The following is a 250,897-nucleotide window of genomic DNA, read 5'->3' as shown; positions in this document are numbered from 1 at the left end:
ACCCCAGCCACCCTCACAATATATCATGCTCACTCTGTGTTACATGTCGGTAGCATGGGCGAGTTTTGCTGTGGTCATAAATAACCCCCCAAACTCTTATTGGCTTGTTACACAGACTTGCCTCTTAGTCACGTTCCACGTCCTTTGAGGTTGGCTGGGGGCTCTGTTCTTAGTTTCTCAGGAGCCTCAGGCTGACAGAAACTCCATCCAGAAGAGTTTACCATGGCAGGTGGAAGATGGCATGGTGGAGGGTGTGTTATTCCTAGACCTTCCAGTGCAAGTTACACATTCTCTTCCTCCCACACTCCGTTGACAAAAGCAAGTCACATGCCCTCTCCCAGCTCCCAAGCAAGTGGGGAAAGGCAATCCTAGCACGTGCCTGGGCGACAGCCGGACTATTTGTGAACAGCCTTAATAACTTCTGTGCATTCTAATGCTTTGTTTGTAGCTTCAGTCTTCCCTCTTAGTGCGATGTGAGCTAGTGCAGGGCGGGACTCAATTCTACAGAGTTAATCTGCCTCCACCACCTAGCCCAGTGCCTGACACCCAGAAAGTACTTAAGGTTTATTGAATTAATTAATTAATAACTTGTCTCACATGATGAGGAAGTCAACATAAGAACGTAGGGGCTTGGGGCTTGTGTTGTGTCGTCAGTGGTCAACTTTGCTGAACTACCATCCACTTCTTAGCGGACCTTCCTTTCCCGCAATCCCTTCCTTGGAACATTGGAGCTTACTCTTTCAAGGAGAGGAACTTGCCTGAGCTTTGGAAGGTGGAAATGAAGAGAGGCAATTATCCTCAGGAGGTCACAGGGGTCAGACCAGACACAAGGTTCTCGGGCTTCCTGGCAAGCACCAGATTTGCCAGATCTCCCAGGAATTCTTAAGAATTGTAGCAGTTTCTCACCAAACTTTAGAGAAGCACCCACCTTGGTGTTTGAGGCTGTTCTCCCCGCTGTCTCTGTGACCTTCCAGCTGCTTTCACATCTCTTCCAGCTGCCCTCAGCTCTTCTCACTTCAGGTAAGCCCTAATTCCTATATTAAATCTCTATTCCCATAACATGTAGAGTCATCCTTCATTTTTCCTAAGAGTTAAATAAGATTTTTTTTTTTAGTCATACCCCCAAAGAAACATGTTACAATGACCCTGGAGGAAAACCCTCTCTGTGAGATTTGCTATTCTTCTCCTCCCCCAGTCTGAGCTGAAAAGGGGGCCTGAAGAATTGTTTCAGACTCCATCAGAGGACCTGCCAGCACCCTGCCTCGTCTCTCCACACAGTGACAGCCTCTGTCCTGGGCAGAGGCGCCACTCTTATTTGTGACAAGTAAATTAGGAACAGGTGCAGCTAGAAGCAGTGAATCTCCCAAGGTTTGCAAGCAGATGGGCAAACGTGCCAGAGACCTGTCCATCCTGACCTATAATTGCATTATCTTCTGACTAAATTCTCAGCCCCCTGGCTTGCCCCTTCCGGCAAAGCATGTTATTTCCTCCTTCTTGGAATCGGAGGGAAACTGCTCCTGTACCCTGCATATTGATGCCCGGGTGAATTGCGGTTTCCGGGGCAGAGATCGCACTGTTCAAGAATGCATATTTTCTCTCTAAAGCCTTTCCTCCCTTTCGAGGGGAAAAGGGGCAGCTACTTCTATGCCGTAGCTCCAAGAGCTGATGGAGAGAAGCCGCACACCTCTGCAGCAATGGCAGGTGGATTAAGCAACTCCTGGAAGTGAATATTGACAAATTTCAAAGAAACGCGGCAGAATTCTCAGTGCTTGTGCAGGATTAGGTCACCTGGGTTGCTGCCATCAAAGCCCAGCCCCGTCTATGAATCAGAATCTACAGCCCCCAGGCTTAGCTTTTTATTTATTTATTTATTTATTTATTTATTATCTTAATGTTTATTTATTTTTGAGAGAGAGAGAGTGTGAGACAGGGAGGGGCAGAAAGAGAGGGAGACACAGAATCCGAAGCAGGTTCCAGGTTCTGAGCTGTCAGCACAGAGCCAGACGCGGGGCTCAAACCCACGAACCATGAGATCATGACCTGGGCAGAAGTCGGATGTTTAAATGACTGAGCCACCTAGGCGCCCACCCTCCAGCCCCAGGCTTAGCTTTTTAATCTAGCAACAAATATTTCCTGGAGGTCACTCTGTGCTCATCCCTGTCCCAGGCTCTTCTGGGGGTTTTCCTGTGGCTGCTCTTTCTCTGTCTTCTTCGACTTTCCCCTTCCCCTTCCTCCGTCAGTCATCAAATAAACACAACCACAACGTGATCCGCTAATATTTACTGGGCTCTTACGGTGGTGACTGCCATTTCTCTCATTTGGCTAAACATGCAAGTCGTCTAACTTCCACCAGAGGACAGCACCTTCACACAAATAGCCCAGCTCTGGTCCACGCGGAGAGTAAAGCAAGAACCATCCATGCCTCTGGTCTAAAGGTGAACGGGAACTGGGATGAGAGGAACCTGCCCAAATTTGTGTGTCCAAATTTCACGTGTGTGCCTGCGTGAGTACGTGTATGAATGGACGGAGCTAAACATGTATAGTCACGGCTCGGAGGTTTGCAGAAAGGTCGAGGTACTATTGAGCAACAACCACATACCAGAAATTGTGCTTCTTTTTTATTTTTTTTTACTAAAAAAATGTTTTTTCAACATTTATTTATTTTTGAGAGACAGAGACAGAGCTCAAGCGGGGGGAGGGACAGAGAGAGAGAGAGGGAGACACAGAATCCCAAGCAGGTTCCAGGCTCTGAGCTGTCAGCACAGAGCCCGACCTGGAGCTCCCAACTCACAAACCGTGAGATCATGACCCGAGCCGAAGTCGAACACTTAACCGACTGAGCCACCCAGGCGCCCCTAATTTCTTTTACCAAGGGATTATTTGTAACCAGTGCCATGAAGACCGGTGCCAATGAAATGCATTTGTCTTAATGCTTAAACAAAATAAGCATTTCACTCTAATTTTGTTGGCCCCATTTAGTTGGCTGATAAAGCATCTTTTTGTTAATAGTAATACAAAAAGCATAAAGAGGAACTGCATTCAGGCAAATTCTATTTTAATGGTCTGATGATGAGGAAGGGATGTAGGGGAGAATATTCAAATTATTTTCTTGCAGTTAAGACATTCTGGAATTGAGCTGCAAATTTAAAAAGCATTAGCTTCTGATCCGTTTGTTAAATTGCCCACATGCACCCCGGGGTTCTGGGACACTTTATTTGCAAACAGTAACAGATTCGAAAATAGGAGGTATTGTGCAAAAAAGGGAGCCCTTCGTGTGGTCCAAAATAGAGATGTGTGAGAGTGTTGCCTTCACTTTCCTAGCCTGGGAAGTGGCCTCCCAGGGGACAGATGGCCAGGGAGACAGACGGCCAGAGACGAGAGGATTGGATTGCCAGGGAGGTTCTGGCACAAGATCAGGGTTGCTACTTTCTCCCTTTTTTTTTTTTTTTTTTTGACGGACAAAGACCAAGACCAGACCTGACTGCTGTGACAAATGAGGAATTCAGTAGGGGTCAAGTGCTAGGTGTGTGAGGAATTTTAAAAGATGAGAGGGGAGGCAAAGGAAAGGCGCTGCAGGGAAATTGTAGACGCATCGTGAAGGAATACGAACCAACGGTTACGAATTCTACCAAGTTCCAGGCATCAGTCTAGGCAATTTATTGACTCATTCAATGCTGACAGTAGTGGTGAGGTACATAGGGGTTCGAGGCCTCCATGATCTGCCTCCACCTGCTTTTCCTGTCTCCCACAGGGAGTCACCGGGCCTTCCCTCTCTCCCGCCCCCCAGGGCAGTGAGAGCTAGGGCAGAAATGGGGAGCGGGTAGGTGGGGAGCAGACATTGGCCACGTGTCCCATGCCGGCCACTGCTCCACAGCAGAACACAATAAAGCGTGTCCCTATGGGCCACCGAGGGAGGAAGGGTGAATCCGAGGTTAGCCCCTCCCACGGTCACAGTGGGCCCCACGCTGCCCCACCCCTGGGCAGCCGGGCCTCAGTGCTGTGACCACACAGCGTCTGGGAGGGAAGAGGTGTGGGGACTGAGGCCACCCTGCGAGGGGCCACTCGGCCTGGGGATGGTGTGGACGGGACACGGTTGGAGGAGGGCAGCCAGGGACCGGGAGAGGAGGCCCTGAGACCCATCCCATCCTCCCTCAGCGGCCTCAGCCTCCGCCCCGTGCGCAAACCCCCAAGGCCGCCTCCTTCTGAGACTCCTGCCCACCCCTGAGCTTGGCAGGCCCTGGGGTGTCTGCCCACACCTCCCTGCCACTCGGAAAGAAGAGGCAAGGTGAAACCCGGATGGATTTGGATCTAAAACCCAAGCTGGCCGTGTCCTCCAGAGAACCCCAGCTGCTCCTCCCCCTCCTCTGTACTCCCCCACCCAGAACCGGAGTCTCCGTACGTAGTCATTGAGTCCGATCCTGAGCCGTCGAGCGCTGGGAACGAAGGGTTCGGTCAGTTTTCTTCCTGACGGCTGTCAAAGGAAGGGCGGCCGTAAAATGCCGCCTCCCAGAAAGGCCACTTGCCACAGACGTGCCTGATCGCAGGGTGGGTTCCAGGGCTTTGGCCTCGGTGTCCAAAGGAGCTCCCCAAATGATGCGCAGGCGTTCCAGAGTTGGTACCCACTAGGCAAGAGCCCCATCCAGGGGATGAGGGCGCACAGACACAGACCTCTTCACCAGCCCTGGGGGAAGGATGGTGATGCCAGGAGGGTAACCTGCCCAAGGCCAGGCCCCCAGAGGCCAAGAGCGAGCCAGAAGTGCTGAGAATGCGTTCATGTCGTCATTCGTTCACCCAGAAAACATGCACCAAGCACCCAATGCGCTAGGTGCTGGGAAGACCATGGTGAGAGAGACCATGTGGCCCTGGCCTGTGTCAGTTCCTGGCTGCCTCTGCTCCCCAGGGACACGGTGAGGTAGCTGGAGGGAGGGGGAGGGGAGGGAGGAGGGTGAGAGCAGCAAAAGTCAGGCACCTGGCCCCATAAGAGAGGAGAGCTGTGTGTGTGTGTGTGTGTGTGTGTGTGTCTATCTGTGTGTGTGTGTGTGTCTATCTGTGTGTGTGTGTGTGTGTGTGTGTGTGTGTGTCTGTGGGTGTAGTATAGCCACATCCATGTGCAGCTTTTGGTTATCCTAAAAACCAAAGAGAGTGCATGTGGCAATTAAACAAACCCATTATGCAATTTATTTGTGTTGATAAACAGTGTATGTGTTTGTACCGACTAATTAACCAAAATTATGCCCTGTGCTAAACTTCTAAGCAATGCTCCATAACTAATAACTGAGGTTTTAGGTACTCGACAACGGAATCAAAGCCTGAACGGCCCTCTGGGATGTGCAGCCGAGCAGCCCTCGGCACACAGCAGGTCTCTGGGAGGCTGCAGGCTGAGTCTGTGGGTTCCAGGATCCTGCCTGCCTGAACGGGGCTGTGACTGGTACCACCTAGCAACACAGACCAAGTCTGTGCCTCCCCTCACTAGGGGGAGGGAACGAGGGACAGGACAATCCTGAGGACTATATGTACCCTCTGTCCCCCAAGCTGGCATCTCTGTCCTTTCCTGTCTCCCCCTTCTTGTAGCCCCTGGACAGAGGGACAGTCAACCGATGAAGCACAAAAGGAGGGATGGGCTCCTTCCCTCCCTTCCTTCCTCCCTCTCTTCCCTCTTCCTTCCTTCCTTCTTCCTTTCTTTCATATTAGTATTTTCTTTTTTTTTTTTTTAATTTTTTTTCAACGTTTTTTATTTATTTTTGGGACAGAGAGAGACAGAGCATGAACGGGGGAGGGGCAGAGAGAGAGGGAGACACAGAATCGGAAACAGGCTCCAGGCTCTGAGCCATCAGCCCAGAGCCCGACGCGGGGCTCGAACCCACGGACCGCGAGATCGTGACCTGGCTGAAGTCGGACGCTTAACCGACTACGCCACCCAGGCACCCCTCATATTAGTATTTTCAAACAACATATATATGTTTTGTCTGATTACAAAAGCAATATTCATGAGTATTCCATAATATTCTTTATGGAAACCAGAAATTTGGGGAAAGCACAACAAAGAAACTAGAAGTCTCACATCATTTCATGATGGCTACACTATCAGCCTCCATTTCCAAGCTCTGGCATGTAAGCCTCCCACAGCCCACACCGTGCATATAGTTTGGAAGCTTGCTTTTTTACTTAACAGTATTTCACGGACTGTATGTTTCCTCAGGTCATTGAATATTTCTCTTCAATTTCACTTCTACTGGTTGCCCAGTGTTGTATGGTACAGAAGTATCAACATCCGTGTGATCACCAGTGTCCAGATCCCCTCACACCCCAGCTCCCTTTCTCCTTTCCTACTTTCTGTCCTCCATTCTTGTGAAACATAAGTAAGCTGGGGCAGGCTCTGGAGAGGAGGGGCGGGGGCACTTTGACTCAAGCTTCACATTCACAAAGGGTCTCAAATAAAGACAGTTGATGGGATTCCCAAATGCTATGCTACGGATTGAATTGCGTCCCCCCCCCCCCCCAATTCGCATGTTGAAGCCCTAGTTCCCATTGTTGAAGGTGGGGCCTTTGGAAGGTGACTAGGTCATGAGGGCGGGGCCCCCGTGATAGGAATAGCGTCCTCATAAGAGACCAGATCTCTCTCTTTCCCTCTCTCCTGTGTGAAGACAGAGCAAAATGGCTCCCATCTGTAACCCAGGAAGAGGGCTTTCACCAGGAACCAAGTCAGTCAGCACCTTGATCTGAGATTTGTAGCCTTCAAAACTGTAAGAAATGAATGTCTGTTGCTTAAGCCGCTTGGTCTGTGCTCTGTCGTTACAGCAGCCCACACTGACTAAGACAGCAGCCATGCAGCTACACCCGCAAAACAAAAATTCTCACTACTGGACCTTAAACTTGCTGCCTGTTTTCAGACCACACCCCTAACGTGTATTATGACTCCAAACTTTTATAAACCCTATTATTATCTTGTAAGCAGTACAATTATTTTGCATTGCACACTTGGGGTTCGATTAGAGGCACTTCTCTGTTAAATATAAACATACAAAACGCACCCCGATTTGTCCATACGTTTCGGAGTTTCTAAATTGTTTGTGTAGTAGGTATTTCAACAAATAGAAGTGGCCTGTTCCTCCTTTGACTCTCCAGAGGTTCTAATAAGTGTCTGCAGAATCAGGACCTTTCAGAACCCTGCCACAGGATGAGATAACCCCGGACACTGACTTGAGCACCAGAGGATTCCTCGCCCTTTGTCTATCCACGAGCTATGTTCCACCTGGAACAACACAGGTCTCCTGTGCCCTCAAATGTAAACCAAGTTGCTCTTTGCCAAGAGCTCTGGTTTCTCCTCAATCTCAGTGTGTGTTTCCGGCCCCTACCTATCACCTGGCCAGATTTCTCAGCTTGACGCGGCCCACGGGGATGGCCCGCCCACTGTGAAATCTCACACGCGGCCTTTGCCCGGCTTACATCAACCTCAGGATGCCCTTCCCGGAAGCAGGAAACAGCGGCAACGGGCGGGGGCGCTCGGGAGCTTTGGCAACGCTCCCAGGGGCCGGGAGGGGGCTCCGTCCCAAGGAAGTTCCAGGTCCGGACCACCTGCCCCACCCCGAGGGGCTCTGCCCAGAGCTGCTCTCCGACCTTGGGCTAGACGTGGTGGGGACACCGTTCTTAACCTAAATGCAAGGGACCGGCCTCTCAGACGAGTCCTGTGTGGAACAAATCGCACTGGGGTGTCCGTGGCGGCTCCCTTCCCCGGGCACGGTGAGAGGGGGATGGGCTGGGAGGCAGGTGCCCTGGGAAATGTTTCCACTGTCATCCTCCTTGTCTCTGCTTACCCGTCTGTAAGCACAGGGTGGTTCCCGTCAGGGCTGTGTGCCGTGGGTGCACATTAGAATCACCTGGAGAGCTGTTTCACGCCTGTGCCTGCACCTCCTCGCAGGCCAATTAAATCAGAACCTCTGGGGTGAGGCCTGGGCCCGCGGCTGCAAATTGCTCATGCGGACAGGTTTGGGGAGCCCTGGATGGGGGATCTCCGAGGGCCCCCCTATGTCTGACGTTCGCCATTCCTGTATGGCCCTGGGTGACGGTGGGCCCTCCCCCACCTCACGCCTCGTCTCCCCTAATAAAGGGATCCGGGAAAGCAGATGCATTTACAGTAAATGGAACCGAGCAAATGGAAATGAAACAGCACTTGATAACGCTTTGCATCTGCAGAGCACTTTGGACCCGTGTGATTTCCTTAACAACCCATGGTAAATTGTGCCGCTATTATTACTTCTAGTAGAGAGGCCGGAAACACCCGGGGCTGGCAGAGAGGGGGTCTTGGGGGGCCTTTCCCACCACCCTGCCTCCCAGCCCTTGGGCTGCCGTCTCTCCATCCCTTCAGACAAACACTGGAGCACCTAACTCCACGGCAGGCACTGCACCAGACACGGTCCCTGCCCCGGTGGGGAGAGAGCAACAGACATGGAAACCTACTCAACACAGCAGGTTGTGATGAGCACCGCAGAGGAAACCCACAGGGTGCCGTGCAGAGAGCACTGGTTGTTGACAGTGGGAGGTGTAAGCCCCTGGAGTCGCAGCGGAAGTGCCCACGGGGAGATGGCATTTAAGTGGAGAGCCATAAACTAAAAGGGAGGCGGCGCTGGGAGGAGCCGGGAGACTCACAAATGGACAAATGGACAGCAGCCTGCGCGGGCCCACCAGGGACCCCACGAGGGTGTGAGATGGCCCCCTAGGGATCAGATCTGTGGCATGGAGAAGGAACGAGACAACGTCCCTCCACCACAAGGCGGGGCTTCCAGCTGATGGACAGGCATCTACTTCCACCGGTAAGACCTGCCTTAGGAAAGATAAGAGTAAAACCCCTTCACCTGCAGAGGGTGCAAATTCCCTTGGGCCTCAGGCACCAGGACCCAGGAAGTATGCTCCTCCCCCTGGGTTCCAGCCAGACCGGCCCTGACTGACCCTGGCTGGTCCCGCCATGCTGCCATGCTGTAGTTCCCCCAGCGCTGAGGCTGCCAGGGGTTCCAGAATCTTCCAGTGGCCCAGACTTCTCTGCAGGCTGACTGCTCCTGACTCCAGATCAGGCTTCCCTTTACTCTGTAGAGGGGCACAGGGAGCATCTCCCTGCAACATAAAGGAAGCCTCTTTTCCTTCCCTTGCCAAAGCATTGCCTGGACTGCCCACTGCTGCCCTACTCGCTTTTAGAGAAAGGCTGGTCTCTTTAAGATTTGGAACTGAAGCTTCTACAGGGGCCTCCTTGGGCTCCACAGGAAGAGCTGGCCAGCAATTTCCAGGGTCCTGCTAATTTCACTCCATAACTGCAGTAGCAGCTTCATATTTTCCCACTAGATGGGGTCCTTCATCTGTGCAGCTCACAGTTCCAATCATTTAATTTGGTTCTGAAGGCTGCTCAGAAATTTTTTTCCAAAGCAGAGAGAGATCTTCTTCTACAGGAAGTGGCCATAGGCTGAAATCAGAGAAGCCCTTGGAAATCTGGCTTCATCTATACCTTCCTTGATTAGCAAATGTGATAGGGTGAAGATGTTTGCAAAACAAACATGGCAGGTCTGAACTACGGGTGCAAATGTAGTCCACTAGAAAATGATCCCTTATGGAGGGAAAAAAAAAAAAAAAAAAAGAGGTTAGAGTGGGAGAGAGCCAAAGCATAAGAGACTCTTAAAAACTGAGAACAAACTGAGGGTTGATGGGGGGTGGGAGGAGGGGAGGGTAGGTGATGGGTATTGAAGAGGGCACCTTTTGGGATGAGCACTGGGTGTTGTATGGAAACCAATTTGACAATAAATTTCATATATTGAAAAAAAAGAAAAAAAAAAAAAGAAAATGATCCCTTACATAAAGAGCCATTTGGAAAAGTCTCCAACTGGCTCTGCCTCTTAAGACAGGCCAGAGGCATTAACTCTGGACAATCAGGCTGAAAAAAATCCTTCAGCCTGGTCATTGTCATCGTTCTGCTTGATCAACGGCAGCCTGGTTCCAGTGGATCAGCCCCAGACCCCAGACGCACAAACCAGGAGGACTGGGTAAGAATGAGAGTAGGTGACGACACCTTCTTTGACATGTGGGAGCAGAGCTGAGACAGTGCAGGTGTAACCAGAACAGAAAGACACCAACTCTCTTCAGAGTCCACATTTAGCCCAAGGAAGAGAACTCTCCAGAAAACAGACACAAGATACACGTTTTCTCATCTTTGCATGTATATAAACTTTGCATGTATAAACAGAATCTCTGACAAGCAAACTCAAACTTTGGAAGCGTGAAGTTTTCATAGATACGAAACCAGTTTAAAGGACCTTCCCTGTCTGAAATAAGGTCATATGACTCTACAAAAGGTGTCATCAGCATGCTTCGAAGACGCTCGTGAGGCAAAAACACAGGATAAACTTTTACTGTTCACATCGTTACTTACAGGAAACCTGTTTCGAGGAACCCCCACATTTGCCCAGAATCAGGGATGTCTTTGGAGTTTTGGTCATCATCGTGCAGACAAACATGTTTGGGTACTTGGTCACTGTACTTCGTAATTTTCATTCAAATTTACAGCCTCAGGCATCACCTACTGAGAAAGTCGAGGGGCATAGCTATTGGGGTTTTTTGTTTGGGTTATTTTTTTAAGATTTTATTTTTAAGTAATCTCTGCACCCAGTGTAGGACTCAATCTTATATAACCCCTGGATCAAGAGTTGCATGTTCCACCGACTGAGCCAGCCAGACACCCCTGGGCTTTGTTTTCATAACGTGCTGGGAACGAGTTCAGGATGGTCCCATAGAAGGTAAAGTTAGAACGTCATTCACTTGGAAAGGTGGCCTTTAAGAAATGGGCTTCCCTGAGAGTTCTGGAGATTGGTTGAAAGTATGAATGTACTTAACACTACTGAACTATATATTTTTAAATGATGAAGACAGTAAATTTTATATGTATGTATTTTACCACAACTAAACATTTTAAAATTGAATTTAAAAAATTAAAAAAAAAATTTTTTTAAGTGCTTCCCTTAATACACTTCTCTGTCCTGGTCACCAGCTAAAACATGTATCGGGTCAACGTTGGCACAAATTCTGTGTAAATTGCATACACTCTCAGCAGTACTATAAACATCTTCAAAGACTATCTAATGGAAACTCTGGTTCTCCAGATAGCTGGTTTGGCTACCCTAATAAACGAAATGGACTGACCCAGATGAACCCAGTGATTGCCTAGAGATCACTCCTAGTGACACCAGAAAGATAGTCACAGTGAGTCCCGTGACAGCAATCATCTTTCCATCCCTAGTTTTTGGCCCAGAATGGAAACCAAAACTCAATCCTTGCTGAAGTGAACTGAATTCTTTGTGTTGACCTTGTCTCTATGTATATGCCTAGAGTCAAGGGGCTACCAATGTCTTCTGAGATGTCAGGAGTCAGACATAACTCTGGCTGAATAAAAAAAAACAAAAATGCCGTAAAAGGGGCCACAGGAAGTCTAGAGCTATCAAATCCCCAGCTTTCCAGAACCCCTCGGCTCTGAGCTGATCCCAAAGAGTCATGCATTGTGGTAGACGGGATAATGACACCCCTGCCCACCACCAGAAAAAAGCATCCACGTCCTAATCTCCAGGTCCTAGAGATGGATGGATTTAAGATTGCTAATCAGTATGAGTTGGGGAAATTATCTTGAATCATCTAGATGGACGCTGTAATGACAGGCATTCTTAAAAGTGGAAGAAGGGTCAAGAGAAGAGGTCAGAGTGATGTGATGTGAGATGGGGAAAAGAACCACAAGCCAAGGAAGGTGGGCAGACGCTAGAAGCTGGAAAAGGAAACGAATTCTCGGATCCATATTAGCCTTCCAACCTACAGAAATCTAAGGAATAAATTTGTATCGATTTAAGCCACTAAATTTGTGGGAATTTATTGCAGCAGCAACAGATAGCCAACACTTCTATGAGCCAGGCACTGAGCCAGCTATAATAGGGATGCAAAGATGTCCCAGTATTCCAGGGACACATAGCCCAAGAAGGACAGAAAAATGCATACATGTAGTCAGACAACACACTATGCACTGAAGTCCTGCACCAAGCTCCGAGGGAGCAGTGAACAGAACATGCTCTCTCCTTTGTGTGGGTGAGTCAAGGAAGGCTTCCTGGAGGAGAGGCATTTCAGCTGAGCCCAGAAAGCCAATTGGAGAAGTCTATAAAGCTCTAGGTCCATATGGTCCCAGAGCCTTTCAGTCACCTGCCTGTGGACATATGCATATTGAACTGGGAAACATTTTATTGTCCAGACTGGGCTAGACCCTTGATCCTCCAAGTGTGGTCTAGGGACCCGGACATCACCACTAATGCAGAGTCTCGGGCACAGCCCAGCCTTACTGAGTGAGAATCTTCATTCTAATAAGATTCCTCAGATGGTTCGAATGTGCACTGCACTTTGAGAATCACTGCCCTTGCTCACCACACAGTGGAGGCAACAGAGACAAGGTTCCAGAAATCGCTCACACGTATAGACTTGATGGAAGGGACTGCATGTAGGAGTGCTTGGAGTGGTGCAGCCCCACCCCGTGTGGTTCTCTGCGTTCACATAGACACCACGTTCACAGTGGGATCACATGCCTCCCGCGGGCACATTGGGCAGGCTTCGTTTCACAAAAGCTTGGTTACAAATGTCACCCTTTTGTTTCCCAGAAAATGTGACTTCAGTTGTAACGGAGCAAATTTTTCTCCTGCTCACCGACCTCAATCCCGTAATAATCACTCTAATAGCTAAGTCTTCAAATTAACTGAGTTTCCATTTATTTCTCCCGCCATTAGCAAAAACAGGTCAGGGTGGCTCTGGCAAACCCGAGGGCTGATGATCAGGAGCCGGGTTCCCGGAAATCCACGGCTGGGCCTTCCAGGCTCCGAGGCTTACGTGGTCGAGCCACGTCCGTGGTTGGCCATGGTTCTGACACACGCGAGAGCTGCATTGTGTCCCCTGGGGGCCCTGGAGACACTTCTGCTGCAGGAGAGAGGGTTGAAGGAAAGCTAACTCAAGGGTCCGCTCCCCGTGGGTTTGCCAGTGCCCAGTGTTTAGAGTGGTCTCTCCCCTGGGTATGCCGCCACATTTTGTCCGGTTGCTTTAGGTAAGGGCAATACATGCTGTCAACACTGCCCCGTAAGCCGTGTATCCCGTGGGTCAGTCCTAGTCTGAGAGCTGTGTCTCTCCTCCACGGTTACCAAGCTGGGGTCCCCTCTATTTGTAACTGCTGGGGGTCCTTCCCATCCTTACCCCACGCGGGCATGATGCCGATACTGGGTTTCCATACTGCAGAGGTTTTGTTATGTTCCTGCAGTATGAGGAGGGCTGGCTTCCTGGGAGTGAATGCGGTGTTCCCGACTGGGGTCCACACCCAGAAGGGGTTGACAGTTAGTGTTCTCTGGCTGCAATCTTAAAATCCTTAATGATCTTGGCGCACCTGGGCGGCTCGGTCGGTTAAGCTTCCGACTCTTGATTTCAGCTCAGGTCATGACCTCAACGGTTCGTGAGTTTGAGCCCCGCATCTGGCTCTACCCTGATACTGCTTGGGATTCTCTCTCTCCTCTCTACTCCCCGCCCCCCACACACATATGTGCACTCTCTCTCTCTCTCTAAAATAAATAAATAAACTTAAAATTTTTCTTTAAAAAATCCTTAATGATCTCGTCTTTGACTGGATGTTTTATAAGTGAAGACGGGTGGGTAATAAAACAGGTGCAGTGAACTTGGTTTCTGCACTCACACAGCCCCCCTCCTAGCACCTCCCCGGCACCAGTTCTCTGACACCCACCCCTGGCCCTGCCCAGCGACCATTGCTACCTTCTGCACCCCCATAGGCATCTGGGCATGGGCTCAGGAGGCATCGGGGTCAGACACACATTTCCTGCACACTGGGTTGCAGGATATGATTCTGGGCACCTATCGCAATCCACACCTATCCATGCGTCTTCGTGGCCGAGGGAGGGCAACATTAAATACCAAATAGAAAATCATGACAGGCCGAGAAAGAGACCACAAAGGAAAGGAGGAAGCTTTTCTCCTGCCTTTTTAAAAAAATTGTGATGGAATACACATAACATAAAAGTTACCACTTTAACCTTTTTAAGTGCACAGCTCAACAGTGTTACGTACGTTCACATGGTTGGTAACCATCCATCACTGCCATCCATCTCCAGAACTCATTTCGTCCTGCAGAACTGCAACTCTCCCCATGAAATGGTCTGTCCCTCATTTCCCCTCCCCCAGCCCCTAGCAACCACTGTTCTACTTGCTGTCTCCTTGAATTTGACGACTTTAGGTACCATATGTAAGTGGAATCATACTATATCTGTCCTTTAGTGATTGCCTTATTTTACCTAGCATAATCTTGTCCTCAAGATCCATCCATATTGTGGCATGTGTGACAATTCCCTTCCTCCGTAAGGCTATTCCATCATACTGATATGCCACATTTTATTTATCCAGTTATCCACCAATGAACACTTGGGTTGTTTCCACCTCTTGGCTATTGTGAATGATACTTCTTTGAACATGGGCATGCAAATATCTCTCCTGAGACCCTGCTTTCAATTCCTTTGGATATAGGCCCAGCGGTGGGATTGCTGGATTATACAGTTTCCTGCTTTTTGAACAAACATCTTCATTTCAAACTGGGCTGTGAAAACCATGTAGATGCTCTGTGCACAACCAGCCAGGATGTGAATCGTCAGCGTCAGAGAACGGCCTCCAATCTGCCATCAAAACTGAAGACTGAAGCTTGTAATTTGGGGACCTGCTTGTGTGACCATCCACGTGGAGCAGGGGAGAAAAGCAAGGCACTGAATGGGGATGTTTTCCCCCAAGTGTCACCACCAGTCAAGAGCAGCATGTATTGGCATCTGTGGCTGCAGAACATTCCAGTGGTTTTCACTTATCAATGTATGCTTTCATTTAATACATCTATATTAAACATCAGCCCGGAGCCAGACCCACTTGAGGATACTGAGGACAGAGCCGTAAATGATGCAGACAAGGGTCCTACAGGCAGTAACCTAACTGTACATATGACAGTTTATTATGCCAAGTTTTGTAACAGAGAAACGTAGAGCCCTAGGGCCAGGGGTGGGCGGGTTGATCATGCATGTGTCATCATCCCTGCCTTCAATGGGCTTAGAGGCTAGGTCGGAAATTTCCAAGGTGGTGCACGAGATGATTTCAGGCAATCCATACATACCTTTTATTTTAAATAGGTGCATATTCATTTTAACGTATGTTTAAAAACGTCTATCTAATACATTAAACCTTTGATTTTAAATATTTCTTAGGATGACGCTCAGTTAAAAAAAAAGCCATGTAAACATAAATAAATATAAACTAAATCCAAAATTTTTTAAAAAGCCATGTAAACATAAATAAAGTTAAATCTAAATTAAATAGAAGCAAATAATGCAAAAACTACATGGATGAGACAAAAATCTAGACATTGCAAATCTAATATGACTCTGGGAAACTCTTTAAGGATTTTACAGACAAATGCATTTTTAAGGCAGGCGGTTTAAACTTTAAAAAGGCTGTGGCTAGGGCTAACCCAAGCTAAACGTGTGGTGTCAGGAAAGTGTCAGGTATGGGGGGGTGGGGCGTGGAGTCAGGAAAGCCTTCCTAGAAAAACTCACAGAGTGAATTCCATTCCTCTTAATTATTCTCCCAGGTGTATTTGTTTGGATTCCTCAGCTACCGATGGTAGAGCTTCCGGGCGGCTTGGGAAGGAGGGTAATTTACAGAGAAACACGCACCGTGGTCTCAGGTCTCGGGGCTCAGAGTGACAACTCTTTCTCCGTGTCTGCGCCTTGTCTCTGCTCTCATCTGAGCATCTGCCCCACCTCTCCCTCGTGCTGCACGTTGCCTTTCTCAGTATAGTCTCAAGAAGACAAGGTGGGAAGTGGCTGCCTACACTTTTCAACTCCAATCGCTTCCATTAAAAAAAAAAACCCAGCTAGGTTGACATTAACATTTCTTCGAAATCTTGACTTCTGGGAGAGTGGCTCTAATTAGGCCAGTAACAGGTGACCTTCCCAGTCACCACGGATCTGGGAGGGGGCAATCTGGGAGGGGACAATTCCCAGAATCAGGGTGGGAACAGGGTTAGAGGTCCAGGCAGACAACCTGATGACACACACTGGAGAAGCCCTTGTGCCATCAGCTTCTTGACTCCTTTGTGCCCAACAGGACAGAGGGACTACCCACAAGCCTGGAACCTTTTCTCTTAGGTCACCTTGAGGATAATCACGGTGTAATCAGAAAGCTGAAGCGACAAGAGACCTCAACCGCACTACCTGGCCGGTAACACAGGAGCTGTCTCAGGAAGAAAGAGGTAAGCAGATGAGCCCAGCAGGCACTTCGGATTTTTTGCTACTGAACCTATAGGAGGGGAGACAGAGGGCAAACATGGTTTAGGTGACCTGAAAATTTTACTTTATATCTCAGACCACCACTGGATCTGGCCCTTCCACTTTTGGGAGATTGCATCACGCAACAGAATAACTGCTGGTACATTTCCAGCTCTCACGGTCTGCAAGGAACTCGCCCAAGGTTACACAGCTAGGGAATGCAGAGCTTGGACTCAAAACCCCGGCACTCTGCTCCGGAGCCTGTGCTCCGAACCAAAAGGCAGACAGACCAGGGTTAAAGTCTTGCTTCACTACTTACTTATGATAAGGTCTCTCTAAACTATAAATTCAGTTGTAAAATGGAACAGAAGACACCTTACCTTATAAGGTGGTTGTAACGACTAGAGAAGAAATCTATGTATCTGTACTTGGCTCAAAATAGATACTGGACGGGAGGTAGTTTTTATTGTTGTTAGAGAGCACTGGTGAATCTAGTGACATTTGACTCCCCAGCGTGGCTGCTGCTAGGGTCTGTCCCATTTTCCACAGTGTAATTACTGCCTAGACCCACCATTAATTGGGCTGGCCCTCTCCACTGTAAGGGAGCAATCAGTCCAACCGCTACCCCGTGCCATAGGTCCATGAGTACAATTTGGTCATCACATTCGGCTTACTAACAGCACAGGTGGGGCTTTTTGCACAGTTACGTTGTAAGTTCTCCTCAATTGAGGAAGGGCACACACACACACACACACACACACACACACACCAGCAAAGGACACGATCCTAAGTGAAAACTGAAATGTGATGTGCACATATGTATATCTAGGTCCAGCTATAGAACATTTCCAGCACCCCCAAAGGCCCCCCTGCCTCTTTCCCACCAACCCCCACCCCCAACCCCAGAGGTAGTCACAGGGCTGACATCTACTGCCTTAGGTTAGTTTGGCCTGTTGTTGACCTTCATAGAAATGAGATTTGGGGATTTTTACTGCCAGCATTTTCATGGCACTCCTTGCTTTCCTCCAGGCAGGTGACAGAGCAGCCAACTGGCATTTTTTAAATGTTGAAGGAATAAAGCAGGCTTAGTAGAAGCCTCAGTGAGTCATGGGCTAATCAATGCTCACTCAAATTCGGAGATAGGCAATTAAATATTGACACCTGTGTTATGCCTCCCGAAGCCCTTGCCAAGGATTTGCAGGTGGCCAGGACGAGAAAAGAGGAAGGCTTGTAGCCATAAGAGGAACTCAAGACAACCTCATGTCACTACCTTTATTGATATTACTAAGAATAACGGCTAAGAAAAAAAAAAACTTTTCCACATCTATAATGACCCAGTCCCTATACGATGGACTTTATATACATACTTTCAACAAACAGGTATTATACCCATTTTGCAGATGGGAAAAACTGAAATTCAGAAAAGTTAAGTGCGTTGCCCAAGGTCCCACAGCAAGGAGTGCCAGGATTTGAACCCGTGTCCGTCGGCTATCAGAACCTATGTTCTTGGGCACTATGCTATGCAAAGACGCAGGTAGTATCCTGAAAAGAACTTTGGCTTTCGCCCTGGGCAGAGGTGGGTTCCAATCCTGCCTCTGCCTCTCACTGCTGGCTAACCAAGTCAATGACTTCTCTAAAATCTTCAAGCAAGAAAAGAGCAGGGAGAGATGATAATCCCCACTTGGCTGCTTTATTAAAGGTAAGTAATGGGACGCTTGGGTGGCTCAGTCGGTTAAGTGTCCGACTTCAGCTCAGGTCACGATCTCGCGGTCCGCGAGTTCGAGCCCCGCGTGGGGCTCTGGGCTGATGGCTCAGAGCCTGGAGCCTGCTTCCGATTCTGTGCCTCCCTCTCTCTCTGCCACTCCCCCGTTCATGCTCTCTCTCTGTCCCAAAAATAAATAAACGTTAAAAAAAAAATTAAAGGTAAGTAATAATGTTTGTAACGCGTCTCTTTCCCAGAAGGCACGCGGCAAGTGGTGACGGTTAAGAGGATCCGCCACAGTGCTCGCTAGAGGCAAGCTGCCCACGATGATGAAGGCGGCTACACAGAGCAGCAAGGTCATTCCCAGCCAAGGAAACACCCATTGGCCACGGTGAGCCCGTTGCTCTGTCCCCTGGCACTTTCCACGCCTTCCAGCAGCTTCTGCCGTGGCCTGAAGTTCCCCTACGACTCTTTGCAGACATGGCAGCAGCTGAACACACAAGCCAACAGATGGATCTGAACAACTTGAAGTAACCCATCAATTCAATGAAACAACTGTTATTGATTTCTGGGGGTTTTCCTCCCCCTGGTTGTTTAACGGAATTGATGGGTATTCTCTGGAATTGATTGCGCCAGCCAGTTCTTCTCGTGTGATAGAGACGAAATGATAGTGTTCCCCAGAAAATGAATAAATCTGCTCGTTAAAGAGAATATTCGGGCAAATAATTTTTTCCTGTGACAGTGGCTTTCCTGCTCAGTTCCCTCTGCACAGGGAACTGGGAAATACTTAAGGGGGCTTTCATTGCAAGTCAATATGCTGATAAGCTGGCTCCCTTTTCATTTTCTTACTGTTCTCAGGGACTGATTAGATGCCAAAATGAATCCACCAATCTCTCTCTCCCCGCACACAGACTTTTGCCAGTTCTGAGTCACTGAAGCCATTGTGTCTTATGTATCTACCCTCCCCACCACCAATCATACACACAAAAGCTGATTTTCAGCGTTAAATGACAATGCAGTCTCTAGTGCAGGTCGATGGTATGCTAACTCCCCGGGAAGATGATTTATCCACCTATGATTTATATTTTCTTCCCCGGAGGTTGCTTTTCATGGGGTTCAGACAGCACCACACTTGTTTTCACTGACAGTGATGAAAAAAACAGATGTCAGGACAAAGACTGAAAGGGTTGGGGAAGTAGGGGTGGCCGTGTAGAATGACAAGAAATGAAAGGGAGCTGAGTCCAGAGAATTCTGAAACCCTGCTCTGAGTTGCTGAGCTCTTAAGCTTCCTCCAGCCACAGGGAGTGGCTGGCTTGCTAGCCCCCTTTCAGGAAATAGATTACAGTTGAATTTTTATTGGCTTTCAAAAAAAAACTCAATCTCTCTCTCTCTCCCTGAGCCTCTGCTGCTGTCATTGTTATCCCATTGTTGTGCTGAGATCTCAAGGCTATGGTAATTAGCAATGCAACACATTCCCACATACAATGAAAGAGTAAAGATCCTAAAGACAGAGGGTCTCACTCACCACGCAGCTCCATAAGCCAGCTGACTTGTAACATGCGATGTATATTCCACGTTTTTATGCATTTTGTTCAGCATGAATGTCTCATTCCTGGCAGCTCATCCTCAAAGCAGTGTGACCTTAAGACTAGGTTGACACAATGCCAATATTTAAAACTTTGATTTGCTCCTCCATATTGACATACTTTACGGGGCCCCAAAGATAAAGTGGGAAATGAGCCTCCTTCATTGAAAACTAATGAAAAATTGTTTGTTTTCCAGTGGCTCACAAATTCACAATCTCTTAATGGGATTAGAAGAATATTGCTCAAGATGGCAGGTATAAAATGAGTGAGAACAGGAGATAGGGCGGCAAGATGGCGGCTTAGGAGGACGTTGGGCTCACCGCACGTCCTGCTGATCACTTAGATTCCATCTACATCTGCCTAAATAACCCAGAAAACCGCCAGAGGATTAGCAGAACGGAGTCGCCGGAGCCAAACGCAGACGAGAGGCCCACGGAAGAGGGTAGGAAGGGCGGCGAGGCGGTGCGCGCTCCACGGACTGGCGGGAGGGAGCCGGGGCGGAGGGGCGGCTCGCCGGCCAAGCACAGCCACCGAGTCTGGCTTGCAAAAGCGGAGGGGCCTGACGGACTGTGTTCCCACAACAAGCGCGACTTAGCGTCTGGGAGGTCATAAGTTAACAGCTCTGCTCGGAAAGCGGGAAGGCTGGAGGACAAAGGGAGGGAGACCTGCTGAGCCCCCTGACAACAGAGCTCAGTTTGGTGGGGAACAAAGGCGCTCGCCAGCGCCATCTCCCCCGCCCATCCCCCAGCCGAAATCCCAAAGAGAACCTGTTCCTGCCGGGGAACTTGCTCGCTCCGCGCAAACACCCAACTCTGCGCTTCGGCGGAGCCAAACCTCCGGCAGCGGATCTGACTCCCTCCCGCTGCCACAGGGCCCCTCCTGAAGTGGATCACCTAAGGAGAAGCGATCTAAGCCTGCCCCTCCTGCCCCCAAGCACCTTGCCTACCCACCCCAGCTAATACGCCAGATCCCCAGCATCACAAGCCTGGCACGGTGCAAGTAGCCCAGACGAGCCACACCACCCCACAGTGAATCCCGCCCCTAGGAGAGGGGAAGAGAAGGCACACACCAGTCTGACCGTGGCTCCAGCGGTGGGCTGGGGACAGACATCAGGTCTGACTGCGGCCCCGCCCACCAACTCCAGTTATACACTACAGCACAGGGGAAGTGCCCTGCAGGTCCGCACCACGCCAGGGACTATCCAAAATGACCAAGCGGAAGAACTCCCCTCAGAAGAATCTCCAGGAAATAACAACAGCTAATGAGCTGATCAAAAAGGATTTAAATAATATAACAGAAAGTGAATTTAGAATAATAGTCATAAAATTAATCGCTGGGCTTGAAAACAGTATACAGGACAGCAGAGAATCTCTTGCTACAGAGATCAAGGGACTAAGGAACAGTCACGAGGAGCTGAAAAACGCTTTAAACGAAATGCATAACAAAATGGAAACCACCACAGCTCGGCTTGAAGAGGCAGAGGAGAGAATAGGTGAACTAGAAGATAAAGTTATGGAAAAAGAGGAAGCTGAGAAAAAGAGAGATAAAAAAATCCAGGAGTATGAGGGGAAAATTAGAGAACTAAGTGATACACTAAAAAGAAATAATATACGCATAATTGGTATCCCAGAGGAGGAAGAGAGAGGGAAAGGTGCTGAAGGGGTACTTGAAGAAATCATAGCTGAGAACTTCCCTGAACTGGGGAAGGAAAAAGGCATTGAAATCCAAGAGGCACAGAGAACTCCCTTCAGACGTAACTTGAATCGATCTTCTGCACGACATATCATAGTGAAACTGGCAAAATACAAGGATAAAGAGAAAATTCTGAAAGCAGCAAGGGGTAAGCGTGCCCTCACATATAAAGGGAGACCTATAAGACTCGTGACTGATCTCTCTTTTGAAACTTGGCAGGCCAGAAAGAATTGGCACGAGATTTTCAGGGTGCTAGACAGAAAAAATATGCAGCCGAGAATCCTTTATCCAGCAAGTCTGTCATTTAGAATAGAAGGAGAGATAAAGGTCTTCCCAAACAAACAAAAACTGAAGGAATTTGTCACCACTAAACCAGCCCTACAAGAGATCCTAAGGGGGACCCTGTGAGACAAAGTCCCAGAGACATCACTACAAGCATAAAACATACAGACATCACAATGACTCTAAACCCGTATCTTTCTATAATAACACTGAATGTAAATGGATTAAATGCGCCAACCAAAAGACATAGGGTATCAGAATGGATAAAAAAACAAGACCCATCTATTTGCTGTCTACAAGAGACTCATTTTAGACCTGAGGACACCTTTAGATTGAGAGTGAGGGGATGGAGAACTATTTATCATGCGACTGGAAGCCAAAAGAAAGCTGGAGTAGCCATACTTATATCAGACAAACTAGACTTTAAATTAAAGGCTGTAACAAGAGATGAAGAAGGACATTATATAATAGTTACAGGGTCTATCCATCAGGAAGAGCTAACAATTATAAATGTCTATGCACCGAATACCAGAGCCCCCAAATATATAAAACAATTACTCATAAACATAAGCAACCTTATTGAGAAGAATGTGGTAATTGCAGGGGACTTTAATACACCACTTACAGAAATGGATAGATCATCTAGACACACGGTCAATAAAGAAACAAGGGCCCTGAATGAGACATTGGATCAGATGGACTTGACAGATATATTTAGAACTCTGCATCCCAAAGCAACAGAATATACTTTCTTCTCGAGTGCACATGGAACATTCTCCAAGATAGATCATATACTGGGTCACAAAACAGCCCTTCATAAGTTTACAAGAATTGAAATTATACCATGCCTACTTTCAGACCACAATGCTATGAAGCTTGAAATCAACCACAGAAAAAAGTCTGGAAAACCTCCAAAAGCATGGAGGTTAAAGAACACCCTACTAACGAATGAGTGGGTCAACCAGGCAATTAGAGAAGAAATTAAAAAATATATGGAAACAAATGAAAATGAAAATACAACAATCCAAATGCTTTGGGACGCAGCAAAGGCAGTCCTGAGAGGAAAATACATTGCAATCCAGGCCTATCTCAAGAAACAAGAAAAATCCCAAATACAAAATCTAACAGCACACCTAAAGGAACTAGAAGCAGAACAGCAAAGGCAGCCTAAGCCCAGCAGAAGAAGAGAAATAATAAAGATCAGGGCAGAAATAAACAATATAGAAACTAAAAAAACTGTAGAGCAGATCAACGAAACCAAGAGTTGGTTTTTTGAAAAAATAAACGAAATTGACAAACCTCTAGCCAGGCTTCTCAAAAAGAAAAGGGAGATGACCCAAATAGATAAAATCATGAATGAAAATGGAATTATTACAACCAATCCCTCAGAGATACAAACAATTATCAGGGAATACTATGAAAAATTATATGCCAACAAACTGGACAACCTGGAAGAAATGGACAAATTCCTGAACAACCACACTCTTCCAAAACTCAATCAGGAGGAAATAGAAAGCTTGAACAGACCCATAACCAGCGAAGAAATTGAATCGGTTATCAAAAATCTCCCAACAAATAAGAGTCCAGGACCAGATGGCTTCCCAGGGGAGTTCTACCAGACGTTTAAAGCAGAGATAATACCTATCCTTCTCAAGCTATTCCAAGAAATAGAAAGGGAAGGAAAACTTCCAGACTCATTCTATGAAGCCAGTATTACTTTGATTCCTAAACCAGACAGAGACCCAGTAAAAAAAGAGAACTACAGGCCAATATCCCTGATGAATATTGATGCAAAAATTCTCAATAAGGTACTAGCAAATCGAATTCAACGGCATATAAAAAGAATTATTCACCATGATCAAGTGGGATTCATTCCTGGGATGCAGGGCTGGTTCAACATTCGCAAATCAATCAATGTGATACATCACATTAACAAAAAAAAAGAGAAGAACCATATGATCCTGTCAATCGATGCAGAAAAGGCCTTCGACAAAATCCAGCACCCTTTCTTAATAAAAACCCTTGAGAAAGTCGGGATAGAAGGAACATACTTAAAGATCATAAAAGCCATTTATGAAAAGCCCACAGCTAACATCATCCTCAACGGGGAAAAACTGAGAGCTTTTTCCCTGAGATCAGGAACACGACAAGGATGCCCACTCTCACCGCTGCTGTTTAACATAGTGCTGGAAGTTCTAGCATCAGCAATCAGACAACAAAAGGAGATCAAAGGCATCAAAATTGGCAAAGATGAAGTCAAGCTTTCGCTTTTTGCAGATGACATGATATTATACATGGAAAATCCGATAGACTCCACCAAAAGTCTGCTAGAACTGATACAGGAATTCAGCAAAGTTGCAGGATACAAAATCAATGTACAGAAATCAGTTGCATTCTTATACACTAACAATGAAGCAACAGAAAGACAAATAAAGAAACTGATCCCATTCACAATTGCACCAAGAAGTATAAAATACCTAGGAATAAATCTAACCAAAGATGTAAAGGATCTGTATGCTGAAAATTATAGAAAGCTTATGAAGGAAATTGAAGAAGATTTAAAGAAATGGAAAGACATCCCCTGCTCATGGATTGGAAAAATAAATATTGTCAAAATGTCAATACTACCCAAAGCTATCTACACATTCAATGCAATCCCAATCAAAATTGCACCAGCATTCTTCTCGAAACTAGAACAAGCAATCCTAAAATTCATATGGAACCACAAAAGGCCCCGAATAGCCAAAGGAATTTTGAAGAAGAAGACCAAAGCAGGAGGCATCACAATCCCAGACTTTAGCCTCTACTACAAAGCTGTCATCATCAAGACAGCATGGTATTGGCACCAAAACAGACACATAGACCAATGGAATAGAATAGAAACCCCAGAACTAGACCCACAAACGTATGGCCAACTCATCTTTGACAAAGCAGGAAAGAACATCCAATGGAAAAAAGACAGCCTCTTTAACAAATGGTGCTGGGAGAACTGGACAGCAACATGCAGAAGGTTGAAACTAGACCACTTTCTCACACCATTCACAAAAATAAACTCAAAATGGATAAAGGACCTAAATGTGAGACAGGAAACCATCAAAACCTTAGAGGAGAAAGCAGGAAAAGACCTCTCTGACCTCAGCCGTAGCAATCTCTTACTGGACACATCCCCAAAGGCAAGGGAATTAAAAGCAAAAGTGAATTACTGGGACCTTATGAAGATAAAAAGCTTCTGCACAGCCAAGGAAACAACCAACAAAACTAAAAGGCAACCAACGGAATGGGAAAAGATATTCGCAAATGACATATCGGACAAAGGGCTAGTATCCAAAATCTATAAAGAGCTCACCAAACTCCACACCCGAAAAACAAATAACCCAGTGAAGAAATGGGCAGAAAACATGAATAGACACTTCTCTAAAGAAGACATCCGGATGGCCAACAGGCACATGAAAAGATGTTCAGCGTCGCTCCTTATCAGGGAAATACAAATCAAAACCACACTCAGGTATCACCTCACGCCAGTCAGAGTGGCCAAAATGAACAAATCCGGAGACTATAGATGCTGGCGAGGATGTGGAGAAACGGGAACCCTCTTGCACTGTTGGTGGGAATGCAAATTGGTGCAGCCGCTCTGGAAAGCAGTGTGGAGGTTCCTCAGAAAATTAAAAATAGACCTACCCTATGACCCAGCAATAGCACTGCTAGGAATTTATCCAAGGGATACAGGAGCACTGATGCATAGGGCCATGTGTACCCCAATGTTCATAGCAGCACTCTCAACAATAGCCAAATTATGGAAAGAGCCTAAATGTCCATCAACTGATGAATGGATAAAGAAACTGTGGTTTATATACACAATGGAATATTACGTGGCAATGAGAAAAAATGAAATATGGCCTTTCGTAGCAACGTGGATGGAACTGGAGAGTGTGATGCTAAGTGAAATAAGCCATACAGAGAAAGACAGATACCATATGGTTTCACTCTTATGTGGATCCTGAGAAACTTCACAGGAACCCATGGGGGAGGGGAAGGAAAAAAAAAAAAAAGAGGTTAGAATGGGAGAGAGCCAAAGCATAAGAGACTTAAAAACTGAGAACAAACTGAGGGTTGATGGGGGGTGGGAGGGAGGAGAGGGTGGGTGATGGGTATTGAGGAGGGCACCTTTTGGGATGAGCACTGGGTGTTGTATGGAAACCAATTTGTCAATAAATTTCATAAAAAAAAAAAAATAATAAAAATAAAAAAAAATAAATAAATAAATAAATAAATAAATAAAATTCAATCATATTGACCTACAAAAAAAAAATAAAAAAAAAAAATAAATAAAATGAGTGAGAACATATATTAATAATAATGATGATGACGATAATAAAAATAATAATAATAATAATAATAATAATAACTCTTGGCAAACCAGAAATAGGAAATTCCTTAACTTGATTTTTTTTAAGTATTTACCAAAAGCCCACAGAGTGCCGTTCTTAATGGTAATCACTAGAGGCATTCTCTCGGAAGTACGAAATAGGGCACAGAAGCCTATGGCCGGCACTTCTAGGCAACGTTGTATTAGAGACCCTGTCAGCATAGTAAGAAAAATAAATAAAATCTGCAAGGGTTTGGAACAACAAAACAAAACAAAACAAAACAAAATAAAATGTCCTTTTTCACGGTCACACAAAGAAAACTCAAGGGATAATTCATAAATACGTAGAATTAATAAGTGGGTTCCACCCTGCTGTTCAGTATCATAATCAATGTGCCAGGATCAGTTGGCTTCCTGTATCTAATTCATTTGGCCAATAGGCATTTATTTAGCCCTTGCTACGTGCCACAGTTCTAGGTGCTTCTAGTATTTCCATGAATAAAACGGGAAAGAGCCCTGCCTTCTTGAGCTTACTGGCCAGAGTCCGTTAAAGAATGTAATTGATACTATATGTTAACTAACTTGGATTTAAATAAAATTTAAAAATTAAAAAAAAAGTAAGTGAAATGAGTGGGAACAGGAAAACTAGATGATCAGCAAAGGGTTGGAGCCTCGTAACCATTAGGGCTCTGATCCTGGTAGTTGGTTGCATTATATTATCTATCAAAATGTGTACCTGCTCTTATATCATCAAAGACAAGTTGGGTGGAAAGAACCCAGAAGAGCACAAGAGTCAAGGTTGGCCTGTGTTTAGCAGACAAAAAGGTTTTTTTTTTTTTTAAGAAACTACACCCCTAAAATTTAATATTGCTTCAATATCAACTATTAGGCAATCTATATTCAAATTTCACTAATTACCTTAATGAAAGTCTTTAGAGCTGACTTTTAAAAATCCAGGATCCTGGGCATCTGAGTGGCTTAGTTGGTTAAACTTCCGACTTTGGCTCAGGTCAAGCTCTCACACTTTGTGAGTTCGAGTCCCGTGTCGGGCTCTGTGCTGACACCTCAGAGCTTGGAGCCCACTTCAGATTGTATGTTTCCCTCTCTCTCTCTCTCTCTCTCTCTCTTTCTCTCTGCCTCTACCCGCCTCCCCCACCAAAATAAATAAACATTAGAATTTTTTTTTTAAATCCAGGATCTCATTAGTGCTCACATATTCCATTCATTCGATTGTATGTGCTATTGTCTTAGTCTCCTTTAATCTAGAGCAATCCTTCTACCTGTTCCCCTACCCATGCCCCACCTGTCCCCCCAACATGTATCAAAGGCCATAGCTCCCATCAGTCAGCCCACTTATTCAGCTGCCCTTTCTAGATTCTGGTAACTACTCCTGCCTCTAGCCCCTCAGGTTCCCCACTGTTTCTAACTCCAGAAGAGTGGATTTTTAATCACTGATGTTCCTAAACTGTGTTCACATCTTCATCAAAATTCCCATCAGTAAGATCTCCTGAAATGACCTAGCTTTTTCCTGTCCAGGCCTTGACCAACACAGGGAAGGAATATAGAGAGCCTTGGATCCCAAACACTGGTTCCTGGGACAGTCAATGTAACAGGTGGGGAAGGACAGGAACAAGCAAAGAACGCCAAGAAGGAGCAACCCAAGGAGGTAGGAGAAAACTCACGAAAGTGGGGTATCCGGAACACCAGGTGAAGAAAGCATTTTGGGAAGGATGCTTTCAATGGTGTTGATAAGTCATGGAGGGTGAGGACTGACTGAGAATGTGCCCTTGGTTTGGCAACATGGAAGTCATTGTTTTGACAAGAGCAGTTTCATTGAAATGCTGATGGAATGCGTCCATGTATAGTGGTCACAGATACAGAGTGAGGGCAGATTCTGCTGATACTTTCCTGGTGGCAATAAGTAATCACAGTTTCTGAAAAGTGAGATGTAAAACTGCATTTAAGCTATGTTTTTAATCGACACAGCGTTATACTCCCAAATAATAATGGCAGTCATCATTAAGCACTAACTAAGCCATACTCAGGACCAGGTACCTTGGGTACATACATTTTTTAATCTTAATAATAATCCCATGAGACAGAATGGTTATTTCCATTTAACTATTACTATCAGGGTACATCACTAGTCAAAAGAGGGATACTTTAATGTGTACTTTAATGGCACTTTCATTCTGCTGGCAGGGTTTGAATGCAGGACTGTGACACAGAGAAGCATTTGGACATCATTTGTCCAAGTTTAGAAAGCTAGAAAGTAGAGGAGCTGGAATGTAAATAAAACACTGTTCTTTCCAGCCTTATTTGACTTCAGAATAGCAAACAAATGAATTTACATTTAAAAAGGTTGTTCAAAAAAATCAAGCATGACTTTATCTGTATGATAAAGCCAGACCAGGAGTTTGCTTCATTCGAACTCCAAAGGCATTGCAAACACACACACACACACACACACACACACACACACACACTCACATACACATACACACACGTGTTCACATACACTTCTCTGGGAAGGTCGGGGAGGGTGACCTGGGCATTGTGTGTCTTTGGGCAAGTCAAAGAAAGGAGTGGATTTCTAGAAGAAATATGCAACAGCACCTTCTAAAGCTGAAAAGCCCTGTTTTGATATGTGTCTAGAGGCAATAGTTATAAAACCCATGACTCTAGGATTTCCCCAATCCCTCCTTGAAAAAAAGCCTAAGGAGTGAGCCACTGAAGACGCAGGGAAGAGGATGGCCCATCTGCTGCACAGGGTGGAGGCCTTGGCTTGCTCATGGGGACTACAAAATAACAGGGAAATGACAGACGACCTTTAAATTCCATTTTCATGGTGTAGAAAGTCTCAATGCTCCCTTTATTTATTTTTAATCTTCTGGGTAGGTATCTCTGTTATATAGGCATTAATGCCTGATTGAGCCTCAACTAATCAACTCTAGGGGTTTCTGATTCCAACCCAGTATGTTAGAAGAAACATACTTTTCTAACTCGATTACCAGGCTTTGGATATACTATACATCCTGCTGCCTTATGGCTTTTACTTTTAATCTCTGTGAGCTCTGTATGCTCAGAGAGAAGCTTTCAAAATCATTTATTGTAAGCTTTCCAGCTGCTGCCTCTCAGTGTGTATGTCCAGCCAGAAGATGAAATTCCCATGAATAAATCTGGGTTCTAAGCCTTCAGCTAGCTGTACAATACAGTGTCCTCATAGAATTTTGAGAGTTATGTACTTCCTCGAAAGGGGAGAAGAAAGAGACCCTTCATTGTTGACCGCTTCTATGTACCAGATGCTGTAACAGACATCTCATAAATACTAATCACCATTTATTTCCTGGACAAGGAAACACACCTATGGGAGGTGCAGTTAGAAGAATCAAAGATATGATTTGTTTAGAATATCAGTTACTTAAATCAGATAATTTCCCATTATCTGATGGTCTTATAAGTCAGAGATTGCTAGTTTTCCCCTAGTAACCATTCTCTCTTTCCTCTCGATTTTAGCTGAACGAATGGCTTCCCAAAATCAAGGTCACATTTTCCAGCCTTCATGACAACCTGGTGTACTCATGTAACAAAGTTCTGATGACTGGGAGGTAAGTGGAACTGGTGTGAGCTTCTTCTAGCTGACTCCATTAACAGAAAATGGCTTTCCATTGGTCGATATGTCCGTATTCATGACAGTACCACACTATATTGATGACTATAGCTTCATAATATACTTTGAAATCAGGAGTGTGATGTCTCCAGCTTTGTTCTTCTTTCATTCCTAAGAAAGAAGGCTATTTGTGGTCTTTTGTGGTTCCATATAAATCATAAAATTGTTTTTCTATTTCTGTAAAAGATGTCTTTGAATTTTGATAGGGATTGCATTGAATCTGTGGATAGCTTTGGGTGGTAAGGACACATTAACAGTACTAACTGTTCCAGTCCATGAACACAAGATGGTTTTCCATTTGTCTCTCCCTCATTTAATTTCTTTCATCAGTAATTTCTACTCCTTAGTATATAAATATTTCCCCTTCTTAGTTAAGGTTATTCCTATGCAACAGAATAGAGAGCCCAGAAATAAACCCATACATATGGTCAAGTAATTTTCAACAACGGTGCCAAAAATACACAATGGGGAAGAATTCTCTCTTCAACAAACAAAGGTGTTGGAAAAACAGAATGAAGCTGGACCTGTATCTTACACCATACACAAAAGTCAACTCAAATGGATGAAAGACTTCAACATGAAATCTGAAACTATAAAACTCTTGAAAGAAAACATGGGGGAAAGCTTCATGACATTGGTCTTGGTAATGATTTCATGAATATGACACCAAAGGTACAGGCAACAAAAAAATAAACAAATGGGACTACATCAAACTAAGAAGCTTCTGCACAGCAAAGGAAACAACCAACAAAGTGAAAGGATAACCTACAGAATGGGAGAATAGTTGCAAACCATGTATCTGATAAGGGATTAATTTCCAAATTATAAAAAGAGCTTATCAACTGTAGCAAAAAACAAGAAATCCTATTTTTAAATTATGCCCATCACTCATTAGCCCATCTCTCTCTTCTGCTCTTATCCTGAACTTTGACCAGGCTCTGTATACCCTGTGGCACCCTCAAAATTCCAGAATGCCCACAAAATGGCACCCACTTGCCTTGACTTCTTCGTTAACTTCCAGGTGATGAGCTAAGTAACAGTGATTTCTCCCAGTGCGCTGCTTGCTATCTTCCTGAACAGCAAACAATGGAAATGTAGGCATAAGGATCAGAGCTCTCAGTGCTTGTTGGAAAAGAGGTCATACATTTAGGAAAATGTCTTCCTTTCACAAAGTTGCTTCTGCTCTGAAGGATCTATTTTACCCTCCCTTTATCCTGACCATTTCTCTGTGGTGTAATCAGAATGCCACAAGTTATTCCCAGACAGAAATAACTGTCTTTGGGAGAGAAGTCAGGCTTCTGATGCAGACAGAGTGCCCACACCTGGTCAAGCAGCAAACCCAAAGACCACCCTACAATTTCACTGAAATGCAATGAGCTCATATCAGGAATACAGGACACGACACAGGATTTCAACATCTTGAAATCACACAGCTACCTGATGTTTCTGAAAGTCAGTTGACTTCTCCGTCACTCCTCCAAGTGTTCACAAACTGTGAAATTTTGCTCCTAGAATTGACTTCCCATGCCTTGAATGATGCTGGGCTTTCAAAATTCCCTGCACTCTCTGACTCCACAAGGCCAGCCATCTGTCTTGGCTGATAAATTCTGCGCTCACAAGGGATACATTAAGCCCAAGTCTTTCTATTTCCAAGGACATATGCTACATTTTTTTCTTTCTTTCCTTCTTTTTTTTTTTTGTATAAATTTTCCTGGATAAATAAAGTTGACATTTAATTCCAGCTCCATCTGGAAGATCAGGGAAATGCTGCCCTCACTCAGCACACTTCTCTTCATATCCAGGAAAGTTCTTGGCCCCAGAAGTCAGTGTGGCTTGGTGGGAAATGTATGGCTCTGAGAGCCTACAGACCTGGGGTTGAATTCAAATCCTCCAAATTACTAGCTGTGTGACTTTGGGCAAACGATTAATCCTTTCTGAGCCTTTATTTCACCATCTGTAAAGTGGGGATCTAGCTAATTCTGCTTTGCGCAATCAGCAATGCTCATATGTGAGGTAATTGATATTAATTCAGCAAGTAGAGGCCAGTATTTTTTTTAAGGACCTGAGCAGTTAAGAACGTGAGCTTTCATGCCAGAAACACTTGGCTTAGCATCCCCATCAGCACTCTGATTTTGGAAAATTTGTTTAACCTCCTGAGTTTGTTTCTGTGTCTAGAAAGTATTAACGAAAACTAATGTACTTCTTGTTGGGAGTATTAGAGATGGTTTCTGTAAAGCACCCAGCACCTGGAATGTGCTTAATAAATGGTAACTTAGTATCCTTGATGTTGCTATTATTATTTTTGGACATCTTCCCAAACACTGGCTCAGAATGCCTATTCTCTCAGCAAAATTATCTACCGATTCATTTTTGGAGACCACGCCATACTTGCGGGTCCGTGGGTTTTTGTTTGTTGTTGTTGTTGTTGTTGTTGTTTTGGCCCAGCCTGCAGCTAAATCCTGGGTATGAGGACAAGAAAGGGTTCTCACTTCCTGATTCTTTTAATTCATCGAAGACCTCTGTGGCCTTTCTGAAAAATGTTTTGGGTACCACACCCAGTCTTTCAGAGTAACCAAAAATGTGTGAGCCATGATGGAGATTTCGGATTTCCTCTTCACAGGGGAGAGAATGACTCGGGAGAACTATGTGCCTGAGGTTATGGAGGCTTATAGGGCTGAAAGCCCAGTATAATTCAGTGCTATCTGCTTGTAAGGGAACCAATAAAAACTATTACTATTACTCAGGCATTGAGGTCTCTGCCATACAGGGCCAGCTTCTTTCAAAGCCTCTCTAAATTTTCATTTGTGATCTTTATTTTAAGCCCAAATAATGTTCCGATTATTGTGTAAAGATTGTACCAAACCCATCCATCTAAGTCCTTGTTACTGAACTATTCATCTTCTTGCCCAGAGGCAGTCAACTCCTCAACCAGTCCCTCTGCCATTCTTACCGAAACAATAGTTGATGGGGGTTGAATGCTTAAGACCTAAACACACGGAGGAGGGGAAGAGTTACCCATGAAAGCACATCCAATCGACTGGCTTTACTTCACTTGAACTATGGGAGATTCCAAAAGGCATCTTTTATGAATAAGAGATTGGAAAACGACTACACTACCTTACGTTTCCATGACCACTCATGGCAAAAGCCAACCCTATGTCCAGCTGAAATGAGTATAACTAAGGAAAAACTACACCAAAAGGACTGAAAATTAAATTAGTGTGTAGAAAGCATGCATCTTGCATTGCAAGAGGATTTTGTGACTGTGCTATATTTGTCCATTATAAATACAATTTTATTTTATCCTACTTCTTAAATTTTATTTTATCTTGGGGCACCTGGGTGGCTCAGTTGGTTGAGCGTCTGACTTCGGCCCAGATCATGATCTCACAGTTTGTGAGTTCAAGCCCCGCGTCAGGCTCTGTGCTGACAGCTGGGAGCCTGGAGCCTGCTTTCAGATTCTGTGACTCCCTCTCTCTCTGCTCCTCCCTTGCTCGACTGTGTCTCTCTCAAAGCTAAATAAACATTAAAAAAAATTTTTTTTAATAAAATAAATAAATTTTATTTTATCTTATTCCAGCATAGTTAACATGTGGTGCTGCATTAGTTTAAGGTGTACAATATAGTGATTCAACAGTTCCCATCACCTATTTTACCCCTCCCCACCCACCTCCCCTTTGGTGACCAACAGTTTGTTCTTTGTCAGCACAATTTTAAATGTTATCTGTAACCGTGTCTCGAGAACCTTCTGTGTTGGGGTTTCCACAGCAGAGTACTCATATAAGAAAGAGATAGAAACATGGGGTGCCTGGGTGGCTCAGACGGTTAAACGTCTGACTATGGCTCAGGTCGTGATCTTGCGGTCTGTGGGTTCGAGGCCCACGTCAGGCTCTGTACTGACAGCTCAGAGCCTGGAGCCTGCTTTAGATTCTGTGTCTCCCTCTCTCTGCCCCTCCCCTGCTCATTCTCTGTCTTTCTCTGTCTCTCAACAATAAACACATGTTAAAAAAAATTTAATAAAGAGATAGAAACAAAAATAAACAAGAGGATGGCTCCCTCGCATGGCCATCTATATGGTAATAATAAGGGAGGGGAACCTTCCAAATGGTGTCCAGAGCTCGAGGGTGGTTGAGGGTGATTGTAAGACTGTGTCTGTGATAACTAGTTCACAACATCTGTATTTGGGCATGATGACTCACCAGAATAATATGACAATCATATATACATATACACAATAATCCAGATTACAAAACACACATATATATACTTATAACACATATTATGTAATTTACATATATACATAATAATCATATCTGCACATCTATATCTGTATCTGCATCTGTAGCTGGCTGTCACGTGCAATAGTAAGTCCAAGGCAAATCTTTCTTGGCACTGACACCCTTGGTAACCTAATCAATAATCAATACTTTATTAGGCAGTTGTTCAATCGCTTCTCGGCCTTTTGGCTAAGATCAAGTGTAGTATTAGGCAGTTGTGATTTCATAGGCAGCATTTATTTCACTCCCCAAACCTGAACATCCATTAAAGTACATTGAAAAGAAAGCCCATACTGGGAACATTTGTTATCAATTTTTAATTTAACACACAATACACTGAATTTATCTGTCTATATATATATAGAGAGAGATCTATATAATATATCTATTATATATCTCCTTCTTTTTCAATTGTCTTATTTGAACCATTAACCTTTGCTTGCTTTAATTACCAGAGAGTGGGGGCGCCTGGGTGGCTCGGTCGGTTAAGCATCTGACTTCGGCTCAGGTCATGATCTCACGGTCTGTGAGTTCGAGCCCCGCGTCGGGCTCTGTGCTGACAGCTCGGAGCCTGGAGCCTGTTTCAGATTCTTTGTCTCCCTCTCTCTCTGCCCCTCCCCTGTTCACGCTCTGTCTCTCTCTGTCTCAAAAATAAATAAACGTTAAAAAAAAAATTTAAAAAAAAAATTACCAGAGAGCGAATGTGGTATCCAACAATCTCTCTAACTCCGGCCTCCCATCCCTAGCCACCCCACCCCTCTCCCAGCAGCCAAAACAAATCTACTCTGGAACTTGTTTCCAGGATTCTCAATCAGGCTTCATGGAAAAAAATCAATCTGACCAAATCATCCTGTAATGGCAGTTGTTAAACATGCTTACAACAAATTAACAGAAGAATCTTGAGAAATAAATTATCACTCCAAATATCTCTAGAGTACACAGGAAACATTTTTGAACATTGATCATATATCATAGGCCACATAGCAAATCACAAGAATCTCCTCAGTGTTTTCTGATGGAATTGAGTTCCAGTTTCCCATGGGGTGAGCAAGAAGAGACATCCTTACATTGCATTTCCCTCTTTCACATCATCAGGGCCACCCTCCTGGTCCCTGGATCCCAGCCTAAATAAGCCATCTGCTCACAAGCCCTTATTCCAGGCTTTGTTTTCAGGGGGAACCAGATCTAGAATAAGCTCTTTCTTTGGCACCGATTGTTCCCATCCTGCTCTGTTTAGATTTGACTCCTAGCGGTTTCTCCTCGGTCCATAACTTTGTTCTGCAAGGGAGTGTGGTTTGTTAGTTTTGAGGGTTCCCAGGGTCCCGTCCACTTTAGCACTCACCTGTAAACTGAAGGTTACAAAATGCTGTCCAAGTTTTTCTGTTCTCAGACCAGTGAGTTACACTTGCCTGTGAAAATGTGTTGGGAATTTTGAGGGGTTTAGCTCTCAGATCTGCCAGAAATCCCTTTGCTTTCCCTCCATTTCCATGTAGTTGCCGATCTCGAGAAGGTTTGGTGACTCTGTGTAATTCGTGCCAACCCACTTGTATGTGGGCGTTCATGTCCATACTTTCTCACCTGGCCTTCTCTCTAGGTGGTGTCTGTTCTTTGGTTTTGCTCTCCTAAATGGCATTCCGTGTCGTTCCTTTCAATGCCACAGTCACACAGTCTGGGGAGGATGTATTTAGTAAATGGCCTGCAAAAACAGGTGATTGCAAACAAATAATGGCCATAACTTTACAAGGCACACCAAAATGAGTTGTAGACGAAACAGGATAAATGTTAAAATGTAAAAATAATGACAAGAAAGGGTAGGTAAATATGTATCCTATTTGTAAAGAGGACATTTTTTTTCTAAGCTTAAAACCCTGTGATACAAAGAAAAAAAAATGATGGGCTCATCGTATAAAAATTTCAAAACCTGATGTAAACGAATGACAAATTAAACAATAATCAACAAGCAAGAAAAATACTGGCAGTTAATATGGCGGGCAAAGGATTAATATTTTTAATATACAAATGCTATGAAATAAATCAGCACGGGTGATACTAAAGCCTATACAGAAAGACAGGCATAAAGCATAAACATGTAATTTGCAGTAAAGAAAATAAAAATGACTATAAACACAGGAGTAATTTTCAAAATTACTGTTTAGCAAAAACAAATGCAAATTAAAATAATAGGATATCTTTTCTCCCCAAATTGCCAATATCTTAAAACCAGGTAATAATGTCTTCTTAGCAAGGATGCTGGAGAACTGTCATTTTCAAGGACTGTTACTGAGAATTAAATTGATACAATATTTCTGGAAGGCAATTTGGAAATATGCAATAAAGAGTTAAAAAATATTAATGTCCTTTGACCAAGTACTTAAGCTTTTATTAAGTATTAAGTAAACAACCTCAAAAGCAGACAAATATTTGTGGCACGAATGCTCATTATCAATGTCATTTACAATGACAGATTGTTGAAATTATCTAAGTATCCAAAAGAGAATATTTTGCAGTCACTAACATATATTATCTGAAGGATAATTTTATATGTATATGCAAATATCATTAAGTATATTATCAAAACACTCAAAAGTAATATATTACCATTTTATTTGGGTTATGTGCTACATGGTGTTTTGTTTTCTTTTCCCTATACTTTTTCCTATTTTTCAAGTTCTCTAGCATGAGAAAATGTTGCCTTTTTTTTTTTTAAGTATTTACTTACTTATTTATTTTTGAAGGAGGCAGGACAAAGAGAGCCCCTGTCAGTGCAGAGCCTGATGCAGGGCTCAAACTCATGAACCCGTGAGATTGTGACCTGAGCCAAAGTCAAGATTTGGATGCTTAACTGACTGAGCCACCCAGGTGCCCCAATGTTGCTTTAATTATAAAAAAGTAAATTAAACCATTAGAATGTTACTTGGTAAACGTAGAATACAAGCAAAAGTGTGTAGTATATGAAAGTATATGATAGTTGCAAATTATCGGTGCCCAATACATCATCCTTCTCATCACAGGGATGATCCTGCCTTCACAGAATAGATCTGTCCACTTATCATGATTTCCTTCCCCTACCCAGGAAAAATATTAGAAAACACTCTCCAATTTACCTGTTTCTAAACGCTGAGCACCACAGCCCTTCTCTGTGTTCTTGTCAGACCACTCTTTTTTATTTAAATCTATTTTTTGAATTTTGGTAAAAGGCATCACCGTCTACTTGGTCAATGTAGCTGGATCCTAGGGTATCCTTAACTTCTTCCTGTATCTGGTTTTTACTCCCTGCCAAGCCAACCTTGGAATGCTGACTCAGATATAACATCAGGAAACCTGAATCGGCCTCAGATAGGGGACTCACTTGTGGTGGGGATAGCAAGAGGTGGTCCAAGAAATAGTAAACCAAATGTCTGGGCAGACTCCAAAGGAGAGATCATGTGCAAAGGCTAGAGCAGTGGCTCTCACACCATCTGTGAAATGTGTTAAACTCTAGATGCTGGAGTCTCCCCATAAGACAGGTTCATTCAACCAAAGCTGTCAGTGATCTTACTGCTAAATATAGTGGACACTTTTTCATTCTCATCTTGACTGAACTCAGCAGAATTTGACACTCACCAGGAAAATTCTCTCCACCAGGCTTCTATGGTGCTCTGCTCTCCTCTTCCCTCCTCTCAGGCTAAGACTTTTAGTCTTCTTTGTCAGTTCCTCCTACACTGCTCCTTCTCAAAGTGTTGATGTCTTTGAAGCTCGCATCCCTTCTCTTCTTGGTCTAGAAACTCTCTCTGAACACTGTTATATCTTCAATTACTTTGTACATGCCAGAGACCTCATAGATATATTTTCAGGATTAGTACTCTCTCCCGAGCCGTTGGCACACAGTAGGTGGCTAATAAATGCCCATTGAATTAATGAATGAATAAAGGACAAACATTTCTGAAGTGTGTAATTACTTTTGTTTTGATTTCATTTTAGATGGGTAGCTTCTTGGTGACATGGAAGTAATCTTCAGCTCATAATCACCATCTCCAGTTCATCCCTTATATATTCAGTGAATCCAACAGAGGTTGGAAATTGATATAAACTTTAACAGAAAGGAGTTCTCTTGGATGATCTGTCTTCATTTTGACTTGTGAGTTAGTTATCTCATACATCATCGTTTATCGCACAGTACCTAGATTACAGTGTTAAGAAAGACCTAGAATTTGTTGGGGGGAAATGGCTGATTCTAGGTCTAGGGTAGGAAATGAAAACAAGATGCACCTAGAATACCAGATATCAAGGAAACTATCAAAGACCACAAGGGCCATGTCAAAAATACTTAGAGACCAACCTGAAGAGGCTCTTGCCAGCCAAAGAGAAACAGTTCGAGTTTTAAATGGATCACTGCAATTGATTAAGTCCATTAAACCAACAGGCTCATAATGATATCTTAAAAATCTAATTGTTTACCTTCAAAGAATGATAGGAAACCAATTTATCATCTTCAAAGCCAATAGACGAAAGGAAATAAAAAACATTCATCCTTTCTACATAAATTATCACTCAATAAGCAAATTGTAAATGAGCAAAATGTCCCTTTATAAAGAGTTCTACAATAAATAATTTGCAAAGAGTGATAGAAAGAACACTGTCTCCAAATCCCAGTAAATTAATGGATCTGTGCGTTGGGCATCATCAACTTGTACCATCCCAAAAAAGAAATGACTGCACATAACATGCCTCCTCATGATAGAACACAATGCCACCCAAAGACTGCAGTTATAATATGAAAATTTTCTTGGGATCTTTTGTAGAGGATAATTGTTACAGTTAATGCAACCTATAATATACTTAAAAGTTGTTACCAAAGTAGATCTTAAGTATTCTCACCACACACACACACACACACACACACACACACACAAATAGTAATTATGGGACACGAAGCAGGTATTAGTTAAAGCTATGGTGATAATTATTTTGCAACTTATAAGTGTATCCAAGTAACACATTGTGCACCTTATGACAGATGGTAGCTACACTTAAGGTGAGCACAGCATAACGTACAGAGAAGTCGAATCACTATGTTGTACACTGAAAACTAATATAACATTTTGTGTCAATTATACTCAAATAAAAAATGTTTTTAATTTATGGGGAAAAACATATTGTACACCTGACACTTATACAATGTTATGTGTCAATTATATCTCAAGCTGGAAGGAAAAACAAACACACCACCACTTATGGTCTTGCCAGAAGGGTTAAACGTGAGTCTGATCAAGACTTTAGATCTAACCACCAACTGGCAGGAAATACAAAGGGCAAAGGAGCACGTTAAATTGTACCATGATAGTGCTGTAAAAAATTCCACACTGTAGGTGACTCTTCAGGTCAAATGCAACAGGTAACTTTTAAGAGAAGTAAAGAGATGGGGGCTGGGGGTGGGGGAAGTAGAGATTAAGAGAGACTTAGTCGTAACTTCTTTAAATGGGAAAACAGTAGTGTCTACTGATGTATCTGTATATTGAAAATATTTATTTTTTTTACATTTTTTTTAACGTTTTATTTATTTTTGAGACAGAGAGAGACAGAGCATGAACGGGGGAGGGGCAGAGAGAGAGGGAGACACAGAATCGGAAACAGGCTCCAGGCTCTGAGCCAGCAGCCCAGAGCCTGACGCGGGGCTCGAACTCACGGACCGCGAGATCGTGACCCGAGCTGAAGTGGCCGCTTAACCGACTGAGCCACCCAGGCGCCCCTATTGAAAAATATTTAAATGACACAAAAAATTACGAGATTCATTTGTATTACCATATTTATATAGTCATATCTGATTAGGGGAGACAGGTGTTGAGACTTGAATCAGCCGCATTAGAGGGGCTTCTGGCGTGACTGGCAAAGTTCTACTTTTTGACCTGATTGTTTCCCTTATAACTCATTGAGCAAACATTTGCTTTGCAGCTTCTTTTGCATCAGGTTTATTTTAAAATATATAGATTTTTTTTTAAAGAATCTATGTGTTAGCCATTATTCTTTACTGCTTGTTTACTGTGCTATTAAGACAGAGGGATCGTATTATAAATGTCAAATTGAGAAATACATTAGGTTGCATTTTTTTGCACTAAAAAATTGAGTCCCAAAGCAACTGAACAAGTAGAAATAAAGGAGACGTAAACTTTGCATGAAACAACTTGGAAGTTTTCTCGCAAGTTCAATGTGTGTTAACAGGGCGATAGAACAATTCCTAAGAGGGACCTTGGTCTTTGGCTACATTAATAGAACTACCAAACCTAAAACAAGAGAGATAGGGGCTGTTCTCTACGCTGTTTGAGTGGTTGTAGGCACTATAATGGTTCTATAGGAACCCCAGGCAGGCAAGGTTGCTCAGAGGAGATGGGCAGAGAGAAGGTTCTCAAAACCATATCGTACAAGGATGATGAAGTGACTGACGAAGGATGTTTGCTCTGGAAAGACTAGTCTGGAAGATAGGTGACCATTATCTCCAAACATCTGAAGAATAGCCTGTTGAAAAAGAGAACATAGTTGTTCCACAGGATCCCAAGATCAGTGGGTGAAGAGCCAGACAAATTTGTCTCATAAAGAATTTTCTGGCCATCAAAGTCTGAGGAAATGTTATGATTTACTTTAAAAATACAAGATTCTTGGGGCACCTGGTTAGCTCAGTTAAGCGTCTGACTCTTGACTTTGGCTCAAGTCATGATCTCATGGTTCATGGGATCAAGCCCCATGTGGGGTTCTGTGCTGTGAGCAGAGAGCCTGCTTGGGATTCTCTCTCTCCTCTCTCTCTGCCCCTCCCCTTGATTGTACATGCTGGTGCTCTCTCTCTAAATAGACAAATAAACATTTTTTTTAAAGTACAAGATTCTTGTCACTGGAATGTAATCATAGGCAGGATGACCACTTGGGGATGAATAATGGATAAGTATCAAAAGTTAGTGTAAAATGAAATCTATAGGTCCTTTCAATCCTGCAGGTCTTTGAATTCTTGTTATTCTGTGGAACACAAAACCCCCCTGGGACCAGGAGCTATAGAAATAATATTGCCCCATTTATTGTCAATTCCTACTTCATTTCCCTACCATGATAAGAATGAGTCACGGGAAAAAATACATCTTTTATGTTGTGTCATCTTATGTTAAAATGCTACGAAAACTCTACCCTTGATATGAGCTAATAGAAACAAATTTGAGGAGTTGGGCTCCTGGCTAAACACCTATATGTGATTGGGGCTCCTGGGTGGCTCAGTAGGTAAAGCATCCAACTCTTGATTTCAGCTCCGGTCACGATTTCAGCTCAGGTTGGTGAGATTGAGCCCCTTGTCAGGCTCCATGCTGACACTGCAGAGCCTGTTTGGGATTCTCTCTCTTTCCCCACTCTCTCTCTCTGCCCCTCCCCTGCTTGTGCGTGCACGTGCACACACACACACACACACACACACACACACGCTCTTTTTTTTTCAATATATGAAATTTATTGTCAAATTGGTTTCCATACAACACCCAGTGCTCATCCCAAAAGGTGCCCTCCTCAATACCCATCACCCACCCTCTCCTTCCTCCCACCCCCCATCAACCCTCAGTTTGTTCTCAGTTTTTAAGAGTCTCTTATGCTTTGGCTCTCTCCTGCTCTAACCCTTTTTTTTCCCCTTCCCCTCCCCCATGGGTTTCTGTTAGGTTTCTCAGGATCCACATAAGTGTGAAAACATACGGTATCTGTCTTTCTCTGTATGGCTTATTTCACTTAGCATCACACTCTCCAGTTCCATCCATGTTGCTACAAAGGGCCATATTTCATTCTTTCTCATTGCCACGTAGTACTCCATTGACACACACGCTCTTCAAACAAACAAACTTTTAAAAAAGTTTAAAAGCTCTGTGTGATTTTTCAGGCCCAGCCCCTAGATTAAACATGAAACAGGTCACGTTTATATATGATCCATAAAACCATAGGAGCCATTAAACTGCAAGAGCCTTGCACGTTGTGATCTCGAAGTTTGTGAGTTCAAGCCTCACGTCGGGCTCTGTGCTGACAGCTCGGAGCCTGGAGCCTGCTCCAGATTCTGCATCTCCCTCTCTCTCTCTGCCCCTCTCCTGTTGGTGCTGTCTCTCTCTCTCTCTCTCAAAAATAAATAAACATTAAAAAAAAATTTTTTTTTCACTGCAAGAGCCTGTGTTCCCTCCCTCAACAGTGAGACGGTCCCCATGTCTGCTCGATCCACTTGAACCTTGCCAGGAGCATCACTCCATGGGAAAGCGGAACAAAGGGAGCTGGAGTTTTCCTGAGTTAGGCCTCTTGCTCACGCTGTCGCAATAAGCAATTAAAGGCTTCCCTGTTGCTTTTGTGTTTGTGGCTTTAGTCAGCTACTCTGACACCCTTCAGCTCAGCTGAGCTCCGGACAAAACACACAATCATGATAATATGCTTTAAAGATATCAGAGGTTAATTTTAGATCTCATAACACACATCATTGTGAACTATTCCTGCATTCACTGATACATGCTTTTAGGGGCACCTGGGTGGCTCAGTTCATTAAGCATCTGACTCGATTTTGGTTCTAGTCATGATCTCACAGTTCATGAGATCGAGCCCTCCTCTGCAGGGGGGCCTGCTTAGGATTCTCTCTCTCCCTCTCTCTCTGCCCCTCCTCAGCTCTCTCTCTCTCCCTCTAAATAAGTAAACAAAGATGACATGCTTTTATGCTTGTTAGGTCTCCTAAGAAGGCCCACTGTAGCCAGACAACCTTTTTCTTCTATTACGGTCATCACAGCCTTGATAGCTTTTCCGAAGTCTGCTGTCAATACACAGAAATCTTACTATGACTAATAGTTAATTTGAGACTCCTCTGTTATTTCTTTTTTTTTTTTTTAATTTTTTTTCAACTTTTATTTATTTTTGGGACAGAGAGAGAGAGAGCATGAACGGGGGGAGGGGCAGAGAGAGAGGGAGACACAGAATCAGAAGCAGGCTCCAGGCTCTGAGCCATCAGCCCAGAGCCTGACGCGGGGCTCGAACTCACGGACCGCGAGATCGTGACCTGGCTGAAGTCGGACGCTTAACCGACTGCGCCACCCAGGCGCCCCTCCTCTGTTATTTCTATGTCTTGTCCTTTAACCTTCCCTGAGCCCCTTCCAAGTACTTGTCTTCCTGTTCTTGGCAGCCCCCGCATGAGTCTCAGCTTACCAGCTTATAATGGTGTAGAAATACATCATCAACCTGCCTATCACTCCTTCCTTCAGGAGAAACGTTCTCCTTACAATCAAAGTTGTCAAGGTGGGGACCATGCTGACCACACTTTAGTGCCAGGGATGGGCACGTGACTCAAGCAAGGACAATCAGAAGGCTCACGCTCAATGGCCATCATGATGGTCTCAGAGACAAGACGTGTAAGCCAGGCTGAAGCACAGTCTTCCCAAGGATTTTTCTGCCGCGGATATGGAAAAAGTTTCTTTTTCTTGTTCTGGGAACTTGAGTCCTAAAATCTATAAATTCAAGCTGCTTTGAGACAGCTTCCTTGATTGGAAAAAGCTGTCTGCTATGGGAAGAATAAGGCCAACACTGAAAGGAAACAGAAGAAGAAGACAGAGAAAAAGATTGAATAATCAACTCTTTGGGTCCAAATGTCCCTCAAGTGCACTTCAGTTATACAGTTACACGAACCAATACATTCATTTTCCTTTGATCTGAATCAGTATGAGTTGAGTTTGTCACTTGCAAACCAAGAATTCTGATTAATATATACAGTACATCACAGTTGTGTGTTCGTTTGACATAATGCTCTCCTAGATAATTGTGTTAATGAGACAAGATCTGAAATTAAAACTCTAAAGTGAAGATAATAGCATTCAATTAATTCTGCCACATATTCATTTATTCAATTGTTATCATGAAGGGTAAGATTTGGGAAAGAGGATAAGACATCATTTATAGCATAAAGCCCTGATATCTCCATTGCAAAATTCTAATCTCTATAAGATGACTAGAATATAGCTATTTCTGCTTGAGAAATGAGTGGTTTCTGCCTAATTTTGAATTTTTGCCTTATTGTGTGTTCTGAATTAGTACTTCTATGAATGGAAAATATTAATTCTCATCAGAACCCATTTGAATTCTGACAATAGTTGTGATTTATATTTGCATCTAATTACGTTTTACTAAAAGGAACAAAATGGGAGGTGGCAGAGACTGAATCCCATTCAGTCCTGAAGAGGAAAGGGAGTCTACAGAAATTATAAGAGTCTGGTAAAGTTGGACGAGAGTAGATGTGTGAAGAGCATTATATTTTCACCACCTGAATGTAACACGAGGCATAGCACTCATGCAGGATGTCAGTATTTCTTGGCTCTGGGTTCCCAGTGAAAGTAGGGCTTCTCTGACTAAGTGCACACACACACACACACACACACACACACACACACACACTTTCACTACATGCATGCTCATACACACATCAGCTCAGATACTCTCTCTCTCTCCTTCTCTGTCTCCATTCCTGGCTCTTTAAACACAAGGAGTTACCGGCCACATTTATTATCCAAAAGATTAAAAGTATAATTAAAGACTTTCAAAAGTGTAAACGTGTCTACAGATTCACTCATCCCATCTCTCCTTTTTTATCCACTCCAGGCCTTTAACATCTTCCAAACAGACACTGTATGGTTTACTAAAAACATACCAGCCCCTCTCCAAATTTCTGATGGCTGCCTTAGATATCTTATACAATCATCTACAATATTTTTTCTACATGCTGCTAGGGAAAAAATAATAATTTTCTTTGAAGAGGCTTTATGATTCTCCTTCCTGATTCCTCCTGTTCCTGTATTAATTAATCTCCAAGGTTTTCAATCGGTTTAGTTCCAAACTCCCGCTGCATATCAGTACTACCTGGGGAGCTTTCTTTGGAATCCAGGTGTGCAAGCCTCTACTCTACAGCCTGTCACTCACAGTGTGGTCCAGGGACAAGCTGCACTAGCATCACCGGAGAGCTTTTTAGAAATGTAGAATCTCTGGCTCCACGACAGCCATGCTGAATCAGAATCTGCAACAAAAATCCCCATGTGATTCTTTGCACATCAGTGTCAAATAGCGTCTACAGATCATGGCCAACAGAACTGCTCCCTCACCGCTCCACTCCTATCATCAAAAATTCTGACTTCTACTTAATTAAGAATATTATGTAGTGCCCTTCAATTTGATTTATTCTTCATCTGTAGCTTGCTCCAACAAAATTTAAATCCGATCTTAGACCACAGGAAGAATAGGCTTTAAACTTTGTAAAGGTCCTCTTTAATGTCTCATTCCATTTATTCTCAGAAGTATATTCCCTGTAGGCCTGGACCACGAAAGCGTCCTGAGCTTTATCTTCTTGTATTTCTTGACCTTTGCTTCCCATGTAGGTTTTACTTCCAAGGCTGTTTTATCTCCTTCGTGACATTGTCTTTCATCTTCTGCTACTAAATTTTCAAAATCGTTCCTTTGACAGACTTCCCAGGCTCTTGCCTTTCATCTTACTGACCAACTTTAATTTTGGGTAATATGGAGACCCCATTTTCTGTAGGCTCTCAGGCTAGATGCAATGACCTATTCCAAGTACTCAATTTCATCTCTAGGAAATTGTCAATATCCATTTTCTGGCTGTTCCGACTTGACTTCAAAATGTCTGGATAAAGGTGATTCATCAATCACTGTGACATTTTATCTTCCCACTGCTGCATGCTTGGTGTTACTCAAACCACCTTCTGAGTGGTCCTCAACTTTTCTCTTTTCATCTGGATATTTTGATGTCATATAGAGGCAGTAGATTGAAGACATACACCCAAAAGCGATTGGCTCGTTATAATGAAAGCCATACGGAGTAAGCAATGATAATCAAAATATGAGGGTTGTTATGAATGAATTCTGCCTCTGTGTCTTTGCTTCCTCACTTCCAGAAACTTCTGCCACACCCTTTCAATAACCTCTCCCATGACTAGACCCTGGACGAGGCCATCAAAAGGCATTGTCCACCTCTGACACCCTGAAGGCCAACTTCCCACTTTCTTATCAAAAATCGTTTATCGGTCAGACTTGTATTCCTTCGTCCATGCCTATTGACCCTGAATCAGGTGAAATCAGTCAGAACATGAACTCAGCCTTACTGCGGTTTCCATAGGAAATCGAATGACCTAAGAATGTCAGGATTTCTGAGGTCATTGCTAAAGATTTTGTGAAATCACGCAGAAAGGTCACATCCCATATGGTATAATAATTACTGTTCTCCAAAGTCCAGACCTTCCCAAAGAGGCCTCCACCCTCCTCACCCAACGAAAATAGTATGTAAATCAGAAAGGGTGTGAATGTACTTAAAGTATTCCAATGTCCTTATATTAGCCAAAAGGAGATGAAAAGTATTTAATATTAGACCTTGGTAAGGTAACAATGCATGCTGTAATTTCTAGTGTAACCACTAAAAGAAAACAGATATAATATGGTTGACCCTTGAGCAACATGGATTTGAACTGTGTGAGCCTACTTACACACAGATTTTTTTTCCAATAAATACAGCACAGCATTGTAAATGTATTTTTGCCTCATGATTTTCTTAGTAAAAAGAAAATTATCTTTTCTCTATCTCACTTTATTGTAAGAATACAGCATATAATACATATAACATACAAAATGTGTATTAATCTACTGTTTATGTTATCTGTAAGGCTGATAGTAAAAAACTCATTTGTGTGTGTGTGTGTGTGTTTGATTATATCTTTATTGAGACTCCTACTTTATGGGTATTTTAGCTAGATACGGACATCTAGACTTTCTTAATTCATTGAGGAAGTAAGTTCACTGCTTTCTGACTTCTTTTATTGCTCACGAAAAGTATTGCCATCAATTCTTTAAAAGCAATATGTCTTTTTTCTTTAATCGCTTTTAAGATAGCCTCTTCGTCTTTAGTTTTCTGTCAGTATTTCTTGGCTCTGGGTCCCCAGTGAAAGTAGGGCTGTATTAGGTGTGGCATCCTTTTAACTTTCCTTCTTGGGAGTCATACAATCCTTAAATATGTGATTGGCGTCCTTCCATAGAAAATAGTCACTGTCTCAAGAAGTAGAGCTTCTTCCTCATTCTCTCCACTCTTTTTTGGTCTGATTTAATGTAGGTTGAGATTTTCTTACTGTATACTTCTTCTGCTACTTTCTAAAGTTTTCTTTTTTTTTTTTTTTTCTGGGTAACGACTATATTTTAGGTTAACATAACCAGCCCCTGGGTACAGTAGTCAGAACCCTAAAGACTATTTCACTCCAAAAATATCATTTAAATACCAAACCAAAACACTGTGGGTTTTAATGGTGGTTTATAGGAGAACAGGTTATTTTATACAAATTAATAACATGCCTTTAAAACCATGTTAAGTGAAGGAGGGTCCGCAGGAAAGAACAGATCTCAGCTTGCCCTGCTGCGTGTGACCCATAGAGGGCACTGTTGTGCTCACTGCTGCTTCACAAGTCTCCGTCCTAACAGGCGGGAATAAAGGTTTACCATGCAACCCTTCATAGGGCAGTAATGGACCAGCCCAAGGGGGAACAGGTGGATAAACTTGAACTCCATTACGGATTCAGGATTTTGGTGGTAGAAACTAACCATCGTGTTTAACATGGTTTATACAGGAAATTACTTTCCGGGTTCTAGACACGTGAAATTTGTAAATTTCTCTATGCACTCATTTTTTTAATTAACATAGTTATGATTATGCTTTCTAAGAGTATCTGGAGCTGTTAACTAAAAGCCAAGTAAAGCATACTCTTTAAAAACAGGAAGAAAAAACAATAATTTTAAGAAAGTATAGTAGATGTTATCAGGAGGTTAGGATAAATTGGTTACTGTGGTTGAGAACAAGAGTCACTGCCAAAGACTCCTGGGAGGTCTGTATGGTGAAGAAACATCTCCTAGCATGTCCCCACTGGGCATGACCCGAGGACTGGCTGGGCGGAGAGATTGCTGCTGAGGAGCCCAGGACATCAGCAGGTTCTTTAACATCTCTGGGACTGTGTTCTCCTCTGTAAAAGTAGTGGGATTGACAAGGTTAACTTCAGGTCATTTTTAGATCTACAATGCTGTGATTCATCCTTGATTCACAGATCGGTATTTTTAACTGCCCCAGTTCATCCAGAGAGCAATTTATTTTTCCTCGTATTGATTTGTAGAGGAAATTTGTCACAAAGTTCTTTATATAAGGCACATTGACTAACTTAACTGATAATGTGCTTACTATCGTTTTGCAAAGGATAAAGAAATGCACATTTAGCAAATTAGAGAAAGACAAATATCATATGACTTCACTCATATGAGGACTTTAAGATACAAAACAGGGGTGCCTGGGTGGCTCAGTCGGTTAAGCGTCCGACTTCAGCTCAGGTCATGATCTCACGGTCCGTGAGTTCGGGCCCTGCATCAGGGCTCTGTGCTGACCGCTCAGAGCCTGGAGCCTGTTTCCGATTCTGTGTCTCCCTCTCTCTCTGCCCCTCCCCCGTTCATGCTCTGTCTCTCTCTGTCTCAAAAATAAATAAACGTTAAAAAAAGAAGATACAAAACAGATGAACCTAAGGGAAGGGAAGCAAAAAATAATATAAAAACAGGGAGGGGGACAAAACATAAGAGACTCCTATATAGAGAGAACAAACAGAGGGTTGCTGGAGGGGTTGTGGGAGGGGGGAATGGGCTAAATGGGTACGGGGCTTAAGGAATCTACTCCTGAAATCATTGTTGCACTATATGCTAACCAACTTGGATATAAATTAAAACAAACAAACAAACATGGTTAAAATTTTTAAAAGTAAGAAAAAAAGAAAATAGTAAAAAAAAAAAAAAAAAAAGAAATGCACATTTAGTAAGCTTTCCTCATGACCTCCTCGCATAAAACTTGAGGACAAAAAGTAAAAGTCAACTCAGTATTTCCTAAAGCTTGTTCCATTAGTCTTGGTTGCAAAATACAATTAAAGTTAAAATTTTAGGGGCGCCTGGGTGGCGCAGTCGGTTAAGCATCCGACTTCAGCCAGGTCACGATCTCGCGGTCCGTGAGTTCGAGCCCCGCGTCAGGCTCTGGGCTGACGGCTCGGAGCCTGGAGCCTGTTTCCGATGCTGTGTCTCCCTCTCTCTCTGCCCCTCCCCCGTTCATGCTCTGTGTCTCTCTGTCCCAAAAATAAAATAAAACGTTGAAAAAAAAATTTAAAAAATAAAATAAAATGAAGTTAAAATTTTAAATAATAAAGGAAAGAAATGTTAATTAAAATGTAATTACAATTTTTGAAAAGAGAAATTAAAAGATTTTAAAGATAAAGAAAGCTTTCTGTGATCAAACAAGGAGGAAAAGTCCTAATGCACATTAGCTTGCCAAGGCTCTAGAAGGATAGGTCGTAAAGACTTGTGTTTAGAGCTACGTTTCTCAAAACTTCTCATTTGCGGGGCACCTGGGTGGCTCAGTCAGTTAAGCATCAGGTCACGACCTCCCGGTTATGGGATGGAGCCCCACATCAGGCTCTGTGCTGACAGCGCAGAGAGCCCTCTTCCGGGTTGCAGACTGCCATCTTCTCATGGTATTCCCATGTGGTGGGGAAAGTGGGAAAGAGCTCTCTGGGGTCCCTTTTGGAGGGTACCAATCTCACTCATGAGGGCTCCACCCTTCTGACCTCATCATCCCTCAACGATCCCGCCTCCCACTACCATCACAGTGGGGGTTAGGATTTCAACAGGTGAATTTGGGGGGACACATTTAGGAATAATTGGTTTCATGTAAATGTAAAGCTTTAAAAAATGTTTATTTTGAGAGAGAGAGAGGGTGCGTGCGCACACTAGTGAGGGAGGGGCAGAGAGCGAGGGATTCAGCAGATGGCAGCTCTCGCATTCTGGAAGCCTTCCCTTCGGTAGCATTTGTGTCGTTGTGGTTTCTAGTTCCCCTCTTCCATCACTGCCGTCCCTCCCTCCCTCTTCTTTCCCCTTCATACTTCCAAACAGGGTGTTCCTCTGTGCACCAGGTCTCCCCATCCCTGCCACCCGTCCGCTCTCTCTGGGTCACCTTTTACTTCCCCCACAGTGTCAATGTCATCTTTGGGTTGATGGCTTCACAGTGTTATCTCCACCCAGCCCCTTGGTCATATCTGACTCCCCCTTTCTCACTGTGCCTCTGAAACACACTTCCCTCCTTCCTACCTCGGGGACTTTAGACTTGCCTTATCCAGCATAAGCAAGGGCCCTGCCAGTCATTCTCAATCACATACCCTATTTATTGTCCTTGTAGTACTTGCTGTAAGTTATCAACATTTTGCGTATTTATTTGTTACTTTGTTGTTTGCCTCCCTCAGTAGGAGGCAATCACCTGGAGTGCAGGACCATATCTGTCTGTTCTCCCAAGTATCCAGAATGGTGCCAGGCACATAGCAGGTGCCACTACATTTTTGTTGGATAGATGAATATGATTCTTGTGGCTTCTTAAGCTAAGAGTCCCCTCACACTGTTCTCTGGTGACTGAGTCTAGAACATAGAGTCTGGAACACCTCAAAAAAATGGAGAGTTAACAGAGCTTTTAGATGTCTCCCTGAAGGATCAAAGCTTCAAGGGAATTTGGGAGAACTGGGTGGGAGTAATTCCCAGTCTACTTCTCTGAAGAGTTCCCTAAAATGCCAATTCTGACCCATTGTATTTTTCCAAAAATAGCCATTAAAATACCTCCCATTCCACATACTCTTCTTGAAATGTGGCTTTGATACTCCTCCTATTGAGAGGTAGCATCTATATTCCCTCCCCCTTGAACCCTGATGGGCTTATCATTTTAGCAATGACATTGTATCTTAAAAACTCCCTTGAAGAAATAAGCAAATATGAAACAAGGCTACGTCATAAAAGGCACTACAGGTTTGGGGCAGCTGGGTGGCTGAGTCAGTTAAGCGCCCAACTCTTGATATTGGCTCAGGTCATGATCTCAAAGTTTTGTGAGTTCAAGCCCTGCGTCACACTCTGCACTGGCAGCATGAAGCCTGCTTGGGATTCTCTCTCTCTCTCTCTCTCTCTCTCTCCCCCTCCCCCACTCGAGCTGCCTCTCAAAATAAACTTTATTTTTTTTTAATTTTTTCATGCTTATTTATTTTTGAGAGAGAGACAGAGGGCAAGTAGGGGAGGAGCAGAGAGAGAGGGAGACACAGAATTTGAAGCAGGCTCCAGGCTCCAGGGTCAGAGTTGTTAGCACAGAGCCTGTTGTGGGGCTTGAACTCACGAACTGAGAGATCATGCCCTGAGCTGAAGTCAGCTGTTCAAACGACTGAGCCACCCAGGTGCCCCTAAATAAACTTAAAAAAAAAAAAAGCAATACATCTTTCATCTAGTTCTCTGGGAATGCTTGCTCTTGAAACGTAGCTGCCAATCTACGAGAATGCTCAAGCAGCCACATGGAGAGGCCGTTAACAGACGCTCTGGCCAACAGCCTCAGATGCAGTAGCAGAGGAAAGCCAATGTCGGCCACCAGATGTGTGAGGAAGCCTGACAGATGATCCCATTCCCCCAGTTATCATACCCAGCCTTGGAGTCTTCCTAATTGAGGTCCCAATAATATAACAGAGGTAAGCCATCACCAAATCTCCCCTGTCCAAATTCCTGATCTACAAAAATCTGTGAGCATTATACAACAGGTATTTTTGTTTGTTTGTTTCTTTGTTTGTTTATTATTTAAGTCCACGTTAGTTAACATACATTGCAATAATGGTTTCAGGAGCAGAACCCAGTGATTCATCACTTACAAACAACACCCAGTGCTCATCACAAAAAGTACCCTCCTTAATGCCCTTCCCATCTAGCCCATCCCCCCACTCAACACCCCACCAGCAACCCTCAGTTTGTTCTCTGTATGTCTCTTACGGTTTGCCTTTGTCTCTGTTTTTATCTTATTTTTCCTTCCCTTCACCTGTGTTCATCTGTTTTGTTTCTTAAATTCCACATATGAGCGAAATCATATGATGTTTGTCTTTCTCTGACTTATTTTGCTTAGCATAATACACTCTAGTTCCATCCACGTTGTTGCAAATGGGCAAAATTTCCTTCTTTTTGATTGCCGAGTACTATTCCATTGTATAAATATACCACATTTGCTTTATCCGTTTGTCAGTCAATGGACATTTGGGCTCTTTCCATACTTTGGCTACTGTTGATAGTGCTGCTATAAATGTGGGGGGGGGCAGTGTGCCCCTTCAAATCAGCATTCCTGTATCCTCTGGATAAATACCTAGTAGTGCCATTGCTGGTCGTAGGGTAGTCCTATTTTTAATTTTTTGAGGAACCTCCAATCTGTTTTCCAGAGTTTCTGCACCAGTTTGCATTCCCAGCAACAATGCAAAAGGGTTCCTCTTTCTCCACGTCCTGGCCAGTATCTGTTGGTTCCTGAGTTGTTACTTGTTGGTTCCTGAGTTGTTACTTTTAGCCATTCTGACAGGTGGGAGGTGGTGTCTCACTGTGGCTTTCATTTGTATTTCCCTGATGATGAGTGATGTCGAGCATCCTTTCGTGTGTCTGGATGTATTCTTTGAAAAATTGTTTGTTCATGTCTTTTGCCTATTTCTTCACCCGATCATTTGTTTTTTGGAGGTTAAGTTTGATAAGTTCTTTATAGCTTTTGGATACTAACCCTTTATTTTTATTCATATGAAATTTACTGTCCAATTGGTTTCCATACAACACCCAGTGCTCATCCCAACAGGTGCCCTCCTCAATACCCATCACCCACCCTCCCCTCCCTCCCACCCCCCATCAACCCTCAGTTTATTCTCAGTTTTTAAGAGTCTATAATGGTTTGGCTCCCTCCCTCTCTGACCATTTTTTTTTCCTTCCCCTCCCCCATGGTCTTCTGGTAAGTTTCTTAGGATCCACATAAGAGTGAAACCATGTGGTATCTGTCTTTATCCGGCATGTATTTGCAAATCTCTTCTCCCATTCCCTGAGTTGCCTTTTAGTCTTGTTGACTGAATAAAACAGTTTTTGGACTTTATTTCTTTTTCAGTGTTTATTTACTTTTGAGAGAGAGAGAGACAGAGTACAAGTGGGGGAGGGGCAGAGAGAGGCACAGAATCTGAAGCGGCTCCAGGCTCTGAGCTGTCAGCACCGAGCCCGACGCAGGGCTCCAACTCACCAACTGCGAGATCATGACCTGAGCCGAAGTCGGCCGCTTAACCGACTGAGCCACCCAGGCGCCCCTGAATGAAACAAGTTTTCCAGGCCATTATGTTTTAGGGTTTTGTTAGCAGCGATGGCCACTGGAACACTGATATTCTTTGTTAGTTATAAAATGATCCCTAACCTCTATCAATTGGACAAGTGGCAATATTGATACAGTTGTGAAAATCTGCACACAAGGGTTCTTTCTGTCTGGTGACGTGAACCGTTCTTTCACTTCCGTGTAAAGGCAATGTGCTGTGGTGTGCCAGGGGCAGTTCATACTGGCTTATGAGCCTGTGCATACCTTCCAGACTGGCCACAGTGGAAATACGCCATAGGAATTGGCAAGCACTACAAATTAGGGCTTTTTGCTCCCCCTCCGGAGCAATGGCTTAGCAGCACACCATTAGAAATGTGCTGCTGCATTTTTTTTTTGATAATAATATTTCCACCTGATTGCAAAAAAAATAATAATAATAATAAGTTTGACTTCATCGGCACTTTTTCTCCCAAGGCTGTGCTTAAGCCTGTGATGTTCTAAGTAAGAGCTGCTCGTGAGACTGAAACTTGTAGGTCGGCTCCCCGACTCTAATATACTCTGCAAGGACTTCCACGTGGGCCGTTCCATCCCTACAGTGTACCTGACACGTGGTTACAGACAGAGGCGGAGCGAGCCCAGAGGTTCTGGGAGGGGCTGGATGCCCCGTGATGCCCTAGGACGCGGGGTTTTCCTCCCCCCACTCAATGTGTTCATAGAAAGCTCTCCTGCCAACCACAGCCCAGCCGCTCAAAGCGTGGCCACTGCTGCAGTTTCCGATGGTAAGGCACAACAGGGGCCTTCCATCCCCCCTCTGTGGTGGCTAAGGACCGCACACGGGGCCGAGACGCGCACAAAAGGATGAATCGGGCCCGTGAATTGAGCCTTTGATAAAGGCTTGTGGAGTTGCATTATTACGTCAAATCTCCCAGTGCGTAAGTGGTACTTTCTGGTGCCACTTTAATAAATTCCATCTCTGATGTGTTATTTGCATAGCTGTTAAATATCTTCGTCATCAGGATAGGAAACTGGGCCGGAGGAAGGAAGCGTCAATCCCTGCGTGTGACTAACACAGTGGGAATGCTAGAAGTAAAACCAAGTTTTAATTCATTCAAACTAGAGTTTGAGAAGGAAAAGCTTTCAACTCTTGTGTCATGTGCCCTTCCACACCCATATCAGCAATTCTGCTTCTTATAGCTGACCCTACAGGTATATTTATACCGGACAAAATAACAAAGAGGTGCTCCAAGGATGTTCATCGAGGTATTGTCTGGGCTCATCAATAGGTTACTCCTTTAAAATGTGGCAACCCTTGGGGCGCCTGGGTGGCGCAGTCGGTTAAGCGTCCGACTTCAGCCGGGTCACGATCTCGCGGTCCGGGAGTTCGAGCCCCGCGTCGGGCTCTGGGCTGATGGCTCGGAGCCTGGAGCCTGCTTCCGATTCTGTGTCTCCCTCTCTCTCTGCCCCTCCCCCGTTCATGCTCTGTCTCTCTCTGTCCCCAAAATAAATAAAAACGTTGAAAAAAAAATAAAATGTGGCAACCCATGTAATGCTCCATTGAAAGAAAAGCTTTTCTAGAAGTAGGTATGCCTGTATGTATTTATACAGGAGCATCTCTAAAATACCTTCAGTGACAAAAATCAAGGCAGCGCAGTCTGTAATAATGTTGCAAATTACCTAAAAAATATATTCTTGTATGTGAGCATGTGCATGAAAAATGTCTGAAAGGAAGCAGAAAAACTGGTGGAGGGAGTTAGGTCAAAAGGACAAGATGTTTGGGGTGGAAAAAACCTGACTTTGCATTTATATGGTTTTGTTCTATTTGATTTTTTTTTTTTTTACCATATGCATCTATCCTAAAGCTTAAGAAATCACATCAATGACTCAGTAATAGCTTAATATAACTTAATAAAATCGTGTAAGATGCTTGAAGTCCTTCTAGACAATTTTGTCCTGTTCATTTTTATTGTGCCTTCAGTTAGTATCCGTTACTCAGCTGTGCCTGTTTAGATTCACTCGAACCCCAAGCAGTAAACCAAAACCATTCTTCCAAAAAGGGCAAGTCTGTTTTGCCTGCTTATCATGGTATCTCACAGCACTTAGAACAGTACCTCGTGGGAAAAAAAAAACAAAAAAACAAAAAAAACCCCCAAAAAACAAAAAAACAGTACCTCGTGCACAGCGAAGGCAAATAAATAATGAAAATATATAGTATGGCAGACAGTGGCTAGTGCTGTGAAGAAAATTGAGCGGAGGTTGGGAGGGATAAAGTATAAGTTTTTAAAAGGTGATTGGAGGAAGTTTTATCGATAAGTTGATATTTGAGTAAAGACAGCGGATTGAGTAAAGCAAGGCATGAGACTATTGGAAGTAAGAGATTTCTAAGCAGAAGAGTAGCAAGTGCAAGGGTCCTGAGGTAGGAGAGGTTGATCAAATAATATGCTGAACTTCTTTCAAATTTTACATTCATATGTACGAGATCACTTTAAAACTTAATGAACGAATATGAATACAATAGATTTTGTGTATTTCATCATTTCTTTAATTCGCAGAGTTAAACACACTAACCAAGTAAATAGTTTTGTTATTTCAAGCACATGGAGATTACTGTTCTCAGGGGATTAGAGCTGAGGTTACTATCCCAAGAGAATTGGGGTGACTCGAGAAATCCTGGGTGATTCCTGAGAACCAAAGCTGCCTATTAACAAGTTGCAGCTATGCAGGGCAGGTTTGCAAATGACCCTGAGCCACAAGATTTGAGCACCCTTTTATGGACATTATCCCAGTAAGGACACCCGGTCCACACTGGTGTAATGGAGTAATCTCTTAGCTCACACCTGGATTCGGGTTCACATTGCCTAATTCTCAAGTCTAATTTGGGTCTGCAACCCCATGGACTGGGATCAATACACTCTATTTCACCTTCCATAAGATGGTTTCCCAACTCATCTAGATCTCAAAAAGTCTCCTCCTTCTTGTGCTCCTCGCTTCAACAGTGATGTTCCCAGGGTCTGTTGGACTCTGTTCTTTCTCTTCCTGGCAGCGGCTCTCAATTAAATGTTCATAACATTCTCCCTGTGTGAATCCACCTCTCCATCACCTGATTCCCAGCCTGTCTGACTATGAGCTATAGCTTCTCCATCACTGTGGTAACGCCTTGTTCTGCTTTTCCGCCAGGGCTTTCTGATTCTCTCAGCAACCTCTTCATCTCATTCTACTTGACCTCCTCGTGATATTTGACACTTTTTTTTTTTTTGAAGTATAGTTAACATACAATGTTGTATTAGTTTCGGGTGTACAACATAGTGATTTGACAATTCCTTACGTGACTCAATGCTCACCAAGATACCTGTAGTCACCGTCTCTACCACACAAAATTATTACAATATTATTAACTATATTCCCGACGCTGTGCTTTTTATCTCCATGGCTTACTTATTGTATACATGGAAATTCGTACCTCTCAATCCCCTTTACCTCTTTTGCCCATCCCTGACCCCCTTCCTCTCTGACAACCAACCACCGGTTTGCTCTCTGTATTTGTAAGTAGGATTCTCGATTTTTATTTGTTTGTTTGTTTTTTAGATTCCACATATAAGTGAAATCATAGGGTATTTGGCTTTCTTTGTCTGACTTATTTCACTTAAAATATTATGTTCCAGATCCATCCACGCTATCACAAATGGCAAGATCTCCTTCTTTGTATGGCCGAATAATATTCCATTGTGTACATATTTTATATATTTATAATTTATACATATTTTATATACATATGAATACACACACACATATGTACCACATCTCTATTCAGTCATCTATCGATGGACACTTGGACCACTTGCATACCTTCTTGGTTCTTACAGATTATCTGACATTCTTGATGACAAAGGTCCTTGCCCAAACTCTACTTTGGCTTCTGTAAGATAGTTTCCCACTAATCTAGATCTTTCCAAGTTTCCTCCTTCTTGTGCCCCTCTCTTAAACAGTGATGTTCCCAGGGTCTCTTGGACTCTTTTCCTTCTCTTCCTGGCAACGGCTCTCGATTAAATGCTCATAGCATTCTTCCTATATTAATCCACTGGGAGAAGTGAGACAATTTCCACCCCATCCCCACCACCACTGTCAACATAACTCGTGAGTAATGTCACCTGCTCAGCGTTAAACAGAAAAGTCAGTAACGCAGAGAATAATATTAACCATATATAGAAGAAAATAGAGAGATGGCGCATAAATACAAAACTAAAGCTGTTTGTGTCTGTCCAAGCCCAACCAACTGGCTTGGGAGTACCTTCCTCTCCCAAAGGCACAACTGGAGATTTTTAACTAAGAAAGCCGAAATCTGAACTATCGCACTTTGTTCTCGCTGAAGAATGACTGGAATAGAAGGGTGTGGCTAGCAGGTGGCCTAAAGAAAGAGTAACAAGACAATGCCAATCTGTCCACGTGTCCAACACACAGACCAGAGGAGAGGGAACCCTTGTGGCCAGATCTGAGAGCTCACTGCCGTGGTTCATACCCTGTTTTCCCACCCCCCTATCCCATAATCTGCCTGAAGTAAGCAGCCCAGAGCCAGGGTACTTAAGAAAAGAATCTCATCTTTTGCTATGTGGGCAAGACAGAAAAAAATCAAAAAGGCACCAATGTCCCAGCCCCTACCTCAGCCCCTTCCTTATCTTGGTCCTCCGGTGGAACCCCTCCTTGGGTGCAGGCATATGTCCCCTCAAACTGATTGTGGCTTCCTGCACGCAGATGTAACGGGCTCTTCCAGGACCATAAATCATCAGCTTGAGATTCTGTCACTTCCAAGGAGAGCAAAAGGAAGAGGCTGGGGTCTCGGGACTGTTAACTCAAGAATCAAACCTCCTACGCTCAAATCCCAGCTCATCCACTGACTGGTTCTATGCCTTCGGCAAATTACCTGCCTCACGGTACCTCATTTTTCTGGTCTGTCAACTGGGGATAAGTAGAGCATCTAACTCACAGGGTTTTAAGCATCCAATGAGTTAATATACTTGAAGCGTGTCGAACAGTGCCTGGCTCGGAGTTAAAGTCTCACTATCCTCCTAATGGGCAGGGAGGAGCAGGAGACATACCACAAATCTCAGCAGTCCTGTGCTCAGAACATTCATTGTGCCTCTCCTAATTTCTGCTCATTAGAGCAGAGCTTGCCTCCTCACTGATTCTTTTTCCCCCACGGCAATTACATCAGAAGCATGGCGCTCTCTCTCTGGTTATTTTTTTCTAAGACCCAAGCAGAAGAAAGGAATCAAAGAACTGTTCGCTCAACTGCTTTATCTTCCTCAGGGTAAAAAGTTTAATAAATTAGAACATTCTTCCAGCTGGTTCCTGTGGAGAGTACAAAGTTACCTTTTGAATTATGATATATTTTGAGCTAAATATTTCTATCTAAATGCTGAACATTTCTGCAGCCTGGTGTCTTCTAGGTTGGTTGTTTGCTATTTCGTTTTTATCAGGGAGCAAAAACCATCTGTAGAAAATAATTCTCATGTATAGACAGAAACTGCTTCATTATTTTCACCCCAACCTCAAGTTTAGCTTAAAGCACAAACAACACTTTAAGACACAGCCTCAAACAGTGCCTAGAAACTTGTATGTGATTGTTCTGGACCAACAGTTCAAAAAGAATCATTAACCTCACTTCTCTGTCATGGGTTTTATACTCACCAAACAGCCTTCTGATTATAATGTGTCTTACACTGATTTGTCCTCAGACAGAGAACGTACTGAGCAGTGAACTTAAGTCTTTGGGAGAACTTAGTGGTCCTATTTCTCACTCGAAATTAATGAACTGACGTGTTGGTCATACATCAATCACTTGTGAGTTAGATGTATACAAAACAGCCCCTAAAACACCGGTTAGTTCTGCGGGGCCCGGCAAAGTAGAGTTCTTCATCCTCTGAAGCTTCTAGAATGCCATGGCCACGTTCAATTTAGATTGCCATTTTGTAAGTCCTAATGGAGATCCACCTGGTTTACCTTTATAACATCTCCATTTGGTTCTTAGTTCCTGTAGCGACTACCATAGCTACATCTCCTGCTGTGGCCTCTATCTGCCAGGGAACCCTAACTGAATCCCATAGACATGTCAAGGCTCAACATTTTTAAGATATAGTATGTAGTCTTGTCTTGCAATCCCACTCTTCCTTCTGCCCCTAAGGGTGCTGGGAGATTATGGAAGGGCTTTAAGCAGAGAAGTAGCATGGTTTGCATTTCTATAAAATTTCTTTACCTGGTGTAGAGAATATATTGTTAGAGGGCAGGAGTGGGTACAGGGATGCCAGTTGAGAGCCATTTCTATCATCTAATTAGCAACAATGTTGACTGAGTTCTTTCCATCGGAGATGAAGAAAAGGGGACAATTCAAGAAACATTTACAAGGTGTACTTATGATGATTGGATGTGAAAGGTGGGACAGATGGAAGAACCAGAGATGACTCCCTGGTTTCTGGTGGATGGTGGGATTGTATACTAAGAAAAGCAGCAGGTTTGTGGAGAAGGATCACAATTTCTGTTTTGGACATGTTGCATTTGACATATCTCTGAGGTATCTGAAGGAAAAATACCAGGTAGGGAATTGAACTTCAGGTTGGAGCTCAGCTAGTAGAAATGGGTCAAAGATGCAAATTTAGGGGGCACCTGGGTGGCTCAATCTGTTGAGCGTCAGACTCTTGATTTCGGCTCAGGTCATGATCTCACAGTTCCTGAGTTTGAGCCCCACATTGGGGTCCAAGACGACAGGGCGGAGCCTGCTTAAGAGTTTCTCTCTCCCTCTCCCTCTGCTGCTCCCCTGCTCTCTCTCTCAAAATAAGTCAACAAATTTTCTTTTTAAAGATGCATATTTAGAAGTCATCAGCATATTGATAGTGCTCGTATTTGTGAGCTTCCATAGGGTGACCAAGGTAATGAGTGGAGAATGAGAAGAGAGAGAGAGAGAGAGAGAGAGAGAGAGAAATTAGGATGGATTCTAATACAGGAAGTCAGATTGATCTGTAGGATTTGGCAGAGGAATCTGAGAAGCAATTTTCAGAGATGTGGGAAGAGAACCAACAGGGGACGATATCAAGTAAAGGGAGTGCTCCAGGGAGGAGGGTGTGGCTGCCTGTGTGGGCTGCTGCTGAGAGGTCAAAAAGTTTCTATAGTCTTTCTGTTGGGAAAAATTCTATGATAGGATTGGAAAACACTTATTAAAAGAAACAACAACAATAACAAAAACCTCTCTGGACAGCCCTAGGTTATGTTTTGAAATGCAATGTAAATCCTAGTTACATATAATAAAGCAACTTTTCAAAAATGATTTCTGCAGCACCAAAATAAGGAATTGAAAAAAAAACAAAAAACAAAAAAAAAAAACAACCCTCACATAATTGTTCATCCAGAAAGTTGGTCACTGCGATGTCACACATTTCAATGTTTCCAAATATCTCAGTGTTTGGCATCATATAAACGAAATGGGCAGATGTTTGACAGTCTTTTTTTTTTCCATGAATCATCCCGATATGTAGCATCATGTGCAAAACAACCTAAAACTTTCCACAGCACGCTGACCCACATTCCCTTCCTTTTAGCATAAAACCAGGGGGTTGCGCCTTGATCTTTTGGGTTAATGCACTGTTGGTTTCTTAAATCACTTAGAACACCATTTGTCAATGTTCCCAGACTCACAGATGAACCATCACATGTGTTTCCTCCCACCGTGAAGCCAAATCCAGATCAATTTTGAGTCAGCCGCACACGCCCTCTGAGGTCGCCATATCAGGCCTCGCTTGTTTCCAAGGTGATGAAGCTGTGCAGTTAGTTACTATTCCAAAGCACACGGCTAGATTCCCATCACTATGATATATTCCATTTTCTATTCAATTTCATCCCCAGGAGAAAACTCAAGGGTTATATGGAATTGCACATTTAGACTTGCCCTTCTGTCAAACATTAATAGGATCATGGAATCATAATGCAGAGGGAGGCCTGGGGAACTCACGGGGTCAATACACTCCCCTTCAGCGGGAGAACATCTCACCTGACCCCGAGGAACTAAGGAATCCTTGTATTTAAAAGAACTGCTTTCCCTTTCAGAAGAGAAGATTCTACAACCTCTGGCAAACAGTTCTCTGTGCTTAGCAACCTCTACCCTGTGAGAATCCTAGGTGCCATGTCAAAACGACCATTGCAGTCGAAGACCGCTAACCAAAGATAGAATGGGAAGAAAATGACCTAATTTACCTCGAGATGACTCCGTATAATACTTTGAATTCTGGAAAACATCATGGAACAGTGAAGGCATCAAAGCACAGCCAGTTCACAATGTAATGTTTTCCACATTATATTACTCACGCCTGGAAGAGTCCAGAGGTCACTTGGGTCAACTCTTGAGAGGCTGTGGGAATTAACCACTGTCACTCATGGTACCCTTTTTCCAGACTTGTTCCAGTAAGTAAATCTCCCAGTGGGATGAAACTTAATTATTTGGACCATGTCTGCTCTGTTACATATTCTGCCTTGCCCATGATGAATGCTTTAATAAAACTGTAAGTCTCTTTTTTTAAAACAAGGTGAACATCTTTGAGAATTTTCTGGTTTCCTCCAAGGGCTTAGAACACTCACAGCCCCTGTGTTCGGTCACCCTTTCAGCAACATTTGCTGAATGCCTGCTGTGTCCCAGACTCAGTATCCAATGCTAGGCACAGAAGTATCTGTTGTAGTAACACTCACCGCGTGTGAAGCCCCGTTTTAGACCGTGAAGGTTCAGGGGTGAGCAGAATAGCCTAGTCTTCGTGGAGCTCGTAATTTACAGGTGGAAAAAGGGAATGATCAAGGAACCACCAAACCAAATGCAAAATCACCTCTTCCTTAAGACCCTCTGAAGGCATAAATAGGGAGATCCATCTAGTCAGGAAGGAAATAATTATTGACAGGTGATCTGATGATGACCAAGTGGGTAAAGATGGGCCAGGAAGAGTATTCCAGATAGAGAAACCAGCGTATGCAAATGCTCTAGGCTGGGAGAGGAAGCACAGTTGGTCATCTGAAGAGGTAACGAAGGCCGGTGCGGTTGGAGCACAGAGAATGGAGAGAGAATGGGGTAGGGGTGGCTGTGATGACACGTGACTGGAGGTTTGGTACCATTCTGGTCTCTGTCCTAAGAGCAACAGGAAGCTATTACAATCCTTTAGGCTGTGGAGGCGGTGACACCACCAGGCTTGTCCTTCAGGAAGAGTATGGTGACTCGATGGGACAGAGGGAAATGGATGTGCGGAGCCATTTGGAGGCTAGCCTAGAGAGGAGGAAGAAAGGACTGACGTGATGGCAGTGGAGTTGGAGACAAGTTGAAGATTTCAGAGCACCTCTAACAAGCAGAAACGACAGGACTTGGTGAGGCATTGATAAGCAGTTAAGGGAGAGAGAGTTTTCAAGGAGGACCCCTAGATCTCTGGCTGGAGAGGAGGATACATGCTGGTACTCTTCACCGGGATGAGGGATGGGAGCATCATGGCAGGGGTGAGGGTGGGGGAGGTGATCATGAGCTAAGTTTTGTATACCTTTAATTGGAAGTGCTTTTGAAACATTCAAAGAAAGATGCCAAAGAGATAGTAAGGCGGTCAGGCCTGAGGCACGGAGGAGGTGTCAGAGCTGGAGATTCATGTTGGAAGTCCCAGCTGAAACCATAGTCCAAGGGAGAGAATGCAACGGAAGAGGAGAAGGGGGCCTAGGGACAGAGCTGAGACCTTCGGTGAAGACCGAGGGGGAAGCCCACGTGGGAGACAAAGCAGATGTGATCAGAGGGATGGGAAGAAAATTCGGGAGTGTGATACCAAGGGAAGAACCTGTCCAAGAAGAAATGACAAGTTAACAGTGTCTAGGGAAACGAAAACCTACCTAGAGTAGAAAGGAAACAGAGGTTGGAAACAGAGATAATGCTTTCCGAAAATGTGCTGTGTGAGGAGTGGCAGTTGATGAGAGAAAACATGGCGGTAAACAGGCTAAACAGGATGGGGATTTTCTCTTTCCTTTGCTTTCTTTCTTTCTTTCTCTCTTTCTTTCTTTCTTTCTTTCTCTTCCTTCCTTCCTTTTTTTAAGTAGGCTTCATGCCCAGGATGGGACCCAACATAAGCTTTAACTCATAACCCTAAGATCAAGACCTGAGCTGAGATTGAGTCAGCCACGTAGCTGCCTGAGCCACCCAGGTGCCCTGGTCTTTCTCTTTTTCAACATGAGAGAGATGAGTGTATTTCAATATCAGTGGAGAGACCCATGAGAGGTTGAAGAGACCACAGATAGAAGGAGCAAGCAATAGAGAACAATTTCTGAGAAGGCTAGAGGGGATAGGAGCCTTAAGTGGAAAGACTCTATTTTGAAGGTAGTCATTGTGGGTGTTGACAAGGTCAGGTTCTTAGACTATAAAAAAAACAATGACCACATTACCAGAGCAAGTAGCATTGTTGCCAGCGTCAGGGAATCCCAAAGATACGGTCAGTTGATCTTGTCCTTGCCATGCTGAGGTCTGTTCAGGGCATTGTCTACTGGTCTACCCAGGACAGTGGTTGCCTGAGCCTAAGCTTTGCTCAGCAACCCCAGGCAGCCCAAAAAATAGAGCAATCTTCTCATTCTGTGGTTCATGATACTTGTAAACATATCTCACAGAAGTCTCCAGGGGTCCAGACATAGTTCTGGAAAAAAATAAATAAAATAAAATAAAATAATAAAATAAAATAAGGGAACAAGGTGAGTACACCAATAGGTGTTACATAAAAGGTCTGGGAGGTCAAAGAGGTAAGGAGAACTCCTTCATCCTGGCTTTGGATTTGAGAAAGGTTATCGCATGGTTTCCAAACTGTCTAGTTCCTTTTTAATTCTTGGATACAGCTGGTAGCTGCTTAAAGGCATGTGTTGTGCCCCAGGTGTGCGTTCACAATGCCCAGTGCTGTACCTGATACAGAGCAGTTGATGGACCAGGAAAGATTCATCACAGGGAGTAGAAAGAAGGTAGAGACAGAAATGAGGCTGGAAAGACAAGTGTCACGTCGACGTGTTTGCCTGTATTCCATGAGTCAGGAGGTAGTGATGAAAGTTAAGTGCTGTGCTGTCAGGCGATAGCAGCAGATCTATCCAGACCCATTTCAGGGTGGTTTCACTTAAAGATGTGCAAATAGAAGTCTTTGTGAGGCTAAGGAACAGACCCGGAGACAGAAACGAGAGTGGGAAGGTTGGAACTGGCAGTCATAGATTTGCATCTGGGAATTGCCGATTGCATTTGGAGCAGGTGGAAAATGAAGGCAGGGATGGGGTAGAAACGATGAATGTGGGCAAATACTAGGGTCCTTGTTGGGCCAGGGGAGGAACCAAGATGTCTGGAATGTCCACTCCTCAGAAGTGGGGTCCAGGGAGTGGGAAGGGAGCCTCCGAGAAGCAAGGTTTCTGCCCTTCCCCTGTCTGTCTGTGAACTCTATTCCTTCCTTCAATCTCAACAAACATCTTTTTCTTTTTGTTTTTTTACGGAAGAAAGTTTATTCTATTTTAAAGTTTTTATTCTAATTCCAGTTAGTTAATAAATTAATCATCAACATTAATATATATAAACTAATAAACAGTGTTATATTAGTTTCAGGGGTACAATATAGTAATTCACACTTCCATACATCACCCGGTGCTGATCACAACAAGGGCACTCCTGAATCCACACCACCTACTTAATCAACCTACATCTTCTAGTCTGTGAAACCTTTCCCTGTCACTTCACCCTCCTTCCCCCGCCCCTCCCACACTGTTCAGGATGTATTGTTCACTCACGTCCACTGGCTCTAACAGCATTTTGTACGTGTTTCTAGACTGAACCGCACACACATCTGTCATAACGTTCATTACATCATGTTGAGGATTAGGGTTTACTTGCCTGGGTCTCCCACTAATGACCATCAGGATTCAAAGGCAGGATCTCTCTCTCTCTCTCTCTTATGTGGACCAGATCCTACAGGATCCCCAAGTCAGTATCATTTTGAGGAGTGAGTGAGTGCATGGCATTTGCGTGGAGAGAGTCAAGGGCATTTGGACGGTCATACATGGAACCCAAGAGAGCTCACAAAGAGAGATACGGACTTGGAAGCTGACGGTAGAGCAAGATGATAACGCCCAACGCTTCTCACACACCAGGCACAAGCTCTGTGAGGTAGCTTCTCCATCCTCCCAAAGCCCTAAGTATGCCCGAGATACAAGCAAGGGATCTGTCCCTTAGAGAGTTTACTTGCCCCAGATCACAAACCTAGAAAGTGATGGAGGGACAGTTTAAACTTGGGCAGTCTGGCCAGCATCAGTCTTACCCATTATACAGACTATCCTGCGTCCTACATGAGACTCCTTCAAAGGCAGTGTGATGGGCTCAAGTGTGTGCCTTCTAATCCATAGACTGAAGCCTAACCCCCAGCACCCCAGAATGTGACTATATTTAGAGATAAGGTCTTTAGAGAAATAATTCAGTTAAAATGAGGCCATTAGGGTAGACCTTAATCCAATCAGACAGGTGTCCTTAGAAAAAGAGGAAATTTGGACACAGAAAGAGACACCAGGAATGTGCGTGCACAGAAGAATGACCATGTGAGGGCACAGAGAGAAGGTGGCCATGTGCAAGCCAACGAGAGAGACCTATGGAAAAACCAAACTCATCACCACTGTGATCCGGGTCTTGTAGCCTCCAGAACTGTAAGAAATTCCTGTTCTTTAAGCCACTTGGTCTGTGGTACGTTATTATAACAGTTCTAGCAGATTTTTTTAAATGTTTTTATTTCTTTTTGAGAGAGAGTGTGTGAGCTGGGGAGGGGCAGAGAGAGAGGGGGACAGAGGATCCGAATCGGGCTCTGTGCTGACTACAGAGAGGCTGATGTGGGGCTTTAACTCATGAACCGTGAGATCATGACCTGAGCCAAAGTCAGACGCTCAACAGAATGAGCCACTCAGGTGACCCTGACAGGTCTAGCATATTAATGCAGGCGGTCAGAGCTGTGGAAGATTGGGTCACTGAAGGAAAGTGTCAAAATGTGAAGAGGACAGACAGCCAACCTTTCCAAGTCTAGATCATTAGTATGATGACGAATGGGTGACCTGGCCATAATTCCCAGGAGGTGTGGCTATCCTCAGTGTCCTGAGTCCCGGGTTTCATTGTACTTTTGAATTTCCACAGCACTTTTCCAGAGGTCTTTCCCCACCCTGTCTCACTTTTCAGCCACCCCTGGCGGTTGGAGGGGTAAACGTGGGTATATCGTGGGGTGTCTGATCTTAAACTCCAGAGCTCACACCGGGAACTGTAGGCTCAGAGTCTTAAGAAGGCTCCCAGGCCAGACCACTGTCTCTGCTGTCCCTTATCCAAGCCGAGTCATTTATACTTTAATGAGATTATTTTCCAACTCAACCGGTTTATCTTTAGTTTCCTTTATCCCTTGGCCATCTGGTCCCCTTATGCTTGCTTGTAAGGCTAGTGGCTTTCTTTGTCTAAGTAGATTTGTCAATAGTTGATAATTTTTCTTGTCATGATCATAATATTTATTTTTCACATCAGACAAACTCTTCTGGAGACTTGGAAGAAAGAGATTTCCACCCCCACCCCCCCACCCCACCCCATATCTCTCTTTAACCTGAAATTTTTGCTTCTGGAACACGTGGTTTATAAATAAGGTATTAAATAAAAGTGAATAGGGTGCCTGCGTGGTTCAGTCAGTTGAGCGTCTGACTCTTGACCTTGACTCAGGTCGTGATCCCAGGGTCGTGGGATTGAGCTCCACTTCAGTCTCCATGCTGATCATGGATCCTGCTTGAGATTCTCTCTCTCTCTCCCTCAGCCCCTCTCACTTTCTTTCTCTTTAACTAAATAACTCACTCTCTTTCTCTTTAACTAAATAACTAAATAAATAAATAAGAATGAGCAAAACTTCCCAAACCAACATATCTTCCTGTTCTATTTGCTTCTGGATAACCTAAACTAGTATTTCATTTCAAGAGCTTATCTTAGATCTGGGCTGGCCTCACAGCAAATGGTCCAGAAGGTTTACGCTCACAGAAGGTGTGGCCCAGCTTCCCTCCAAACTGAAACTCAAACCCAGGCAAATCCCATGCCCAGGAGATTTAAATGTTTATCTTTCTCAATCTGTATTGCTTCAAGTTCTTATTCTTCAAGCTACTTATCTTCTGGTTGGTCCAAACCCTCAGCCCCTCCCAATTACCTGTGACCTTGTTAATTACTAATCTGTGCCTTCCATCAGTAAAATTGATGCTCTTACTTACCATCAGATTAGTTTGAGGTTTCCCCCCCCCCCTCTGGTTAAGGGCTTTGATATTCCGGTTCCACTCTAGTGACAACAGCACTGTGCACCTGTCGGGAGCACTGTGGGGCTCTGAGGGGCCCTCTAAAGGAGGCTAGGCTTGGTAGGAAACCAGCTCTGCCCTGGGGGCCCGGAACCTGATAAACTGCCCTCTCCTGACCTCGAAAGCTCCATTAGGCCAGGCCCCGCCTCTGGCTCGTTCTCCATCCTGTCCCTGGCATCCAGCCACTGCCTGGCACACTGTGAGTGCCCAATAAATAAATGGATCAGTGGCCTTATTTTCTAACACACCGACACAGGCAACAACATCAACAGCGACTGAAATGGGCATTATATGTGAAATACAACATGAGAATGCTGTTCAATTCGTCTGAGAGAGAGAGATTAAAAAATCAGGGATATCTTGTGTTGGTATGCTTTGCAATTTCTAGAGGGCTTCAAGTCTCCTGCGAGATTGACACCAACAGCCCTAGTTTAAGGACGAAGGAAGCCTCACGAGAATTTTGTGAGGATTAAAGAGATCGTGTATGTAAAGCCCCCTGGCACAATGCCCGGGACGCGGGAAGAGCTTTTAAAACAGTTGCGAGAGGGGCGCCTGGGTGGCGCAGTCGGTTAAGCGTCCGACTTCAGCCAGGTCACGATCTCGCGGTCCGTGAGTTCGAGCCCCGCGTCGGGCTCTGGGTTGATGGCTCAGAGCCTGGAGCCTGTTTCCGATTCTGTGACTCCCTCTCTCTCTGCCCCTCCCCCGTTCATGCTCTGTCTCTCTCTGTCCCAAAAATAAATAAACGTTGAAAAAAAAAAAATTTAAAAAAAAAAAAAAAAACAAAAAAAAACAAAAAAAACAGTTGCGAGGCACCCTCTGTTCTAGTGACATGACGTTCAGGTCCAGAACCCAGGGTTTACATTTCCTGGCCTGTGACACCATCCTCAGACAGACTTGATGTCTTTCGGGCAGCAGGCACACCACCTTCAGAAGACCACGGATACTCCCCTGCCCCCATCTTACAGGGGGGAGGGAGGAGGGCGTTGCGCCCCAGGACCAAAGCCATCGATGCTCAGTGACTGGAAGTAGAGCCCGGGAACCATGTACAGGTGACGGGCAAGACACCCCCTGTGTGGTTGCCACAAGGTCCTCATGCTGATTACCTGCTGGCGACTCTTGTACCAAATAAACCAAATGAGGCTCCTAAGACCCGAGGACTGACGTGGGAGCCCTCCTGTAACCGAGACACGGCTGCTCAGAGGGACCACGATTACCGTTCAAACCTCTCTTCCCGATAACAAACGCATCACTGAGTTACCATGAGCCCTTGTGCCAATGATAAGCAGCACTTGCGGCCCCCGTGGTTGAGGGGGCCTGAATCAGTGCATCATGTTGAGGTGCGGCCCGGGGTTTTTGGCCTGCTCTGACCTTTTTCGAGATATCGGAGGAAAACGGAAGTAATTCAAGGAGCACCCATTTTCCATGGCCTTCCTTCTTGGGCCCGTACTTAGTTCACCCTTTCTCCTCCGCCCTTTTCTCCTGCCATCCTTCGAGGCTGTGCCTGGCCCACCAGTCGGCCTTCCAGTTAGGTGACGTAGGTTCCGTCCACATTAAATGGGCACCCTGCTCCTCTGGTACCCACGGGTGGCCTGGGGCAAGGCGCCTGGACTTGCTGAGGCTTCGTTTCCTTGCCTGTAGGATGAAAAACTGAACGTACCTCACCGACCTTTACTGACGACTAAATGAGGTGGCATTGGGGACAAAAATGAATCGTCCCCACACAGAACTGACCAAGTAGGTTTCCTCACAGCTCTAAGGATGATAACATGGTAGAATGTCTGTTACTTACACATTCCGTCCGTTTTATCGATTTTTTAGATCTGGTTGCGTTGGCACAATTTGTCCTACTTTGCACATAGGCTATAATGGTCTGTTGACCTCCCGGGGATGTCGCATTTACGTTGAAATGCCTCCCTGCCTGGCCATTTGGTGTTCTTCTCATCACCCAGCTTTCCTCCGGTCTAACTGAATGCTTAGCACCCCCTCCAGCCTCACACCCCCGGGTCTCTCTACCTGGAAAGCTCTCCTCACTCCTGCCTCCACCCTGGGGCTGTTTCCCTTTCATTCACTGACACATATTCATTGCTCCAGATATTGGGGATGTGGCAGTGAACTAAACAGAGTCCCTGCTCTCATGGAGCTGGCATTCAGGGGGTAGGGGAGGGAAGAGCAGCTAATTAGTAACTAAATCTCTCATACGCCCACGGCTGGTAGAGCTTTAAGAAAGACTAGCAGGATAAGGGGATACTGTGATTCAGGTTTAGCTAGGAAGTGTTCTCCAAGGAAAGGGCCATCTGAACATAGTCCTGAAGGACACGTGGCAGGAATCTTGCAGAAAATCTGGGAAAAAGTATTCCAGGGAGAAGGAACAGCAAGTGCAAAGGGCCTGAGGCAGAGGAGGGCTAAAATATCCCTTCCTGAGAGAGCTTTCCTTGACACCCCAACTTAAATTGTGTTCTCTCTCAGGACACACCATTCTCCTTGGAGTGTTTTTCTCCATTTGTGTGTTTTATATTAACATATGGAATTTAATTAGTCTCCCCCTCTGGATTATAAACCCCGTGATGGCAGGTGTCCTATCTGTTCCCATTTTTTTTTTATTTGTGCATCCAGAATTCACCCTCTTGTCTGATATTTAAATAGTTATTGAATGAATTGATACATTGAAAATGGTTATTAATGGCATTGGGCAGATCACTTACACAGTGTAATTTTTTTAAGTTTATTTATTTTGAGAGAGAGAGAGAGAGAGAACAAGTGGAGGAGGGGCAGAGAGAGGGAGAGAGAGGATCCCAAGCAGGCTCCATGCTGGCGGCACAGAGCCCAACGCAGCGCTCAGTCTCACGAACCAAGAGATCCTGACCTAGGCTGAAAACTGAGCCACTCAGGTACTCCTCACACAATGTAATTTTGCCTCGTGTGAGAATTTTCTTTTAAAAGTCAGTACATAGGGTGGGGTGAGGGGAGTTTCCCGTAAAGTACTGGCACTCTTCTTTCTTCCAGCTAATGAGCACAAATTGAGTATAATACACCCATTTCTGTTTTCCATGCAAGGAATTTTACGTTCAGTAAAGATAATTCAGTTAAGATTTGGCGTTGGCATATTTACCTGTGCTCGTTTTCTTGATGAGGTTGCACTTGTATTCTTTTATTAATTGGATTTCTCTTTTGTGTAATTTAATTAAGATACAAATTAAACAGAGTGATATTTAGGTAGGGAAGGAAGGAAGAACAGAAGAGAGAGGAGAAGGAGAGAGGAAAGAAATTATATTCCTCTTCAAGATACAGCTTATCACTGCTTTGCAAGTTAGGATTGGAAATGTAGCTAGCTCATGCTTTCAATGTAACAATAGCTGCTGGTGAGTAGTACTTGACATTATCAGGATCGATGGATGCTAAGTATTTTTACATGCATGTTCTCATTAAACTCACAACAGGCTCTAAAATAGATATCAATAGCCCCCATCTTTTAGATAAGTAAATTAAGGCTCAAAAAAGTTAAATAACTTGGCCTTAACACAGAAGAAAGTAGAAATGAGCGCCTTCCAATGGCTTGGAGAGGGCTGTCAGAATGAAATCCGAATTGTTTTCATCCCGCCTCCCCTCGAGTTTCCTTTCAGCCTCACACTACCTACTAGGGAGAGGTGTGCCCCTCCAAGAGTGATCATTACCTCCCCCCAAGGCGCTGATGGGGGTCCTTTACAAACATCCATTATCATACCCTTACTGCAACAACCCCTGCAGGTACATCCAATGGTCTTTATTTTTAAAGGCATTTTTTAAAAATAGCAAAAGAATGCATGACACAGATTATAAGTGTCTTGGGGTGGCGGGAAGCCACTCAGACCTGCGCTACGAAAGGCGATAATGAATTCAGTGTTGGCAATTCTCAGGAAACTATAGGAAAACACCTAGGTGTTCCAATTGGTCCCAGTAGTGAACCAGATCCCTCCTTCCTTTCACGGTGCGGTCGGGGTCGGGTTATTCCTCGGTGCTGCTCCCAGCTACGGGGCTCAGGCACCTTTGGGCAATCCCGGGGACGCAGAATTCTGGGGCTGTGGGCCCCAGCGAGAGGGGCGGCTCCTACGCGCGTGCACACACACACACACACACACACACTCACACACCACCCGCGGTCGCAAGCGCGCACCGACAAACATCTACCTCGCCCAACCACCCACATCACACAACAAGGGGCACGCGACTTCACACGCCTCGCCCGCTCCTGCACTCAAACCACACACGGAAGCGCAAAACACGAACTGGCACAGGCTCGCGCACACGCTCACACCCCGGGCACACACCCTCTCGCGCGCGCGCGCCCACCCCCTCGCTCGCCGGCACGCGCGCGCGCACACGCGCACACGCCCCGTGCACCCACCCTCTTGCGCGCGCACGTGCCCTCGCTCACCCGCACACACGCGGGCGCACCCCCGCGCGCACACGCACACGCTCACACGGCCGAGCGGCGAGGGGCGGGGCCGGGCGGGGAGCGGCAGCCAGTGCGCGGCCGGGCGCCGCCAGGAGAGGGCGCGGCGCGGCGCTGCGGAGCGCGGCTGGCGCCCGAGTTGTTTCCCGGAGCCCGGAGCCGCGAGACGCTCGCAGTGAGCCCAGCCAGCTCGGGCCGGGCTGGGCTAGGCGGGGTCGGGCGGGGCGGCCCACAGGGAGCTCGCCCCGGGTCACGCCGGCGCCCGCCAGCCGAGCGCGGCGGGGAGCGCGCCATGGACCCCAAAACGGGCGGTGGCGAGGAGGATGACTGCGTGGACTCGGGCGCCGAGACCGGAGGGTGAGCCGCGCCGGGCCGGGCCGTGGGCGGGGGACGCTCTCCGAGTTGCGCTGCGGCTGCTCCCTGCCCGGGACCTTCCCGGACCCCGCGGCAGAACCGGAGCCTCTGGGGCCGGACGGGGCCGCGCGGGCTGCCCCTTCTGCCGGACCCCCGGTGGAAGGCAGACGGGCTGTGGCGGGCCGGCTTCCTCCTGGGCGGTCCCCGAGGGCAGCGCAGCGTGGTCCGTAGCTGCCCCCGGGCAGGGCGGGCCCCACCCCCCGGGGGAGGAAAGTGGAAGGACTCAAGGTTCAGAGTAACCCCCCCCACCCCCCGCACACCACCACATCCCGCCCCTCCTGGCCCCCCGTTATCGCGGAGATGATGTCGAGTACCCGGCAAATGCGGTGCCCCCCTGAGATCATCGTTAGGAGATGCGCTTGCACTTGTTTCCACCTTCTGCGAGGACTTTATTCTAGCCCCGCAGCTCTCTGGAGTCCGGGCTGGGGGCTGGGGACGGGAAGAGGATAGGACACCCGGCACCTAAAATTCTTTCAGAATCCTGTAAGAGGGTGACATTTTTCATTCCCGGCTTTATTGTGCTTGCTGAGACCCGCTGCTCGACTCCTATTTCTCCGCCGAACTTCTCTCTGCGCACCTGTCCCAGCCTTGGGTACAGGTGGGATGAAAATGGTGCTATGATCCAGCCCTGCTTAAAGAAACAGCTTCATTGGACTCAAACATGTAGCCCAGACCTTTATCTCTGGGGACTAATTAGCCTTCTCCCAACGACACGGTTTTCCTGAGTGGGACAAAAGACCGAGTATCTTTAAGGAGATGAATGTCATTGTAAATGCTTCCACCCAGCTCCTATCGCCAGAGGATTTCCCTGTGCAGAGTCAGCAAACATCCAGGATGCGAATTCTGACCCAGGAGGAAAGGATGTCCTTTCCTCTCTGGAGTAACCCTGGGGGTGGGCTGGAGGTGCCCAGATTACAGAAAGCCTCATTCCTGGAAAGTTGAGGACATTTAGACTATAATCTCGGGGCTTGGCAGCCCTGTGAGGACAGGAAGAGAGTCCAGTCCCAGAATGGGCACAAGGGGTTAGGCTTCCTAGGCAGTCACTCCTGCGGACCCAGCCCGAGCCTTCCCTGCAGGCTCCACCCACTCCTAGCCCAAATCTGGGACCTTACACCCTACAGCAATGGGCTTTCCCTGTCATCCCAACTTGCAATCATTTCTGGCTCACTGTGGAGCCCAGTTACATTCTGGTGAAGTAACCTGATTCCAAACACTGCACTCCCTTGTTTTTTCCCCCCACACCTAGTGTATACGGCATTTATCAACTTTAATTGAAGATCCTTGGCTTTTTTTTTTTTTCCTTCTGCCCCTAGTTAGCTAGGCCATGAATAGAAGAAGAAAACAAAGCAAAACAAACTAGCTCATTTTCAGCTGGGTTAAATAAGGCACTAACAGGTTCATCCATTTTCAGTTTGCAAAGCTCACCTAAGACAGGTGTTTTCCCCAAAGATTCTGTCCCGGAGAAGTGGAGGGGAGGCCCTGACCCAGGAGTGACGACTCCCTGGGATCCCTGCGAACAACATGACAGCTGCCAGGGTTCCTGGGAGGGGCTTGCTGAACATACGGACACCAGAACTTCTGTTCACTGCTTCTGTCACTGAAGTGTGTAGTTGTAACAGAATAGAATTGTTTACTTATGGCCTTAGTAGCATCCTTAAGCTACAGATCAAAGTAAAATGGCATGCACTGAAATAAAAGAGTTTTGATGTAGAGTTAGTAATCTTGCATTGGCCACATAGTCCTATATTTCCTGAAATTTGGTTTGGTTACGAAAAAGCCGCTCGGAGTTTCCTGGCTTTTGCAGAGTTTGCCCCCTCTAGCCCTCCCTCGCTTTCCTAAAGCTACCTGTCGAGACTATCTACCAAGCATGTAGAAAGCACTTAATACGTGTTTGCTGTCATGACTATTTTTAAAATACAAACCTGATTCTCTCCCTCTCCCTTCCAAACTTTTAGCGGCTCTGGCATCTATAACAAAGAGCTTAGACTGGCCGATGAAGACCCCCTGGTGTTACGGGGTCCTCCTCTGTCTCTCTGGCCTCATTTTTCGGCAGGACCGCCCTCGTACCCAGCATCAAGCCACATGAGCTAGGTGTTTCTGATTCCTTGCCTTTGTCGGGCCGCCCTTTTCGCCAGCTATGCCCTTCTCCACCTGGCATGCCTGTCCACCGGCTGAAACTCTACCTTCATTCCAGACTCAGCTCAAGTGACACAGATGCTGGGGCAGGGATCGTTAATTTGAGGTCCATGAATTGTTTGAAATTTTATGCAAAATGATGTTCTTTGTGGCTTTTTGTGAGAAGAGACTGGTCTTTCATCAGATGCTCGAAGTAGCCTGCGATCCCCTCCAAAGGAAGTTGGGTAGCGTAGGAGAAGTTTCATTTTCAACGTGTTGTGTCTGAGGTATTGGGAGACGTCTGAAAGGTGATGAGCCAGCCGTTGAGTGTATCTGTCTTAGAGAGGAGGTCAGCCTGATGACACTGCATCGGGGAACCGTCGGCCTAAAAATGGCAGTTGCAGTCCTGGGAGCAGATTTAAATCAACTAAAGGCAGTAAGTAGCAAACCCTTACTAGCATTTACTCCATGCTGGGTACTGCGCTGGGCCTTTTACGTCATCCTTCAACAACGCTGTGAAGCAGGAACTATTTAAGACCAGCCTGGAGAAGTGGGTGAAGGAGGAGGAGCTAATAAAGGGGCCTAAGGAAAAGTAGGCGTGGGGACGAAAAGGAGGAATGTGGTTTCCTAGAGGCCAAGGGGAAGCAGGGAAAGGCGTCAGCTGTGCCACTGAGAAGTGCATTAAGATGCAGGAATGCAAGGTGCTCTTTTTCTCAAACGGAGGTAATGAAGGAAGGGTGGAGTAGAGGAGTGGTGGAGGCAGAAGCCACGTCCTCTCCTCCTGACTCCAGGAGGGAGCAGAACGTGCTGCAGAGGAGGTCGCTGGAGTGCTGTGCCCGAGGAAGGGAGGGGTGAGGAGAGGCCGTAGCAGGAGGAGGGTAGAGGGGGTGCAGGAAGGATTCCCGAAACATAGGCAGTAATCCGTCTCCCATAAATACGTGTTTATAGAAAAGACTCTGTGAAAGGGAAAGAATAGAGATACAGAAAAACCGATGGTTTGTGACGTCCACTTTCTGAAAAGGTGGAGATGTGTTGGACTTGGGACCCCTCGGTTGGATGGGCTTTGCATAGAAGGGGAGGCCCGTCTCTTCTTACAACCTGGCGGGGCAGATGGCTTTCCGTTCCAGGCAGGTGCGGCCCCCCTCCCTCAGGAAAATGGAGGTTTGAAATAGTTTGGGCACCGCTGAGTGAGAACCCACCTGGGATCACTGGGATCAGTGATTGTGACTGGATGAAGGGACCGCTCCCCCTTGCTATTTACTTTCCTGCTCAGCTCCTTAGGGACAGGCAGTAAGGGAGACGGTGAGTGGTTGAGATCATCAAGGTTTGGGGGGAGAAGGCCTATTGCCAGGCCAGTGTGAACAAAACATAGGAGCAAGGGGTTTGGAGGTATCGACGGAGCTATCAATCCTTTCAGCACCATGATCAAAGAGAAGGCTCTAAGAATTTTTGTGCGTCCCAACTGCCGGTGGGCACACTGTGCTGCTCACTTTGACACTGACAATCGGGGGTGCCTGCGTGGCTCAGTCAGTTAAGCTTCCAGCGTCGGTTCAGGTCATGATGCCACAGCTCATGAGTTCAGGCTCTGCATCGGGCTCTCTGATCCTCTGTCCCCTTCTCTCTCTCTCTCTCTGCCCCTCCCCGACTCACAGGCTCTCTCTCACTCACTCAAAAACAAATAAAAATATTTTTAAAAAGTGACAGTCAAAAGAGTCGGGTTACTGGGGTTCAACTCTGTGCCTTTAGTTTTCTCTGCTGTAAAACGGGGAAGATGATAAAAGTACCCACCTGACACGGTGCGTGTGAGAATTAGCCTCTACATTTAAAGCCCCTAGAACAGGGCCTGGTGTAAGTGAACCCTCAGTACGTTATTTCTCATCATGCTGTTACTGCTGTTACGAACACCACTCCAAATGACAAACTTACAGTTGTATTTAATAAAAATGTATATTTCCAGGTGCCCTCAAGATCATATGTTCTGTATACTCATCGCAGTGGATGCTCTGATGTTTTTCAGTGCCCTAAGAAATTTGATCATCGTTCAGAACATCTGCGAGAGGATAGGACAAATGTTATGATTTTACAGGGGAGGAAATGGAGGTTCCGAGGGTGCACGACTAGTTAGTGGCCTAGAATGGAAGCCTGGGTCTCCAGCATGCTTCCCACCTCGTGCCTCTCAAAGAGCCATCGATCTGCAGTTAATTCTCGTTTCCCGCTCAGGCATTGCCTTTTGCTCGAAATGCTATCTCTGCTGTCTGACCCACCTAGTACAGGCCAAGATTAAAGGCAAACTAGTATTCTTCTGTGGCAATTGATGTCATTTTGAAGCTCTCCTTTTCCAAATGCACGTGAAAGCAAGCTTTGTGCTTCTGTGTACTTTTCGTTAGGAAAAAAAACTGGCAAGCCAGTTACTATCTTAAGAAACTATCTCAAGAAACAGAATCCCTTAACAGAGGGACAGGCAGTGTTGTTGTAAACCAAAATAAAAGGCACAGAGTGAGACGAATGCTTTACAACGGGTGTTTCATTAGTGGTGTCTCCCAGATTTGGCTTCTGAGACACTCTTTCAAATATGACCGTTATCTGATGAACTATGTTTTTAATATTGTATAAACGTTTGTGTACTTATTTTGAGAGAGAGAGAGAGAGAGAGAGAGAGAGAGAGAGGTGAGCGGGGGAGGGGCAGAGAGAGAGAGAGAGAGAGGATTCGAAGCAGGCTCTGCACTGTCAGCACAGAACCCGACACGGGGCTCAAACTCATGAGCCATGAGATCATGACCTAGGGTGAAGTTGGATGCTTAACCAACTGAGCCACCCAGGCGCCCTGGATTATTTTCATTCAGAGGGTTGATCTGGCACTAATGAACCTCCACTTCCATGTCACCTGTCACTGAGCTTCTGAAAACATAGGGTCATACCATACCCTTTGGGTGACCTCCACCTGACATTTCAGTGTGATTTAAGAGATAGCAACCAATTCACAGGTCTACTGTTTATAAAGCAGGTGAATGGGAAACGTTAGGGGGAATAAATTTGAAGATGGGACAGGTTTAGAGAACAGTAAAAGGTGAAATCTTGCAGAGAAGACAGGATGATCTATTAGGCACTCTATTATCTTTGTGTTCAAGGTGGGGCTAGTTGGCTCTAAATTACCATGGCATCTAATTCAATGGACTGAGAGCTAACAGATGGGATCCATAATGCACTGAGCTGATGTTTTAGAGAAACCTCAAGATCAATATTACTAAAATGCCAAGATCAATTCTTCTGCCAAGATTTTCCTGGAAAAGAGAATTTAAGAAGGTATATGGCTGCTGACAATGATAACCTGTCTTAAGTGCAGGCGCTTTTGTATATAACCCCTATATGTAGAATTGTAAGTAAACTACAGTGAAGGAACTGCATCTAAATTTCTGGTTATTATTGGCACAGGTACCAAATAAATGTAATATTTGCAAATGTGTCTCCTATATGTGTCGGATGTGTGAAGATCTACAATCCTTGCATCATTCTACTTATCTGTGTCGTGTGCCCATACATTCTCTTCCTAAAATTCACGGATTCACCTTTCATGCTTTATACTTGTAGAGTTGAATGTCTTGTGCAGAACCAAGTGGATCAATTCTTAGGATGTGAGACCAATAAACAGGATTCACTACTGTTCCCTCCTACCTTAAAAAAAAAGCTGGGGAGGGGCTCCTGGGGGCTCAGTCATTTGAGGTTGAGCGTCTGACTTCAGCTCAGGTCATGATCTCGCGGTCTGTGAGTTCAAGCCCCGCGTCGGGCTCTGTGCCGACAGCTCAGAGCCTGGAGCGCGCTTCAGATTCTGTGTCCTGCTCTCTCTCTGCCCCTCCCCCGCTCATGCTCTGTCTCTCTCTGTCAAAAATAAATAAACATTAAGAAAACAATTTTTTAAAAAAGCTGGAGATTATCTGCCCCTCCAGAGAACTGTAGTCATTAGCTGAAACTTTTTGAACCTCTTTAAGCACAAAATTGTTTTAAGCTTTACAGTTTGTCTTTCACCAGCAATATAATAATTGCAGTAAATAATCTTTTGGAGTTATTTGGAATGTATTTTATGAGCTATAAAAGTGCCCATCGCTTGACTCAGTTCCTGTTTCCCCTCATGATAATTTTTGTAAGGAAAAGAAAGTAAATCTCAAGCTATATTTGTGAGCATCTCATCTCTGTGTGCTTTCAGAAGTGAACAATGAGAAACAATCATATAGCAAACAACAGGCAAATGGTTGAATAAATTATAGTACATCACTTTACAATTATAATTACAGGAACTATAGCAACATGTTGTGACGGTATTTGGTGAAAAGAGCAGTTTAGAATTGTATCTCCATCATTATGGCAACTGTGTACAAATTACATAAACAGGATCAGCGGTTGGAGAGCACTGTGAGTCTTTAGGTGACTTTTCTTCCTGTTTGATTTCCGTTTTGATGGTGGACAGGGATGGAGGTTGGGGTGATGGATGAGACTGCAGAGCTGGGCAGAGGCCATCCTTCATGAAAAGAGGGGTTTATGTGGTACACTGTTGAGCTGGGGCTTCATCCAGAGAGTGACAGGATCAGATTTGTGCTTCGCAAAGACTGGCTGCTGTTTGGGGAAGGAACTGGAGCGAGACGAGAGTGACAGTCGGGAGACTGACCAGCTGTCAGGCCTGACCCAGGCGGTGCCTTTAGTCACAAGAACTACATACAGAGAGATGCACGGCCGGGACCTTTGTTACACAAGCACCTAGCCTAAAAATACTGCCGTTATACCTGAAGATTCTCGATAGAGGTGTCGCATGCAAATTCCATTCTACGTTCACATCCATCTGCATGCATGCCTGTATGCATTTGTGAAATGCATCTGCCTCAGGAGTATTTGGAAAATCCTAGCTGAACATACACATTTTTCTTTTTTTTTTTTTTCATTTTTTTTTTTCAACGTTTATTTATTTTTGGGACAGAGAGAGACAGAGCATGAACAGGGGAGGGGCAGAGAGAGAGGGAGACACAGAATCGGAGACAAGCTCCAGGCTCTGAGCCATCAGCCCAGAGCCCGACGCGGGGCACGAACTCACGGACCGCGAGATCGTGACCTGGCTGAAGTCGGACGCTTAACCGACTGCGCCACCCAGGCGCCCCTCACATTTTTAATACATAGTCCAATCACACATTGCCATTGAATGTTTCATTTGAATTGTCATGAAATTTCTTTAAAGCCTGACCATCCTAAGATGATCATGTTGGATTGGGATTGTTTGGTCGTTGCAAAATGCTTGTTGACCATTTGTTACATTCATATGCAATTCCATTTCTTGTTTTTTTTTTTTTAAGTTTATTTTGATAGCGAGAGACAGGGAGGGAGGGAGGGAGGGAGGGAGGGAGGAAGAGAGAGAATCCCAAGCAGGCTCTGCTCTGTCAGTGCCAAGCCCGACATGGGGCTCAATCTCACAAACTGGGAGATCAGGACCTGAGCTGAAATCAAGAGTCAGGTGCTTAACTGACTGAGCCATCCAGGCGGCCCTACAGTTAGATTTCTAAGTTTTGTCCTAAAGTTAATTTGGTCCCGCCTGGTTCCAGAAAGAATTTAATGCCCCAACACTGGGGTCAATGATCCTGACTGTCCTCTCTTGCATTTTCCTTAGCCAGCGTGTCACCATGCCCCAGCCAATCCTTCCACCTTTCAGCTCCTGTCTTGCCATCACCCTGCCCCCGTACTTCAAGTCCCTATCATTACTCACCTCCTGATCTCCTCGCCAATAGTATCAGTTTAGTTTCCTAACCAGGAATGTAAAAAATTGGATTAGATGTAGGCGGATGCAGTTTGTAATACATAAAGGGATTTGCAAATGTTAGTAGTTGCTATTCTCTCCAGCTTTAAAATTCAGTGATTCTGTAACTGCTAAAGCATTTCATTTGAAAAGGGGAAACTACATGCTGTTTTCCTTCCATTTTGTTCCTCTACCAATAAATCAGTGCATCATTTGGCATGAGAGATGTAGGTTATTTCAACGGGTAAGAGGTGTGCTTTTTTGTGATGTTTTTTGAAGCTTTGTATATGCTTTGTTGATGTGGTAACAAAGTCAGTGGAGTGAAAATTGGATAATTTAAGAAAGGCAACATGAGACTAAGTAAATAAAAGGAGGGTGTATGTGGAAAATTAAACATAATTAACTACTTTATTTGCATAACCATATCCCCTAACTACCACTTGCATAATAAATCCCTACGTGCTTGAGAGATTAATTTCCCACTGAGAATGACTTTGGGACACTGGGGGGAGAAAACCAAGAGCTTCTATAGCATATACGTTGCCAGAGAGGGAAGGCTTCCCAGCCACACAAGTAGAGCAGAAACTTCATAGAGATTAAGCAGGCAGATCCTTGGCCAGATTCCCATTCTCACAGAGGCTGAGTGCCAGGAGCTGGTCTTTCAGCCTAGAAACTGATGGGTAATTTCACCCTGGCCCTTACCGTGCCTTTTTCCCTTTCCCTATCACAGCCCACATCCTGTTACTCTAATATGCAGCAGGATTTCTTCTCAGCTGGAACTGAAATCAGCCAAGCATCATTGTGCCTTTGTGTTTCCTGAGGGCCAGCCACACCCTGATTGTGGAAGCCCTCACAAGCCAGGGTCCCTTCACACTGCCGCCAGGTTCCATCATCGCTCTGCTGATGGCAGCCAAGAAACATTTCCCCGTGGTGTGGAGCTAACTTGAAGGGTGCTCATTTGCGGAGGTTTAACCTTCTGGAGAATCATGAACGCCCTTGAGAATCTGGTGAAAACTTTGAGCCTTCTCCCCAGAAAAAATAAGCTTCCATTCACAAATTTGCCAGTGAATTTAGATGGTTCAGGACCCAGCTGGTCTGCCATCTTGGAGATCCAGAGAGCCCACATGAAGGAACCCCGCTTTCTAAAGTGCCTTTAGGGGTGCCTGAGTGGCTCAGTCGGTTGAGTGTCCAACTGCGGCTCCGGTCATGATCTCACAGTTCATGGGTTCTAGCCCCATTTTGTGCTCTCTGCTCTCATCATGGAGCCCGCTTTGGATCCTCTGTCCCCACCCCTTTGCCCCTACCCCACTCGCACGCGCGCTCTCGCTCTCTCTCACTCACTCTCTCTTCCTGAAAAATAAACATTTAAAAAAATTAAAAAAAAAATAAAATGCCTTTAAAATTTTGCCTTCACATTCAGACATCACTTTGTTTTACACAAAATCCCTCTGCACTACAATTTTTGATGTGTGCCATTTCCTCACATTTAAATAGTTACTTACCACTGTAAGACTGTTGTTTTTTTTTTTAATTCTAGCATGAAGAAATCATTTGGATAAAGAAAAATAATGTCTAATCCTACTAACACCAAGGTTTTGTGTTTCAGGTCTGACTACAGCCACATGTCCTCCACCAGCAGTAAGTATGGTTTAAATGTCCTTCAGCACTGGCCTCTCAGCCCCACCTACGTGTGTAACCCATGCTTTAACAGAAGAATCACCCAAGGTATCCTTGCCGAAGAGCATGATGCAGGATCCTCTGACTCTGAAAGTCGGGGCTTTTCCTGGAGAATTTAATTGTTCCTTGATTTCAGAACTAACTAGCTCTAAGAACTAACTAGTTCTTAAATTCTCCAGGAAAAGCCCCAACTTTCAGAGTCAGAGGATCCTGCATCATGCTCTTCGGCAAGGATACCTTGGGTGATTCTTCTGTTAAGGCCACTACTTTCCCTTTGGAAACTGAGTCTAGAGGAACTAGCCTAGGCTCCGTTAGGACGGATGCTTCTAAAACAGCCTCTCTGAATAATCTGAGGTTACTCATTCATTCAACAAACATTTATCAAAAACCTACAGCCCAAAGGCTAACAGCTCAGTATGCATGGGGGTGGCCTCGGTTCATCTGTTGGGTCAATGTCCTCCCTTGTAGTTTTGTATCTGCAGACAGATGTCGTAGGTGATTGTCCTATGTGGTTAAAAAAAGTGGTTCGGAATGTGTTTATAAACACACTGTAAGCGTAGAAAAATATGCCTGTATTAAATGCTAATTTACAAGTAAATCTACTCATGGGAAATTAGGCCTTATATCTAGGAACAATTTGCAGTGATTACGATCACTACATAAATGACCAAAGCCATTCAGATTAATTAAACACCTATTTTAAAATAACAAAAAATTGTCTTACAATAAAAGCCCTGGTTATTTGAATCAGTAAATACTGAATTGTTTTTCCTATCTTACTTCCCTGTTAAGCCTCAATTCTAAGTAGTACTCAAATGGAAGGCCACTTAATTGGATTATTCTATTTATTGATGTTCTTGCTTAGTTTTCCTTTGCAATAAGAGACTGTGCAGAAAGCTGTATTTCTGGAATTGTAATTTAGTGTCAAATTATATTTAGTTATTAGTATAACTGCAGCGAATAATCTGTGATCATTTCAGCCAACTGGAGACCCAACATTGCCCCTTAGTTATTAAGAACCATTAGTAATAATGAGAATAATGCTCCAGTGACTTGCATGCCCTCCCAGAAGCTTCTGGATTCCTACAAATCAGGGAAGCCTGTCTTGAACTCTCTCTCTCTATGCTGCCATTCTCATTCCACTCAGTTTTGCCCAGAAGCTACATTTCTTTAAGAATGATTTTTATGAAATACTTGCCTAAAGCCTTTGCTCAATTCGTAGCTCTCAAATCAGTCCTCTGGGTCACAACAAAGCACCTCTCTTGTCAGCGAAACCGGTAATTTGGTTTGGGACGCTTTCCTCTCCATTATTTTAATTGCGATCTCTGAGTTGGAATTTCTCTCAGTGCAACTGGGATCAATAGCCGTTTATTGCTCTTCCTTTTCTCTTTAAATGTTTGGTGATTCCTGCCTCAGTCTTCAGTGTTGGGACCTCTAGGTAAGTGAGGATGTATATGCATTTCATATTTTAGTGAGGACATGTATTTGGCTATAAATAATAGAGAAAAAAATAAGGACTTAAGTAGGGGTTTGTTTTCCTCTAACATTAAAAAAAAACAACAACAACAAAAACTCAGAGGAGGCAATGCAGGTCTGATAGGGAAGCTGCTTTTTATCGTTTTGCTTGGCTTTTGGCTTCTGTCCTTAGGGTTGCCTCAGAGTTACAAGATGGCTGCCTCTACCACAGGCATCACATCCTTGTTCTGGGCAGGAAGAAGGGGTGAGTGGATACTGCTGGGTCCCTGGCTGTCTTTGCCTAGTGTTTGCCTGGCCTGTCTTTCCTCCCAGCCAGGAGCACAAATCCTGGCCACACCCAGATGTAGGGGAAGGCCCCTGTAGCAGTCAGTGAAAGGTAACAGAGTGGGCCCTTTCTGAAAAGAAAAAAAGAATTAAGTCTGAAGCCTTAAATCTGTCCTTTAAAAACATAGGTTTGACAGTGCTCTAATAATAAAAAGTATTTTCCAGGTAGATGTTAAAAACCTCATTTCCCCAAGAACGAGATAATCACATTCAGAGGACTGAGTGGAGAGATGTTTACTGTCCATCCTGAAGGATTCAGTTCCAGGGTCGCTCCTTGTCACAGCCCCACCTGTGCCAACACCCTCTATGTGAGTGGCAGGACCCACAGAGCTGACTGGTCCCAGTTCCCACTTGTCGTCCTGACCCTGCACCTCATCGTCATTCCCCTGCCCTTGGGCAGTGCCTCTGAATGACTCAGTTCTGATTTCTGGTTGGGATCTGAGCCTTGGTTCTAACCATTCACTGTTAGGAAATGGATTTTTCTGTCTTCTAGTGGTTCCTGTTCAACATTCACATGATGCTCTTTTACCCATTCATTCCTGAGTTCACGGGGACATGAGACCTTGCGTGGGTTGAGCTAGGGTTAGAGTCCGTTTGTCCACGGTCGGGTTTCATCATTGCTAGAATGGGCAGGAAAGCTTCCTCCGAGGGCACTGGTTGCTGTTTAGGTGGCCTCTCTTCCCTCAGAATGCAGGGGCTGTTTCCTCATGCTGCCTGCCCCTGATGGCAGAAGAAGAAAGGCCATCACCAAGAGAAAGTAGTCAAGCAGTGGTATGGGCCTTAGGTCTCCTAGCTCCTACTTCCGGAATGGAGTCAGGGAGGGCATGTGGCTCACCGGGCATTCTGTTTTCCCTTGACCTCAAGGATCTCAGAATCACATTTCCATTGAATGTGTTTGGTGTCACTTTCAGTTCTCGGGGAAGTGGCTGAGGAGGCTTCTTTAATGGATAGTTTTGTAAATGGGGTAAATGTCAATTTGGGTAAGCTTTTTTCTACTTGCAATGGGTCCCTTTGCCTTTTTTTAGATCGACAGAGCTGACAAGCTTTTCCTTCGTGCTTTCTACAAAGCGAAATACACTGTTAACACTCAGATCTCAAGAAATCACAATACTTCCTAGGAAAGATGAATTTGATTTATACTCCCAGAATTTTAGGTGGTTTTTCCCGAAACCTGGTTAGAAGATCATCAAGCCAGTTTGTACAATTTGCATTCTTAAGTGATTTAAATAAAAAAAATGTATAAACAGGATAAAATAAAAACAATAATTATGCTGGGAGAAGAAAATCAACTGTGCCAGGTAATGCTAATGAAATTCCCATCATGTATGATTGAATATTTTCATTCAAATAAAGATTATAATCAGACTCGGAGAATTATTCTTAGAATACGTTGGGAGCTTAAAAATGGTATCTTTAGGACAATGTGACATTTCTTGAGGATCTCTAGCCCCAGGATAATGCCAGGAGAAGGGGGTCAAAGAATTAACTAGTTCTCTTTATTGGAGACTGTTCTCCAACAGCCTCCTCTGTTTGCCCTCCGAATCTGTGCCTTAAAACTGCTCCTTCTCACAATTCAGGTATAGTCATTGACTCTTTACCGTATAAACTGCCAGTGGCAGCAGAAATGCCTCACAGTTTTGTGCCACTTCATACTTTTCAAAATGCGAATGGTAGGAGATCCTTTGAAGTGATACCGAGGCCCTTGGCAATGCCCTGAGGAATTCCCCGTATCTGAAATTATGGAGAAAGGGTCATGAACAGCGTGTTCTGCTGATTTGAGCCCAGGACCGCATACCAAGGTATGCAGAGAAGGGACACATCATGGGGTGGGCAGGAGTCGCGGAATCTGTTCTTCAACCCACCCAGGCCTCGGATTCCTGCTCTCCTGTTGTTTCCCCAGCTTTCTTTTCCTAGCTCCCTGCTCTGTCCTTCCAGTGACTCAGGCAGCTTCCCGGTTTCCTGCCTGCATTCTCCCTGCTGGTCCAGAGCTCCCACAGGCTGTAAGTCCGGTGGAGTTCTGTCCTCTTAGCTTTCCTGGGTCCGCCATATCTGTGACCTGATGCCGCAGGCCTCTGGACACAATCTCTTCTTGAGGAGAAAGGGTCAAGTGATCCCAGGCATTTTTCAAATAGGAAAGTCAGGCGTCTTCAGTTCATCACAAGGCCTTGTGGCTGGTTTAGAGCTTCTACAGGGGCTTGTGGGTCCTGCCTTCCTGCTGTCTGCGAGGACATCTTATCCCTTCCCAAGGCTGCCTCGTCTCACAGGCACATCGTTCCACATAAATACCATCTTCTCCCTTTCATGTCTTCATAGTCTCATCATTTCCTTGAAGTTTTAGGGTATTAAAATACCCCACGTTTTAATTTTGTCTTTGGCCACATCTGTGCCTCCCCTCAGCACCGAGGGAAAGGTCAGCCTCATTGCGATTTAATTAGTAAAAGTAAGGAGCCTTGAAGGCAATACACTGAAAGGACATGGGGTGCTCTGTGGAACTTGTTGCTGGTGGGGAAGGTTGAAATAAAAATGATCTGTGGCTCTGTATCCAAGAGCTAACTTCAGACTTGGGATAATGAAATATTCATTGTTTTCTTTCTGGGTTTGTTAGACAAGTTATTGACAGATGGATGTTTTATTTATTTTTAAAAAAAAAATTTTTTTTTTCAACGTTTATTTATTTTTTGGGACAGAGAGAGACAGAGCATGAACGGGGGAGGGGCAGAGAGAGAGGGAGACACAGAATCGGAAACAGGCTTCAGGCTCTGAGCCATCAGCCCAGAGCCTGACGCGGAGCTCGAACTCACGGACCGCGAGATCGTGACCTGGCTGAAGTCGGACACTTAACCGACTGCGCCACCCAGGCGCCCCCAGATGGATGTTTTAAAGAAGCCAGTTGTGCAAATAAGGACGGTCAGTATCTTAGAAAAGGTGATGGTAGCCAATTTAACTTTGATCCATGGGTACATTTCATAGTTTTCATTTTTTTCTTCTGTGTACAATACTTTCTCCATTATGATTTTCAGAATAAATGCTTGCTCCTGTAGGCTCTTATTTCCTAAGATCCGGGAAAAACCCAGATCTATTCATTAATCCTTATGACGAACAATTTTAGCCATTGCATGTGCATAATTTTGTGGCCAGCGTGAAGCTGGCAATGTACACAGTTTTGCAAAGAGACTAAAACATCCACCTGTCCATCCCCAGCTAAACACTCCTATTGCAGTGAAACCATCAGAAGAAAAGTCACGAATTTTCTCTAGATCAGAATGTGGCCTTGTAGGCAAAGTTGGTTATAGATGGTAATATGGTCTGTGGGGCTAATCTGACAAGTGTCTTAAGTAGCTTCATTCAAGACTATCACGACTGTCATCCATTTCCCACATCTTCAGTGTCCTCAGGGCTCATTAGTGATACTAATGATGTTTGATACACTGTCATAAAGCCAACAGGTGACATAAAACAAAGCATGGGAGAAACACTATACTTATTTCCAAGTAGAGGAAAGTCAGGGTTTTGAAGTCCTACTTGGTCATTCCATTGAGCCGGGAGCTCTTAATTTTGCAGCATCCAGAAATGAACCCTAAATAAGAGCGTTTTCCATCTTCAGTGTGCATTAACAGCATGCTTACGTCCAGAACTGCTCTCGAAGGAGATTCAGGGTGACCTGCCACATAGCTGGAATGAATCTGCAACCCTAGGCAGGGTCTCTGTGAGTGGCCGTGTGTTGGACGCTGGTGGCTCTGATAACACAGCCCTCCTAGACATGTGGCCATGGCTGCAGAGACCAATCGGAAATCATGAAGATGTTTTGCATGTGGACAGATAGTCTGCTTGCTTTGTCCATTCTGTCCTCCTTTGTGGCTCTGCCTTCCACGGTGACTGTAGGATTAAAGCTTGGACTCAGAAGTCTCTATTGTATCCCCTGGCAGTGGGCACCTGGTACACTTACAGCCATTGCTCCTGTCACTACGTGAGAAAGAGCCCTTAAGGCTTCTTCCCTCCTCCTGGGAATGCTCTGGCCTCCCTCCAGCTTGCCCTGACTTTTAGAGAGAGGGCCCTGCTGTTGGTGGCTCTTCTCATGCTTCCAAGCGTCGAGGCTTTCTGTGACAAGTATGGCTCCTGGTTTGAGACGCTCATTATGTTCCTGGACCTTCCTCTTAGATCTGGAGCCACTTAGCATGTAGCTTGCAGGAAGCTCTAATGAAAAGGCCACTTGCGTCATTTTTGGCAAGTCTGGGTCTTGAAGCCACTCACGTGGAGGCTTAGCCCCAGCCTGAGAGCCACAGAATGCCAGCTGGTGCAGGTTGGGGTCCACTCGCTCAGCATTTTGTCAGCTGCCCAGAGAAGGTATTCTTGGTCTGGCAGAGCACATAAATCTCCAAACTGGAAAATTTGCTACTCAGAGTATGGTCCACAGACCACTGCATCAGCATCGCCCCAGAGACTATTAGAAATGCAGAATTCCAGGCCCCGCTCCAGACCCCCTGAGCCATGTGAGTTGTTTGTACTGAAGTTTTAAGGGGCACTAATCTAGCTCATCTCCCCAGTGAGCAAGGTAGGTATGGTCCATCCAGATTTCTTTTAGATTCTGATTTTTAATGGCATAATCTGTATACTCCAGGACTTATCTACATGAGAAAAAAAATTCACTTGACAAATATTTAAATTATAGATTATTGATAATTTAAAAGAAGAAAACTGTGTTCCTCTCCTGAGTAGTTCATTTTAAAACATAGAATGTTGTCCTTATCTCCTGAGTAGTTTGTTTTACAACATAGAGTTTGTCCTTATCAAGCAAGCTAGAGGTGTGTGTTTGGGGTTTTTTGGTTTGTTTTGTTTTTGTTTTGTTTTGTTTGTTCGTTTTTGAGAAGCAGGCGCCAGCCTTATCTGTAAGATCACAGACTAGCGAATGAAGCCTGAGATGAACGAGGGTACTGGAGCTGAAAACCAGTGCAGTTAGACTTTATTGGACAGTGTGGGTTCTGTACGGCCAAAGTCCTCTGCATGGGAATCCGGAAGGCTGGGAAACACTGGTATTTGGCAGTTGGTAAGAAAAAAGCGACAAGCAAAGGTACACATTAGGAAATCAAGGGGCGAAGACCATCTACCACCTAAACAACTCCTTTGATGCTCTGTTACGCTGGCATCCGCTTCCCCCCAAATAGGGTGCAGTCCTATGGGTCCAAAGATGAGTTCTAATTGTGTGACTTCAGCTCCTAGAGGTGGTGTCAGTTTCTGTCCAGGATAGGAAGGAAAAATGGGGGCCGACTTCTCACAACCACGTTCTCCTTTAGAAGCTGAAGTAACCCTTCAGGGACAGCTGGTCTACCGGGGTCGTCCGGACTACCCACCCCAGGGAGGGAGGGAACACAGTCTGCAGTGAGTACTTTCCATCCCACCTTCCTGACATGCTTGGCGCTTTTCTCAATTTTAAGTAATTATCATCACTCAAATAATACATAGTCATTGTAGACAATTCAGAAAATACATATTGGCAAAAAGAAGAAAACTCAGATTGCTACCATCTAGAAATAACCAACAGCCGTAATTTGCCTTTATAGATTTTTTTCTGAGCATCTATATTGCTAGAGTTATATATTATTAGCAAAAATAGTACAGTTTTATAGTCTAATTTTCTCAATAAGTATATGTGAACTTCTTTGTTGTCAGTAAACTTCTACAGTAGTTTGTGCAGTATTCCATTATATTTCTGTACATTCACCAGTGCCCAGTTGTTGGCACCATAGGTTATATTCACTTTTTTATTATTATAAACAGCATTGCCAGGAGTATTTTTATACTAAATCCTTGTGTGTATCCTTCATCATTTCCTTAGGATAAATTCCTACAAGTGAAATTGCTATAAACATGTAAAGCTTTTGATGCTTACTGTCAGCTCATTCTCCAGGGGTACCATTTCACTCGCCCCCCGCCTGGCATGGATGAGGGTGCCAGGGCCTCATAAAAACTGTGATTTTTGTGAATGAAAAACAATATTGACGGATACACACACAATAACAATGGTCAAAAGTGCTCTGAAGAGTCGGTGATAAATGGGGAGACTCTCAAGTTTTGGAGACCTGCAACCTGAAGTCTTTTCTGTGTTTCTCCTGAAAAGTACAGTATTGATTACACTCCCACTGTGACATTAGCAGCAGGAACAGCCAGCAAATCCATCAGTACTCTGCACAGGCGTTATGACAAGTTGGAAGTGTTTGGGGACTATTGTGCAAAAAGCCAGGTCGTATCCACTAAAGCTTACGATATTCAGAATTGATTAGGAAGGCAAAGAGGATCCTGCCCATCTTCCTTCGTTTCTTCTTTGTAAACTTTCTCTCCTTCCTCCACGTCGATCAAACGTCTATTTTGTACGACCCGCTGGTTACTACGGGAGGGAAGGAATATTCCATCTGCTCTCCCTCCCCCTTTTGTTTTTATCTCACCTGGCATCTCCCGCCACTATTGTTAGCACAGAAAGGCAGTGCAGCCTGTGACTGGAAGGCTTCTCTGTCCTTTGTAACAAGAGCAGTTGTGAGAAGTCCTTCATTTGTCTGTTGCAGAGAGAGCTGGGCTTCCTCTGTGATTCATCTTTATTTCACAGCCTCAGGCTTGAGCACAGCGAGGCTAAAATGTGTGTAGGTCACGGATAACCTGGACTCAAGCTTGGACGCATCTTTCTATGAGATGGCATGCTTCAGGAGTCACGTTCTAGCATTTTCTACTCTCTGTTGAGAACTCTATTCGAACCTCCTGTTATAGTGACTCTGAATTTTTACAGTCACATGCTCAGGCATAAGACTAGAACCACTGCACTTACACTGAAGCTGAACTTCACTCTGAGCTGCCCTCACGCCTAGCAGCTGAAGGCACGGTGCTCTCTGCTGTGGGACCTCCACCCCTGCAGGCCTCGGCCCAGAAGTTTCGGTACATGATCCTTTCTCGGAAACCCTCTGCCATCCAGACGTCGGTCAGGTCCCTTCCAGTCTTCTTCCTTCCACCGGAAGCCCAAACCTGACAATCTCTGAGCTGAAAAGGCCACGCTGGCAACATGGCACGGGTGAGGCAGGGGGAGAACCCTCTCTGCTCTAGGTTTTTAGCTTTTCTTAGCTCAGAGAGCCTCTTCTGTCTCCAGAGCCCCAGCCCTTGCAATAGAGAGCCTTTGCCCTTCAAGACTGTCTTCTCTGCTGTGATCTGGAAACTATATATGAGTTCAGGAACTTGACTCATGGGCCTATCTGCCCCCACCCTCCTGGAAGCCATGAACAGCCCCGAATGTGCAGGTGGAGGGCCACAAGGCAAGAAGAAAATTGTGGTAAATGGGAACTTTGGTTATTCTCTCTAAAATTCATCTGCTGTGTCGTTTAGAACACATCTCCCACTTTGTTTTCCTTCTCTTTGTCGTGTGTGAATACCTTGCTTCCTCAGTTAGGTTGTGAGCTCCAGAAGGGACATGTGTCCTCCTGCCGTGCAGCCGTTGGGGCTGTTTACAGGAGAGCTGAAGCAGAGCCCCGAACTGGGAGTCTGGGAGATGTCTGCTCCTTTCTAGGCCTGCCATTAAGTGGCCGGTCAACTTGGGCAAGTCGCTGGACCTCATCTGTGACATGAGGAGGCTAGACTAAATGCCTCCTCCATCTTTCAGTTTCTAGTCATGTCCAGTAGTCTTGTTCTTCAGGGGGTTGGAAGGTACATATTTTCTAAGGAAATGGAAACCAGGACCAGGAACGTGTCAGTATCATGTTGAGATTGGTCAAGCAGTGGAACATTTGATCGAATTTTAAACCAGAAAAACAAACAAACAAACAAAACAAGTCCGCAGGCTCCCTTCCCTGCATTGCTAGTTTGATCATGAGCAAAGCCAGCACCAGATGTCATCACTGGTCTTCCTCCTGTGGCGGTCAGGATATATTTTATGAGCACCTACGTAGTGCTTTTTCCTAAACCGGTTGTAATAGCTAAACATTTGATTTTTCAACATCCTGCCAGAATAAATCCCTTTGTAAAATAAGTCTTAATTACTGTAATTGTGAGGACCTCTCCAACCAGCTCCAGTTACTAGAGGTCTGGGGTTGGTTGATGAACAAATCACTGGGGTAGGTTTTGGTCACCGTCGTCCGCTTTTGTCTGTTCCGTTGTGATAGATGTAGCTTACCTCTCAAAACACGATGAATATCCTAACCCCGTTGTTTGCGAGCCCTGCTGCCTCATCTCCCAGTCTGTAGAATTTTCTTGAGGTCCTGGCTCTCAGGATGACTTTGCTACTGCTGAAAATGACAAGGTATATATGAAGCGGTTGAAAACGAGTGCACATTCCTGAGTAGAAGAAAGGATTCTGTGTAAAATACTAGCATCGCTTCTGTCATGTCGAGCCCTTTAACTTTTATACTCCGAGGGTCTGTGTCCAGTATTAAGCATCAGACTTCGGTGGGCAACAGACCTGTGTCACCTTCTCATAAGCTTTCAAAATCACTACAGTCGTAAGGACTTAGATAACAACTCTGCCATCAAGAGATGGCCCTCGTTCCTACCGCTTGTATACCTTCTCACACTAATGACCTGGCAACCTCCTAGTCCCCTTTCCGAATTTATGCCAGGCTGTGTTGGAATTTAAAGGGTCTTTGTCGTTGCTCTCTGGTGAGTGGCTGGCCTTTGCTTCCCCCTCTTCTTCCTATCTGGAGGTTTATTTCAGAATGAAACTTAGAAGTACGTACAAAATAAAATGCGTATTTCATTTTCAAGGGGAAAAAAATATGCAGGGTGTCTAAAGACCCTGTCTTACTTTCTCTATTATTTCGTCCTTAACAGTGTCCTTAATAGGGTCTCAATAGTGTAGCAGGACACTGGCACGCGAGTGCCACACTTCCAGATCCCTGACGTCGTTCCTGCAGCAGATGGTGAGAATAGAGAAGGCAGGCAGCTCTCGTTACGGCTGGAAAAGGCCTAAGGATCAGAAAGATTCCACATTGTTTTCCTCTGCCAAGTGAAAATATAGGCTTTGGCTTAACCACCTCAGCCTATATTCCATTTTTCAATTACAAGAAAGTACTGTGAACTCAGGCTGAGAGAGGAGAACTTTTTTTTTTTTAATCTTTCTTTATTTTTGAGAGAGAGAGAGAGAGAGAGCACAAGCAGGGGAGGAACAGAGAGAAAGGGAGACCCAGAATCTGAAGCGGGCTCCAGGCTCTGAGCTGTCAGCACAGAGCCCCATGCGGGACTTGAACTCACGAACCGTGATATCATGACCTGAGCCGAAGTCGGAGGCTCAACCGACTGAGCCATCCAGGTGCCCCGAGGAGAACTTTTTTTTTTTTTTAATGTTTGTTTATCTTTGAGCCAGCGAGCGAGAAAATGTGGGCAAGGGGCAGAGAGAGGGAGAGACAGAGGACCCCAAGTGGTTTCTGCGCTGACCACAGGAAGCTTGACGTGGGGTTTGAACTCATGAGCCGTGGGATCATGACCTGAGCCAAAGTCAGACGCTCAACCGACCGAGCCACCCAGGTGCCCCGAGAGGAGCACAATTTTATCTGCATTATTCGGATCCCCAATGTTAAAAAACCTTGCGTGTCACGATGTTGCCACCAGATTCTCGCTATTCCCACCCTGCCTCTAATTTTGGCTTCGGCTGGGGCTGGCACTGGGGTCAGCCTTGCCACTTTCACAGCCCAGCATTGGAGGTCAACCAAAAGCCCTGTCGAAATCCTAAAACTACTAAGGATTGAGAAAGCCTGAGATTTTATCTTAGCTCTTGGCAGGGGCAAAGGGAATTGCTTCAGTTTGTTCATTAGTTCAGAGGTCTGAGGAACTAGCTTTAAAGGAAAACTGTGAAAAAAGAAAAAAAAAACGATGAAGGCAGGTTATTCATTACATTCGGGATGAATAGACTCTCTGGAGAAGGAATTTGGAAGCCCCTTTCTGAGAGCCTTCGCTTCAGGCAGGCATTCCCGGGAAGACCGGGCAGCTTAGTGGGGGGAGGCTGGCTCTTTTGTGGCACTTGACAATGGAGTCGGTTTTGTGTTCGTCACCCTGGAGCCTCTTTTCCTCCCGCTTCCTGACCTAATTTTTCTTCCCAGCGTCCGCCGGCGCCCGGCCTGCCTTTGTTGCACACCCGATCCGCCGTCTCACCTGGGTTTTCTGCCCCTCAGTCATGAGGGTCTGGTTGACCAGACCAAGGATCCAAGTCCCTGACGGACTCAGTGCCACAGAGAGGGGCTTTAGAAATGCAAATAAGGAGTTTATTCAGCCTCCTGCATATGTGGTTCGAGAAATGTCCAGGCAAGCTCCGGGGCCAAATTCCCTAACCCGGCAGCAGCTGGAGGTGCCCTGGGTCTGATTCTTTTAGCCTCTTGTGGCACTAGAATGGCACATGGCAGTGTATTCAGGTGATGCTAACTGGTTATGGCTGTTGCCTTGGAAACCTGTTAGGGTACCACATTCAGAATAGGTTGCTCAGTGAAGTGTCTGTCCCTTGCACTTAGCTGCCTGACTTCATCTTCTATATTTGCTTGCTCTGACTCCCCCACTAGATTATAAGTTCCAGGAAGGCAGAAAGTCTTTCGTTCCCCACTGTATCCTGCGGTGCCCAGCACAGAGTAGGTGTTCAATCAACACTGCCTGGTTCGGTAAATGATTTGTATTGTAAGTCGTCAGTGATAAATGGTGGATAAAATGACAGAGACGTCAGCCATCGTCCAAGACTTCTAGAAGGAGGCATCTGAACTTGTATCCTGAGAGTTGGCTGGGCCACGCCTTTGAAATGAGAGATCCGGACTTTGAACTAGACATACCTGCTGCTGGGAAGGAAATACTTTGGGGACACACAGTAGTTTGCCAGTTCTGGGAGGAGGGCCAGCCTGGCAGGCCCCAGGCAGTGGGAGACAGCACAGGCAAGAATGGGGTGGAGCCCCCCAGGTGCGAAGGATGGCAGGAGTCCCGGTGCAGGCAGCACTGAGACAGCTGAGTGGGAGGTCCAGCATCAGGATGTCTGTCAACAGGCAGAAGGACCTCAGTCCCTGCCCAGACTTTACCAGACTCCAGCTTAACGCGTCCATGCAGGCCCGGGATTGCCAGAAACTGCCCAGGCATAATGGTCCTCCTCCATTCACGGCAGAATCTCCTGCCGCATTGCCTGAAGGAGCTGAGCCACACTTTCAGGGCCCAGCCAAGCAAAGCAAGGACGGTGAGCTAGATAGAGAGCGAGAAAGCCCACAGGTGCAGAGCACGGAGACCCTGTTCTGGGTGGGCCCTTGTCAGATCCATGAATATTTCACCTGCGGCGTGGGGAGAATACACCTTTATCATGGTATTGTTTTAAATTAAGTGAGATAATATATGTAAAGCTTTTAGGACAGTGTCTGGCAAATAAGAGCTTCATATATGGTTATTACTGTCTAAATTGTTATCTTTTGAACTTCAGAGACCCGGGGCACCTGGGTGGCTCAATCGGTTAAGCGTCTGACTCGATATCGGCTCAAGTCATGATCTCACGGTTCATGAGTTAGAGCCTGGCATCAGGCTCTGTGCTGACAGCACGGAGCCTGCTCAGAATTCTCTCTCCCTCTCTCTGCCCCTACCCTAGTCATGCTTGCTTGCGCGCGCGCTCTCTCTCTCTCTCTCAAGAGAAATTTCTATTTAAAAAAAACATTTTTGGGGCGCCTGGGTGGCGCAGTCGGTTAAGCGTCCGACTTCAGCCAGGTCACGATCTCGCGGTCCGTGAGTTCGAGCCCCACGTCGGGCTCTGGGCAGATGGCTCAGAGCCTGGAGCCTGTTTCCGAATCTGTGTCTCCCTCTCTCTCTGCCCCTCGCCCGTTCATGCTCTGTCTCTCTCTGTCCCAAAAATAAATAAACGTTGAAAAAAAAAAGTTTTAAAAAAAACATTTTTTCTTAATACCTAAATAAGAGACAAGGGATATACAAGAGAGGTGAAATATTGGGGGGAAATGTAACAAATACACAGATTCATAGTACACCTTCTGCCTCATAGAAGGCCTGACTCTGACAGTGCTTTACTTAGAGCTGTTTTTTGTTTTACATTATCCAAAAAAAAAAAAAAAAAATCTAACTGTGCATGATCACACGGGAAGGAATCTGACAGCTTTGGTAATACCTGTAAATTTGTGAACAGCTCCCATCCTCTAACCGGCCCTGGGGAAGTCCGTCTGTTGCCCAGTTCATGTCTGGTCTGTGTCTCACCCTAAGTGAACAGGTGCGGTCTGAAGCCCTCCGAGAAGACGTGTAATAGATACGATAAAGGCAGAGCATCTCCCACAGTCGCAACATCCCTGCTTCTCCAGGGAGGCAGAGAGGCTTTCCATGACAATTAATTATTCACATTTCCTCTCCTTCCCCTCAAATACTTGGTTTCCTATCCAGCTCCAGGAGGCACGTTTTCTTTGGGGTGTGGATAACCCTAGCACCCAGCACCCAGTGACGGTTTGGAGCTGCACACTGTGGCTCCTGGGGCCCGTTTATTTTAGGGCCTCGTGCAGTGGGCACGTGCTGGTGATGGCTGGAGCCTATTAATGCCCCCGCTCACTCTCATTCTTCTCAGGGTAGGATTTTATCGACTTACATCGCCCTGATGCACCCAGTGCAAAGGGAGGCTCGGGGGTCGGGTCTTCATCTTCCTTCCCTGCTTGCTCTTGGCCGCATCCCAGGCTGCCCAGGCGAGCCGGTGCTCAGTCAGATGCCTCTCGCCGTGCCCCCACCCTGCTCGAAGGCTGGGCATCTTGCCTTTCCGCAAAGCTGTCAACATGCACTCATCCGCGGGGGCTTCAGCATGGCCTTTGTTACTGCTCTCTCTGGGAAACCTTTGTGTGGCGGATGGAGGTGTCCTGACGCCAGGCGCCCTGACAACTCTGTCTCGGGGACTCAGAAGCCACCTTCCCCGTGACCTCTCCACACCCAGGCCTCACGCTCGCCTGCAAGCATGAGAGGGCAGCACTCAGATGTAAAGACCTGGGTGTGTGCCATCGGGGAGGTGGTTTCTGGATCCTTCTTCTTCACACACCCAGGGCCAGAAGAAAGAGACGTAAATGAGTGTCCAGGATATGGAGCTGGTGGCCGGTGGCTGAGAAGCCAGCCAGCCAGAAGGAGGCAGGAAAGCAGTGGAGAGTGGTGACTAGGAGTGTGACCAGAAATGATGGGGCGGGGCCGCTCTCCTCCTGCTATGAAACGAATACAGCGCTGGAGGGTAAGCACACTTCCCTGCAGAACCGTCGGTGATTGTGCAGACGCGCCTCGGATGCTGTGCGACCTTGGCAGATTACTTCGCCTCTCTGTGCCTCGATTTTCTGCTCTCTAAAATGGAGACTATGATAGTCCCCCCCCCCCCCACAGGGTTGTTTTAAGGATTAAATGAGTTTATATACGTAGAACACTGAGAAAGTGCCGGCCCCCAGAGAACATCATATGTGTCTTAGCTAACGTCTCTCCACATACGTGGCTAGGCACACACCCTGAGAGTGGGCTCAGCATCTCAGCGGGACTGCCTCACTCTTCTGACAGCTCCTTTTCTCAAATATTTTTTCTACCCCATATGTCCTTTTCTCCTCTCGCAGAAATCATCTGTAGTTTTCTCAAGTACATTTCTTCATCCCCTAAATCTTTCCAAGCCTTTCTACCTCTTTCTGTTCATACTGAACATTCATAAATGTTCAGCAAAGTCGCGTGTCCCCACTGTTGGGAGATCAAGTGACCGCGGAAAAGTGAAATACGCCTTTTACTTGGCTGTGGTACCTTGTCCTACCTTTGCTGGAGTTGCTGACCAGTGGGAAATTTCATTGGTTTGCCTTGTGCTGCACTTCTGCTGATAGTGGTTGTTCAGCGAAACAGAAAGTAGCCAGGGGAGCAGAAGAGCAAACAAAGAGAAAAACCACAAGAGCCCATGAATTCTGATTTGTTTCTTAAGCCACCATGATGATTTCCACTGATTCAGATCTATATGGGGGCACACATGTATCAGATAACTGCATGAAAGCAAGAATACAGTCGAAAGGTAACTTGATCCATCCTTCAGTCAGCCCATGACCTCAACAGCGCATAGGTCCCATTGCTAACAGGACATCCCTCCTGACAGTCGTTCCGGCTGTCCGTCTCACCAACATGGCCGAAGTGGAACTCCTTCTCTTTACCCACAAATCTGCCCTTCTTCCTCTATTTTGTGTGTCTTAGTTAAGCATCGATAACTGACCAGTTACTCAAGCCAGAAACATCATGGTACACTCCTCTCCTGCTTTCCCTGCCTCCCATCCCAGGCCTGTGGGCTCCAAAGCTAGTCCCCTGTGCCTCCTCAAGAGCCTGTGAATCTGGGCCTTTTCTGTATATACCCTGCACTTGGAAATGTTGCTGTGTAACAACCACCCCCCCAAACACTGGCTTGAAACAACAGTCAATTCTTATTTCTCACATGTCTTAGGTGCTCCAGACCAGGCCCAGCTAGGTGGCTCTTCCCATGTTTCTTCTGTGGGCGTATGAGATTGGCTGATACAGGCCGGACTCAGCTAGGGCGGCTGTGATCCCTGTGTCTCCTATCCTGCTTCCTGGCGCTAATGTGCTAGCCTGAGCACATTCTTCTCAGGGAAATGTCAGAAGCACAAGAAGGCGGGCCCCAACACGCGTCACCATTGTGTCTTTCTGTTGAGCAGAGTTAGACATATGGTGGAACCCGAAGTCAAAGGGAAGGGAAAGCACTTCACCCATTAGTGGGAGGAACTATAAAGTCCCATGGCAGAGAGAAAGGATGCAGGGCAGGAAAAGAACGAGGGCCAGTAACGCAATCTCCTCCAAGGCCAAGTCTTGTTATCTGTTGTCTAGGCTGTTTACTCATTTTATGACTTCTCACTTGGCTTCCCCCTGACTGGATTCCAGCATCCCTTTATTAAAACTTTCCACTGCCCCTTATCACTACCAAATTGAGCTGAAGCCCTGTACAACTTGGCTCCAGTCCATTTTTCCCCGCTGCGTCTGTTACCACGTTTCAGAAGTACTCACCACCCCCTTCCAAATGTGCTTGTTTTTTTGCACCATTCTGTGCCTTCATAAACAGTCTTCCCTCTCCCCGCAGTGATCTCCCCCACATTGGAGGTTATTATGAGTGAGATGTTGTTTACCCTTCAAGGCCCAGTTCAGAAAACTCCAGAAAACCTTCCCAGAAGCAGTCTGGAAGAAAAGTTGCTCCGTCCTTTGTCACACAGTAGTAAATTGGAAGGACATCACGCTCATATTTAACTGGTACAAGTTCAAGAATACATGCTCAGCCATAAGGGGCTGGAGTTATATAATTTCACCCACCATTCTAGTCCATGATCATGGAAGTGCTGAGACTTGACTTTGCTGTTACCTTGGCCATCCTTATGTTCCAGAAGCCTCTCGCAGGGGGAAAGGCACAGCCTGCTGAGTAGGGATCTGGTGCTTACTGATACAAGACTATTCTTTTATAACATAAGCCATGCAGCAAGCCTGTTATTTCATCTGGGGTTCAGCCAGAGGAACACCTGTCTGACTATGCTGTCTTGTTACAAGCAGGACCTTCAGTGCCATATTGGAAATTTAAGGGACTTTTCAATAGTAATATTGTCTATAGGTAATTTTTAGCTCAGGGTAACCTTAGACTCTAACCCCTGCCTAAAATGCTACTCTGTTGTGTTTCCTATAGGCATATATCAGATTGAATTTTAATTTTTTATGACTGTATTTACGACGTTCTCATTTGTGACTTAATGGTTCTTTAGAGGGCTGCTGTTGTGGTTGTCTGGGTTATATCCTGCACAATTCTAGGGGAGCAGCAGTATTCACACTGGGGCCTACGTCGACAGACTCCCATAATACTCGATGACACCAGCTTCCTCATCTCTCAAGGGTCTGCTACATACTGATTGCTCAACAACTGCGTAAATAAATGAGTAAATAAGAAAGGCCACAACAGACTGAATTAACTGTTCCCAAGTGAAATAATCTAACAGCCGGAGTTGGGATGGAAATTCAGACAGGTTTTGATCCAACAGAGTTAAAACCATGTTATTACAGGTGAATATAATGAAATATACCTGCAAGCCCATTTGGCATGTCTTGCGAACCTAGAAAAAAAAATTGACTTTTCATCCTGTGAATTGATCGAGTTTATTGTTCCTAAAAGCACATCACGCTTCTCAAACGTTATTGACTGCATGATTGACTTCGGTCTAATACCCTAGTGGACATTGTGAGGCATGTGTGTGATGACAGATCTACATTCTAGATGAATCTTGCCACTCCCCACCCCCCCCAAGTTGCAGTGGACTTAAAGATTTCTTGATTTCCCTTGGATGAGTCATAAAGCCTGTAAAAATGCAAATAGAGTTACCTTTTAAAAGAACAAGTCTCTTTTTTTAAATTTTTTTAATGTTTATTTATAAGAGAAAGAGATAGAGTGTGAGCAGGGAGGGGCAGAGAGAGAGAGGGCAACACAGAATCTGAAGCAGGCTCCAGGCTCTGAGCTGTCAGCACAGAGCCCAACACGGGGCTCACAAACCGTAAGATCATGACCTGAGCCAAAGTCGGACGCCCAACCAACTGAGCCACCCAGGCGCCCCAAGAACAAGTCTTATATCAGGCTGAGAAAATGTGCTCAATATTTCCGAATTAGAAATACACCAGTGTGGCCAGCAAACTTTTCACCCTGTGGGGTAGCGTTGCCAAGTTAAATGGCCAACCTCACACTTGAATTCAATGCTCTCAGATGTTCTTTCTGCCAGAGACATTGGGAAGGTACACAACCCGTTCAGGATGTGTGGGCCCCTGAGTGGACGTTGCCGAAGGAAAAGCCCATAAGATAGCATTAAGCAGGTAGCAATGGCCCCATCATGCGCCCCCCCCCCCAATCCCTAACGACAGCCCCCGTAAGCAGCCTCAGCAAGAACACTGTGAGAACACTGTGCTCCCCGTGCACAGTCCCCTCCCCCACCCCCATGGTTGCTCCAGCAGCAAGGTGGTCAGGACCAGGCCACCCCACCTGATCAGCCTACTGAAAGGACACAGTGAGCCTCCCCTGCCAGGGCTTTATCTGTCAGAGTGAGTACCTGGCTCAGCACCTAGCAGGAAGTGTAAAGAAAGGATTCCATAAATGTTTGTTAAATGAATGAACAATGTAAACCAGCAAAACAAGCCAATCAGAGGAGTGCAGTGTTACAGGGACCTTCCGTGGGGCGAGGCCCTGCAGCTCCTTCCGGAAATACTAAATGGCCTACGTGCACTTAATGCGGCCGCGTCTCTTCTAATGGGCGTGCTGTCCCTTCCACATCCGTGGAGATTGGACTTTCTGCCGCCTAATACAAAGTAACACTGGACCTGATGAAGTCCGGCACCGGGGACCTCCTAGCACCGGCCGGCGTGGGAACTTCCCAGCAGTGGTCAGGTCTCTGCTTCTCGGCTCCGAACGATCACGGAGTCGGCGCAGTGACGATTTAGCCTCTCCTCCCGTGAAAGCCTTGCATGTCATCACGGGACGCCTTTAATGACACGGCCTTTTCGTTTCTCTCTCTGCGCCCCCCAGGTGAGCTCTCCGTGGAGGAGGCGCAGGACCCTTTCCTGGTTAGCATCCACATAATCGCAGACCCAGGGGAATCCCAGCCCCTGCAGGAGGCCATCGACAAGGTCTTGGCCTGGATCCACCCGGACCTGCAGCTCTTCCGGGTCTCGGAGAGGCGGGCGCCCCGGCGGCGGAGGAAGCCCCCGAAGGTGGCGCAGCCGGCGCTGGCCGTGGTGCTGTTCCTTCAGGAGGAGTACGGCGAGGAGCCCATCCTGCAGCTGCACCGCACGCTGCAGCGGCCGCCCTGGCGCCACCACCACACGGAGCGCGTGCCGCGCAGGCTCCTGCCCTACCTGCCCTGCAGCCAGGACTTCTTCACGCTGGCACCCGGGACGCCGCTGTGGGCCATCCGGCCCGTGCACTACGGCAAGGAAATCGTGCGCTTCACCATCTACTGTCGCCACGACAACTACGCCGACATCCTCAAGTTCTACGAGCTGATCCTCCGGCGCAGCCCCAGCCAGAAGAAGACGGACTTCTGCATCTTCCCCATTTTCTCCAATCTGGATGTGGACATCCAGTTCTCCCTGAAGAGACTGCCCTGTGACCAGACCCCCGTCCCCACCGACTCCTCGGTGCTGGAGTTCCGGGTCAAGGACATCGGCGAGCTCGTGCCTCTCTTGCCCAACCCCTGCAGCCCCATCAGTGAGGGGCGCTGGCAGACGGAGGACCTCGACGGGAACAAGATCCTCCTGCAGGTACCTGGGACGGAAGGGGGGTGTGGGGGGGGGGGGGGGAAGGTCTCTGTCTGTGTCTACCTCCCTGTCTGTCTGGGGGAACAGAGAAACCAGGGGGTTGGCTCTGCCAGAAACTCTGGTTAGTACCTGGTAAAGAGCAATGAGCTAAGAAACAAAAAGGAGGGATCAGCGGCCCCCTGTCTGGCTCTTAGACGAAATCGAGGCGTCCATACTGTGCCCCAACACAAGAGGAGGCATCAAGGGTTCTTTGCATGGGTTGTTTTCACTTCACCGCCTTGGCTCTGTGCCTCAGCAAGCAACTTCCAGGTCCTCTGCGCCCCTCTTCGCCCACGGTTTGAGCATCCGCTAAATGCCAGTGACTCCTGGGGATTTCAGATGAGCTTATATCCCAGGGACCTTGCTTGTTATGGAAGGTTCCTGAATCTACTCCCTCACACTTAGGGAGTTTTTACCAGGGCATTCTTCCCTTCCACAAAGGACTTCCAGGAAAACCCAGCTCTTTGAAAATTGTAAACTGTATTGACATTCCGTAGAGAGGATGTGCTTGTTTTCTTCTTCCCTTTAGTGCCTCCCCACCTTCCATCCCTTCTACCACTAGGCAGTAAGTAGGTTGTTGGAATCCAGTGATCGCTTGAAAAATTACTTTCTCATAAATACTGTAAGGAGTTGGTGATGCCTTTGGAGTTTTTGGTTTCATTAAGTCTGGGAGGAGGCGAGTGAATACATTTTAAGGAAATGGACACAGTAGAGAGTCCCGTTCTGTGGTTAATCCTTCACTCAATTCCTGCATCCCTTTCTCCTCCCATCCTTCCAGTGGCTGGCTGACACCCTTTCAGGATCATTAATCATACTCTAGAATTCAAAATTCAGCAGGTAGATTTAAGAATGTCCTGCACTTGGCCCTACCTGGTAAGTGCTTTCCAAACCCAGGCTTTCTGGAATTAACATGTAAATCAGTTCCAAGCACATAGGACTTTGTTTCTTTCTTTTTTTAAAAAAAATTTTTATTTATTTTTGAGAGAGAACGCACGCGTGCGCGAGTGGGGGAGGGGCAGAGACAGAGGGAGACACAGAATGGGAAGCAGGCTCCAGGCCCTGAACTGTCAGCAGAGCCAGATGCAGGGTTCCAACTCCAACTGTGAGTCATGACCTGAGCCTAAGTTGGACACTTAACTGACTGAGCCACCCAGGTGCCCCAGGACTTTGTTTTTCTGAAAAACTCCTGGCCTGGGCATCTCAGTTTTCACATTTGGCTACCTAGAAGGAGAAAGTTGATAGCGAATTAGGGGCCATTATCTTGAAATCACCTCCTGAAGATGCTGATTGTAGTTACTTGAATCACAGGTACAGCTTCATAGTTCTTGATTTTGACATTAAGCATCAGAACTGTAATCCACACATCCCAAAATGAAGTGAGAATTTGGCACATGTCAGATAGCTGGTTAAAACTTTAGGCGGGCCACACTGCTCAAGTCAGAAAGATCACCTTGAGATATTTACTGTTTATGGGACACAGATACTTTTCAGTTTTTTCTTTGAACTATACAGATAAGAAACTAAATAATATTGCTTTATTATTCAGTGAACTGAATGCTAGCTAGCATTTGCTCCATTGTCTCTTTTGAAATGTGAGAAAAAACTTGTGTTTGAAGATTGCCGATGCTTGTATGCAAAATATAATGCAGTTGAATAAGTAAAAGTAAATGGAAGGGTTTTGTTTATGCTCAAAGACCAAAATGAATATGATTGTTTTGAAGGGACTTCTTCCTTTTTTGCAGTAATTAGAATACTTTTTCTCTTGATGCCTGTAATAACGGAAGTGAAAGAACAAAGTATAAAAACTTGGCCTGGACTGTGCTCAGAGGAACCATTGAAAGAATATTTCAAAGATTCACACATTTAAATGGTTATAAAATCTGTACAGGTGCAGGCTTTTGAAGTTAGAGCATCAAAGTGTGAAAAAGGTAAGAAAAAAGATTTGTATCTTGGGTCTCAGGAATGCAGGCCTTTGTTCTGTATAGTAATATGTCGAGGAGGCAAATTAATGTGGACAGAAATGACTAATATTCGTCCCCCCCATAATTCTTGATTATGGCCATTTGTACAGGTTACTGTGACAGAATCAGTGCAGAAAGCAACCTTTTGCTCTAGCATGAAATATGCACCTGCCCACCTCTTTAAGTTACTTTTAAAATAAAAATTTATGTGTCAGTCTTTAGCAACATTAAGATAGTTAAGTCATGGAGAGAGGGACCTGCCTGGAAGAGTACCTTTTAGCCACATCATCCTTAGCAGTGTATGTCTCCCAAGTTATATTTTTAGTTATGATTTCTAATATAAATGCTTTTGTTCAGTTGGGTGGAGTTACTATACACTGAAGCAAATCTTGGGCAGTTTTTAGTTGCTTTCTTAAAACACAGATTGCATTTTATTTCCTCATCCTTCCCTATTAACATTCCGTATTCCAGAGAACTCTTCCTTTGATTTAATTCCCCTGGAAGAGACAGAAGGTTTTTTCTGGGAGTTACCCAGCCCTTCATAAGAATTTGGAAATCTTTTGGGTTTTATTTGTTTGTTTTTTAATTAAGTAGGCGCCACGCCCAACATGGGGCTTGAACTCATGATCCTGATACCAAGAGCCACCTTCTCTACCCAGAGAGTCAGCCAGGCACTCCTGGAAATGTCTTTTACTAAAATACGATAAGATAGAAAGAAAGACCTCCTCCTCCTGAAACTCCTCTCTCCTTTCTTGGCACTGCTTGATTTGGCGGAGGAAGGCAGGGAAGAGGAGGGTGGGGAGTTGCTAGCACAAGTTGCCCGAGATCCCTCTGGAAAATGCATCCTAGAAATTTCCATTCGTGCTCAGTGACACTAAACTGCAGCTTTCTGGAGTCACGATCCGAGTTGTCTGAATCTTTCCGCATCCCCTAGAGCTAAACTAACATTGTATGTTGGACACAGCAGGTTCTCTTTATAGGTTTCCCTTTACTTTTTATTGAAGAATAAATGATATAGTAAAAGTGCATATATCCTAAGTGCACAGCTCAGTGAGTTTTCACAAAGTGAACATTTATGTAAGCAGCATCCAGATGAAGAAACGGTAGAGAAGGCTTCTTCCCCACTCCTGCAATGCCCTTCCCGCAAATGAACATATTAATTACTCCGTTTTGCAGCAAGTGGGGAAGAAGTATCTAGTCCAAGAAATTGGGAATGTGCGTATGTTATCTTTTTTTTTTTGTACTTATAAGAAGATCTCAAATTTTAAAAAGATTTAAGGTAGCTGACAATGATATATACCACACAAGAAGATTATTATAAATAATTAGACAGCAAAGGGATTTGAAGTAGATAGAATATATTGCTAGGAAAATCACATAAGCCAAAGGTGATATCAGGATGCATGCATTTCCCATATAGTATCTAGAGCTAATTGGTAGCCACTAGCCACATGTGGCCATTTAAATTTAAAATCAGAATTAATTAAAATGCAAACTCCAGTTTCTCAATCTCAACACACTTCAAGGACTCGGTAACCACACGTGGCTAGTGGCTACACTATTGACTAGCACAGATACATAAAATTGCCATCATCACAGAAAGTTCTGTTGGACAGCATCCTTCCAGAAGTAGTCCTCATATTTGATTTAGAGTTCTCTAGCAGCAGAAACACAGGGGACACTCATCAGTGGCAGGATTTAGAGTCCATGAGGAAAAATAAGCCATGCCTAAGATGTGCAGGTTTGCCTCATTCTGAGTCGTGGGAGCAGTGCCACCCACACCTTCTCATGTCCACGGTAGGATCAACAGCCCGCCCTCACCTGTACCCCTAGAATAACTGCACCGAGACTTTACAGACCTCTTTCTTATACGGTGTCCTCAGAGTGGGCCAGGGTACCTTGCCCAGCATAGTGTGGAAAAGCCACCGCACAGAGGGTGGGCAAAACAAGGCAGTCTCTGCCAGCAGCCCCTGGGCACTTGGCTTAATCCTAAAAGGAGGGATACATCTTCAAGCAGTCTCCTCAAGTTTGTTCCTCTGAGGCCTGAATGGAGGGCCACCTGCCTCCTTTGGAGGCCCTGCCATGGGCAGGGCCAGAGCTGTCCTTAAGGAATGATTTGGGATGCACCCAAACTCACACGCAAAGCACAGTTGAGGGCACAAGGCTCGGTTCCTCAAGAGCAAGTGACTGCAGCTTCAGGCTGGGGAACGTTGACAGCATCTTCAAAGAAGCAAGGTAATTGAACAATGCTGTCGAAGGCTTTGGGAGTCTTATTCCGTAGGGGATGGTCACCAGCTGTTCTTTGTGTCCGCAAAAGGCAAAAGGGGAAATCCGTTTGGACAAAATGGGTCAGGTAAGATTTGAAGGGCAAGAAATCAGGGGCACCCGGGTGGCTCGGTCGGTTGGGCATCCACCTCTTGATTTCGGCTCTGGCAGGATCTCATGGTTTCTGAGTTCGAGCCCCACATCAAGCGCCGTGCCGACAGTGTGGAGCCTGCTTGGGATTCTCTCTCCCTCTCTTTCTGCCCCTTCTCTGCTCATGAGTGCGCACGCTGTCTTTCTCCTAAAAGAAAATAAACTTTTAAAAATGGGCAAGAAATCAGACACACATCTCAACGCCTGGTTGAGATGCCAGGCTCAACCTCTGAGACTCTCTTCACTGGAGAGCTTTTAAGGCCTCATCCGTGCCAGCTACTTTACTTGTCTTCTTACATAGTGAGGGGATTGAGTAGACCACCAGTCTCGGGACACGGGGGGCACCGGTGCTGTGAGGTCATGGGGACAGAGGCTGATGAGGATGCAGTTGAGGGACTGAGGGGGCTCCAGAGACTTCTTAAAAGTGCTGAATTATGGTAAAAGACACATAATAAAATTTATGATCCTACACATTTTTTCTGTCTTTATTTTTTAAATTTATTTTGAGAGAGAGAGGGCAATTGGGGGAGGGGCAGAGAGAGAGAGAGGGAGAGAGAATCCCAAGCAGGCTCCACGCTGTCGGCACGGAGCCCAGTGTGGGGCTCGAACTCACAGACTGTGAGGTCGTGAACCCGAGCCAAAGTTGGAGGCTTAACCGACTGAGCCACCCAGGCGCCCCCATCCTCACCATTTTTAAATGTGCGGTTCAGTAGTGTGAAGTGCATCCACGTCGTGCCCACACCACCACCATGCATCTCTAGGTCTGTCTTCATCTTGCAAAACTGAAACTTTACCCATCAAACAACAACCCCCATGCCGCCTCCCCCAGCCCCCGGCAACCACCACTCTACTTTCTGTCCCTGTGAATTCGGCTACTTTAGGGACCTCACATAAGGGGAATCATACAGTATTTGCCTTTCCATGACCGGCTCGTTTCACTCAGCATAACGTCCTCAAGGGTCATCCACGTGGTAGCACATGTCAGGATTTCTTTCTTTTCTAAGTCTGACCGATATTCCCTCGTGAACATGCCGCCTTTTTGTTTATCCACTCATCTGATGGGTACTGGGGTCGCTTCCACCTTTGGGCTTTTGCGAATGATGCTGCTGTGAACGTGAGTGTACAAATATCTCTTTGAGTTCCTACTTCTGCTTCTTCCAGGCATATACCCAGAAGTGCAGTTGCTGGATCGTATGGTAATTTGTGCTCATTTTTTTATGGGGAAGAACCACCATGCTGTTTTCTGTAGCAACTGTACTATTTTCTATTTCCACCAACAACGCACAGGGTAAGACTTATTTTTTGCCAAAGAAGAGAAAGCCTTGCTCTTTGTGAGGCCACAGCATGTCATTTTCGGCTCTAGGAGGGTGGAAAGAATAGAGCAAACATTAAGGTGAGACTTGTCTTATTATGATGCGCCCCATGTACTCTAGAACTAGACTCTACAGCAGAAATCCTTGACTTGCCATCCTTGGACACCATGCACAGGTTGTATGCATGTGTTTACGTGCATCATTAGAAAAGGTGCATCAGATCTGTCTCTTTCAAGATTAAGACTCTGCAGAGGCGTCTCATGGCCCTTGCAGGCCCTTCCAGACCTTCACCAAGGCCTAAGGCTTTACATCAGCTGGTCACTGCCTACCTCTCCAGCTTTATCTCCCACTTCTCTCTCCTCTTGCTCCCTCACGCCTTCCATATTGGCCTGCTTTCTGTTCCTCCGATGTGGCAAGCTCACTCCTGCCTCAGGGCCTTTGCACCCAATGTTCTCTCCACCTGGAATCATCTCCTCCAAGATCTTCTCATCATTTGGGTTTCAGAGATGCCTTCCCTGCTGCCTCGCTTAAAGTAGCTCTGTTTGCCTGACCCCAGCACTATTACATTATCTTTTTTTTTTCACATACTTACTACCATCTAAAATTATTTTGTATATTTGTTTACCTCTATATTATCTATCTCTATTACTAGACTGTCAAATGAATAAGTATATGAATGAATGTGATGTTGGGCAAGAGGGCCTAGAGCCATTACTGGAATCTCAAATGGGTCCATGACCGCCCTATAGCTTCTTACGTCTGGGTTGTGATCCCCTGTTGAGAGCAAACTTTGGCAAACATTTATTAGATAACCCCTCTGTGCCAACAGTATCCCCGTCACCACCACTGCACCCCACCCCCCCCCCCCTTCAGTAGCTCACAGCCCAGTGGAGGCAGCAGTCATGCAAACCAAAATATCCAGCAAAATGTTCCGGATGCTGTGATTTGAAATACTCACACAGGGCAGTATACGGCACAGGCTTTGTAGTCAGATGTATTGGGATCGGACCCTAACTCTTTTACTTGCGAGTTGAGTAACTCCAGGCACGTGACGTTACATTGCTAAAACTCTGTTTTCCAATCTGCAAATACAGAATTCTAATTTTTAACCGTGCAAGGTTGGACATTTGGAAAGAATGCCTTTGAGCTACCTCTCAGTCAGCACCCATGAATCAGTGAACAGGGGCTATTGTTACACAGGGGTCAGATGGTCACGAGAGTCTTCTTAGAAGAACTGATGCCTGAGCTGAGCTGACTGAGGGTGGCCGTGGGTCCGAGGGTTTCAGGGGAGCCCCAGGGCAGCAGCAGACACAGAGACCCAGGCAGGGCTGCTGGGCCCAGGGCAGTGGTCAGGGTTCCGAGCTGCCGTCCTGAGGGCAGGGAGGCAGCTAGTGAGAAACCAGCTACTGGAAACGCAAACCACTCTTCAGATGCTCAGGACAGAAACGCCAGGGTCCTTCTGGGGCCTTCTCCTTCAGGAGGTCCCTATGTATTCCACTTCCAGAATACCCGCAGACTCTACCTACCTCTCACCACTGCCACCTCAGGCCGGCTCAGACGCTGGTGTTTCCCTGGGAGCCCCTGAGTAGTGTCCTGACTTCTGCAGCAGACTCTCCGCTGCACAGCTAGAGGGCCCTCTCAGACATAAGTGACACCGTGGGAGTCCTCTGCTCAGAGCCCCTGGGGGCTGCCCATCCCGCCCCACGTGGAACACAAGCCTGCTTCTCCAAGGTCCACTGTTCTTGCCTCGCCTGCCACACTCCACCCGGCCACCTGCCTTGCTGTCTGTCCCGTGGAACACACTGTTCCGCTCTGTCCCCTCTGCCTGGAGCCACACAAGGGCCCTGTGGCTGCTCCCTCAGCCCCCTCGGGTCTCCGCTCAGCGTGCCCTCATGAGCAACGCCTCCCCAGCCACCCAATGAAAACCACCCATTTCCTGTTCTCTCCCACGCAGACGCTCCGGCTCCCTGCCCTGCCTTCTTTGTCTCCACTGCACTGTCACCTTTTAACCTGCTCTCTAGTGACTGAGCATAAGCACCTTGAGGGCGGCGACTTTCTCTGATTTGCCCACTGGTGAATCTCTAGCGTCCAGAATAGTGTCTGGCCTATACTCGACGCTCAGTGTTTGAATGAATAAAAGAAGGAAAGACAGAAGGGGAGAGAGGTGGGAGACTTTGGGCTGTTTCGGACCTGCCCAGTGCAGGCAGACTGAGTGGTGGAAAGCCCGCACGTGGCTGTTAGGAGGAGGTTGGGGGTGAGGGGGATGTAGAGAGACAGGGACCCGGAGGAGGAGACTGAGACAGGAGTGTCCTAGCTGACTGCGGTGGGACTCAGGCCACTGGACACTGGGCAGAGGGCAAAGAGGAGGGGTGGGCGGCCTCCCCTGGCCTCTCCCTGCCCGTCCCCCTGGGGCGTTATCACCAACAGCAACTGGGGGGACCAGCAGTGGCCCTCGGCACCTTTGACTCACGAGCACACATTGGTCGTGCTATTCCGTGTCCTTGTCCAAGGGACCCGGTGGGGGCCTGGGCATTCCCTCTAGCAGTGCTTCTCTAAGTTCAGCAGGCGTGAAAATCACAGATTGTCAGGCGTGCCTGCAGAGACTGTGGTCCAGGAGGTCCGGGGTGAGGCCTGAGATCCTGCATTTCTGACCAGCTCCCAGGTGCTGCGGCTGGTAACACCCTCTCTGTTCACCATACGCGGGATATTATAAGGCAGGACTACCCAGTGGCCGCTTTGTGTTCGATTATTGCTGCCTGGGGCATGTCCACTTTCTAAAGTATATTATACTTGTACTTAATAGCAGGCTTGGGACAGAACACCAAGAACACAAGTCACAGTTTTGTGGTGATCATTTCCCAATACATACACGTATTGAATCATTGTGTTGTACGACTGGAATGAACATAATGTTACGTATCAGTTATGTATCATTCTTTTTTTAAAGGAAAAAAAAGTCAAATCGCAGGAAGTATCTGGAGAATGGGCAGAACTTCCTCACGCTGTTTTTGTTTTGTTTTGTTTTCATCAGAATGAAATTGCTACTGTGCTTTTTTCCCCTTAAAAAAAATCTATTCTCTACCTCCCCTCAGTGACAAGAAACCCACTGGAGCCAATTTGTTTGTTGAGGGTATTTTTTTATTTTATTTTATTGAAGTGTGATTGACATATTAGCTTCAGGTATACAACAGCGATCCAATGTTTATGCGCATTATGAAGTGATCCCCACGACAAGTCTGGCTGCCATCTATCACCATACAAAGTTGTTACAGTTTTATCGACTACATTCCCCATGCATCCCCATGTTTTATTTATTTTGTAATTGGAAGTTTGTACCTTTTAATCCTCTTCCCCTATTTCGACCATCCCCTACTTCCCTCCCTTCTGGCAATCACCAGATTGTTCTCTGTGTCTATGAGCTCATTTCTGTTTTGCTTTTGCTTTGTTTGTTTGGTTTTGGGTTTTTTCCTAACATTTTTTTTTTTTTAATTTTTAATTTTGAGAGAGAGAGATGAGCAGGGGAGGGGCAGAGAGAGAGGGAGACAGAGGATCTGAAACGGGCGGGCTCTGTGCTGACAGCCGAGAGCCCCCTGCGGGTCTCCGACCCACGAACCATGAGAGATCGTGACCTGAGCTGAAGTCGGACACTTAACCCACTGAGCCACCCAGGCGCCCCTCTGTTTTGTTTAGTTTGTTTTCTTTTTTTCACATGTCTCACAGAAGAGAAATCATATAGTATTTGCCTCTGTCTGACTCATTCATCTTATTATCCTCTAGGTCCATCCATGTTGTTGCACATGTCAAGGTTGCATTCTGTTTTGTAACTGAGTAATATTTCTCTGTGCGTGTGCGTGCACGATGCGTGCACACGCGCATACTTACGTTGACCACATCTTTACCCATTCGTCTACTAATGCACACTTACGTTGCTTCCACATCTATTGTAAAAACTGCTGCAATAAACATAGGGATACATATATTTTTTAGAATTAATGTTTTTGTTTTCTTCATACGCACACCCATGAAGCAGAATTGCTGGGTCATAGGGTAGTTCTAATTTTTTGAGGAACCTCTATACTGTTTTCCCCAGTGGCTGCACCAATTTACATTCTTACCAACAACGCATGAGGGTTCCCTTTTCTCTACATCCTCATTAACACTTGTTATTTCTTGTCTTTTTGAAAATAGCCCTCTGATGGGTGTGAAGTGATAGCTCATTGTGGTTTTGATTTGCATGTCCCTGATGATCAGCGATGTTGAGCATCTTGTCATGTGTCTGTTGGCCATCTGGACGCCTTTTTAGGAGAAATGTCTATTCAGGTCCTTTGCCCATTTTTTAATTGGATTGTTTATTGTTTTGATATTGAGTTGTATGAGTTATTTATATATTTTGGGTATTAATCCCTTGTCAGACATATGATTTGAGAGATCTCCCACTTAGTAGGTTGCCTTTTTGTTTTGCGGATGGTTTCCTTTGGTGTGCAAAACCTAAAACTGTTTTTATCCTGTTCCCAGCACTAAGCCTGATGTCCAGTGCACGGCAGCTACTCAGTAAACATTAGCTCCTCCCCCTTGGTCTCTAGTATTCTCAGGGTAGGGGTGCAGTGACCCAAGGGGCAAGGTATCTACTCACACCACGTGAACCAGAGGCCATCGGGCATGCCACTTGGCTCTACTCACAAGGTTTGTGGCTCCCAGTCCAGACTCTGAAGAAAATTACTGTTTTCGACCAACTACAGTGCCAATACTGGGCTATTTTATCTGTGCAGACTACCCAGGGTGGTTGAAAGTCGCCCCCTGAAAATCATTTCCCAGAGCATCGTCTGGCTTTGGTATTTCTGCAGAATGTGTAAGTGACATCATAGCTCTTTCAGGCTTGGAAGGAAGAGTAATTTTCTCCTTGGGGGCGGGGGGGAGGGAGAGAAGCAAACTGTGATTTGAAGCCTTGGCAAGACTCAGAATCAGCTCTCTGAGGCAGAGGGAGGAGAGTGAGGAATTTTAAGCATGTTTTCTGCTCTTAGTCTTAGAGCACCTTTCCTTTTGGCCTGCCTGTCTCACTTAGTTTATTTAGTTTGGTCTGTCCAGGGCTGTGCTCCCAAAGGAGTCAGGTTTGGTGGTAGATCTGGAAGAAAGTGCTGCTGTTTCTGCACCTGGCAAACGGCTCCCGGCCAGCTGGGCCAGTCCCCTGCAGGCCAACCTCACTGTGGTCTGAAACGGATGGTCTGGCACCCTAGGGAGCCGTCTGAGTCAGCAAACACCTTGAATGTCTCCTCTCAAGACCAGGAGAGTCCATGGGCTCCAAGTGCACAGCCAGTCCAGACCATTCCATGGAGCAGGATGTGTGCAAGTGTGGTGCGGCCAAGTGGGGTGTGGTGTGTATGCTCCGGAGTTGGGGCGCCTCCCTCTGGGGCCAGGGACAACAGGACTGCGGCCGATGCCTTCTGGGAGCCAGCCGTTAGGAGTTTGGGCTGCAGATCTCACAGATCCAGACCGAATCCTGTTTGTCTGGTAACCTGCCAGCCCTGTCAGCTTGGCTAAACCGTGAAACACCACACCAAACACCTACTTTAGCCTCCAGTGACTTTTCCTCCTGTGTTGATAGACTTTTTTGTCACCTTCCAATTAGGCATTCTTTGATGTGTTCATTGCTTTCTAAGTTTCCTTAGAAAGTAATGAAACCAAATTCCCCAAATTTACTTTTGGACGTGAGAGTTTTTCTCAACGACGCTGTTGCTACCACCAGAACGGAACGTTTTTGTGCATTTTCTTCCAGCTTTCGGTTTTTGTTTTATTTTGTTTGGGGTTTTGGTCACGTAAACCGTATACATCCATTTTCTTTAAAAACCTATTTTGTTCGCTTTCTCTTTCTCACCTGTCCTCAAAAAAAAAAAAAAAATGTCAGCAAAGACATTTTGCTAAAGGGCTTCAGATCTTTTGGTTGATTTTCTCTCTCTCACCTCCAACCTTCTACCCAACGAAATGGAAATTCAGATGTTACTTTGAGCTTAAGGAGCTTTCTGCCTGATTCTTGGCTTCATGCCGGGAGAATGAGCCCCTGGGCCCTCTGAAACTTTATGCTGAGGGAATTTCTATCTCCCTCTTTGTGTTCACATACAGCTTTGCCACCTGAGAAGTCTAGGTTCCACTAGTTTGGATTTTTGTCACCTAAGAGGAATCACTTTCTTCCCAAGGTGGTCTGGAAGGGGACATCTGGGAGGATCCAGTTAATATGTACCAGAGTGGCTGTCACAGAGCCCGCTCACAGCAGGCTCCAGTAAACACCTGCTTTTAAATAATAGCCCCACACTGCCGGTACCAACTGGCCTCAGAAGTTTAGAATCACCGCCCCCCCCCCACCCCCACCCAGGGCCATGGTGAAGTAGAGAGGGCTTCTGGACCCAGTATAGCCCCTGCTGATGTCCGTGGGAGCCAGAAGGTCTGCAGACCCTCGGGTGGGAGCCCTAACCTTTCCCACTGAGTGACCTTGGGCTGTGACCTTTCCTTCTGCTGTGTGGACCAAGGGTGGGGCAGGGTAATCAGTAGGTCCTGAAGGGAGGCAGGAAGGAGTGGAGGGTTCCAGTCACGGGGAGGGGCAGTGGCAGCCAGGAGGAAGAGCCTGGACAACCCCCAGGCCTGGCCCACAGGGCTGTCTCTCCACCTGCTGCTGAAAGCTGGTGGCCTGCGTGCCCCAATGCCAGCTCTGCTCCCAGGAGACCAAGTGTGACTCCAGATCGGGTAGAGTGCCTTCTCCGTGAGCACTCTGCAAGTGCAGGACGAAGATGCCTGGATTCGACTGTCCTGCTCTGTCCAAAAGGGACCTGAATGGTTCCCGGCCTCTTTGCCCACCTCCCTGGCCCCTGGATCTCACTGTATCCCTGAAGATGCCTCTTCACCGAGTCCTTCCCTGTTAAATGAAAGGCCATCAGGCATCCCCTGGCTGAAGAGCCACTGTGATTAACAAGTGACAGAGACACATCTCTGCTGGGTCTCACAGTAAGGCTCTTGCTCAGCCAAGTGAGCCTTTTCTAAATGGGCTTTAGACTCAGTGACTTGTAAGTAGGGGGGATGTGGTTAAAACTAGCGTAGCATTCCACTTGGGCGCACAAATCTCTCCAATCACTTTGGGAAGGAGGCAAGCAAGCAGTATCCCTTATTTTACTTCTACTTACTGATAATATTACACAATCCTGCTTGGTTTTACTTTTTATTTCGTTAATACTTCTTGATGTCTGTATTTGGTATATATAAATTATGTACTGCCTTACTTCTGCAAGTGTTTTAAGTAAGTGTGTGTATCGCAGAATAGTTGTCTTGAGAGATCAGAAAACATATAGAGAAGGGCAGAGAAAAAGGCATTGGGGATTCATTGTTGAGCTTCCTGAAAGCCAAAGCAGAAAGAGAAGTACAATTTTCATTGTTTGATTAAAAAAATTTTTTTTTTCCAACGTTTATTTATTTTTGGGACAGAGAGAGACAGAGCATGAACGGGGGAGGGGCAGAGAGAGAGGGGGACACAGAATCGGAAACAGGCTCCAGGCTCTGAGCCATCAGCCCAGAGCCCGACGCGGGGCTCGAACTCACGGACCGCGAGATCGTGACCTGGCTGAAGTCGGACGTTTAACCGACTGCGCCACCCAGGCGCCCCTTCATTGTTTGATTTAAAAAAAAAATCCAGATCTGAAAACACAAACGTTTCTGGGTGCTGAGTTTCAGCAGGTTCCTTTTATAACAATCAGTCAAGATAACAGTGGATGGTCTTCAGCTATGACTTTTAGAAGATGCAGAAATGTTTTTTGTGTGGCCAGGGATAAAGTCGAGGATGACTGATGACTTTAGTCGCTGTAACCATTGCTGTGTTTAGGTGAGAGATGCTGTCCTGTTTGCTCTGGAAGTGTTTTAATGCTTGTTATTTGTCAAAGACTTGGGAAGAGGAAATAAATTATAGATGGCGTACATAAAACCTTACAGTGGCAGGATGGGAGCGACCATTCAGGTGGACCCATGAGGCACCTTCTTTCCCTGCCGCTTGTCCTTGTTCCTGTTCTCATAGGGTCCCTCAAAACCCAAGTCACCTTCTGCTGGTACATCCTTTGGGACTCAATCCTCACTCCTACCCAATACCCCCTGCCCCCACATATCAGTCCCCTTCTGTCACTGGGTTTGGTGGCTCATGCTTTAAGATGTGTCTCTGCTGAAACCAATGGCTTCCACTTAATAAGCATATATCTGCCTCTCTTGTGGATATATATCACCTTTAATCTCCAAAAGCTGAGAATCATTTTTTTTTTTTTACCATTTTGCATATTAGAAAAATGATTATCCCAGGTTTGGCCTCTGAGTCACAGTTTGCATTTGTATCCCATGTCTTCCAGAAACTTAACTCTATGACCCCGGGCAAGTTACATTCTCTCTGCCTCAGTTTCTAGATCTGTCAAGGAGGGTAATAAAAATAAGCACCTCGTAGGACAGCTGTATCAACCAGGGCTCACTCAGGCTTATGAGTGACCTACCATACGGACTGTACATAATCATGGGAACTGGCAGAGAAGGCTGTGCCCCTGGTGTTGGACCTGAGATTTCCCCAGATCTGATCAACAGTTAGGAGAAAAAGCTGAGGGGAAGTCAAGGTCAAAGGTGTGCTGGAATGGACCTGAAATGCACCTGACACCTGACCAGGGCCAGGAGCAGCTGACGATGGAGGTCCAGTGGGAGCCGGAGTCCACAGGCCCCAGGGACAGCCACATGCCCACCAGGCAAGCAAGCAGACCAGCACTGCATGTACAAGCTGCCACAGTGCCTAGCAACCTGCTCCAACCTGTAGAGCGTGAAAAATGGCCGCTCCTTCATTTCCACCTCACGTCCCAAGCACATTTCTCTTGTGACCAACCTTACACAGAATCATACAGAGAAGGGAATTCCAGGAAACATAGTAGTAGCTAAGTTGACCCAATGCAAAGCTGTGATGATTATGGGATGAAGTCACTGAAATACAGGGAAGGATCTTATTTTTATTCTTTTCTAGTTTTATTGAGATATATTTGACATATAGCACTGTATATAAGTATACAGCGTGATTTGACCTACATGTATTGTGAGATGATCACCATGAGACGTTTAGTGAACACCAGGCATTTCATATAGTTACCAAAAGAAAAAGTTTATTCCTTGTGATGAGAATTCTTTGGATTTGCTGTTAATGACTTTCAAACATGCCATATAGCGTTGTGAATAGCCATCATTTTGTACGTGACATCCTTAGTACTTATTTTTCTTATCACTCCAGGTTGGTACTTTTTGACCAGTTTCATCCAGTTCCCACACACATCCCCCTACCCAACCCCTGGAACCACAAATCTGATCTCTTTTTCTATGAGCTTGCTTTTTCTTAGATTCTACTTATAGGTGAGATCACATATTTGTCTTTCTCTGTCTGGTTTATTTCACATAGCATAATGCCCTCAAAACCTTTCCATGTTGTCGCAAATAGCAGGATTTCCTCCTTTTTAATAGCTCAGTAACATTCCAATGTGAATATATACCACAACTTCTTTACTCAAAGAAGTGTCCGTCACTATGGACATTTAGGTTGTTTCCATGTTTCAGCTGTTGTGTATAATAGAGCTGTGAACATGGTGTTTCCGATATCTTTTGACATCATGATTTTTTGTTTCCTTTGGATATGTACCCAGAAGTAGAGTCGCTGGGTCATAGGGTAATTACATTTGTAATTTTTTGAGGAACCACCAGATTGTTTCCCATAGTGGCCCACCACTTCACAATCCCACCAACAGTACACAAAAGAATTTTCCACACACTTGCCAACATTTGTTATCTCTTGTCTTTTTGGGCATGGCCATTCTAACAGGCATGAGGCATTGTCTCATTGTGGTTTTGATTTGCATCTCCCTGATAACTAGTGATGTTGAGCACCTTTCCATGTACCTGTTAGCCATATGTGTACCATTTTGGAAAAATTACCATTCAGATTCTTTGCCCATTTTTAAATTGGATTATTTGGTGTTTTGTTATTGAGTGATTTTATATATATAAATATAATATATGTATAAATACATAAGTGTATTTTTATATATATTATATTTATATAAATATATCTTTATATATCATATTTATATAAATTTATATTTATATAAATGTAAATTTATATGTAAATATTTGTAATATTTTATATTTATATGTAAATTATAATGTAAAAGTATATATGTAAAGTGTAAATTTTTAATATTATATAAATATGACATATAAATATAAATTTATATAAACATATAAATATAATATATATAATTACTATATATATCTTTATATAAATGTTATATTTATATATATTATATTTATATATATAAATGTGTGTATACACATATACATACACGCACACATATATTTATATTTTATGTACAAATAGTATACAAAAATAACCAGATATGTAGTTTTCAATTTTTTTCCTATTCCATAGGTGTTCCTTTCACTTTTTAATTTTTTTTCTGTGAAGAACCTTTTTAGTTTGATGTAATCTCACTTATTTTTTATTTTGCTGCTGTGCCTTAGGGATCATATCCAAAAGTTCATTGCCAAAACCCATATCATGGAGCTTTTTTTCCTATGTTTTCTTCTAGGAGTTTTATGGTTTCTAATTTTACATTTAAGTCTTTGATCCATTTTGAGTTACTTCATGAGTGGTAAGATAGGGGTCTAATTTCTTTCTTCTACATCTGAATATCCAGTTTCTCAACAGCATTAATTAAAGAAACTATCTTTTCTCCATTGAGTATTCTTGGCCCCCTTGTCATATATTAGTTGACTACTTATGGGTTTATTCCTGGTCTCTCAGATGTGTTCTGTTGGTCTCTGTGTCCGGTTTTATGCCAGTGCCATACTGTTTAGATTATCATAGCTTTATAAAATAGCTTCAAATCTAGAAGTGTGATACCTCTAGCTTTGTTCCTCTTTTTCAAGAATGCTTTGGATATTCAGGGTCTTTTGTGGTTCCATGTAAACCTTAGGATTGTTTTTTCTACTTCTATAACAAATGGCATTAGAATCTTGATAGGGATTGCACTGAATCTATACAAGTCTTTGGGTGGTGTGGACACTTTTAATATTAGTTCTTCTAATCCATGTACATTGAACCCCTTTATGTTTGTGTAATCTTCAGTTTCTTTCATCATTATCTTGTAGTTTTCAGTGTAGAGAACTTTCATTTCCTTGGTTAAATTTATCCCTAAGTATTTTGCTGGTTTTGATGCTATTATAAAATGTCATCGTTTTCTCTATTTCTTTTTCAGATAATTTGCTTTTATATAAATGCCACTGATTTTTGCATATGATTTTGTATCCTGCAACTTTACCGAATTCATTGATTAGATCCAACAGTTTTTTTGGTGGCATAATTAGGATTTTCTATATGTAAAATCATGTCACCTGAAACTAGAGACCATTTTACTTCTTTCTTTCCAGTGCTGATTCCTTTTATCTTTTTTTTTTAATGTCTTATTTATCTTCATTTTATTTAATTAATTTATTTGCCTGATTGTTCTGACTAGGATTTCCAGTAAAGTGTTGAATAGGAGTAATGAGAGTGGGCACCATGGTCTAATTCCTGATTATAGAGGAAACGCTTTCAACCTTTCACCACTGAGTGTGATGTTAGCTGTGGGTTTGTCATATGTGACCTTTATTATGTTGAGGTAGTTCCTTCTATACCTAATTTGTTAAGAATTTGTATTGAAGAAAAAAGAATTTTTATCATAAATGGATGTTAAGTTTTGTCAAATGCTTCTTCTGCCTCTGTTGAGATGATCATATGATTTTTTTTCTTTCATTCTATTAATGTATCATATTTGTTGATTTGCATATGTTGAAACATCTTGCACTCCAAGGATAAATCTCACTTGATCATGGTGACTGATCCTTATAACATGCCACTGAATTTTGTTTGCTACTATTTTATTGAGCATTTTTTAAATATATATTCATCAGGAATAGGTCTATAGTTTTCTTGTGGTGTCCTTTTCTGGCTTTGGTATCAGGGTAACACTACTGGCCTTGTAAAATGAGTTTGGGAGTGTCCCCTGCTCTTCAGTGTTTTGGAAGCATTTGAGAAGGATTGGTGTTAATTCTTTTGTAAATGTTTGGTAAAATTCACCTGTGAAGCCATATGGTCCTGGGTTTTTTTTTTGGGGGGGGGGATTTTTTTTATTACATATTCAATGTACATGTTCAATTGGTGTTTTTAGATTTTCTATTTCTTAACGATTCAGCCTTGGTAGGTTGTATATTTGTAAGAATTTTTCCATTTCTTCTAGATTGTGCAGTTTGTCATGTTCATAGTAGTTTCTCATGATCTTTTAAATTTCTGTAATATCTGTTGTAATGTCTCCTCTTTCCTTTACACTTTTGTTTATTTGGGTCCTCCCTCTTTTTTCCTTGGTGTCTAGCTAAAGTTTTGTCAAGTTTGTTTATCTTTTTAAAGAGCCAACATTAATTTCATTAATCTTTTCAGTTGTTTTCCTTCTCTCTGTTTCATATATTGGTGCTCTTTACTAGTGCCTTCCTCCAGCTGAAGGACTTAGTTTTCTCTTCTTTGAGGCATAGACTTAAGTTTGTTATCTTGTTGCTTATGTAGGTATTTATTGTTAAGAACTTTCCTCTTACAGATGCTTCTGTTGCATCCCATAAGTTTTGATATATTGTGTTTTCATTTTAATTTGTCTAAAGATACTTAGAAATTTCTCTTTTAATTTATTCTTTGATCCATTGGTTGCTCCAGAGAGCATTAATTTCCACGTATTTGTGAGTTTTGCAGCTTTCTTGTGTTACTGATTTTTTAGTTTTATACCATTGTGTTCAGAGAAGATACTTGGTATAATTTCAGTCATCTTGAATTTGCTAAGACTTGTTTAGTGACGCGACATATGGTCTGTCCTAGAAAATGTTTCATGTGTGCTTGAGAAGAATGTGTATCATGCTTTGTTAGATAAGCTGTTCTGTACATGACTGTTAGGTCCATTTGGTCTATAGTCTTGCTCAAATCTTCTGTTTCCTTATTAATTTAATGTATGAATGACCAAACCATTGTTGAGAGGGTTTTACAAAGACCCAAACTATTATTTATTGGTGTTTATTTATGTTAGTTTTTGCTTTATATATTGAGGTGAGGTGGACCAATGTTGGGAGTATAAATACTCAAAATTGTTATATTTTCTTGAAGGATTGACCTCTTTATCATTTTATAATGGCCATTTTTGTATCATCTTTCCATTATTTGTTTAAAGTCTCTTTTGTCTGACATAAATATGGGTATCCTTGCTTTTTTTAATTAACATTTGCTTGAATATCTTTTCCCATTCTTTTACTCTCAGTCTACATGTATCTTTAAGTCAGTCTCTTGTAGGTAACATATCATTAGATCTTGTGGGGTTATATATACATGTATATATACATTCAGCCATTCTCTACCTTTGGATTGGAGAAATTAATCCATTTGAATTTATAATAATTATTGATAGATCCTTAATATTGCCATTTTGTTCATTGTTTTCTGACTGTTTTGTATATCCATTTTTCCTTGTTTCTTTTGCTTTGATGTATATTTATATATAGTATGTATATTTTACATATATTTTTATGTACATATTTTATAAATTTTCATATGTATACATACATACATATTTAAATATATCGATGTCTTTCAGGATCAGTATGCCTTTACTTCTGTAGCATGCTCCTTTGTGTAATTACTACAGATTTTTCCCTTACGGTTACCATGAGGCATACATAAAATATGTTAAAATTATAGCACCCTATTTTAAACTGATAACAACTGTATACTTTTACTTCTCCTCCCACTCACATTTTAGTATTTTTGTACTTTGCGTTCCATAACAGATTATTGCAGTTGTGACTATTTTTATTTTGTTTGTATTTTTAACTTTTAAACTAAAGTTGTAAGCTTATTACACACCACCTTTAATTACCCTATTACAGAATCTAACTTTGACTATATATTTACCATTACTAGTGAATTTCACTCTATCTTCTTATGTTTTTATGCTGTTAAATAGTGTCCTTTTACTTTCACTCAAATAACTCCCTTTAGCTTCCTGTAAAACAGGTCTAGTCATGATGAACTTCCTCGGCTTTTGCTTGTTTGGGAAAGTCTATCTCTCCATTTCTGAAGGACAGCTTTGCTGGGTATACAGTTCTTGGTTGAGAGTTTTTTCTTTCATTATTTTGTATATATCATCCCATTCACTTCTGGTCTGAAAAGTTTTGGTTGAGAAACCTGATGATAATGTGATGGGAGTTACTTTGCATGAAACTTGTCTCTTCTCTCTTGCTACTTTCAGAATTCTTTGTCTTTGACTTTTGAAATTTTAATTATAATGTGGGGTGGTGGTAGTCCTATTTAGGTTCAACCTGTCTGGGGTCCTTTGGGCTTCATGGTTCTGGATGTCCATTTCTCTCTACAGGTTTGGGAAGTTTTCAGCCATTACTGTTTTTAAATCTACTTTCTGTCCTTTTTCTTTTCTCCTTCAGGAATTCCCATAATGTGAATGTTTTTTCTTTTGATTGTGTTGCACACATCCTGTAGGCTTTTTTCACTATTTTTCACTCTTTTTTCTTTTTGCTCCTCTGACTGGATAATTTCCATTGTCCTGTGCCAGGTCATTGATTCTTTTTTCTACATGGTCAAGTCTGCTTTTGAAACTCTCTATTGAATTCTCTAGATCGGTCATTGTATTTTTTTAGCTTTAGGATTTCTGGGGTGTTTTTTTAAATGGTTTCCATCTCTTTATTGAACTTATTTTTGTTCATGCATTGTTTTCCTAATTTCATTTAGTTGTGTGTGTGTTGCTTTAGTTGATTAAATATCTTTAAGAGGATTATTCTGAATTCATTGTCTGACAGTTCATAGATTTCATGGATCTCCATTTCTTTAAGTCAGTTATTGGAACTTTATAAATTTCCCATGATGGTTTCATGTTTACCCAATTTTTCACAATCCTTGATTCCTTACATTAGTGTCTGTGCATTTGAATAAGCTATTTCCTTTTCCAGACTTTGCACATTCACTCTGTCAGACAGTCCTTCACCATTCTGCTTGGTGATCTGGCCATGTCAGCTGATAACATACTCAAGCAGGTGGAGGTTGCTATCAGAGTCTATCTTTGGATGAGGCCACTGACAAGGCTCTGAGGTCATGGGTGGGTGGGAGTGCTAACTGCTGATAACACTGGATAGGACTGCTCCCTGTTCAAGCAAGGCTGTAGGATAGGCTCCATGATTCCTGGAGTTTTCTGGTCAGGCTTCCCAGGTGATTGGGACTGGCGTACTATACTCTGTAGTAGGCATGGCTATGAATTAGCTTCCCTGTCCTGGTGGGGTAGCAGAATAGGCTTCGAGGCCCATGCTGCTCATTATCTGAGGACTGGATATCCTGGTCAGACAAGGCTACCAATTTTGCCGTGCAGATGGGCAAAGCCCTGTGTTGTGCTCTCCATTCATGTGTCACTGTAAGCAGGGCTGTAGGGCGGACTACGCAGCTTCTCATGTACTCTGTTTAGGTCTCCGAGTTGGGTGGGCTGACAGCTGTATTCAGTTGTGGATGGGGCTACAAATTAGTTTCTCTGCCCAGGCAGGGCCCCATACAGGCTCCAAGACTGGCAAGGCTCTTGTTTGGGGATCACATTAGTCAGAACTATGCACCAAGTTCTGTGGCCTGACAGAGCACTGTCCCAGCTCTTGAGATGAGTGGGCCCACTGGCTGGGCTCTCCACTCAGTGCTTCTATAATAGGAGTTATAAATTGGGCTATACAGATTCTTGGGAGCTCTGATTAGGTTTCCAGAGCTGGAGGCTCTTCTGCTTTGGGTGTGGCAATAAATTCTCTTCCCTGCACGGTTGCAGAGCAGTCCCCAGGTCTGGCAAGGCTCTTTGGGAATCAAATCACACAGACCTACACATTAAGCTCTCTGTACAGATGAGGTTACAATATTGGCTCTGTGGATACAGAGCTACTAGTTGGATTTTCTGCTCAAATGCCACAGTAATCAGGGCTGCAGGGTGGGCTACTGAGATTCCCAGGAGCTCTTGTTAGGTTTCCTGGTTAGCAGGGATGGAGGCTGTATTCAGCACGGGACAGGGCTACAGGTTAGCTTCCCTGTCCCAGAGGGGTAAGGGGCCAGGGGACATGGCACACAGAGTATACCTGAAAGCTGACAAGACTCTTGTCTGGGGAGCTAATCAGGCAGACTTGTACACCAAACTCTCTGCCTAGACCGGGTCACCAGCTTGCCTCTGAAGACAGGCTGGGCTGCTCATTGGGCTTTCTTCTCTAGCACTGCTGGACCAAGCTGTTACCCAGGTGCTCAGGCCAGGCTTTCCTTTTGGGCAGGACTCAAAGCTACCCTCAGTAGAGTGAAGCTATGAATTAGCTCCCTTTTCCAGATAGAGTAGGAGAGCTGACTTCATGTAATTTCCCAGCTGTTCTGATGGAACTCTGAATTAACCCCCTTACCTGGGTGGAACAGAGAACTGGCTCCAAGCCTGACAAGGCTCTGTGTGGTCTTGACTCAAGTCAACACATACCTCAGGTACCCTGGCTGAGTGGTGCCACTGGCTTTCTTCTGTGTGTCTTCTGCCTGTTGGACTCCACTCAAGTGTTACTGGACTGTGCAGCTTTCAGGTGTTCCAGTGTGGCTTCCTGGTTAGGCGGGACCAGGAGCTATACTCAGCAGTGGACGGGACTGTGACTCAGCTCCCCTGCCTGGGTGAGAGGACAGACTGGGCTCCAGAACTGTGAAGGCTTGAGTCCTGAATCAGGCAGACCTGTGTTTTAGTTCCCTGGTCAGACTGTGCCACCATCTTGGCTCTGCAGATGAGCAAGTTTGGTTGGGACTACTACTTGGGTGCTGCAGGTAGAAACTCAGCAAAGATCCGACTACTGGTGGTTGCAGTCCCCTCCCACCTTCTCCATCATGATCAGATTTCCAGTCGTGAAAGCTCTGCAGATGCCCTCATGATCCTCGTGAGGTGAGACAGGAGTGGGAGCTCCCAAGGAGCAACGCACAATGCTGGCAGAGTGGGATGTCCACCCTGGGCTCTCTCTTCCCACTGGAGGCTCAAGGGAAACCTCTCTGCATGGTGCTGTGCTGTCCTGGGGATGGGGCAATGCGGTCAAGGTGTAGTTGCTTCTCTTACCCTTCTAATGAATCTGTCTTGTTTTCTGTGGTGCAGGGGGTGCATCAGCCTTGCCCCCCAGGTCTACGATTTTCTCAGTGGTGTCTCATTCACAAATAGTTGTTAGTTGTGCTTATTGTTGTGAAGGGGAGTAAAGGTAGCAATTACCTGTGTTACCGTCTTGGAGATGTCACTCCTAGGGAGAAGATCTAGAATAGTAAATCCTGGCACATAGTAAGCTAGTAGGTGTTTGCTGCTGTTATCGCTATCATCATCTTCAGAGCTAGTAAGCCACTTGCCCCAGGCCACAGAGCTAATAAGTGGCTCACTAAGGTTTCACATGCACACAGGTGGCTCTGCCATTAGCTGAACTGGTGGCTGCCAGGACCTCCCAACCTCTGGGGCCTCTCTCCAGAATATAACAATTCTGGCACCTTTCTGCCTGAAACAAGAATTCAAGATACTTGACTGATACATATGAACATGTGCTCACCTCTGCCACATAAATGGGATACGCCTACATTATTCTTGGGAGATGCAGGCTGCAATATGTAAGAATAAAATGTTATGAGAGCCACACATTGCTTTCAGGGGGTTCAGCAAAAAGCTATATATTGATCCTACTACATATACATATTCTCATAAATAGGTGTATACATATAGACAAATTGAAGGGTAAAATATACACACGTATAAAATATATCTATACATATGTAAATAAAGAAAATGAGACAAAATAACTGTGGTATGTGGGGCATTCCTAGTACTATTCTTTCAATATTTTTCCTATACTTGAAAAGTTAAATAATAAACATTGACAAAAAATACACATATTTTCAGTCATTTTTAGGGATAGTTTGGAGGGCCTTTCATTAAAGTCTACTGCATAGACATTGTAGGGTTTGTATTTAGAATATATAAAAACTATAATATACTAGGTAAAATATAAAACAAATACAGTGCTCCTTTACTCTTGAATTGGACGTCTAAAGCAGCATTTTAACGTGCATTAGTAACCAGGAATCCTCTTATCTGACCCCAAAGCCAGTTGAGCGAGTGGGGCTCAGTAATGCTTAGTAAGCACGTGCAGTTTGCCTATCGCAGCATTTGGCAGCTTGACTCTAAAGAAGGGGATGAGGCCCATTATGGACGATATAGGTTAATGATTTACAATACCATAAGTTTATAGCCATTGTAAAAATGTCTATAAGGAATGGAGGTTGCAAGAGCAGAAACTTGAGTATTCTCCCAGTAAAAGACAAGGCCACCCACCTAGGGAAAGTATGGCCTGCCTCCTGTGTGGCCATGTTCCTTGGTCTCTGCCCACACAAGGCCCTGTGGCTTCCACCGGGCGCTGCTGCTCTCGTGCTGGCCCTTGGGAATAAGATCAGTCCCGCAACGCCATCCGCTCCCGTAATTAATCCTTACGGCAGTTTGTGGCGTCAACACAGACCTGTAATCTGTAGGTCACAGGGAATTTACATCATGCCTAAATTTAACCAGTTGTTCATTCACCCAATTTACAGAGTACCTACTCTGTGCCAGGCACTGTGAACTCAGAACACAGCAGTAAACAAGGCAGAAATCCCCGCCCTCATGAAATTTCTATACGAGCAGGAGGAGACAGATAATAAATTCTATAGTATGTTAGGAGATACTTTGGGGGGACAAATGGATTCACACTTTGTAAGACTTGCAGTGCAAGGCTGATTCTGTTTATCAAAACACTGCTAATTAAACCTTCAAAGCCTAAGAATTTTTATTTACTTTAGTCAAGCAGTATTTGTCCTCATAGATGCTAAGATTCACTGTCACCCAGAGCAAAAACTTCTAGAAACATCTGGATAAACTTCCTTTGGGAGAAGTGACCATATTAGCTTTCAAATGCCCTCTTCCGCTTTTGCAGAATATATTATACAAAATATATATATATATATAGAATTTATTTTTCTGAACGCTTGCATCAAAATCTCCTAGAGTATTTGATAAAAATGCATATACCATCATACCTACCGATTCATGTTCTTTTGACTGAAGCTAATGAATCTGGACCAACATGTTTTGTTCTATTCTATACTTCAGGAACCTTGGTGATGATTTGTTTCTCTGGCGTTTGCTAATTGAGGTACAATTAACAAAAATAATAGTAGTTTCAGAGGTACAACATCATGATTTGTATGTGTCGCAAAATGATCACAGTAAGTCTAGTTAACATCCATCACCAGAACTTTTTTTTAAGTTTATTTATTTATTTTGAGAGAGAGAAAGAGATCACAGACATGGGAGGGACAGAGAGGGAGGGAGAGAGAATCCCAAGCCGGCTCAGTTCTGTCAGTGTAGATCCCAATGCAGGGCTCAAACTCACAAGCTATGAAATCAAGGCCTGAGCTGAAATCAAAAGTTGAATGCTTCACTGAACCACCCAGGCGCCCCTCCATTACCTGAACTTTTAAGATCTACCCTTAGAAACTTCCAGTAGGTAATTGACTATTATGTAGCTGTAGTCACCATGCTGTATGTTATATCCTCGTGACTGACTTATTTCCTGACTGGAAGTTTGTACCTTTTGACCAGTTTCATCCATTTTGCCCACCCTCACCCCCTCCCACTGGCAATCACCAGTGTGTTCTCTGTATCTATTAGACACCACAGAGAAGAGAAATAACACAGCCCTTGTCTTTCCCTGACTTGGTTTCACTTAGCATAATGTTCTCAGGGTCCATCCATGTTGTTGCATGTTCTCTTTTTTATGGCCAAGTAATAGTCTCGTGTGTGTGTGTGTGTGTGTGTGTGTGTGTGTGTGTGTGTGTGTGTATTACTTTTCTTTATCTGTTCATCCACCAGTGGACACTTAAGGTGTGTCCGTGTCTTGACTATTATAAACAGTGCTACAAAGAACATGGTGCAGGTATTTTTTCAAGTTAGTGTTTTTGTTTCCTTCAGATAAATTCCCAGAAGGAATTGCCAGATAGTAGGGTAGTTCTATTTTTAACTTCTTGAGGAATCTTCATACTGTTTTTCACAGTGGCTGCACCAATTTACATTCCCACCAACAGTGCATAAGGGTTTCCTTGTCTCCACGTCCTCCCTCGCCAACACTTGTTATTCCTTTTCTTTTTGAAAATAACCATTCTGACAGGTGTAAGGTAATATTTCATTATTGTTTTGATTTGCATTTCCCTGATGACTAGTGATGTTGAGCATCTTTTCGTGTGTCTATTGGCACATCTGTATGTCTTTGGGAAAAATGTCTTTTCAGATCTCTGCTCATTTTTCAATCAGGTTGGGTTTTTGTTTGTTTCTTTGATATTGAGTTGTAGAGTTCTTCATAGATTTTGGATACTAACCGTTTATCAGATAAATGATTTGCAAATATTTTCTCCCATTCGGTAGGTTGCCTTTTCATTTTGTTGATGATTTTCTTTGCTGTGCAGAAGCTTTTTAGTTCGATTTAGTACTACTTATTTTTGCTTTTGTCACCTTGTCATTTGGTGTCAAATCCAAAAAGTCATCACCGAGACCAATGTCAAGAGCTTACCGTCTGTGTTTTCTTCTCAGAGCTTTAGGTTTCAGGTCTTACATTCAAGTTTTTCATCCATTTTGAGTTTTTATGTATGCCCATTTGTTTGTTTTAGCTTTTGTTGCCTTTACTTTGGGTGACTACCCAAGAAATTATTGCCAAAACAGTGTCAAAGATCTAGGAGTTCTATGGTTTCAAATCTTACATTTTAATCTTTGATCCATTTCAGGTTCATTTTTGTGAGTGGTGTAGGATGGTCGTCCAGTTTCCTTCTTTTGCATGTAGCTGTGCAGTTTTCCCAACTCTATTTATTAAAGACATTGTCTTCCTCATTGTATTTTTTTGCTCCTTTGTCATAAATTAATTGACCATACATACATGTGACATGTGTTTATTTCTGGGCTCTCTGTTCTGTTTCAGTTGATCCATTTGTCTGTTTCTATGGCAATACCACTGTTTTGATTACTCTAGCCTTGTAATATAGTTTAAAATCAGGAAGTGTGATGCCTCCAGCTTTATTCTTTCTCAAGATTGCTTTGGCTATTTGGGGTCTTTTGTGATTCCATCCAAATTTTAGGACCGTTTCTTCTATTCCTATGAAAAATACCATTGGAATGTTGATAGGGATTGTATTAAATCTGTAGGTTGCCATGGATAGTCTGGACATTTTAACAGTATTAATTCTTCCAACCCATTAGCATGGAATACTTTTCCATTGACTTGTGTCATCTTCAGTTTCTTTCATCCAACACCTTACAGTTTTCAGTATACAAATTTGTTATTGTCTTGCTTAAATTGAATCCTAGCTATTTTATTTTATTTCATTTCATTTCATTTTATTTTTGATGCAACTGTAAATGGGATTTTTAAAATTTCTCTTTCTGGTAGTTCATTATTTGTGTATATAAATGCAACAGATTTTTGTGTATTGATTTTGTATCTTGCAGCGTTACTGAATTTATTAGTTCTAACTGGTTTTTGGTGAAGTCTTTAAGGCTTTCTATATGCAATATAGTGTCATCTGCAAATAAGAGACAGTTTTCATTCTTCCTTTTTATTTGGATGCTTTTTATCTCTTTTTCTTGTCTAATGACTCTGGCTAGGACTTCCAATACTATATTGAATTAAAGTGGTGAGAGTGGCCATCTTGCCTTGTTCTTGATCTTAGAGGAAAAGCTTTCGGTTTTCACCATTGGGTAAGATGTTAGCTGTTCACTTGTCCCATATGGCCTTTATTATGTTGAAGTATGTTCCCTCCATACCTAGTATGTTGAGAGTGTTTATCGTAACTGGGAGTTGAATTTTGTCAAATGCTTTTTCTGCATCTATTGAGATGATCATGTATGTTTTATCCTCATTTTGTGGATGTGGTATATTCCATTGATTAATGCTTAACCATTGTAATCCTGGAATAAATCCCACTTGAACATGGTGTATGATCTTTTTAATATCTTGTGAATTCAGTTTGCTAATATTTTGTTAAGGAATTTTATATCTACGTTCATCAGGAATATTAGCCTGTAATTTCTTTTTCTTGTCGTACCCTTGTCTGGTTCTGGTATCAGGGCAGTGCTGACCTCATAAAATGAAAGTGTTCCCTCCAATTCTATTTTTTTGGAAGAGTTTGAGAAGGAATTAGCATAAATTCTTTAAATGTTTGGTAGATTTCACCATTGAAGCCATCTGGTCCTGGACTTTTTTGTTGATTGGGCGGTTTTGATTACTGATTCACTTTCCTTACTAATAATTGATCTGTTTAGATTTTCTGTTTCTTCATGATTTAGTCTTGGTAGGTTGTATGTTTCCAGGAATTTATCCATTTCTTGTGGGCTGTTTAATTTATTGCCATATAATTGTTCACAGTAGTATCTTTGATCCTTTGTATTTCTTTGGTATCAGTTGTAACACCACTTTCATGTCTAATTTTATTTGAGTCCTCTCATTTTTATTGGTGGGTCTGTCTAAGGTTGTCAATTTTGTTTATCTCTAAAATATCACCTCTTCATTGTTGAAATGCTATAGTGTGCACCTGGAATGAATATAACACTATGTTAACTCCACCGGAATTAAAATTAAAAAAAAAACAAAAACCTCTTAGTTTCATTGATCTTCTTTATTGTCTTTTTAATCTCTCTTTAACGTATTTCTGCTCTGATCTTTGTTATTTCCTTCCTCTACTACCTTTGGGTTTTGTTTGCTGTTTTTCTACTTCGTTGAGGTGTTGAGTGAGGCTATTTGAGATCTTTCTTGTTTCTTGATATAGGAACTGATTGTTGCAAAATTCTCTGTCAGAACTGTTTTTGCTACATCTCACAGGTTTGGTATGTTGTATTTACATTTGTGTTTTTCTCAAGGTAATTTTTGAATTCTCGTTGGACTTCTTCTTTGACCCTTTGGCTGCTCAGTACTGTGTTGTTCAATCTCCATGTATTTGTGAATTTTCCAGTCTTCTTCTTGTAATTGATTTTTAGTTTCATATCATTGTGGTAAAAAAAAAAAAGGTTGATAGGATAGGATTCAAAACTCTTAAATTTATCAAGACTTGCCTGTGGTTTAACACGTGATCTATCCTAGAGAATCTTCCATGTGTGCTTGACAATGTATGTATGTAACTTTGAAAATTACAAAATACATGTCATCTTAGTCTGATCCCAATATATCGCTTATCTGTAATATTTGCTGTCAGAAACTACAAATGGATTTTTCTCCCTTGGACCTCAAAAGAGAAGGGTATCTTCCTTAAAAAGAGAAGTAAAGAAAATGCCTAATACAGCCAGGCTGAAATCACACCTGTCATTAAGTTATTGACTACACTCCCTACACATTTCCAGGAAATTAGGTTTTGCAATTTATTTGTCACCTAACTTTCATATAAGTAAGATTCTTTTTTATGTTCTACCTTTTCAGATTCTAAAGACATTCAAACAATGTAAATGAGAAATGTAATTTTTTTAAGACAAAGCCTGATGTTGAACCATCTAAGTTATGATATGAAGTATAACAGTTAAGACGTTCTTCTGTTCATGTTTAGCACTGGTCATCTCTGTATCGTGGCCAAGTAAGGTATTCCCTTCCTAGTACTTGGTTGTCAAGAGCCCTGTCCCCCATTCACACAGGTACATGCGGAGCACCAGGGTAGGATAACCCAGTCCTGCCTCCCAGCTCTAGTTGAACTATTTAGACCGTGCATTGATGTCATTTTGGCATTGGGGAACTGGTATTGGCTGGGAAAGAAAAGTTAGTCTCCCTCCAGGTGGCTGAAGCTCTAACATGTAAAGCTATGGAGCGGTTAGCAGCTCTGTTTTCCACCACATAGAGAAAGCCACACCGCTGTGAGAGAGAAGAATGGTGCTGACCAACAAGAAAACGCCAGAGAAGAGAAAAGAATGGACCGCACTGCATGTGAATCCTTAGCTCCACTTATTCCTGTGGCTCACTGCACTTCTGCAGCTATGAGTGTTTCTTCAGTATTACATTTTCCTTTATTAAAAAGCATGAGACAAGTTTCTGTCCTCGACAACTGAAAGGGTAGTACGTTCAGTCTTATAGGACAAAATTCAGTTTGGATCACCGTCTTTTGAGAAGGCTGTAGAAAGGATCAATGAAAACAGTTAAATAATAAACACGATCATGGAGGAAGCTTCCAGAGCTTGGGCATTGTTGAATAAAGAAACAACTTTATAACCTATTCCAATACTATAAAAAGGCCTTTCATCTCCTTTTCATCAGAATAAATGCGGTAAGGTCAGAACTAGTAACTTTTTCTGTTACACATAACTTCAGACTCCTGCTATGCTGTTTGTGTGACCACCCTAGGCTGTGTGTATTTGTTCAGGAGTGAATCCAATTACCCCATTGTTTCGCTTCCTTTCCCTTACGGAGGGGGTTCTTTCTTGGCTCTGTAACCGAGGTAATGGGAGCAGGACCATGTGGCATGAACAAGCCCAAGCGGGACCTCAGGAGGAGGCAGAGACTCTAGAAGCCTGTGGGCCCACAAATGGCCACAAGAAGATGCCAAGTTTTTAGGGCCCTGGAAGCCAGGGCATCACATTGCTTTTCCATGATCCCATTAAGTTTTTGGGGGTTGCTAGTTGAGTCCCGAGCAGCTTAGCACCTTTCTTTCCTGACCCTTCCTCTCTCCTCAGTTCCCACCTGCTTTGGGGTCGTTCCATTAACACCAGATTCACATGGGATATTTCAAATAGCTGGGCCTTACAGGCTCCTCTGCTTCATGAACCCAAGAATATCTGGTTATCAGGGGACTGTAGAGTCAGCAAAGCCTTAAAAGGTAGGAATCCAATAGGGTAACATGTAAATATCTTCAGAGAAACAGACATGGAGACCTAACGAAGCAGTGATGGAAGTTAGCCACAGACTGAGAGCAGGTTGCAGAAGCTGTTAGTAGACAGAAATTACATAATGAGCGAACTTATCCAGGGAGATGGGCCCTTTAAGTCCTGGAATCCCTGGTATAGCAACCATAGAAGAGGGTCCTACTTCTCTTTCCCTGTTGGGACATCTCCTGGCCAAACAGCTATCCATGTGTAACCTCAGTCCACTAGAAAAGCAACCCCAAATTATTTGGAATAACATAGTTATCCCCTTAGTGGATATTTATGTTTTAATACAAGAAAAAAATTAAAATTAAGTACAGAAATAATAAAGTAAATAAAATCTATAATATTAAAATTTCTGCTTTAGGTTCAGAAATAATTTGTTCATGTTTGATATTTTAAGAATTTCATGGGGGCACCTGACCTGGGTGGCTCAGTCGGTTGAGTGTCCGACTTCAACTGAGGTCATGATCTCACAGTTCGTGGGCTCAAACTCCACGTTGGGCTCTGTGCTGACAGCTCAGAGCCTGGAGCCTGCTTCGGATTCTGTGTCTTTGTCTCTCTCTTCCCCTCCCCTGCTGGCACTCTGTCTCTCACAAAGATAAATTAAAAAAAAAAAAAAAGAATTTGTTGTGTTTTAGAGAATTTGGTCTATTAGAGCAAGAGATCAACTTTGTGATTCCAATTTAAAATGTAGTTTATAATTGATTTATATTTGCAGTATTAAGTTGAGGGGTATAGGGTAAAGTTTTAGTAAATTTGTAAAATTGAAACGTTTAAGAGGATTTAATATTCACCATGTTTATATGTTTAATCAGCTTTACACGAATATTTAAAGTATTTTAAAGGTTTTTCTTGTTAAATCAGCAGTCACTGAACTATTTAGAAAATCAGTACATTAAATATATAAGTGTATTTTAAGATGTTAAAGGAAATTAGTTAATTAGGCTGCAAAAGCCCTTTTAATAATAAGTGTTAACATTTGATAGATTAGGAGAATAATAAGATTTGGGAGGTGAGCTCAAATCAGTAAGTTTAAGAAGAAATTGGACTTGAAGTTGGTAACTTTAATTAATGGGATATTAATTTTTCAAAAGTAGTTTTGGATATTTTTCTGTACACAAAAGCAGATCAGAAAACTTCTAGAATTTTAAGTGAGTAACTAATGGAAGATGAGTTTAATCCGAGCCAGAATGAGTCCATGTACAGCTGGAGTCGTCCCCAAGACTGGAGAAAGTCCAAGGACCCAGCTACTGAACTGGGTGAGTTTAGGACCAGTGAGACAGTTCTGGGGACCCACTCCCACTCATGGCATTCTGGGAGAGGTTCTGTTTACTTAGGGCTCTCCAAGATCCCATGGAAATTGGGATCCAGCCCATCCCTTTGATGATCCTCTGCAACCCCAGGATGGGCCCAACCCCAAGCAGTGACCCTGGACCTGTATTTGTCCTCCAGGCCTGATATCTGGTTAAGTGGCTAATATTTCTTCAGGCAAACAGCCAACTGAACATATGTCAGGTTGTCACCGTATCTGAAAATACAAGCCTGAAATGACTCATCCTTTGCAACATATGAAGATACTTGCATCCCATCTTATTTTCAGTAAAAGTGGTTATTTCATTGACGTATTTGTTGCACATCTATCAAGTTGTTCCATCTTTAGGTCCTTCTGTTTCTGCATCTGTGTCTTGAATAGTAAGCTCTTCAAAGACAGGATTTTTTTTTTTTTTTTTTTTTTTTACTTACTTTTCATCACCCAGGAAAGCCCACACACAGTTCTAGCCAGGAGAGCACCTAAGGACATAGTACTGCTGCATTGCAAATAATAGCAATAGAGAGTTCTTGACATGTTACTAACCCACGAAACTTTCAGGTGCTGTCCTAAATTTTGTTCGCTGAGTGGAGGCATTGTTATTACAAGACTAATCTCAGCAATCAGTGTTTTGCCCCAGCGAGGCAGATTCACGGAAAAGATTAGATCCATCTTTGCTCTTTAGAATGTACAATGCCAATGACGTCTGCGTGTTCTGGGGAAGGCTGGATGGGGCTTTTGTTCAGCCTGGGTCTTTGTTCTGTAGGGCGGTTAGTTGATCTCTTCTGATGGAGGCAGCCTCATGTTTCTGGCGTAAGCATTATAAACGCATTCAATAGTTGTGTCTGTTCTAAGTGAGTTAACAGATAATACTGCGAGAAGAAACTTATGTAAGCCACAGCGGTGGTTGGGACTGATGAGGATTCAAGGCTAAAAGGCACATTTTGTTATTAAAACAGATTTTCAGATAAGAACAGAGTAAAAACTTACTGAGAGGGGAAGGTGGCAGTGGAAACTTTTTCTTCGGAATTTCCATCATCTGTATCATTTTCCAGACAGAGGTTAATTGAGAGAACAAGTTCAGTGTACTTAAGCCAAAATAATTGTATAACGTGAGGAAAAAGTGAATGCTGTTCTGATTGATACGAGAGGGGTAAAAAAGAGAAAAGAATATTCCTGTGTGCTGGCTGCACCTCTCCCACTAGCTTTGTCAGTGCAAATTATACCAGGCTCAATTTTCTGGGTCTTGGTTTTCGTGGTGTTTTAGAATCACAAATTTTGGGGGCTGGAAGGTTGTAAGAGTTCGTTTCACAAAAAGTAAGAAAGAGGGTTTGTTGTGTTTTTTTTTTTAATTCCAGTATAGTTAACGTACTGTGTTATATTGTTTTCAGAGGTACACTATAGAGAATCAACAGTTCTCTGCATTACTCAATGCTCATCATGATAAGTGTACTCTTAAATAAACTTTTTAATTAAGTTTATTTATTTTGAGAGAGAGAGGGAGGGAGGGAGGGGCAGAGAGAGGGAGAGAGAGAATCCCAAGCAGGCTCCATGCTGCTAGTGCAGAACCCGATGCAGGGCACGAACTGTGAGATCCTGACCTGAGCTGATACTAAGAGGCAGACACTTAACTGACTGAGCCCCCCGGGCGCCCCAGGCTTAGTGTACTCTTAATTTTTTTTTTCAACGTTTATTTATTTTTGGGACAGAGAGAGACAGAGCATGAAAAGGGGAGGGGCAGAGAGAGAGGGAGACACAGAATCGGAAACAGGCTCCAGGCTCTGAGCCATCAGCCCAGAGCCTGACGCAGGGCTTGAACTCACGGACCGCGAGATCGTGACCTGGCTGAAGTCGGACGCTTAACCGACTGCGCCACCCAGGCGCCCCTTTACTCTTAATCCCCTTCACCTGTTTCACCCATCCTCCCACCCACCTCCCCTCTGTCAACCATTAGTTCTCTATAGTTAGTCTATTTTTTGGTTTGTTTTCCTCTGTTATGTTTCTTAAATTCCACATAGCAATGAAATTGTATGGTATCTGACTTATTTTGCTTAGCATTATAACCTCTAGATCCATTACTATTGTTACAAATGGCAAGACTTCGTTCTTTGTTATGGCTGAATAATCTTCCATTGTATATATATGCCACCTCTCCTTTATTCATTTATGTATCAGTGGATACTTGGGCTACTTCCATAATTTGGCTATGGTAAATCATGCTGCAATAACCATAGGGTGCATATACCCTTTTGAGTTAGTGTTTTCATACTGGGTGAATACCCAGAAGTATGAATCCTGAATCATATGGTTGTACTATTTTTAACTTTTTGAGGAACCTCCATACTGTTTTGCTCAATGGTGCACCAGTTTGCATTCCCATCAACAGGTGCATGAGGGTTCCTTTTTCTCTACATCCTCACCAACACTTGTTTCTTGTGTTGTCGATTTTAGCCATTCTGACAGGTGTGAGGTGATAGCTCATTGTGAGTCTGATTTGCATTTCCCTGATGATGAGTAATGCAGAGCATCTTTTCATGTGTGTATTGGCCATTGGGTATCTTCTTTGGAGAAATGTCTGTTCATGTCTTTTGCCTAATTTTTAATTGGATTATTTGGTTTTTAGGTGTTAAGTTCTTACATATATTTTGAATACTAACCCTTCATCAGATATGTCATTTGCAAATATCTTCTCCCATTCACTAGGATGCCTGATAGTTTTATTGATAGTTTCCTTTGTTGTGCAGAAGCTTTTTATTTGATGTTTTTTACTTTTTATTTTTCTCACACACTCTCTTATTTTTGCTTTGTCTCCCTTGCCTCAAAAGACATATCTAGAAATAAGTTGCTTTGGCTGATGTCAAAGAAATCATTGCCTGTTTTCTCTTCTAGGATTTTATGGTTTCAGGTATGACATTTAGGTCCTTAATTCATTTTCAATTTCTTTTTTGTATATGGTGTAAGAAAGTGGTCCAGTTTCTTTCTTTTGCATGTAGCAATCCAGTTTTCCCAGTACCATTTTTGAAGAGATTGTCGTTTTCCCATTGCATATTCTTGCCTCCTTTGTCAAAGAGTAATTGGCCATATAATCATGGGATTATGTCTGGACTTTCTATTTTGTTCCATTGATCTATGATCTGTTTTTGTGCCTGTATCATACTGTTTTGATTACTACGATAGATCTGCAAATCGGGAATTGTGAAGCTTTGTGTTTCTTTTTCAAGATTGCTTTGGCTATTCAGGGTCTTTGTGGTTCCACATGGATTTTAGGATTGTTTATTCTAGTTCCATATAAAATGCTGATATTTTGATAGGGATTGCATTAAAATATGTAGATTTGTTTGGGTAGTATGGACATTTTAACAATATTTGTTCTTCTAATCCATAAGCATGGAATATCTTTCCATTTGTTTGTGTCCTCTTCAATTTCTTTCATCAGTGTTTTATAGTTTTCAGAGTACAACAGGTCTTTCACCTCCTGGTTAAGTTTCTTCCTAGGTATTTTGTTATTTTTGGTCCAGTTGTAAATGGGATTGTTTTCTTAATTTTTCTTTCTGCTCTTTCATTATTATTGTATACAAATGCAACAGATTTCTGTACATTGATTTTGTATCCTGTGACCTTACTAACCTTAGGGCTCTGTATATATGGTATCATGTCATCTGAAAATAGTGAAATTTTTACTTCTTTCTTACCATTTGGATGTCTTTTATTCCTTTTTCTTGTCTTATTGTTGTGCCTAGGACTTCTAGTACCATGCTTAATAAAGGTGGTGAGAGTAAACATCTTTATCTTGTTCCTGACTTGGGAAAGTTCTCAGTTTTCCACCATTGAATATAATTTTAGCTGTGGGTCTTTCATATATGGCCTTTATTATGTTGAGGTTTGTTCCCTCTAAACCTACTTTGTTGATGGTTTTTATCATGAATGGATGTTGTGCTTTGTCAAATGCTTTTTTGTGTGTCTGTTGAAATGATCATATGGTTTTTACTTTTCTTTTATTCATGTGATGTATCACACATTGATTGATTTGCAAATACTGATCCACCCTTGCAACCTAGGAAGGTTGTGAATGATTGTTTTAATGTATTGTTGGATTCATTTTGCTGGTATTTTATTCAGTATTTTTGCATCTATGTTCATCAGAAGTATTGGCCTGTAGTTCTCCTTTTTTGTAGTGTCTTTATGTGGTTTTGTTATAAAGGTAATTCTGGCCTTTTAGAATGAATTTGGTAGTTTTCTTTCCTCTTCTGTTTTTTGGAATAGTTTGAACTCTTCTTTAAATATGTGGTGGAATTCACCTGTGAATCCATCTGGTCCTGGACTTTTGTTAGTTGGGAGTTTTTTGATTAATGATTCAATTTCATTGCTGTTAATCAGTTCAGATTTTCTCTTTCTTCCTGATTTTTTGGAAGGTTATATGTTTCTAGGAAGTCATCCATTTTTTTTCTAGGTTGTCCAGTATGCTGGCATATAGCTTCTCATAATATTCTCTTACAATCCTTTGTATTTCTGTGCTGTTGGTTGCCATGTGTCCTTTCTCATATCTGATTTTGTTTGAGCACTCTCATATGCATGTTCTCACACTCTCTCTTTCTGAGAGTCTGGCTAAAGGTTTATCAATTGTTTTTTATCTTTTCAAAGATAAAAGGTTTATCTTTTCAATTGATAAAAGGTTTATCAATTGTTTTTATCCTGGTTTCATTGGTCTGTTCTATTGTTTTTTTAGTTCTGTTTCACTTATTTCTTCTCTAGTTTTTATTATTTCCTTGTTTCTACTGGTTTGGGGTTTTGTTCTCTTTCTAGCTTCTTTAGGTGTAAGTTTAGGTTGTTAATTTGAGATTTTTCTTGCTCCTTGAGGTAGGCCTGTATTGTATAAACTTCCCTTTTAGTATAAAGCTTTTGTGCATCCCATACATTTTGGACCATTGTGTTTACATTCTCATTTGTTTCTATGTATTCTTTTTATTTCTTCTTTGAGTACTTAGTTGACCCATTCTTTATAGCATGTTATTTTTTTTTACGTTTATTTATTTTGAGAGAGAGTGAGTATACACGAGTGAGCAGGGAAGGGGCAGAGAGAGAGGGAGGGAGAGAGAGAATCCCAAGTAGGCTCTGTACTGTCAGCCTGATGTGGGGCTCCATCTCATGAACCGTGAGATCATGAACTGAGCTGAAATCAAGAGACGCGCAACTGACTGAGCCACCCAGGTGCCCCAGTAGCATGTTATTTAACCTCCATTCATTTGTGCTCTTTGCAGATTTTTTCTTGTGGCTGATTCTTAGTTTCATAGCATTGTGGTCAGAAGAGATGCATGGTATGACTTCAGTCTTTTTTAATTTGTTGAGACTTGTTTTGTGGCCTAATATGTAATCTATTCTGGACAGTGTTCCATGTGCACTTGAAAAGAACGTGTCTTCTGTTTCAGGATGGAATGTTTTGAATATATCTATTAAATCCATGTGGTCCAGGGGCGCCTGGGTGGCACAGTTGGTTAAGCGTCCGACTTCAGCCAGGTCACGATCTCACGGTCCGTGAGTTCAAGCCCCACATCAGGCTCTGGGCTGATGGCTCAGAGCCTGGAGCCTGTTTCCGATTCTGTGTCTCCCTCTCTCTCTGACCCTCCCCCGTTCATGCTCTGTCTCTCTCTGTCCCAAAAATAAATAAACGTTGAAAAAAAAATTTTTTTTAATAAATAAATAAATAAATCCATGTGGTCCAATGTGTCATTGAAAGCCACTATTTCCTTGTTGATGTTCTGTTTGGATGATCTGTCCATTGATGTAAGTGGGGTGTTAAAGTCCCCTACTATTATTGTATTATTATTGATTACTTTATGTTTGTTATTGACTGCTTTATGTATTTGGGTGCTTTCATGTTGGGAACATAAATATTTACAATTGTTATATCTTGTTGGATTGTTCCCTTTATGATTATACAATACCTTCTTTGTCTCTTGTTACAGTCTTTGTTTTATAGTCTGTTTTGTCCAATATAAGTATTGATACCCTGGCTTTCGTTTCACATACATTTGCATAAATGCTTCTCCATCCACTCACTTTCAATCTGCATGTGTCTTTAGGCCTGAAATGAGTCTCTTGGAGGCAGCATATAGATGAGTTGTTGTTGTTGTTTATCCATTCTGTCACCCTATGTCTTTTGATTGGAGTGTTTAGTCCATTTGCATTCAAACTAATTATCAATAGATATGTATTTATTGCTATTTTGTTACTTGTTTTACGGTTGATTTTGTAGTTCTTTGTTTCTTCCTTTTTTCTTTTCTCCCACAATTAGTTGGCTTTTTTGTGATATATTTCTCTGGATTCCTGTCTCTTTATTTTTTGCATACCTATTACTTTTGATTTGTGGTTACCATTAGGTTTGTATATAACATCTTCTGCATACAGCAGTCTATCTTAAGTTAATGGTTGCTTAAATTTCAACCCATTCTTTACTCCTCTCCCCCACCCCAGTGTTTTAGGCATATGATATCATACTTTACATCTTTTTATTTTGTAAGTCCCTTGACTCATTTTTACAGATATACTTGTATGACTGTATACTTTGCTTCCTCCTTTTCTTACTTTTATTTATGGTCTTTCCTTTCCACTCAGAGAGTCCCCTTTAACATTTTATGTGGGGCTGGTTTAGTGATCATGAATTTCTTTAACTTTTGTTTGGGAAACTCTTTCTCTCACCTTCTGTTCTGAATTATACCCTTGCTGAATAGATTATTCTTCACTGCACATTTTTTTCCTCCCTGTACTTTGATTATATCATGCCCCCTCCCCTCTGGCCTGCAAAGTTTCTGCTGAAAACTCCACTTATAGCCTTATGGGGTTTCCCTTGTGTGTAATTGTCTTTTCTCTTGCTGCTTCTAAAATTCTTTATCATGACTTTTTGCCATTTTAATTACTGTGTGTCTTGGTGTGGACATCCTAGGGTTGATTTTGTTGGAGGAGCTCTGTACCTCCTGAATCTGGATTTCTATTTCCTTCTCAGATTTGGGGGGTTGTCAGCTATGATTTCTCTCTCTTCTCCTTCTGAGATCCCTATAATGTGAACGTTAATTACACATGATGCAGTAGCTGAGTTCCCTAAGTCTACTCTCATTTTGCATAATTTTTTTTTCCTGTCATCTGCTTAGCTTGATGACCTTCCAGTACTCTGTCCTTCAGGTCACTGATTCGTTCTTCTGCTTCCTCCAGTCTATTTATTCCATCTAGTGTGTTTTTCATTTCATTTGTGTTCTTCATCTCTGGTTGGTTCTTTTTTTATGTCTTTGTTAAGGGTCTTACTTGTGTCCTCCACTAATTCCTCAAGTAATGATCATTACTTTAAATTTTCTGTCAGGCATATTACTTATCTTCATTTTGCTTAGGTATCTTGCTGTGATTTTGTTCTTTTCTTTCATGTGGGACATATTCCTGTGTCTCCTCATTTGTTTAACTCTCTGTGTCTATTTCTCTGAGTTAGTAAAGTCAGCTATGTCTCCTGCTCTTGAAAGTAGTGGCCCTGTGAAAAAGAGGTTCTATAGTGCCCTACAGTGCAGTGTCCCCTGTTCACCAGAACCTGGTGCTTCAGGGGTGTCTCCTATGTGTTGTTGCTTGTGCCCTGCTGTTGTGGCTGAGCCACTTTTGCCTTCAGTCATTTGCAATGGTTTTTGCCTGTTTGGGGCAGGGTTTGGTCTCTGTGTTGTTAATGGGCCAGTCTGGGGCCACCCTGGCCTTGAGTTGAGGCTGACCAGCCATCTGCAGTAGCACCAAACGGCAGGGCACTTTCCTTCTGTTGTACCTTGAGAAGCTTTAGTTGGTGGGCGGTACCTGCAGTCAGACCAGCTGTCTGCCCTCAGCCCACTGCTGGGGCCATAGTCTGACTGGTGTCCGTGGTAATCTTTTCCTCTCCCTGGGGTAATAGTCACTTTGAGGTGGTGCTGGCCCCTGTCAAAGCTGCTTGCCAACAGCATCGCTTTGGATGGGCTTTAGCCAGGAATATATGGAAGGAGGCAGATCCCCAACTTGTGCAAGGGCAGGACACAGTGTTAGCAAGTTTTGAGCTGGTCTTCTGGGGGATGGAGACCTGCAGGGCCAGGATTGAGGCAGGCCTGGCTAGAGGAGATGGATCCACTGAAGTGTGGGCGGGTGGGTAAAGCAGGATTTGCAGTGTTAGCAGGTTAGGTAACAAGAGTCATTGCCTGCTGGTTCATGCAGGTGGCTCTGTGTTTCTGCCAGGCTGGGGGGTGGGGGGGCGCTGAGGAGGGAAATGGCACCAGTCAGCTCCTTTGTTCCTGGAAGAGTCTCCCAATGATCTCTGGCCCTCTAGGATAGGCTCTGAAATTAGTAAACAGTTCTCCCTCCCATATGCCCCAGGCATTTCTCAAACTGCTGCTAATGTGATCTCCCCAGTCTGTTTTTTGTTCTGTCCCTTTAAAGGCAGGGACTCAGTTTCCTCTTGCCCTACCAGCTCTCCCAGAGCTGAGCTTGCTGATTTTTTTTAATTCCAGTTTTTAAGTCCTGCTGATTGTAAGAACTCATGAAATTCAGCCCTTCTGGTTCTCAAAGCCAAATGTTATGGGTATTTATCCTCTCAGCATGGGCTCACTGGTGTGACAGTCAGTTTCGACCATAGGCCCCTCCTTCCCACAGACTGTTGTACAGATCCTTTAGCTCCCCACCACCTCTCCTGCCCTTCCTACCCTCTTCAGTGTGGCCTCTCCCCTAAGTTTAGTTGTGGACTTTGTTCTGCCAGTCTTTGGGTCATTTTGTGGGTTACTTACACTGATGTGAGTGCTACATAATTGTGTACGTGGACAAGATGAGCTTAGGGTCCATCTTCCCAGCAATAGAAGAAGGGTTTTTAAAGTTTTGAAAAGTATACAGCCCTGAAAATATGCACTTTCAGTAGCCATAAAAATAGGTATGGGACCAGGCCCAAGAGAAATAAAGCCAGGGCTACGGGTAAATCAGGAAGTTGAACTAAAACAGCGGTCCCTGGGGGCGCCTAGGTGGCTGTCCGTTAAGCGTCTGACTCTTGTTTTCCACTTGGGTCATCATCTCACAGTTTGTGAGTTTAAGCCCCACTTTGGGCTCTGCGCTCACAGTGCAGAGCCTGCCTAGGATTCTCTCTCTCCCTCTCTCTCCGGCTCCCCCATTCAGATACACATGCTGATACACAGTCTCTCTCTCTCCCTCAAAATAAATAAACTTTAAAAAAATAAAACAGCGGTTCCTGTCCTGGCTTCACATTACAATCACCTAGGAAGTTTTTCAACTGATGCCCACCCCAGAGATTGTTTCAGTTAGAGTGGAATATTGTTTAAAAGCTTCCCCGGTGTGTACAGCCAGGATTGTAAACCACCGACCTATGCAATACGATACATTCTGCTTTCAGACAACTTGGGTTTTAAGGACTCTGTTCTGGAAAATTAATGTATTAAATTTGTTCTGGTAAACACGTATTCAGTGATCCTGATGATGGTGTCGGGGGCCAAATTTGAAGACAGCCAGGAAGGGACCATCATGACCAGCAGTAGTCTAGCAGTCATGTACATTGGCCAAGCCCACTTCAAGTTTTCGAAGATGGTTAGTAGACGTGCCTCTGTCTTGCCTTATTTTAGGTGCAGTTCCTTGTCGGATATGGACAGCTAACTCAGCCTTGAAATACCACTGCCTTTGAGTTTTGATAACCCATTTTTATTGGTTTATGTTAGAACGTGGTAAGGAACACACACTTATCCATAAATTAGTAATTGGAGTCCAGGCCAAAAAACAAGGAAGGTGATAAGTACCCCACACTTGAAGTTCACAGAAGCTCCAACTGTGAAACCAGCCATTTCCCTCTTCAACGCATCCTGGGGGGCCCAATTCAGCGGAACCAGAGCTCCTTCCACCCCCATCTCCATATAGGAGTGCTGGGGGCATGTCAGGTCAATAGGTTATCTTTGGGAGAACACATCCCCTCTGCTCCCTACAGGATCAAGGGTCCCCAAACCACACGCCCTACCTCCCCCTACAAACTATCATTCCGACCCACTGAATGCGCAAGATTGGATGGCCCAGGCCCAGTGTCGCCAGGACCCTGAGGAAGGAGGATGACCAAGGTAAATGGGCCGGAGTACACGCACAGTGTTTTCGGCCTAGGTGAGGGGGTGGTAAAATTGTTCAAAAGTTGGTATAAAAAGCTTTGCTGACTGAATTCAGCAAAGCAGAACCATGGGCCACGTCTGGCCTGTTGCCTCTTCATGTAAACACAGCAGTTGAACCCCAAATCAGCCGCCTCTTCCTCATTCCATCAAAATACTGAAGTTTATTCTCTGGAAAGGGGGGACACCAAACCTAGTGGAGGGTAGCAGTGCTGTACTGAACCCGGAAAAAAACAAGTGGAATCCTGTGGCCTTGACAGCCATGCACCAGCCAAACGTCCTTCCTGACTGGATTCAAGAATATAAGCTACCGGATTTCTAAGATGCCAAAGCAAAAGATGGAGGGAGACTAGGGAAAACGGACAGGTGAGTGCCTAACATACCAGAGAGTACAGATCTAGAATGTTTCCCTCATTGCATAAAGTTCTATTGAACAGTGCTGCTCTAAGAAATGAGACTCAGGGGTCAGAGCAGAAAATTTTTTTTTCCATGATAAGCTTTGTAGAACTTTTTTTCCTAATGTTTATTTTTGAGAGACTGCACGCACGCCGGCAGGGGAGAGGCATAGAGAGGGAGACAGAGGTTCCCAAGCAAGCTCCACACTGAGGGCAGAGAGCCCAAAGTGGGGCTTGAACTCAAAAACCTCAAGATCGTGACCTGAGCCAAAGTCAGACTCATAACCAAATGAACAACCCAGGTGCTCCAGCACTACTTTGTTTTTAAAAGTCTGCCCACATTTCAGTTGATAAAAATAAAAATTTAGTTTAGAAAAAAATGATGGAGAGACATTCCCATAGAATTTTGATCCCTGAGCTAATAAAAGGGCATTATGTTTCCATAATAGAAAAGACTAGCCGTGCTTCTCAACTGAGGGAATCTTTCCACCCCTGCCATGTCTGGGAACATTTGGCAAAGTCCTGAGACAGTTTTGGTTGTAACACGTTTGGGGGGGCGGGGGGCAGTGAGTAGGATGCTTCTGGCATCTATAGAACACCTCCCCCCACCCGCAGCAAAGAACTATCGAGCTCAAGATGTTAGTTGTGCTGAAGGAGAGAAACCTTGAATTAAACTAATCCCTGTGATCCAGTCAGGCCCCCAAATGTTTTTTGGTTTTTTTTTTTTTACTTTAATGAATAATCCCATAGCCTGCAGTATATTAATTGGCCAAGGTTGAGTCCCCCAGTCTAGTATTAGTGCACTAGAAAATTAAAAGGAAGAACAGCAGCAATTACTTGGATAATTCAAACCAAAAATAACAAAAGCTGAGTTCTTTCCATATTTTTGAGATATGATTGACATATTGTGTAAGTTTCAGGTGCACGATGTGTTGCTTTGAAAACATTGCAGGATTACTACAATAGCATTAGCTAACACTTTTATCACATGACATAATTTTTGCTGAGAATAGTTAAGATCTAGTTCCTTAGCAACGTGGAGGGTTATAATACAGTATTGTTGACCATAATCATTTTGTTGTATGTAAGATCTTCAGAACTTGCCTATTATAAGTTTGTAATCCTAAATAATGTCTCCCCAGTTCCCCCAGCCCCTGGTAACCATCACTGTATTCTGTTTTAACAAGTTCATTATTTTTAGACCCCATATCTAAGTGATATTTATCCTTGTCCAACTTATCTTAGCATCAAGCCCTCAAAGGCCTCCCATGTTGTCACAAATAGCAGGATTTCCTTCTTTTTCATGGCTGAATAATATTCTTGTGTATATGTACCAATTTTCTTTATCCATGCATCCATTGATGGTTACTTAGCTAAGATATGGAAATAACCTGCTGCAGTGAATATGGGTATGTAGCTCTCTCTCCAAGATACTGATCTCAATTCCTTTGGGTATATATCCAAGAATGGGAATACTGGATGATATGGTAATTAAATCTTTTGTACTTTGAGGAACCACAATACTGTTTTCCATAATGGCTATACCAGTTTACATTCTACCAACAGTGTATAAAGTTTTCCTTTTCTACACATCCTCACCAAAATTTGTTATCTCTGGTCTTTTTTCTGTAAATCATTCTAATGGATGTGAGGTGATACCTCATTGTGGTTTTGATTTGCATTTCCCTGATGATTCCTGAGGTTGAGCATTTTATCATATACCTGCTAGCCATCTGTGGGTCTTCTTTAGAAACATGTCTATTCATATCCTCTGCCCCTTTTTTACTCAGATTGTTTTGTGTGTTTTTTTTTCTTATTGAGTTAGGACTTCTTTATTTTTTTGGATATTAACCCTTTATCAGATATACGATGTGCAAATTTTTACAAGTATTTTCTCTCATTTTATAGGTAACCTTTTCCTTTTGTTGATGGTTTCCTTTGCTGTGTAGAAGCCTTTTAGTTTGATGTGTTCCCACTGGTCTATTTTGCTTTTGGTGTCAAATTCAAAGATCATCACCAAGACCAATGTTAAGGAGCTTACCTCCTATGTTTTCTCTAGAAGTCTTTAACCCATATTTTTATTTCTTCATGATTCGGTCATGGTATATTGTATATTTATAGGAATGTATCCATTTCTTCTAGGTTGTCCAGTTTGTTGGCATATAATTGTTCATAGTAGTCTCTTATGTTTCTTTATATTCCTGTGGTATCCATTTTAACATCTCTTTCATTTCTGATTTTGAGTCCTTTTTGTGGTGAGTGTAGCTAAAGGTTTGTCAATTTTGTTTATCTTACAAAAAACCACACTTGGTTTCACTGATTTTTTTTTAATGTATATTTTTGAGAGAGCACAAGCAGGGGAGGGGCAGATAGAGAGGGACACACATCCAAAGCAGGCTCCACACTCTGAGCTGTCAGCACAGAGCCCAGCATGGGGCTCAAACCCACAAACTGAGATCAAGACCTGAGCTGAAGTTGGATGCTTAACCGACTGAGCCACCCAGGTGCCCTTTCACTGATCTTTTCTATTAACTTTTCAGTTACTGTTTCATTTATTTCTGCCCTGATCTTTATTTCCTTCCTTCCACTAACTTTGGTGTTAGCTTATTGTTTCCCAAGTTCCTTGAGGTTAAAGGGAGGTTGTTTGAGATCTTCTTTTGTTTCTAGATGTGGACATTTATTGCTCTGAACTTTTAGTACTGCTTTTGCTGCATCCCATAAGTCTTGATAGATATTTTTTACTTCCCTTTTGATTTCTTTCTTCACCCATTGCTTTTTCATGACTATGTTGTTTAATCTCCACAATTGTGAATTGTGAATCTTGCCTCCTATTACTGTTTTCTGATTTCATGGCATTAGCATCAGAAAAGATACTTGGTATTATTTACTCCTAAATTTGCTAAGACATGTTTTGTGTGCACTTCAGAACGTATATTCTGCTGTTGGATGGAATGTTCTGTATCTGTCTCATATCCGTTTTGTCTGAAGTGTCATCAAATCCATTTCCTTAGTGATTTTCTGTCTGGATAATCTGCCCATTGTTACAAGTGGCATACTGAAGTCTACTATTATTTGTATTGCTGTCTGTTGCTCTCTGTTAACAATTGTTTAGTATTTCTAAGTGCTCTCATATTCGGTGCATGGATGTTTAAAATTATTATATCCTTCCGATGAATTGACCACCTCACCATTAGTTACAATTTTTGACTTACTGTTTATCTCATATAACTACCTCTGCTCTTTTGGTTTTCATTTACTTGAAATATTTGTTCATCCCTTCACACTCAGCCTGTGTGTCTTTCAATGCTTAAGTGAGTCCTGTGTAGACAGCATATAGATGGGTCATTTTTTTTTAACCCATTCAGCTAGTCTGTGTCCTCTAATTGGAGAATTTAGCCTAATTATTGATAAGTAAGCACTTACTGTAGCCATTTTGTTAATTGCTTCCTGATCGCCTTACAGTTCCTTCCTTTCTCTATCATTTGTTTATCTGTCATAGACTTTTGCTCTGCAGTTACCATAAGCTTTCATAAGGTATCTTATAACCTTCTATTTTAGGCTGGTAAAAACTTCAATTGCATGAGAAAGTTCTACCCCTTGACTTCATGTCTCAATTTACATCTTTTTATATTGTGTCCATTAACATAATATTGTAGCCATGGTTATTTTCAACCCTTTTGTCTCTTGTATGCTAGATTTCAAAGTGATTTATGTACCGCCATTGTACTATTTTGAATTTCAATATATATTCACAGTAAATTTTATACTTTAATATATTTTTATGTTACTAATTAGCATCCTCCTATTCCAGTTTAAAGACTCAATTAGCATTACTTGTAGAGCAGGTCTAGTGGTAATAAATTTCCTCACCTTTTGTTTGTATGAGAAAGTCTTTACCCAGTAAGAAATGAAGGATAAAGCATTTTTGGATGAGTTTTTTTTTTCTTTAAGCACTTTGAATATATCACCCCACTCTCCTGCAAGGTTTCTGTTGAGACATCTAGTGAAAGCCTTATTGGGAGTTCTTTGTATGTAATGATGGTTCTTTTTCCTCTTGCTGGTTTCAAGTTTCGTCTTTGATTTTTCAGAAGTTGATTATTATGTGTCTTGGTGAAGATTTCTCTTTGGCTTAAATCTTTTTGGGGATCTTCGAGCTTCCTGTGCCTGGATGACCATATTTCTCCCCAGATTTGGGGGAGTTTTCAGCCATTAAGATTTCTTTTCCTTTCTCCCTCTCTTATCCTTGTTTTAGAAGTCCCAGAAGGAGTTGGTTTCTTTGATCGTGCCCCATAGTTCAAATAGGATTTCTTCATTTTCTTTGAATTTCAAAAAAATGGGATTTTTGTTTAAGTTGTTGGTAATCATTTCAGCCAGCTACTTCTAAGATCTCTTCATTTGAACTATGACAAGGGATGTTTCTCTTCTGAAATTCCTTAATCAAATTCTTAACGTTCCTTTGTTAATACAAAACTCAGCTCGGTTTGCCTCTTTACAGCCAATAGTAAGGTAATACATAAAGCATTCAGGGAAAATTGTAGGACTTAGACCAAGCTTAACTATTGGGCATGATATGCTCCTCTAATGAATCATATTTTAGATACAGATTCTGTCATTAAATGTATCAGCCTCAGCTCCCAATCCTCAGATCTGTTTTTCTCAGATTTTCTCTATTGTTCCTCAAATGGATAGCTTTTTAATATATATCCAATAGCCTGGTAGGTTCCTAGCAGTTCCAGCGGTTTATAGTCCCTTTCTATGTAGTATCTTCTATGATACTTGCCACATATTCCCAAGAGCTGCCACTGATATTAAACAAAGCTGGTCCCTGAGGCATTCCTTGACTTGAAAACTTTATTTTTATCATAGATGCTGCTGCCGCTTTACCATAATCCCAGAGTTCTCATGATTTCTTTTCCTACAAAAACCATTTATGAATATTTGTGTGTATGTATATATACGTATACATATATATATATATATATATATATATATATGTATAAGCACTTTAAAATTCCCTTGATAATCACTTTTAGAATATCTGTATTTTTACCTCATGTGTATTTTTGTATTCATTCAGTAGGAATTTATTAAGTGACTGTTATGTGCAAATATGAACATTTGTACCAATATTAGAAGTCATTCAACCCAGTTGCTAAAAGCCTTGCAGCACTGGGATTTTACAGTTAACCCAGTCCCTCTAACTACATATAAATATACATTTCTGCCGAATGGCTCTGTTTCAGCGATTTGCAAGGTCAGGCTTATGAAAGGACAAATAGTGGCTTTATTAGATACATGCTGCTTTCTCTGTCTTATGTGTGGCAGTCCTCAGGGTTCCAAGCTTTTTTTGTGTTCGGTTCTCCACCCTGTGACTTAGCATAGCTGGTAGATGGGTAGCAACAATTTCTTAAAACACAGCATAGTAAGTACCAGCCTTAAATGATGAATGATGATATTTACATCCGAATGTATACATCTGAAAAGAGAATTGAATCCAGAATACACACGAAGAACAAACACTTCACTAAAGAGGATATCCAAAAGGCCAATAAAAGATACTCCATATCATCAGTCATCTGGAAAATGCCAAACCCACCAGGATGGCAAAAATTTTAAAGAACAGTAACACCAAATGTTGGTGAGTATGTGAGGCAACTGAAACAAATTCTTAGAAGTATATATTGATACAGTCAGTTTGGACATTTGTTTTCCAGTACCTTCTAATGCTAAAAAAATAAGCTCACCTTTAGATATACACCCAAGAGAAGTGAGTGCACATTGTTCACAAAAGAGGGAAGGTGGCCATAGGAGGCTTCCCACCATCACCTTGAGTTTGGTTTCTGAAGATGGGCAAGTGTTCTCTAAGCAGACAAGCATGAAGTCATGGAGATATAAGCCTACCTGTGTGTTGGGGAACAATATCATTTCCAAACAGGTGCAAAACACAAAGATTACTCCTTCGGTCTTGTGTCTTTCTGGAACTGTACAGTGTTGCAGAGCTTGCTACTGGGTCTGTTCCGCCAAGGGACACGTTCAGATTTGTCCTTCTCCACATCACGCAGATTGGTGTGTGCAGTGAAATTAGGGAGGCTGTGTGACTGTTAGCAGGAAGCCAGGCAGTGTGGATGGTTACCACTTGGCTGCCATTTGGCCAATTCTGGAGAAAAAGTACTTTTCTTCTATTATAGAATGACACACAGGATAAAATGACCCTCTAGCAAAGATTTATATGGCCTAGAAAAATCTCTTTGACACTATTCAAATGTCCTATCTAGAAATGTCACTGATTTCACCAAATGCGCACAGGTTTTGTTTACCTTTACAGTGTGATTTTCCTCTGAACCGTCCTCATTTCTTTCCAATGACCACTCTAAAAAACAACACAGGGTTTCAGGTTGAGCTGGTGACATAGGAGGGTCCCAAATTCACCTCCTTCCCTAGACACACTAAGACTACAGCTGTGAGATTTGCTTTCTTCTGAAGGAAACCCAAAAACCAGGTAAGCAGATCCCCCAGATCAGGCAAACAAGAAGCACACCCACATTAAAGTGGGTAAGAGCGGGAGTTCTGATCCAAGATGACAATGTAGGAAGACCTTGAACTCACCCTCCTCCATGGGCACACCAAATCTGTACCTGTTTATGGAGCAGTTCCCCCCCTGAGGGCTGAATGAACAGCTTCTGCATAACAGAAGACCGAGAAGTCACATATCAAGAGAGTTGGGGGCATGAAGGGAACCCCCCCCAACCCTTGACATTATGAACTGAAGTGGGAAGAGTTAGTACAAAGGGGCTGTGAGCTGATTCATCTGTCCTAGGGCACAGAAAAAAAAGGCTGCAGTTTAAAACCGCAACTACAATACAAAGGAACTAGCACTATAACCGGCCGCAAGGCAAGAGAGCTGCTGGAACTCTCCCTGGGTCTAAGGGGCAGGCTTCCCCACCCCTAAGCTTGGCAGTACGGGTGGGAGCGGGGTCCATGTGCCCGAGCCAGCCTAACTCAGTGACCTCCAGGCCCCTAGCCCACAGCACACCAGCTGTCCCCCTGAGGTGGCCTCAACACAGTGCTGCACACACCAGGACAGCCCTGCTCAGCACTTATTACATTTTCAGCTATTGCACGAAGGTGACACAGGCACAAGCAACCTGAAGTACTCCAGGCTCATACCACTTCAACTTCAGCTGGGTGCCCCCAGTACAGAGTGCTCTGGAGCAGCTCATGCCTGCCTCAGCTCTTAGTTCTTAGTCCAGAACATCCCAGGACCCCCCAGCAGTACCATGCCTTAGTTCCAGGTCCCCTACCAGAGTGCCCTCTGCTGGAGAGCCCCAGGACACCCTGGCTTGCACCCACAGTCTACAAAGGGGATGACTATACCCAAGACCATTCCTTTGAGTTTAGAAGTAGCTATTCTACCTAACTCATGGATCCACAGAAAGTCAAGCAATATGAGGAGACAGAAGAATAGGTTTCAAGTTAAAAAAACAAAAAATTTCAGAAAAAGACCCAAATTAAATGGAGATAAGCAACATGCCTCATAATGGATGTAAAGTAATGGTATATGAAGATACTAACTGGACTGGAGAGAAAAGTAGAAGACCCAATGAGAACTTCAACTAAGAATCAGAGTTGAAAAATACAATAACTGAAATGACAAATATATTGGAGTGAGCAGTAGATTACCAGATGCAGAAGAACGGATCAGTGATCTGGAAAACAAGGTAATAGAACAGCTAAAGGAGAAAATAATTTTGAAAAGTGAAGCAGGTTAAGGGATTTCTTGGACATCAAACAGACAAAAACTTGAATTATAGGGGGGGGGGTCCCAAAAGAATAAGAAATAAAGGTATAGAAAATTTATTTGAAGAAATAATTTAAAACATCCCTAACCTAAGGAGATAAATAGACATCTAAGTTTAAGAAAGAGTTCCAAACAAGATAAACCCATGGAGTCCTACACCATAACACATAATAATTAAAATATCACAGGTTTAAAGGTCAAGAGAATTTTAAAAGTTGCAAGAAGCAAAAAGTTACATATAAAGGACACCCCATAAGGCTATTAACTGATTTTTCAGCAGAAATGGAATGTATCATGCTACTCCCTTCTGGAATGCAAAAAGCTGGGAGAGAAAAAAATCTTACAATCAAAAATATTCTACCTGGCATGGTTATCGTTCATAAGTGAAGGAGAGATCACAAGTTTCCCAGATAAACAAAAGTTAAAGGACTACATCACCACTAAACCAGCCTTAAAAGTAATGATAAAGGGACATGTTGATGTGGAAAAGGCCATAATTAGAAGGAAATTATGAATAAAAAGATATAAAACTGACAGCATTTTTATATGTGGAGGGGGAGTAGAAAAGTTCTTTGGACACATTCTAAAACTTAAGTGACCATCCACTTGATATAGACATGATGCTATATATAAAGCTCATAGTAATGATAAACCAAAAACCTGTAATAGCTAAAAGGACAGAGAAAGCCAAGCATAACACTACAGAAAGTCATCAATCACAAGGAAAGAGACCAAGAGAAAAAAATGAGTGGAGAAGAACTACAAAAACAACCAGAAACCAATTAACAAAATGGCAATAAGGACATACATGTCAATAACTCTGATATCTCTTCAGATCGCATAAATCCCCCTTTAAAAAAATTTTTTTAATGTGTATTTTTTTTAGTTTTATTTTTTTTCAATATATGAAATCTCTTGTCAAATTGGTTTCCATACAACACCCAGTGCTCATCCCAAAAGGTGCCCTCCTCAATACCCATCACCCACCCTCCCCTCCCTTCCACCCCCCATCAACCCTATGTGTATTTACTTTTTGAGAGAGAAAGAGACAAAGCACGAGTGGCGGAGGGTCGGAGAGAAAAGGAGTCACAGTCCAAAGCAGGCTCTGAGCTGTCAGCACAGGGCCTGCCGCAGGGCTCGAACTCTTGAACCACAAGATCATGACCTGACCCGCAGTCAGATGCTTAACCAACTGAGCCACCCAGGTGTCCCAATATTACTTTAAATGTAAATAATCTGAATGCTCCAATCAAAAAACATAGGGTGGCAGAACAGATTAAAAAAAAAAAACATCTTTATGCTGCCTACAAGAGACTTCATATCTAAAGATGCCTAAAGACAAAGTGAAAGGATGGAAAAACATATTCCATGCAAAAACAAAACAAAACAAAGCATAGGGTAGTAGTGCTTTATCAGATGAAATAGACTTTCTCTTTTGTTACAGTCTTTATCTTTTATTTTAAAGAAGGGCATTACATAAGTAAGAGGATATAACAATTGTAAATATCTATGTACCTAATATTGGAGCATCTAAATACATAAAGCAGCTATTAACAGACATAAAGAGAAAAATTGACAGAAATACAAGAATAGTAGGGAATTTTACCACCCTACATGTATCAATGAATAGATCCTGCAGGCAGAAAATAGGGAAACAGTGTCTTTGAATGACTCATTAGACCAGATGGACTTAACAGATGTAAACAGAACACTGCACCTAAAAACAACAGAATAACATTCTTTTCAAGTACACATGGAATATTTTCCAGACTAGATCACATATAGGCCAAAAACAAGTTTTAATCGGCATCTTTTTTCTCCATAACAGTATGAAAAGTAGAAATCAATCACAAGAAAAAAAAAACTGGAAAAAAAAACCCAGAAATATATGGAAGCTAAACAGCATGCTACTGAACAACCAATGAATGGGTCAATGAAGAAATCAAAGAGGAAATCGAAAAATACATGGAAACAAATGAATACACAATGGTCCAAAATCTTTGAGACACAACGATGACAGAATTTATAGTGAAACAGGCCCATCTCAAGAAATAAAAAAAAATCCCAAATAAACTAACCTTACAAATAAAGGAACTAGAAAAAGAACAAAGCCCAAGGTTAAGTAGAAGGAAGGAAATAATAAAGACCAGAGCAGAAATAAATGAAATAGGGACTGGAAAAAGAAAAACAGAAAAGATCAATGGAACCAAGAGCTGGTTCCTTAAAATATAAACAAAATTGATAAGCCTTTGGCCAGACTCAAAAAAAAGGCCCCAAATAAAATCAGAAACAGAAGTAAAAACCAACACCACAGAATGTGTGGTTCTAAGAGACCACCACAAAAAAAAAAAAAAAAATTATATGCCAACAAATAGGACAAACCAGGAGAAATAGGAAAAAATATAAAATCTGAACAGACCAATTACTAATAACAAAATTGAGTTGGTAATCCAAACACTCCCAACAAACAAAAGTCCAATACCAGATGGATTCACAGGTGAATCTACTAAACACTTAAAGAAGAGTCAATACCTATTCACTAGCTATTCCAAAAAAAAAAGAGGAAGGAAAGCTTCCAAACATGTTCTTCAGGGCCAGTATTGTCCTGATACCAAAACCAGACAGGGACACTATGAAAAAAATAAAGCTATAGGCCAGTATCCCTGATAAGCACAGATGTAAAAATCCTCAACAAAATGCTAGCACACTGCATTCAGTAGTACATTAGAAGGATCGAGCATTCACCTTAAGTGGGATTCATTCCAGGATGCATGCATGCTTTGATATTAGCATATCAATCAACACGATACCCACATTAACAAAACTAAGAATAAAAATCATATGATCATCTCAGATGCAGAAAAGACATCTGACAAAATTCAACATTCATTCATAATAAAACTCAACAAAGTGGGGAGTTTAGAGGAAACATACCTCAACATAATAAAAGCCGTATATGACAAGCTCACAGCTAACCTGCTACTCATGAAAACCTGAGAGCTTTTCCTCTGAGATCAGGAGCAAGACAAGGATGTCCAGTCTTGCCACTTTCATTTAAAATAGAACTAGGGGCGCCTGGGTGGCGCAGTCGGTTAAGCGTCCGACTTCAGCCAGGTCACGATCTCGCGGTCCGTGAGTTCGAGCCCCGCGTCGGGCTCTGGGCTGATGGCTCAGAGCCTGGAGCCTGTTTCCGATTCTGTCTCCCTCTCTCTCTGCCCCTCCCCCGTTCATGCTCTGTCTCTCTCTGTCACAAAAATAAATAAACGTTAAAAAAAAAATTAAAAAAAAAAAATAGAACTGAAAGTCCTAGCCACAGCAATAAGAAAAAGAAATAAAGGTTATCCAGATTGGTGAGGAAGAAGTTAAACTGTCACTACTTGCTTGCCGATGACATGATACTATATATGTGGAAAACCCTAAAGATTCCACCAAAGGAACTATTAGAAGTGATAAATGAATAAAGTGAGGTTGTAGGATACAAAATGAATACACAGAAACTGGTTGTATTTCTATACACTAATAACAAAGTAGCAGAAAAACTAAGAAAACAATTCTAACTTCATTAAAAAAGAATACATACGGGGGCACCTGGGTGGCTCAGTCGGTTAAGCGTCCGACTTCAGCTCAGGTCACGATCTCGCGGTCCATGAGTTCAAGCCCCGCGTCGGGCTCTGGGCTGGTGGCTCAGAGCCTGGAGCCTGCTTCAGATTCTGTGTCTCCCTCTCTCTCTGCCCCTCCCCCGTTCATGCTTTATCTCTCTCTGTCTCAAAAATAAATAAATGTTAAAAAAAAAAATTAAAAAAAAAAAAATACATACGTACCAGTAAACTAATCCAAGGAGCTGAAAGACCTACACTCTGAAAACTACAAAACATTGGTGAAAGAAACTGAAGACAAACAAATGGAAAGCTATTCCATGCTCATGGATTAGAAAAATATTGTTAAAATGTCCATACTACCCAAAGCAGTCTGCAAATACAGTGCAACCCCGATCAAAATACCAATAGGATTTTTCACAGAACCAGAAAAAATGATCCCAATATTTGTATGGGATCACAAAGACCCTGAATGACCAAAGCAATCTTGGGAAGGAACAAAGCTGGAGGTATCACAATCCTTGACGTCAAGCTATACTACAAAGCTATAGTGATCAAAACAGGATGGTACTGGCACAAAAATGACAGATCAATGGAACAGAATAGAGAGCCCAGAAATAAGCCCACATTTATATGGTCAATTAATCTCAACAAGAGAGGCAAGAATATACAACAAAGACAGTCTCTTCAACAGATGGTGCTGGGAAAACTGGACAGCTACATGCAAAAGAATAAAACTAGACAGCTTTCTTACACCACTCACAAAAATAAACTCCAAATGGATTAAGAACTTAGATGTGAGACCTGAAACCATAAAGCTTCTCTGGAAGAAACATAGGCAGTAATCTACTAAACATGAGCCTTGGCAACATTTTTCTAGATATGTCTCCTAAAAGCAAAAATAAACTACTGGGACTACACCAAAAATTAAAAGCTTTTCCACAGCAAAGGAAACTGTCAACAAAATGAAAAGGCAACCTACTGAGTGAGAAACGATATTTTCAAATGATGTATCTGATAAGCAGTTAATATCCAAAATATACAAAGAACTTACACAACTCAACATCAGAAAAATAATCCGATTAAAAAATAGGCAGAGGATCAGAATAGACATTTCTCCAAAGAAAACATAAAGATGGCCAATGGACACATGAAAGGATGCTCAGCATCACTAATCATCAGGGAAATGCAAATCAAAACCACAATGAAATATGAACACCTATCAGAATAGCTAGTTTCAAAACGATAAGAAAGAACTGTTGGCAGGAATATGGAGAAAAGGGAACCTTGATGCACTGCTGTTGGGAATATAAATTGGTACAGCCACTGTGGAAAACAGTATGGAAGTGCCTCAAAAAATTAAAAGCCAATACCCTATGATCCAGTAATTCCACTACTAGGTATTTAGCCAAAGGAAACAAAAACACTAATTCAAAAAGATATATGCACCCCTATGTTTAGTGTAGCATTAGCCAAGATATGGAAGCAACCCAGTGTCCACTGATAGATGAATGGATAAAGAAGATACGTGTGTGTGTATACAGAAATGCATACATACACACAATGGAATATTAGCTATAAGAAAGGATAAGATTGCCATTTGTAACAACATGGATGGACCTAGAAGGTATTATGCTAAGTGAACTAAAATGAAAGAAAAAACAGAAACAGACCCATTAATACAGAGAACTGATGGTTCCCAGAGGGGAGGGGAGTGGGAGATACAGGCTTCCTGTTAGTGAATGAGTAGGTCCTGTGGATGAAAGGTGCAGCATAGGGAACACAGTCAATGTTACTGTCATAGTGTCTTATGGTGACAGTTGGTAGCTACAATTGAGGTGAACATAGTGTAACATACAGACTTGTTGAATCACTGTGTTGTGTACCTGTAAGTAACGTAATGTGGTATGCCAACTCTACTTCAATTAAAAAAAAAAAAATTAGAGAGACTGAGACACAGTCTCACAATGAATCTCAGCCCTGGCAAGGTAACCCACCATCAAGAGGGATCTCACAACTCATAATCTCTCCCTGTGGAGTAAAGGCTTTGAACTCCTCTTGTGGTTCTACAGCTTCTAAGACCTGAACCTGGGAGATAAGTCCCCAAAACATCTAGCTTTGAAAACCATGGGCCTCGTGTCCGTGAGACCCACAAGGCTATAGTGATCTGGGAAATAGTTCTTTTTTATTTTTTTTTAATTTTTTATTAAAAAAAATTAAGTTTACTTATTTTGAGAAAGGCAGAGACAGTGTGAGTAGGGGAGGGGCAGAGAGAGGTAGAATCCCAAGCAGGCTCTGCACTACCAATGCAGAGCCTGACTCGGGGCTTGAACTCACAAAACCATGAGATCATGACCTAAGCCAAAACCGAGAGTCAGATGCTTAACTGACCGAGCCCCAGGCACCCTGAGAAATAGTTCTTAAAGGGCTAGACAGTGCCCTGATTTTTGCAGCTGTCATCCAGGAGACACTCCTTGGCTGCTTGCTCTAGTGTCCAGGGGGGTCTTCCTTTCATGGGTTCCACAGGATTTTAACAAACTGAAAAAGAGTTCTTAACCAGCTATACGTCAGGGCACAGCAAAGAAGCATCAGACTGAAATACTCTTTAAAAGAAGCTTATTAGCATATCTTTATAGCTATGGCCTGTGAGGCATGCTTTTATTTCAACACTTGTATAGGAGCTGACTACGGTCCTCTCCAGAGACTGGGAGGGCTGGTGGGCACCATCCTTGTGCTCTCCATCTTCACACTCTTCCTCTTCCTGGCCCAAGTTTGCCAGTGTCTCCACGAAAGGAGCTTTTATATTTTTTGGTGCCCTAGGTTTTGTGGCTGCCACCCTGAGAAAACATTCCTTGATAGCTTGGCTCTGGTGTCCGGCAGGGCTTGTGTTCCCAGATTCAGTGGGATGGTAGCAAACAAAGAAATGGTTCTTAACTGGCTGTCATCCCAGAGCTCAGTGCAGAGGGAGCAGACAATAATGCCTGTCACCCAGTCTTCTGCTGAAAGAGGTATATTTGCATACTTTCAAATGTGCTGCTTGAGGTTCTTGCTTTCCATCAGCCTGAATCTAGGTGCTGACTGAGATTCTCCCTCTGGGATACTCACAGGTCTTAGAGCGCCCTCAATTGTTTGGAGCAATTAGGAATAAAATGGGCTGCTTGGACAAACAAAGTTTTTGAAATAAAGAGCTAGAGCAAGGATGAATAATAGTTTCATCTCGTACATGATCCCAGTCCTTCAGACTGGGAAGTGTGTTTCTCTAACACAACCAACACAGAAAATCAAAGAAAATGAACAAAAGAACATGTCCCAAACAAAATAACAAGATGAAATCTCAGAAAAAGACCTTAATGAAACAGAGATAAGTTATTTACCTGATGAAGATACTCACTGAGCTCAGGAGAAAATGAATGAACAAAGGGAGAAGTTCAACAAAAAGAAAATATAAGAAAGTACCACATAAGAAGTCATAGAGCTGAAGAACAATTATTGAACTGAAAAATGCACTGGATGGGTTCAACAACAGACTAGATGAAGCAGAAGAAAGGATCAGTAAACTTCAAGATAGGGCTTTGGAATTCCTCCTATTAGACCAGCAAACAGAAAAAAATAAGAACAAGAGTGAAGATAGCTTAAGGAACTTATGGGACACTATGAAGCTAACTAACATTCATATTATAAGGGTCCCCAGAGGGAGAAGTGAAAAAGGAGCAGAAAATCTGACAAAATAATGGATGAAAACATTCCTGATCTGGGGAAGGAAACAGACATCCATATCCAAGAAGTCCAGAGAGTTTCATAGAAGATGAACCCAAAGAGACCCATGTAAGACACATTATAATTAAAGTGTTAAAAGTTAAAGACAAGGAGAGAATCTTAAAAGCAGAAAAACAACTTCTTACATACAAGGGAACCCCTGTAAGACCATCACTGGATTTTTCAGCAGCAACTTTGCAGGCCAGAAGTGTGTGGAATGATACACTCAAAGTGCTGAGAGGAAAAGAAAAAACTGCCAACCAAGAATACTGGGTGAAGCTGTCCTTCAGTTGAAGAAGAGAAAGTTTTTCACACAATCAAAAGCTAGAGTTCATTACCACTAAAGCAGTCCTACAAGAAATGTTGAGGGGGCTACTTTTAGTTGAAACAAAAGGATGTTAATGAGTAACAGGAAAACGAAAAAGTATAAATCTCACTGCTAAAAGTAAATATATAGTAAAATTCAGAAAAATCTAATTTTGTAAAGGTGATGGGTTCATCATTTATGATGCTAGTATGGAGGTTAAAAGACAAAAGTTGTAGGAATAACTATAACTACAGTAATTTGTTATTGGATATACAGGATAAAATGATATAAATTATGGCATCAAAACAAAAATGTTGGGGTGGAGCATAAATATTTAGAGCTTTAGGATGTGTTCAAACTTAAGTTGTTTTACATTAAAATAAACTACAGTATATAAGTTGTTTTTTTGTAAGCCTCATGGTACCCCAAAGCAAAAGCCTGTAGTATATACACACAAGATAAAGAGAAAGGAATCTAAACACACCACTGCAGAAAATCATTAAGTCATAAAGGAAGAGATCAAGAAAAGAAAGGGATTATAAAACAGAAAACAGTTTTAACAAAATGGCAATAAGTACATACCTGGCCATAATGGCCTTAAATGTAAATGGGGGAACTTGGGTGATTCAGTTGGTTAAGTATCTGACTCTTGATTTCAGCTCAGGTCATGATCTCATGGTTCATGAGTTCAAGCCCTGCACTGGTCTCCATGCTGACAGTATGGAACCTGCTTGGGATTCTTTGTCTCCCTCTATCTCTGCTCCTCCCCTCCTTGCTCTCTGTCTCTATCAAAATAAATAAGTAAGCAAATAAATAAGCAAGGGTGAATGGACTAAATTCTCCCCTCAAAGACAGAATGGCTGAATGGATTTTAAAAAACATATCTCTATACAAGATGTATCTATATACTACCTACAAGATGCTTCCGGACAGAAAGTAAAGGGATAAAGATTTTCCATACAAATAGAAATGGAAAGAAAGCAGGGGTAAGCTATACTTCTAGCAGACAAAATAGACTTTAAGAAAGACTGTAATAAGAGACAAAGGTTATTTTATAATGATTTTATAGTGTCTCATTTGTCAATGAGACAAATTAAAATGGAAATTCCACATGCTAAAATGTGCGACACAGCTAAAGCATTTCTGTGACAGAAGTTCATAGAGATAAATGCCTACATCAAGAGACCACAATGAGCTCGAATAAACAACCTAACTTTACACCTCAAGAAATTAGAAAAAGAAAAAAGAAAACCCAGATGTAGTAGAAAGGAGATAATAAAAAGATCAATGAACCTAAGAAAAGCTAAAACAGAACTGACAAACCATTAGTTCAACTCATCACAAAAAAAACCAAGGATATCCCTCAAAAAAAAAAAAAAATCAGAAATGAAAGAGATGTTAAACTGAGTACCACAGAAAAAAAAGATCATAGGAGACTACTATGAGAAATTATATGCCAGGGCACCTGGGTGGCTCAGCCAGTTAAGCATTGAACTTTGGCTCAGGTCATGACCTCGCAGTTCATAACTTTGAGCCCAGCATTGGGCTTTCTCTCTGCTGTCAGCACAGAGTCTGCTTCAGATCCTGTGTCTCCCTCTCTCTCCATCCCTCCCCTGCACACTCTATCAAAAATAAACATTTTTTTTAATTTTAAGAAAGAATGGATAAATTGTCAGAAACATAAAATCTACCAAGACTAAATCATGAAGAAATAGATAATCTGAACAAACCAATTACTAATAAGGAGACTGAATGAATAATCAAAAACTTCCCAATAGAAGTCCAGGACCAGATGTCTTCACCGGTGAATTCTACCAAACATTTAAAGAAGAAATAGCAATCCTTCTCAAACTCGTCCAAAAAATAGGAGAGAAGGGAACATTCCAAACTCATTTTACGAGGCCAGCATTGCCTTGATATCAAAACCAGACAAAGATGCCACAAGAAAATTACAAATCATTATCCCTCATCAACATACATGGAAAAATCCTCAACAAAATAATATTACCAGACTGAATTGAACAATACATTAAAAGGATTATACACCATGATCAAGGGGGGATTTATTCCAGGGATGCAAGGATAGTTCAAAATCTGCATATCAGTGTTACATACCACATTAACAAAATGAAGGATAAAAATTGTATGGTCATTACAATAGATGCAGAAAAAGCATTTGACAGAATTCCACATTTACAAAAAAAAACTGGGGTTGGGTATAGAAGAAACACACCTTAACATCATAAAGGTATATATATAACAGTTAAGCCCACTGCTAACATCATACATAGTGGTAAAACGCTGAAAACTTTTCTTCTAAGGCCAGAAACAAAAGATTCCCACTCTCCCCGCATGTATTCAGTATAATACTGCAAGTCTTACATCAGTTAACGAAGACAGAGAAATAAAAGGCACCTAAATTGCAAAGAAAAAACTGTCACTATTGATGGATGATATACTGTAAATAGAAAACCCTTAAGCCTATACAAAAAAAAAAAAAAAAAAAGCCCTGTTAAAACTAATGAATTCAGTAATACTGCAGGATACAATATCAATATATACAAATTTGTGGCATTTCTATACACTAATGAACTATCAGAAAGAGAAATTAAGACAATACCATTTATAATTTCATCAAAAGAATAAAGTACAGAAAATGAATTTAACCAAGTTGAGAGTCCTATACATTGAAAACCAAAGACATTGATGAAATTGAAGAAGACACAGATTATGGAAAGGTATTTCATGCTCATGGTTTGGAAGGAAATGATCAGTATTGCCAAAAAAAAAAAAAAAAAAAAGTGTCCATACAGCCTAAAGCAATCTACGTATTCAGTGCAATCCTTATCAAAATCTCAATGGTATTTTTCGTACACCTAGAACAAATAATCCTAAAATGTGTATGGAACCACAGAGGATCCTGAATAGCCAAAGCAATCGTAAGAAAACAACAAATCTGGGGACTTCACACTTCCTGATTCCAAACTATATTACAAAGCTATAACAATAAAAACCGTATGGTATTGGCATGAAAACAGACACAAAGAGTCATGGAACAGAATAAGGAGCCCAGAAATAAACTCACACTTATGTGGTTGTTAATTTACAACAGTGGAGCCAAGAATATACAATGCATAAAGGACAGTTTCTTCAGCAACTGGGACTGGGAAAATTGGACAGACAGCCACATGCAGAAGAATGAAACTGGACCACTGTTTTATACCACACACACAAACAAACTCGAAATGGATTAAATGCTTGAACTTAAGAACTGAAATAAGATCCCTAGAAGAAAACAGGTGATAAGCTGCTTGACATTGGTCTTGGTGATGATTTTTTGGATTTGACACCAAAAGGAAAGGCAGCAGAAGCAAAAATAAACAGTGAGGCTGCATGCTAGAAGGCCTCTGCACAGCAGAGTAAAAGCAACCGTCAACAAAATGAAAAGGCAACCTACTGAGTGGAAGAAAATATGTGCAAATACGTATCTGGTAAGGGGTTGATATCCAGATAAAGAATTCACGTGACTCAGTAGCAAATAAACAAAAAATCTTATTAAAAAATGGGTCAGAGATGCTGAATGGGGATTTTTCTATAGGGGGCTTTCAGATGGCCAGCAGGTACATAATACGGTGCTCAACGTCGCTAATCATCAGGGACATGCAAATCTAAACCACAAACGCTATCTACCACCTCACCCCAATCAGAACGGCTATTGCCAAACAGACAAGAAACAACGTGTTCTCAAGGATGAGGAGTAAAGGCTGCGGAATGTAAATTGTTGCAGCCGCTGTGGAAAACATCATGGAGATTCCTCAAAAACTAAAAATAGAACTACCATGTGATCCAGCAGTTCCACTCGTAAGCGCTCATCCAAAGAAAATGAAAACAGTAACGCAAAAAGATATTTGCACGCACCCTCCCACGTACACTGCAGCATTGTTTAAAATAGCCAAGGTACGAAAGCCACCTATGTGCCCACCAGCAGATGAATGCGTAAAGAAAAATATTTTTTTTTAGCCATAGAAAAAGAAGGAAATTCCACCACTTATGACAACATAGGGTCTATCTATGCTAAGGCAGTATGCTAAGCAAGATAAGTCAGAGAAAGAGAGGTACCATATAATCTTACTTATATGTGGATTAAAAAAAAATCATAGATACAAGGAACTGACTGGTGATTGTCAGAATTGGGAGATGGGGAGTGAAGCTGTTCAAAAGATGTAAACGTTTGTAAAATTATCAAATAAGCCCTGGGGATGTAACACAGCTTGATGACTGTAGTTAACAATACTGGGCTGTATACTCAAAGTTGCTAAGAGAGCAAATTAAAAGTTCTCATTACAGGAAAAAAAAGTCTGCGGTGATGGATTAACTAGGCTTATTTCACAATATACATAAACATTGAAAAATTATGTTGTACACCTGGAACTGATGTTATATATCGACTATATTTCAATATGAATTGTTTTGGTAAAATAATTTTATTCAAAAATTTTTAAAGAATTTCACAAACAACATAGGCTTTGCCTGTGGGTATCCCTCTTAGTGGTTATATGGAAACTTCCCAAAGGACAGTGAAAGGAGAAGGAAGATGGGTTTTTCTTTAGAACAAAAATCTGATTTCTCATGTGAACCCATTGCCCAATTTCCTTGAATTGCCCCTATTTTTTTTTTTTATTAGTCCCTGGGTTAAAAGCTCTATTGCTGACTCATTACATAGCAGACAAAGCCACAGTCGTTGTGTTTGTGCCAAGGACACAACAAGAAATGACCTTTCTCAGAAAGAGGAAGTGTGAGGATGAACGTGAACTCCGGTGTGACACTGCCCAGGGTCACTGGGTCAGGGGCAGAATCCCCTTCCCTGGGGAATCTACCCATGTGCCAGGGAATGAACCTACTGACACCCAGATCATTGAAAGAGATGCTTCGGCTCAGACTCCTTTACCTCCCTAACTGTAAACTGTCTATGCAAAGTTGCATGAGAAGCTTCTGGGTTGATTACTGCAATTTCAAGTTTTTGATGATTTCAGAGACATAATCAGATCTCCTGGCTAGCTGCCTTAAGCAGATTCATTTATCTAATGCCATTCTGTTCCATAAATAGCAAAGGGGGGAACCACTGGCTTCCAGTGAGTCAGCTAGCCTGCACTGCTTCAAAGAGAAAGGAAGGTGACCCCAAGGTACATTGCTGCTGTCACAGAAGGAGAGAGAGGCTTCCAAGGAAGGAGGGCACATAGGGTATTGTTTCAACTCTGGAAAGATCACCTGGGGAGGGGTTTCCTGAAACATCTCCAACCATTCATTCTCAGCCTCTAGTGTTCCTGGTCAAGTTAGACGAGCAGACGAGAGAGGCCGGAAACAGCTACCGCAGCCAGGAGGACACAAGAAAGCAGCTCCGTGTTTGGTCTACGCGACTTGTCTTTCAGACAGACAAGACCCTGCTTCTTCTGTGCAGAGCTGGGGAATACCACCAGGGAATACCTGATGTGCTGCAAACACATCCCACGTGTGCTCAGCCCGAGAGCTGGGGTGTGGAGGCTCGCAGCCACCCTCCTGCAGCTCCCTGCCCCAGACCCTGTCATTACCACCAGCCAACACCGGTCCAGTTGGAGCCCCACCTGCCCAGCTGGCACTTCCACGGCGCACCTGGGCCCCCCTCTGGTGACAAACACCAGGTGCCTCCTCCTCTCTTCAAAGCAGCATAATTTAGGGTTTATCTGAATTCCTGCCTTCATAAGGGAGTAAAAATAAGAGAGCACAGGTAGGTTTGTTAAACAAGCACAGCGATGACAATGCCTGCCATCAAATGTTCCTCCTCTGCCAGTTGTTCCTGGTTTTAAGTCAAAGTTAACACCACTCTGTCCCTGAGAGCGGAAAGATTGAGATGTCTCCTAGCACTTTCTTTCTTGGGAACCTTGGCCTTTGGCTTCTCAGGAAGTAATATTCAGAGGCTCCCTTTTTCAAGCAGATTGAGAATGCAAACATGCTCCCCAAGAGCGTGCTCCTCGAATAAGGCTCCACAGATGGAAGTCATAGGGTAATGTGTAAGAAAATTTCCAAATAAGAAAATACACTGGGGCACCCCAGGGAATTGGCCCTGATAGACATTTTAATGAATAAACATTGCCTCTCCCCTCCCAAAGCATCCTCCATCCCCGAGGACTTCCTTCTGTAAAGAGCTTCATGATTTATCTTCTCTTGTTTGGCCAAACTCCAGCAAGTAAGAAGATCAGTTTGCCTCCCCGACAGCCACCTCGCTGTGATACCTCTTGGGCACAGCTGTGCCTTCAGAGGCTGCTCCTGTCCCCATCCCAAAGGTAGGACTCTTCATGCTTACCCTTCCAGAGTCAGAAGGGCTGGGTGGGAGTCCGGGAGATGCCGGAGCACGGAGCAGCAAGCCCTGCTGAGTGGATCATACCTCCAGCAGGAACCAGCTCGGCTCCAAGTCTTCTTGCCATGTTCAGCAAGGTCCCTCGTGCACATAAAAGCTGGGGCTGGTGCAAACTGAAGTGTCATGGTGAGGACGGCCTTGTGGAGCGCTATCTTTAGAAGACTGACACCAAACCCACTTACAACCTGCACTAAAAGCACTCTGCGTCACGTTCTTCAAGCGTCAATAATTTCAGACCGTCAGAAATCTCAATTGCCGCTTTCACCTTTAGCTCCTTAAGCCACCCTTGGCAGAATGATTTGGGAATTTCAGGATGCTCTCCAGAGCCTGGAGGGCAGGACTAGAAGCGGCAGGACAAGGGTACACATCCACGCTACAGAATGTAGAGACTGAGAATTAAGGAGAGGATCAGGAAGGGTGGACAGCAAAGCCATACAGAATCCTGAATATCTGAACTGATGTTTAAGAAACTCATGCGAGCAACTGAAAATACAGCTTACTTGAAATGAATCTTCAAAAGTGAAAGACTACAGCAGTATCTTCCAAATGCTCTTTCTGCCACCAGTCTTGCCCCCCCATCCAGTCCTTTCTCCTTTACCCTGCTGCCACAGATTTGGCCATGCCACCATCTTGCTTTCAAGCCTTTGGGTTTTGAAATGCATGTGCCTTATACATGCACATGATTTGGGGCCCACCACGACAAGACTCCTCTCGCCTCTCAGAGCTCACCTCTTGGCTTTGGTTCCTGCCTCCAGCCTCTGATCAGGCTGCTTCTGTGCCTGAGTGTGCTTCCATGCTTCACCTGTTGCCCTCCAGGTGGCAAACACTTCTTCCACTTCTAAGATTTCATCCAAGTGTGACTTCCCAAGGCAAGCTTTCTCTACCTTTCCCCATGCTGCCTCACCCCTATTCAACATCTCCCTCCTTTGTGCCTTAACATGACTTGTATATTGCCATTCACTTTATCATCAGAGCTCACTTTATTATACTTGAACATTGTATTGTTAATTGTTTGCTAAAACCATGTCTTACGCAAAATTATCTGGCCTGGCCCTCCAGACATTTCTCACACCAAAGAGCACATAGAAAATGATAATAATAATATTTATATAGTGCAACAGGCTGCTGGTGAAAGAGATCCAGATCTCAGCCCGCCTTTGATAACCCATTCAAAGCGTAAACACACCAGTGAGGAAGCCCTGCGTAAAAGACCCTCGTTGATGTTGATTGAAAGAATGAGTCAATGAGTCTGTTTATAAGATTAAGAGATATCAGGGCCCCTGGGTGACTCACCATTAAGCATCTAACTCTTGATTTGGGCTCAGGTCACGATCTCCTGGCCGTGGTATCAAGCCCCACATCAGCGCAGATCCTGTTTGGGATTCTTTCTCTCCCTCTGTGGCCCTCCCCCACATGCACATGCTCTCTCTCAAAATAAATTTTAAAACTTTAAAAAAAGATTGCAATATCTGCAATTAGGCAAAGATCTTAGAAATCGATGAAAGGAATGGTCATATATTCATATATTTGTTGGTCAAAAAAACTCCAACAATTAAGACTTCAACATAAAGAGAAGTATGTAGATTTCTTACTCAGTTAGTCAAGGTCTCCTTGACCACTATGGCACTAGACTCCATTTGCAACTTATCTTTTCATGCACCTGCACTGTAATCAAGGCAAACTACTCAGTGCCCCCTGCAAGTTCCTTGCTTACCTGCCAACAGTCAGCCTCTGTTTGAGTTGGCCTCTCTCCAGAACAGCCTCCTCTCCACTCATGCCATCCACCAGGAGAACAGCTGCCCATCTCAAAGGCTCACCTTGAGGGCCACCTCCCCTGAAGACTCCTCTGCTCCTACCGGGCAGGCATGGTCTCGCCTTCATAGCCCTATTCGTCATCACAGTCTCGTTCTTGTCTGACCAATTTCTTTTTTGTCTCCTATCCTTTCAATGAAATGTAGGTTTCATGTGGTCAAAGACTGAGTCTCATCACAGTCCTTCCTCCTTTGCCTGTAACAGATGCACGATAAATGTATATTACATTCAACTGTATTTCCCAAGTGGCTGTGGGAAGACACAGTTCTCATTTAATAGGGAGGTAAGGGTGCTTGTTGTGTAGGGAAGGGCCGGTGTCTCATAGCCTGCTGGGTGCCAGGAAATATCTCTGATAGTAAACCATCCTCCTAATCCTTATCTCAAGGATTCATAAATCAGATGATCCTGTACTTAATAGAGCCAGACCTGCTATTCCCAAAACCATTATTTCATGGAAACTTTGCATAGTAAGGTTGGCCCGTAAGCTTGGGCACTGAGCTAGGCCAGGCGGAGAATCTCAGAGAAGCAGACCCAAGTGGGAATGTGCAGCGGAAAGAGAAGTCCCCAGTTCTGTGCAACGGAAGCAGGTTCCTGGTGCGCCACAGGGAGGGTGGGGGAATAGCACAACAGGGTGAGGTGTTAAAGGCAGAGAGACGGCTTATCCAAGGTCTGTGGGGCATCCAAGGTGTCAGGCAGTAGTCAGCAGCCCCCCTTCCTGTCCAGGTCCTGGAAGGCAAGGTCTGTAGAGGATCGGTGGCCCCAGACGGCAAGTAAATAAATGCTAATTTCCTGATAGCCCCTCACTTGTCACAGATATACTGCCCTGAGCCACAGGCCACCCCTAGGATATGTCCTGGCAATCACACATGTACTGGAATCAAGTCCCGTGTTTTCTGAGCCGAGATGCTCTGTGCTACCCCACCCTGATCACCCTCATCTTCCCATGAGTTACATGCAAATAGTGGTGCTCTGGTTGGAGAGAAACACACCCTCCCAGCATCCTGTTTGCACTTACTGGTAATTCTTATCTGACTCCTCCGTGCGCAGCCCAACCCTCCTTCTTGTGGCTAATCCGCTGAGAGAGCAGTTACTCCCTGCCAGGCGAGGGCCTGCATCTCCTCCCAGGTTTAGAGAGGGCTCCTCAGGCTGAGAAGTGTGAGCCACACTCTCCCGAGCTCTGCCGCCTCTGTCTTCGCGTTAGAGTTCGGAGAAGGAAATTCCTGGTCTTGTTTGATGGCCTTGACCCTGCTGGAATTTTCCAGTGACCAGGAAGTGTGTCTCGTGACAGTCCCGCCCACCGCTAACCTGATGCGCCCTCTTCCCCCTACAGGCGCAAAGGGTGCACAGGAAGTTTCCGAAACCCGGCAGAACTCAGCCCCCGTCAGAGCAGAGACCTCATCCCGCGCCTCCGCCGAGCACCGCGGCCCCGGCCCCGAGCAGCACACCTGGGGGCAGCCAGCAGCCCCTGCCGGAAGGGTCACACCTGGGGCCCGGCCCCACGGGCCTGCCTCCTGGGCCCCAAAGAGCCAGCGGCCCTCCCAGCCTCCCCTGGTCTTTCCAGAGAAGCAAGTCCTTGTTTTGTTTGCCCACGGGAGACCCCTCCCCGGGCTCCTCGGCCCTACCACAGTGGTTCTCAAACACAGGTGACGCGGGGCACAGGGCATCGGAGTGGAGGCATGGCTGCCTCCTCTCCATCGATGACTTGGAGGGGGCCCAGGAGACGGACGTGGACACGGGCCTCCGCCTGTCCTCCTCGGACCTCTCTGTGGTCTCTGCGTATTCCGCACCCAGTAGGTTCTGCGGCACCGGGGAAGCAGCCCTCCCCTCTGCAAGATGCGGCGGCCACTGGTCCAAGCCCAGGGGTTCCAGAGACGGACCACTGCCCGCTGGGGGCGGGGTGACCACAGACACCTCCTGGGCTTCCCTCCCTTTCTTCACCAAAGGGCCCGCCAGCTCCTCCGCGACAGCTGCTGCTGCTCCCACTGCTTCCGGCCCCTCCTCGCTCACAGAGTCCGTGCCGGAGCCTCCCTGTGCTGCTCCCAGCGCCGGCGGGGATGCCCCACCGCCCCCAGCGTTGCCCGGACCTGTGGACAATGCCATGGAGGAATTCTACATCTGAACACCCTCTGCCCTTGTTTTTCAGACACACTGGCTCGGGTCCTGCTGGCCCCGCTGGGGCCCGAACCCCACCCGAGTTCTCAGCCCCGCTCCCCGGTCTGTCTGGGATCCGGCTCATCACGCGTTGGCCGCACGGCCCATGCTTACCTGAGAGGGGGCAGGTTTCTAGACACTCGGTGGAAAAATACCAGCGTTTTTATGCAAATAAATTCTCCAGCTTCTGTTGTAAAAATTTTTTGAATCCTCCATTCCCTTTGAGATACGGTCTAGTGCACTTAATACAATTTAAATGCTTCCTATAATTATTTGAAATGAAAAGAAAACCTAGTCAGCCGGAGCTGATTTGGCAATTTTTCATGCTGTGAAGGAAAAACAATTAAAGCCAAAACGTTGAATGTGGGAAAGATACTAAGTGACCTGTAGGAGAGATTAGTGCACAATAACGTAACGTACAGCTTACTGGATTCTGCGTATGTATTTGCATTACCAGGGACCAGTGGCCCTGAGAATTTCCAGGGAGTGCTTAATAGTGAAAAACCTCAGCTTGATAAAACAGTAAACATGTATCAGACTAGGGTAGCGTCTCACTTGGATGCCGTGCGACATCGGGAAATCTGGATTTATGCGAAGGTAGCTAATATATTTTAGAAGGATTTATCCTGAGTGACAGACTCTGTGATTTGAGTTCCCAAAACCAGACTGGCATCCACCTTTCAGCGACACCTTCACCGTAACAAGGAGAGTCTGCGGAGGACCGCTCCACTACCCGGATTTATTTGGATCACTGAAGAATTGCTCATTGGAGTAGGTAGTGTTAAGATTCTTCAACTTTAAAACCCACAGTCCAAGGGCTACGTATATACGTCTCTATATAAATGACAGGAGCCACATTTTAGACCACTTTCTCCAATAAACGTGCATTGTCACACACCCTGATCTTTTCGTCCTTAAATAATTTGTAACATTTTTTAAGCGGCATTGCGATTGCACAGATTAATAAATGCCCCCGTCTTCTCCAAATGGGAAGCTTTATAGGAAATGCCGCCCTGGATGAACACTGTTTCATTGCTAGCCTCCCATGAGTACATAGAAGCCTTAACTGAAGCAGGAGCTCTAGCCCAACCTTAGCCTTTTCTGCCTGTTGTCTGCCTCTGTCAAGCTTGAATGGTAGTTCAGTGTCACCTTTCTCACTCCAGTGAGGGTATGTTTACAGTTCCAAACTCAGCAGTGCCAAGTGCTTTCACCTTTGGGAAAGAAGGGCATGGATTTATTTGCCTTGCTCATTTCCTCATCTGGTGCTCCTCACCTACATGACTCGTAGCCCAGCTCTCACCTCTCTGGAAGTGCCCAGACCAGTCCAGACACCGCCTCAGAATCCTCGTCGACACTGTCCTCCAAGCTGCCGTTAAGCCTTTGCCTTCCCTGTAACGAGAAGCTCAGATCCTGTCCCAAACATCCTGGATATTCCCGGCCTCCCAAATCATAATATGCTCCATTTTAAGTAAATAAAAACACGATCTCTTATAATTCTGGGCCAGGAGAGAGCAAACTTTTTTCTAGAAAGGGCTAGGTAATGAACATGTTAGGTTTTGCCAGCCATTGGGTTTCTGTTGCAACTACTCAACTCTGTCATCACAGTGCGAAAGCAGCCATGGAAGATGTGCACGTGAATGGGCGTGGCTGAGTTCCAGTAAAGCTTTCTTCACAAGAACCGGCCTAAGCCTCGTGCTGGACTGAGGATGATTTACGATCTCGGGCACAGTCCACAGTAAAGCTTCTCAGTCTGCAGCCCTCTGCTGCTGTGGGGTCCTCACGTCATGCCAGTGACTACAGAACCACAGGGCTCAGAGCAGTGAGGGACTTCTTTCTGCTGAGATGGTTCCTAGAAAGCCACTAGCTGTGTACCTCCCCTCCGGAAATGTGACTCACGGCAGCTGAGGATGAAAAACAACATGTTAATGTTAGGGAAGAGAAAACTCCGAGGTGTCGATGCAGCCTCTGAGGAACAGGAGGCAAGCTCATGCGTAGCAAAGGTCCATGAGACATAAACAAGTGGACCAACTGCCAAGTTTGGCTCCTCCTGGCTTCCCCCCTACCAGTACCCTTATTATACTTGCATGCACCCCCAGGATTGCTTCGGAGCCCAACCCTGATGCTGTCTGGTCCGATCCCTTCTTTGTGACCCACCCTCAGCACAGTCCAGTCTACCCAGTTCAGCGACCCCAAAGGATGTCAGTGATGCCATTTAAAAGCAGGAAATGCAAGATGCCCCTGTAACACAAGGGGAGCACTGAGGGAAGCCCACCACACACATTCATGCATCCCCCCCTCCCTTCCCTCCCAGGCTGTGGTCAGAAGTGGCCGTACACCCTGTGCAGAAGAATGTCACAGAGAGATGTTGACAAAGCCCCAGCTTCAACTTCTGGCTGTGCACCAGCATTTTCCTCATCCAGGAAGTCTCCTGACACCCACTGGGGGAGCCGCATTACTTTTGTTGTGATAGATGCTGACATACTGTAAGTGCTCAATAAATTTGTTCACTTGAAACACACGAGGCAGTCTCAAATTATTTCCCTCCTGGATTAGGCTCTGTGGTGTAGGAAATCTAGATTTTAGCCCTAGTTTTTTGTCATTTAATGGAACCCAATCTCTTGTTGATCTTCTATCTCCCCCCAGCGTTGCACAGGGGGTGGGGCATGGTGCCACATGTCCTGGTCTAGGACAACCCATCTCTTGTCTCTTTTCCAAAAAGACTCCCCAAATTACTGCTTATGGTCCCACCGTGGTCTACTCTAAATACCACCCAGTATGGGCTAGAAAGATCAAATGCTTCTTAGGTAGTTCCTAACTGACCTGCCAGCCCCTACAGAAATCATCTTGGGTCACCCATGGGGGGTGGGTTGGTGAGCTACCAAAGATAATTTTGTGATCGGAGGGCTGACGTGTGTACAAGATGGAATATAGTCCTGGGTGTTCTTTGAGCCCTGTGACCCAAGAACAGGGGAACGGTCACATGGAAGTCAGTGGGACCGTGCTGTAAAGTACGTTCCAAGTAAGACCAAATGTTTACTTTTATTGGGAAAACCATGTAAATCAGGAGAAATACAGGAGTCTTTCTTTCCCCCTGCTGGAGTCTGTGTAGATGAATGAATTCTCCAATTCATCAGGTAAGAAACACCTAAGTAGATTCAGAATTCCTGGAAGAGATTCTTAAGGACAAATAAAAGTAATCGTGAAGAGTTCCTCCCTCCCAAACCCCCAGAATGCTATCAACGAGCCATTGTGGTCAATGATCTCAAATCTGAATTTCAGGAGAGCAGTGGAGAGAGCTGAATAGTCCTCTTTCCCCCTCCCTGCCCACCGCATCTCTCCGTGTTTCTGGTCTCAACACAAATGCCTCTTATGATTTATAGGGTTCTGTTTCTCTTTAATTCCTTGGAAATACAATTGATCAGATACAGTAGAGGCTTGAGAAAAATAACATGAGAAATTGACTTTACATTATAAAAATGGATTCAGGAGGGGTCAGGAACCTGAATTTAAAGATTTTTATATAATTAAACTCTTCCAACTTTTACTGAAGGCTGTTTTCTAATCCTGGGCATAGAAGTCTAGATACAAAAATGTCTTTAAATCACATAATTTGAGTGAATAACGGAAGAAATATCAATGGTAATGTTGGCACACTTTGGTCTTTTTTAAATAATTTTTCTAGAGATGTGATAACTATTGTCCAATTATGTGCTCAAAATTAGGATCAACATATCCATTTCAGACAGAAGTCTCCAGAGTGATTTGGTGAGACTGAAAAGGCCCCTTCTCTGGGTCCCTATGGCACGCTTTCTGAACTCTCCATCTGTGATGAGGGTCCCACTTCCAGCTGCCTAAGATGGTATAGAAAAAATGCTTAGATAGATGAGGCACAGGCCCCAACTGGCCTAGTCCAGTTGGAGATTGCTGCAACCACCCCATTATTTGAAACACTGGTCTTAGAAGTTGAGCATCTGGAAGAAGCCAGCCAGGCTCCCTGAGGTCAGCCTTGCCCAATCTCTAGAACAAAGCTCAGAGCATTTTGGAACAGGAGCAACTCCACATGTGTGTGGCACAGTCCAAGAAAGGGCCTGATGAACGAAATCCTTCAGGCCAACTCATCTCGCTAGCTAGCTGGCTGTGGGAAAGCTTTGGTGCCACCTGCTGGCCGCCATGCCCAGGAGGGCCAGCAACCACCCTTTTCGTTGAAGACGGCTCCACCCAGATGAACAAGTTTCCACTTATTATTCTGCATTTATTTTATTTCTACAAGGTATCACAGCAACTGAAATCACGACTGAAGACAATGCAAATAGAAGTAGAAAAGCAGGGCTAAGGGCTAAAGGGTCCATAAATATGCCAACCATAAAGAAAGAAAAACCTAACTGTTGTGGATGACTCTCCCAGAAGCCAAAGCAAAAAGGGAAACGTGAATAGCCTGGTTCTCACATAGGATTTGAAAATCTAGTGACATTGCCTTATATTCATTATAATTTAAGTTGCCTTGATGGTATTCCTCAATGGGAACCAAGTTTTCCTTAGCACAGATTTCTAAAAAATCACTTAGAAAGGGATTTCCAGGAGTGATTTTCTCTCAAGGGATACTAGTTTGCTCCAAGTTGATAGCTTTCTTGATTGTAGGATGGAATTTACAAGATCTGGAGGAGCAGACACAACCATGGGTTGACTGAGCCTTGCTAGACATCTCCAGCCACACTGTGGGGAGAGGGCAGAAAGCCTGAAGGCTGGCTTCCTCCACTCTGGAGACCAAATCTATAGTTTGGCACGTGGAGGGCAGGTGATGAGGCCAACATCCCACTGAGAAAGCAGAGGCTTCTACCCATGGTTTTCGCCTACACGCATAGAGAGTCTACATCTTCTGGAGGCCCTTCTGCATCCTCACCCGTGCTCTGTGGTTCCAAAGTCTACTCCACTCTCTACCCCTCTCCCTGGCACTTGGAAGCCCTTCCTGATAAATTACAAATCCCCTCAGCATCCCTCTCCGAGCTTCCTGAGAATTGATACGAATTCAGGTCCCCGTACCTCTTTCTTCATTGCTCTGAAGAGATTCACTTATTCATCCAACAAGCATTTACTGAGCTCCACTACGTGTCAGGCTGGGTGCTCGGGACCCGGGACTGAACAGAAGAGACGTCGTCTCTCCCTCAGAGAACCAGCCGCCCCTACTGCCATCATTAATGTTTAGATTTTATAGTCCCGCTGATCGCTCTGATGGAATTAACCTCTGGTGCAAGTACCTACGTGTTCAGATTTTGGCATCAAGCAGGCCTGGCTTCCAATTCTGACCATCACCCACTGTGTGAGCTGAGGGCAAGTTATTTCACTCTCCTGGGTCTCAGTTTCACCATCTGTAAGATACGGACAACAATACCTACCTTGGGGGATAATTAGGAGACTTAAATTGCGTAATTTGCATGAAAGCCCTGCGATGCCTACAACACAGCCATACTGAGTGAAGGCTGAGGTTCTTTCCTCCTACACTGGGGCTGCAGGATGGCACGTGTTCTGACCCCGGGGCTCCAGGCTCCTCACATTCCCTAGTGCAGGGAGCACGGCGAGGGCTGGCTTCCCAGCGCTTTTTACAACACAAGTTCCGCTGTCCCCTCGCCACCGTCTCTCTGGACGATTCCCCCCCACAGGAAAGTGCCTGTCCGTCATCACATCCTCAGCTTCCCGGCTTCTGTCTCTCCTCCATCTCAAGCGGCTGCCGGCAAAGTCAGACCTTGTGCTTGTGCCCACCTGCCACCGCTGCTGCTCCCAGATCTCCAGCTGAGCTTCCCTTCACCAACCCCCAATGCCTCAAGCCTGTGCAACCCGTTGTGCCTTCCCGCCTCTTCTCTCCTTCGGGCGCCGCGGGCCGTGTGGCACCTGCAACGCTCCCCTCTGTCCTGCCCCTGCACGCGCTGGCCCGGCCTCACTGCCCAGCCTCCCCAGGGTGGGGGGCTCACCCGTCCACCCCACCTTCATCGCTGCTTGGCCAACTTCCACGCAACTCACAGGCTCCAACCGTCCACACCTGCTCCGACTTGCCAACCGCCCCTCAACTGCCTGGGTTTGCACTACCCTCAGCAGCGAGCCTGCCTCCCATCCGGCCACGACCAGAACTGCCCACCGTCCCCTCGGCCTCCCTCCTCATCACCTGCCGTGTGTCTGACTCTCATCAGAGAGGACACAACACTAATGGGTAGAACGGATTGACCGCCAGGTCCTCTGCCCTTGGACGTGGTTTAAAGACCGGAAATGCAGCCCAGCTCAACAGAGGAAGCCGATCTGTTGAGCAAGTAGAGTCCTGGTCCTATTTCCACTCCAACAGTTATGTTCCACTTCCTGCAAAATGAGCCTCCTGTGCCCTATACAAGTAAATCACCCCATGCCAGCAGCTCTGGAATTCTCCTTAGCCATAAAGCTCAGTGGCAGTCTGGGTCTATGACCTGAGCTGGCTGTGCGGACCCACAGGGGCCCCTTTGCTTCTTTGGTCAGTGTCCGAGCTCACGGCCCTGCCCCGTACTTCCCAGGAGTGATTCCCTGTCCAGCTTCGCCTTTGTGCCTTTGCTGGATCCAGGGAACCGGTGGCAGCTGTGGAGGCAGGCTCAGGATCGTGACCCAACCACATGTGACCAGCTTCCTGCCACATGGACACATCCGGTTCCCAAATCAGTGTGACCCACACCCAACTAGCACCACACTCACATACCAGGCAAGACCAGCTCCTTCCGCCGTATGAGTCCTCAGTTCTGTTCATGGTTTCTTCTCTCTTCAGCATTCACATCCAAAAAACCAGATTTGAATGTCATCACTGAGACATACTGGCCGTGTGACCCGAATCAAAATACTTCATTTCTCGGCACTGGGGTGGCTCAGGTGGTTGAGTGTCCAACTCTTGATTTCAGCTCAAGTCATGATCTCAGGGTCGTGGGATCAAGCCCCGCGTCGGGCTCTGGGCTGAGCGTGGGGCCTGCTTAAGAGTCTCTCTCTTCCTCTCCCCTGATCACTCTCTCTAAAAAAAATTTTAAAAAGAGACAAAAACAAGCCACCTTCATTTCTCACCTTTGGTTTCTTCATTTATAAAGTGGAGGAAATCAGAGCTGGGCATAGGGCACTCGCCTCAGGAGCAAACTGAGGCAGCAAGGTTAATAATATTTTAAGAAACGAGGCCTTCTTCATAGGGTCATTCTAAGGAACAAACGAGATCAAGTGGCCAAGTCCAGCACAGCAAGAGGTCGTTTTCACTTTTCAAGTTAGCAAAGGTTCTCAATACTCAATTTATGTTTCTACATGGCTCTTAGCAGTAATTGGTGCAACCTTTTTGGAGAGAAGCGTGGCAATAGATCTCAGTAGCCTTACAAATGCTCATGCCTTGTAACTCAATTTCTAGGCCTCTATCCCTGGATGGATAAAGAAATTATCCAAGACGGAAGTAAAGCCTTATGCATCTGTTGGTCATAGTACAATTTGTAATAGCAAACCACTAGGAAACAACCTGAACACGTGTGTATAGATTGCCCTTGACCATGTAAAACAGTGCAGAGAAACACAGACTGCAAAGGAGTATGTCAAAGCAGAAGAGCTTTTGCTTCCGGATAGTATCATCATGGGGGGTATTTTTTCTGTTTCATTTTCTTTTTTGCACTTGACACATTTTCCATGATAACCATTTATTAATTTTATAATGAATAAATAAGGGTTGTAAAACTAGAGACACCCAGCCACTTTGAGGGTTCTCAATTTGCACATCACGTCTGTCCCCATTCCTGCTTCTTCGCCCTCTCCAGGTTTTATGTGCCTTCTGTTCCTTCCCCCCAACCCTAGCCACACAGGTGTTGTAGACTAGTGATTAGAGCAAGGGTCTTCTAATCCTGGCTCCTTCCTTACTAGCTGTGAAGCCCTGGACAAGTTCTGTAACCTTCCATGACTCCATTTCCTCATCTGTCAAGTGAGGGCGGTCAGATACTTCGCCTCTCAAGAAATTTGTCTACACCATACAGACACCGGCTTCAAGAACGCCTCTGGGGCTGAACGGCAAGGATGACAAGGTTGTCAGTAAGACCACAAGAGACCAGAGACCCTTCCCCAGTTCACCTACCATTAATCCTCCTGGACTCCTGTATGTCCCCATTCGGGGGAGGGCAGCACTCAATTGTAACGACAGTGGAACTTCCCTACGACGCACAGGATGATGGCTCCACGTCCGAATCAGTTTGGTTTACAAAAGTATTTCTGCACCCCTGATGTTGCTGCCTGAGAGCCACGCCCACTATCCAGTGTCTTTATAAACCGTGTTACCACTGCCCTCGTCTACGGCCACAGACTCCCAACTAGTTTCATGGCCCCCACATCTCCCCACTCCTGCCAATTTTTTTGAGAAGTGCTTTGCACACCCTCCTGCCATGGCCCCTTCTTGCCAACCAAGCAAAAGTACCCGCTCCCCAGATACACCCTCAAGGTTCTCACCACCTGGCCCCAGTCACCTTGTACATCCTAGCACTAACTATTCTATGCTCTGGCCAAACAGGCTCTTAACTCTCCACTAAATATACCCTGTGCTTCCCCGCCCGCATGCCAAAGCTCAGCTTATTCCTCCAACTCTCCGCCCATGCAACACCCAAACCCTACCTTCCACCAAGGCCAGTGCGAACAGCGCCTCCCTCAGGAAGTCTGACCGGTTCTTGCTGCCAGAGCACTTTCTGGTGCCATTCTGTGTAAGCACTCGGTCGCCCGTAACTCAGGACAAATCACAGGTAGTCTTGCTGTTGTTTAGGTACAAGGCTGATCTACCCAGGCAAATTATAAACTAGTCCTTGGTCCAAAGCAGTACCTGAATAAGTAAGATTCAAATGAGCACATGAGGGAGGCATTCACGTTTGTCACAGCTCTTCAGCGGCCTCGCTGGTGTGCCATTCAGGATTAATCCCCATTTTCACATTCCCAAGTCGAGGCCCCTGACCCGCCTCAGGCTGTTCACTTCATGGTTATTCAACCCAAATGTCCTGCAGGGGGGGCCGGAGAGGAAGGAATTGTAGGCAAGGAGGAAGACTCACGAGGCCATGCTGAGCAAGTCTGGATGTACACAGAACCTCCGCCATGTTTAACTTTGTTTTCTGTTTTCAATCCCATCTGCCGTTATGCTTCCAGACTGAAAAAGCCTGACTTTTCTGATCTGTTTGTATGGAATTTTCTCTGTTCCTCCCTCCTCACCTCTGTTTAAATTTCAGTTATTATTTCTGGGCCCTTCGTTCTCCCCATTACGTATTTCTGAGTCACTCTATCCACACCCACATTTGGATCCAGACACACCCTGGTTTGGACCAAGAGTAACACAGACTTGTTACTCTGACCTCTAAAATGTTTCTTGTCTTTACAAACATTCGGGGCTAAACATTGAGGGCACTTGCTCACGGAACCTTTTTCCAGCCTAGAATTTGCTCATATTTCCCTACAGACATCCTATGTGTACATAGCTATTTTTAAACTCTACACCCACAAAACTCTTGGCAAAAACACCAACTGAATGGATTTCAAACCCAGCTGGCTTAAATCCACATGTTTGAAGAACACTGAAATGGCATAAACGCACTTACTTGCTCTCTTTAATGTTCCTCAGGTTAGAATCCCAGCCTTTCAAGGAAGATCTGAGGGCTCAGGTATTTGACCTGTTTCTTAGCCTCAGACTGAAAATCATTTCCATCATCACCTTCCAAGATTTCCCTCAGGGTAGACCAACCCAAGCCCTTGGAGATTTTGTACCCTCCAATGCCACACGTGTAACACAAAACAGCCCGGGGTCCCCTCGGATGGGGCTGTGCATGGAGAATCTCATTCAGAGCCACAGCCGCGCCCTGGAGCTGCGGGTCCCATTTTCACCATGCCCGTGCACTTACCATGCAATTATTCATATACTTTAAAAAATCTAACAGATGGGGCATCTGGGTAGCTCAGTCGGTTAAGCATCCAACGTCAGCTCAGGTCATAATCTCACAGTTCATGAGTTTGTGCCCCACGTCGGGTTCTGTGCTAACAGCTTGGAGCCTGGAGCCTGCTTCAGATTCTGTGTCTCCCTCTCTCTCTGCCCCTCCCCTGCTCGCTCATTCTCTCTCTCTCTCTCTCTCTCTCTCTCTCTCTCTCTCTCTCTCTTCCCCCCACCCACCCAAAAATAAATAAAACAGTAAAAAAAAAATCCAACAGCTAGCAGACTCAACACTAGGGTACTAGGAAATGTGGTGCAATAACCCAGCAGTGTGAGGCAAACAATGATGGAGGAGGAGGGAGGCCACCTGTCTGTTTCAAGGGCATTTCTCAGAGCCCTGGCCTCCCTCTTAGTGCACCAGCAGCTTTGAGGCCACCTTCCTCAGATTGGTCAGACCTCAGGAGGGCCAGCGTGTCCCTCTCTACCCTGGGAGAAGAGGCAGCACCAGATCGCCTGGGAACGTGCAGGTAAGAACCTCCCTGCATAAGACACCGCAGGAGCTGGTGAGGCATTCACAGCCCAGTAGAAAAATAAAGAGGAGAAGGTGATGGAATCTGTGTGCTGGGTCACGTCACTGTCCCATTTCAAGTCCTTCCGTGGCTTCTCATTGCCTTTGGACTAAAATTCCATTTGCCTGTCCCCGAGCCACAGAGGCCTACATGACCTGGTCCCTCATCTCTCTCAACCTCCCTCCCAACCCCCCTCTCTGCCTGCCTCACTCTCTGCTGCTGCAACATACTTCTTACAGGTCACCCGACACTCCATACAATCTACACATGCAGTCCCTCCACCCGCGATGCTCTTCTGCCTCTGCTTTGTGCCTCGATTGCCTTATTCTTTTGGACTCCAAGCAAATGCCATCTCTTCTGAAAGGACTTCCTTGATGGACCACTTGTCTGTGTCTTCTTGCCACCTAACTATCTACACACACATGCATCCCCTTCCCTGCATTCCTTTTCTTCTCCAGGCAGCCTCTGGCCTTTCTTCCAGATACAGATCACAATTTTTAAGTGTCTTCTCCGTATATTGCATTATTTTTTATTTGGCACCCTGACTAAAGTACCCTCCTGACAGCAAGGCCCTCCTCTAACTCACATACCGTTGTCCTTACATTTGACAGGTGCTCAACAAATATTTGTTGAAAGGATGAGTAAATGAATATCCACACAAATGAGGAGCACTTATTAGGTATTGAATGACATTCATCCACATCTCTAGGGTACATGATCTATTGGATTCCTTTGTTTCCATAGATCAAATGTAATCTACTGAAGCACTGACCTGCCATCCCCATGTCCCCATAGGAAATTTATCCTGGCCTTCACTGGGGCTCCCACACCCTCTCCAGGAATCACATAATAATGTGGGCTTACTTGGTGCTGGGAAATCAGGAGAGGGGTTGGGGCTGGGTCCATGGTCGTAGCCATCATGGCCATTGGAGTAGCACTCTGGTCCCAAGTATAACAGGCACTTTGCCCCAAGGAGGCTCAAGGAAGACTTCAGAGATGGTCTTCTCACTGTCCCCAAGCCCTCCTGTTACAGTGTTAGAGACATAAACAAATCCACACTTTTTAGTGGCTCATAGTCTACCAATAGACACAAACCTTTAAACCTTGCCCTACGGTAAAATAATGGCAGTGACCCAAGTAAGAACCATATGCGTTGCCCAGAATGAGGACAAATAACTCTTCCTGGGGAATAAGGAAAGCTTCCTGGGGGAGGTGAATGTTTGAGTTTGGTTGGGGAAGATGAGTGAAAGCCACGATGCCAGAGAAAAGGGATACAGAATGGCTTTGGGGTAATTAGGGAAGGTAGAGAACATGAAGAGAAAACATGCTGGATACAGCTTTTTGAAAAAAGAATCTCTGGTGAAAAAACTGCCCCCACCTCATTGTCCAGAGATATTAGCCAAACCTACTTGATTGTTGACTTGAGGGTCATAGATTGCAAAGGTCTCTGCTTGCTATGGGAAATGAATGGAGAGAGAAATAAGGCATTAATTCAACCTTCCTTGTAGAGTCCTTTTCAAAGAGAAGACTACTAAAGATACCACCAAAGGCACACTGGATCACAGGGAGACCAACGCGATATGCACTCACTTGATAACGGACAAGATTATCTTGGCTATAGATCAAATTTATGATGAGGCTGAGTTGTATTTTTACGCGGTGAATGTATGCTTAAGAGTACATTGGGCCCTTCTGGAAACCTGCCCATTATTGTATAGAGAACTTGAAGCATCATTTTACCAGTTGAAATGACTCTAGCTTTATTGCTGTTACTTTGCTTTTATGAGATACTGTGATCATATCTATCCTTCATTTACCACTAAGCCCTTGGTCAGCAAAGAAACCACCTCACCTCCAGGAAGCCACTGAAAAACTGCATTCCTTGTCAATGATGATAAAACAAACAGCTGACATTTATTGAGAATTCAATGTGCCATGCCTTGTGCTATTTTATACACATGATCTCATTTAATCTTAGACATATAAAGTTGTAGTTTTCACCATTTTACTCACGAGGAAGCAAGCACAGAGTCGATAGGAAATTGTCCTAGATCACATAGCTAGGAAATAATGCATTATTATCATTCATTCATTCATTCATTCTGTTAAATAAATACACTCAGAATTTCTAAATGACATCAAAACATACAAAGTTCTATGTAACTTGAACTTCCCCCTCGGGAATTTGCGGTACAGCAGGTGAAATGAAACAACACAGACAACCTAGGAGGAAGAGTGAGGTGGCTGGCAAGTGATAGGAGCGTTCTGTTCTTGTAAAGAAGTGAGGAATCACTCCTGTGAAAGCAAGTAACAACTGTGCTGCGTTGTGAAGAAGGCTGAAATTTTAAGAATAAAATGTGAGAAAGTTTTTCTAGGCAGAAACACTTCTTAAGTTGAGATTTCCCAAAACAGGAGTAATTAAACCAGCAACATCCAGCATAGCATGCATCATTTTCTCCTTCTTTTGTTAGCAAAATATTAATGCATTTTATTTACTTGTTCACAAATTTAACTGTAAGCAGAATTCACCGGATGGTTCTTCTCAGACACGACACCTGATGGGGATAGCCCAGGAGGAGCAGCACACAGTTGTCCAGGGCTAAATTCAGGTTTCAGGAGTTATGAGCAGATTCTATTAGAATTCTATCCCTGTGACTTAATTATGGTCATTAACAAGACTAACTAGAGAGAAACCCATCTCCTTTTAAATAGGAAGGCCCTGCTTGCATCAGATGCAAGTGGGGTGTGCCAACTTACAAGTCTGACCCTGCCTTTGGAAGGTCATCAGGAATATCCAGGTATAACACATGAAAGATCTGGTTCTAGGAGAGTCAAATACACAAAATTCCAGGCCCATCCATAGTCGGCACACTGAGGACCACATAGTTGCGTTTCAACGGTCTTGGTCACATTTGTGCTTTGACTGGGAGACCAGCTGTTCTCTCTGCAACCACAGAGCCTGGGAAGGGGGAAGAGTCTCTGCCTTCCTTCCACCTTCAACCAAAAACCAAATTCTTCCCACCATTTTGATGCTTGAAGCAGAAGAGAGGAAGACATGGAAATAACTAGGGGGTAAGAGGAGCGAGGACGGAAGAAATGAAAGCAGAGCTCCACACTGAGCTCCCCACAGAGCTCCTCACTGCTGTGGTTTTGAGGGTCAAGAGACATGGGGAGGCCTTAGCAGGGTACCTGGGTGTTCCTAGGAGGCCCTGACTCAACCCTGTACATCAACACCAGTAAAGCACTCTTCACACTCTTTACTTCAAAGTGGGATGGAGAATTTGCATCTCTACAGTGCCTTTTGGTGGCCATGGAGGGCAGGTATTTTAAAACGCTGATCATTGGGTCACCTGAGTGGCTCGATCCGTTAAGCAACCAACTCTTGATTTCAGTTCAGGCCATGATCTCACGGTTTGTGGGTTCGAGCCCCACATCTGGCTCCACGCTGAAGATGCGGAGCCTGCTTGGGATTCTGTCTCCCTCTCTCTCTACCCCTCCCCTACTCACTCTCTCTCTCTCTCTCTCCCTCTCTCAAAATAAATAAATATAAAAAACATTAAAACACTGATCACAAATTAGCACAATCAGGCATTGAAAAGGCATCATAATGTGTGCACGATCACATAGTTTACAAAAATCAGATCTGTGACATTTTCAATTAGGTCAATAGAGGTCATAAAATTTTCAAAACAAAATTCATTTTCATTTGCTCTCTTTGGAAAGTTATAATGTCTACCTCTGGAATCAGGAGTGGAGTAGAGGGCTGGGAGCATGCAGTTGAGCCCAGGGGTCATCAGAACAAATGAAGCAACGAGATGAGGCATCTGGAACGTGCAGGCAAACGAGTCCCACGGTCCCACACATGGATTTCACTCCTGAATGAGGGCCATTTGCACAAAGCCTGTCACAGAGTTCCCTCGGACCATCAGAGTTCATCCAGCCTTTCCCCAGCTAAGCACAATCAATTTGGGAATGGGAGTATTTGATTTTCCTATCACAAATAGAGGGTCCTCAAAGCAACCATCCTGCCTGTCTGGATTTTTGTCTGCTCATTTAATGACACTGTCTAAAATTCCTGCAGCGGAAACATAGCACTGTAGTTAAGGCCGTTCTGCTGAATTGCAAATGTCTTCCATTGCATTTGGCAGCTTCCTCTCCTACCACATATCTTTAGCAAGGCACCATAAATCAGCATGTTCTAAACGGCTGATCCAGAAATAACCGAAGAGGATGTTTGGACCAAATGGAGAGGGAGACCAGGAGGAAAGATTTAAACACGAAGGAAAAATGCATGATGAAGGAACAAAGAGATATGAATTAAGCAGAAGCTGTTTTTATAATGTGGAATAAAATATCTTTGCAAAAGGCTCGAGGAAGTCATGACTGATACCATTTTTTTTTTGTTCTTCCCCCTCTGTCCCGTCCAAATTACTACTTTCAGGGTCACTGTAGCATTAGCCTAATCAGAGCCAGTGATAAAACCAACGTCTAGTGTAGAAAGACCTGACCACATTCTAGAGAGACAGTACCTGACCCCATTACTGGCTTCTGGAGAATTCCAAACGCCCTCTGAAACATGACAGGTGGAAAAATATCTATAGGGGACAGAAGGAGGAGCTTTTACTTCCAGCCACTTCTAACCTTTTGCTTTTCATCTTTATGACTGGAAAAAAAAAATGTTTTTAAATAATCTAGTAGGTTAAAAGAGAAAATATACGTATGGTTCACTGGAAAAGTTACCCTTTCATTTGCTGAGTATCAACTATGTGCCAGGCACCATGCTAAAAGCTTTATAATCATTCTATTTTTAATCCTCAGAACAACCCAGTGTGATAGCTTTGATTTGATCTATGAGAGAACAGAGATTCGGTGGGATTTCGTAAGCTGTCCAATGGCATACAGCTAGTTAACGGCTGGGTCAAGTTTCAGACCCAGATCTGTCTGATTCCAAAGACCAGGCTCTTAATCACTACACTGTACTTCCTCCCCACCGCTTGGTTTGAAGTCGTTCTCAGCCACAAGCAACAGAATCCAGTCTCTTACTTGAATCTGGAAAGAGATTTCTTAAAGGATGCCAGGCAGAGTCTCTGGAAGAGGCAGAGACCCAGGCTTGACTGCCACACAGCCAGGAATAATGCAGCCAGGAGCGATGCCAAACTGCTCTGTGGCATTCTTCCGGCAGAAACACCGCTGCTGCTCTGACCCGTGACTGGCGCAGATTATGCCCAGGACTGGACATCAGATTCTCCACTAAAACTGCCCCAGAAGAGCCAGAGGCCTCTGCCGCCATGCTTGCCAAGAGATCAGTCTCCCTGTGTCGCCTGCCATTGCTGATTTTCCATTCAGATCTTCTGTGAGTGCTTCTAATTAGGGGACTTTGAATCACGTGTCCACCCGTAGGTAGAAAGGGAGGCTGGGAGATGTATCCTAGGGACATTTTTCTTGGGAAGGTGAGACTCACGATACGGAAACTATGAAAATAAGGAGAGAGTGAGCGAAAAGATTTAGGTCCACTAAAAATGTCATTAAATAAGCAGTTACTGAGAGCCTACTACGTGCAGAACAGCACACTAGACTCAAGGCTTTCAAGTATGAAGAAACATGGTCTGAGATCTGGTCCCTGGAGGAATGGAATCTGAATGGATAATGTGACCAATCACCCAAGGCAGCCACCCCATGGAAAAGCCAGATAAGCAGAGCTGTGTGCGATTCCTATAAGCTGGGGCTTTAAGATGTAATGGATGAAAAGATCTCTCCAGAGGGTTTTCACTTGAAAGGCACAGATGTCATCCACAAAGAGAGAAGAGAAATGGATAGAGATGCTGGCCCTCTTCTCCATGCTAGCCTCCACGTGTGTGGGGCAGGGAAGAATGACCACACCCCCTCTACAGAGGAGGGGGATCTAGGATCTAAATTTAGCCAGACAATAGAGGGTCCAAGAGTGAAGGAACTTCACTGTAGTATGTAAGGGATCGCTAAGCAGGCCCGTGAGGAGAGAAGGAGGCCACCGACGGAGAGAGAAAGCACAGAGCGTGGTGATCATGCAAGCGTGGAAGAGGATAAAGGTCCAAAGCGTCTTGCATTTTGGATAGTGGCCTAAGGACGGCAGGTTGTAAGGCTGTGCCAGGCAGGGTTAGGAATTCCAAACAACAGTACCCACTCTAGCTTGTTTCAATAGCCAGAACTTGTGAATGACATTAGTTTGCTCACCAAACCTCTGGGAGGGCCAACGGGTCAGGTTAGAGGTTATGCAGCCGGGAACCACACCCAGACTCCAACCTGGGACAATTTCAGCAAAGACCCTCTGCTGCTGCCGCTAAGAGACCAACTCACAGCCCCCTCAAAGCTTACAGTTCTTTCCCCAGAGCCAGCCCGCCATTCTTTCCAGGAATAGATCCCACAAGCACGAGCTTGCTCACATGCTCTGATCCAGGAGCAGCTCTCTGTGGGTGCCTTTTCACAAGCCTGTGCCCTCAACTGCCAGGTGGGGGAAGTGAGTTCTGCCTTCTCCCTCTGGGAAGCAGACAAATATCATAAGAATATCATTCAAGGATGTGGGAGGCCACGTTCGTAACAAATGTCCATGGCAAAGGCACAGTGCGAGCTGGCCTCTTGTATCAGCTCAGGGCACAGTACCGCTGGACTTGGCTTTGCATCTTCTGACCAGCAGGCAGTATCCCCTACAGCCACAGACGCAAGGGCCCCAGACTCCAAGTGGGGTGCTTCTGGACACCTACGCCTTGAGGAAAACTAAGACTCTGTACGCAGTTACTCATTCTGAAATGTGACTGACAAAGAATGCTTAGATGCTACCTTCCCAGGGATTCTGCTCTCTCACAGAAAACAGTACTTTAAGTAAAAAGGACAATAGGCCAATTGGCTACTTTTTTGGTAGCAGGCAGCCAACGGGACAAATATTTTCGAGTTGGCAAGAAGGGAGGCTGTGGCAAACACTTCCATCAGGCAAAAGGCATTGGATTGTGTATCCAGTATCCATTCTCTCATTGTTTTGCAATTTGGGTGGGTTTGCAGTTTGGGTGGGAGAAGACGGCAATGTACTTTTTAAAAATTGTCACCACTACGGGCGCCTGGGTGGCTCAGCCAGTTGAGCATCTGACCCTGGATTTTGGCTCAGATCGTGATCCCAGGGTTGTGAGGTCAAGTTCTGCGTCAGGCTCTGTGCCAAGCATGGAGCTTACTTGGGATTCTCTCTCTCCCTCTCTTGTGTGTGTGTGTGTGTGTGTGTGTGTCTCTCTTGTCTCTCTCTGTCCCTCTTCTGCTCACACTCTGTCAAAATAAATATTTTTTTAAATGAGCAAAAGACCTGAAAAGACATTTTTCCAAAGAAGATATTCAAATGTCCAACAGGTACATGAAAAGGTGTTCCATACCCCTAATCACACCTCATACCTGTTAGAAGGACTATTATCAAAAAGATAATAAATAACAAATACTGGCAGGGATACAGAAAAAGGAACCCTTGTGCACTATTGAGGGGAATGTAAATCAGTCCAACCACTATGGAAAACAGTATGGAGGTTCCTCAAAAATCAAAAATGAAACTACCATATAATCCAGCGATTCCACTTCTGGGTATATATCCAAAAGAAATGAAACCACTATGTCAAAGAGATATCTGCATCCCCACGTTTATGTAGCCAAGACATGGAAACAACTGAAGTATCCATCAACTGATGAATGAATAAAGAAAAAGTGAATCTATATAAACAGAATACTACTGAGCCATAAAAAAGAAAGTCTGCTCTCTGCCACAGCAGGGATGGACCTCAAGGGCATGATGCTAAGTGAAATGAGTGAGAGAAAGAAATACTGCAGGATTTCACTTACATGTGAAACCTTAAAAACAAAAACAATAGAAACTCATAGAATCAGATGTCAGATTTGTGGTTACCAAGGCAGGAGGATTAGGGGTGGGGGAATTGGATGAAGGTGATCCAAAGGTACAAACTTCCAGTTACAAGATAAATAAGTACTGGGGGGGAGGGGCGCCTGGGTGGCTCAGTCGGTTGGGTGTCCAACTGCAGCTCAGGTCACAATCTCACGGTTTGTGGGTTCGAGCCCCGCATTGGTCTCTGGGCTGACAGCTCAGAGCCTGGAACCTGCTTTGGATTCTGTGTCTCCCCCCTCTCTCTGCCCCTTCCCCACTTGCGCTCTCCCTCTCCGTCTCTGTCTCTGTCTTTCAAAAATAAATGTAAAACAAATTTTTTTAAGATAAGTAAGTACTGGGAATAGAATATACAACATCATGAACATAATTAGTACTGCTGTGTGGCATACCTGAAAGTTGCTAAGGGTGTAAAGTCTCATTACTGGGGAAAAAAAAATTTGTAACCATAGGAGATGGATATTAGCTAAACTAATGGGGTAATCATTTATAACACACATATTAATTATTATGCAGTACACCTTAAACATGCCGGGCTGTTTGTTGATTATGTCTCAATAAACCTGGAAGGGGGCAAAAAGGACAACAATCAATTATAAAATAGTCACTCAGCCTGGGATGGTCATGTGACCCAGTTTGGGCTAATGAGATACAAACAGAAGTCTACTGGATAGGATTTCTGGAGAAGTTACTATTTTATTGATGAAAAGGGATAGACTCAATCGGCCCATTACTTTTTTTTTTAAGTAGATTTTTTTTTTTAATTTTTTTTTCAACGTTTATTTATTTTTGGGACAGAGAGAGACAGAGCATGAACGGGGGAGGGGCAGAGAGAGAGGGAGACACAGAATCGGAAACAGGCTCCAGCCTCTGAGCCATCAGCCCAGAGCCTGACGCGGGGCTCGAACTCACGGACCGTGAGATCGTGACCTGGCTGAAGTCAGACGCTTAACCGACTGCGCCATCCAGGCGCCCCTAGATTTTTTTTTTTAAGTGTATTTATTTTGAGGCAGAGAGAGCGCACAAGTAGGGGAGGGGCAGACAGAGAGGGAGAGGGAGAGAGAATCCCAAGCAGATTCCACGCTGTCAGCACAGAGCCCCGTGCGAGGCTCAGTCCCACAAACTGTGCGATCATGACCTGAGGCGAAACCAAGAGTCGGACGCATAACCAACTGACCCACCCGATTTTATTTTTAGAGCCACTTTAGGTACACAGCATGTTGAGTACCAAGTCCAGAGTTCCTGTATACCAGCTGCCCTCACACATGAACGCTTGCCCCAGAGTGGTACATTTGTTCCAACTGATGAACCTCATGAAACCATCGTTCGCATCTGAAGTCTGGTTTGCAGTAGGCTCATTCCTCCCAGTGTATATACTCTATGGATTTTGGCAAATGTATGATGACATGTATTCACCACCAGAGCTTCACACAGAAGTTTCACTGCCCTAGAATTCCTGTGTTCTTTCTATTCGTCCTTCTCTCCCTGACATCCCCTAGCAACCACTGACTTCGCTGTCTCCGCAGTTTTGCCTCTTCCAGAATGTCAGGTATCGGAATCACACAGTACACACAGCCTTCTCAGATTGGCATCTTTCACTTGGCAACGTGGGTTGAAAGTCCCTCCGTGTCTTTTCGCGGCTTCGTAGCTCACTTCTTTTGAGCACTGAACAATATTCCCTCACCTGGATGTACCAATTTGTTTATCCATTCACCTGCTGCAGGGCATACTGGTTGCTTCCAGTGGCAATTATGAATAAAGCTGCCAGAAAAATCTGGGTGCAGGTTTTTGTATGAATAGCAGTTTTTAACTAACTTGGGTAGATAGCGAGAAGCAAAAACCCTGGCTCAGGACCCATCGCTTTTGGACTCCGCTGGTTGCCCTTCTTCCTGTCTGCACCTGGGGAGCAATACCGAGAGGAAGGGAGGTCAGCCTGCCACACTCCAAGTACAGGGGGTCCATACTAAAGAAGGAGCTGGAAGCTAGACGGGACCTAGGCCCACAGTAGCTTTGTCGAGGAGCTACATCGGCCCTGGGCTGTCCACGCCGTACGTTTCGTTGTGTGAAAAGATAGACCCCATTTGGTTATGCTGCTGTGTCAGCTGAGCTCAGCCCTAACCAGACAGAAGCCTTCCCAGTGTTTCTGAAATCACCTGGAATCGGCAGCTTATGGACAACAGGCTTGGTTCCTAAAATATTGTCAGCCTGGAAACAACTATGCAGTTTCCTTCTCTCCCCTACCCGCCCCCCCCCACCCCACCCCCCACCGGATTTAAATTCCATCTGAATCTTGAATCTTTTACCTTTGTTTAAAATAGATTTTTCTCCTTCTCAGAGTGAATCTCAAAGAACAGAAGTACATTCGCCAGTGTTAGTGGCAGGGAGAGAGGAGGAAGCTAGACCCTTTTCCCTCTTCATTAAATACCCAGTTGGGAATGTGAAAACACCATCTGCAATTCAGTACCTGCTGGGCAGAAGATGTGCATTCTGAGCAGAGAATCCATTTGCTTTTATGAGAGAGGTTTTTTCTTCTCCTGTGAAAGTCCTATTATAAAAACAATTAGTCTCGTTAAAGGATTCTGTTCTGCAAAAGAACTAATTCTCTGCACAGCTGCTCATCCTTAGAAATGGCCTAGCCCAAGTACCAGAGGGAGGGTGATCCTGATCCTGCTGTAGAATCCGCTTCTGGAGCCAGAAGCAGCTTAGCCAAGCAGGAGTCTGCCTCGGGCTGGAGGCCAGGCAAGGCCTCTAACCCCTCGGGGCTGCTTTGTGGTCAAGGGGCCACAGCGGCTAAATCTAAGGGGAGAAAAAAGGCTTGAGGCCAACTAGATCATGTTAGGGAACAATTCCTTAAGACCTTGACACTTTACCGTGTTCAGCAGCTCTTGATTTAAATGGGCCCTTTTTAGTATCTACTGTTGTGTTGAGAGGAGATATACAATTTGATTGTGGATCTTCAATTTATGAAATATAGTCATAAGACGGATTATTTTTCGAATGTACCATCATTCGTTACCAAACTCTACTCTTCTGCGGGGTAAGGACATTTTAGTCCTATTAACAGCTTTCAATCACTTTCTATTATTAACATAGTTTCATTTTGGTTACTCAGCCCTGTCCATTTTTAAATCACGATTCATATTTGACTTACATTCTTCCCTGCCACCACATGCTACGTTCCTGGGCCCAGGGACTTGGAGTCAGTGATGTGCTGCTGGACGTTAGACACCCTAACACCCATCTCAACTTGGAAGAAAGGGGAGAAGCACTGACCTCTAGCTTTTGCTGTTCTTGTGGTATAAATAGTCCCACCAGGCAGATTTGAAGCTGCCAAGGTGATGTCCCTGAACTTGGAGTTGTGGCAAGCTGAGCAACACTTTGTGCAGTTAACAGAGGGATTTGTGTGGCCTGAATTCCCATCCCCTTTCCTGGGCCTGTTCTCCAGGTATTGGACTAGGAAAGAGGGTAAGAAGGCCAAAAGACAATTCCATCCGTAGCAATTGCATGGTGGTGGAACTGAGGTCACTCTCCACCTTTTATTGGTCATTATCACCGATCTGATTTGTGGTCCCCAAGCTTTGCTGGCAGAGGACACGTCCCCAGGCATCTCCCTCCTACTATTGACAGTGGCGTGACCCTGTGGCCTGGCTGTCCCTAGCTGGTGACTTCACACCATCGGGTGAGCCGCTTCGCCCCACTCCGCAGCCTGGCAAACCTACAGACCCCAGTTTTGTCTGGCCCCCTGGGTCAGAGCACCCGGGCAGGTTATGTCTTCTATGTGGCTGGAATAGGGACCTCAGGGGTAACAGTGGCTCCCCCTCCAAGCCTCTTCCTTCTGTTCGCATAGACCAGACTTAGTCAGCAAACACCATGGAAAAGCAGATACCCAGGCAGAAGACAAGGGGATACCCTCTCCCATCACCTTCCCCACCTGCTCTAACCACACTCGACACACCCAGAAAAAGTGACCTCTCACTCCCTTCCTCCAACCTTCTTTTATCTTGAGGGTTGTTGGGGGTGGTTCTTAGCAAGCCCAGTGGGGGAGCTGACTTGCCTGATAGTGGGTGGCTTTCAAGACTTAGAACATGAAGTACTTAGTGCTTTTTTCCTTGTGGGTTGTAGCCACAATTTTGGAATAACAAACCATGCAACAGATTATGATTAATGTCACTTGTAACACTCTTATAGCACACAAAAGGCTTTCGTGTGCACTGTCCCATTTGATCCTTACAGTCAGTGGTCTTTAAACTGGGGTACATGTATCACTGGGGTCTCCAAACATTATCCAAGAGGCACACTGAGCACGGATGGTTTTAAGAGAATAGATTTTCAGCTCTCAACTTTCTCTGCCCTCTTCCCTCTGCTGATTACTGATCTATCAACCTTTGGTGGAGGTCTTAGGAGGGTCTCCTTTCCACCTGCCTTTCTCCTGAATGCCTCGCACCCACCTGGAACTTTGAATCTGATTTTTATTATAGATCACCTGGTGGATTTTAGCACAGACCTCAGAAGGGTCCAAAGAACCACCTGAACTTGCAGTTATAAAATGCCTTCCATTTCCATCAACTTCTTTTAGTGAGCTAAGCTACTCAAAACCAAATTCCACAACATAAAAATCAGAATGCAGTTGAAGCTAAACTCTATCCCATTCCAGAAATAAATAATACTCTTCTGTTATATGTGTTCTAAGAGCATTAAGAAATACATTGCCAATAAAATCAAATTTATTTGTTTTATCTCATTATCAAAATTTGTACTATAGGTTGTTTTGGTAAGTTGTGTTCTGGCCAATAAATCATAACAATTCAAAAGAAATGTTTGCAACCAGCCTTATGTCACAGGAAATAAATTTTTTACATTTCACCTTACAGTCATATTTTTGCTTCAGGAAAGTACGTGAGGCTCTTGGAGTAAACATTCAACTGCCTGCCCTACAGTCATGGCGGCTCCCCTTATGCATCAGAAATAGAGTTTCTCTTCCAAAATAGATTCTCACTTTCCCAGGCAACTTGCCACTAAGCATTGGCATATGATTCAGTCTGGCCAAAGAGGTCTGAGCAAGTCTGCCAGGGGGTTCTAGGAAAGATTTTCCTCCCTGGTAAAAAAAAAAAAAAAAAAAATTAGAGCCCCTTTCCCTTCTTACATTCAGATAGGTTGGAGAATACGAAGCTTCTCTCATTGCAGCCATCTTGTAACTAAAAGAAAAAAGGCAAGAGAACAAAAGCAAAGGCAGCCAGAGTCCAGCCATCAGGAAACACCTTCCTTTAGATTCCCTGTTATGAGACAAGACCAAAACCTGATTTTTTTTTAATTTTTAAAAATTCTATTAAATTATTTTTAGTCAGGAATTCTATTTTCAGCCCAAACAAATACTGACGGAGTATGTATCCCATGCTAAGGATTCGGGACTTCAGGTGTCTGGGAGCTGGCACAAGATTTTAAGATTTGAAACAGTAGAGTGGCCTCTCGTTGACAGCCATTTGCAGAAAGGATTGGTCAAAAGAGAGAATGAAGGCAAGGGACCAGTTACAATCACCAGTCATTATAACTTCTACCTTCTAGAGAGCTCTCACTGAAATTCAGTGTATTCCGTCATAAGAGTGCTCATTGCTATTGAAGAACAGCCCAATCTGCTGTACTCAACAAACACTACCATCCACTGGTGAATGATCTGGGGAAAATGGAATGGGGCTTATAGCAGCTCCACTGCCCTTGGTACATGGCTTACAAGGTCGCTCCTGTCTTTACAGGTGGTGGGAAGGGAAAAGAGAAGCCAGAGTAAACATGTTTAAGTAGAAACTCAGAAGTCGCATACATTATCCCACTCATATCCCACTGACTCACACTCAGTCTCATGGCCACACGTAGCTGCACAGGATGCAGAGAACTGCAGTTTAAGGCTGGAGGCCACCTAGTGGACAGCGGAGGCTAAAAATCACCTGGCTCCGTTACTAAAGGAAGGCAGCAAAAATGGACGTCAAAGAAACTTTAAGATTATTCACAAGTGTAGCGTAAGGTGTTTCTTGAGATCCAGCATCAGATTTCCTTAAAGTTAGTCAACCTTTTAAGAAGAATAGAGCAGATGACGTAGGCTGTAAGTATGGACAGCCTTACAAGTAAAGACTTATTTCAATAATTCTCACTTTGTTGAATAATTACTATCATCACTGATCCAGTGACATGCAGATTGAATTGGCCTCTGAATGTAGAGCAGGGGTCAACAAATAGAAAGAGAGTCTGGGTCAGGGTCGGCACCCAAAATAAGCAGCAGAGGGGGACAAGAAATGTGAGCAGACTCAGCACCTGATGGTACTTTCAATCTCTATTGAACCACGATGACAAAAAAAAGAAACGTCAGAAAAAGATGTACCTTACCACTAAGGGAAATGAAGCTCTGAAAATACACTGGAATTCAGAAACGACGCCCATGGATGTACAATACCCTATGGCAGGCACATCCATCCACCAGGCATCTGACTCACCACACACTCACTTGTATCTGAAGTGAACGGCCACTTACCTGAGGCTTAAAAATGGAAACAGAGCAAGAGATTTAGGCAGGAAATCCCAAAGGCAGACTAATGACAGCTTGCAAAAGAGCTACTGCTTTAAGCTCTATCCTTCTAGCTGCAAGAAATCATGAGCATATCAAAGGAAAACCCTGAAAGAGTTGATGAGTTGCCTTATATTAGCAAAATAATGCTGTCCTTCCTGGCACAAATCAGTGGTCCTCAGTGAAGCTACAAGACTGCTGGGGTCCAAGTTTGAAGTAAAGAGTCTAATTTAACAGAGGAAGCAATCCTGGTGCTCTTAAGCCCAATTTAATATTTATTTATACCCAAGGGAGCAGGAGCACTAAGTAGCTTCCTCTCCTTGAGAGGATATATTTGTAAGAGTGTTTTGTAAATTATAAATCATTCAAATACTATAGAGATGTATGCACACATACCACATACATATTAATGTGTATTAATACTCCCCAGGAGCACTGAGTAGTTTCCTCTATTTGAAGAGTCTCTAGGAGATATTACATATAATGGCGCTTTGTAAATGCTAAAGTCCAACACACGTGTAACAAACTGGGAGTATTCTATTTGACTTTTTTTTTTTTCAATCAAGAAAGGCAGTACATCCTACATTGGGCCTCTGCACCGAGACCTGCCTGTCAGAGGCACCGTGCAAGAAAGGGACAGAGAGATATGCACCAGTGAAAGCCAATGTCCACACAGCAAGGACTCTGAGGTCCTGATGAAAACCAGGATCTTTTGCTACTTTGATAAATAAGGCTCTTAAATACAGCCTGAGAAGCTATCATGTGTTCCTTTTTGTGCTATGACAGGCACAAGGAATGGATAATAAGGCTTTCTTTGCCTGTCTGTTTAATGAGGTATTAGATTTACCCCCAAATTTAAGTGATTAATTGATTAATAAAGCATTTAGCATCTTGTTGACTCCTGGAGATCAAAGGCAAATTAAACAATCCAAGATATTCACCCTTGACCACAAACTATTATTGTTTCTAAGTCCAGGGGCCCCCTCCCCTCTACCAAAGCTGTGAAATAAAAAAGGAAAAAAGTCCAGGCGACACATGATGAAGCACTTAAAGCACACTGTCACCAGACTGTCTCAGAAGTGACAGAGGTATTGAGATGAAAAAGAAGTACAGGTTCAAAGCATCATCGTAAACAGTCTTTTGCAGAAAAACAATTAGAACGAAAATTTCCAAGGAGCAAAAAAGATCAGCCCCAGCCAGCAGTCCATTCATGTCGAGCAATATTAAATGCAGTCTAGTTCAGGTGCAACCAAGATTGCAAACCATCCCTTGGAGTTTGCTATGAAAGCCCTTGGCCCTGAACTGTATCACACTTCACTGTGGCACACTTTATTTGTAAGGCTCCACAAAGGCAGCTCCCATGGGAAGCTCGCTGAAGCCAGCTTGGCCCTTCACGTATGTGACCCCATGTGGCCAAGTCATCAAACAAAGGGTCTGCCTCTTCAGCCCTCCCCCTGGGATCACTTAGACCCTGCCAGGCCCTCAACTTCGATACATTTGAATTTTATCCAAGTCAAATCCGTTCGTACTACAGAGACTCCTAAACCCACTTCCCAGGCCTGATTCGGCCTTTGAGTCCCAAGCCACTGGCAGTTGGCTGGTACCGGCAGTTCCAAGCCACAACCATTCAAACCAGCCAAATGTCACCTCGGCATAACAGATTGGATAATTATTTGACATGTTATTGCATTCTGCCTTTATCTGATATAAAGCAAAGGAAAGTAAGAATCTAAACGTTGGTATGAGTGCCATAGAAATTATCTTCACCGATACTGATGTTGGGCACTTTTTCTCCAGCACTACTGTCTCTGCTCCCCCTAGTCATTAAGGATCCTATCTTCTGTTTCAGGGTCCTGAAAGTACCTTGGGTCATTGGAAAAAGGGGTGGCCACATACAGAAGCCAAAATTGAATCTGATCAAGGCCAGAGCAGGCATCACATCCACTTCACCCCAAATATTGGTGACAAGGACAACCATCACCTCTCCCTCAGCACAGGGGACATGTAGGGCTCCCTCAAAGTCAGTAGAGACTGTACATGTATGGGGATGTGGATTAGATGTGAACTCTTTGTATTTTCTGCCAACTTTGCTATAAATGTAAGATGGTCCAAAGAAATAAAGTTTATTAATTTTTGTTAAAAGTCAGTGGAGGGTCTATAGGCATTGGCTTGGCTCATATGGCTTCCTGGTTTGCACAGTGTACCAGAACTGGGTCATCCCTCAACGCTAGCCACCTTCCCCCCTTTTCATGTAGTTCCCTTAGTTTTGGTTGCCTCCATTCAGAGTCCACAGACCCTCCCTAAATGTATGCCACCGATGGTAGGCAGAAAAATGATCCCCAAAGATGTCCTCATCTCTGGACCTGCTGAGTGTGTTGGGTTACATGCAAAGGGGAATTAAGGTTGCGGCTGGAGTTAAGGTTGGAAACTAAATGAACTTAATACTGGCGTGGGCCCCAGTATTGGGGTATATGGGCCCCAATATAGTCACAATGGGCCTTGAAAGTGGAAGGAAGAGGCAGACGAAGAGAATCAGAGAAAAAGTTGATTGTAGAAGCATGATCAGGGATATGCCATGTTGCTGGCTTTGAAGATGAAGAAGTGGACCCATGAGTCAAAAAATGGAGACAACATGTAGAAGCTGGAAAGAAAACAGATTCTCTCCTGAGCCTCCATGGAGGAACACGGCCCTGGCAACACCTTGACTTTAGCCCAGTGGGATCCATTTCAGACTTCTGAATAGTAGAACTATAAGAAAGTAAGATTGAGTTGTTTTAAGCTGCTAAATTTGCGCTTGTTACAGCAGCAATTGGACACTAATACACCAACATTCAATCATTCCTTCGCTCCTTTGCAACCATTTCTTTCCTTTGATAACAATACTTCTGAGCAGTGTTCGTGCTTCTCACCACTGGTTGGGAGAGGCAGGTGGGGCACAGTGAGTAATACATAAAGAGATTCTCTTGGTTCTCTAGTGACACAAAGTAGAGGCCTCATAGTTTTATATACCTGGAAGATTTGCCGTGCCATGACTGGTAAAGGAAGATTCATTTCAAATCAGATGTCTCAATCAAATGCTTATTCACTCTACTACACATCCAGGCTGTGTATTTCATCACTGCTTATTATTGATATAAAACCTTCATTAAAGAAATAGATGTACACTTCTTTAAGATAACAAAATAACCCCTTCTCCTTCTGCCTCCTCTCCCTCCCTCCCTCCCTCCCTCAGCCCAAAAGTCAGCTTAATTAGGACATAGTAGAAGAATTCTCAGTAAAGGTCAGAAACAAGACAAGATCATCCACTATAACCTCAATTATTTAGCAGTGTTCTGGGGCACCAGCCAATACAATCAACCAGTAGGGGAAAAATGGAGGTATAAAAATTGGAACAGAGGAGATAAAATAACTATTTGCAGATTATAACATTGTTCACATGGAAAAACTGAAAGAACCCAAACTATTATAAACAAAAATTCAGAGGTTCCCCTCCAAGATGGCAATATAGAAAGCTCTTGAACTCACCTCCTCCATGAACATACCGAATCTATAACTGCACATTGAATAATTCCATCTGAAAGAAATCCAGAAACTAGATGAGTGATTCTTACACATTCAGTGAATTAGAAAACCCCACACTGACCCAAGTAGGAAACATTAAGACACACTCTCACCATAAGCCCCACTCCTGGCACAACATAATCGGGAGTGAACCCACAATTCCCAGCTTCTCATTGAGTGAAGGTTTAGGACCCACAGTTAGTCTCTTAGCTTTTAAGATTTCCACTGTAGGGATGGGACCCCAAAACATTTACATCTGAAAGCCAACACAATTTGTATCCACAAGACCGAAGCAAACAGTTAATAGGCTTGCAAGACTTCACCAAGCTTATCCCACACCCTAGGGCTCAGTGCAGAGCCAGACAGATATGCCTAGCTCTCAGCCTTTCCTGGAAATAAGTCTACTTGCTTACTTTAAAATTTGCTGCCTGAGGGTCAGGCATATATCCAGCGACAGTCTGCAATACTCCCTAGAGATTGGGAAGGCTGGCAGACACCATCTTCCTACTCTCCCCTGTCCAGTTCTAGAACACTGGTGTCATCCTGAAGAGAACTTGTAAACACATGTGTGGCCCTTTTGTGGCTGCTGCCCAAGGGGTACACCCATTTATAGTAGGACTCTGGTGGCCACTAAGATCTGAGTTCCAGATCCAACAGAATAGTAGAAAAGAAATACTTTTTAACCTGCTACTCCCCAATGCTCAGTAGAGAGGGAAAAGACAGATATACCCAACCTGCCTTTCCCTAAAAGAGGTCTATTTGCCTACTTTAAAAGTTGCTGCCTGAAGGTCTGGCTTCTAATCATCCTGTATCTAAGTGTGGACAAGAATTTAGAACAACAATCATAAGACTACTAGCTGGGCTTGAAAAAAAAGCATAGAAGACACTAGAGAAACCCTTGCTGCAGAGATCAAAGACCTAAAAACTAGTAAGGCTAAAATAAAATTACTAAACTAAGATGCAAAACTAACCAAATATAGTCACAACAAAGATTGAGGCAAGAATAGGTGATATAGCAGATAAAATTATGGAAAATAATGCAGCTGAAAGAAGGAAAGGAAATTATTAGATCATAAGGGGATACTTAGAAAACTTAGTTATTCCATAAAACAAAACAATATCTATATGAGTCCCAGAAGAAGAAAAGTGGGAAAAGGGGGCATAATGTTTATTTGAACAAATTATAGCTGAGAACTTCCCTAATCTGTGGAAGGAAACAGGCATTCAAGTCCCAGAGGCACAGAGAACTCCCCTCAAAATCAACAAAAACAGGTCAACACCATGACATAACATAGTGAATCTTGCAAAATACAAAGATAGAGAATTCTGAAAGCAGGTAGGGACAAAAGGTCCTTAACTGAGTAGAGTAGACCAATAAGGCTAGCAGCAGGCCTGTCCACTGAAAATTTGGCAAGCCAGAAGGTAGTGGCAGGAAATATTCAATGTGCTAAATGGGAAAAATATGCAGCCAAGAATTCTTTATCCAGCAAAGCTGTCATTCAGAACAGAAGGAGAGATAGTTTCCCAGACAAACAAAAACTAATGGAGTCTGTGACCACTAAACCAGCCCTGCAAGAAATGTTAAGGTCGGGGGTGAGGGTGCTCTTGGAGTAGAGAAAAAAAAAGAAGACCAAAGCAACAAAGAATACCCACGACCAGAGAACATCACCAGAAACACCAACTCTACAGACAACACAATGGCACTAAATTCGTATCTTTCAATAATCACTCTGAATATATATAGACTAAATGCTCCAATCAAAAGACATAGGGTATTAGAATGGATAAAAACCTGAGATCCATCTATATGCTGCTTGCAAGAGACTAACTTTAGACCTAAAGATACCTGCAGATTGTAAGTGAAGGGATAGAAAACCACTGATCATGCTAATGGAGGTCAAAAGAAACCCAGAATAGCCATACTTATATAAGACAAACTAGATTTTAAAACAAGGCTGCAACAAGGATGAAGAGAGGTATTATATCATAATTAAGGGATCTATCCATCAAGAAGATCCAACAATTGTAAATATTTATGCCCCCAACTTGTAACACCCAAATATATAAATCAATTAATAAGAAACATAAAGAAATGCATTTATAATAATACCATAATAGCAGGGGACTTTAATACCCCACGTACAACAATTGACAGATCATCTAGGCAGAAAATCAACAAGGAAACAACAGCTTTGAAAGACACACTGGACCGGATGGACTTAACAGATATATTCAGAACATTTCATCCTAAAGCAGCAGAATACACATTCTTCCCAAGTGCACATGGAACATTCTCCAGAACGGATCACATACTAGGTCACATATCAGCCCTCAATAGTTACAAAAAGATCGAGATCATACCATGCATATTTTCAGATCACAGCACTATGAAACTTGAAATCGAGCACAAGAAAAAATATGGAAAGCCCTCAAATACATGGCGGTTAAAGAACATTCTACTAAAAAATGAATGGGTGAAATAAGAAATTAAAAAATACATGGAAGCAAATGAAAATGAAAATATGACAGTCCAAATACTTTGGAATGCAGCAAAGACAGTCCTAAGAGGAAAGTACATTGTAATTCAGGCCTATCTCAAGAAGCCAGAAAGGTCCCAAATTTACAAAGTAACCTTATACCTAAAGGAGACCTCAAAGGAGCAGCAAATAAAGCCTAAAGCCAGCAGAATAAGGGAAATAATAAAGACTGGAACAGAAATAAATGATACAGAAACAACAACAACAAAAAGCAGTACAACAGATCAGTGAAGAAAAAATATACAAAATTAATAAACCCCTAGCCAAACTTATCAAGGACACAAATAGATAAAATCACAAATGAAAGAGGAGAGATCACAACCAACATCACAGAAATACAAGCGATTACAAGAGAACACTATAAAAAATTACATACCAACAAACTGGGCAATCTGGAAGAAACGCGCAAATTTCTAGACACTCACATACTACCCAAAACTCAAACAGCAAGAAATAGAAAATTTGAACAGACCTATAACCAGCACAGAAATTGAATCAGTTATCAAAAATCTACCAACAAACAAGAGTCCTGGACCAGATGGCTTCCCAAGGGAACTCTACCAGACATTTCAAGAAGAATAAATACCTATTCTTCTCAAACTATTCCAAAAAATAAAAAAAATAAAATGGAAATAAAGCGTCCAAACTCCTTCTATGAAGCCAGCGTTACCTTGATTCCAAAAGCAGACAAAAACCCACTAAAAGGGAGAATTACAGGCCAATATCCCTGATGAACCTGGATGCAAAAATTCTCAAGATACTAGCAAATCGAATTCAATAGTACATTAAAATAATTATTCACCATGATCAAGTGGGGTTTATTCCTGGGCTGCAGGGCTGGTTCAATATCCACAAATCAATCAACATGATACACCACATTAATAAAAGGATAAGAACCACAGATCCTGTCAATAGATGCAGAAAAAGCATCTGACAAAATACAGCATCTTTTTTTTTTAATGTTTATTTATTTTTGAGAGAGACAGAGTATGAGCAGGGGAGGGACAGAGAGAGAGGGAGACACAGAATCCAAAGCAGGCTCCAGGCTCTGAGCCGTCAGCACAGAGCCCAACGCAGAGCCCGAACTTACGAACCATGAGATCCTGACCTGAGCTGAAGTCAGATGCCCAACTGACTGAGCCATCTATGTGCCCCAAAATACAGCATGTTTCTTAATAAAAACCCTCAGAAAGTCAGGATAGAAGGAACATACCTTAACATCATAAAAGCCATATATGAAAGGCCCACAGCTAATATCATCCTCAATGGGGAAAAACTGAGAGCTTTCCCCCCAAGATCAGGAACACAGCAGAGATGTCCACTCTCACCACTGTTTAACATAGTGTTGGAGATCCTAGCCTCAGCAATCAGACAACAAAATGAAATAAAAGGCATCCGAATTGGCAAAGAAGTCAAACTTTCACTTTTCTCAAATGACATGATACTCTACATGGAAAACCTGAAAGACTCCACCAAAAAACTGCCAGAGCTGATCCTAGAATTCAGTAAAGTCACGGGATATAAAAATCAATGTACAGAAATCTGTTGCATTTCTATACACCAATAATGGAGCAACATAAAGAGATATCGGGGAATTAATCCCATTTACAATTTCAGCAAAAACCATAAAATCCCTAGGAATAAACCTAATCAAAGAGGTAAAGGATCTGTATGCTGAAAACTATAGAAAGCTTATGAAAGAAATTGAAGACAACACAAAGAAATGGAAAAACATTCCATGCTCATGGACTGGAAGAACAAATATTGTTAATTTTTTTAACAAATCTACATATTCAATGCAATACCCATCAAAACACCAGCATTCTTCACAGAACAAACAATTCTAAAATTTGTGTGGAACCGCAAAAGACCCCGAATAACCAAAGTAATGTTGAAAAAGAAAACCAAAGCTGGAGGCATTACAATCCCAGACTTTAACCCATATTACAAAGCTGTAATCATCAAGACAGTATGGTATTAGCACAAAAGCAGGCAGATAGATCAATGGAACAGAATAGAGAACCCAGAAATGGGCTCACAAATATATGGCCAGCTAAACTTCAACAAAGCAGGAAAGAATATCCAATAGAAAAAAGGCAGTCTCTTTAGCAAATGGTGCTGGGAGAACTGGACAGCAACATAAAGTAGAACCTGGACTGGGGCACCTGGATGGCTCAGTCGGTTAAGTGTCTGCCTTCCGCTTGGGTCATGATCTCACGGTTTGTGAGTTCAAGCCCTGCATCGGGCTCTGTGCTGACAGCTCAGAGCCTGGAGCCTGTTCGGATTCTATGTCTCCATCTGTCTCTGCCCCTCCTCCGCTTGCTCATGTGTGTTCTGTCTCTCTCTCTCTCTCTCTCTCTCTCTCTCTCTCTCTCTCAAAAGTAAACAAACATTAAAAAAAAAAAAGAATGAACCTGGACCACTTTCTTACACCATACACAACAATAAATTCAAAATGGATGAAAGATCTAAATGTAAGACAGGAAACCATCAAAATCCTACAGGAGAAAACAGGAAGCAACCTCTTTAACCTGGGTTGCAGCAACTTCTTACTTGATAGGTCTCTGAAGGCAAGAGAAATAAAAGTAAAAATGAGCTACTGGGACCTCATCAAGGTAAAAAGCTTCCATGGGTTCAAGCCCCAAGTTGGGCTCTGTGCTAAAAGCAGAGCCAGGAGTCTGCTTCAGCTTCTGTGTCCCCGCTCTCTCTGCCTCTCCCCAGCTCGCACTCTCTGTCTCAAAAATAACCAAACATTAAAAAAAAAAAAACATTGTTTAGGATAACAAAACCTCTGCACAGTAAAGAAAATAACAAAACTAAAAGGCAACCAACAGAATGGGAGAAGATATTTGCAAATGATCTATCCAATAAAGGGTTAGTGTCAAAAATCTATAAAGAACTTACCAAACTCAACACCCTAAAAACAAATAATCCAGTGAAGAAATAGGCAAAATACACGAATAGACACTTTTCCAAAGAAGACATCCAGATGGCCAACAGACACATGAAAAGATGATCAACATCACTCATCATCAGGGAAATACAAAACAAAACTACATTGAGACATCACCTCACACCAGTCAGAGTGGCTAAAACTAACAAGTCAGGGAACAACAGATGCTGGTAAGGATGCGGAGAAAGGGGAATCCTCTTGCACTGCTGGTGGGAATGCAAACTGGTGCAGCCACTCTGGAAAACAGTGTGGAAGTTCCTCAAATAATTAAAAATAGAATTACCTTATGACGGAGCAATGACACTACTAGGAATTTATCCAAAGGATACAGGGGTGCTGATTTAAAGGGGCACAGGCACCCCAATGTTTATAGAAATGCTATCAACAATAGCCAAATTATGGAGAAAGCCCAAGTGTCCATCAACTGATGAATGAATTAAGATGTGCATATATGCAATGGAATGTGTATATTCCAAGAAGATGTGTGTATATATATATATATATATATATATATATATATATGCAATGGAATACCACTCAGCGATGAAAAGGAATGAAATCTTGCCATTTGCAACACCATGGATGGAACTGGAAGGCATTATGGTAAGCAAAACAAGTCAGAGAAAGACATATCACATGATTTCATGCATATGTGGAATTTGAGAAACTTAACAGATGATTATAGGGGAAGGGAAGGAAAAATAAGATAAAAACAAAGAGGGAGGCAAACCCTAAGAGACTTTAAATACAGAGAGCAAACAGAGTTGATGGGGTGGGGAAAATATGTGATGTTTCTACTCCTGAAGCCAAGACTACACGGTATGTCAACTTGAGAATAAATTTTTAAAAAATTAAGTAAATGTACCCTGGAGGGAAAAAAATAGAACTATCCTACAACCCAGCAATTGCACTACTAGGTATTTATCCAAAGGGTACAAAAATGCTGAGTTGAAGGGACACATGCTCCCCAATATTTATAGCAGCACTATCAATAATATTCCAATTATGGAAAGAGCCCAAATGTTTATCAGCTGATGAATGTATAAAGAAGATATGGTATAGGTCTTTGGGTGGCTCAGTCATTTAACATTTGACTTCAGCTCAGGTCAGGATCTCACAGTTTGGGAGCTCAAGCCCCACTTCTCTCTCCCTTTCCCTCTGCCTCTCCTGGGACTCTCTTTCTCTGCCCCTCTCTCACTTGCACACACTCCCTCTCCCTCCCTCCCTCTGAAAAAAGAGATGTGGGGTGTGTGTGTGTGTGTGTGTGTGTGTGTGTGTGTGTGCGTGCGCGCGCACGCACACACACACACAATGGAATATTACTTGGTGATCAAAAAGAATGAAATCTTGCCATTTGCAACAATGTGGATGGAACTAGAGTGTATCTTGCTAAGAGAAATGAGTCAGTTGGAGGAAGAAATGATTTGATTTCACCTGTATGTGGAATTTAAGAAACAAAACAAATGCACATAGGGGAACGGAAGGAAAAAGAAGATAAAAATGGAGAGGGAGGCAAACCATAGGAGACTCTTAAATTCAGAGAACTGAGGGTTGCTGGAGGGGAGGTGGGGGTGGAGGGAGGCACTAAATGGATGATGGGCATTAAGGAGGGTACTTGTTGGGATGAGCACTGGGTATTATACGTAAGTGATGAATCACTGGGTTCTACTCCTGTAACCAATACTACACAGTGTATTAACTAACTTGAATTTAACTTTTAAAAAGAGAGAGAGAGAGAGAGAGACAAAAGTCACTATATACTGATAAATCTGTCAAAGCAACAAGAGTGTAACATCCATAAATACTTAACACCCAAAAGAACACCTAAATATATAAAGCAAATAGTAACCGATCAGGAGGGAGAAATAAACAGCTGTGCAATAATAGAGGACTTTCAGTACCCCACTTCCAACAATGGGTAAATTATCCAGACAAAAAAATTAATGAGGAAACATAGGATTGAAACTCTACTTTAGACCAGATGGACCTCAGAGATGTTTACGAAACATTCTATCCAACAGCAGCAAAATATACATTCTTCTCAAGTGCTCATGAAATATTCTCTAGGATAGATCATATGTTAGACCACAAAACAAGTCTCAGTAAATTTAAGACTGAAATCATATCAAGCATCTTTCCCAACCACAATGGTAGAAAACTAGAAATCAATTACTAGAAGATTGAAAAATTCACAGATTAGTGGAGATTAAACAGCATGCTAATGAACAACCCATAAATCAAAGTATTCAAACAGATAATTCTAAAAAAATACCTGGAGACAAATGAAAACAGAAATACAGCATACCAAAATTATGGGAGACTGCAAAAGCAGTTCTAAGAGGAAAGTTCATAGTAATAAACACAAAACTCAAATAAAAACCTAACTTCACACCTCAAGGAACTAGAAAAACAAGGACAAACTAGCACAAAGTTAGAATGAAAGAAATAATAAAGGTCAGAGAATAAATTAGATACAGACAAAAATAGAAAAAAAAAGTCAATGAAACCAGGAGCTTGTTTTATAAAGATTTAAAAAAAAAATGAAACATCTTTAGCTAGACTTAAAAAAGAGAAGACTCAAACTCAAATTAAAGCGGAAACATTACAATGGATACACAGATAGAAAGGATACAAAGATACCTAAGAGACCAGGAAAAATTATATACCAACAAGTTGGACAACCGACAAGAAATGGGTAAATTCCTAGAAATGTGAAACCTACCAAGATTGTACTAGAAAGAAGTAGAAAATGTAAACAGACTGGGTTATTAGTAAAGAGATCATATCAACAAACAAAAGTCCAGGACCATATGGTTCCATTGATGAATTCTTCCAAGCATTTAAAGAAAAAATTTAAACTAATCTTTCTAAAAAACTCTTCTAAAAACAAACAAAAAAACAAAAAAAAAAACAGAAGAGGAGAAAATATTCCCAAACTCATTTTAAGAGGCTAGCATTACCCTGATCTCAAAACCAGAGAAGGACACTACAAAAAAGAAAAATTTAGGTTAACATTTCTGATGAGCATTGATGCAAATATCCTCAACAAATATTAGCAAACCAAATAAATACATTAAAAGGATCAGACATCATGATCAAGTGGGATTTACACTAGGAATTCAAATATGACTCAACATCCACAAAATCAATGTTATACATTAATAGATCATATGATTTTTATCTTTCACTTTAATAGACGTAGAAAAGGCATTAGGCAAAATTCAACACTCATGATAAAAAAGGAGAAAAAAACTCTCAACAAACTAAGTATAAGGGAATATACCTCAACACAATAAAGGCCATATATGGCAAGCTCACAGCTAACATAAGCAATGGTAAAAAACTGAAAACTTTTCCTCTAAGATAAGGAATAAGACAAGAATGCCTATTCTTGCCACTTTTATTTAACATAATACTGAAAGTCTTAGCTGGAGCAATCAGGAAAAGAAAAGAAATAAAGGCATCAGAATTGGAAAGAAAGAAAACTGTCACTGTTGCAGATAACATTATTTTATATATAGAAAATCCTAAATACGCTACCAAAACAACTGTTAGAGCTAATCAATGAATTCAGTAAAGTTTCAGGAACAAAATTCACATATAAAAATCAATAGCATTTCTATATACTAACAACAAATTATCTGAAAAAGAAAAAAATGATCTCATTTACAATAAAATCAAAAACAATTAAACATTTAGGAAGAAATTTAACCAAGGAGGTAAAAGATCGCTATATTTAAAAGTACAAAACATTGATGAAATGAACTGAAGACACAAAGAAATGGAAATGTATCCCATGCTCATGGACTGGAAGAATTTTGTTAAAACATCAATACTACCAACAGCCATCTATAGATTTGATGAAATCTCTAATTAGGTATACAATGGCAATTTTTCCAGAAGTAGAAAATCATAAAATTTTCACGGAACCACAAAATACCCCAAATAGCCAAACGATAATCTTGAGAAACAAGAACAAAACTGGAGGCATCACCCTTCTTCATTTTGAAGAAAGTATAAAACAATAGTAATCAAAACAGTAGGATCCTGGCAACACACACACACACACACACACACACACACACACACACCAATAGAAAAGAGAGAACCCAGAAATTAACCCAAGCATATACAGTCAACTAATATTTGACAAGGAAGCTAAGAATACTCTATGAATGAAGGACAATAAATTGTGCCAGGAAAATTTGGATATCCACACGTAAAAGAATGAAACTAGACTCCTATCTTACACAATTCAAAAAAATGATTCAAATTGGATTAAATTAGATAACTTACATAATAAGACCTAAAGTCATAAAACTCTTTGAAGAAAACAAGGAAAAAAAGCTACTTGACATGTGTGTTGGCTTTGATTTTTTTGGATATGAAAAATAAACTACAAGCAACAGAAGCAAAATAAACAAACTAAAAAGCTCTTCAGAGCTAAAGAAATGATCAACAAAAATAAAAAGACAACCTATGAAATGGAAAAAAAATATTTGCAAGTCACTTATCTGACAAGGGGCTAATATCCAAAATATACAGAAAACTCATAGAATTCAACAGCAAAAAAAAAAAAAAAAGACAAAAACAAACTCAAATAATGTTACTTTAAAATGGGGAAAGGACCCAAATAGACATTAGTCCAAAAATGATATGCGAATGGCCAATGGATACATGAAAAGATGCTCAAGATCGCCAATCATCGTATAAATGTAAATCAAAACCACAATGAGACATCATCTTACACCTGTCAGTAGGGCCATCATCAAAAACACAAACTATAACAAATCCTGGTGTGGATATGGAGTAAAGAGAGTACTTGTGCATCATTAGTGGGATTTCACATTTGTATAGGCACTGTGGAAAACCATAGTGAGTTTCTCAAAAATTTAAAAAAAGGAAACCACCATATGATCCAGCAATCCCATTTCTGAGAATATATTCAAAGGAAATGAAAACACTGTATCAGAGATATCTGTACCCCCATGCTCATGGCAGTATTATTTACAATAGCAAGTCATGGAAACAAACTAAGTGGATGAATAGATAAAGATAGAGAAATACATAGGAAATAGATAAAATAGATAAAGAAGTTGTGGTATATATTAATATATACACACAATGCAGTATTATTCCACAATTTTAACAAAAGGAAATTCTGCCTTTGTGACAACATGGATGAATCCTGAGGGCATTACGTTTAGTGAAATAAGCCATACAGAGAAGACAAATACTGTATGATCTCACTTATATATGGAATCTGAATTGAAAATAAAACAAAACTCATAGATATCAGATTTTTCGTTACCAGAGGCAGAGGGTGTGGGGAGGGGAAAGTGGGTGAAGGTGATCAAAATTTGCAAACTTTCAGCTATAAGTGCTAGGAATATATATCATATGCAACATGATGGCTTATAGTTAACACCGTCTATGGTGTGTGTATACATATATATATATACGTGAAAGTTAAAAGAGTAGATCATAAGAGCTCTCATGACAATTTCTTTTTCTTCAATTATCGATACAAGATGACAGATGTGAACCAAACTTATTGTGATAATCATTTTATGATATATGTAAATCAAACCGTTATGGTGTATACCTTAAATTTCTGCTGTATGTCAATGATATCTCATTCCAACCAAGGGGAAAACCACAGTGAGATATTACCTTATACCTGTTAGAATAACTATTATCAGAAAGACCACAGATAACAAGTACTATCCAGGATATGGAGAAAAGGGAACACTTGTGCACTATTGGTGGGAATATAAATTGATGTTCCTCCTATGAAAACAATTTGATGCTCCTTCAAAAATAAAAATGGGCTCTGGTTCAACAGAGTGAGGTAGGAAGACCTCAAACTCACTACCTCCAAGAACACACCAAATCTACACTTATTTACAAACCAATTCCTTCTGAAGAACTGAAGGCCGACTGAATAGCTTCTACACACCAAAAGACAGACTACATAGCAGCCAGAGAGTCAGAGACACAGTAAGGAAGGGAAACTCCACCCCAGTGCTGTGTGTTGAGGGACCATGAACAGGTGCATCTGCCATGGGACACAGAAAAAAAAGCCACAGTTTGAAAGAGCAATTAGAATATAAAATATCCGGGGCGCCTGGGTGGCACAGTCGGTTAAGCGTCCGACTTCAGCCAGGTCACGATCTCGCGGTCCGTGAGTTCGAGCCCCGCGTCAGGCTCTGGGCTGATGGCTCAGAGCCTGGAGCCTGTTTCCAATTCTGTGTCTCCCTCTCTCTCTGCCCCTCCCCCGTTCATGCTCTGTCTCTCTGTGTCCCAAAAATAAATAAACGTTGAAAAAAAAATTTTTTTTTAAAAGAATATAAAATATCCAGCCCTAGAACTCAGCCAAATGGTGGGGGAGCTGTGTGTATTCTCCCCAGATCTGAGGGGCTGGTGAGTGCCACAATTTATGTTCTCTCTCTACCTTGATAGCATGCATAGGAGCAGAGTCTGGGGCCCCTAGTGGCCTACCACCTTAGTAAGCCCCAGGCCCATAGCCCACACCTGTCCCAGCCATCCCACCCAGGTGGCCCCAGTGTAGTGCACACCAGGATACCCCTGCTCAGTGCTCACTACAGCTGCAGCCAGCTTGCCAACACAACACAGGCGCAAAGCAGCCTGGAAAACTCCAGGACCACACCGTTTCAGCTCTAGAGGACTTGCTATGGCACCTCCAGGGCCGACTGCCCCAGGACCTTCTGGCCAGCATCCACCTTGGCCTCTGTTGCCCTACCAAGGTGCCCCCTGCATGGGGTGCCCTGGGACCTCCCAGACTGCACTCACTCCGGCATCAGCTGTCCAGCCAGGGTGTCCTCTGAGTGGAGAGCCACAGGACATCCCCAACCCACACCCGCTTCAGCTTCAGCAGCCCTACTAGCCCACCCTCTGCATAGAGTGCTTGAGGTTTCCCTGGCTTGCACCCACTTCAGCTTCAGTTATCCTTCCAGGGTGCCCTCTGTGCAGAGAGCCCTGGGACTAGCCCATCGCACACCCACATCAGCTCCAGCCATCCCACCAGGGCAGCCCAGCATGGAGTGCTCCAAGACCCCCAGCCCACACCAGACATACCTCCAGCTCTCCAGCCAAAGTAACCAGACATACAGTTTACACAGGGGGTGATTATACTCAAGACCGATCCTTCAAGTTTAGGAGAAGTAGTTGTTCTGCCTAATTCATAGGCACAAACACAAAGTCAAATAAAATGAGACAGAAGAATATACTCCAAAGAAAGAAAAAAAACAAAACCTCAACAAAAGAACTAAATGAAACAGATAAGCAATATGTCTGATAAAGAAATTCAAAGTAATGGTCATAAAGATGCTTACCAGGCTTTAGAGAACAGCAGATGAACTCAATGAGAGTTTCAATAGTGAGAACATATAAAAAGGAACCAAACAGAGCTTAAGATTATAATAACTGAAATGAAAAATACACTAGAGGGAATCATAGTAGATGAGAAGATGCAGAAGAACAGATTAGCAATTTCTAAGATAGGAAAATGAAAAACACCCAATCGGAACAATAAAAATAAAGACTTTAAAAAAGTAGGAATTAGGATATGTCAAGGGATCTCTTGAACATCAGGTGAACAAACATTCATGTTATAGGAAGTCTCAAAAGGAGAAGAGATAAAGAGGCAGAAAACTTAGGTGAAGAAATACCTGAAAACATCCCTAACCTAGGAAAATAACCAGACATCTAGGTTCAAGAAACAAAGAGTTCCGGGATGCCTCAGTGGCTGAGTTGGTTAAGCCTCCAACTCTTGGTTTTGGCTCCAGTTTTGATCTCACCTTTGGTGAGATCAAGCCCCATTTTAGGCTCTGTGCTGACAGGACAGATTCTGCTTGGGATTCTCTCTCTGCGCCTCTCTCTCTGTCTCTCTCTCTCTCTCTCAAAAATAAAATATAATAAGAAATTTCCAAACAAAATAAACCCAAGGAGGTGCACACTAGAACAATTAATCATTAAAATACCAAGAATTAAAGTTAAGAATTTTAAAAACAGGAAGAGAAGCAGCTAGTTACATACAAAGGAAAACCCATAAGGCTATCAGCTGAGTTCAACAGAAAACTTCCAAGCCAGAAGGGACTGGCATGATATACTCAAAGTGCTGAGAGGAAAAAACCTAGAACCACGAATACCCAGCAAGAGTACTGTTCAGATTTGAAGGAGAGATAGTTTCCCAGATAAACAAAAGGTAAAGAACCACTTAACCGGCCTTACAAAAAATGTTAAAAGGACTCTTAAGTGGAAAAGAAAGGTCCATACTTAGAAGAAAATTATGAAAAGGAAAATTCACGTGAGTAAAAGCAAATATAAAGGTAGTAGAGAAATCACTTAAAAGCTAGTGTGAAAGTTAAAGACCAAAGTAGTAAAATCAATTATATATAAAAAAAAAAATGAGTTAAGGGACTCACAAAATACAAGATATAAAATATGATGACATATACATAAAACCTGGAGTGGGGAGTAAAATGAAATGGTTTCAGAATGTGTTAGAACTTAAGTGACTATCCACATAATATAGACTACTATATACTTGGGATGTTATGTATAAATCTCATAACCACACATACACACAAGCACATCTATTATACATACATATAGCTAGATACATACATACATAAAAATAAAGAGAAAGTCAAGCATAACACTAGAGAAAGTCAATTACACACGGAAAGAGATCAAGAGGAAAAAAAACAGAAGAACTGTAAAAACAGCCAAAAAAGTTAGCAAAATAGCCATAAGTACATACCTATCAATAATCACTTTAAATGTACGTGGTCTAAATGTTCTAATCAAAAGACACAAGGTGACAGAATGAATTTAAAAAAACAAGACCTGTCTAATATTGCCTATGACAAACTCACTTCAGACCTAAAGGCACATAGAGACAAAGTAAAAGAATGGAAAAAGATATTCCATGATTATGGAAGTGGGGGAAAAAAGCCAATATTTGTATCAGACAAGATAGAGTTTAAAACAAAGACTGTAATAAGAGACAAAGAAGGGCACTACATAATGATAAAGGGACCAATCCAACAAGGGATATAACAATTGTAAATATCTATGCACCTAACATGGAAGCATCCAAATACATAATGCAAATATTAACAGACATTTAGGGAGAAATTGATAGTAACAGATGAATAGTAAGGAATTTTAACACCCCACTTACATCAATGAATAGATCATCCAGGCAGAAAATCAGCAACAAAACAGTGTCTTTGAATGACACATTAGATCAGGTGGACTTAACAGATACAAACGAAACATTCCATCCCCAAACAACAGAATACACATTCTTCTCAAGTGCACATGAAACATTCTCCAGGATAGATCGCACATTAGGCTACAAAACAAGTCCCAATAAATTTAAGAAGACTGAAATCATATCAAGCATCTTTTTCAACCACAACAGAATTAAACTGGAAATCAATTACAAGGAAAAAACTGGAAAAAAACACAAACATGTGGAGGCTAAAGCACATGCTACTCAACAGCCTATAGGTCAACAAAGAAATAAAAGGTAATTTTTTTTAAAATACACAGTGATAAATGAAAATGAAAACACAATGGTACAAAATATTTGGGACACAGCAAAAGCAGTTCCAAGAGGGAAATTAGAGCAATACAGGCCTATCTCGAGAAAAAAAAAAAAAAAAATCCAATTTTACACCTAAATCAACTAGAAAAAGAACAAACAAAGCCCAAAGTTAGAAAGAAATAAGATGAGAGCAGAAACAAAATAGAGACTTATATAGAAAAGACTGGGGTGCCTCGTGGCTCAGTCGGTTAGGCGTCCAACTTCAGCTCAGGTCATGATCTCATGGTTGGTGGGTTCCAGCCCCGCATCAGACTCTGTGCTGACAGCTCAGATCCTGGAGCCTACTTCAGATTCTATGTCTCCCTCTCTCTGTCCCTCCACCTCTCTCTCCCTCCCTCCCTCCCTCTCTCTCTCTCTCAAAAATAAATAAACATTAAAAAAATAGAAAAAATCAAAGTATGCAAGAGCTGGTTCTTTGAAAAGATAAAATTGATAAACCTTTACCATCCTCATAAAAACAGAGAAAAGACTCAAATAAATAATATCAGAAATGAAAGGAGAACAAACACCACAGAAATACAAAGCATATATACTATAAAAAGTTATATGCCAACAAACTGGACAACTCAGAGGAAATGGATACATTCCTAGAGACATAGAACCTTCCAAAACTGAATCAGGAAGAAATAGAAAACCTGAACAGTCCAATAAGTAACAAAATTGAATCTGTAATCAAAAAGCTCAACAAACAAAAATCCAGGACAGATTCTACCAAACATTTAAAGAAAAGTTAATACCTGTCTTCTCAAACTATTCCAAAAAAAAGAAGAGGGAGAAAAGCCTCCAAATATATTCTACAAGGCCAGCATTACCCTGATACCAACACCACACAAAGACTACAAAGAAGAAAACAAAAGGCCAGTATCCTTTGTGAACATAGACACAGACATCCTCAACAAAGTATCAGCGAACTGCATTCAACAATATATTAAAAGGATCATTCACCATGATCAAGTGGGATGTATTCCAGGGATGCAAGGATGGGTCCATATCCACAGCTCAATCGACATGATACACCACATTAAGAAAACCAAGGATAAAACTCTTGATCATCTCAACAGATGCAGAAAAGGCATCTGACAAAGAACAACATCCATTAAAGACAAAAACTCTTAACACAGTGGGTTTAGAGAGAATATACCTCAACATAACAAAGGCCATTTATGACAGATCCACAGCTAACATCATCCTCAATGGTGAAGAACTGTAAGCTTTCCCTCAGACATCAGGAACAAGACAAGGATGTCCACTCTCACCACTTTCATTCAACATAGTACTGGAAGTCCTAGCCATAGCAATCAGATAAAAAAAGAAAAAATGTATCCAAGGAGGTAAGGAAGAGTTAAACTGTCTCTATTTATAGATGACTTGATGCTATGCATAGAAAACCCTAAAAACTTCACCAGAACTATTCGAATAAATGAATTCAGTCAATTTTCAGAATACAAAATTAATATACAGAAGTTGGTTGTGTTTCTGTATACTAATAAGAAAATAGCAGAAAGAGAAATGAAGATAAAAATTGTACCAAAAGGGATAAAATATCCAGGAATAAACTTAACTAAGGAGGTAAAAGACCTTTACTCTGAAAACTATAAAACGTTGATGAAAGAAATTGAAGAGGACACAAAACAAATGGATCAGTCTGGGTGGCTCAGTCGGTAAGCGTCCGACTTCGGCTCAGGTCATGATCTCTCAGTCCGTGAGTTCGAGCCCCGCATCGGGCTCTGTGCAGACAGCTCAGAGCCTGGAGCCTGTTTCAGATTCTGTGTCTCCCTCTCTCTCTGCTCCTCCCCCACTCACACTCTGTCTCTCTCTCAAAAATAAATAAACATAAAAAAAAAAAGAATTTCTAAAATGTCCATACTACCCACAGCAATCTACAGATTCAGTGCAATCCCTATCAAAATGACAATAGTGTTTTTCACAGAACTAGAACAAATAATACTAAGATTTGTATGGAATCACAAAACCCTGAATAGCCAAAGCAATCTTAAAGAACAACAAAGCTGGAGCTATCACAATTCCAGAGTTCAAGGTGTGTTACAAAGCTGTGGTAATCAAAACAGCATGGACCAGCACAAAAACAGACACATAGCTCAGTGGAACAGAATAGAGAATCCAGAAATAAACCCATGCTTATAGAGTCAATTAATCTGACATAGCAAACAAGAATATACGATGGGGAAAAGAAGTGTTTTCAACAAATGGTGTTGGGAAAACTAAGCAGCTACGTGCAAAAGAATGAAACCGGACCACATCTTACATCATACACAAAAATTAACTCAAAATGGGTTAAGAATCTAAATGTGAGACCTGAAACTATAAAACTCCTAGAAGAATATATAGGCAGTAATCTCCTGGACGTGGGCCTCAGCAACATTTTTCCAGATATGTCTCCTCAGGCAAGGGAAACCTAAGCAGAAATAAACTATTAGGACTACACCAGAATAAAAAGCTTTTGCACAGCAAAGGAAATCAACAAAATGAAAAGGCAACCTACCGAATGGGAGAAGATATTTGCAAATGATAGATTCAATAAGGGGTTAATAACCACAGTATGTAAAAAGAACTTATACGACTGAACACCAAAACAAAAGCCTCAAATAATGTTTAAAAATATGGGTAGAAGACATGAATAGATCTCTTTCCAAAGAAGACCTACAGATGGCCAACAGACACATGAAAAGGTGTTCAACATCACTAATCATCAGGGAAATGCAAGTCAAAACCATAGGAAATATCACCTTACACCTGTCAGAATGTCTAGTATCAAAAAGATAAGAAATGACAAGAATGTTAGCAAGAACGTGGAGGAAAATGAATCCTTATTCACTGTTGGTAGGAATGTAAATTGGTGCAGCCACTGTGGAAAATAGTATTGGACTGCCTCAAAAAATTAAAAATAGAAATACCCTATGATCTAGTACTTGTCCTACTGGGTATTTACCCAAAGAAAATAAAAACACTAATTCACAAAGATATATGAACCTCTAGATTTATTGCAGCATTACTTATAATAGCCAAGAAATGAAAGCAACCTGAGTGTTCATCCAAAGATGAATGGATAGGGGCATCTGGGTGGCTCAGTTGGTTGAGCATCCAATTTCAGCTCAGGTCATGTTCTCACAGTTTGTGAGTTCAAGACCCACATCGGGCTCTCTGCTGTCAGTGCAGAGTCCACTTCTGATCCTCTGTCTCCCCCCTCTCTTCCTGCCCCTCACACTCTCTCTCATAAACATTAAAAAAAAAGATGAATGGATAAAGGTCTCTCTCTCTCTCTCATACAATGAATAAGCCACAGAGATAAAAAGTACAATATAGGGAAGATAGTCAATGGTATTATAGTAGCATTGTATGGTGACCGAGGGTAGCTACACCTATGGGGAACACAATGTAGACAGATGTCGAATCACGATGCTATATACCTGAAACTAATATAACACTGTCAACTATACTTCAATAAAAAAAATTAAGAATTGGGGTGCCTGGGTGGCTCAGTCGGTTAAGCATCTGACTTCAGCTCAGGTAGTGATCTCATGGTTTGTGGGTTCAAGCCCAGTCAGTTAAGCCCAACTCTTAATCTCTGCTCAGGTCATGATCTCGCAGTTCATGGAATCGGGCCCTGCTTCAGGCCCTGTGCAGTGCAGAGCCTTCCTGGGCTTCTTTCTTTCTCCTTCTCTATTCCTGTGTATAGGAATTTCTATATATGATGTATATAGAGAAATATTTTTATATAGAAATCAGCAATATTTGTAGAGATAATTAGAAGGTAAAATGGAAGAAAAATCCTATTTCCAATAGCAACAATAAAATATCCCCTAGAAATAAGCTTAACTAAACATATAAGATGTGAAGAAAACTTTAAATCACAGAAAAGACTTGAACAGATGGAAAAACTTAATATGTTCTTGGATAGGAAATCTCTATATCATAAAGATATCATCAGTTCTCCTGGTATTAGTCCATAAATTTTAACATGATTCCAATTAAATAAGCGATAGTATTTTTTTAAATGGACAAATTCTAAAGTTCATATGGGAAAATGGACAAATAAGAATAACCAGGAAAAGAATGAGGGGGAATCATCTCTATCAGATATTTAAACATGAGGCTACTAAACAGTGTGATCCTAGTACATAAATAACCAGACAGATCAGGACGCTGAACTGAAACTAATCCAAATACATAAAATTATTATATAGCAACAAAAATGAATTTCAAATCAACATGGAAAAGGTAATGGTAAATTAGCTGGGTGGTCATCGGGGGGGGGGGGTGGGGGGAAAGTTGGAGTTATTTATTATACATTACATCAAAACACATTCCAGGTGGCAAAAACATTTAAGTTTAAAAATAAAATAGGGGCGCCTGGGTGGCGCAGTCGGTTAAGCGTCCGACTTCAGCCAGGTCACGATCTCGCGGTCCGTGAGTTCGAGCCCCGCGTCGGGCTCTGGGTTGATGGCTCAGAGCCTGGAGCCTGTTTCCGATTCTGTGACTCCCTCTCTCTCTGCCCCTCCCCCGTTCATGCTCTGTCTCTCTCTGTCCCAAAAATAAATAAACGTTGAAAAAAAAAAAATTTAAAAAAAAAAAAAAAATAAAATAAAATAGTATCATAAAAGCAGAAGAAGTCACAGGAGAATTCTTTAGTTAACCTCAGAGCAAGGAAGGCCCAAGCATGGGCGGGGCGGGGGTGGGGGGGAGTCCCAGAGCCAAAAGAAAAAGCAGATATATTCTATTACATAAAATTTAAGATTTTTCAAGCTAAGAATCATCATAACCAAAGGCAAATAACAAGCTACGGGCAGAGCAAGAACTCATCTGCAATTCCTGCCTCAAAGGGCTATTTTCCTTAATACACAAAGAACTAAGCATCAGTAACAAATATCACCAGAGCAAAAGAATACAAAGAAACCTATGAGGAGCCCAAATTACAATGGAATTAATGTTGCTTCTGGCTGACCTTAAAATTGAGGTGGACCAGGGACACCTGGGTGACTCAGTCATAAGCATCTGATTTCCACTCAGGTCATGATCTCATGGTTCATGAATTCGAGCCCCGCATCCGGCTCTCTGTGAGAGCCCGCTTCAGATCCTGTCTCCTCTCTCTTCCCCTCTCCCATCCTCTGTCTCTTTTTCTCTAAAACTAAATAAACATGAAAAAATTATTTAAAAAAAATTGGGGGTGAACCCAACTAATCAGAAGGATTTTTAAGGTGGAAGGAGGCCGAAGAGAGAGAAAGATGTGACAACAGAAACAGGGTCAAAAGGATACATTCATACTAAAAAAAAAAAAAAAAAAAAAAAAGTTGAATTCATAATAAAAGAAATGTACACCAAAAACCACATTCCAATACTATTTTTTTAATCTGTCAGATCGATCAAGATCAAAAAATTTTAAGACAAACTTTGCTGGCAAGGATGTGAAGAAAGAGGCATCTCCGTATACAGCAGGCAAGGGGGTACCAGTACTTCTGTGGACGACAGTTTGTGATAGTTAATCAAAGCCACATGTATTGAATGCTACTATGTAGCAATTCTAATTCAAAGAATTTATCCTCTAGGCATTCTTGCATATATGAGAAATCATGTATGCAAGGAAACATTGCTTATAATAGAACAAAAAAAAAATCACAAATGAACCAAGTGTCCTTTAGTAAGGTAATAGTTAAATGCATTCTGACAGTTTAATATTATGCAGCTGTAATAAAGGAATAAGAAAGACCTTTAGGGATATGGAACAATTTGTGAGTTGTACAGTCTTAAATGTAAAAGCATGGAGGGTAGTGCCTATGGTATGCTTGCATTTATTTCTTTAAAAGGGGGGGAAAGACCATGATATGCATACACCCATCGTAAAAAGTTTAAATAGAAACAAATGTGATTGTGTGTATGTATATATATATATATATGTATATATATATATATACATATATACATATATGTATATATATATACATATATACACATAATTGTTGGCATGAATAAAACAGAAACACAAGAGACCAGTACTCTCCGGCCTCAGAAAATGTGTGCCTCAGGTTATCTCAGCATGGCAGACCTGGGTGTTGGGGACACAGGAATGAGACCGTATTTTGCATTTATTCTCTTTTTTGCCTCTTTAATTTTGCAACCTTGTACTACCTTTTCTAAAACTCTTTAACTCTTTTCTAAAAGAGTTAAACTGAGGATCCATTTCGTTCGGGTCTAGTGGGATATATTTATGTGTTGTTGTGAAGTCCCTCCCATGTATAATTAAGTCGTGCTGTCACAGTGGTTAAGATAGACTCTCTGGAAGGCCCCGATCAGCCCACAAGGCCAGGGGTCACATCGACATGGTGATGGGTCTTCTTTGGCACCTGACACCACCGACTCTTGTGGGGTAGGGAAGAAACACGGTTTGAAAAGGTCCAAGCTAGGAGCTTGTGTGGAGAAAATCCTTCCAACCCCAGACATATAAATATAAGCCGGGAATTCAGTTTTCAGATGCTTCACCAAAAGAGAAGTTCTCTCTTATAAGGAATATACTCAATATAATTATAAATATACCACATTTTTCTTTCCTATGGCAATTCTATGAAATAGAATTCCTGAGTTCATAACACACAAACCTATAGCAATAACGCAAACACTTTGTACTTCGGGATGTGAGGTCATATGTTTTATACGTCCCGTCAATTAAAATTTCATTTTATAGGTCAACATCAATAAAACTGGGGAAAAAACTTTTTGATGAAGCATACTACAGGAGGTCTAAATTATTTTTTTTTTAGTTTATTTTTGAGAGAGAGAGAGAGAGAGAGAGAGAGAATCCCAAGCAGGCTCTGTATTGTCAGAGCAAAGCCCTAGCAAACCCCCCAACTGTGAGATCATGACCCCAGCTGAAATGAAGAGTCAGACGCTTAACTGAACCAGCCACCCCACGTCCCCCTAAGTTACCTTATTTATAAAAGAGAACACGATTTTGTATATCTTACAAAATCACTGTTACAGGAGGAGGTGGACAAAAGCATACAACCAAAAAATACAGGATAAAGTATTATAGACAAAAATGTAGGATAAAGTATTATAGAGGCACCTCAGGTCCTTTGTTCATTAAAACATTAGGTTATTTTTCTGGATTTTGTGATTGGTGCTATTTGTCAGATATTCACATTTTGTGATTTGCTGATTTCTTTCTTCATTCTAAGTATCCATCTGCTTACCTAATTTTAAGTATTTTCTATCCTTTGTCTAAAAAGGGTTCCCACAAATGATGTAAGCTTCAGGCCCCAGAAAACTTGGACTCACACCTGGAATCCACAGTCAATCTAAAATTTAAATTTGCCAATCTGCCGTGGGAAAGTCAGAAGTATGGAAGAGCTTACCCCCCCCCTTTTTTTTTTTTTTTACACCAGACTGACATCCAGATCAGCCAAGTAACTTGAATCTGCAAAAACCCTGGAAACAAAGCCCAGGTCATTACATCCCCCATTAGCTCCCTTCTCCGCCTTTGTCTCTTTGGGGCATACAGAACAAAATAGGTTCCCCCTCCCCCCCAAATCTGCATCCGCCTCCTTCTGCAGATCGAGTGCTAGCACTCTCCCAACATGCTTGAGGCCTCTGTGCACTTCTCATTTCATATCTTAAAAGCCGAGAATTAATTAGAAGACTTAATTCTCTCAGTGATAGAACTTCCGCTGAGTGATACACTGTGTGGTCTCATCTGTAGGATCTGACATTAACCCAGCTTCTGCCAGGCAGCCTCGAATTCCCAGGCTGCTGTGCGGCTTTAAATGTTCTCACCGGAGAGGCTTTTTCTACCTACGGGCTATTATTATGCAAAATCTAATCATTCCTAGCAGGACTTGCCACGTTTGTTCTGTTCAGCTACTGAAGGTTTGGTTTTAGCTGTAACCTAAAATCTGTGAGAAACCCTCAACAGTTTTTCCCTGCGCATTTGGGGGGCGGGGGGGGGGGGGGGGGGAAGAATTCTCTAAACGGCCGACAATGATGGGGATGCACCATTCAATTCTCCCTTCCAGGGAGCTGCGGCTGCAGGCAACGTAGCTGGCGGTCAGCTGCTTCACCCTCTGGATGCAGAGCGGTTCCCAAGAAGCAAATGCCGGGCCTCCCTCCCCATCGCAGGATCCTCTGTGGGGCACTCACTGCTCTGGGGTTCCCTTGTTGCCTGGCCAAGAACTTCTCAGAGGTGCAGCAAACTCTCAAGGTCTCTCTCCTCCCTTTCTCTTCTGGGGGTCCAGATCAGCATCACAGTCCAAGGAAAGCTCTCTGACCTCCTGCTCGCACGCACTCTCTCTCTCTCTCTCTCTCCCCACTTTCCCCATGAATCTCCTGCAAATCCAATCTCATATTAGCATCTGCTTCTCAGGGATGGATACACAACACTGGAACGTTTAAATCATGTGAGTAAGGGGAAAAAATGAATGCCATTTTGCTTTTGCAAAGAAAGAAGGAAAATTATATTTATGGGGCCTCTACTAACTGTCAGATGTTGCTAGGTATTTTTAAATACACTGTCTCAATTTATAAAGGTAAGCATCATTATTCTCAGGCCTTAAAAAAAAATCTAAGTGAAAGTCTGGTTGGTAAAGTGACTGCTGATACCCTCAGTGCTTACAGAGCTGTCAGCTCTACTCAGGTTTCTAGAGAATTCTAGACTTGGAATATAGATATAGTTCACATACAGTTTTCATTAGCCTGGGGTAAAGGATAGTAAATGCCTTATGTCAAAGGTTGAATGGAACGATCAGTATTAACTACAGTGTTCTCCTATCTTTCTATTATCTCTGCCCCTATCAGATATCTGCCAGTTGGCCTTTCCCTTATTGATATGCCCACCACTCTTGCTCTTAGAATTCTTTATCAAAGTTCAGACTGAATCTGAATCCACATGAGGTAGCTTCAATCTTCAGTTCAGGCAGCAGAAGTCCTACCAAATGGTGACCATAGAAGATCATTAATGATTTTTGTAATTGTTAAAACTCCCTAGACTTTTCATTTAAAGAGAATATATAAAAAAGGTAAAAAAAAAAAAAAAAAAAAGAAAAAAGAAAAGAAAAGAAAACTCTTAAAGACGATTAGAAGGAACATACCTCAGCATAATAAAGACCAAATATAACAAGCCCACAGCTGACATCACACTCCGGGATGAAAAGCTGAGAGCTTTTCCTCTAAGATCCAAAACAAGTCAGGAATTCCCACTATCGCCACTTTGATTCAACACAGTACTGGAAGTCCTAGCCAGAGCAATTAAGCAAGAAATAAATAAATAGAAGTCACCACATTTGAAAGGAATAAGTAAAATTGTCACTATTTAGAGATGACATATTATATATAGAAACCTTATTAGAATGAATTCAATAAACATGCAGGATACAAAGTGTGCAAAAATCTGTTGCATTTCTCTACACCAATAATGAACGATCAGAGAGAAATTAAGAAAACAATCTCATTTATAATTGCATCAGAAAGAATGAAGTATCTAGGAATAAACTTAACCAAGGAGGTGAAAGACATTGAAATCTATAAAACATTAGGGAAAGAAATTGAGGAAGACACGAATAAATGGAAGATACTCTGTGCTCATGGATTAGAAAAATTTTGTTAAAATGTCCATATCACTCAAGCCAATCTACAGATTCAATGCAATTCATCAAAATCCCCATGGCATTTTTAACAGAAATAGAACTCACAATCCTAAAATTTGTATGGAACCATAGAAGACCCTGAATAGCCATAGAAATCTTGAAAGAACAACAAAGCCGATGACCACATGCTCCCTGCTTTCAAATTGTATTACAAAGCTCTAGTGATTAAAACAGTACGGTATTATCATAAAAACACACATATACATCAATGGCACAGAATAGAGAGCCCAGAAATAAACCCACATATATGTGGTCAATTTACAACAGTGGAGCCAAGAATGTTCAATGGGGAAAATATGGTCTCTTTAATAAATTGTGTTGGGAGACAAACAAACCAAGAAACAGACTCTTAACTATAGAGAACAAAATGATGGTTTCCAGAGGGGAGGTGGGTGGGATGGGTGAAACAGGTGATGGGGATTAAAAGTACACTTATGGGGCACCTGGTGGCTCAGTCGGTTAAGCGTCCGACTTTGGCTTGGGTCATCATCTCGCGGTCCATGAGTTCGAGCCCCGCGTCGGGCTCTGTGCTGACAGCTCAGAGCCTGGAACCTGTTTCAGATTCTGTGTCTCCCTCTCTCTGACCCTCCCCCGTTCATGCTGTGTCTCTCTCTGTCTCAAAACTAAAAATAAAACTTAAAAAAAAAAGTACACTTATGAAGAGCACTGAGTAATGTATAGAACTGTCGAATCATTATACTGTATACCTGAAACTAATATAATACTGTATGGTAACTGGAATTTAAATTTTAAAACTTAACAAAGTAATTGTGCTGGGAAAATTGGATAGCCACACGCAAAAGAATGAAACTAGACCACTATCTTTACCAAACACAAAGATAAACTCAAAATGGACCAAAGACATGAACATAAGACATGCAACCTTAAAACTCCTAGGAGAAAACACAGACAGGACGCCTGGGTGTTTCAGTTGGTTGAGTGCCCAACTCCTGATTTCGGCTCAGGTCATGATCCAAGGATCATGGGACCAAGCCCCACGTCAGGCTCCATGCTAGCATGGATTGTCTCCCTCCCTCCCTCCTCCCTCTGCCCCTCTCTCCCACTTGCATGCATTCTGTAAAATAAAAGAAAAAGAAAAGAAAAGAAAACACAGACAGTAAACTTCTTGATATAGGTCTAGGCAATGATTTTTTTTTTTTAATCTGATGCCAAAGCAAAAGCAACAAAAGCAAAAATAAGCGGGACTATGTCAAACTAAAAAGCTTCTGCCCAGCAAAAGAAACTGATGAAACAAAAGAAGCAACCTACTAAGTGGGAGAAAATATTTGCAAATCATATCTGATAAGGGGCTAATATCCAACATACATAAAGAACTCCTAAAACTCCATCACACACACACACAAATCCAATTAAAATGGGCAGATCTGAAGAGACATTTTTCCAATGAATACATACAGATGGCCAACAGGTACACGAAAAGAGGCTCTGCATCATTAATCAAGGAAATGCACATCAAAACCACAGTGATATCACCTCACACCTGTTAGAATGGTTATTATCAAAAAGGCTAGAAATAACAAGAGTTGATGAGGAAGTGGAGAAAAGGTTGGTAGGAATATAAATCAGTGCAGCCATTATGGAAAACAGTATGGAGGTTCCTCAAAAATTGAAAAATGGAACTACCATATGATCTAGCAATTCCACTCCTAGGTATTTATCTTAAAAACCCCACAAAACTCAAAAATACATATGCAACCCCATGTTTATTGAAGTATTATTCACAGTAGCCAAGATATGGAAACAACCTAAGTGTCCACCAATGAATGAATGAATAGATGGATGTGTGTAGTAAGTGTATCCGTGTGTATATGTATCTAAACACACATTGGTGTACACACATGTACACACACATACACACACAATGGAATATTATTCAGCCATAATCTTGCCATTCGTGACATGTATGGACCTCATTATGCTAAGTAAAGCAAGTCAAACAGATAGACAAATACTGTATGATCTCCCTAATATGTGAAATTGAAATCAGTAGCCAAACACATTGATACAGAGAACAGATTGGAGGTTGTCAGAGGCAAGGGGTGGGAGGTAGGAGAAATGGGTAAATTTTTTTTTATACGGGAAGGGGTTAGTTTAAGAATTTTTTTTTAAAGAACATGTAATCAAAATGTTAAAAAAAAATACACCCCAAAAGGCTTGGATAACTGTATAAATTATGATAACACCAATTGCTGGAATCATGATACCTCACTGGCTTAACCCAATAGAAACGGTGTCTGGCTTATACAAAGCCCCACGGCAAGGGTGGCAAGGTGGGTGGAAGGGGCATTGGCCTCACGTAGTCCGTCACTAACCAGGTCAACAGTGGCTCTGCCGTCTTCAATATGTGACATTTCCAAGGTTGCCCTGGGTGTCAACATCCAGGGAATATAGAAGAAGGTGGAGGAGCACTTGTTTCCACATCACCTGTGCTCACATTACAGCCGTTGAGGAGAAGCAGTCAAGGGGCTGCCCCTGAATGCAAGGGAGGCTGGGGATATGTCCCTGGCTGGGCAAAAATGTGACACTATGAGAGGAAAATGGGAACGTTTGGGGGCAAGCTGGCCATCTCTGCCCCAGCAAGCATTGCTACCTAGGGTGACTACCATCTGTTTTCCAGGACTCTCCCAGTGTTAGCATGAAAAGTCCCACGGCCTGGGAAAAACGGTCACTCCCAGACAATCTGGGATAGCTATCACCCTATTAAAAATTGACCAACTGTTTAAAACAATATCCACTTAGAAAATGGGAAAAAAGGCTTTGATGTCCATTCAAGAGTTCTACAGATGCTATGAAAACCTGAGCAGGTGATCAGAAGCAGTTTTTAATTTTTTTTTTCCAGATGGAGAATTCCCTAACAGCAAAAATACAGTATTTTAAGAATTCGTGAAAACGCTGACTAGCAATTAAGAGTCACAATTGCCTGGCATTGTACTAGAAATAAGACATTATAAAAACAATAAAATCTGGAGCACCTGGGGGCTCAGTCGGTTAAGCATCCAACTCTTGGTTTTGGCTCAGGTCCTGATCTCACAGTTTCATGGGATCAAGCCCTAGGTCAGGTTCTGTGCTGATGGGCAGAGGCTGCTTGGGATTCTTTCTCTCCCCCTCTCTGTCTGCTCCCTGCCCCCCAACGCATGCCATCTCGGTCTCTCTCAAGATTAATAAATTTTTTTAAATAATAAAAACAAAATCCAAAACTATTCAAAATGGTCAACATTCTAATAGGGCAGTGCTTAATAACCCATGAAATATTGCTCACTGCCCCTGTGGCAAAATAAAATTGACATCTGAAAGGGAAAAGGGCAAATTCATTTTTGCTAATTCACCATTTTGCCCAATGTGTAATTTTACACAAGTTTCAGCCATTGTTCCCAGGTGTGGGTCTCACACCACATCATGATTCTCTTCAGAGAAGCCCTCTCACACCAGCCCACCACAGGCGTTCCGTGCCTTTGCCCCTCCCCAGCTCCTTTTTGTTCTAGCAGCTCACTAGGTTTTGCTCTAGCCTGCATTACCATTTCCCTCCAGTTCAGATGCAAAGGGTTCTTCCGCTCTGCTCACCTCTCCTGTGCTCCATCACCTCTCGATCCACAAGGCAACTCAAAGCAATGGAAGAAATAGAGTCTGAGAAGACCAAGGAAATGATGCTTCATTCATCACCTCCCCAGACAGATCAAAGTTAATCGGTCCCTCCCACACACTTGTGTCATATTTCATTCAGCTGCTCCTGGGAGTGCTTCTCACTGGCCGGGGCCGCTGGGAACCCGCAACTTCTCCTTCGATACCCTGTGACTTCCTCAAGGAATTCCTTAGGAATTTCACACTACATCTTCCTTCTCTTAGGAGCACAAAGAGTGCATCGCGTTGATGTTTAATTTGAAAATACTACACAAAGATTAGACCCGCAAAGTTAGTCTCTTGGTAAGATGGAATTCTCCAGTGAGACTGGAACACAATAGCGTTCCCATTTAAGCAATTTTGAATAGAAATTTCCGTGAGAAATTGGAGCTCTGGAGGGGCTAGACATACAAATCAATAGATTCTGGCTTTCAGCTTTGGCTTCTGAGAACCATCAACGTTTCAATTTTGTCCAGTGCCTTTCAGCTTTCAGAGCACTGTCTCCAGCTAAATTTCCTGGGCATTGAGGTTAGTTTGTTTAGGTCATTGCTGATTTACAGAAAGGGAGTGGGACTGAACCAGCTTTTCACAGCTGTGACTCACAGCTGTGAATCCCCAGGGCGCTGAAATAACAGCACTGCGTGCTAATCCAATCTGCACTTTTCCCAGGGTCTGTCATTACCGCAAAATGAGGGGAACTTGGTGGGTGAAAGGCTCCAAGACGGCTCCAAGGCTGTGGAGTTAGCAGTGATGCAAAAAATCGCATCTAGGGCATAATGAGGGGTTGTGATCCTAGAAGAGGGTAACCACAGGGACCCAGCGGCCATACTAATAGAGCCACTGTATATACTACCAATGTGTCACTTGAGCTGGGGCTCAAATATACACCCAGTGCACACACGCGCGCGCGCGCACACACACACACACACACACACACTATAGCTACTATATGTACTACATACATGTACTCTAAAGGTGTATACATATGTGTGCGTATATACACACACAACCATGGCCACTATAGGTACCACTACAGCTACTCGCTGCTCTACTGCCCTCTGTCCCATGCTCAGCAACCCTACCCCCACCACACTGGCCTCTTTAGGCACCGTGGGTAGGTCATGGGTCACCCACTGCACGGCCTTAGTACATGCCCTTCCCACTTCCGAATCACTCTTCCCCAAACATCCCTAACTCATGCCAATCTTAGGGCCCCAATTCAAATGTCACTTCCTTGGAGAAGACGGTCCTCTCAAATTGGATCACATCCCCCATCATAAACTAGTCTTTCAGATTTCACTGTTGATTATGTGTTGGGCTATTGCTTTGAAATAATACGTCCTCCTCAATAGACTGAGTTCCGTGAGGAAACGGACCTTTGCATCTCTGGAGCCTACAATAATAGCTAGCCATAGCAGAGGCTTGATATTGGTTGCATGGATGGATTTGGGTCTGATAAGCCCAGTAAGACACAGCGTAGCTGGAGGAAAGGAGCAGACACCTGCAAGGCAGACTTCCTCCAGGTGCCATGGATGTGCCTTTTGGCCTCGAACAGTTCTCAAACGTGAGCCTGCAATAGAATCACCTGGAGAACTTGTTAAAATGCAGATTGCTGGGTGTCAGCCCTAGAGTTTCAGCTTCAGCAGGTCTGGACTGGAAATTTCCATTTCCAACAGGTTTCCAGCTGATGCTGAGGCTCCTGGTCCTGGGACCCCATTTTAAGAACCACTGTTGTAAGACATGGGGCAGTTGGCATACACACAGCCTGCTGGAAGCAGCCCAACCACTCCCATGCGCTTCTGGAAGGTGTTCCTGGAATAACCACCACACCAAGCTCCTGGCAGTCTCACTCTTATTAGATCAGAGGATCTCTGCCTTTAGTGGGCTGCAGAATTATCTGTGGAGATCCCCAAGGCTCAAACCAGAGGTAAAGTTTCCATTGGTTTGTGTGGAAGCCCAACATCTAGAGTTATACCCCTTGCTCAGGTGGTTTTAAAGTACAGCCAGGACTGAGAACCACTGATTGGGACGACGGCTGGTAAATTCCATGAAAAATTGCAATGATTACAAATGTCTAATGTGTAATCACTAAGGTTTTCCCAAGAACTATACTGTGCCCCCTCACTAGCCTAAAGCCTAATACCAGTCAGCATAATTATGGGCAAAACAGAAGCCTCTTACTCAAAAACAAAACAACAGTTAAAGGAAACTGTGCTTGGGGTCAGACTGGAGACCAGAGCAGAGGAGATCATTCATTCCTTCAGTTCTTTACTGGGGGAGGATTATTCCAGGTAATGTATTAGGTTCCTGGGGCAAAATGATGGATGGAACTTACTGTTTCAGGCTAAGTTGCTGGAAAATTCCTAGGGAAGGGTCCAGAAGACAGAGGCTGGGGACTATGAACATCAGAAGGACCTAGAAATGAAGAACAAGACCCCATTTGGTCCTGAGAAGCAGTCAGAACTGAGAGCACCCACCTGGTGTTCCCCAGGGCCTGGGGTATCCACTGTGGTCCCAGTAAAGCGGAGATGCGGAACATGGGTACGGATACATCAGAGGCCTGTATGCAAACCCGAGAAAGCAAAAAATGCTTGATCGAGTGTGCCTCAGTAGGCCAGTCTTGGAAGTCTGACATACTGTGTGTCAAGGGTTAGAAGTGAAGTTTTGACTGATTACCATTGGATTGCACCTTGGTGGAGAATCAGCTGTGCCCTGGGATCCCACCTCGACTAGGGAATTCTGCCCATTAGAGGAAGTGCACATATGGGCACGAACATCATGCTAGCAAAATTGGAACCAAAATGTCATTAATGAGTGGGCAAATCCCCATACCTTTGAAAGGCAGGGCCCTCCAGAAGCAGCTGGTTGAAGCATTCAAGGCCAAATTAGAGCTTCCTGCTCCCTTCTCAAGTTCTTCTACAGCTACCTTTGGGCAGCTCTAGACCCTGGACACTCAGAGGTCCGAGAGCTGGCCATAGTCCCCGGAAGCTCGGTAGAACACTGCTGGATGGGAATCTGCTGTCCAAGAAGCACCCCAGGGGATTCTCAAACTGTTAAAGTTTGAGGAGCCTGATCTCTGCCACTGCTTCTGAAGTTGGCCTCTTCTGAGAATCACCAGAGGAATTGTGTTCACCTCTAGGGAAGTTCAGGCCCCACCCCAGACCACTTAATCCAAAGCTGGCAGGGTGGAGCCAGATATTGGTATTCTAAGCCTGCAGGCCTGTGAGATGAGCTCACTCTGCAGAAAAAGTTAAAACAAAACAAATAAAATAAACCTCTTTTGGGGCCATTTTCCCAGGCCAGTGCTTCACTCCCTGGGCGAGGAGTGCAGGAGGGTCAGCCCTTTCTACCGTCCTAGAAGGCAGGCAGATATCCTTCCCTCTAGGAGATGTAGGTCTTGGCTCTTAAAATCAACTGATGCATTCCTACTCCCACGGAGTGAAGAAAGACAAGACAGAAGCGTTCAATCCCCCACCCTGGCCTTGGAATAGACAAAGTGTCCCCTCCAACCCCTGGCTTCTCTCTGGTAAACGCTGCCCCTTCATTTACTTAGCAAACATTTGTGGAGGAAGAAGAACTCTAGTATTTACTGAACACTTGCCCGGGTCGGGCAGTGTTCTGGGGCTGAGACAGCAAGGAACAAGTAGGTGTGCTCACAGGAAACTTATTCTAGAGCTGAGAAACAGACACAAATACAAACGAATAAATGCACACCATTTCAGAGAAGTGACACAAGGCCTAGTGACTGGAGTCATTCGAAGGGGAGGGTTTCTGTGGCTTGGGTGGTCAGTAAGGCCCGTTTTCTGACCATATGACTTTTGAAGAGAAACCTGAATTAGAAGAAACTGGCCATTCTGAGGCAGAGAGTCCCAGGCAGAGGGAGTAGCAAGACACTAACAAGACTCAAAGACACCAGGGTGGAAAGAGCTCGTATCCATGGAGCACAAAGAGGGTAAGGTCGGGGAGAAGGTGGGGGCCAAATCATCCACCTGTGACAGGAAGCCAGGGAAGAATAGATGTGATAGGATTTGCAACTTTTAAAGAACATCCTGGCTGCTGTGCCAAGAGTGAAATGCCAAGGAGCAAGGGAGGAAGTGCCTGCTCCATTGTCCAGTCCAGGGGTAGCGGGCGAGCAGCCAGCACGTGTGCTATCGATAGCACAGGCTGCTGTGTATGCCCAGTGAGGCCTTCATCGGCTGCCTCCATGCAGAGATGTGGGGTGTTGTTCCCGGCTCTGTGCCCACAGCCTGCTTCTCCGGCCCTCCGAGAGCTTTTGCAAGCCACCAACATCCTTGATATAAATTCTATTTCTGCTCGAAGCAGCCCAGAATTGGTTTCTGTTGCTTGCAACCAAGAAATCCAATACGACTCAGTGTATCTTGAGGTCAGTAATAAACAAATCACAAGTTCTTGTGTGTTAAGTGCCAGGGATACACTGACCTAACTCAATGTAGGATTTTCGAGAGCAGAAAACCACGGTGACATGATTTCTTAGTAAGGCCAATTACTCCAGTTTGCCAGACAACACTGGTCTGTATTTGTTGACAATAAAAAAATTATTAAGTTCTCTTTTCAGTCTCAAAAGCTGTGATTTGGAAGATAAGAATCCTCTTACTTATTAAGTCCTGGGGCATAACTTGGATTCTAGGCTCCCTCGTCAAAGGTTATTGAGCGCACTTGGTCTTAGATCCTGCCCAGGGGAAACAAGCTTCTTTTGCAGGACCAAAGGTCATGGCCACTGCTGGGGAGTTATCCATGATAAGCCCCTTTTTGGTATCCATACCAATGATTTCACTGTTGTGGGCTGAATTGTGTCCTCCAAAATGCACATCCCGAATCCCTAACCTCAGTACTTTTGAACTTGACTGTAGTTGGCCAAGAGGTCTTTGAAGAGGTAATGAAGTTAAAATGAGGTCATTAGGCTACACCCTAATCCCCCCTGACTGGTGTCCTCATTAGAAGACGTGGTTAGACACACGCCGACACATACAGAGGAAAGACCATTTGAAGACACAGGAGGACAGCCATCTGCGAGCCAAGAGAAAGGCCTCAGGAGAAACTAACCAACACCTTGATCTCAGACTTCCGGCCTCCACAACTGCGAGGAAGAATAAAGGTCTGTTGTTTAAACCACCCGGTCTGTAGTGGGTTTGTCGCAGCAGCCCAAACAAACACACTGGTGTCACGCAACGTAGGACAGGAGCCTCTCAAGACCTCTCCCTTGCACAGGACTTCCCATTGCCCTGACCTACGGTTAGCTCCACTCAGCTGAGGGACACTCAGCTGCTCCAATTTGGGCCAGCTAATCTGCCCAGGCAGATAATCCAGACCAGTTAATCTTCAGGACCTGGCAGCCCCTTCTGCACAATGACCAAGTAGGAAGAGTTAGGGGTTAACTGGGCTCCTTTAATCCATGCTGAGTGCCTGTCTCTGTGTGCACAAGGCATGGAAGGTTAAAAAGTATTAAGAACCTTAACCATGAACTTGACTCATGCTGGCTGTTACTGGAAAAGCAGGTTTCCAGGGTTACAGACTTGATGCCCAATCCTGTCTTCAAACATAATACTTGCTTTCATCTCTGGGTCCTGGAGCCAACTCGTGGATATGAAGTTTCTCAAAGAGAAAGGCTTGTCATGAGACTGGTCAGCTGTCTGATATCAAGGTCTTTCATGGGGATCAATCAACAGTATTTATCAGTTACTCCTGGCACTGGGGGAATTTCAAAGAAATATTACACTTGTTTCCTTGCCCTCAAAACAGCGACTGTATACTTGGGGCTTATGTGGTTGAAGAACTTCAAAAGTTAAATAAAAATCAAAGAGCCGAGTTACTAAGCAGAAATCAGAACACATTCCTGATTCTGTCCCCAGTTAGCCGCAGGACCGAAGCAAATTCTTCAACCTGAGTCTCAGGGGCCTCCTTTGCCAGATGGGAGCAGGAGTCCCTTCCTCACAGGGTCCTTGGAGGATGAGTGAGCAGTGTATGTGAAAAGCATCCAACCCAGTACCCAGCACCTAGGAGGTGTTAAGAAGGAGAAAGAAACCAGCGTCGGCCACACTTGCAACAGCAGCGAGCAACAGGTTGCCCACAGGAAGCTAGGGTGACAGGTCTTTGCTCTTACATTTGTCCAGCATTTACTGAGCACCTGGTAGGTGCCAGAACCCAGCTAGATGCTGGGAACACAAGACCAGGTCACAGGATGCTCCGGCTCAGCTGAACGGGCCATCACCAGACACCTGCGGGACAGAATGTGGGAGGGTGAGTTCACCTAGCTCACTGAGGCTATCCAGCATGGCACGTGTCATTTACACACACACACACACACACACACACACACACACACACACGGGTTTTATCGAAGTGCTCACCTCATTTTGAAATTCACTATTTTGCCTGTAACGGCACCAAGAGAGCCATGTGGATTTAGATCCATTTTTCAGTTTCTGTAATGAGATGGGTTTTTGCTTTCTCCCTCCTCCTCTACAGAGAATGAAAAGATGAAGGTCTAACAGGGTTCAAAATAGAAAACAGTTATACTTGTGTAGTCTGTTGTTTCCCAAAGTCCTGATGTTGGTTACATGCCAGTGTCCCGAGGTAGTCAGTTTGCTCACACTGTCTGTTGAGGCCTCAGGCAGCTGACCCGGGGGAGGAGGAAGGTAGGTCTGAACAAGAGCAGACTGGAGTCTGAGCAGACACCTCCCGCCCCAAGTGGGAGAGAACTGGGCCCCATCTCCACTGTCGTGCTTTGGGCAGCCCCACCTGGACCAGAGAAGTACCTAAAGTCCGATGAGGGGGTGACACTGTAGCCCTCTATGGTCCGCCTGAGTTCAGGGAGGGCCCCAGGCAGATATGGGGTGCAAGGTCAGCACTCAGACCAGGCAGTGGCAAGATTCAGACATAGCATTGACTTCAGAGGGGCCTGGGCCAGAAGTTGTAGGCACGGGGGGGGGCACATAACAGAAAGAAGCGAGATGCTAAAGGTAACAGTAGCCACCATTAGTCCAGGACTTATTCTGTGCCAATCGCCTTCTGCATAGCATCTTGGGTGAGCCTCAACACAACCTCAAGGGGTAGTTCTTCCTCACCTTTGTTTTGTAGATGAGAAATGAGAGGCTTGGAGAGAGAGAGCAGCAGCCCAAGATCCCAGTCAGCAGGCGGAAACCAGCAAAGGCACCCAGGTTCCTGTCTTCAGCTCTACGTCCCACTGCCCTCAGTAAATGAGGGTTCAGGCTAGCAACACGGCCAAGCTCCCAGTAGCGAGACAAACTCGAGACCACACCCTCTTGGGGAGGGAGAGGAATCTTCCTATTTATTGGCCCGGCCAACACTGGCTTCAGAACCAGGTGGGGCCAGGTCCACAGGTGCCTCACCTCAGTTACTCCAGCTGACGGGGGTTGGGGGAGGCAGGCGTGAAGCGCTAATGGCAAAATCCGGTAAGAAGTGAAAACTCCAGAGCCTACATTGCTTCTATCCCCAACATATAAAACAAACAGATCGATGGCAAACTGAGTTTTCTACTGTCTACCTGGATGTTTTGGCAAACAGATCACAGATGATCTCAGTTTTGCGGGACAGTGTCTGTGAGGGATGCCACCTGGTTTAGAATGCGATTCCAAAAGCAGCTCCCGGCAGGGCTGGGCCCCTCCAAACAGAGGGTGAGGTTCCTGTGTCTTCGATTCCTGCCACCGCCATAACAAAGTACCACAACTGGGTGAATTGGAATCACAGAAATATGTTGTCTCACGGTCATGGAGGCCAGGAGGCTGAGATCAAGCTATAGGCAAGGCGGCTTCCTTCACAGAGCTGGGAGGAGGTATTCGCACCCTGCCTCTCTCAGCTCCTGGGGTTTGCCTGCAACCCTCACATTCCGTGGCTGGTGGAAGCATCACCCTGATCTCTGCCTTCATCTCCACATGGTGTTCTCCCCGTGTGTGCCGTCCCTAACCTCTCCCCTTGTAGTAAGGACACCAGTCAGATTAGATTAAGGACCACCATACTGACCTTCTCTTTACTTCACTACTTCTGCCAAGACCCTAGCTCCAGATAAGGTCACGTGCTGAGACACCGGGGTGTAGGACTCCAATATATCTTTTGGGGAGGGACACAGCTCAACCCATGACACCACTTTTTACCAGGACTTTGAGAAGCCAATGCTCCTTGGACTCAGCTGCCCATTAGGTATTTACAAACACCAACAACTGGACCCCACCCCCAGAGATTCTGATTCATGTGGGCTGGCCGGGGGCCCAGGCGTCTACTTTCTACGAGGACAGGTGATTCAAAAGTACGGCCAGGTTAGGGCACTTCTGTCCTGGGAGTAAGACAAAGCAAAGAGCCTGAGACACAAGGGCCCTCCTGTGCCTGGGTGAGCCTCTCACCCAGAGACTGGGTGGCAGTCTCTCTGGTGGGAGCGGCGTGCCCACTGCTCCCAAGCTAGGGAGTGGCTGAGCAGCCCCAGGGGAGCACTGGATTGAGAGCATCAGCTCTTTGGAACAGTCTTAAATGATGGCCCCCGTGTCTTAGGTTGAGGGAGTCTGGGTTTTCATGCTTCTCAACAACCAAATAAAAAAGGCATAATCAATCTTTCTTTTCGTGAAGACACATTTGCCTCCGCCTACCCTCAGGAGAGTCCTGATGATTTTTAGAGCTCGCGATTGCCCAGCAGGCCAAAGAGTCAAGGGTTTTCAGTGAAACTCAATATGATAGGGAAAACTGAGGCCGACTCCCCTTCCTGCAAAGTAAAACAGGAGACCACAGCCACATCTCCCTCCCAGGAAAGAGAAAAGCAATGAAGTCTAGACTAATGTGACAAGCCCCTTAAACACCTACAGGCCTGATTGTATGCTAGTCAAAATAATTTTGCTCTATTTTTAAACACTGTTGAAATCAAAACTAAATTAATATGGACTCAGATTTGAAGGGGGATAAAAGGCACCCACGTCCATAATGAACTGACAAGCTAATTAATGTATCTGAACAGAGGAAGGAAACCATAGAAACAGATTGGAAATCGTGTGGATTTCATTCATATGAGGGAGAAGGCAATGAAATATTCCCAGGCAAATTAATTAAATTTATAATGCACCCAGAATGTTCCCGTTCCAGCTTCTTGCTGTGTTCTATGGTAGAGGCTTATATTGCCTCCTGACCAATAAGAACTTCTAAAATGCATTCAGAAAATGTGTCTTAGAAGCAGGGCAGGAGAGACAAGCATGCAGCCGGATCTTTGTCACTGGGCCTGAGTACACAAGACCTTCAAATTCTGGTCCTGGCAGGGTCTAGGTCACATTCGCTGAGAGATGGTCACCCTGATGGGGATGAGGCCTACCCAGCCTGCTTCTTTCTCCTGTATGCCTTCTACCCAACCACTGGCTGGGCAGGCTCAGACCAGACTCTGGGGGTAACCAGGCCCCACTGATGCTGACGCCAGGATGCATGGCCCCTGGCAGAGCAGGTGGTTGGCACAGGCCTCTTAGCCCCTGGTCCATCGTGTCTCAAGACAGCTGCCAGCCTGGCCCATCCTGAAAGCCAGCCCATGTCCAAGCTGAGATTAGCAGATGATCTTGGAAGAACTGCAAATTTTAGAAGGGCAGGAATGTAGACATAATTTGGCTAATTCAACTTGCAGACAAAGGTGTCCGAAATTGGCTTTGAAAAGTATATTACTTTTGCTTTGCAAATTCACCTTGGCCAGTGAGTACTAGCTAATGTTATGTTGGTTGTACATAACAAAAACCCACTTTAGGGGGAAAGAAAGGAATATTTTGGAAGGCTAATCCCAGAGAATTCTAAGGAGAGTTGAATAACTAGGGCTCCGATGTTCCGCCCCATGTGGGGCTCAGCTCCCACCTCCCACCTTTGAGTCTCTCCGTTCTAATCACAGCGAGAGAAAGCAGCAGGCCTGTGTGCGTCAGGTGTGCGCCCTTGGCCGTCACGTGGTCCGAACCCAGCTTCCAGGGTACCGTCCTCATGGAGCTAGCCAGGCCATGGAGGGGGCTCTGCGATTACCCTGGTAGAGGTCTCCTGGCCGGCAGGGCTTCCGGAAGTCAAAGCAGAGCGCACCGTGTGCGCTTACGCCGGCAGTCACGTGACTTCCCCTCCGCCTGGTATATGCGCGCCCACACCCCCGAACGCCACCCTTCCCGGCAGCTCCTCGGGGAAGGCTGGCGCCCCACGTTCAAGGCAGAACCCATCATTCCTCCTGCTGGCTCCCACGGGGCCTCGCTCCTGCCCCTGCAGCCCCTGGATTAGCCTTCTGGGTGGTCACCTGTAGACTCTCCCGTCCCAAGTCCATCCTCCACACAGCTCTCACCCTATCCAGCTCACATGCAGGTCTGACCAAGGGACTCTGCTGCTCAGATGCTCTGGGGATGGAATGTGCTTTTGCTGGAAGGAAGCAGGACCCCTGTCCAAACAGCACCCAGCCTTATCCAACACCGCATCCCCTCCCGAATCCTGCCTGATGCTCGGCCAGCCCTCGCTGTGCTCCCGCGGCCCCAGGCCCAGCTCTGTCAGTGCACCCACCAGAAGTTGGAAACTTAACGTTCCCGCTACCTCCTCCACCCTCACACTCCACGGGACACACCACATCTTGATGTTTCTTTTTCTCTCCAGCACCTAGCCTGGTGCCTTAGTCCCAAATCGATGCTCAAAAGATAATATCTAGGGGTTTATTAATAGGTGAATGAGTGAATTTTGGTTACCGTGAACTAATTCCCGGTCTCTCTTTTCCACTAAAAGGCTGGGATTCTGAGATAAGAGAATTTTCCTGGTCAGTTTGTTTTCAGCTTACAGATGTGAAGAAGCATGGTGTGCAACCCTAGAGTGCTCAGGACTTGCTAGGAGACAGGACACACTCTGTGACAGTGGTGCAGACGTGGCTGTGTCCTTGAGGATGCGTCTCTGGAGCCCCTGGGCTAAGGCCAGCTAAATGCAACCCACACTCCAGTATTAAAATCTTTCTCTATTCAGCTGGGCATTTCCCTAAAGTCACAGTCCTGGGTCCAGGAGATCGTGACCCCTGCAAGTACCTGGTCACAACTTACCCAGGGAGTGCTTCAATGTCCCCTTCCTCACCGCATATCGGGCAAGACCCAAAACTAGAGAGTCAGGCAACAGGGGCCTTGACCTTTGCCAGCTGGGTGACCTTGGTCAACACTCCATACTGGGTGAGAACTCCCAGGTAATGCTCTCATTGTGCCTTTTACTCTTCCTACCATGATAGTAATTATGTTGCTTTTGATGCTGTGTCCTGACTATGTCCCCTCTGTGCTGTAAATCTCTCTGCAGACAAGGACTGTGTTTCCCTACTGACTCCCAGCGCAAGGCACAGTGCTTAGCATATGGGAGGTGCTCAGTAAATATTTGTTTAACGGAAGAAATACAAAAGGAAGGAAAAAAAGAAAAGAGCATGGGGGGAGGACAGGGAGAGGAGAGACAGGGACAGAGAGAAAGCAGGTTAGGCAGGAGGAAGGGAGAAAGAGAGGGAATTTCTCTAACCTCAGTTTCCACATCTATAACAACGGGCCCATAATTCCTATCTCCTGAGGTTGATGTGATATTTTTAAATAAGTCTTTGCTCCTTTATGTGTCTTCCCATTGCTTTTGAACACAGCACTATTCTCGAACTTAACATGAGCATTTATTTGCACGTCTGCCTCCCCTTAAACCACATTTTTCTCTAGGGCATGGGCCTGTTTTTTCAGTGTGTGATCCTCGCACCAGGCCTGCTGGCATCTGGCACACGGGGGGCATTTCCAACCTGCCCACGCACATCCCAACCCTCTCGGGCACGCAGAGGCCTTGCACGCTTACCAGAAAGGGACCCTGGCAGAGGAGGCAGCCCAGATGTCCACTCCCCTCACCACCCAGTTCCGCAGCCACTTCTGGGCAGCCCCAGCTGCCTCCCTGGACAAGACTGAATGAAGCTCTGCTCGAGCCTATAGCGGAGAGCACCCCGGGAGAAACAGAACGGGAGAGACCAGTGAGGAATCAGAACACTGTTGCTCTTGTGGTAGGAAAAAAAAATCCCAGGACTCACGGGCCCACCTGCTAGTTTGCATAAATTTGCATCCCAGACTGAGCTGCTCCTTCCCCTTGAGTGCATTGCCTGGTGCAAGCTCTCCTATTCGGTGGGCTTAGCTGGCCTTACTCTCCTCCAGGCATTTCAGAAGATAGGGTCCTGGACACCACCTCTGGAACTCAGCTCACTCAGTCCAGACTCCCAGAGCTGTGGACATAGCTGTCCGTATAGGGTGGAGGGGTTACCTGCACTGGGTAGACTCACTTCCCTGGTGATGGCAGGTATTGCCCTTGTCCAAACTAGTTTACTTCCCCAGCCTTTACAATAATTAACAGCAGGGTCTGTTGGCCCCCCAAACCACACAGGCATGGGGAAAGATCTGGAGGGTTCAGAAATTGAGATCTGTTGTCATTTCCTGCTATGATGTTAATTTTGTGTATCAACTTGACTGGGCTATGGGGTACCCAGATATTTGGTCAGACTTTCTCAGTGTGTCTGTGAAGGTGTGTTGGGGTGAGATTAGCACTTGAATGGACAGACTAAGGCCATTTGCCCTCCCCAGTGGGGGTGGGCCTCATCCAATCAGTTGAAGGCCTGAATAGAAGAAAAAAGCTGAGTGAGAGGGACCTCCTCCTGCCTCACTGCTTGAGGTGGTCTTTCCCGGCCTTGGACTAACACTGAACCATCAGCAGTTTTGGGGTCTCGAGCCTGCCAGCCTTCAGGCTGGAACTTACACTATCAGCTCTCCTTGTACCCAGGCCTTCAGACTCAGACTGCAACCACACATTGGCTCTCCCGTCTCTCTGGCTTGCCAACCGCAGATCTGACGACTTGCCAGCCTCCACAATTGTGTGAGCCAATTTCCTATAATGATTTTATATATATACACACTCACACATCCTATCGGTTCTGTTACTCTGGGAACACTGGCTAATGCACCTGCCTAGGACAACATAGTGTAGATTGTGGGCAACAGACTCAAGCCCTCCATCCCACCTTCCTGCAAAAAGGCCTCCACTTCTGGGACTCCCTGCACCTTCCTGAGTCCCAGTGTGCACATCCCCATGCTTCTCCCCTCCCTTCCCACACCTGCTTTCTGGAGAGGGCCTGGTGCTGTCCACTTTTCCTGCCTCTTCTCATTCCATCCTCTGCCACGCTGGCCACCCTGCCAGGAATTCCCTTTTCTGTTCCCCTGGGTCCTTCAGGAGTGATCTTTTGCAGGCCGCCCTTCACTCCCCGGGCAGAGTATGTTTCTCCTGTGGGGACCTTCGGCCTTTCTGGTCTCCCAGCTCCCTGCAAGGGCCAGGCGGTATCACAGTATTTAAATCTGATTCTTCACCTGTCTCTCTGCCCCCAGACCTACCTGCTTGAGGCCAGGGATTGTGCCTTATTTAACTCTGGATCCCAAGACCCATCCCGGTGTCTCGCACAGAGTAGGACCTCAGAATTCGCTTGTTGAATCAATGACTGAACTCCTCATTGACTCATTCATTCAGTCAATCAATGACTCCTCATTGAGTCAATCCATGAACTCCTCATTCAGTCAATCAATGACTGAACTACTGAAGTGAAAACCACAGATAAGACAGTGTATACCCTTTCTACCTGGAACATTTCAATCTTGACTAAAGACATGGCAGTTCAGCAAAAGAAATGAACTCACCTAACTCCTGGGGTTTGCGTAATGAAGTCTTAGAAAATAATGGCAAAAAAAAAAAAAAAAAAAAAAAAGAATAAACTGAAAAGTGCAGATTCTCTAAGCATGAGGTACATGGGTGTTGTGGCTGGAACTGTGTACCCCAAAAAGATATGTTGAAATCCTAACCCCAGTACCTGTGAATGTGACCTTGTTTGGAAATAGGGTCTTGGCAGATGTATTCAAATTAAAATGAGCTTATACTCAACTAGGGTGAGCCCTAAATCCAATATGACTGGCGTCTTTACAAGAAGACCATGTGACAACAGAGGCAGAAAGCTCAGAGATGTGTCTATAAGCAAAGGAATGCCAGAGATTACCACCAACCACCAGAATCGAGGAGAGACATTTGGAGCAGATTCTCCCTCAGAGCCTTTAGAAGGAATCAAACCTGCTAACTGCTTGATTTCCAACTTCCAGCCTCCAGAACTGTGAGACAATCAATTTCTATTATTCTAAGCCCCTGAATGTGTGGTGTTTTGTTAACACCAGCCCTAGGAAACGAATACAGTGTGGGTGGTGGTTTTTTGAGTGTGTACATGGAGGGAGGGTAGGTTGATGATTTTTCCACATCTCAAAACAATAGCTATTATTAGTTTTAGTATTAGTATTACAAACGAAGCCTTATAACCACCTTCTGTGTGTTAAGCACTAGATGTACATGACCTCGTATAATCCTTCATTTATTCTTCCTACCCATCTCGGAGGTAGGCAATATTATCTCCATTTTATAGACTGAGGAAACTAAGGCTTTAACAAGGTGAGTAATTTGCTCAAGATTGGAGTTGGGCATTTTTTTGAGTCCACCATCCATAACCCACACCCCCTCTCCCAATTTTCCAAAACATCCATGCCGTTGTTGACTGCCGTCCCCAGCAGCCAGCCCTGGAAGGCATCCTGTGGGACTGTCTGTGTTTTGGCCGGAATGACGTGGAAGAAAGCCACAGAGGTCGCTGGCCACCACTGGCCACATTACTAGGGACCTGAGCCTGTGGTGGAGTTCATTTAGCGCTGAAAGAAGCTGACTTCTAGAATTCACCCCCTTTGGACAAAAGTACCTGACACCACACAACTCAACAAATGGCAGTGCCTGACAAATGAGCAAATCTACATTATTTATCATTTGTGTGTTCAGGTGCCTCTAACTGGCTGCCCGGGAAACAGCAATCTACCAACCGTGTCAGAGACATCTCTTTCCTTTTGCCTGCCGATAAGCCCCTCCAGACCGAGACCCCTCTTGAAGAGAAGAAATCCCAGCAGACTGGTGGCAAAAGCAGGTTTCAACAGGCCGCACTCTTCTTGGGAGTTAGAAGGGCTTAACGGGCCAGGAAGCTAGTCCATTTAGGTTTACTTCTGGGCACGGATGGCTCCTAGAAGTGCCCTGGGGCCAATAACCTCTCTCTGTCTCCAACTCTGAGCTACAAAATGGGAACCATAGCTCACATCTGACTTCTAGGCATCGTAAAGATTAATGAGATACAGGCAAGGCTCTTACTCCATGCCTGGAACATGGTAAGAGCTAAAAATGGGGACTGCTTTTCTGCCCTGACCCTTTTCCTGTTTTGATGGCCTGAGCCTGGCTGACCTCCGAGGAGATGGCGTGACGGCCACTAGCCACCCCACCTCAACCGCCGCTAGAGTCAGCGGCCAGCGTGCAGACCTGGGCGCAGGCCTCGCACATACACACACCTTTCCCGAGCCCTTCTTCCTGACCTGACCAGCATCGGCATTCCAGAGGAAGGGAGGAACATTGAAGTAACCAACTAACAATATCACTGGGTCAGTGGAATCACAGGTATTTTTTGTTTTCTTTACGTTGTCCTATTTTATTAAAACATTTCTGCCATGACCAAGAGGGGCATTTCCCTGACAAGATGCTTATAATGATTAAATGAGATAATGCTTGTAAAAGGCTCAGCACAGCAACTGTCGATAAAAGTTGGCTCTCCTAAAAAAAAATCTAACTAAAAGCAATAATATACCTGTATAGGATTTCATGATTTGCAGACTACTTTCATTTACTTTATTTCGTTTACACACTCACAACTCACTTGAGGTGGGTTTATTACTCCTGCCTTACAGATTAGGAAACTGAGGCTCAACGACATTAGAAAGACTAGACCCCAGTGACTTAGTGAGCAGCAGCGTGGCAGAACCAGCATTAAGCTGTGGAACCTATGACAGTTATTCTGCTCATGGCCTCAGTATGAGGGACCATAGGGCAAAACTCTGCTCACAGGGTCGTGGCTCCTGTCCCTTTGGTGGCACTGTGGCTCACAGATAGCTTCCTGTGTCTTTCAGAGAAAGAAGTCCAGCATTGTCTGGCCCCTTATTTCTGACTCTGGGCTCCCTGTTCATACCTGAGTCTATAAACCAGACATCAGCACCTCCCACCCCCGACCCCAACAAGCCAACAAGCGCCTCCCCCTCTACAGAATCAGGACAAGCCACAGGCCTGACAGATACAGGAGGGACACTGGTTTGCCCCACGTGATGGACAGAATGCAGAGCCCTTCGGCTGGTGTGGGACGAGAGCTTCCCTTCCTGGCTGTGTGGGCCAGCCCCCTGAGCCTGGGATAAGGAGCCAGGAGATCCCACGTTACCACGGATCCACCTAAAAAAACCAAAGGCAAAGTTTTTGAAGGATTTTTTTTCTTATTTGTGTAATGGCTAACACACCTGTTCTTCTTATCACATAAGAAACAGGTTTTTGAGTAAAAGGTAAGGCTTATGTAGTATTTTGAATTCCCTGGCAGTGGGGGGTGTGGGTGGACAAGATGTCTGTTAAAAGAATCATTCTCCCAGGGTGACTGGGTGACTCAGTCGGCTGAGCATCAGACTTCGGCTCAGGTCATGATCTCACGGTTCCTGAGTTCGAGCTCTGCGTCAGGCTCTATAATGACAGCTCAGAGCCTGGAGCCCGCCTTGGATTCTGTGTGTGTCTCTTTCTCTTTGCCCCTCTCTCGCTCAAGCTCTGTCTCTCTCTCTCTCTCTCTCTCTCTCTCAAAAATAAATAAAACATTAAAAAATTTTTTCAAAAAAGAATCATTCTCCCATTCATTCATTCATTCATTCAACAAATATGTATGGAGCACCTTCCATGTGCCAGATGCTGTTGTTGGAATCGGGAATATAGTTGTCCATGAAAAAGAACTTCCCACATTCCCACAGAGTACAGTGTCCAGAAAGCCCAAACCCAAACTATTAGTACCCAATACGATCAGATCACCATTACTCTCCTAAGTATTCTTGGTACCAGTTTGTTCAATGACATGTTCTCGAACCAAAGTAGCACGACGCTGTTTCCAGAATGAAAAACCGGCTGTACTGGAAAATGCAACTGCAGTGAAATACGTATTGAGGCGAACAATGGGTGGTGAGGGTAACCCACTGTCCAGTCCAGGATACGTGAAATGAATTTTCGTGAAGGATGTCTCATCCTCTATTTTAACAGGTATAAACAAAAACCTGTTTGCTGCGCTTACAACTGATAAACAAGCTTTTCCACCAAAAACATTCCTTTGCTGGTAAACATGTTTTTCTCCAAAGGAGTTAGAGTTATAAACATCCTTCCTCCATTACCAATAAGCCTACGGCTACCGCCTTCCAAGGAGATAAACATCTGCTGTACCCCCAAGTCATAAACATGCTTTGGGTAGTACAGAAAAATTATGGAATATATTGGTAAGTTGAGTCAATTTGCAAAACATGTACACAGCCAATGATGTCATGGCTTATGCAGTTTGGGGTACGACCAACATGGCCGATGTAACTGTGAACCAATAGACCGTGAGGCGAGCTCAGTGTGCCCAGCCTCCCCATTTGGCATATAGTCCCCGATGCCAAGCCATGCGAGTGCTGACAACTCCCTAAATCTCCTTGGCATGATCTGAGACGGTGGACTACAGGGGACCATAAGGGACTCCTGCCTCAGGGGAAGACAAAGACCAAAATCTCTGCCAGTTGAGACCGCTGGATGTGCTGGCTGAGACTGAGTGGCGGCCAAAGCAGGAAGTAAGATGGGCCAGCCCAGGACATGCCTTCCACCCCCACCTCTCTGGCTGGCTGCAGGGAGCCCTGAGCTTAGGAAGGAAAGAAATGCCTGAGCCCTGTTTAGGCTAATTGATGTTCATACGTGAGGCCTCCGAGTCCTTGACGGTCTGAACCTAGGTTCTTGTTTTCACTTGAGGTGTATCACCAGTCCCATTATTATATACATTGTCAAACCCAACAAAGAGGTTCTAGGGAGACTGCCACGTACGGAATTCCCCACTTCTCCGTGAACAACCCAGTTTAAGCGTGATTGGACTGAGGATATTCTCAGAGACAATGCACCGGGCCTTTAAGGGGCTACGTTTTCCCCAAGACGTGTAACCTCGTGATAGACCTGACTTGCCCCCTGAAGCCCCCACCCCTCGCACCCCCAGCTAAGGGGCCAGCAGGACTGACAGGTCCTCATCCTCCAAAAGACCGGCCCCCCGGCCTCCCGCAGAGGCTTCCCCAGGGTCTGCCTTGTGTCTGCCACCAAGCACCCCCAGCCCCCAGCCCACAGCCCACAGCCCGACACGATGACCATGAAGGCACTGCTGCGTCACTTGCTGGGCTCAGAGCATTGGCTGAATCTGTGCTTTTCTGTCATCGCTCTCCCTAAAACATTGTGTCTCTGGCTTGTGCATCCAGAGACGTTCCAGAATGGTACCAGCATTTGAGGTCTCTCTGCTCTGCCCCCTCTCTGGCACTCGCAGGCTCTCGCGTCCTCCGCCCCTCTGCCAACCGAACCACATCGCTGTTACCGCCATGGGCGCCCTTGTGCTGGAACCAGAAATGATAATGCTGTAAACTCTCACTCCCACACCCCCCCACCTCCTCTCACCTCCTGCTCTCCCGAAGGGGCGAATTTCCCGGACATGCGTGCTGGGAATTCCGCCTCCGCTTTTAAGACACCCCCTCACGTTGCCTCTTCAGGGCCTCCACCCCATCTCAGCGGCAAAGCTTCGAGAAGGAGGTCGGCCTCCCTGGTACGCACAGTGGGGGCCGCTCTGAGCCAGGCCCCCCCATTGTAGGACACAAACCCCACACACCACCGTGCCAAGGGCGGCTTTTGATGGTAGAGCTCTCACAGAAGGCTTCAAAGCTGAAGAACTGAGTGGTTGAGTGCTTGCTCTCTTCACCCCTCACCCTACCTCTTCTCCCTTCTCCTTCCACTGCCCCCCCCAAAAGGGTGATAATTTGCTTTACTGGGCCATTTGAACATAAAATAATCATTGTGTTGATGTATCCGTGTGGCATCCTGCTCCCTGCCTCTTCCCTGGAGTCCTCAGGGTCTGCTCAGGGACCCCACAGCCCTGTGCCCCAGCCCCAACCCCTCCTTCAGGCAGAATTTGTCTAAAGCCACAGCTTCAAGACTTGCCACATTCCCCGCCTACCTCCCCCACCCCCGCCTGGCCATTCTCACCCCAACTCACACACCCCTGCACAGCTTCTCAAGTGGCTCGTGATTTTTGCTCAGATCGTGGCCCCAGTGTGAGCAGCAGCGGACATTTCTGATGTGGTTGGCTCAGGCCACATGGATAACGCGCAGGTAAAGAAGAGATCACAGCGGCACAGCCTCCACAGGAATCCCGGCCACGGCAGTGGCCTGCCACAGCCCGGTGTCGTTGTCTGGGAGCTCCCTCTCCAGACCTCAGGGTTCAGGGCCACCTAAGTGTGTCTGCAATCTGTCAGCGTCTCCTCGGCGTAGAGTAATCGTACTGAAGCAGCTTGGCCACACGCCTGTCCGGCCATGTCATCCAGTGGCCAGCAGAGTCCTGAGCTTGGTGGGTAGGTTGACAGGAGGTCACTGGGGTTTTCAGAGCCAAGCCAAGTCTCCTTTTGTGACCCTTCAGGGGTGACAAGTACATTTCTTCCCATAGTCTGCCATGGACTGAATGTTTATCCCCCTCACATTCATATACTGAAGCCTAGATTCCCACTCTGATGGCATTTGGAGGCCTTTGGGAGGTAATGAGGTCACAAGAGGGGAGCCTCACCCGACACCGGATCTGGTGGTGCCTTGATCTTGAACTTCCTAGGCTCCAGAACTGTGGGAAATAAATGTCTGTAGTTTAAGCCACTCAGGCTATGGTATTCTGTCATAGCAGCCCATGCTAAGATGTGGACCAGCTATGATAAATTAGAAGTAGGTCCATCAAGTCCTATTCTCTTTTTTTAATTTATTTAGATAGAGAGAGAGAGAGAGCAAGTAGGGGAAGAGCAGAAAGAGAGGGAGAAAGAGAATCCCAAGCAGGCTCTGCACTGTCAGAGTGGAGCCTGACATGGGGCTCGATCTCACAACCATGAGATAATGGCCTGGACCAAAACCAAGAATCAGATTCTTAGCCAACTGAGCCACCCAGGTGCCCTCATCAAGTCCTATTCTGAGAAGCATTGTAGGTCAAGGGCAAGTGCATGGAAGGCTGTTGTAATAAGTCAGTGATGCCCATGGCTCCGTGGGGGAAACAGGTGAGGCATATGCCCTGGACTTACAGCTTCTGGGTTGATTTTTCCTACTGACTCCACCTACCAATTCCTGAATAGTCATGTTGGCTCAGTGGGGAACAGCCTCACCTGTCTAGTTATCATAGCCTGAGTGCAAGAGAGGAAAACATGGACTGATCCCAACTCTATTTTTTTTCCTATTTTCTAATTCCATCTATACAAGAAATTGCCGAGATTCTAATTATACAGAAATGTATGAGAAAGTAACACTGAAAGCAAGATATAAAGAACCAGAACATCCAAACACAGTTTGATGCATTTTTTTATATTTTTGACCTGAGCTACTCTCTGCTTAATTTGCTCTGTTTTTTAGGATTTTTCTCCAAACTAAGTAATAATTGCGTTTAGCTTATCCCAAAGCCTTATTTGTAACTGGTTTTTGAAACAGAATTGCTATTCACACTGGTTCTGGTACCAGACTGAACTACAGAGCTGTTGGGCTGGGCATTAGAGCTCCTCAGTATGAACAAACCCACAACAGGCCCTGAGAATATGGCCCCAGCATTGGTAATGTTCCCAAACCCCTCCCATCCCTTTGTCTTATCACTTAGTCTCTTACTTCTAGTACACAGCACATGGCTTCTCAGACCATATCTACACTTTAAACTTCTTATAACCACAAACGTCACCCTTTCCAATCAGAACCAAAGCATGGCAATAAAACCAAACCTCACTGTGAATCCCCCTATCGTGTGCCCAATACTGCCTCTAATTCAGGGACATCCATCCTCTATTACAACCTTAGAGACCATGTCAACCATGCACTGATCACATCATCTACTTCTTTTTGACCCTTGAACACATTTACCATTTTCCATTCTACAGATTTCTCATAGAGACAAAGAATTAAGAGTTGAAAGGACAAGCCACAAACTGGGAGAAAATATTTGAAAAAACGTATCTGATTTAAGGACTTGTGCCCAAGATATACAAAGAATCCTTAACACTAACAAGAAAATAAACAGACACACTGACAATGCCAAATACTGGCAAAGATGTGAAGCAACCAGAACTCTCATTCACTGCTGGTGAGAATCCGTAATGGTACAGCCACTTTGGAAGAGTTTGGTGGTTTCTTACGAAACGAAACATATTCTTACCACACAGTCCAGCATTCATGCTCCCAAGCATTTACTTAGTTGAGCTGAAACTTATGTCCACACAAACACCCACATACAAATGTTTGTAGCAACTTTCACACAACTGCCAAAAATTGGGAGCAATCAAGACATAAGGGACTGGATACATAAACTGTGGTACATCCATACAGTGGGATATTATTCATCAATGAAAAGAAAAGAGTTATGAAGCCTCAAAAAGACATGGAGAAATCTTTTTTTTTTAATATAACATGTTGTCAGGTTAGCTAACACACAGTGTATACAGTGTGCTCTTGGTTTTGGGGGTAGATTCCCGTGATTCATCGTTTACGTACAACACCCAGTGCTCATCCCAAGTGCCCTCCTCAATGCCCACCACCCATTTTCCCCTCTCCCCCACTCCCCATTCACCTTCAATTTGTTCTCTGTATTTAAGAGTCTCTTATTGTTTGCCTCCCTCCCTCTCTGTTTGCAATTTTTTCCCCTTCCCCTTCCCCTCCCCCACAGTCTTCTGTTAAGTTTCTCAAGTTCCACATATGAGTGAAAACATATATCTGTTTTTCTCTGACTGAGTTATTTCACTCAGCATAATACCATCCAGTTCCATCCATGTTGCTACAAATGGATTTGTAGCAAGAAAGGATTTCATTCTTTCTCATTGCCAAGTAGTATTCCATCGTATATATAAACCACAGTTTCTTTATCCATTCATCAGTTGATGGACATTTGGGCTCTTCCCATGATCTGGATATTGTTGAAAGCACTGCTATAAACATTGGGGTACAAGTGCCCCTATGAATCAGCATTCTTGTATCCCTTGGGTAAATTCCTAGTAGTGCTATTGCTGGGTCGCAAGGTAGTTCTATTTTTAATTTTTTGAGGAACCTCCACACTGTTTTCCAGAGTGGCCGCACCATTTTGCATTCCCACTAACAGTGCAAGAGGGTTCCCATTTCCCCACATCCTGGCCAACATCTATTGTTTCCTGAGTTGTTAATTTTGGGCACAGTGGCCCCGTGTGCTGGGTGCCCTCGTGTTGCTCCCTGGTATCTCAATGTAGTTTTGATTTGTATTTCCCTGATGAGTGATGTTGAGCATCTTTTCATATGCTGTTGGCCATCTGGATGTCTTCTTTGGAAAAGTGTCTATTCATGTCTTCTGCCCATTTCTTCACTGGATAATTTGTTTTTCAGTTGTTGAGTTTGGTATTCTTTATAGATACTAACCTTAAGTAAGTATCTTTTGGATACTAACCCTTAATCCGATAAGGGCATGGGGGAATCTTAAATGCATATTGCTAAGTGAAAAAAGTCAGTCTGAAAGGGCATGTACTATATGATTCCACCTCCATGACATTCTGGAAAAGGCAAAACAATAGAGACGGTAAAAAGATCAGTGGCTGTTAGGGGTTGGAGGTGGGAGATGGAAAGGAACAAGTAGGCAGAGCGCAGAGGACTCCCAGGGCAATGAAACTGTTCTGGGGGCGCCTGGCTGGCTCAGTCGGTAAAGCATGCAACTCTTGATCTCGGGATTGTGAACTGGAGCCCCACACTAGGCGTAGAGTTTACTTGAAAGAAAGAAAGAAAGAAAGAAAGAAAGAAAGAAAGAAAGAAGAAAGAAAAAGAAACTATTCTGCATGTTACTACATTGATGGACACACAACATAATACATTTGATAAAATCATAGAACTACACAACACTAAGAGGAACCTTGAAGTAAATCATGGACTTTAGTTAATAACAGTGTATCAATTGTAACAAATGTATCACACCTATGCAGCAAATTAGTAAGTAGAGAACTGGGGCAGGGGGCAGAAGACAGGAGGGTGGTGTGGAGTGAGAGAAATTGTTTGATGAAGGGCTTGATGGGAACCCTGTACTTTCCACTCAATTTTTCTGGAAACCTAAACTTTCTTTTAAAAATAGTCTTTTGGGATCCCTGAGTGGTTCCTTCAGTTAAGGGTTGGACTCTTGATTTCAGTTCAGGTCATGATCTCTTGATCATGGGATCGAGCCCCATGCCCAGCCTCTGTGCTAACAGCACAGAGCCTGCTTGGGATTCTCTCTCCCTCTCTCTCTCTGCCCTTTCCCCATATCTGCACAAGTGAACACACAGGTTCGCTCTCTCTCATGAGCACATTCCTGAAAGGAAACAAAATAACAAAAGGGAAACCTTGCATGCACCAGTGTGATGATAGGGCATGAAATAAAGAGAAGGATTAG

General features: G+C 43.8%; 1 protein-coding gene and 1 pseudogene across 5 annotated transcripts; both read left to right on the top strand.

The window, feature by feature from the left end:
• Window positions 1-34,105: 34,105 nt before the first annotated feature.
• LOC125147695 (uncharacterized) lies at window positions 34,106-34,186 on the top strand (annotated as a pseudogene).
• A 37,896-nt stretch (window positions 34,187-72,082) lies between these two features.
• FAM124A (family with sequence similarity 124 member A) lies at window positions 72,083-188,005 on the top strand. 5 transcript variants are annotated; one of them, XR_007156393.1, is made up of 6 exons: window positions 72,083-72,281; window positions 81,833-81,864; window positions 101,225-101,958; window positions 169,572-172,570; window positions 178,673-178,686; window positions 183,644-183,655. XR_007156393.1 is itself a non-coding variant. In XM_047878661.1 (6 exons), exons 1-4 carry the CDS (start codon window positions 72,217-72,219, stop codon window positions 170,358-170,360), a joined length of 1,620 nt encoding a protein of 539 aa, XP_047734617.1. In that variant the 5' UTR covers window positions 72,083-72,216; the 3' UTR covers window positions 170,361-170,398; window positions 173,815-173,819; window positions 187,994-188,005. The 5 variants fall into 5 exon arrangements, 3 of the variants coding, with proteins under 3 accessions (XP_047734617.1, XP_047734599.1, XP_047734622.1); XM_047878661.1 differs by lacking the exons at window positions 178,673-178,686; window positions 183,644-183,655 and adding exons at window positions 173,815-173,819; window positions 187,994-188,005 and having other exon boundaries at window positions 169,572-170,398; XR_007156394.1 differs by lacking the exon at window positions 178,673-178,686 and having other exon boundaries at window positions 169,572-170,623.
• The last annotated feature ends 62,892 nt before the right edge of the window (window positions 188,006-250,897 follow it).

This window comes from Prionailurus viverrinus, chromosome A1 (genome assembly GCF_022837055.1).
Source record: "Prionailurus viverrinus isolate Anna chromosome A1, UM_Priviv_1.0, whole genome shotgun sequence".
NCBI lineage: Eukaryota > Metazoa > Chordata > Mammalia > Carnivora > Felidae > Prionailurus > Prionailurus viverrinus.
The sequence above is the reverse complement of the archived record's forward strand: the minus strand, read 5'-3'. Positions and strand labels throughout refer to the sequence as shown.

Bases quoted from the DNA above. Each gene is read 5' to 3' on its own strand.
- FAM124A (XM_047878661.1), top strand. From the start codon at position 72,217: ATGGACCCCAAAACGGGCGGTGGCGAGGAGGATGACTGCGTGGACTCG. The intron at 72,282-81,832 runs GTGAGCCGCGCC...TTTGTGTTTCAG, and splicing joins TCGGGCGCCGAGACCGGAGG to GTCTGACTACAGCCACATGT. The intron at 81,865-101,224 runs GTAAGTATGGTT...TGCGCCCCCCAG, and splicing joins CCACATGTCCTCCACCAGCA to GTGAGCTCTCCGTGGAGGAG.